Below are 224,915 nucleotides of genomic sequence, written 5' to 3' on the forward strand. Positions count from 1 at the left end.
ACCCATTCATATCTCACCTGCCCCGTCCGACTTAACCCACATTATTATGCCCAGATCTTCCAGCTGAGCTTCGACCACTCTTCACCCATGGAGCGATGATGTCCTCTCAATCATGGTGTTTACCAGAAACTTACTCTGTGGACAAGCAGATGCTCTCATCCCTACCCGCACAACACTGACTGGGCCACTGAGGACGAGCTGTGGTGTGTGATGCATGCTTTCAGTGTGTTTGGAATGGGTAGCTATTTATTAAATGACATTTCACTGAATATATTAGGTGTCGACGGCAACAGGATCTGCACCACGTCAAAGAAACTGTTAAGTGTTTCTTGGCATGATGACCGTAACTCAAGTGTGCCTGTTTTGACAGAAATCAGGCTCCACTGTGAATTATAGCAACCCAAGACGTACAGCTATCACACTGACGTATCCACATTAACGCACAGCAGATCCTTTATGGTGCCCCCATTTTGCAAAACCTGCCGTGAAAAATCTGACCCAATTTCCACATGTGCTTTGGGTCCATCTTAGCACATCAATGCTTCTCTTAAAAACACCAATCACACCCACACTGTCAGATTATTTATGACCTGATAAGGAAAGTAAATTTCACATTTAGCAACTCTTCTGCTGACAAACACTGCACACTTTCACAGAATATGGGAAAAGCAGATGTCTTCGAATAGCCCCTTTCCCTTCGCGTTCTGCTCTCCCTAACAAGCGGCTGACGTTTGTGGCACCCGCTGCAGAGCAGTGATGGATGGAGCGTGAGCAGACTCCTGGCAGGGGGAAACGAGCCAAACAGCAGCGGAGCCCCCCCCACTAAGCAGCGCCGTCTTATACGCATAACCTCCAACCAGCTGGCTGCTGCTGGAGTCATTATAGTCACCTGTTCTACTCCACCCCCCCCCCCCCCCACTCTGAGCGCACCACGGGAGACCGCATCAACCTGACCAGCATCATCCATCCATTGCTGAAACAAAATGGTTGCCAGCGATGTTTCAGAACTCACTTTATTTTATTCTGGAGGAGACTCGACATGCAATGATGCATCTTGACGTACATACATACATACATACATACATGTGGAACTTCTCACACCTTTCCTGTGGGCTGATTTTTTGCGTTATTTCAGTGGAATCCGCCGCCCACAGTGTCAACGCCTCTTTGTTCAGTGTGTACCTGCAAGCAGGCATTACTCCTCCTAATGGAAAGTGTGTGAATTTCAGAAACACAACGGCCGTAAGTCGTTCATTGCAGAGAAGGGAATCTCGGCAGCAGGTTTGATGCAGAGGTGGAAAGTTCATGTTCAGAAAGTACAAATCCAGATTTTTTTCCAACCAACAAGCTGAGTACGCCGTGTCCCTGACTCTCAATACGCAGCTGGTTGGTTGGAACAAAATCTTGGTCTGGATTTGTACTTTTTGGACCTGAACTCTCCACCTATGGTTTGATGTTGGCCATATTTCGGGTAGCGACTCCAACCTAAAAAAGAAAGTTTAAAAAGAAAAAGGAGGGAAAAGCAGTCGGATGGAAAAGCGCTTCGGAATGAAGAGGAGTGGAAAATATGAGGCAGATATGCCGAGAAAGGGAGGACGGCAGCCGAGGATGATGCATTGCAGTGAGGGTACATTTTTTAGGGTCACCTGGGCTGCAGGTCGCACCATCTGTCTACGTCAGAACAAGCACTCAGCTGTCCTGCGGACCCCCAACCATAAATATATCAGTGATCCCTCCCACAAATGTGACTTGCCTGCTTCTCAACTAAACAATAATTAGATTTGATTACATACCAGTTTATCAGAAGAGTCGGATTAATTCATGCAGCTGCTTATATCTCTGGAACTAGAACAGACTGGTCACCCGCTATAATCCGGCTTCACCGCGGCTCACAGATTTCAGGTCTCATCTACCTTTTCGTCCAGCAGTGTGTCCGCCGGGTGAGCTCACAGGACAGGATGGGACAGCTCCTTCCAGTCAGTACTTACACCGCCCAGGTCGCTCACACTCTCTGAAGTATTACTGGCCTCGCGCTGCCTGCCGTTGAAATCACTTCACAGTGTTATACCTGGATGATGTGCACCACTGACTGGAAGATGTGCCTTGAATGTAAAGAATACATAAAGACTGAGGAAGCTGCTCTGCTCTAGTAGGTATAGAGCCATAAATAGCTCCAGAAACAGTATGGTACGCCTGCTTGTCCTTAATGAGCATTAAGTGTGAGTGCTGCCCCAGCATGGTGCTCTATGGACTGAAAGCCTGGCTCTGTTTAGTGTAATTATATTGTTGGGGGGGGGGGGGGGGGGGATTCCTCGAAACAATGGGACACTATCATAAACTGGCTGTCAGGCCTATTAACCAATTAATGGTATAATGTGATAAACATGGAGAGGCCCAGGCTTGGGACTGTAAACGCACCATTTCTGATGAGGGAACAGGATTAGACAGGCTCTGTGCAGCATCCGCAGCAAGAGCCAAAGCACCTGCTTTCCTGGGAGGAAGAGGTACACATGTGACTCCAGAACATTCCAAGACCACGCACCCAATTCAGACTTAAATAAGCTTAAAAAGACAGGACTTACAACATTTTCAATGCTTTGAAGAGCTGATGTAAGAGGGTCGACACAATGGCACCCACAGAAGCCATCTCTGGGTCTCAGTTACGTGTGTAATTAAGAGGAACGAGAGGACGCGTCCCTCTCTGGCAACGCAGTGATATCACTACACCAGTCAGACATTTTTTGGTGTCACATTCCTCCCCCATTGTTTAATAGGGGTGGGGGGCAGGAGTTAGAAAGGCTACCCTCCTTCACTGCGCGCACTGTGGCCTGGCTTGACACCCGATAAGGTTGAAGAGGCTTCGAAGACGTCTACCACTCAAATCGTGCCAAAATCAGGAGCCTGTCACTGCACCGGGCTGATCTTGCTTCCCGTATGGAGGTCTTAACGCTCGCAGCCGTTTAACAGGTAATCACACGCTGGGCTCGCCGCAGCCTCCCTGCCTCAACTGTACACAAAATCGACTGCTCATTAATGAACTCCTTCTAGATGACGCTACAGCCAGGGTGCCCTTTGATTACAAGCAGCGGTCCATATGCACGGGGGGTAGGGGTGACGTTTTTGAACTGTATTGCAGTACTGACAGTTGTGATGAAATTTCACTCCCTGGGGTCGAACGGTCCCATGAAAGACAGGGGCACCTGGATGGGAGAAAGCTCACCATGAACAAAGTTACAATAGAACAGACTTCAGAGATTCGCCCTCTGGGCCGACTTTGTCTCTGTCACGCTGTGGGCGAGGGGCGCAATAGGACACCCAATAGGAGAAGGCACCCAGATACTGTGCCAATCACTTTGGGAGGATTCTAACCCCCCCCCCCCCCCCAAATAAGATAAAGGATTCAGTTCCTAATTTAAAATGGATCTACAAAATATGAAATTATCTAAAAATTATAAATTCTAGATGGGGACACCAGAACTCCTGTTTTACGAGGACTCGCAGTTCCTGTGGGGTATCGTCCCAAAATGTGAGCGCAAACAAATTAAAACGGGTACACACATGTACACACAGGCTGTCAGCTTGTACAAATTAAGTGTTTGGGTGCGCCATGAAAAAGGATTTGTCTAGGACGATGTTTCATGGGTGTATCCAGTGAGACATGAGGAGGAGCTGCAAATAGTCATCATCTAGAGAATTACATTGCTGGAGAGTCTGGGTTGTGTGCATTGTGTTTACCATAAATTATATTCACGGCCGGATGACATAACACAGGATGCTGAGAAGTTCTTTCTCATTTCTAGCGTTGGCGTAAACCGAGCAGGATTGTCCAGGGAGATGTTGTCCTATAACAGTGCAGAGCACAAGAGAGTGCAGAAGCTGGCAGTTAAGGGAGATACTTCTTCATTTGGGTGGGATGCAACGGACCTGGAATCCTCTGTGATTTCAACCACGTGCTCGGATTAGGAATTCCAAAAACCTAACCTCGAGGTCTACGTGAGAAGCTCCTTCTCTGTGCCTCTCTCCGTAGACACACACTTGCCCAGAAGGGACTCAACTATTTTCATCTTTTCTGCCACTGATCATCTATATCAAGCGTAGGCAAATCCTGATCCTGGAGTGCCGGTATCCAAGTTCTCTATCATACCTGATCTCTGATGAACCACACCTGATCTCAGATAGCTGGCAAATCATCAGGCGGGATAGAAAACCTGCACTGCAGGATCAGGGCTGGGTATCCCTGTCCCATATCCTACGCATGTACGGGGTGGAGGGACTTCTACTTATAGAATAAATAATGCAGGCAATCTAGGAGAGTCAGACATTCGGCTCCAGGCCCCAGAAGGCATGGATAAATATAGCAGGAGATGGTGGGAAATTGGAGAAGGTCATCGGGGAGGTGACACTGGGCAGGTGAGCAGATACCTGACCAGTGTTCATTTGTGGTGGTCTGAGTGTACAGCACCCCATATTCTGAGGGGTGGGGTTTACTAAAGCCAGACCACTTCACTCCTGAAGGATCCAAAAATAAAGCAAGGCTGAATATAAAATCTGAAATAGTAGAAGCAGGCAGTAAAGTGTGTCCGACTGCACCGCAAAACACAAATTCAGCATCAAAAACTTGGAAGACAGGAATCAAGAGAATCAACTGAGCTGGTCTTGTACTGGTATGAATGCTTATAACATCAAATAACTGAAATGATCATTAGTAGGGGGACAGAAGATTAAAACCAAATACATAAATAACAAGAAGCCCAAAGATTCCTCTGAAATGGAATTTTACTTATGAGGGAACATGGCAATGATTAGTCACATGACCACTGCCGAAATGCATCATGGGTACTATGGAACACATAGCACTACTGACAAAGGGATAAAAACATTACATGATTTTTGTACATTATGTTATAAAAAAAAAATTGGAATGACCATCTTCTAAATAATTCTTTTAAATGCTTATGTCAACTATAAAGTTGAAACACACTGCAACTATTTACATCAGTAAGGGTGTAAATATATATACAAACTATCTGTACAGAAACCCTTTGTGTTTGTAAACAGTTCACCTGCTCTATAGAGAAACCAGACGGTTACAGAGATCTCCTATGTCTAAGCACAAACTAGGCACATCAGACTTCATCAAATAAATAGACACAGACTATGGCTATTAAAAAAGAGGGCAAGAACACAAGAGAAAAGCTGCTGACAGCAGTTAAGAGCTCAGGACACTATCCAAGCCTCCAGACCCTTATAGCTGAGCCACAGCTGGTTACTCGTTAAATACATTTTAAATACAAAAACTACGGAAAAAGAACATCCTCGCTAGATTTCCTCCGAGGTTATAGAATTAAGGCTACATCATACTTTGGTTCCATAAATATTCTCCCCAGAATACCCCAGGAGCTGCCTTCACTGTATATGCATGTGGGTGTGTGCCCAGCGGCAGCCAATCTGAACCACAGCGGTGAGGAAGCACATCCTTACACACTCAGCAGTTCCAGAAAACCTTCTGCCGGCGATGCACCATCACCAAGGACGCTTCTGACCACGGATCCAGTATCTGGGACTGGTTCAATTTCACCTGGAAAGTTGGCAGCCCTCCCTAAAAGGATGACGGCATCAGTGGTAGAGCTGATTCCTTTGGTTTGGACGGGACGACCTAAGAAGATACAGGTGAGACACGCAGCCGCTCTCACTCAGCAGAGCAGAAGAGCGGGTAGGATCTCCGGAGAGCTTTGGGTCGCTGACGCAAAATCAAGCTGACTCTGCGGTTTATTTCTGTACCGTTACAACAGTGGAAATCATAAGCGTTTCACAAGGTTCACGCTGCAGCAGGGAAAACACGCTGTGCGTTTATTTGCGATTCCATTCTCCCTACCCATCTCCGTCTGCGCATCTAAAGCGCAGAGAAGTGGGACGCGATGCCACCTGGGGCATCGGCCCGCCACGTCACCACACACATCGGCACCGTTCAAACGTGTCATTATTCACTCTGGCACAGCCAGCACTGCAAGAGTTTCCCTCAGTCAGGTACACTGGCACAGAAACCTCCTCTCCTTCTGGGTTTCAGATGGGGATTTATAAAGCAGTTTTATAGTGGTAATACATAATCTCCCTGTCTGGAATCTGAGCAGTGTGTCTGCGGCAGGCCCCCTGCCTCCATGCGACAGCAGCTGAGAGAGTGGGGGGGCCCAAGTTGACCGACAGCAGAAGACCCCAGTGCTACAGCCCTTCGTCTTCATCACCGTCGCACCCATAATCTGAAAGTGGGGAAAAGCAGCATGAATGCCAGTCTGAGGCTCCCTCCAGAGGAGCCGGGATTTTGTTATAATGACTACAGCATGCAGGTGCATCTTTATACAACAAAACTAGCAGACCCACGCTCACAGTCTAAGCCAAATAGCAGGCAGGGAAAAAAAATCAGTGAGAGGTGGAACATTACTACAAACTGACCGTTGCCTCCCATGAGCTGCATGGCGCTGACACAGGGCTCCTCCTCTTCCTCCTCCTCCTCCTCCATCGCCTCTTCATATACCACTGGCCCACTCTCCACCACCACGGGCTGCGAGGTCTCCGCAGTGACCGCCGCTGCACTAGCATTGGCTGCCTGCAGATACACAAAACATCAGTGCTGAGAAGCTACATGAGGTGCAGTGGATGGGGGCTGAGGCGGAGGCCTGGAGAACACCCGAAGACAGAGACCCCGGCCCATCGGATTCTAGTCACAACCCTTGAGACGTTAAGCAACGGCACTACCCACTCAGCGTCCATACTACACTATGACACATAATGGGACATACCGTTTTCCCAGGTTTCACTGACCTGTATTACATCATGTACTTAATTTACACAGAGTGTCTCTCTGGGTCACCTTTGGATCAATACCAAATTAAAAATTATTCTAAAATCATAGAATTTTGCAGCATGATGTGGATAACGCTGATTCAGGTCAGCCTAATGAACTGATTAAAATCCCCAGGAGCAGCATCAGGCCGACTAAATTCAAGCAAAGAAACTGGGACTCAGCCCTACTACTGTGCAGTTTGAAAAAGGAAAAACACGGTGATTTAACTGCAGTTTTTGGCCAACCACTGCCTTCGCTTGAACAGATTCAAAAGCAGAGTTTGTTTTTGTTTTCTTACAAAATCAGGGAAAAAAGCCAGGGAACTGCAAAACAGGCTTTTTTGGTCCCCTCCTTTGCAAGAATAAAGGCAACATTATATAACACTGGCTTGCTGTTCATTCAGCTGCAGTCAGTTGAAAACTCCCCTGCCCTCGGGAGCATCCAGGAGGTTGGTGGGAGGGTTGCATAGCAACAGGCCATTTGACCCTAACACCTCGTGGCAGTGCTTTCTTCCTGGTACATGTGCAGTGACTCCCCACATGGCACAATACAGCTGTCTCCCCACTGCACCCTAAAACACCTACCAAATACAGGAACATCATTCGCTAATTTCCACACTTTTCCTACCTCTGTAAAAGTGCAGCGGTTTCTGGCTCTCTGAAGCATAACCGCGTAGGCGTCCTGCAGACGTGGTATTTGATAGTCCGATGCAGAGACGTGGCCCCACTGAGTGGCCCGCTACACAGGGGGGGGGGGTGCCTGACCTGACTACATGAGACAAGCAGAAACCTGCAGACAGCTTATGAATGGTGGCACAAGAGGGACTTCACCTGCAGCCACCAAGACGGCCTCAACCCTATCTTACTCTCCACAAACCATTTTAATACTTATTCACATCTGACATCTGCACACCAAACCACCTCTGAATATGTTCCCCAACTCACTGGATCAGTTTTTAGGGAGGAGGAATGACAAGGGCTTGGGGCAGGATTTTTATAATTCTACATTACATATACAAAATTGAATTAACATATATTAGCATGTGACCATCTTCCAGAAGCCTTGCAAGATGATGTTTTGTAAACCAAAATCGAAAAGATTCACAGCTTGGCAAAAATAAAATTAAAAAAAAGCTTACAGAAGCCTGATATCGGAAATGTCAGATTTTCAGCTGCAGTCATCAGAAAATGTAAACACGGCGAAAATCATCGGCATTAAATGGTGTGTATGACATGGTGATGTTCAGCACACAGACAAAGAAAATTACAGCAAAAGGAGGACCCGTGATGCGTACGCCACTCATCCATGTGACTCTTTTGTTGCACTCCAACATTGGAAGTGTGACATTTGTTACAGCTGCTGCCTTTCCTGTCCTTTGTTGTACCTCATGAGTGAGGACACACTGTAGAGGGACCATTGTTTTCCGAACCTGTGCAGTAGCGAAAAGGGGAAACTATAGTGCACAGCAGGGGCTGCTTTTGTAGTTCTGTTCTTTCATAGCTGTACATTTAATGCAGCATAAAAACAAAGACTCCACATCCAAAGATGTTATAAATTTATTGGATTAGGCAGGAATGTTGTAGCTGCAGGTAACAGCAGAATTGTTAATAAACATGTGTGGTTTGCATGTACTAAACAACACTGCTCCAAAAGCACTGCCATCAATAGCTGGTAATGGGGGTTGGTCTACAGGTGATACCGCCTCTGAAATAAACAGAATGAAACTGGGGGGGGGGGGATTACTGTGATCACACTACAGGCCGTGATGTCAATCATCCAGCCAAATCCATTACAAAGAAAGTCAGATTGCTGTTAATCATATGTGGTGAAAATTAAAGTGCTGTTTTTGGAAGACGGTAGGGCCTGCAGTCAATACGGGAGGCCCAAAGTAGCTGCTGTGCAAGATGACCTGCTGCCTGCAGGTCCGCGTTTTGTGAGCCGTACTGACGGCGTAACATCAGGACACAAGGCGGGCAGAGGCTCCTGCCAAGCCCCACCTGTCGTCCGTCGATTTGAACGCCACGACTGAGACTGACTAAGCCAGAGACGCTGGCATGGGGAAGGTATGTTTGCACAACCTACTGTACCTAGGGAACTGTGTGGTGAGAGGGGTGTGGAGTATTTGGAATGCGGTACCCATAGCTTGGGCAACATTCAACAAAATGCAATAGCGGTGTGAGAACTGAAAAGATTAGGCTGCGCTTCGGCCAGAAGACGCAGCGGGGCGGCAGGAAGAGCGGCGGTGAGGAGAGCGGAGCTCACCTGGCTGCTGGCAGGCTTCTTACCAACGTGGGCTGAAATCAATGGCCTTAACCTGGAAGAGCAGGAGAGACGGTGATGGAGAAGGACAAAGGCAGCCGGCAGAACCACAGGACGAGTAATTCCTCTTCGCGTTGAGCAACGGAAAAAAATCTCCACTTCCAGCTGTTACATAAAGACTCTCCTTACTGCTCAATGGGTCCATAAACCTATTTCATCCAAGAACGTCAGTTTTGAGACATAAACACTTTAGCGCAAGTCTAGTAAGACCAAATAAGCCTGCTATTAAAAGGCCAAGAGTAAAGAACGAATTAATGTAAAAAAAAAAAATAAATAAAAAATAAAAAATTTAAAAATAAAAAAAAATAAATAAAATAAAAAGATGATGATATGGAAAGTAAGGGGGAAGGGGCTTTAAAAAAGGAAAAAAAACCCATCCATGTCAGAGTCGTCAGAGATAATGAAGAACAAGCGCGGAGGCTGCTCTCCGAAGCTGGAGAGGTGTACTGCGGGTGGTAAATGGGCCAGCTGGACAGCAGACAGGCCAGGACACATGCGGCAGCACAGGCGAAGAGGTGAGGAGGTGCAGAGCATGTGGCCGGCAGGGAGGCGGACGGGTCACTCGCGCACATGCAGAACCATGTGGAGCCTCAGCACCTCCGGTCCCACTGGGCCCTGACCTGACTGACGTGCCCCTTTTCGTCCACACAGCAAAGGCTAACCGATGCGAGTTTCCAGCCAAACAATGCGAAGGGACGATTCTACTACGCAAATGAGATTTATGTTTACAAAGAGGTGGCGGTGAGCGAGGTAGGTGAATGCCCCCACAGGAAAGCACAAAGGAAAGATCTCTAGCAATTTAAATTAGCATCTTTCTCACAGCCTCCCTGAAGACTCACTGTAAGTACCTCACACACCGATAAGGGAAACTGCATCTAATTAATCTTCTCAGGAGGAAGAAAATGTGTTCAGCATTTCAGGCCTCAGCCTTTGTCAGACCCCATTAGAGGAACACCCAATGCCAGCGGTCTGGAATACCCGCACAGGACCATCAGCTGACGTGCTGCCACCATCACGGGACCATAAGATGGGATGCTTATGGGGGGGGTGGGGGCAAATTGGAGCTCTCAGACTGGAGCCGTCTAATTGAATTACACGCCCGGCACCGTACTAATGAGTCTCTCCGAGTCCCGGTGCACATTTCCTGAGTTTGGCTGAAGGTGGTGCACATGTGTCCTGTCATCTCCATCGGTTCGCTAACACGTGGGGGGTGGGGCATAGATTCAACAAAGTCATGAGAACACACCAAGCCTCAGAAACCCAGAACGCAGGGCCCCCGGAAAAAAACAACACACAGTGGCCTCACACACACACACACACACACACACACACACACACATCACTGGCAGGAACCCAGCAACTCCACCTCGACCCATCTCCCGCTAAGACTACAGCCTCCTATTCATCTCTGCCCTGCATCCTGGGACCGACCTCAGCTTGGCAGCACCGAGCCGAATGGATCGATTGTTGGGCCTCCCAGAGCCCAACACTGACACTATTGATTTTTAAACGGCTGTTTTTCCTCCCGCGCAGGACTAGAGGGAAACAGGTCTGGTTATTTACGGGAAAACATGTTTAGTTCTGAAGAACAGTAATAAATAACAGTGAGGGAGGCGGAAGGTCTTTAGTGCCGGCAGCCCCCGCAGCACTGCAGGAAAAGCGGCAGCAGGCTGGGCAGCTTCGCTCTTTCTCCCCCAAGGTCTCGGCCACCTGAGAGCCACACATGCCGTCAGGTAGGCTGGGGCTGTGCTGGGTTTTTGGGGTCTCTGATGGCTGCGCCTGGCCCATCTTCTGGCTACGGAACCTGGGCCACCTCACATAGAGACAGCCTGAGGGATACAAGGCCTCAGTGCTCTCTGTTCTGGGGGCAGGAGGCAGACGACTCACAGATGCCCCTGCTGCCACCCACCTGCCCCACCAAGGCACTGAGTCCGACCATTAATGCTGAAATCATCCGTCACAAAGCATCCGACCTCCCCAAGAGGCTCGACAGCTTAAAGCTGCACAGAGCCGAAGGGGGAGTGACACTTCGCATGCTCAGATATCCCACAGCCTCACTGTCTCAGCCATGGGGACCGTCTCTGAGAGAGGGAACGGCTTCACTCTCTACTGACACGGAGGAAAGATCAAGGCTGAACTCCATATTAACCAAGAGCCAATCAAATCAAAACCCAATGAAAACTACAGCCAATCAAACGAACAAAAACACACACTGTCTACACCCAAGGCCTGTGCTTTATGCATGTGCTCCTAGCATATGACAAGCCCATCACGGGGTACGGCAGCCTGGTTACTGCTGACAGGGTTCACTCACAGCAGGGCAGAGGGCAGAGGGACCACGGGAGCAGCCAGCGCCCCCCCTCAGGTGGTCCACCCTCCAGGGCAGCCAGATGGGGTGACAGCCGCACTAATGAAACGGGCTCATAGCGAGATAAATCTGCAGCTTTCAATCCATCAGTGACCAGATCCTCTGGGTGTCCATGACAGCGTTCTATCTTCCATCAGAATTTCTTAGGGAGGGGGGCAAGTGCATCAACCATGCTGTGGAGGGAATTACTCTTTGGAGAGTCTAGTTCTTAGGCTTAAAAAAAAAAATCATTTTTCAAAAGACGGCATGTCACCACTATCCCGAGGGACAGAAACCAATTCTCTATCTGATGTGTCACTTCAGCGCCTTGCAAATCAGCCTTTTGCCTAATTGCGGATCCATTATTTCTGTAATTACAGTCGTGTCCAATCTTCACCCAAGTTCAGATAACATCAGTCCCTTGAGAAAGGGCCTTCATCGCTGTGGCAACCGGTTGAAAACTAAGCTCAAATACGAGGCAGCAAGCAGAGACAAAAAGATGCATTTTAAAACCAACACACAAATACAAGCTAAAATATAAACCTACAGTGATTCTGCCACACTTTCCTCCCTGCAGGAGACCTATACCTTATTTGTTTACCTGACCATGCATGGAGGGAGATCACCTGCCAAACTGAGCTATTAAGCTCAAATATGCAAGGTCAGCTCAGGTCCAGTGAAAAGGCCCGATTCAGCTGGTATGGATGCACACAGAACAAAGAGGAGGCCATATCCAGGGACATCTGTCATGCTGCCCTCCCCCCATTGGCCTGCTGTGATGCGCTCCTCGCAGCCTAGGGGCAGAGCAGCACATCACTAATCGGGACAGCTGGGGAGCGACTAGCACATTTCAGCGCCGTCGGCCGGCACATCTCTGACGAGCCGGTGAGCGGAGTGCCACTGGGTGCCAGGACAGCACTGCGGCGGGGGGGGGGGGCTGTCGGCACGGCCGTGACCCCCACAATCCCCAGAGATTAAAGCAGCCACACGCCCAGTGATGTTAATGGGATACCCTGCAGCGTGAAAGTGCTGACAAGTGACAGGCCAGGTGTCGAGGACATCGTGGGGCGGCAGGCCAAAGGAACGGTGTCCAGGTGACACCAGGAGGTGGGGTACACACTCTCAAATTACGGAAGGGAAGAAAGCAGGAGGTCTTTTATCAAGAATATCAGCATGGACGAGGCTGCAGTCGCATGTATGCTCAGTGACGCATTAAGCAGTGCATTTACACATCAAATCACATCCTGCTCCACGCAAGCCGGAGCTATCCCCATGTTCTCCCCTCACACACGTAAGCAGATGGACGGACAGACAAAGACAAACATATGGGTCTCCGGGCCTCCCGAGTCACAGCAGACAGCACCACACACTGACATCACGGAGGCCCCTTCTGCAGGCCTTCCGTCGACATCCAATCAGGCGATCTTGGGCGTGGACATCTTCCACAACATATTCCGCCTGCTCTCCCAAAGATACAAATGGGAAAAGCATGAGGCTTCAGCGTCTGCCATTTGAACACCCCAATGAAAAACGATCAAGCTAAGAGGTGTCACAGGGAAGAGCCTCCAGGCTTAGCAGACCCACGTGTTTCTTGTCGAACAATCCGTTAGGGGTAACGCATCTTGTGCAGCACGCAGCTCAGCCATGTTATTAAGAGTGATTCTGTCCTGACACGTGAAAAAAATGACCTACGGCTGTGTGTTTCTTTCTGACCCCAGTCCTCTACAGGGACTGTAGCAGCGAAGCGATGCTACTATTTTTAGATAATATTTTTATTGCCGAAATATTAAAAGTAGTGGCTTTATATGGCCTATTAAAAGATGACCTAAATGCCACATGAAGACTGGGGGGAGTAAAGGATTTAGAGAAGCTGGGGGTCGGTTGGAGCGCCGGAAGGAGGAGCCTTGGCAGTGATCTCTGAGCCTCGAGGATGTTGTGACAGGGCTGGATGCTGCCCGTCAGAAAATCACACCACTATGATCACACCAGGCACATGACTGACGGGGCTGGCTTCTGCTGCTGTCACCCTGCATGGGGGTGGGGGGCAAGAACACCAAGGTGTGATCGAAAAAAAAGCAAGAAGACCTGCCCCACAGTCTCATGCAGCAGGGTAACATGTCAGCAGCATTTTCTTTGCATTTGTAGGACTAATCTAACGATGAATATCATGGAACGTACTATGGGACGGACAAGCGAGTTCATCACTGTGGTAGCAAAGATAATATGGTGCAAATGACCTGTTACTCTCCCCCACACAGAAGCAATCCTCTGGTCACTTTTGAGCTTCGGAATGAAGCTGTTTCTACGCAACAGAGAAATTCAAAACTTGTCACATTTTGCAAGAAAAACCCAGAAAATGCATTACTCCCCCCCACCCCTTCTGCCAAACACTTAGCGCACAGCTGGAAGGTCACAACGCCACAGACAGGTTCCCGTCACTTCTCAGTGTGGCTGCTGGGCCCCGGGGCAAAGGGGTCCCGCAGACGGGAAGGGGCGCGCTCACACACAATCACAGGCGCATGCAAAGGGGGTCGAGCTGACCCCACTGGCACCGGACAAGAGGAACCAGAGCAGAGCAAAGCAACATCAGTCTTTTGGTTTGATGGTAGGTTTTAATCCCTTCATATTCCCTCTGCAGTTACCTGCCTAGACAGGTTACTAATCCTGAGCTAAGCCCGAACTGGAGCAGGCTTTACACATGTGTAAAGGACTGCAGATCAGAGGAGTAAACAGCAAACATGACGGTAACGTGACCTACAGCACAGGCTGCTGCTGAATGATTCTACTCCCGACTAATGAGTAGGCAGGTCCAGTCAGGTGACACAGCCTCATTACCTACATCCAGATCATTTATATACTCCGCCTGGGCTGTTCCATCATTCTGACTGGAAAACTGAGAGCGAGCTCCCAGACTGCCGAAGAGCTGGCAGGACAGAGCCTTTTGTCAATGTATACATGTTTCTCAAGAGCTCTGGAAGACTGGAGAACCAGCTGCCTGAACCGCGATCCATTATTCATTTTCCTAGCAGACATATGATCTAAATCAGCTCTGCTGGATTTTGAAGGAATCAGGTCTCGATCTAGTTTGATAATATTGATAAGATTGATAATAGGGACTTCAATCTGGCAGTCACAAGTTCAGATCACCCCTACTGGTCTTCACTGAAATGACATCCGCTAGTGCCCTAAAGAGTCAAGAGAAGCAAACACTCCCTTTGATGACAAATGCAGCACTGCCCGTGGATGACAGTGGAAGAGGCTGGGGAAAATATTCACGCAAAGGTTCCAATGCAACAACAAAAAAAAAGATCAGAGAATCCAAGGAGAAACACAGATGAACGAAGGGACCAAAGCAGCAAGCGGCCAGTTCCAAAAACTTGGCAGAACTGTAAGGACTGTGAAGCCCCAAGCCAGACACTATAACTTAATGCTCAGCAGGATTTATAAACACACACACCCACGCACACAGAAATAAAAACAAAGCAATATAGTGTCTCTCAAACATGATGGACAATTTCAGAGTTTCATCTACCCTACCTAAATTAATAAGCCCCATAAACACGTAGCACACAGGCAGCCCCTTAAACCGCCAGACTAATTGTCGAGCGAGACAGTCTTAATCCAGTACATCACATTCTGGTTAAAAAGGGGGGAGGGGGGGGGGGTTCTCTGCTCTGGGCCTGCTGTGGCAGCCAGCGTGATGGGTGGGCACTGCGATCAGGTGTGAAACATCAAGCCAGCCCAGGCCGTAAGTGGGGGTGTGAATGGGGCCGCTTAGCATGTCGCTAATGCTGCGTGCTGAGCCAGAGGGTAGCCACGCCCCTCCCGGAGCCATTTAGTCAGCACCGGGGAAAGGCAAAGGGCAGCGTCTATTTCCAGGAGAAACCCAGACACAGCAGCAGGAACAGCAAATCAGCACGCTGGCGCGCACACAGGCTGTGACCTGCCGGCTGTGCTGCATAAAAACTGCTGCGGTCGACCATTCGCTGTTGCAGAAAGGTCCTGAAATACACTGCAGACTAATAGCCTTTTCTTAAAAGTCAGCACAGGGCCCTACAAAAGGATAAATAATATTATTACAAGCTTTATGCAAATTTCTATATGTACACATACATTTTCAGTTGGCAGGGACAGATGAAGGAGATTGGGGGTAGGGGGAAACACTAGAGGGTAATTATGCTGGCTATTTCTGCAAGAGTGCTTTTCCATCTTTGCCCAAGTGTAGGGAACACAGATCCTCTCTGTCTGGCAGCCGGCTGGGCTGTACTGGGGAATGCTGGGAGTGCTGCGGGGCCAGTCCAGGGCTGGGGAGGGGCAAAATCACAATGCTACAGTGTCCCAGGCAGCAGAGTCCCTGCAACGACACACAATAGGCTCACTATGGGTCTTTGTGGCACCCAGACTCCCCCCCCCTGATTGGCCCAGGAAAGCTGCACACCCAGCATGCTCAGATGACACCTTTCATGCAGCACACGGCAGGGCGGGCATCAAGCTGGAATAGCTGCGGATCCAGTGGGCACAGAGCACTGCGAAAGAGCTACCGAAGCTCCACGCTTTGACTGAAGCTGGGAACACGCTATGCAAGCCGCTCCAGCACCCACTGAGGGGAAAAAGCAGGTATGGGACCTCAGGATGTGAAAGATTCAGGAAGCCGTCTGGTAAACATTAATGATTCATTGTGGAAAAATGCATCCCCAAAACTGAAGAAACTCTAACTGCTAAACTGCGACACCTTCCCGTTAAATGCAGGGAGGGAGAGCATGTCGCATCCTCCCCCAGTGGGTCAGAGGCACGTCACGTGCAGCTGGGAAAACGGCAGCCAGAAACCGGGGGGGGGGGGGGGGGGGGGCGGCATCTTCAGCGGGCCAAAGAAATAAACAAACTGCACTCCCCAGGCAGATCTCGGGAGGGCAACACGAGCACCAAACTACTCCTGACCCATTTCAAATGCTCAGCTGTGGGGGGTCTCTTTCTCACTCCCTTTCACCACACCCACATAAGCCCCCCTCCCCCAGGGACACAGTGCTGAACTCAGCTGAGGCCCTGGAAGCAAATACATGCATTTATTGTCTTAAATTTGTTCCACATTGTCACTCCTTTTCCAGCTAAATTTATACTGGATGGTTATTTCTGGGCCCGGCCACGAGAAGGTCGACGCGGATGGTGGGTCTCTCTCCCATAAAAATCACAAGCAGATGTCACAGGCTAGTTCAGGGGCTGGAGCTCTTTAGCGTCGTCTCCCTACTGTGGGCACAGGAGCAGGCCACGGCGTGCCTGCATCAGGCCAATATCATTTCATTTAAAAGAAGATGCAGTGAAATGTATTAAGTATTAAATGTGTTGTGTTAGTACAATGCCATTGCTTGTTGATAAATAGGATGAAGCATTAAGATGAAATTTCATCAGTGGTACAATCTGACACCACCCACCGGTACCTACCTCTTGCCCACGCTGCTGATGGGGTTGCCCAGGCCGAGGGTGGCCACGCTGCGCTTCCTGCGACCGCTGAGCTTGCGGCCGCCGGGGCTGCTTGGGGTCTCCTCGGGCTGCGCGCCAGGGCTGCTGCCCTTCTTGTCGAGGTCGCGCAGCACATCGTAATTGATCTTACTCGAGATCTTCTTCTGCTCCAGCATCTTCTCTATGGCCTCGCCCGCCGTGCTCGCCCGGATTGGCTCCCGCTTTTTCGGCGGCCTCTTGGGCTGCAGGACATTGGGGGGGGGGGGGGGGGGGGGGGGGTCATTGTTGGTGGAGCCATCGTCCATCAGCAGTGAACAAACAAACTACTGTACATAAGAAAATATGCATTAAAAGTGGCCTGGGACCACAGTCAAAGACAATCCAAGAAACAACAATATAAAACAATATCTTTATTGAATTGTTTTTACGAACGGCTGTGAATTGGCGTTTAACTGTTTGCTAACCCTTGTTACCTAATGGGGGAGAGAGATCTGTAATGAGCATAGTAAAATTTCAACGCGAAAAGCATGAGGCTTCAGTGTCTGCTGTCGGAATCTCCACACCTCATTAAATACATGCCGCTCTCCGGTTAATCCGTCGCATTTAAATAAAGGTGCAGCTGTCAGGTTAGCAAAGCAGTGTCAACCCCAGCTGCCAGTGTGACAGGAGCGGGGGACGTGGCCTGGGACGTGCGCGGGGTGGCGGAGAAACGCGCCGCGTGATTAAAGGCACGTGGCCGTCACCTTCTGCTCCTTGTATATGCCCAGCTCCTTCTCCTTTGCGATTCTCTCTTCTTTTTCTGAAATGAAGACAGACATGACTGAAATACAACATGAGCAATTAACAGCAGGAAGTCAGGCCTCCGGAATATCCAGCCCCGAATAATAAGATGTGTCAAGACGAGTATCAATATTCATCTGAACGCCGCACGCTCTGACAGTGGTAGGTCTGTGAATCCTACCTTTCTGCTCCTTCAAATAGTCTGCGTTTTGCTGCATCCACAGCTCAGTCTTGATCTTCACTTCCTTCTCATTTAGAATGTACTACAAAAGCAGAGAGCGATCATTAGTTTATCCAGAAGAGGAGCACGCGAAGCAGGAGCCCCACCAGTGCGGGAGGCGATGGGCATGCAGAGGGAGGGCCTGCTGTCAGGAGCTGGTGCTCAGCCGCTTAAGCACGCGAGAGGTGACCTCCAAGTGCAGGTGATGGAGCCACACGATGCGGCTAAAAGTGCCAGCTCACCCTCTCGATTTCATCGTCGTCAATCCCCTTCAGATCCAGCTCTCCGTTCTCAGAGTTTCCATCTGAAAGAAGCAGCAGCACTTCAGTGAAGGACAGTGACGATGTCTCTCCCGGAGACTCTGTGCCTTCAGGCCTGCCTGGAGATCATCTCAGACGAAACACCCGACAGGTAAATCACCCCAGAGCTCATTTCAATAACAAGTGCAAGCTAATCTCCCCAGGGGACAAAGCCCACACTGCTTTGAGACAGTAAAATGAATATAAAAAAAAGAAATTTGAATTTATCTGTTAATTTATGCAAGGCAACTGCTTAAAATACTGTCTAAGCAGCTTAGCAATGAATAGATGTGTTTTTAGAGATGCTTTTCAATTATGATAATTTAATTGTGATTGCATCTCTCGCCAAGCGCTACCAAAACACGGTGTATGAAGAACACTTAGCGAGGTACGACAATTAGCATATTAATCACATGGGGATGGTGTTTGTATTTATAAAGGAAACCGAGAAATGAGGCCCTTCCGTATGGGGCAAAGATCCTGACCTGACCATAAACGGGGGGATTAAAGCAGGGAGAATCTGGCTAATGAGAAATTACACATTCACACTTTTCCATGGAGGGACTTTGGGTCCCACACAAGTGATGGTACAGATGTTTCCTGATGAGTGTCATAGTCAGGCCTTGGTGAATTTCCTTCCACAAGGACGTCGTCTCCTGCAGGTAAGCTGGGACGTTTATGAACCCAGGCTGTACAAAACTGGCCAACTAACTTTGGGAGGTGCAGCGGACCTGTTGGGACATCTCTCTGCTTTCATACATCGCCTTCTGAGACCTCTCCATATGGTTGGGTTGGGGGTGGGGGGGGGACGCTTTAAAAGCAGTTCAGCAAAAATTGAACACGGGCATCTAAGGCAATTAAGAAGCAGACAGGTGCAAAGCTTCTGAGGGGAAAAAAAAGCAAGCAAGCACCCCCTCCCATTGCCGGGGGGGGCACAGCAGGCTGCATTGAAAAAGTGACTCCGGTCCACTTTTCTGGATGGGGGACCTCAGCAGATGCTCATTACCGGCCTGCTCAAATCAAAGGGGCCCTTCATGCAATCAGCTTCCCGGCGGCATGCGGAAGCTCGCCTGCAAGGCGGTCTTGGGCTCGGAAGCTGGGGAAAGGGGGGGCCGTCCCAAGCATTGCTCGTTGTGGATGGAGCTCTGAGGGGATGTCGGAGAGCCCCCCCCAGGAATCACAAAACGAGGTCACCTTGTTTTCACCACCCCACCCTCCCTAGGCAGGACATAAGAGGTGGGAGTCGGCGCCCTGACAGACGTCAGCCATGACCGCAGCCTGCGAGAACGTGCCCCTGAGCCGAACGTTACATCATGATGCGTCACACGGGCCGAGATGCCGCCACTTACCACCTGACACAGAGGCGAGTCGGTATGTGAGTCATGGGTGCCAAGTTATGGCTGAGCTACTGCGACCCTGAGGAGCCCAGCCTCACTGGATCGGAACTGTGCACATCTGTGTTTAGGGGGCTCGGCTCAGGACTGGCTGACGCTTCTTTAAAATCAATTCACATTACATTTGTATAGGATCCCTCCAAGAGCACTATAACCACAAATAACATGAACTTCAGTGGTGTGCCAAGCAAGAACCAGCCTGGCTTTCATCACAAAAAAAGGGGGGGGGGTGTGCGCACACATGCACACGCGCGCACACACACACACACACACACACACACACACACACACACACACACACACACACACACGCACAGGGCCAAATGAATTCCCAGCAGCTCTGGGCAGGCTCGGCCTTATAATGTTTTGAAGTGCGTGAGCCTTTAAATCTGCATCTCAATGTGTTTACTCTTTGCACACCAACAGCCAGGGAGGGGATGGAGGGGAGGGGGTGAGAAAAATGGGGGGGGTGGCTGGCTCACAGTTACCAGGCCAGTTAAGACTATGGCCAAGAGTCCTTCCATCTCATAAGCAGCTTGTGAGTGTTTATCACTCAAGTCATTAAAAATGACACAACCCCCCTGATTAGCAAAAACACACATATGAAACATAAAGGAGGTCCAGCCCAGGGTCTCGCTCCAGTCAGGGACGTCGGTCCAGCTGTACAGTGCACCAGAACACAGAAGGTCAGTGCCAAGATTAGCGGAAGGAGGAATGTAGCAGGGCTCCTTTGCACACGGCCCGCAGCCTAGAGCAGGTGACTGGCAGACAGGCAGTAGCCGCAGTGCCTGCTTTATGGTCGCCACCCACCGTTATCTGATTTCTGATTGCCTGTAGTTTGATCAAGTTACTGGACTGGAACTGGTACCCCATCACTCCATTTCAGGGCCATTTGCCTGCAGATTAGCTGTCACCCGAGGAACACCACCATCAGCACTGTCCTTACAGACTCAAGCTCAACTCGCTCCCCTCCGCCTATGGGAAGGAACCAAAATTATGGTTCCGCTGCTGTTCCAGTCTTTGACATCTGGGAAAGGGTTTGAGTCCCTTGTCATAATGAGGCCCGATAGGGTTTAGGGGCATGATGGGGGGGTGAGCAGTAACCTCTGAACACCCGAAGTGTCTTTTGAAAGCTGACAAAGTCTTCCCCCTACCCCCTCAAAAGGCTAAGGCAGCAAAACATGCCGCCTTTGAAGCTCAGCAGGGTGGGTGACCCGAGTCGGTCTGATACTAATCTCACCAGCAAGCCAACAATACCGATCCTGCAGACTGTGCAGAACAAACACCAAACATAGACACACACAGACTCACAGACAGACACACAGTGACCTCTCCGTATGCAGGCGGGGTTAAAAAACGTAGCTGACGGCGGAACAGGGAAGAATTGCACCAAGCCCACCCCCCAACACACCAGCCCATTAAAACATGGCCCCCAGCTGCGGGCCGGGTCCCAGCAGTCCGCTCTCCCGCTAAACCAGCTGCTCCTTCCGCCTCCGTTGCCACGAGCGTTGCCATCCAGGGATGGGAGGGGCATCAACTTGCCACACACACACAGAGCAGAAGTACACCACCATGGCCACACACAGCGGCGGCCTCTCTTCACACACTCAGAGTTACCATGTCCCCCACCCCCCAGGGTCTGTGATGGGAGCCCCATGGACACACCCTTTAACCCCCATCGGGAACACAGCCGGAAAGTACTGCACCAACATTGCGCAAGACGGTTAGTGCCTGTGTTTGGCCCAGGTGTGTGTGCGGGGGCCCCTGTGAGTCTGCGGCTAACTGATTACTCACTGTATCAGGTTTAAGGCTGCTCAGTTCCCACAGAGACAATCCCTGTCGCCTGCTGCGAACTCAGGAAGGGGAGTGTGGTGGAGCATTTTGTGAGTCACAGAAAACCTGGAGAAGCCTCCCAGGAGCCTCCAAATGCACTGGGCCGACTCCCACCCACATGTATGAGCCGAGCTTCACACATCACAGCCGCAGCACTAGAAAGCAGGAAGCCGACAAAAGGCGTCGCTAGTCATCACTGACGTTTTATTATGTGCAATGTGCGGATGAGGCTGAGGAGGCGAGTCACGGGGAAGGGTGGCCAAGACACCCCCTAAACAGAGTTGCATGGGGCCAGAAGCAGGGTCTCACCGCTTCCCAGAAGCCAGCTGGGAGGCTTGCGGGACCCAGGCACCATGGCGACATGCTGACAGCTCACGCCAGCCGAGCTTCTCAGCAGAGGCACAGCAGAACCAGCAGCACCACGGGGTAGCCGGCAATAGTGCACAACATGAGCTAACTCTAGGAACATGCCATTGTGTGACTGACCAGCACGGTGACGAGTCTCAGCCCCCCAAACTGATTAACCCTAACAAACAGACATCCCTGGGAGAGTGGCCAGCAGAGACACCAGCGTGCACAGAGAGACACACACATGCTGCTTCTGACGCATGCTCTGGCGAACGTGATAGGAGCCACTGAGGGTGCCACAAAGTGCCCAGTGGTGCCTGGAACACGAAGCAGGGGCTGAGGGCCCAGAGAGCAAGGAAGAGGAGATGCTCTCTCTCTCACATACAAACACAGGCATCCTTTCAGCGGGCAAACTCGCCTTTGACAGGCTCGATTAAAACCTGAAGAGCGGATGGGAAGCTCAGAAGGTCCCCACTGCGCCCCCCAGTGGGACATGAGTCATAGCGGCCAAGTGTGGGCGGCAAGATGCTGGATTTGAGAGCAAAAGGATGCAAGCAGGAAGATCCTAGAGGATTCTGTTGTGTGAACAACGACCCGTCCTGAGGCCTCGTCAGCAGACAGGTCAGGACTGAGAGCCGAGCTGCCTGGGACCTCTCCACTGTGCCTCCGGGCCCCAGCCCCAAACCGAGTCCACGCTCAACTCACATTACTGTTCAAATCAGCCGCTACCCCAACGATCATCTCCACCCTCTGCACGTCCACAATGCTTATTCACAATGTAATCACAATGACAGATCCCCACTGTCAATCCACAGACACACATTCAGAAGCAGAAACACACAAGCACGCACACGTACACACAGTCCATCTGCCAACAACATTCACTGGCTCAGATTCCTGCCGTAGCCATTGTAACAGGGCTGAGGAAGAGCTGCACAGTCACATGAGCACAGGAAGTCTGACCCCCTCCCATGCTGCAGGTGTCATGGCTGAGCTCGAGTCACATAGGTCTGGTCTCACCACCGCGATGCAGAAACCCCAGCGAGGACTTCTGCTCCCGATGCTTTTCTGGACCACATTAAGAAGTGTTCTGGGTTTGTCCCAGTTTCTTTGGCATCTCCCAGGGTTGGGGCTTCAGGACTAACCCACGAGTGATAGGGCCCGGGGGGGGCAGGTATGCCCTTCCCTTGGCTGAGGGCCAGCTGACCTAGAAAGAGCTTCAGACATTGCGGCTGCCCGTTTGTACTGTGTAGCCCACCACCAGTGCCGACAGAGGGTCAGCGTGGGAACCTGCGTTTGGGGTACAGTGCCGCCCCCCCCTCTCCACGCCCCTATCACCACCCCCAGCGGTCTGGCACAGACACCCACTTGTGGGTAGTTGGGTGTGCCGTGCCATCTGTCAGCCCACTCCCAGCTCAGCACTCAAGGCCTGGGCAGCATCTACACCAGGGGGCCGCCCGAGCACCAGCGCAAAGAAAAAAAATGGGCCTGACCTATCAAAACAGCCTTTTAAACACAAGGGTGAGCAGAGCAGTACAGTAAACATCAGCGTAAGTTACCAGAGATACAGAATAAGAGAAAAGCCGGTGATGAAGAGCAGGGTAGGATGTGGGAGCCGCCTGTCTCTTTAAGAGAGCAGACAAAGCCGGCCAATGTGGCCCAGCGCCAGTTGTGATGTCATGGGAGGAGAGCAGATTCCTAATTACATCATCGCAGGGTCACATGGCAGATGACTGCGGCTGCCGTTTGTACCGCGGCAAGTGGGGGGGGGGGGGGGGGGGAGGAGGGTTCGAGCTGCCTCCATCTTATACCCCGCAGGAGTGTGACCCCCGAAGAGGGGTAATAACAGGCGCTTTTAACTGCCCCAGCCCGTGCCTCAGATGGTGTGCGGTGGAGGAGGGGGCAGAGACTGCGCAGCGTGGCGGCCAGCCGGGACGGAAATCGGCTCGGAACGGGCCGTCCGACAGCCGGGGACCGGGGGCCGGCGGCCAGCATCTTAGGTCAGCCGATCACGTGACGTGAGCCGCTATGCCATCGCTCCATGCTGAGAGGGGTTACATCTGCGGCCAGAGCCATTCGGGTGGGGGAGGTGGGCACCAGCCAATCAGAACAAAGCTTAAGATTTCCACACCTGACACTGCAGATGCTGGTTTTCATGCTCTCTCTTTCTGAGATGAGCTCTCAGACATACAGCAAATGCTGGAATTAGCTCACTCCAGGCAAGATTTTCAGTTAAATTTGCCCTTTCCCCTCTCCTGGGTGGAGGTGCAAAGCAAGGCGTTTTTTTTTTTTTTTTGCTTTATTTGGGGCGAATGCTTTTAGCCCTGCCTTCCTGGAGAACTGGCCTAGTAAGCGGTGCGACACAGGAACGTCCTGCAGGGAGGGACCGGTGACCCGGGAGACCTGAGCTGCTGTGGGGTCACATCCTGACCACAACGCAGAGCTTTTACAGAGAAACCTGATCTGAGGTCAGGTGGGGGTTGGGGGTCGCGGTCAGGGCAGGGGGAACAGATTTACCAAGGAGTCTGACACAGGAAGTCCTTCAAAGGGGTCTAGGAGTTCATTATAGCTTGAGCAAAACAAAATCAAATCTCTCTAACAAATGAGGGCCCAGCAGCCATTCAAAAAGGAGACTGAATGCAGATCCACCAGGTAGATCCCTGCAGCACTGAGCATCCTCTGTGCTGGGCTATCCTGGAGTATCTCCCTTTCAGCCTTACATACATTCTGCTTCACTACACTGCACTGTCTCCCCACATCCATAGGAGCCACTCGGAGGTCCCCACCCCCCACAACAGAGAGAAACCCCCAGTGTGGCAATGAGAGAGCGAGCGAAGGCTAATCACAAGGTACGGCTCCCGCCCCCTGAGCCTTGAGGGCTGAACTGGGGCCCCCTCAAACACTGGCAGCAAAAATCCACCACAATTAACCCAGCCGCACAAACCCTGCCCCCCTCCCAACGATGAAAGCAAAGGAAAAACCCAGCATACAGGCACGGGACAACAGACTACTGTGGAACAGGTTGGGGGGGGGGTCACTGTTAGACCATGCATGTTCAAACATATGGATATCAAGGACTGCCATCAAAAACACTAAGAAGGAGGGAGCTTGAAAAGGAGCCAGACAAACCAAATCAGGAGGGACAAAGATTCTGTGTGCATTCAGATCTGATGGGTTAAATACAGGTATGCATCGCTTACCAACCAGCCACCTTAATGACAAAGTTCCCACAGAAATAGCATAGATTGAATTGAACACCATCCCGAACTAGACATAAAACAACTGCACAGAGACCGACTTACGGCACGGCCGACAGTATGCAAACACAATCAGAGCAAGATTCACAAGCCAGTGCTCTTATTTACGTGATATTGAAGTGCAGCATGGACAACAAACACCATCAAACAAGTTCAACAAGTACTCCCAAGAAACAACAGAAAGTAACAGAACTTGAAACAAAATTAAAAGTAATAAAGCACTAAGGAAAATATCTGAATACTACTGGACGTCAGTTAGATTCTCAAGGATCAATGGAGGATTATAAGGATCGCGTGTGAGTGTAATATTATTATTCTATCATTGTGTGCATTTATCATATGTGATTTACTGTTGCTATTGTATCACAATACAAGATTTTTGAGATGTATAGAACTGTGTATGCTGTACATATATAGTCTGTGCCAGTATTATACATATCAATGGTAACAAATGTGGGTTTGCCTGAAGTCCGCCTAGTCAGAACCATATGTAGTCGGTAAACAGCATGTACCTGCATACACGGGCTAGAGCTCAAGGGAAGCCTGCAAGCCAGCTTTTAATACCACATTTCAAGGATCATATTTTATCAGTTCAGAGTGTAACAAATTTAAGAAAACTCAGGAATTTCAGGTTAAACACCCGAATAAATGCCATGCCATCATCAGAACAAGGTGTTAATTCATACATATATACATGCATGAATCAGACGACATCATAGACGAACCAAAGAACAGATTTCAGGCCCGATCCAGAAGGGTGAGCCAAGCAGGACTGCAAGGATGCAGAAACGCCACGTTTAAACCAAAAACAGAGACTGTGGTGATTCCAGGACATCCCCCCCCCCCCCCAGAGAAATGTGGCTCTGTGGGGAAGCCCCCTTCCCAACGACATGCTGTGATAGGGAGGGACCAAGTGAAAAGGGCAACAGCACACTGCAGGCCACGTTAAGCACTGCTCCGATTCGCCGAGCATCAGGGCTCTCAAACGCTCAGGGCCGTATCAGCTGGTACTGAGCCACCCAAGAAGAGAGGCCCTGCTAAGGCGGCACCAAAACACTCACGATTTGGGCATGAAGCCAGCAGTGAGGGGTCAAAGGTCAAAAGGGAGCAGAAAAGAGTGCAGCGGGACGCCCCTAACTCACCCACATCCTTCTCGGTGATGCACTTCTGGATGGACTCTGTGAGACCCAGGCTGGCTGCAGTGGGGAGGGGGCCTAGCAGTGAGGCCAGCGGGGGGTATCTGGGAAGGACCACTTGCTCAGACTCGGCCTCCGACCCCTCCTCTACCCGCGAAGCCTCCCCTGCCCCAGGCATCAGCTCGCTGTAGAAGTCCTCGGTGAGGTGCTGGGCAGCCGCCTCCAGCTCTTCATCTGCGTCGTCCTCGTTGCCAGGCAACCCAGAGGCCACAGACACCGAATCATCGCTGGAGTCTGAGGGAGATGGGAAGGGTGGGGAGTGCCAGGTCAGTGGGGGTCACTGTGGGCGGCAAACACCGTATCCAAACGAGGGGCCATTAATCGACATTAATCGCTGTGCCTGACATTCAGCAAACAGCCCATCTCAACATCATTGCAACTGTGAGTGATTAAGAGCCTCGTTTAAACAGGCCTAAAATGACGCTTTAATTAAGACGGGGCTAATTTTATATATGCACAGATTCCACCTTTGAGGGGAAAAGGTGCTGGCAAAATCTACACAGAAATGCTTAATTAGTCCCGCTTTGTAATTTCATCATTCGAAAACCTGCTGCCTGACCAAACAGCCAAGACAGCTAGTTTCGTACTGGTCGGATAATGGAGTCCCAGCCCTTTGAAGGCCAAGGCATACTGCACACACACACACACACACACACACACACACACACACACACACACACACACACACACACACACACACAACCATACGGCTGTGATGACTGACAGCGAAGCAGCCCTTCAGCATTGGGGAAGGCAGTAGGAACGCATGCACGCGCACGCACACACACACACACACACGCCGCTCGTACCTTCCCTAGCGTACGAGGCGTACGGCCCTTTCAGCTTGGGCCGGCTGCTTTCCAGCTCCAGCTCGATCTCATCTTGGTAGCTGCAGATTTCCCCTGCGGAGATGAAACGCAGACACTGACACTGGCTCTGGGGACACGGGGGCCGTTTGAAGCATCACCTGCCGCTCACAAACACTCATTAATATTCACAGACAGAGTTACCTTGAACTTCATCAATCTTCTTGGCCAGCTCTTGTTCCAGCTTACAAAAAGAAAAAAAGTCATAAAAAAGGTGAGAATGAGAGTGATGCTTTGCTAAAATTAAACACAATACAACCACTGTGTTCAAAGTGAGGTATAGCTAAGCCTACAAGAAGAGATGCAGAGGGAGGCTGAAACTCCCTACATCCAATTATTTACCTGCTGTAGGCGGAGCTTCCGCTGGCCGGCAGTAAACGAAGGTGGGTCACACTCCTGCTCCAAGTCCACCCTCATAAATTCATCGATGGTCAGCTGACTGGTAGGCGTGTCCTCAAACTCTGTCAACCTATCAGAAATTAAACGATAGATTCAGCATGTTTTTAGGTATCACTTTAAAAGCTCCTGAATGGATTATCTTCACCCCATGGTTTTCGGGAGTCAGCCATATACACACATATATATATACGGCTTAGTCAGCGGTACGGTGGCCTTCACAGCTCATAAGCACCAGCCACGTGCTCAGCGGAGACATTATTCTGGCTGTCTGAACACATCATGTTTGGTTACGATCGCATTTCCCTAGACAGGCTCCTCTCCGTGCCAACGGGCAGCAGCTGCAGCAGAAATGGAGAGAGTCCCATGGTGGGGAACACGGCTCTGAGCCTGAAGCAGGCCCAGCCACCGGCAGCACTCGCCTCTTCCTCAGCGTCGCCTCGCACACCTTCACCACTGAGATGACCTCCTTAACGGTACGGCGGAACTCATGCATCCGGGCGGCCACCAGGAGCGCTGTGGGAAACAGGAACCATGTATTACTGCTATGAACGGGGCCTCCCTGGGCAGGGCTGAGGAGGGGAAACAGAGCCACAGTCCCCCACCGGAGATCTCACTCAAAGTGGGAACTTAGCGATCACTTTATAAGCACCAGCTCCTCCGGCAGCTTGGTGCTGTCGCCGTAGATACAGGTACAGACTCTGGCAAAAACCCTCCTCCCTATTACGCAACTATTTACGTCTACTTTATAAAGGCCATGCTTGTCAGTCGTTGCCCGTGACATCAGACAAAGCCCCTCCCAAGCCATTACATAATGAGTAAACCGATGTCACTCTTGCCCCTCCTCCGCAGAGCCCGCTTTCCTCCATGATCACATTATCATCGGCACACAAGTTCATAGACTGAGCTGGAGCATCACTTCTTAAGCCTGGCCTCCCAAGCACAGGTGCTCTGACAGCTCCAGAAAAAAGCGCCCATTTCATATTCAGGGTGGGCGCTAAACTTCCCCTTCCCCACCGTAAGCGGATCCTTTAAATGATTGATGATGGGTGATTAATTATTCAGGTGCTGCAGCAGCGGAGGGGCTGCTTATGAGCGGGGGGGGCGCGGAGAAGCGCCCACATAGCCATGGCGAAGGTCCTGTGGCTGCCCCGTGCCCCAGACCAACACATTTGCAGATGCCTGCCAAGCCTTCCAATTGCCAATGACAGCAGAAGGTCTTTTGGGGGGGAGGGGGTATCTCCGTGGCAACGTACCTGCACCACAAAGCCCTGACGGCCGGCGTCCCGTGTGCATCCAGTCCCGCTTCATCCTCTGCAGCAGTCGCAGCGCCGTCATGGAGACCTCGTGGTTCTTCTCCCCGAACTCCAGCATGTGGGCGAAGCGAGGGATGTACAAACAAGGATCTGGGAGACGGGGTACAGAATACAAAGCTGAAGCGTTTCCCCACACAGCCACCCTGTCTGCCACCCCCACCGGATGACCATCCGCACCAACGGCAAGTGATCTGAGGCAATCCCAGCTTTACGTCATTGGCTGCTTGGCCAACCAGCGACTGATCCTGGGTTTAGCGATAAACACTGACGGACCTTTTCTGGAGCCCCCCGAAATACAAACTCAAGTGGCGCTTGACATTTCCACGCTGAAATATCAGTGTGCTGAAGGCTTTCGTTTGTCAGCAGCCTCCCACGCCACCCTTTTGTGTTGCAGTGTAGAGCCGTGAGCGCATGCTGTAACAAGTTGTGTTTTCAGCAGGTTTGATTCAGGTGCGGACAGCACTGTATGGTGCACCCGTGCTGGCAACAGTCCCTACAGCAGGAGACGTCATCCTGTTTAAACCTGGAGCCACAGCTGCAGTACAGAGACAACAATGAACCCCCTCCCCAAGCTGACAAGGTAGCCTGAACATAAACAAATGTCCCAGTCTTAGCAGAAAACATGTCTCCATAACACACCCCCGCTAACCTGAGACGAATCCATTTTTACATTTTGTGAAGGTACAGATATTACAACTATGTGTATCGCAGGGCATAATAAGTCATGTGACACCAGTTTTCTTTCTTTAAACCTTCATGATGTTGACTGTCATACAACCCTCCTTTGATGAATAGGTGCCACAAAATTTATGGTTTCTTTGCATACAGAAATAAGGGCATGGAATCAACCCCATTATCGAAACTAAACGAATACTTCCTTTCCAATTCCTTTCACATATGGATGTCACATTTTTAAGGTGGAGCTTGTGGGTGGGTGTTTTGTTCTCTTGCATCTCTATTGTTTTTCATAAAATGCATTAGCACGGTCATTTATTTACACTGCTATAAGTGCATGTACAGTACAAAACCATATTTCAGTACAAGGTTAGGTTTCAACATTGTAGGGATCAGATCAGCCCCTAACCCCCGTCCCCCTAAACACATGATACTCCTACAATTTAGGCATGGACAAGTCCCTGCTTTCCATACCCAAATCTACACCCTTGCTTCAATAAATAACCGGTTATGAACTTGTTCTTCAGAAGACGCCTTTTACAGGCACTGGTGAATGCTCAGTGAGTGTGCTGTAAAGGGTGCCCTTTTGCCGCCTTAAGGTTTAATAAAGGTCTTCCTCTCTAATTAAGCGCATACCCAGCACCGGTAATACTTGGGTTTTGGGCCACAGGACTGTGCGCGGATTGAATCGCTCGCGCTTCGCGACGCAGGAGCCCTCTGTTGGAAAGCAGGGAGACCGGTCTGGTAACACGATACCGCACGCCCAACCCCCTCCATCATCCCCATCTCCGGATTTAACATGGCTTCTGGCTCCGATGGGGTTTCCAGAAATCAAACCTGAAGGCATTTTTTAAAGGAGAATCGGACGTCCCTAAATTAAAAAGGTAACCAGTTACGCATTACGCGTTTGAGCTTCAGCCCAGGCAGAAATATGTCACGGAACACGGGACTTGGGAATACGTTTCAGCTGGGAGTCCTTTCTGTATTTTCTTCGTGTATTTAAGTAGCTGTTGAACAGAAGGACTGCACGAGCTAAACCGAAAGAATCATTAACCAACCAGCATCTATCGAAATGCTAATGAAAAGCGAAGGGTAAAATGATGCACTTTCGACTCACAATGTTTACACTCCGGATCTAATTTAAACATCACAGATCGTTTCACAGTTCCAGATTTGAAATATGCTTTTCAAAAAACACTTACAGAATACTAGTCAGGATAGCAAATCCTATCAGACTCCTTTAACTCAAAGTTAAGAACAGCATTAATGTTATTTTCGGAGACCATTTTAACAAACTTTGTAAATTATGTTTTGCATCAAAGCGTTGTATGTTGCCTTGGCACGAAATTAAAAAGGTATCACACTGACGTAGTGCTTTAAAAAATAGAAGGGAAACGTTATTTTGTTATCGATGCCCCAGACGCTTGGTTTTATTAGTAACAGCATAAAAAAAAGAGTGACGTGTAAGATATATGGCGGCTAAACGGCGGATCGCTCGGAGGAGGGGCCTCGGTGTTGCGTCACGACCATGCGGATAAGTGATTCGTCGAGACAGAACGGGGCGTCACGAGGAATATGAACTACAGCCACTAGCGGAGAAGAAAAGCGCCGAGCGCTGGTGTTGTTATTCATATCGTACGTGCACAATAAACATTGAGGAGACCCGCTTGGATCTGTATAGCTTTTGACAAAACATCTGCATCTCGGGCAGGCTGTCCCTCCTCTGGGGAAAAACGGACTAATAAGGGCTACGATTCACATTTCTGATTTTACCGAATCCAAAAAAGGAATATAAAAGGACCACATCAAACAGGATACCATTAGGATAAAAAGATGAGATGAGAAAAAGGAAAAAAAGTATTGAAGTTGGATTAACTCTACCGGACGGATATACTGACGGTGTCTTTTAAGTCCCGGCTGGTAAAGACGATTCTACAGGATTTATTCTATTTATTTCCCTTTACCGTACTTAAATAATTCTAACGGGTTATTTAATCACCGAGTCGCAATAAGTGCTGCGTTCCAGGATTTTATCACCGAACACAGTCCGTATCAGTTTACAGCACGGCCGTCGCTTTGATTGCTCACTTGGTCTGCCGATGCCAGAAGCTCAAGACTGCCTTCATGGCCGGATCATGAAGTGTCTGACTTTTCTCCTTCTACTTCCAGAAACCCTGAAAAAGTCCAAAAAAAGTGGGAAGCACTCGGGTAGGCTCCCAGTATGCTATGAGATCGTGACACTGTCCCTGAAGAAGAAGATGGCTGCAGAGTTGTACCCTGCAAGCACACACACCAGCCTCCCGAATAACGGCACCGCGGTTACTGCCACCGCAAAGAAGAGCGTGGTGCAGGTCACGCAGACCGCGAGTGAGGCCACCACCACCGCTGCCCAGCAAAACATCAACAACAACAACGTCGAGACCTGCAGCTGGCAGTGCTCTCACCCTACGCTGCGGGAGAGGTATCTTTAAACTTCATGTGCCTGTCGTTTATCCCTGTGCAGCTTGTGCCGCGGTAGATATGCATGCAATGCCATTCATGCGATGCGATAATGTTTCCAAGTCTCGGGGCGCCCATTACCGCTAAATTAAGTTAGTGTGAAATACGCCTCTCGTTGCTTTACGGAATACTTAATGACTGCTGATTATTATTATCGTTCCTGTTTTCGTAGGAATGCATTAATGTTTAACAACGAGCTCATGGCAGACGTCCACTTCATCGTTGGTCCTCCGGGCGAGGCGCAGAAAGTCCCCGCACACAAGGTGAGCGCGCGTTTCGCGGCTTGATCGGCCAGTGTTGCGCCGGCGATCCGACCTGAGTTTGCCGCTTTCTCCATCCAGTACGTGCTGGCAGTGGGCAGCTCAGTGTTCTGCGCGATGTTCTATGGAGATCTGGCTGAGGGAGAGTCCGAAATTCACATCCCAGATGTAGAGCCCGCTGCATTTCTAATTCTGTTGAAGTAAGTGCCCTGTCAGCTAATAGGATCAGTCTTAAGTATTTAAGGCTTGCGCCCCATAAATAAGACAGCCAGTATCCCCTATCATTGGGACACTACGCCTGGTCTTCGTTCTGATGCCCTCTTGCTCTCTCAGGTACATGTACAGCGATGAGATCGACCTGGAGGCTGACACTGTGCTGGCCACCCTGTACGCGGCCAAAAAGTACATTGTACCGGCCCTGGCCAAGGCTTGCGTGAACTTCCTGGAGACCAGCCTGGAGGCCAAGAACGCGTGTGTGCTGCTGTCGCAGAGCCGGCTCTTCGAGGAGCCCGAGCTGACGCAGCGCTGCTGGGAGGTGATCGACGCCCAGGCCGAGCTGGCCCTGTGCTCCGAGGGCTTCTGCGAGATCGACCGGCCCACCCTGGAGATCATCCTCACGCGGGAGACCCTCAACACTACGGAGGCCGTGGTCTTCGAGGCCGTTCTGAACTGGGCCGTGGCTGAGTGCAAGCGGCAGGGGCTCCCCCCCACAACACGCAACAAGCGGAACGTCTTGGGCCGGGCACTCTACCTGGTGCGGGTTCCCACCATGACGCTGGAGGAGTTTGCTGATGGCGCAGCTCAGTCGGACATTCTGACACTGGAGGAGACGCATGACATCTTCCTGTGGTACACGGCGGCCAACAAGCCCAAGCTGGACTTTCCTCTGACCCAGCGAAAGGGGCTCTCGCCCCAACGATGTCACCGCTTCCAGTCCTCAGCTTACCGCAGTAACCAGTGGCGTTACAGAGGGCGCTGTGACAGCATCCAGTTCGCCGTGGATAAGCGCATCTTCATAGCGGGGCTGGGCTTGTATGGCTCCAGTGGCGGCAAGGCCGAGTACAGCGTCAAGATCGAACTCAAGCGCCAAGGAGTGACTCTGGCCCAGAACTTGACTAAGTTTGTCTCGGATGGGTCGAGTAACACGTTCCCGGTGTGGTTCGAGCACCCGGTGCAGGTGGAGCAGGATGCCTTCTACACGGTCAGTGCCATCTTGGATGGTAATGAGCTCAGCTACTTTGGGCAGGAGGGCATGACGGAGGTGCAGTGCGGAAAGGTGACCTTCCAGTTCCAGTGCTCTTCAGACAGCACCAATGGCACTGGGGTACAGGGAGGGCAAATCCCCGAGCTGGTGTTCTACGCATGAGTCATGCTCTGTGCTTGCCCTCCATCAGTGAGAAACCGACACAAGCCTTTGCCTTCGGAGTAATGTAGCAGAACACAAACTATGGGACACTGAACGCCTGTTCACTTAGTAACAGACTGGTCCATTTCTAAGATGAAGGAATGCTCTTCAACTATTTATTTAAAAGAGAAGCTGATACTTGATTAATGATTATTGCTGCAGCATGCAGTCCAGTGTATGAAGTTTCATTGCACTTCTAACGGACAGGCCCGAGGTAGTGCACTGTTTTGTACATTAATTAAAAAGGTTATTGTTTACAGCTTAAAGCTGATTGACAAAATGTTCTGTATTAGAGCTCATGAACTCGCAAAACCATAAAAACGGTTGGTGACTATTTCCAAGTGTAGCTTTTTACCCAGCCCCCCCCCTTCCTAATGTACCACAGGGACAAAAAGCTAAATGATGGAGATCTCCACTCTCTTCAATCATGATATTTTGAGGTCAGCTATAATCAAGACCCATAATCACTGTTTTGAGCACTGATAATGGAGAGCCATCTCCAGTAATGAAGGAAGCGCAGACCAATTACAGATTGCTGATTGCCTGGTTGAAGGCAGGGAGGCTCCATTAATTCTTGATCAAAAGAAAACAAAAAAAACAGTGGCCACTGAAAACAGAAAGTCAGGCCCATGTGTTGGCAGAGAGCAAACACCAGCCAACCAATTGAAATCACAATCTCCTGATGACCAGGATCTTCTTAATCATGCATCTGCACATTGTTGAACTGAGCTTTCACTCTGACAAATTCAGCTGCTGTTTGATTTTTGATACACCACAGTAACCTTGGCTACACAGTGCCCCCTGTAAGCACAAGAGGAGTACTACAACTGGACACCTTTCCACAATTCAGTTTGTCATCTGATCATAAATGGTTTGCTTCCTGGCACATTGTGAGGCCACTCGCCACTGGTTGGAATTAAATTGTTGTTATTATTATTATTATTCAAAAGGTAAAACAAACACTGTAGTGTGACTGTACCTATGACACTGTAAAGGGGTGTTAGCTAGGATGATTCCATAGTTGGGGACTTAAAGAAATGAAACGCATTTGGATTTGTCTGGGTTGAGGGCCCAATACGATATGCTTTCATGGGTGCCAAATTTCTAGTGTCACTCCTGGCTCTGTGTGATAAAAAGCAAAGGAGGCAGGGCACAGTACCAATGGCTGGGGCGTTGATGCAGAGCTCTCTGGCCAGGAGGAGGAAGGTCCTTCCCAGGATGTAAACATTGACCTACAGGGAGAGGCAGAGAGGAGGTGGGTCAGCTTATAGCCTACAGATCCTGGTGAAGCAGCACCATGGTGATGAATGAGGCGTCACTGTCGCCACTAATAGGACTGTCTCTGTGTTTTTTATATATATATATATATATATAAAAAGAGAGACTACACAACATGCAAGCAGAAGAGAAAGTGCCTCTCGACTGCATTCCTTCTCTGACCTGAGGTCGTCACATTTAGCCGGGGGTAATGTGGGAGGGGGGGATATACGACGTATATACTAGTGTTACGGAGTACTGCCAGTCTGTCTAGGTAGTTAGGCTCCAGGGATCATGGCACTTTGTGACCCCCAAAACCATGATGCCTCCACCAGGTCACACCACAGTCTGCTGGGGTGGGGCTCCACTTGTGGGGGATGCATGGAATATTTACAGCCACCCACTTCCCCCAGTCATGGATGCCGAAGTGTGTGTGGGGGGGTTCTCCAAGGACAGCTGGGTGAGTAAAAATAAGCAGCACACCAGCTGGATTGCTGTAATGCCCCCACCCAGCTAAATTATTCTGATTAAAGCAGGCAAATGCAGGCCTAATTTTACAGAGGCCTGTGGCCCCATCATGCTTCTAAAAAGGACCTAAATGTATTTTTTTGGCCTTTGCAAGTGGGGGCTCTGAATCCCACAGTGTTAGAGGTGGACAGGAAAGCGAACTTGCTTTTCTCCTCCCTGTCCTGTAGCTGGGGCTACGAGGTGGAAAACCGAAGAGAACCCCCCCAGAGAACAAAGACCCCAGCTAAAAAAAAAAGAATGCACTTTGAAACAAAGCGTCCTCTAAAACTTGACCCTCACTGTAGGGATGGGGAGGGATTAAAATAGATGCACCCACAACGAATAACTATGGGTGAGTTTCTAGAAACTGAAAACACAGAGCTGAATGGTTATGGTAGGACAGTGATGGAGGGGGGAGAGCACTTACTTGGAGGAGGTCACTTAGGTCCAGCAGCATGTCTGTCGGAGTGGTGGCGTTAAGGTAAACCAGACCCTAGGTCTGTCTGGAGGAACTAACCTGTCTAACTGAACCACATAGATTAAAAAGCTGGAGAACTTGGCAAAGCTGGCTGAGGAGCCCAGAGGGTTTGTGGGACTGCTGTGCAGCTGTGGAGGTAACCCCTCCGATTCTGATATTTTATCTTCACAAATGAACTGCACTGTCTCACACCCTGTCAAACATGACAGACAAAGGCATCAGTATTTATCATTTTCTCCTTAAAATCCGTGGTTGCAAATGATTGATCTAAAACGAGCAGTAGTCAGTCTCACTGATCGGCACAATGGGGAACCAACATGAAAACATCTCGGGACGTCAATGCGGTAAATAGCCAATTAATCAGCTGTAGATGCAAAGAAGAAAACCAATTCGGATCCTTTAAGGTACAATAAAACAAGACTGCATGTCAGAGAGCCATTTGAAAATGACCACTACATCTGGGGGGGGGGGGTGTTTCACAAATCAATCGGGGAGCTTTGCCCACCACACACTTTGCACTATGGTCTTTAAAGCGGTGACCCTCTGCCACTGCTGCTCCCACAGCTGTGCAGAAAGCTGGACAAGAAAACCCGCGGAGCTAAAATTATTCCTGCCCCCTCCACCCCCACCCCAAGGGAAGGCAGCCTAGTAAACAGAACTGTGGGAAAGGCCCCCCTCCCTCCTGTGCTTTTCCTGTGTAACCGTATCTGACACGGGGGCTGCATAGAGATAAACCAAACCCAGGAGGAGAAGGAAACAGCAGCACTGTGTGCCCTCAGCAAAATGGGCCAAGCAGTCAGCCAGTCCGACCCCAACATTCTCAGAACTGGCCACGGGCAGCTGGTCCAGCCAAACATGGCTAATTCCAGCTTCTTCACACGCGCTAAGAGCTCCAAGCTCAGGGGCGGCCGATGCTGACATCAGAGGCTCCAAAAAGCTGTCCAGTTATCATGCCGCCTATCGTTTGGCCCAGTGGGCTTGGGCTCGGGTGGAGCTCACAAGCAAGTACCCCCCCCAAGCCTGATAATAGTGCAAGCCTAACCTCTGGGGAAGGGGTCGCGCCCTCACACACTTCCTCTCAGCACCAATACAATTGCCTTTTTCCACATCCTCACACACCCCCCACCCCCACCCCAAACCTAGCCACACAAACACAGTGTTTTATCAGCCGCTGTCCACCGCTGGCATATAAGGAAGAACAGGAGAGTTAAATCTGCACTACAGACAGGAAAGACCATTAGCTTTCTCCTCCCAAAGGACCCAGACCAGCTTCTCGATGCAAGAACCCCAGAGCAAGTCTGTTCAGAGATGGGTAGTTCAGGTCCAGAGAGTCAAAGTTCACACCAAGATTTCCATTCAACCAACCAGTTGAATATTCTGTGACTCTTTATACTCAAATGGTTGGTTCAAAGAAAAACTTAATGTTCACTTCTACTCTCTGGACCTGAACTATCCACCTCTGCATCTGTTATGTCATTTTAACAGTTTTAGTCACAGACACACAGGCATGATAGTCAGAAAAGAGCCATGGATCTGAAGTGTGCATTTCCATTGCTCAGAGAAACAGCACTGAGAACCATGAGATCACGAACAGGCTGTAAACGACAGTGGAAAAAGGCATTCTGTGGAAAAGGCATTCTGTGATGGAAGTAGAACATTCCAAGCGCAAGCAACCCTCCGCTCATGGACAGTTATTCCCAAATGGTTTCACTGAAATAGGTAAAGTGAGGCAACCGGGGCACATGGCAGATAGCAGCTGCTCTGGGGCCACGTGCAGCTTCCATAACCAGGCTTTTTCAGATCAACAAGGCTGTTATTAAAGAGGGAGCAGTCTTGGCACATGCCAGAGCAGGGGGCTCACAGGAAGCACCCAGGATATAATCAAGCTTGCTCAGTCTGTGGGACCCACCCAGCTTAGCACAGCCTGACTCACTCACAACACCATGTGCTACTCCACATGCATCACCAGAGGGTTTGTACACGTTGCTACGGATCAAGGGAAAACCTCAGCCAGCCAAGAATAACTGCCCATGGGAGGGTAGGGGACAAGGATACGAGGTGTGCCCTCCGTCCTGCACACCAGGTAGAGACAAGCAGCCACCACGTGAGCCATCTTGCGACCACGCGTTAAATGCTTGCACACGGCCATCTTGAAGAAGTTGAAGGCCGTGTCTAGGCAGTGCTGGTTCAGCTGGAGCTGGTGGCCGAGGTGGTTGATCTGCCGCTTACCTGGAGAGAGAGACACACGCACGGTTCATGTATCAAAGGTATTTCAAGACCTACGTCTCCAAGGTATCATTGGTGTTCTATCACACACAGTTCAATTATCAAGCACCAGCACATGAAACTAGCAACAACTCAGCTGAGGTTCACATGGTCAAATATGTGTTTTCAATTCACTGATTAATCACCTCGCATTATGTCACATAAATTAAAAGCAAGAGACTGTTGATAACCTTACAAAAATACACCCTTCGTGAGGTCAGCTCTGCCCATCACATGACCTCCAGCACTACAGTAAGCCAGGAAGAGCATCTAGTCAAATAACATTTGGCCTTACAATAACAATACAAGGCTCCAGGCCTCCTGCGACCCTGACGAGGAGAAGCTTCAGAAGAGAATATGGACCAATGGATGGATAGAATAACAATGCATCCCACCTACATCCCAGAGCAGCGCACAGTTTCTGAATAGCAGCCATTGCATTTCCTGCAATCACAGCAGCTCTATTTCTGACAGTCCTTCAGGCAACAGTGAACTTTCTCTGCCCTCACGCTTACTAAGATTGACCTGGAGCTAAAACAAGGCTTGAGATATCCCCGGTTACCAATCCTACCCTCTGCCAAAAGGCTTAATATGCAAAGACAGCAGAGGGCCAAAACCTCATGGTTAAAGTGCCAAAAACCACACACTAATGAAGAGTTATTCCCCTCTCAGGCTTCATCCAGTCTAAGAGAAGCGCTCTGGAACAGGGCTGACTCTGGGGTTGCTAGGAAGCAGCCTCAGCAGTCTCCTGAGGTTACGAGGTACTCGTTTACCCCAGGCTGCGGGCTACCAGCTTGGCACAGGAGAGAAACGACTGAAACTCACGTTCAGAAAGACCTCAATGCAGCCCCAATACAGTAGTCTACACCAGTTACTAGCCTGACAGCAGCTTCACAGATGGTTCTCTCAGAAATAGCCAGCTTTCATTGAGCAACCTCCACAGTTACAGTAATTTTAACCACTCATCTCTTGCAGGAGGGGCTCCATGTTCTGATTACTGGCCCCACCTGATCGTAAGAGTGACTGCCATACCCGTGCCAACTAACCCAGACATGCAAGCAGATCATAAACACCACCCCCTGCCTATCAACCACTCCTATTACATGCAGGTGTCTTAGGCCCCGAGAGGAACACAGCAACAAAAAGTGGACCAGCCAACAAACTTTTAATGGAACATGAAGGACACATTTCATCATTTTCAAAGTCCGTACAGGCATAATAACTGGAAGAGGAGGGACGGTGCAAGCCAGACTCGCATTACTGAAAGTATGAGTCAGCGCACCAACAGACAAGCTGCTCGAGAAAGTCACAGGTGAGGATGGGAGTCATCGGCACAGCAGGCCAAATCCTAAGCAGATGGGAATGGCTGGCTCTCTAGACAAGCCCACTCACGCACTTTGAATGCACAGCAAATAAGGGCAGGATTCAGATCAAAGGGACACAACTGACCAGGCATTAGTCAGCAACAGTTCATAAGCAGGAAATTATGCAGCCACTTTAGGCAGAGGTACTCACCGTTCAGCAGGGTCTGAGCACGGGACTCCTTCCCCAAGGTGGTGTGAAACCCACTTCCCAGAACTGGAGTTTTGCCTGTGCCTAGAAAGCCAACAGCACTGACAGTAAGACAAAGCAAAATATAATGAAAAAAAATCACTTGTCTGAATATGGTACATCTAGACGCTGTTGGAACGACAATGTACGTATTTCCCAGTCAGACAGGCCCCCTACACACTCTCCCCACGTCTCCAAAAAATCTCTATTAAAAGCCCAACTTTATCTGACTGGTCTCAATGTAATCCGGTTCATTAGATCCATCTGTTCCTGTCCTTTAATGTGCCACTACTAAGTGACACCACTTCAGTTTTATTGTGATTTGTCTCAAAATTTGAAGAACTCCAGATCTTCACCCATACAAAAAGCTAAATTTGCTGTTCACACAAGTACAGGTACATTGAAATGTTTCTTTTCGCATATTTCATCTTGCTCTCATAAACAATACAGAACAAAGCATGGGGTCTGAGGGCCTTGTTCAAGGAACCAACAAAGATGTAACTATTCGGGTCGAGACCGGGGCTTGAACCAGCAACCTTCCAACCACAGGCATGGAGGCCTAACTCACTGAGCCACACACCACTGTACTGCCCTAAATGTGTCTGGAATGACTGAAAGATACATTAAATACTTCTTGGGTTTTCATGCTTAACATAAGTATCTATTCCTTGTCAGAAGGCAAAATTAATACCACAGAGTGGTCAAGAATGTCACCCTGAATTTATCGCTCAGGCTCATGCTCCTTTTGTAACTTCAATAACACAGCAATAGCATCCCCTGCTGGACAACAAACAGCACAATCTGCAGAGGAATGTGGAGTTGCCCTGCCCTCTAGTGGCGGTCCCTGCAAGTACCCCTCCAAAACAAAACAGCAGAATGCTTCATAACATTATGTAACAAGGAGAAGCATCTGTTTATAGAACAACTGTGTGATTAAAGCTCAATGGCGGTTTTACCTCTTGTTTAGCAAACAGTCCAACACAGGTACATAGCAGACATGCAGGGTTTGAAAAATAAAATTAAAACACGTCTGGTCAATAGTATTTGAGGTTTCACACCAATATATGCAAAGCCGGGGGGAATGTGCAAAGTGTAAAAATTGAATTAACAGGGCAATAGCACAGCAGTATATAAAATATTGCAATCCACACAACATAACCTGAGATATATCCGAGTTCAAAAGAGGACGAATTGTTGGTGCATGTCTGGCTTGCGCGTCTGTGACCAGGACAGGAAGTCTTTGTGGTGCTTAGAGAGCCATGGTGCCCAGGGTAATGTCGGCATACCACCACAAAGAATGGACCACATTCAACAGGAGTAAATGGGGCCACAAGAGGAGGGTGTCTGAAAGGGATGTCCCAGGAACTAACTTGGATTATACTCAAAAGCATAAAACCACACCTGCCCAACTCACTGCAGAATTAAATGCACTCCTCAATTCTCCTGATCATTGGGAGCTCCACAGGGTCTGCTATAGCCAAACCATTGGTCACTCATGGCAAGGCCAAACATCAGTTTCAATGGTGCCTGCAGCGCAAATCTTGGGCTGTAGACAATGTGAAACAGGTACTGTTCTATGGCAAGTGCACCTTCACTGTCTTTCCCACGTCTGGAAGAGTTATGGTGTGGAGGCTTAACAATCAGACTGTTGAATACCCAGAGCGCAGCATGGAGGTGAATCAGTGATGGTTTGGGCTGCAATATCATTATTGCACTATTTGTTCTGTACAGGCGCATCACTACCAATCAAATCATTCTGGAGGACCATGTTCTGCCAACGATTGAAACACTGCACCCTTAAGGTGGTACCATGTATCAGGATGATAATGTCCCAATACACACAGCAAGACTGGTGAGAGCAGTTTGATAAACATGAAAAAGTGAAGTTGATCTGAATATTACTAAGTCACCTTGGGGTGGTTTGGAGGAGCGAGTTAGGAAATCATGATGATTTTGGTCAATAGTGAGATCACAATTATTTAACAATTACTCAATAAATTTGGAAATACCATGCATTTAGTGATTTTTTTTAACGTGTCTTTTTAACAGTGGATTTCCTTGAACTCAAAATATATTTCAATTAAGAAACAAATATAAATGGACTGGAACAGGGTGCACTGGACTTAAAGCACAGGACAAAGCGTATCATTGTGAAACGAAATGCAGCACAATAATCATTTCATCTCGATTATTTTGTTTTGATAACTACAGGAAGCCAAAATAATAAATGAAATTTCTATTAACTGTCCAGCCCTACTTTCAAACAAATATCAGCATAATCCAGGTCTTCCATCACATAACAATAAAACGTTAACATTACATAGAGGACTCCCAGTCCTACTGAAGCACTTAGTATCTTCACGGCATTCAGAACTCTTCTCTGGTTCTGGGAAAAGGGGAGGCCTCCACCTCCTTTCAGGGATAACTCCCCAAGGACTAAACCTGGACAAACTCTGTATCAGACATGTAAACACCACTGCACAGTTCAACGCAAGTTACTTTGGGAGGCATTTTATATAACGGACAGGGGAAAGGGCAAACGATCAGTTATCCAGTTCCTGCATAAGGTAGCAAGATATCACTGAACACCACCACAGCCTCTATTCTAGCCTTACTCAAGTCAAGATAGCAGGGGAGGTGCATCAATGTGCCCATATCTGCCAGTGCATCGAACAGGGACCACAACGTGGCACCCCTGACAAACATGAATGACATTTCCAGCAAGACCTGCGTAGGGATGCAGAATCACACAGATGCTCAGTGCAGGCCAGCCTGAGAACTTCATGGCATGACAGCTGTAAATGAATGAGGCTACAGAAAAACAGTTCATACAAAATGTGCCTCAGACCCAGGTATGGAGCTGGGAAGGAGCAAAAACATGGACCACCATGAGGGCCCCGAGAAATGGCTTGAGAAACACCATTTTAAATGAAAGCTATGACTCACATATAGTAAAGAGGCCTAGTTACACTCCACTTACCATCTGATGCGACAAATTGTCCTACCGCCGATGAGCCCCCACCACTGTTCTCCACAAAGGTAACCTCGGAAACGATGATGTTGTCCTCCAGGACAGAGCCGCATCCCATGCAGACAGCATTGCCCCGGGCTTGATCAATGTCAATGTCCGTGCACCCGCAGGTCTTACACACGCGAGTGCTCATGGTGAGGTTCGTCTACAGCACTTCAGCACCAAAGAATACTTTGACAGGGGGAGAAATGGGTTTGAAAACAATCAATTTCCAATCACCGAGGAATCCGAACCGGCAAAGCCACAAATCAACACATAGTGAAAAAATAATAATGCTGACTGATAAAGAACATAACATCTAACTCAGCGTTAGAGAAATACAAAGCACACCCAGGCCGGCCAAATGTGAGAGGACCCGGCGGAGACTGAAGTGAACTGACTGCACACATGTAGAACGCGGGCCCGGCAACTTACCGATAAGAACAGAATTCCTGGTCACGTGGTTAATATCAACAGGACCACATATGAAGGAACACGATTGCTACATTATCACATTTCTGTACAGTTAAAAAAAACAATCCAAACGCAGGACATTTACAGAAATGCGCCTCAAACTGAAACAGTTACACCTTAAATGTCTATAATAATCCACCTTGGTAACTGAGCTAAACTTCATAGCTTTGTAATTTCAATATAATCTAAACTGTCGTGGTCATTAAAATTTAACACACTACAAAAATTGCCAGACCCATTATCCCCAGTGATCATCTTTAGTGCACAACACCAACTGAGGCTTTATGGTGGTAGATTTTGACTCGGTTTAAAAACACCGTTACCGTTACGTAGGGTACACAGCCAGGCTATGTTGCCGTTCGTTGTGGTAAGGAAGCTGATAAACCAACGAAGTAATTCGCGAAGAAAATGGGATGAGAAACAAAAACACACCGGTTCGATCCTGTCCAACCTCCCGGCCGCGGGCCGCGAGTCGTTTCCCGCGTGCCGCCGCGTGCCGCTTCGCTTGACTCCCGCAGGAAACTCCCAGGCTCGTGCCGGCCGCCAGACGGCCTCTCCACAGCTTTCACCTTTTCTGCGTGTCTAGAATTACTATCCCTCAAAAACGGGTTATATCTGATTTTAGCTGCACCCCCGATGCCAGGTAATATTCAAATTATCATAATTCTGTAAATAACATATATTTCGACTAATGCTTAGCTTGAACATGTGTCCGATAAAGCATATGCGAATGGTATTTTCCACCTCACACCATTTGGAGGGGGGAATAAAAGGGTTGGTATATAGTAAATTTATACATATACCAATTAAAATAAAATATAGCGAGTAATCTATCTTGAAATATTTAAACATTTAAATAAAATGCATATACTACTTTATAGTCAAAATTATCAACGTGATTCAACTAAATTTTTTGTAACACCCCTCTTTTTAACTTGCCCACGCCTCCATGCTCTCCAGACCGAAGTGCATACGTCATTGGACTGCGCGATTTTATATATTCAATGGAAGTATTTTACGGGCAATGAAATTTACTTGTTACTCAAGGGTCCATCCAGAAAGTCTCTTCCTCAGTCTTGAACCGTCAACTTTGTCTTTAACCACCCGCACTGTCTCCATTTAAATGGAATCGTTAAGACACAACGCTGGCTGGTGGTTACGAAGTTGAATTTAACCTAACTTCTAATTGGGTTGCTTACTTGCTGAGTTTTCATTCGTCCGACAAGGTATTCTTATGCATAAATTTAAATAGATGAAAAGTATTATGTAAAACAGTGGTGTTATGGTCCGCAGTGCCCTGTATATGGAATTTATCATTTGAATAGGCGGCACATAAATAAGCATCAAAGAAAAGCGCAAATAATGGCAAAATTAATAGGTACAAGCAATCGTATTTATTTCAGATGAGTATAACAAAAAGTAACATATGCACGAACATTCGTAAAGTAAATAAATTTACTGTAAGACAGCTGCGGTAATAGTTAAAATATAGTACAACAAAATGCTTGTGGGAAGGGGTGCAATCGCCCCCATGTCAAACTGCTATAGCGCTGAACCAAATTCACACTTCGAACTGCCATTGCCATCCAGCGTCCACGTTTACGAGTTTTACAAAATGCACAGCAAAACTTGGTCAAAGAAGGTGGTGACTTACTCGATTAACTTCGTTTCAAGGTACTAGTGAAATGCACACAAATTCATTTTATTTTCTTTGAAGAATAAGAATATACAGCTGTATTACAAAAAAAAAATATATATCCTAAAATAAAAATAAATCAAGTAGAGCAAAGATATTTACAGCCCTCCATCAAGCACAAGCACACAACAAAACAACTCATCCAGGTCCAAGAAACACCTTTAAACATGCCTTCATAACAGAAATTATGTTTACTATAACACTCTAACACTCGTTCTGTGGACACTTGCAGGACCCCTTTTAGAAGTTTGTAGTGTATTATCAGAAAAAAACATATGTAAGAAACACTGAATAGAAACATGGCTTTTTTTCTAGTCCCAGCAAGATCAGGTAACTGTACAAATTAAGGGTCCCCTGCACTGCTCGCAGTGGCCATGAGCCACAGGGCACGTGCCAAGTAGTGTTCACGCCTCTTTGAACACACGGAGTTGAGCGGTACCAGCTGACTCATGTAGGGTTACAACAACGTGCTTCTTCGGTTTCAAAGTAGTGAAACCTCACCTGCTTATGAAAAAAAAAACACCTTGACCTTGTCTAAGTGGGCAGTAAATTCATCATTCAGTACAGAGAAGTAAGACAGGGGTGCACAAGTGATACAAAAAAAAAAATCATAGTAAATACTTCATCAGTAAAAAGTCTGTAGGCTGCATCTTTCTTGCGTTAAAATAGGAATATTTAACAAAATAGCTTCTCGTACAAAATCCAATACGTGACACTACATTTAAAGCGTTTATTAAATGATATATATATTGCACTAGAGTCAGTGAATGGCGGCGGGTCTGAGGGCACGATCCAGGCCAATGCAGCTGGGAACAGAAAGCAGAGTACACAGAACAAGGCCGTTTTGGAGCGTGCGACGCCTGTGGGTCTCCCACCTCTCCCCCTCTCTCTCTCTGTTGGTCAGCGTTACTGGTCCCGAGACTCGTACAACAGCTTTGCAGCCTGGCAAAAAGGCAAGAGTGCAGAAAGACAGCAGAGGGCTGCTGGTCAGAGCTTCCACACAGCTCCAGTCCTCTTGGGCAATTCAAGGGATTGTTCATCCAAAGCCACTGGCATGTCCTGCAGACCCACACCCTTCTGAACCCGGGATCGAAACCACCTTCCGGTCTCGAATTCAGCTCAAACACCCGAGCCAAGCTCCCGGAACATCAGCAGTCCAGCGTTTCCAGTAGATGGTTATATTTTAGGGGTCAATGAGGTCATTTTGGTGGAGATTAAGTGGCACGGGCAGGGGCGGGGGAGATGAGGAGGTCGGAAAGGCTGCAACATTACCTTGTGCATGGCTGCCAGCCAGGCGGAGGCAGTTCTCTTGTCATCGGTGGCCTCCATACGCAGCTGCTGCAGATCCCGTGAACCTGCAGCTCTGTAGTGCAGAACCATTCCGGTGGCTCTAGAGCTGCAACCTGTACAGGCACATAAACATGGATAAGAGTTAACAGTGGACACAACAGCACAGAAGACAAGCCAGTGGATTTGTAGGCGACAGGGAGAACAACAATCAGAAACAGGCATAATGCAATAGCATGGACAAAAATACAGCCAGGTATGGAAATATGGATTTCAACACTAATTGGGAACAAAATTCATTTTTTTCAGCTTCAATTGTTTTGAGAGACACGTCCATAATTTATTCAGCAGTCACAGGACACTAGCTTCTCAAATGATCAAAATGACACAAGTACACAGCACAGGCACAGGAGCACAGGACACGCACTAGCTAACACCAGACGTCCACAGCAGTATGAAGTGTAACTCATGAAGCTACCACTAGGGGGCAGACATGCAGCACTTTTGAACGAGATCGCCTTTGGCTCCAGTGAGAAACCTTAATGGACTCAATCTTGAATTCATTTAGCCAGACTCTATGGAGCCACTTACTTCCTGCTCAGAGAGACAGGCTGAAAGCAAGATATTCAGAAGCAAATCTTTGGAAAGTGTCCGCTTACATATTTGTGAAAGATGTCCTTGTCAATGACCCAAGCCCCAGACATCCCTCAACACGTACCACCAGTTGGAATGTTAAGCGTAACGTCACAGAGTCCGAAAGAGACGACCTCGTTAAAAGCAGAGGGTGGCACAAACCAACTGAGAAGGGGGGGGGGGGGGCAAATATACAGCAATACCTTCTGATATATATGGGTTCTCCAGGAGACTGGTGTAAGTGTGAATGTCATTCTCTGAGGCCAGAGCACAGCATGGCCAGTCAAGAAGCAGTGAGGGAGAAAAAGGTCACTTGGGGTTACTGAGCACTGCAGAGTTTTCACCCCCAACCAGCACATTTGTTTATTGCGACAGACGTCCCCCTTCCATGGGGTCTGGACACAGTGCTGAGTAGGACAGAGGTTGAAACCATGACACAGTGGGAAGTACAACTGCATATCCGTCAGCAAGTTTTTTTCTGCTGAGGGTGTAACTAAGCAATGGGGAAGAACCTAAATCCCACAAGAAAACTTTAATACAAGTCCCCCCCCCCCCCGCCTCACCTCCAGGCAGGGAGCCCTCCGTCAGCACCTGCATGCTGGAGATCCGGGACAGCTCCACCTCGAAGTGGCTCTCCCCGTCCAGAAAGAGGTACCTGTGCAGACAGAAGGCCGTCAGGCTGTAAATAGGAGCAGATTCCTGTCTCATGCTGATCACAGGACATGCGGGACGACGACCCACTGAACTCTGCCCAGTCTGTAGACCCAGAACACAACACTGCCACTATAACCAACAACAAACTGGTAAGACATTAAACATCTTTAATCATAAACATCCTCTTCAACCCAGAGAACTTTAGACCATATGTGCGCCTGCGTGCGGAGATCTGCATTACCTGTGGTTGTTGGAGAGGCGACACGCCATGGATTCAGACTTCTCAGACGTGCCCAGCGTGACCAGGAATGTTCCACCTGCAGAAAGAACACGCAGCACTCAGGAGCTGAAGAGCAGAGAGGATGGAGCAGGGCCAGGTGCTCCACTTCCATGGTCTTCAGCAAGGACTCCACCCTGCTCCATGCAGCTAAGGGCTGTTTCCCTACAGTAACGTGGCAGGCCTTGTGGGGGTGGGGGCCTATTTATAGTGCCCACTGCAGGTGACTCTCCACCACAGGACAAGGGAGAGGAGGTGAGAGGTTATAAACACTCCTCTTCAGGAAAAAAAAACACACTACTGCTGAATTTAAGACCATGCAGCAAGTAACAAGACAACAACAGTCAAAGGAGAATGAAATGCGTTCAAACCCACAGCCTGATAAAGAGAGAAAACAAGCCCAGGAAAAGCCCACAAAGGCCCCATCCCTCACAAACTAACTCCAGTCAGTCACTTTATCACCCCCCACTGGTTTAAAGCAGGCGGTGACAGACAGCGCATGGTAAGGACCCCACCCCCACCCCAACAGAAGGCTCTGTGGCCTCATTTCCCCCACCAGCACCCGCAGGGCTCACCTCCCATGAGCACTTTCAGCTGCTTGTCGTAGAACTCGGACTCCTTCTGGGAGACCAGGCCACACTCGGCACACTGCCTCACAGGGTCCACGAAGCACATGCGCGGCAGTGCCACCTTCTTGCTGCAGCACTTGTCGCAAAAGCAGCGGCCGCAGCGCCTGCAGTGGTGCTGAGACACGAAAACATTACCAGGCATGGTCCTGTGAAACACTTGTGAATTTCATTAAAAAAAAAATAATAACAACACAACAGATAAGACGATCAAACATATTCACCATGAGTCAGTTACAGGACAGAAAACACAAACCATTATGCTGAAGTCACTGGCAAAGTCTCTGGCCATGTACACAAAATGCAGATGCTTCTCTATATGCACACTGAACCATATTTGTGTTCTTGTGTACCCATTGTGCGTCATCCTCCTTTGCCAAAGACCAGGTCACTGAAATCCCAGGATGTCGTTCCTGTCTGACCTCCTCAGCAATTGAGACAAATCCCATGATTCATCACACCTCAAATTCTTTCTTGGGAGACAAGTTAGCAAAACCGGTCTTACAAAAACCACAAGTACAATCTCCGTGTTCTTGGTACTGAGAAACGCCGGTGTTGAAATCTAGTTTCCAACAAAACAGCAGCACCAAGGAGACAGTGAATGGGAAAGGGTTGGATGGCTGAATCACCAACAGCTGTTGACGGAAACAGTGGGGGTGGAAATGGGGCCTTCGCTCACAGAAAGCCGAGGGAAAACTGTGCAAGGAAATACGTGACAGATGTCTTACCTTTCTGGTGATAAAATCAAACTTTGTGTCACACTGCATGCATCTCGAGCACTGAAAGAGAAAGGAGATATCGACCAATATTACCTCAAGAACCATACTAATGGTGAGAAGGTCAGCTCTCTGAATAAAATTCCCAGAGGAGCACCACAACGCATCACAGCCCCCCACACCCACACCATTACTGCAGAGGATGCACGTGCTTTAAGGAATTCTATTAAGATAAGTTTATTAATCCCATGAAGGAAAGTTTCAGAGTAGTAGTTAAAGACAGGATCACACGACATAAAAGAACAGTATAAAGGGACGTATATAATACATATAAAATTAAGAGACATATTTTTATGAATGAATGAATGCCTTTGTCACTGCAAAAAGTACAAAGAAATTTGAAGATTATCCTTGTTGCAATAAAGAAAAAGAAAAAAACAGGAAAGACACAAAATACAGAGATAAGACAGAGAGCAAAAACAGTATATATATATATACACACACACACACACACACACACAATACTGTGCAAAAGTCTTTAGCTGTTAATGAAAATGATGTTTCATAGATCTTAAAATTGATGGTACATTAAAGTGCGTCTGCTTAGCCGTTTCAAAACCGCTCCTAGAATCACCCCAGTATTTGCAGCAATTGTCCAACACACTTGTGTATTTTTGACTGGACTGCTACCCCACCTTAATGGGCTGATCAAATTCCTCAGTGTGTTATTTGACCAATTATGGGAGTTGGTGGGGAACACATAGAATGGTTGAGGTGGCCCTGGGGCACGAAAATCAGTGTTCATTTAAATGTCCAAGATATCAGTAACTTTTTTTGGAGAACAGAAGAAATTCTGGTTTATTTAATGTTTAGTTGCTGTTAATTAGGATCTAATGTAAAATAGTTTTTTTCTGCTCAAATATACATTTACTACCCAGATAAACAGCCCTTAAGGGTTTTATTTGACTGCCTAAAACCTGGGGTTGTACTACACAGAATAAAAAAGCACACTAACATATCATACAATCGCGAATAGCAGCAGAGCAGCAGCAGGACCAAAACCGGGTCGTCGATCGGTCGCAGGTTATACAAACATGCGGTAAAGTGCTTATTTCCAGACACGGGCAAGGCACCTCCTCCTGGAAGCTGCGCAAAGTTTCTGAAAAGTTGCGACTTTGCAATTAAGACACAAAGAATTAAAGAAAACACAAGAATCATAGGGCCATTCACTTTAGATGTGACATCCTCCGCATGCATCCCAGTGATTATGAAAAATCCTTTGGTGTCTCACGACCCAGCAAAACAACAGGAGTCGGTCATTAGCGCAGAGAAACCCGGCGGATCCCTACGTACGTCAAGTCTTCAATTTTACAAATAGGTACGTGGCACATGTTCATAAAAATAATGTTTTCATGTGCTGAGCAAATAAGTGTTTTCAGAAAGTGTGTGTGGGTGTGTGATCAATTTACGGCGAAAGGATCCGATGCAGACACCGTCCCTCGGCTGTGTAAACATGGTTCATGAGTCAGGAGATGAGACACACAACTTATAAACGAGAAACCACACCGTTCCCTGAGAGGCTAATAAATAAAACACACACTCCGACGGTCAGCCTAGCCTTTCATTTCCGGATGGGAGATACGGCAGATGCTGCGGAGACACCGTGCAGATCCGACGCTTTGTTGAAAAGCTGTTAAAAAAATGGCTCCACTTTTATAGCCTTTAAACGTCAGTGCGATTATGCAATAAGCCCGTAAACAGCCATTTTTACGGACGAGGCGATTAAAGGAACGACGCTTTCGAACAGAAGACTGAAGAAGGTTTTTCAATTACATTGTGAAATTATTATTATGGCCTTAACTATTCGTACGATATTTCATAAGTATGTAGGACTTGTATGATATGTTTCAAGTTAGGACTGCAAGCTAACCCGATTTCAAACTGATATTTTCCAATTTCGTCAAAAAGCAAGCAGAAACGATTATTCGATCAAATAAACACGAACTAAAAGTACAATGTAAAGCGAACACAGCGTTGTGTTTTTGTTCTGTTGAGTAACGTCAGTGTGACAGGCGTATTCATCACAGTTGGTTTCACTTGCATATAAGGCTTAGACTAGCGGGAAAACAAAAATCTTGTTTTCTAACTTAATAAAAGACCCATGATTTGCAAGACAAATTGGCAAAACTCCACACCCTCCAAGTCCCGGATCCGTCAGGAAAATATCTGAGGAATCAGCCTTGTGGACAACTGACAGCAGTCTGCAATGCAACGCCCAGGCGAGCTCCAAGTCCAGGCGGCAAGCCCTCTTTCGCTCACCTCTTTATCCGGCACCCACTGCGGTTCGTCCAGCGAAAAGGGGCTGTTAAATGCTCCGTTCTCGGGTATCATGCGAAGTCCGCTCGGGCTGCGCACCAATTTCTTGCCGTCTGGCACAGAGGACATTTTCCCACCCTCGCCTTCACCCGCACGCGCCCCAACGCTTCTACAAACTGACAGAGCGACCAGCGAATGGGAGGGTCGAGCGCGTCTGTTTACGTCATATGACTGTCCGGTGAAAGGGCCAATTAAAATAATTGTTTGGTGTTTTTGGTCCCGCCCATTGTTACAGAACTCGTGAGCCTGGATCCAGTATATGATGCTTGATTGAATATAAATGAATTGTTAAATACTGCGATTACGCATTTAGCGCAAGAAGGATGTTACTGTTGTTTGTCGGTGGATGACGTTCGTCAGCAGAAATGTGTTTCACTGTAGCAACTGGTAAACTTAAGATATTTGAGGTGTACATCACTCACTCCGCTTTATTACCTGGCGGTATGCGTACCGAAGTGGACTTTCGGTTATGTGACATGCTTATCTCGATAATAGCTACGCATTTAATTTGCTTTGGGTACCTACTTTGGTGTGAGAGGGTTTTCACTGCTTTGAGAGACCTCAAAATATGTAACACATTGGGGATGTTGAACCCTCGTTCTTGTCTGCCAGTCCTCGAAGAATGGATTACACTCAATAACACAGCGCTTTGCTTCCCTCTAAATGAAACGGAATCCACTTCATATCGTTTGCGGAAAGCATACCAGCGCCTTTATTTTTACAAAAGTAGGTCTTGTGCTTATTTTTAGCAGACTGGAACGGTTTCTTGATGAAATGGGCTGATTGGTGTCTAACGAGGACATCTGCCGTTAGAGCGCAGCCTACAGGAGAGACGCTTGTGTAGCCCGAGTTTTCATTCACGCCCCGTGGTTGGTGGTCATGCAGAGAAGGGTCAGTTTAATCGGAGCTTTGGTGCCCTCTGGTGGATCAGGTTTATAACTACATTGGGGTGTTCGCTGAATCAGTGATGTCGGTTTGCAAGTGACAAGTGCGTGCATGACAAATAGAAAGGGAGGTACTTGTGATTTTCATCAGGACAATTTTGGCCTGACATTAAGTAATGATATTTTCAAAAGTGTACAAATACACGATTTCTTTACATAAATAGATTGCAAAAAATTATAAACACAAGTCCGGGTAACGAGGGGATGTCACCAGCGTAGCATACTGCCTGAAGAAAAGTGATCATTGCTCCCCGAGTGTGCTCCTGCCCCTCTACAACATTTTAATAAAACATTTTATAAAAAGCGTACAAAACAGAAATAGAACCAGAGCCGACATGGATGGAGATGGGCAGACGATTGGATTGCGTCAACTTAGTTGTAATGCCATTGCGTGAACCCCGTTGTACAGGGCCAGGCTAAAATGTGCTGAAATCACTATGGATTCTGCAGTTTTAGTCCAGATTTAAGAGTCTAGATTTTCCTATATGAAATTCCCTGCCACCAAAGTCACCAAGGGAAAGGCATAAATAGTCAATACACTCTCAGAAAAAAAGGATAAAAATTTGTACCTTTGCTTGTCACTGGGGCTGTACCCTCAAGGGTCTGTTAGTTGTACCCTTAGTTGTAGGTAATTGTGCCTTTTAAGGTACAGAACTGGACTCTGAGGAACATTTCTGTACCATTGATGGTACATGAAAGCTATTTGTACCTTTGGGATGTTCCTCAAAATCCATTTCTGTACCTTAAAAGGTACAATTACAAGGGTACAGCATCAGTGACACGCAAAGGTACAAATTTTTATCCTTTTCTCTGAGAGTGTAGATGCCGCACCAGTTGTCTGGTGTTCGTGAATAACCCTTTGACTGAAAAACATAGATGAGCATTCATGAATAAAAGATCCCATCAAGCAACAGACACTTCTAAGATGGAGGGAACACATGTATTTTAAACACTTTAAATGGCCAGTAAGACAGAAGTAAATGGAAATGGGACACTTTACCTCTAATACGAACAGTACATAATTCGTACAGTGATTCTTCATATTTGTATCCATACATGGTTTCAGACTGAAAATATTCCACCACCACATGAACCTTAAGAATATAGAATAAAATAATTTAAAATGTCATGATCATAACACAAACTGATCAACAGTCTACAGGCATTTCCCTGTTGCAAGTGATATTTTACATTCAGTTCTTCCACAAACAACAACTTCAAAGCAGGGAAAACAATGCACGTGGTATGTTAATACAAACTAATGTTACTGGCTTATTTTTATGTTACTGGCTTATTTTTTTTTATCAGTACAGTCATTTACAGGTAGTTTGAATACAATGAAGACAATGGATTTCTAAAGTCACACTGTAGCGACTTGGACAGAGTGTCACTGGTAACAAATGTGTATGTGACGTTCTATACGTCCTGTGCAAAGGGGTAAAGCCGAAATGGAGTACATGAAATAGACACGCTAACAGCGCCCGTCTTATTTTCTTCACCCTAACCACCAGCGACATAGAGCAGCACATCCTGCACATTTCCTGTCAGCTTCCTGTTAACGTCAACAGTTTCAGCATAGTTCCAGATTTTGTGAAGGACATCTACAGTTTGACCTGCGATAGACAAGACGTCCCGTCCAGGGTTCGCCCTGCCTCAGACCCTTCTTCCTTTGAGAGGTCCTAGGCTCAACAAAGGATGGGTGGATTTGCAGTTTGATTATTCTCTGCTCCTTGCCAACACTTTTTCAATCAAAAACGGTCGACGTTTTCTTTCCACTTCCTGTTACTTTTCACTCCCGCGTGTCAGGCTGTTTTGGCTCTCTGGGCAGTCTGACAAAGGCTAGCAGGACACTCTGGTCCGCATTCCTAATGAGATGTCTGACTTAATGGTGAATTCATCACTGCCTTTCAGCCAGCTTGCTTTCTTCTACCCCATTAGGAGTACAAGCACTTAAAATCCAGATGCTTCCACCATGTGGAGACAGACCTCTTAGATATTCAGAGCCACCATGCCTTATTCCCACATTCATACATTTTTTTTCCTCCTTGGGGCCAAAAATAGAGAGACCACTAGTTTCTAAGTAAGATGGTGGAATCTGGTAAACAATTTTTAATGCATGAACAAAACCAAACCTCTTCTTTATAAAGTAACATTTGTATTTTAAATGGACTGTAAACATGTACAGTCCATAGGCAGCTTTAACCCTAATGCTTTTCTAGACAAACCAGTAAAATTTATCATTACTAATCAGCAGCTGATATAAAAAAAATCTAAGCTAATATATAAAGGGATTAAGTCCCTTTTTTGAAGAGTGTAACAGGCATAAATTTAATCGTTTTCAGTTAAGTGCACATCAAAGATTTATATAAACTGTAATAAAACCGCTCTTTACTTTTCGTTTGAATCCTGAGAGACAGACAGATCTGCAGTCTGACTTGTCAAAGCTCTTTTATCTACAGCTAAGTATCCATCTTGCAGCGATGCAGTTTTTAAGCCCCTGTGAAAATTTCAAGGCTTTTAAAATCCCAAAAATGCAGCCCCCCCCAGCCCGCCCCATCAGAAATCATAGGTTCTATAACCAAATGTAAACAGACGCCTTTCCAAAAGATCTTGTCAGTACTGAAAACAGCCAGTGAAGTGAGACCTTGGAGTCAGTGATGAGGGCAGCAATATAGCACCCTGTGACCACTCACCCAGGAGATGAAAGGTTACATTTAATAATCAAGATGAATGGTAACAACAGTTTAAACATGATCAATGACAGAAACCCCCTATTTACATGAAAACCCAACCTAAAATTAAAATACCACATCGCCCCCTGGTGATGCTCCTCAGAAGTGCGCCCACTTACAGTCCTACGCACTTCATTGTGAAGGTGGATAATCCTCTGCTCCCATCCAGAAAAACCAGCGACAAGATGGCGGTGAGACTTAAAGTCGGCAGAGATCGAGCGGACAGAGAGCGTATATGTTCAGTCGCAGGAAAACAGGACTGCCTGTGGGGCAGGGACACTGGGAGACCGTGGGCTACCGTCTGCTCAGAAAGGGGGGGGGGGTCTTCCCGACAAGACCGTCAGTGCGCCAGATCCGTGTGGCTGGCACTCAGGTCTCGGTTTTTCCTCAGACGATTATTTCGTTCCTGTGGAGGGAAAGGCAAGTAGTCAGCAAGGGTAACCAGATAACTTACACATGTAAATCACTGTCATTACAAGCGATTTATTAAAGTTACAGCAATGTGTCATTTGATTCTAGAATAGCTGAAATTCCACTGTTACATGAATGAATTCTACTCAGCCAATGATCCACCCTAAGGGGACTGTTACCGCCATCCAGAAATGACAAGGTGACACTAGCCAATTGTGGGCCAGGGTCAAAGTACACTGGTCTTTAAGGAAAAATGCAGCACGAGGGTTGTTTTCATTCAACTGCTACAATAGGCATCGAGTGACGCGGTGAGTTTATGTCCTAATTAGTTATATTATTGGATCATTTTTATTACTGACAAATCATGGCAGAATGTGTTGCTAATTGCAGACACCATTGCATTTTATTGTCTACTGATCTCAGGCGGGAATGTCATTCCGTCACTCCCATCAGCTACAGACACGGCCCCGAAAAGACGAACGTCTGGCTGCTATAGTTTAAGCTCAGTGTCGCCTGTCAGGGAGGTCGTCCAAGATTAAGGGTGAACAGCTTCCATTATGGAGAAGGAAAAAAAATAAAAAATTTCAACTGTCAGTGAGCAGAGCATGATTTGACATTAGCCTGCAGACCATGTCGATGTTACACAGCCGTTGTTAGTACGCAGGCCTCTGGTGTGCATGGAGGACAAGGCATTGCAGCGAGGGTGTTAGTGATGTTACGTCAGCGGATGAGGAGGCCCACCCCAGAACCTAGACTACACCTGACGTTGGATCTAAAGCTAGGGAACCGTGGGTGTTTTCTTCACACATTTCTCTTGTGGACCAGCCCTGGAGAACACTGGGACAATTTCTGCTTATGATTTACACCATCCCACCTTCAGTTAAGAAAGAAATGTCCATAGAATCTCAATTAAATAAATCAAAATGTTACAAGCCTGTATAATCATTCATTCATGCAAATCCAGCTTCCTTTTCCTCAGTTGGGATGGGGGGTGGGTAGGTCATTTTTACTCCTAAGAGAGACCCAATGGCCCTATGATCTCAGACCTAGATACAGTCCCCTCCCTTGTAGATTGTCCCAATGATCTTGAACCTACAGATGGCATCTAAAGGGGGGAGGTGTCAAGCAAGAGGACAGAGAATCACAGGCTCCTTACTTGGATGGTTTCCCCGGCCGCCTGGTCCAGTGCGTTTAGAACACCCAGCGAGCTGGCACGCTTCATGCTGCATCCGGGGGGTTGGGGGGGCGATACATGCAAGGACAAGTCAGTGAGAGAGGGGGGTGGGGCACGCAGTCACTGCGGGGATGCTGCACAGGTGGGCATGCGTGTGCAGGGCAGTTACGATTCACAAAGTTAGTTTGCCAGGACATCCTGTCCTAATAGCAAAGCCCATCGCTCGGCAGCCATTAATTATAGTAACTGTAAGAACTGTAAGTTCTTCTAAAATGAGTCGAGGACCCTGGGGAACTCAGGGGTTAACATTGCAGTGGCACTGACGTCCCAGATTGTATGTACAGTGACACGCCAGTATCCACACTGGTCGACAAGGCCACTGCTACTTACTACACAAAGCCTCTGTGTTAAAATGCAAGAAAAGGTCTTTGGAATAATACGCCCACCCACCACCCCACAACTATCCAGTGTTTGTTTATCCTACTGCAGCCCCTTCCCTCCAGACAGCTGCTCCTGGTACAGCTGGGTCACCTGACCCCCCTCACACACATTATATCAGGCTGAGATGATGGGGATGACAGAGCACTGGTACAGATCAGGTTAGTATACATCACCGTAACAACCTGCGACTGACTTCAGCTATACTGCAAGATGGTCAGTGCTGCCTATTCAGCCAGCAGGGGGGCTCCACTGAGGCATGATGACACAGCACAGGACACATACGACATTGGGGGTGTAGAAGGCATGCAGAAGTGGTCGCATTTATTTAAAAAGTTTATTCACGTTAAATAACAACGCGGCACAGAGATTTCAAAATAAAAGACACCCATGCAGGCCAGATACAGCTCTCGCACACACTCATGCAACAGGAACAAAAAAGGAAACAGGTTCTTAAAATCAAAATGTACAAACCAAAGAAAAAAATGAAATATAAAGTAATATCAAGGCAGAGAAACAAACAAAAACAGGCAGCTGAAATGGAGCCTGTGTGCTGCAGGGCTGCTCAGAGATCAAAGGGGAAACAGCTGTGGGTGGCAGAGCAGAGGGCAAACTGGACCCCAGCCACACATACCCCCAAGGCCCTCACCATCGACCGGGAAATGCCAATGGAAGAGTGAGGACACCAATGACCCAGGCATTGCCATGGGGACCACTGTTGGCAGCCCCAATCAGCAGACAGGCCCACGACTCATAGAGAGATAGAGGCGTTACCCACATCGAAGCACCAAAGCAGAACCTACTTTGAGCTTCCAGCTCTTTCATTAAATTAGGCGTGACTGTGCTGTGGGACTGTTTCTGATCTGATTACAGTACAATTCATAGGCCTAGATCAATGAAGCCAAAAGCAGCTTGATTCAGAGTATTTTGTGCTGTGTTCTATGAGAAAAAACGATTCCAGGGGACTAAGTAGCATGACGATCTATAGCACGCTTTGTAAACAGCCCAGTCCGGCCTCTTAACCAAGAGACTCGTCAAAATGTAAACCTTCACACACATTCGTTCTCCAGAACCATGGATGGGAAAGCAACTTTAAAATTTCATCGGTTAGTGGTTGAGGTCAGTAGGTCAGTCCTCATAGACACAAAATTTGGGGAGGGGAGGCGGGGATTTCATTCAGGGTGACATCATCACAAACCAACCATGGAACTGACAGGCCGTGCTGGCAGACAGTCCAGTGGGCAGCTCAAACATGCTGGCCAATCACAGTAAGACTCAGCGACTGACACCTAGGAACCGACAAGGACCTGAGGCAGCAGGTCATGGAAGCTGTTACTGCTACCAGTAAGGAGGCCGGGGGGGGGCATGATATCATCCAAATGGGCCATTGTTGACATGTGAGGTGAGGGGCGCATTTTGATGATGAGTGCTGAATGACCCTCCCCCCGCACCCCCGAACAACCTGACCTGAGAAAAGTGGCATTTGTTGGCTGTGACGTGAAGCCAGGGCACGCCACGCCCAAGGGGCTCTAGATGCCCAACCTCAGGTGCCCAATTTCTTTTTATTGGCATCCTGGGTTCTGGAGAGAGAGTCACCATCAGAAAGCGATCAAACATTGGGGCGCAGAGCCAGGAATCCGCGGTTTCCGGGAGGCTCCAGAAGGGTGTCAAGCATGGTCTGGAGACTGGGGGGGGGACCTCTGCCTCACCCCCTGTCCCCCAGAGCACTCAGTCCTCACAGCCCAAACCCCACCAGCGTTCATGTATCGAAGTAGCAGCACTAATCCCAGCAGGCGATAGCAGGGGCCCTCTTGACGGAGCTGGTGGAGCAGGCAAGGGGCACGGGCAGGGCAGGATGGCACAGGGTGGGGTGGGGGTATTAGTTACCCAGGGTTCTTGGGCTCGCTGTCCCGCGAACCGCCGCCCTTCAGCTTGCGCACCAGCTTCTCGCTGCTGCGCCGCAGAGAGGCCCGAAGCTTGCTGAAGGAGCCGCTGCGTTTCAGGGAGCCGGAGCCGTCCTGCCGAGAGAGGGGGAGGGGTTATCCTCGCACATGCCCTCCCCCAAACACACACAGACACGCACACATTGCACTTTCAGGCAATCTGCCCGCTACTGGTCTCGTCCAGGAAGGTGGTGCCGCGACTCCTACTGGGCTGTTTGAGAGCATTTATCCGGCCGAGATCGCCCCCCCCCCCCCCACCAAGGAGCTGTCCCCTTCTTCTGCCTGGTTTCCCTTTCATTTATTTCACTGCATTTCACACTTTTCTGACCCCCATACTCTCAGACCTCATTCACTCCATGAAGACACTCACAGCAGTTCAGAAGATGGAATTCACATGTTTTTTAAGTCTGATTGTGACCGATTTTGCAGATCAGTTCCGCACCCCCCCCACCCCCACCAGACCCTGCCAAACTGCAGCGTACTGCAGCAGTAACACCCCAGAGAGAGACATCACCACAGCTTCACAACAACTCTTTACAAGCCACATCATAAATCCCGCCCACAGGGTTAGCCTGGAAGCTCGTCGCTTGGTGGACGATTATGTGGTGAAATCCCAGGACACAAAAGGGCCAAGATGATCTTCTTAACCACATCTGACCCAACTTACCGCCCCATAAGCGCAGTGCTTTTTCGAACTGTGTGACATGGACAGGGGACTTATCACATGCAGCGTTTTCGTTGTCGAGACATTCCGAAAACCCAGATACGCATCCCAGCCCTATCTCCAGCCATCTTCCAAGAAACCGGGCGTGTTCAAAAATGGGAGGAGAGTTCAGCACAGCCTCTCTGATGGACTCTGATGAGTGCAAGTCCCTATTCTGGAGGGTTGTGGCGGAGGAGGAATGCAGGAGGTGGCAAGCACAGAAGCTTATACACGTCACAGGAAAGAAAAGCACACAAAGAGACAACAGGCACGGAGGGGTGAGTAAAGAGTGAGTTTTATTAGAAGTTTATTAGAAGACAAGTACACCAAAAAGCACAACACTGAAGAAATTAGTAGGAGCAGAACAGGAAGGCGGCTTGTCTGGCTTCTCCGAAGGTCAGGAGCAACGATCACGCCCTCAGCCCTCCCGCCACACCACGCCCACGTCTGCGCCGGACTCTGCACTAACGTCTGGGTTTGGTCGACGGTGAAAAGGTAGGGAATCGAATGACTGACAGGAGAGAGCACAATTAGCCAAGGATTGTTTTCTCTGCAAGCTCACGATCATGCCAGGGGAGTCAGGAGAACGTGGGAGCAAGAAGCAGAAGCCGCAGACCACACACCCCCCCAGCCATGACAACAGTACAGGGACGGCCTGGGGCCTCTCCCTGCTCAATGGGGTATCGGGGGGGGGTATCTGAATCACGCTGAACGGAGGGGGCTTGGCGAGATGGCGAGTCCCAATAAGAGGCGATTCAAAGCTGGAGACAGAGAGAGGGCGTCATGAAGATGGAGGGTCGCAGAGCGTCCGTCAGAGAGGACGAGTTAGTCGCGGAAAGAAGCATCTGGACCTAGGCCTGCCAGCCAGACAGGGACAGAGAGAAAGAGAGAGAGAGAGAGAAGGAGAGAGAGAGAGAGAGAGAGAGAGAGAGAGAGAAGGAGATACACACACAAGGAGAAAAGCAAGTCAACCAGCAGGATCACTCGAAAGCACAAACCACCACAAGGGGTACAGACTATTTTTACAATCTGCAAAAGTACGATGGAATGGAGTAGGGGAGGAGCAGAAGGGTAAAATAAGCAGGATCTGCAGCCGACGCGGATGGTGAACGGCCGCTCGGCAGACCTGCTAACCCTGCCCTCGCACTTCCTGTCAGTGCCACGGCGCCGATGGCTCCATGGAGCTGGGAAATGTAGTCTTAGGGTCTGCTCAGAGTCATGCTATCGGCTAAAGGCCCAGCCGAGTTGGGGCCACATGTGCCGCCTCGCTAAACCAGTTTATTTTCTGCCTGTTTGGCATTGTCACACAAGGGGCTCCGGCCCTGACGGTGGCCTAGTGGATTAGGCCTTGTATAAATGGCTGACCCTGCATATGGACCCCAAGCTTCACTCACCTATGTAAGAGTGAAAAGGAGAGAAAGGGGAACATATGGGGGGGAGTAAAGCATTCTAATGTAACCATGTTTCTGCAAAAGGCCAATGAAGCATCATTTCATCAACAAGAGGTCAGCAGTAAACCCAACAGAGTCCAGTAAACCCTTAACATCTCCAGCGTATGTGTGCCACTGACTGGACGGGAAGAGGGAGAGCAAGAGATGAGGAAAAAAAAAACGAAAGGTGACAGAGCAAGCATGCAGGCTTCATCGCATCTCCATCTGAAGGAAAGCTCCAGGCAAGATCTTAATTACTGATGGTTGCTGTGCCATCAGGCCGGCACTACAGCCAAAGCCCAGCTGTCCTGATGGAGAAACAGGCGACACCTGATACACGTCTGCCTTTGACAACGTGCGTCATTAAAAGTCAATAAGTTGGAGCAGCCCGGATGTGGGCTGGGTGGGGCATTGAGGTCTTGGATGGAGCTTTCCTTTGAAGGACACCAAGGCCACTGGGAAAGAGCGCAAGGCAAGCTGGCCGTTCGGAACATGCGCTGAAAAATGCTGCAGAGAGACATCCAACGGCGTACAGTACGCAGCGCCCACGCATGTGACGGTGTGTGGGGTCTCGGGTCAGAGGGCAGAGTCTCCCCTGGGAATTGCTGGATTGGTTGCCTTGCCGCTACAGAGACAGGAAGGTTCTGACGGCCACAGACAGAGAGAAGTTCTTAACGGCTTTGACAAAAGGGACAGACTTAATGAGCAGAAAACTGACTCGGGACAAAGGCTGCGGCAGATGACAGCACTAAAGACCACAGCCGCGCACAACTGAAGGCGCGGGTCTCCAGAAGCTGGAGAGACTGCCCTGAGGAACACCTCATTCAGGAGCTGCCCACAGATCCTCATCAGCAGCTAACAGGGAAACGTGGACTCCGCTTAGCACAGCCATCGGAGGGATTATTTCAGGGCTATGTTAGTGGGCAGCAAGAACACAACAAGCTTTGACCGGGACAGTCAATCAGCATAGAGGCCGCTGAGTACAGACCAGGAACGGCGGATGGTCCACATTTTTGCTCCCTCACAACTCCTGATAAGAAGCAGGGTGGGATCAAAAATGTGGACCGTCTGAGGGTCCACAAGGACCGGGTTGAGAAACACTGCGCTACTGCAGCTCGTGGCTGCATTGCTGTAGCGATTATGCACAAGTCGGCTAGCTAGACGTCAAGCTGAATGTTATATACTTATTCACGTGGGTCGACCACCCCAGTCAGCATCTTAAGAGACCTGATGGTAGTCCAGGTGCTCCATCGACAAGCTGTTACTTCTCAGTAGCCCTTTATTAAAAATTTGCTTCCCACCCACCATCTTCCCTGACAGGAGCCACAGTTAAACACAGATAAATCCTAAATAGCCAGAAGTAACTAAGGAATGACTAAGTGTGGAAAAGGCCTGGGCCTTAATGCTAATCTGCAAACAGCAGGTCCTGGATGACCTCAGGTACCTGCCCTCATCTAACTGGCAGGTGTAAGAGCAAGTCACGCCCTCTTTGCACACACACACACGCCCCTCCACCCAGTGCTGCCTGTGTACTGTACTTACCCCGTTCCATTCCACGCTCATACTCACTTCCTCGCCCCCGTCTGGGCCACTTTCATACTTGACCACATCGGAGTTGAGACTCTCGCGGCTGTGCTGTTTCTCGCGAGCCTCAGGGTCACCCAGGACCTCCGCCACACGCTGCTTGTGTGCCGTGTCCAGGCCCTATGCACACGCATGCACAAACAGATAATCTGTGTTAAAAACAGCAGCTCCACACCAACTCCTACTGTAGTCAAAGGCGAACAGAAACGCAGTTCTCTTAGGGGCCACCAGGTGGCGATTTGACAGTCCATATGTTTCGGATTTTAACCAAACCGGTCTTAATGGTTGCTGCCGTTAAAATTTTCGTTTGCACCAATTTCATCTGAGGTATATTTATATGGTGATGTCACCACAATGGAGTTGGCACCCCATTTGCATCCAATTTGGACCAAAACAGTCTCAATCGTTTGTGCTGTGTAAAATGTTCTGTTACCGAGTTATACTTCTTTACTTATACCATTACATAATCATGTATGCCGTTGCAGGTTTCATGTAAAATGTATTGCCACGCCCCCCTGATTTAGAGGGGCGGGCATGTGCTCAAAGTCTGTGCACATCACTGGTGTGGTAAATGGGTTTTGGGGTGAAAGGAGAAAAATGGTAATTTATAGCGGTACGGAGCATCACAAACAAATATCACCTTCAAACGGAAATTTGATAACGCGACACAAACGATTTAGACCAGCTCGGCTAAAATCTGAAACAAATGGGGGGGGGGGGGGGGGGATTACACGCAGGTCAGTGTCCTGCGTCTAACAGAACGGTAGGCCGAGTTAAATGTGTTTATGCATTTCTTCCTTCTGCCACCTGAGAACTGCATAAACAGTCTGGGATTAGACGCCAGTCCACATCCCAGCATGCTGGTCTATATACATTCAGATGCTTAATAGAAGGTTTTATCAGTAACATCAGACAGGAAACATACAAAGAAACACGTGCTCGATCCTTTAGCCACCCACTGCCCTGGTCTTTAAGATCCGACACCTGACTGCTAATGAACAGAACGTCATTTACCCGGCCCACCCCGCTTCAGACGCGCACGTCGCCCCCCAGAGGCTGGCCGCGAGTACTGCGCGGAAACTCGCCTGCTTTCGCGAGCGCATTGCTGCCTCCTCCAGGGTCTCTGCCGCTTCAAACTTGCCCTGCCGCCTGTAGAGGGCACCCAAGTTCTTCAGCGTGGTCGTCACGGTGGGGCTGGGGGGCGGCGAGGAATAACGGTAAAAGTGAAATTAAAAGTGGGCTGTGCTGGAAGTACCTTAATGTACTTCATGAGAATCATGATGAATTCATTAAGAGTAATTACAGTCATTAAGTGGTTCATGAGCCCCACGAAGTGTAAATACTGCGTCCGGTAGGACGACTCATCACTGAAAAGCCGTGGCACCTTCCCACCCGCCAGGTACTGACCTGTCCACTTTGCAAGCTTTGTACCAGCCTCCATACTCCCCAAAGGGCGACCCGTCTTTCTGCTTTCCCTGGGGGAGGGGGGGGGGGCACATGTCACTCAAAGCAGGACTGTTCATTGTTCCAGCAGTCGGTGATCTGCGCTGGTTTCATGTCGAGCAGAGCGAGCAGACTAAGCCGTCACCAAGAGCTCGTGAGATTTGAATATGGAAAGCAAAAGGTGACAGAAGAGGAAGAGCTGTAAGAGCAACCGCTGAACACCCAACCAGGCTGCATTTCCTCTTAAACAGACCACACACCACGGCCAGTTTTAGTGCTGCGTAAGGGCCTCCAGGGCCCTGGGGATCGGCGGCATTGCAGAGCCCAGTGCTGAGGCAGTGGGTATGGGCACAGGCAATTGCTTTTAACAGGACACTAACGGTGCTTTTCCACTGCCACCAGGAACCGAGCCGTACACTGACCCACACCCATGCTGTCAGTTTCCCCGTATGCAAGCTGTACCAGACCTGTACCCATGCTGACATGGCACTGCTAGTACCGTAACAAAACTGAGCCGGCTGTGTCACCACCATCTGATTGGTCAAAATACACAGGGACAAGAAAGAACCGGTGACCTGCGTCAATATGCATATATTACGTAAAGGGAAAAGGGACTTATTCACTGTATTATTCATTATTAGCAGCATCGCACATTGCGATGTATTTAAGCAATCCTGATAACTCAGAACTTGTGAATTTCCAACCTCCTACATTAAAAAGTACTATAGAAAGGCTGAAGGCTGAGTGGATTCGTCATGCAAATCTTCATGAGATAATGTTAAGGGCGCCATCACTCAATGGCAACATAAGAGTGATTCTCACAGACGTGCTAGCAGAAATCAGCACATAATGAATCACGACGTACACCACGTAAACAGTAAATAAGCGCCTCCTCGGTTTTACGTGGCTCTCCAAACCCGGTGACCTCTACAGAGCCGACCCTTCGGCAGAGGAAAACCGAAGTGAACCAGAACCGTGCCATAACTAGTCTCTCTTCGCAGTACGGCTCAGGTAAAGCTTGGTTCCTGAATACCAATGAAAAAGCCCAATAAGTCAAAATTACCAAAACGGCCATCACTCACCTTGCTCAGCTCCTCTCTTTCCTCTGCATGCATCCAAATCGGTTTGTTCATATCTACATAAATGAGGGAGAGAGCCAGATAAACGATATACCGGGGGGGGGGGGGGGGGGGGCTCACTGACATGGCTGCTTTGCCCACCAAAAGGTCACCATTGTGTCTGAAGCTCGCCGGCTGCTTCAGCTGTGGCAGGCTGACAATCCCTGACCTTTGCTTCACAGAGAGAGGTCAGCCTGCAGAAGCCCAGCGAAGGCAGAAGGAATCACAGCCAGCACCTGGCCGTTTGTCACGCTAATGCTTCGCTAATGTCTGTCCGGATTAGTGGGTAGGGGTTCAGGCACAGCAGCGATAAATCTCCGCAGTAATGAATATGGGACCTCCATAAACACGGCAGTACAACACGGGGCCTGATACGGACGCGGCAGGCCTGTCAACGACTGATAAACGCTTCCTGTCTGAGGCGGGGAGGGGCGCAGAAAATGGAAAGAGATGATGTCACAGGCGCGGGCAGGCACACTCACCGTCCACACAGCCGAATTCTCTCTCGTGGGCTCGCGTGAGGATCTCCTTATACAGCGTCTCAGCCTGCTTGAACTTCCCCTGCTTGAGGTAACAGGATGCCTGGGGGAGGGGGGGGGGGGTAAGGGGAACAGGACTTACCGCATGGACAACTGACCCCACAGATCATGTATCCAAGTCAACAGACAGCAAAGGAAAACAGCATGAGGCTCTCCCAGACCTGACAGCCCAGACTCACGTCATACAAGAGCACCGAGCTCAGTATGGTCCTAGGTCTTCGGGATCGCGGCGGGGAGGTTAACATCGACCCCCACCCACCACTTCAAAATACCCTTGCCTGTGAACCTCTTAAACCCACACCCAAGTGCCTGTATCACAGATCAACATCTCACCAGGTTGTTCTTGGTCTTGGCCACATTGGGGTCGTCGGGTCCCAGTTTGGTCTGGTAGATGACCAGGGCCCGCTGGTAGTAATGCTCCACCTCCTGGTACTTGCCCTGATTCTGGCACAGCAGAGCCAGGTTGTTCAGCTGCTTGGCCACGTCGGGGTGATCCTTACCTAGAACCTGGAGGCAACACACACACAGGCAGTCCTCGTCTTTACCAAGGTGGTCTATGAACGCCTCTGTAGAGGACACAACCAAGACCTAACAGAGCGGAAGAGTACACCTTAGTAGGACCTTTACACTCAACTACCATCCACAGCAGGACTGTTTTCCGTCTGGTGGGGGGTGAAATGATATACTCTGGGGGGGGTGGGGGGGTGAAATGATACACACCCTGAGGCTTAAAGTACTCGTGGTAAACAGTAGGTGTCATGGTGGGGCCTGGGGGAGATTGTTAGGCTGATCATTAGCTTTGGAGCAGAGAACCTGTGCACACTGACAACACCGAGGGGGTGGTGGGAGATTCTCAGGGGGGATATGTTGGGGGAGGGGGTGGCTCACTGGAGACATGCGGCGAACCTTAAAGACGCTGTCCAGCTTCGCCTTGGTAACATTTCAATAGGATACCGGTGCTGATCACTCCCTCTGCCAGCGAGACTGAGACCTACCATAGGCCAACCCCCCCCCCCCCTACACCCCCTCAGCTATGACTGCCATCACTCACGGTGTTATGTCAGCAGGTGGACTGGGAAGCAGGCAGGGAACCATCAAGGCTTTTGATCTCAAACTCAGAACAAGGACATCCAGTGCTGTGACCACAGCCTGACCCACCTGCTCCCGGATTTCCAGGGCCCTCTTGCACAGTGGCTCCGCCTCCTTATACTTGCCCCTCTTCCCATACAGTACAGCCAGGTTATTGAGTGTGGCCGCCACCTGGTGCATGGGAGGGGCATAGACACAGATTAACAAGAGGAGACGGCCAGTCTCTTACCGAAGATCAATCACCAGCTCACATCATTCACTGGAACACGAGACAGAAGACGTGAACATCCAACCAAACAGGAAGTCTTTGGCATGCTAAAATTAATGACAAATCAGCACAAACATAGAACAGGAGACAACGCGGTGGCTGCGATTGCTCTGATTGGACGCACGATCAAGCCCCAGTGTGCCAGTGAAAAGGAGTGCATGAGAGCCTGACCTCTGACCTCACACCATGGGCGAGGGGCTGGAGCAGTGTGGGTGGCTACACTTTCCACAGGCCTGGGGAGGCACATGGAATTCAGACAGGGACACATGCATGCACCATATACCAGTCAAATAATGGTGCTACTATCATTAACCTGACCAATATGCATCACTTGTGTGTCTGTTACTTGGCTTTCCTGAATCAGGATGATGTTCAAACACAAACATAATTCCAGAAAGTTCTGATCAGACATATGACCAGCTGTGGTTTATAAACAGGGTGTAGGCTATTGCCATCTGCACCCCCCCAGACTCCCCAGAGGGAGGCGCCTCTTCCACGCCCACTGATATTAATCACGTGGCTTCTGGGAAGCTGAGGTGACATTCTCCCACCCCCCCCCCCCCGCATCCGGAACATGCCCGGCTGACAGTTTCCGCAGCTGGAATTGCGGCTGATGCGGCAGAGCTGACTCGTGTCGACAAGGTAGCGCTGAGCGGCTTTAAGTGGAACACGCCTCATCAAACACAGGTCACCAGACTGACAAGTTACAATATCCTGGTTCTCATGTCAACGTTTGCTGTGAATAAACAGCATTTCCCCCTCTTAAAGACAGAGACACGCTGCAAAATCTCCCGCCCTCTCATTCTCCTCTGTGCCACCGAAACGCACCGCTGGGTGGTCCCGACCCAGGGTCTTCTCCCGGATCGCCAGTGCGTCGTTCAGCAGGTTTGCGGCCTCCTTGTACTTGTTCTGGTCCCTGTTGGAAAGACGAGGACAGGACCGACGGGGAAGGGGGTGTCATGTTGTGCCAGCAACTGCTGCCATTTCCATGGCGGGAATATATAGATATTAAACCATGAATAATGTAAAAGACATCACAAATAACTATAAAATATTATGAACAGTCACTTAAGATTAACCTTGGATTAAAAAAAAAATAATAATAAAATTAACTAAAATAGCCTCTAGCTCGACTTTACCTAAAACCTAAAAGTATCAGTGACATAGTATCTTCGCCTAAGGGAGCAACAAGAATGGCAATACAACAAAACGTGTTTAACAGACAAAGGAGTTTTGAATGTAGGACATACAGGTGGATCTACGCCTCCAAGGAAAGAGAGGCGAGTCGGCCTGGCGTGTCTTTGTATAAAAGTTGTATAGATGATCTGATCCCAATGGTTTTTAAAACTAGGAAGGAAAAGGTCAGCTGGCTTAAATTCATGGTTCCCATGAGAGCACACACTCTTCCCAGCCCCCAGAAACTATGTGTCTGTGTAAATCCGGGCCAGTTATGTGCTCATCGCAGCCTGGCCGTACCTGTAGACCAGCGCCAGGATGTTGAGCATGGTGGCCACGTCGGGGTGGTCGTGGCCGGAGGTCTTCTCCAGGTCCTCCAGCGCCTGCTTGCACAGGGGCACGGCCACCTCGTAGCGGCCCTGCGAGGCGTACTGGATCACCAGGTTGTGCAGCGTGCGCAGGCGTGCCGGGATCTCATAGCCGCCTTGCTGGGCGGCCGCCACAGCGGCACTGCCCGTGTTGTGCTGCGGCACTGGGGGGGGAGACATGGAGAGGCGAGGCGTGTTACCATACCTACCAGAAACATTGTCAAGTAGATAGAAAATAGGGTGGGGGGGGACTGTGTAATACATCATCTGTAACTGTTAGAAATGCTTTCTGGTGCAGACGGCTGCATGCTGAATGCGAGTAGAGTGTGCAGGCTAAACAGGTTTGACAACCGAAGCAATTACTCCAAAACAGCTGTGGGGGGGGGTTATGCAGGAAGGCCAACCTGTAGAAGCCGGTACCTGAACACATCAGGCAATGAACACCGTGAACATGCCAAGAAGAACAGAACTTACTGCCTGGGCCCTGCTCGTCCTCATCGTTAGGGAAAAGGTCATCCAGGTTCTCCTTGGAGGAGTCAGAATCTTTTTCATCCTGGGAAGGGAGGCAGAGTCAGTTTGGGAGAGTCAGTATAGATCTATGACATGTGTTAAGGGTAAGGAGTCCACTGGTCTTCAGGTTAAGAAGTGTCTTTCCTACGTATTTTTACAAGAAAAATTCCAGACAAGAACAAACATTAAAATTCTGAGGAGGACTCGCTGATGGGGAGAGGGAGAGACTGGGGGTGAGGAAGACTCACCGAGGGGGAGAGGGAGGCGCTGAGGGTGAGGAGGACTCGCCGAGGGGAAGAGGGAGGCGCTGAGGGTGAGGAGGACTCGCCGAGGGGAAGAGGGAGGCGCTGAGGGTGAGGAGGACTCGCCGAGGGGGAGAGGGAGGCGCTGAGGGTGAGGAGGACTCGCCGAGGGGGAGAGGGAGGCGCTGAGGGTGAGGAGGACTCGCCGAGGGGGAGAGGGAGGCGCTGAGGGTGAGGAGGACTCGCCGATGGGGAGAGGGAGAGACTGAGGGTGAGGAGGACTCGCCGAGGGGGAGAGGGAGGCGCTGAGGGTGAGGAGGACTCGCCGAGGGGGAGAGGGAGGCGCTGAGGGTGAGGAGGACTCGCCGAGGGGGAGAGGGAGGCGCTGAGGGTGAGGAGGACTCACCGAGGGGGAGAGGGAGGCGCTGAGGGTGAGGAGGACTCACCGAGGGGGAGAGGGAGGCGCTGAGGGTGAGGAGGACTCACCGAGGGGGAGAGGGAGGCGCTGAGGGTGAGGAGGACTCACCGAGGGGGAGAGGGAGGCGCTGAGGGTGAGGAGAACTTACCGAGGGGGAGAGGGAGGCGCTGAGGGTGAGGAGGACTCACCGAGGGGGAGAGGGAGGCGCTGAGGGTGAGGAGGACTCACCGAGGGGGAGAGGGAGGCGCTGAGGGTGAGGAGGACTCACCGAGGGGGAGAGGGAGGCGCGGAGGGTGAGGAGGACTCACCGAGGGGGAGAGGGAGGCGCTGAGGGTGAGGAGGACTTACCGAGGGGGAGAGGGAGGCGCTGAGGGTGAGGAGGACTCACCGAGGGGGAGAGGGAGGCGCTGAGGGTGAGGAGGACTTACCGAGGGGGAGAGGTCCTCATCATACTTCTTCAGCTGGTTCATGAACTCCAGGTGCTTCTTCTCCTCCTCCAGCTGGGCTACGCTCTGCTCGCTGCGCTGCAGCTTCTGCTGCGTTCCTGCCAGTTCATCACGAAGCCACTGGTTCTCCTGGCACAGGCGCTTCACCTGCGCCCGCAGCTTCTGCTTCTCCGACTCCACTGTGCTAAGGTGGCCCGACAGCGCCATCATCACCTGGGGGGTCAGGGGGCAAGCGACAGAAACAAAGTAGGTGAAGGGTGGGGTATGAGACCACCCAGACCATCAGGTTTCTGAGGTGAACCGTAACTACCAAACTCAGCTCCTATTTAAACCCTCCTCTCTTCCTTAAGGCTATATTCCCCAATCCGGTCCTCGAGAACCCACATTTGGTACATGTTTTTTGCTCCCTCCCAGACAATCCACATTTCTGTTCCCTCTCAGCTCTCCACTGGGAAACTGAGAGGAAGCAAAAATGTGGAATGTCTGTGGTTCCCCGGGAACTGACCTGGGAAACACTGCCTTAAGGTGATCTTGGGCGCCAGATATCATGGCCCCAGGCGCAACCTGACGAACCCCTGCTCATCCCGAAAGTGTTACCCTGGCACTGACCAAGGTGGGGTCTCACCTGTGCCTCACTCAGCCCCAGTTCCAACATCTCCAAGGACTTGCGGATCATCACCGACTTCTCCTCCACCAGACTGCTCTCCTCGTCCTGCTTGAGGCATCGCAGCGTCTGGAGCAGGCCATCCAGGATGGAATGGTGCTCCTGCTTGAGGGCCTCCAGGCCCTGTATCACCTGCTTGGTCCTGGAGATGATCTCGTCCTGGGAGAGCTTCTCGTCCAGATCCTCCTTCACACACACCATCGTTGACATGTTCTCATGCATCCTGGGGGACAGAGGAAAAATACCTACTCAGTCTCCTTTCTCCTAGCGTTAAATTAACACAAGGCACTGAAGCACATCTGCTTGGTAATTTCTCAGCAATTATCTCAGAAGCTTGATCCCGTCGCCAACAGAAATTAAGTTCGCGCCGTCAGTTTTATAACTAATCGCATAAAAGCATATTTTGTACAAAGTGAAACAGACCTTGCTACTGCTTCCACTGCAAAGAAAATCTGTGGTTAAAAAAGGGAACAGAAATTAGATAAGCCTGTCCAGGACCATTTATTCAGCTCGGCGTAAATGAGGTACATTCTGCTGGCAGCACCTGCAAGTTAACAACAGCACCCTATTGTTGGGGTCGGTGAAAGAAACTGAGGAGACAGATCTGAATCATAGCAGAAGCTGTACAGGGTCTCTTTCAAGTCAGGTTCAATGCTGGGGCTTAAGCAGACATCACACCTGCCCCTCGGTCCCTTTTTCTCAATCCCCTTCACATAAAAATCGATCACGAAAGCATCACGATCATCTAAAACTGCACATCCATTGTACAATTCATAGTTTTGCTTAAAGCGTTTAGATCTTGTTCACTAGTCACATATCTTTCTGTATTTTCCACTGTCTTCCTAGATGGCAGCTTATGGCCTGGGGTTAATGCTGCAATCAACAACCTTGTTTGAGGTGCGTTTAGCTCAACATGGGTCGACCTCTTTCCCTAAAACAACACCAATTTGCTTGCAGGAATAAAAGGGTGCTCTGATTTCAAAGGACCCCCTCAAGTTCGTCATGTCGCTCCTTGCAAATTGTTTTCTTCCGGTCTGCATACTTATCAAAATACTGCCACATTTCAGAAGGCATTTTAAGGCCTGAATGCTATAACACTCACCCCCACCAGTGCTATTAAGGCATGTCTATTAAATTAAACCAGGACTGGAGCTTTCCGATAAAGGGTAGCTGTACAGAATGCTTATGGCTGTTACTTAGCAATTTATCACACATGTGAAATCGATAAGTGGTCTGGACCTACCCAGAATCCTCTCTACCACCATCCATCCAAATACAAAAAAGTAGCCTCACCATCTGCAGGCTCATCACTGTTAAGACCTAATGAATGCTTTCCCGAACGAAGCATGTAGCCAAGGGCAACAGGGCCTTGTCCCTTATGTCCCACCATTGGGCAGAGAAATGGGAATCTAATTTTAGGCCATGGGGGCTAAGCTCATTAGAATAGAGGGAAAGGAGCTTTGAGGAAAACTCTCATTCAATGAACAATGAGCTTGGTAGATGATTCTGGCATGACTTCTGCTCACCCATCATCTCAGAGCTTGGTCACTGCGGACGAAATGATTACAAGATCAGTTCCCCTTGCAACATCTTCTGCTACATGTGAAGTGTTGGAACCACTGGGTGTATTCCTTAGGGAGATTTATTCAGCCCTGGGACGACATAGACCCGAGCACGGCACTATGATGGGATAGCCTCTGGCAGAAAAGACACACCTTCGGCATGTGGCAGGAAGGGCGGCACCACAAAAAAAAAAAAAAAAAAAAAGTGAAAGAGAGAGAACATTCTAGTCCGTTTGATATTTACCCCTGTACCCAGGACAGGCTTGTCTTGGCAGATTGCCTCGCTGTTTGAAAGCACCACAGGGCTCGTCTGGGCTTAAAACTTACAGTACAGACAGGTAGAAACAGACACGCTTAAAAGGGATCTGAACAGTCCAGATAAATAAGAACCTGAACCATCCAGTGACTTTCATCTGGTTTAATTTAATGTCTATTACACTTCTTTAGCGGATGCTTTTATCCACAGCGACGTACATTTGAGACAGCAGGGTGAGCGGAACCAGAAGCAACTGGGACCGGCTCAAGAACAGAAACATGAAATTGTTTTGCCGAGCATGAGACACAAAGCGGCGACCTTCTGAGCACAGGCTCAGTGTCCTTACGCACTAATCCACACACCACCTCCAGTGATACACCAACACAATACCTTGTTTCTTTAATGTGCAAACCCCTTACACTCTACAATAACCCTTCCATACTGGAGTAATTTTTAGGAATTGCTGCAAAAATCACACACAATCAAGTCATCGTTAACATTAGGCAGAATGCTAACAATCAGGGTAGCATTTCAAAGCAACGGTCCACTCCTTCAGTCCTTCTCAGGGTTTAAAAGGAAAGCTGTCACCTTCTAATGAATGATGCTTCCACAGGATTACTACACGTTATATCCTTGCCCAGTGGGTTGTTTCTGCACAGGCGAGCTGTAACGAGCTGTTCATCAATGTATTGTTTTTTTATTTTAATGAAATTACCATTATGCTTTCAAAAATGATTTAATACATCATAAATGTTTTCCTTTAATATCACTATGTAACTATGAGAGTAGTTCAAATTATCACAAAACAAAAAGGAGGTTTGCAAGTTGTGCAAAGTTCGACGTACCTGAACAGAAAAAGCACACCCGCTATTCTGGACGATGGACCACCAGAATAGGCAAAAGCAACGTAAGTGTTGTCTGTTCATGATTGTTCAATTATCGTTAGTACGAAGAGCTTTTTAGTATTTCTGTCCTTGTAGCTCCTAAATATGCTCATTATTAAAGCCATAAAGTTGTCTGCCTGCTACCTGAGAATATACATTGAGTATGTGTTTGAGAAAATGTTTAGGCTTAAATCTGGGCTTATTCTGCATGGACTGACGGTGCCGTTGAGTGCGTTTCTGCATGATGGGCTTGTTTAATAAGCAAGAAGCAGCACCACACCACCAACATCTTTAGCTTGTTTATCCACAACATCTTCTGTTTTAGAAGATGTTGTGGCTGATGATCTGTCCCTTACTTGACTTCAGTGCTCATCGCTTCCGTGATTTACAAAAACTGCGGCACGTGGATTTAACAATAAGGACACACCAAATTTATACTGTAGAGATTACTAACTTTTGGGCGTCACAATACGCACCTCATTAATATCTTAGGCAAACTAACCAATTTGCTTATCGAATTGTGGGTGGAAATAATGTCCATATAGTGTTGAAAAGTCAGCGTCCATTATCTAAAGCCCCACGATAACATACAGGATATTGTTGTCAAAATAAAATTAAACGGTCTTGATTTTCCAGAGGAAAAATCAATCATTTAGATTAAATCGACCAAACAGAAAGATAGCTGATAGATTAATCCAAGAAAAATAGTCGTTAGTGGCAGCCCTACTACAGATCATCTTGTCCGTACAGTCGATAAGGTAACAGGCTGGACAACGCTTAGGATGGCTGTTGCCAGGATACAGAGTGACGTAAACATGACATTTGAGCAAGGAATGCTTGAAAAAGAAGGCGTCAGAAGAGAAACGGTAGTTTAAAAACAAAAACATTCCAGATAAATAAGAACAACGACGGCAACCAGCGTAGCAAACACTACATTCATGATGTTCCTTGAGGGAACCAACACCTACGTGTTCCATAGGATTTTCTCAGGTCCAGCTATTCCTGCTTACATGCTCTCAGGACGTGCAGCGGTCGTGAGCTATCGGCCCAGAACTTGCCTCTCTCCTGCTGTGCAAGGTTGCCAAGAGACACCGCGATGCTGACGCACTAGGCAAACCAAGGTTTGTACATCAAGCTCACCTGACGCAATAGTAAAGAATTTTCATTTAATTACAGCCAACTGCCTCATTATGACATCTGCAATGACAGCAGATACATCCAAGAATGCGCTACGGTAAGGTCATGTGACCCACACAGCAACAGCCATCTGACTCCAGCAGCTGCACTGGCAGAGGGGAAAGGGGCAGGTATGACTATGTGGACGGGCAATGGATCCTGAAGAACTGGATGTATGGAAATGAAACCCTCTGTCCACACATATACACGCCCCAATTCTTTGGTCATGTGATCATAAAGCATGTGATAGGACAGGAAAAGCAGGCCTGCCAGTTTACAGACCATCCCACCTTACACAGGCACCGACACACACACACACACACACGTTATCTTACAGTGCGAGACCAGGCAAGCTCAGTCCTGGACAGATAAGCTTTCCAGAATCCTGTATGAATGATTACCGATCTCTTAGAAGGGAAAATGAATCATCTCAAAAGCACCGGAGAAGCCAGTAGGAGCAGCAAACCATGTTCATGCATCCCTTTGAAATGTAAATATGCCATTTTCCAAAGAGCTCCAGGGACCACAACAAAACAGACGTGGGAGTGCGGCGCTTAGGTGAATAGCGGAGATTCCCTACACGTTCTGCTTTGCTAACTGCCCCCCGCTCTGCAAGAAGACATCCTTCAAATGGAGGTGCAGAGAGTGGACAGCACCTTCACAGCAAGGGATGTGATCACAGGTTCGGATGCAAGCACCGAGAAGCTAAACCGAATTAAACATGAGTGCAGTCAGGTAATGTTACAGAGCTTCAGCCCTGCTGCTCTCACACAGCACACTGAATGCACAATGTTCAGCTTAACCTTCAACACCGTACAGTTTTGATATTCTGAATGACGACCCACGCTTCTTCTCTGACAGCCAGAGTGAGTCAGCCAGCAGGATTCCCTCAACCAACCTGGACGATATGGTCCGCTACCAAAACATGAAATCTGAACCCCGATGAGGAGAGGAAGTGTCCCCAGCAAGACAATCACATTTGGAGCTGAAAACATGTGCCATTTCTCCACGTCAGTGGACAGTGAAATAAGGGTGACATACAACTGACCGCTTCTTTCCATCAGTGCTTCTGAAAAGCAGAAGAGAAAGTGCAGGAAAGACAATATACGGGCGGAACAAATATACATTAGCGGCTCATATGTGATACAAGATGCCCAGCAACATCACATTCATGGGGAGGATCCTGGGAAGGGCAACAAGGAGGAGGACCTGGTCTGGTGAGTTTAAAGCCAAGTCGATGGGTGGAGTTTACAGGGTCAGGTATTTACGCATTAGCTAAAGCGATGGGATGGGTACAAGTTCCTATAACAGAGAGAGAAAACAAGGGTGAAGAAAAGAAGAACAGCAGACTGTGAACAAACAGGATGGGTGCAATTCAGCCACCACGCCTCCGAACACGGCAAAAGAGAGCGCACATGTGCGAGAATCCAACTTGGAAGGCTCAGAATGTGCCGTATACAAGCAGCTAACCTAGTTAAGTCCAGGGTGACCTGGAACGCTTTCATCACCACAGTCTCAGCCGAGGGACAAATATGCTGGCTCGATAATAGCTTCCCATCTCCCACATGATACGATTTACACTGGAGGAGTTTAGTGCCGTAATTTATAACCTCGACTCCAGCACGATGTGAGCCACTAAGACAATTCCGCAGATTGACTGTGGTAGCACACCAAAACTGAGATACAGCTCTCGTTCACATTTCCGAGTCTTCTGGGAGAGGCTGTAACCCCCATTGGTATCAGGCCAAGATTCCTCTGTTTAAAAACCACAGGCTTCCCCCTGTTCGCAATGCCGGGAAAGGGACCCCAGTAGGGACCTGAAGGTCAGGTTACAGGGTGCAGACACCCTGTGGCATCAGGCAGATGTGTGCTTAGATATTAAGTGCAAGTGTTCAGATGCTGGGGCTTCTATTGTCCAGCCTACTCATCCAAGGAGACCAGAGGGACTGTAAAGCATCCTGAATCCTGGTCATCCACCCCTCTTTTAGGTGTCAGAGTAGACATGAACACCACACATCCTCGCCTCGGTGGTCCCATGGTTCAGTCACTTAATGACACTTTCATAAAAGTTCCCCAAATCCTCAAACACGAAACACTTGCTCCCCACTGCTGCAAGGTTGCACAGTCCACAGAGACTACTGGCTACAGTCCACCAGCAGAGTCAAGGCAAGCACTCAGACTATTATTTCAGCTGAACATGAAAAGGAGAAACAAAAGCCATGCTAAGGTTCGTTTCTCCTAATTCCACTTCTCTCTTCCTGACTGGGCACACAGGATCAACTAATTACAACTCAGGAACAAGTATCAAGAAAACTGAATACCCCGACCCCATCATCGCAAATCAGTCGGATAAACAGAAATGGCAGTCTTGCTGTATTTGTTGGTACGGGAGAGCGCAGAGATTCAGGAGCGCAGCGGTCTTGGAGAGGACCGCTGAGGCGCAGCTGCGGCTGAACGCGGAGATGGTCCACCTGTCGACGGGGGACACACTGGGCCCTCAGTGCGCTTTGCCACAAGCACGATCCCGGGCCACACAGACCCGCTTTGACCAAACCGCACCGCGATTACGCTCTGAATTTCAATACTCATCGCCAATTCATCTTTTTACGAAGACATAAAAAGAGGGACACGAAAAAAATCGCATGAATCACGCGCGCTGACAAAACACACCTCGTGTGTCCTTGTGGAGGGACAATGAGACAATGAGGCCGTTATAAAAACTAACGAGTGTGCTGTGCAAAAGGATGCCACACGATGACAATCTAGAACAACAGACATCTAATATACCGATATGACGTGTCACATTCCCACGTTAAAACAATCACTTTGCAGTTATCTCGCCCTGTCAGTCGGTGTGTATCCTGGTTACGGTATTTCAAAAAGCAAAGTTTAAGAGCACAGTTATGTCAGCTGAATCGGTGGAGCGGAATGTTTGCAGCTATCGTGGTTAATTATGCGTTAAGGTCTGCAGCACATCGTAATCGTACATTACTTCAGCATGACTGGATTTCATTAATCGTCTGTTGGGCATGTTTAACAGGCTGTCTGTGCAGCCAATTCGAGATCTTAATACTTATTACCTGATAATTACTTTTCGAATGAAAGCTTATTATATAGCAAATTGATGCTTCACCTACTCGTCGGAATACAACTGTGTATTAGTTGCAATAAACAAAGTGTTGGAATTAATAGAAAGTTAGCGATGAAGTCAGCTCGGACAGAGAAGCCGAAGACGGTGGTCGGGGGGGGGGGCTAGTTTGACGGCTTACCGCTCCGCTTAGCATCCAGTCTTCGGGTTACTTATGGGCAGCGATTCACCGGTTTATTCCGGGGGATGGGTGGGTTCGTCGCACACCTCTCAGCCGGCCTTCTTTCTTAAGCTAGAGAGGTGAGCTGCAGGCGGGGTGAGCTGCAGGCAGGGCGAGGCCGCCGGCAGATACAAGCCCCCGGTGTCCGAGCTTCAGTACGGCTTCAGCTCACCTGGTCCCCGCCTGTACAAGCGATTACTTAATAGCGGGGGTCTGGAAAAACGCGTCTGAGCGAACGACACCGCGGGACGGCCTCCGGTGGGCTCAGGGCGGCCGCCGGATCTCACATAGTCGTCGGGCCTCAGAGGGTGGGCAAAGTCGCCAGTCGAGCGTTGTGTTCTTCGGATACTTGAACGGGGTTTCGGTCAGTCAGAGGCGCGTCCCTACCCGACTGACAGAAGCAGCTTCCTGCGCGAAAATGGCGCTGCCTCAAGCCCCAGAATCCCCCTCTTCCTTGATCATGACGTCACCCTACAAGCCTTAAAGCGACAGCTCTCTTAACGTGACATAAACCGCGGTTGGGCGGAGACCGCGGGTAGCGGACGTTGGAAAACATGCCGAGGCTGGAAGTGTTAGGAAATCACGCTTTCTCATGAGATTATTTTTGCCACCCACCGGTCGCAAATATTAGAGCCATTTCTTTTTAGAAATAAACGCATGTGAATACTATTTTCCCCAAAGGCAAATTACATTACACGCAAAAACATTTAATTGTAACAGGTTGAATATTAAAATGTTTTTGTCGTAGGGCATCGATGAAATATTTGAGGGAACCATAACAATATCTATTACCCTAATACATAAAGTGTGAAAGAATAAGTTGCAAGAGGATTAATGAACTATAATGGGTGAGAGTGAAGTCATATTTTGTGATAAACTGCTTGTTTTACGTAATTTCTTTGCTTTTCCTGTTAACACATCGTACCAGGCTGATACACAATTCAATGAGAAATGGTTGCTGTTAAGATTATGCAAGAGACGGTTCCATAATTGCACTCGTCAAGAAAGAGAAATTTCAATGCTTATTTTGTTTGCCATTGAAAAGACATCATTGTAGATGACAAGACAACCAAAGATGGGAGTAACGACCCTCCAAAAAGCACAGTGGGTGGGATTATTATGTACTGTTAATCTGTCTGGTTTAATCCAGTGGAACCCAACCAAGAGCATAGAAGGGTCAAATCAGCAGTGGTTTAGTGCACAGGTTAATCCAATCTTTTGTGAAATTCCATGCGGCACTCCTCCCTTGTTAGTTTCTGAATTAATGCACACGTTTGAACATTCAGTTCAACAAAGATTTTACTAAAGCTTCCTTCATAATTAATAATCACAAGGGCAAATTTCACCAGGACAAAAACCGTATTCTGGAACATTCCAGATCTTCAAAATGCCATGTGAATGCAACCCTTGAGTCTGCAATTATATAATAATCGTTCAACAATGAGAATGCAACAAAAAATATTTGCATGTATGTTTGTTGTGAAGAACCCCCAGACATACTGCGAGGTCCTGAAAGGACAGAAACAGGTCACCAACAAGGACTGTAATGGGCACCCCATCACTAGTTCTGTCATGAGAGTCATGTGACTTCTGGCTGTAGGCAAACACAGAAACAGCCTGCATGTCTCGTCGTATAACAGGCATCAGGTATGTATACTGTACAAACGGCTTTTTATTTAGGAGTCAGGCCCGATGCGCTCCACTCCATCTTCCTGCCATCTTCTTCCAAGCCTTGACCAGAAATACCCTCCCCATGAGGAAAGTGATGGTGAAATTTCGTCTGTACCACTCCCTGCAGGTACAGGAAAGGAGGTACGCAGTCAGCCGATTACAGGTTACAAACCACTCACAGATGTGGGAAGAAAATTATGCATATTCTTTGAAAAGCTTGGCAGCCAAGACAAAGTTCAGAGCAGTGCCCAGACGTTTGCCACTAGTTGGAAGCCAATTCACTGTGGTATCCAGTTACAAACAGGCCGGGCTGCAGCTGAATTACTGAGGATGGAACTGAACTGACGGATGTATGGGATGGGCGCTCTACAGAAATACAATCCTTCTGTTCATTCCAGCTTCTAAGATTTAAACTCCGCTTTTAACCAGTTTTACTTCTTCACTTTTAACTCCCCCCAACTGCCTCCACTTACCTTCTTATTTGCCCAGAGATATTTTGCCTCTTTACCATTATCATGATACAAAAACGTACAAAATATGTAGATTTTTTGGTGTCTACATGTACATTTGCTCTTGAATCCAAACTTACTTGTTGTAGTTGGCGTGCTTCACGCGGTTCTCGTCTAGGAAATGCTTGTAAAACACTGCCATTTCTTCACTGTTCAGCGTCCTCTTCCTGCCTAAGGAAAGCAGATCCCGTGATGTTTAAATAAATGACTGGATTATAATCACGAAAAGGAGACAAAGCTACAAAAAGCAAACCTGTTCGCCTCACCATTCTCATCTCTGGTACCCAAGCCCTTTGCATCCAGACATGACTGGATAAAGTCTTCTTTTTCCTGATCAGAGTAAGCATAGATATTCAGGTACATAAAATGAATGACAATGAACCGAAGCCCAACGCATCAGTAGGCATGAGAACAGTCTGTGTGATTTCTACAGTGCAATGCTGCCCCCCAATGGTTCATAACTGAATAACACAAAACACAGTCTAAAACAAATACCTTTGCTTTATCTAGATTTCCTCCACCTCTCTTAGGCCTTGTCCACAAGCACACAAGTATTTTAAAAATTGTGTTTTTCCTCCTCTGTTATTAAAAAAACCCCTTGCACACAAACACTTTTTAAAAAAATCTCCATCCACAAGAAAACACTAAAACGCACTGTTAAGAACAAACTCGCCTAATGCAAGCAGCAAACGGCGCACACTCTGACGTCAAACAAAGCAGATAACGGTGCACGCTCTGACATTACAAGACAAAAACTCTGTTTTCCCTCTCTACACAAAACAGAGTTTCGGAAAATCTTCACCTTGGATGCAGTTTTGCAAAAGCTCTGTTTTCCGTGACCTAAAACACCATTTGTGTGTGGATGAAAAGCCAAAGCGCATAGAAAAAGCAACGTTTTACAAAAATACCCGCGTACATGTGGACAAGGCCTTAGACTTAGGCAAAATACCGTTTGGTTTCCTGGAAGTACATATGTATCTAATGAAATATATTAACTGCGAAACAGTTCCCTTCTGAAGTATTTGTACTAAATCTTGGATGTTTATCCTCTGAGTGTCTCCACACTGCTCATCGCCCCCATCTGGCCTGCACACTGAAATGGCTCCTGTTAATCTTATATTCTGAACATACCAGTCTGGTACAGTAAACACAAAGTTAAGTTGCTTTACATAGGTGTTTGCATGCTGTAGATTTCAGGAGGTACAGTAGCAGTCTATTCTTTACAGTACACAAATGAAAATAATACTTAAGTCTCTAAGTCTGTAAAACGCATGTCAATTAATGTTTTTAAGCAAATGTAATCACAAACGTTGTGGTTATCGAGACACACACAAACAATGTAATCCAGTTGCTGAAAGCGCGCGACGGCCCCTTTGTTGCTCACCTTGCTGAAGGAGAAGTTCTGGTTAGCCCAGAAGTGATGGTTCCAATCTTCAGTCTCTTGCCTCAGATGTCTCAACCTTCTCTCCAGCGGAGTCTCATTCTCAGAGATGTGGTAAATGATTGGCCGGAGATTTGACAGCCTGTCAGGGGGACCAATCCAGTCATGCATGGATCCAGCTGCCGGAATGAAACTGGATCTCTGAAGACACAGGAATCACAGGCACTCTAAGGACATGAGACCACCTGCACTGCATCCAGGCAGAAAATTATCATGTCTATATATATATATATGATCTATAATCCAACCTGTGCAAGTCAGACAAAACTGAGACCTCTTGAGATATAATACAAGATGTATCATCCTTGTTGCAGTTCCAAGTCCCCGCAACGCCAGTACTACATTTAATATCTATAAATTAAGGGTTACACTGCAAGTCATTAATAAGTGGCCAAATGGTTAACCAAAACTATTAGGGAGCATTCCCAATGGTAGACTACTGCACTATAACTAGACTTCAAATGGCAGGGTTGCCCAATTCCGGTCCTGGAGGCCCAGAATCCGACGCAGTTTGCTGATTTCCCTGTTGAACACACATCTTACTCCGTTAATTACTAGGTTTAGTAGGTGTGTCTGGGCAGTGAAATCTGCAGAACCGCAATTAGGGAACCATGTCAATACGGTCTGACAAAGCTCAGAAGCAGTAAGGTATGTGTAACAGTTGTATTTGTACAGTTTTATTAAACTATTCATAATAGGCACAAGACACGGGCATAGATGAAACCAATTGTGGTCGTTTAAGTTATCTGCACAACAGCTCAACTACAGCCGGTCTTCAGACGAGGTAATGGCACGTTGTGGACGCGAAACATTGACGAAATGTCATACAGCTGTACACAGCATAACTTTTTCAGTATTATTTCCAGATATCTTCACAACTGAGAGAACTGAATTCCGGGCAATTAATTCACACTAAGTTTGTAGGTTTTTGTATGCGATCGTGCGATACAAACCTCGCTTGGTCGATTATTCTGCTCCTGGTTCGCAGGTTGGCTGTCACAGTATCCGCGACTGATTGACACGTTCATTAATGACAGGAGCCACCGACTATGGCCGTTTGACCGCCATAACACAAGCCCTGTCTTTCCCACCATCATCTTGCTTGGGAATGCGTTCAGAATCGCCTCATCTCATCCTACCCTTTAACGCCATGTGATTTTGATCTTCCAACAGAGGTCAGAAACCACTCGCCATGACAGTACCAGCCATCTTCTTCTACGTTGATATTCCTGAGATGTTACTATATAACAGTGAAATGGATACTGCCACCTGCCGTTTCGGCGAAAATGTCAACATTAAGCCATCGGCAACACTAATGAATAAATTAAACGGATAATTCTAACTCTGCATGAGTATTTTTGCGTCAAATACTCAATCAAATTGATAAAATTAAACCCGATATACAATATGTTCAGTTATTTCTTTTCGTGAGTTCCAGTTTCGACCCGATATTCGGACGCAGCAACTTCAGCGGTCAAGCATGACCGTTTCTCGTTTCCACCCAATAAGAGCTTGATTTTCTGGATTGCATCGTCATGGCAGATCTCCCAGTCTGTCCCACAATAGACGCAAGTAAATCCCACCCAGTTACTTGTATTAGCCAGTAGCGTCTGTACCAACAAACATGGAGTTCCCGGGCTGGGCGACCAAAATATATAACGGCGTTGAGCCCATTTGTGTGCACTTCAGTTATGGAGCTTCGGATCATAATATTGTAAGTTAGATACGAAATGTCTCTTTAATACAGATGTACCTATTTGTTTTATTTTTTTGTTCTATTTTTACAGGTAGTATAATGTGGATTAACAATCACAGTGTAACCAAGTCAAAATTAAACACTTTAAAACACCGATATTAGACTCATATTTAAAATAAGTATATGTATACTTTAAGTGTGCCAGTTGAACGGTATCTGGGTTGACAGGACCCTTGACTGAGGTCCTGGTATTTTGCGGCGTCGCTGTCCCGGGTTCTCTGGTCTTATCTTGCTCGTCCAGCCGAACGGTTTCACAGGGAGTCCCACCCTGCTGTTCCTGTTCTCGTCTCATCTACTCTGCTGCTCCAATGGCTGTTCGCTGGTTATGCAGGTAAGATGCTACTTACAAAGTAGCCAAACTGACATGGGAACAACTGAAACGTTTTACTTGATCATCTCTGTTAACCATCCTCTAGACTGTGGGGAGCTACGCCGCTCGCTTGTCTCTTTCAGACGCCTTTCCAGTGGCTAAAAGATGCCCGGAGGTACTTCACAGGCATCTGTGTGACAATGTGTCCGTGCAGTTTGGGAGGGGCGTGTTCCGATAGCGGTGTTAAATTACAGTGCGCGTTTTCACGTCCTACTTCTGCTCGTCGTTTCCTAGAAACTTAAAGCGTCACAGGGCACCTACTCGACCCGACCCTAAGATTTCCGCTGTATACATATTATTAAACCGACAAACAAGATAATCGTGGTTTGTTCTCTCATTAGTTTTTCTTTGTTGAAATTCACCAATTCCCGTTTTACAGCATTATATAAAATGTGTATTACTTAAATATGACGAATCGGAGTGGAATAGTTGTGTCGGGTTGCTTTTGGATGCTGCTTTTCGCGCAGCAGCGTCACTCGGTCGCCCCCTTCCGGCCCGAGCGCGGCGCTACCCCTGACTGCTGGCGCGTGGGAGGGGTGCACAATGCGGAGAGCTTCGGCGCGAGGTGTCTGCCGCGAGCAAGCAGCGAAGGCGATCCCGCGTCCTCGAACGCCTCGACACGCCGATGTCTGTCGCTGATGGAAACTGACATATTGAACCATGTGTGCGAATGTCTTTGGCGTTTTAAAAAGGTGAGACATTCCCTATGCACGAAGGTAGTGATGCATAGCGTTAGTCAGTGGAGCGAGTGAACCTCCTGTCATAGATTAAATATGGTGGCGGTTTCGGCAGCGTCGAGAGGGTTTCCACTGGAATACTGATGCATGTTCATCGCCTTACTTTCATTTGTGTCGTATAACAGAGCGGGGGGTGTAAGTAGTTCAGGTTTGATAAGGATTGCTGTGTGTAGAACAGACTGCGGATGAGATACAAACTTTGTGGTTACCCCACCATATAGAATACGGCATATTACAGGTGCACTAAGGTGGTTATTTTTGTTACTATATTTGTAATCATGCATGCTTTGCATTGTCGTCGGTGTCATAGTGTGTTCGGCCTTGAATGGAAACCGCAGCTTGTCCCAGAAACTAATTATGTCTCTTTTTTTAAATCAAATTATCCTGTCTCGGTGGCACGTATGGACGCTACAATATTATCCATGAGTGGTGTATTCTGAGTCCTCCAGAGATCTTCTGGTATTGCAGCAAGGCCTTCTGCATGCTAGCAGGGTGAGAGAGACACTGACAGAATTAAGAATCAGGGCCTGTATGGCACCGAAAGCCAAAAAACGCTGGAGACCTCTGGTGTGGGCAGCTGCTCTGTGCCTCTGGTGACAGAACACACCCATCCGTCACCAAGCATCCATGTTGCCTTCAGTTTCACCTCCTTTTTGAGATCCATTGTGCACGGAAGCACTGTGTGAGTCACTGCAGTCTCCACCTTAGGAGGTCAGTATTCCAAGATGCAAGAAAATCGCTTTCTACCACTTTTGAGTGTTGATTTTCCGATACACTCAAAGGCAACATTCAGATATCGAGGTACAGAATTTAGGTTTAGTTAACGTCAGCTGGTATGTGCCATTTTTGATATTATAGTCTTTGTGGGGTATTGAGAAAGGAACCTTGTCACGATGTCATTGCAGTTAGAGGGAATATCAAGGTTAAGTGAGCTGAGAACTTCGTCTCAAGCAGTACAATGATTTCACTATTGTTCCAGAAATGTCTGGATGGTGATGCGTTCGTGTTCTCCAAAAGTACATTTTAATAAGGTGCTGTCAGCAGCGAGGCTATGCTGAAGCAGGCTTTTGTGTAACTGGTTATATAAATCCAAACGAGAGGTTTTTTAGCCTGTCTGAGTGCGGGGGGCTCCCCCACCCAGGGATACCTGTCCGCTACACATGATGGGGGCTCTGTGCGGTTGAGCAGGTTACGACACTGGGCCAGGGGACAGAAGGTCATTGGTTCAAATCCCAGAGTCAGCAGAGTGATGTCATCACCGGGCCTTTGATCGAGGCCCTTAATCCCAGTTGCTCCAGGACCCGTCTGACCCCGATTTCAGTTGTACGTCACTTTGGATAAAAGCATTTGCTAAGTAAATGAATTGTAATCGATAGGTGTTGAAGGTCCTTAGCAGGGTTTCTGGAAGTGCTGTTGTGCTCTCTGTCCATTTCACCAGAGCTTACGTCCCCGCCTGTGATTTAGTGAAACCTTGCTAGTTTTTCGATGTGTCAAATCCTTCGTGCCACTGTCGGTCGGAGATACTGCCACTTTAAGGCTAACGGGCAGAGGACGCCAGTGATGACATCACAGACAGAGGACTAAGGACATAGGTATTACATACTGGCGTGCATCTCAGTATGTGCTAGATTTGAGATTATTTTTATGCACTGATTTGTTCATTCAGAGCAGTATTCGTAAGTATTGCTTAGCGTACCCCATTTCCACATCCAAGCCTGATGCTGTAATTACCTTTCAGTCTGGGCTCACTCTAGTCATAATGAATAGAACAGAAATACTCTGGTTTTTTAATATGATGAAACTAATTATTCTGTGGTGGATGTCTTTAGACAGAATGAAGCTCATCAGTGCTTAAAGTCTAACACTGGCTAAATTGAATCATCAGTGCCAGTGACAGACATTTCCTGCAGTAAATAGCATTGCAGTTGCACTGTAACAACCGCAGGTCCACCTGCTGTGCTCGTCGGCGAGGCAGACGGTCACGCTGGGATACGCGTGTCGGGTAATCGCGAACTCCAGGAGCTAAAAGAGCAGCGTCTTCATCCCTTGGCGCTCCCCCCCGAGCTCCAGCGCTGGAGCCAGACAGCTGGTATTTCCCACCTGAAGGTAGCCACAGGTCTGGTAGTTTGCATTGAGCCTGGGTGCTGCTGTTAAACCAGCGTCCATTACAACAGTACCAGGACTGGAGTGGGTGCTGTTATCAGATTTGCGTACATGCCTTTGCCAGCGTGACGAGCTCTATATTTTCAGGATTTCAAAGGTGTATTGTCATATGTACAGTGTCCTGGTACAAAGTACAATGAATTTCTTACTTGAATGCCTTCCTGGAGACTATAACAGGCAACAGTCCACATGTAGTGCAACAATACAATAAACAATCAACGTAGGGTGCAGCATCACGACAACACAAACTGTACAGTGGATACAAACTATGAAACACTAACACACAGGATATCTGAGCTATTAGTGGATCATGGCAATAAGCCAGTAGTAAAGCCAGTACTTAACCCCAAAACCTACCTTTTCACAGCCTGTTTGGGAAGCCTTTTGATGGGGGGAAGAGGATGGACACCAGCAGCCAGCATCCATCCATGGCACGGCTACAGGAGATGCAGGGTGAGTTGGCGATGCTGGGCCCGCAGGTGAGCACCTTCAGCGGGCTGCAGATCGACCGCGAGTACCGGCGCCTGGAGCGCGAGCTGAACCGGCTGCAGGTGGAGGTGGACCAGGTGGAGACGGAGGGCCGCTCGCAGCTGCAGCAGGCGCGCAAAATGGTGGCTCAGGAGGTGGAAAGTCTGCTGCGCCACCTGGAGGAGAACGCCACGCACCCGTCCCGGCTGGCCATCGAGGAGCTGACCTGCGAGGCGCGGCAGCTGGTGGAGGAGGGCGTGGTGGCGCCCCAGCGGGCGGGAGCCAGTGAGATCAGTGACGAGCTGGTGGATGCCCTGCAGGAGCTGGTGCTGCGGCTGACGCAGGTGAAGACGGGCGGCCGCGTGTCACTGCGCAAGGCCCGTTACCGCGCGCTGACGCGGCTCTGCGCCGTGCAGGAAGTAGTGGAGGGACGCACGCGCCAGCTGACCCTGCCACTGTCCGACGATACGCACGCCGCCGTCCAGAGCATTAACCATGCGATGGTGCGGGTGAGCGGGGTCCGCAGCCAACTGGTGGCACTGCTGATGGGTCTCAGCAGCCGGGACAGCTGCACGCAGCTGTCCCGCGTGCTCACCGAGCTGCTGGTGGAGCTGGATGCCCTGGACGTGTCGGGGAATGCCGCCGTGCGCAACTACCGTAAGCAGGTGGTGGAGGAGATCAACGCTCTGCTGAAACACCTGGACCTGGAGGGCGAGGGGGACGACACGCGCAGGTACGAGGCCCCGCCCCCCTCAGCACTGCACCACCAGGACGGCTGATTATACAGCATCGCGCGAAAGGTTTAAAGGAATATTGTCATGTGTACAGTGTTCTGGTATAAAGTACAGTGAAATTCTTACTTGAATGCCTTCTTGCAGACCAACACAGGCAAGGATCAACTTGTAGTGCAACAATGCAACAAACAGTCAAAATATAGTGTGACGTTATGATAAACCGGACAGCAGATACAAAGAAATACACTAACACAGGATATATAAGGTGTTAGTGGATCATGGCAATAAGCCAGCAGTAAAATCTCAAAGATGTTTCATCTGTATATTTGGTGGCCGATGGTGACCCCCCTCCCTTATTAATGATTTATCAGTTATGTGAAAATGCGTATGTGCCATTGCCGGCAGGTACGACCTGGCGCAGAATGACTCCATCCGGGAGATTGAGGCGGTGAGGGGCCGCGTCTCCCAGCTGCAGGAGGGGGTCCTTCAGCAGAACGAGGTCGGGGAGCTGGCCTTCCGGCCCAAGGCTGAGCTGCAAAGCCTGCTGACACACCTCGACCAGGTGGACACCGCCCGCAACCCGTGCATCCGCGAGGCCCGCCGTCGAGCCGTGCTGGAGGTGCAGGCCGTCATCACCTTCCTGGACCTGCGGGAGGCGCTGGCGAGGCGTTGCCATGGCCTCCAGGAGCACCCCTCCCACGGCGCCGTGTGGCAGGTACTGACCAGCCTGTCGGAGCTGCAAGCCCAGGTCCTGGGCTTCGATGGCAAGCGGGCCGATAAGAGTTACATGGTACTGGAGGAGCTGCTGACAAAACAGCTGCTGGCTCTGGACGCCGTGGACCCACAGGGCGACGAGATGACGAAAGTCGCCCGCAAGCAGGCGGTCAAGTTTGCCCAAAACATCCTCAGCTACCTTGACATGAAGACGGACGAGTGGGAATACTGACGTGGGCGAGCCGGCATTGGCACGGACAACGTGGCTGTAAATACGAGCAGCGTCTGTGTGGAGTGTGTGTGAGTTCTGATCCGGAAGCCAGAGCGTGTCGTGGCAATGTGGGCGACTCCTGACTGGTTCCTCGCGGGCCGACACTTTTGTCAGTCAAATTTGGCAGATTAAAAAAAAAAAAACAAAAAAAACAAAAACAAACAGTGTTACATTGCACGCATCACCCACATACACCATTCAGCCACTAGGCGATGAGTGACCCATTAAACCCCAGTGAGCACTCGTTTGCTCACTCGTTTTGCACTCGTGTGCATCTGTGGCATTAAATCCAGCTTCTGCACTGTGCTGTCAGCGAGCCCCCTAATAACCTCTGGACACAGTGCAGAACCAGCTCCTGCTCCCTGTTACACCGCTGTCTGGCTTATCAGAGAAACACAGCATCAGACAGGAGTAGAGTCCCCCCCCCCCCCCCCCCCCACCGACCCACCACCACCACCACCACCACCACAAATGGCTATATTAAGGTTTTTCCTCATTCTTGGCATTTGTGTTTATGAAGTGTGATAGTGTGACAGCGAAGCCCTGGGTCTCATTTGTGAAGTGGCCCTGGCGATCAGCGATGACAGGGTGAGCGAGGCCCCCACGCTGCGGCAGAGCGGGGGGGGCACTTTCATGCACACTTTAAACGCCTGAATCTCTGTGCCTTTCTTCACCTTTATCCTTCCAATCCCCCCCCCATGTTCGCTGAATTTCACCCAGGCTTTATCTGGGTCACAGAGTACCGCCCACGCTTGACGGTACATGACGTGTGTGGGTATGGTCTGCAGCAGGAATGAGCACACCCTACAGGCTGGAATTTGCACTTACAGTTTCAGATCGATTGTAGGCGGGCCCCCGGCAGCCCCTCTCACTCCCCCCCCCCCACTGACCTTTGGGGCCTTTGCTTCCTGGAGTCCAGCAGGTGGCGCTAACAAGGTACACACAAGGGCTTCCCCAAGCGCGGAGGAGACCTGGGATTTTATGTTATTTTAAGATGATAATTGACATTAGATAGTCTCATTCTCCAGCTTATTCGTTTCATTGCGGCTCGTGTGTAGATGGGAGGCACCTCAATCGGCCTGGAAACAAGAAAAGTTAGTGTCCGGTATTGATATGTTATGCACTGTAGGCTAACTGGCCAACCATGATCTTGAATGCAAAAAAAAAAACATGAAAAAAATAAAAAATTCAAGTGCACAACATCACCTCAATCTGTTACCGTCCAACCAGAAGACCCCAGCAACCAAGCACCAGCATGGGACTATATGAAATGCTGCATCCCGCCAGAAAGTGACAGGACGTCCAGGCCAGGCTGGGAAGGCCCACCAAACCTGGAGGGGCTTTACTGTGGTGCCAAGACGCTGCTCCTTCTTTCCCTCCGGACAGGAATGCAGGAGCTCTCAGTGCAGACGACGCCTCTGAGGCACGTCTCTGCCTCGTTCCGTCTCCGTTCACCAAACCATATCACACTATTTCCTTTATTTAGTTTATTTAGTAATAATTGATTTGAAATGCACTTTTAATGAAAGTATTCATGGACTAAATCACTCACTGACAAGGACGACCCCCCCCCCCCACACACACACACACACACACACACACACACAGTCGTTCACGCAAAGGCACTTTCTCGCATTTCCAGAGCACACACTATCTGTCCTGCTGCTACTTGACACAGGAAACATTTCTGTTGCTGTAAATATTCCAGAGCGATGTTATAATTTAATGAGCTGAAGCTGACAAGTGTCGTTTACCAAACTGATTGTGATGATTGGTGAGACTTTTGTGATTGTGAGTCATACAGGAAATAACTGTGCAAATAGCACACTGAGTTTGTTACTGTGCTTTGACAAGAGGCTTGTTTCATGTTTCTTTGTTTTTCCCCTTCAGCCAAATAAACAAACCTGTACCTTCAATTTTTTTGGGTTAGTGTTTTATTTTTTTGGTTACGAACTGTTGAGGACAAAATGAGGTCTGAATATCCATAAATAGACCAACATTTAAATACACCACAAGGGGGCAGTATTCATCCGCAGTGCCACAGATACAGGCACTCTTATTGGAAGTCTGGTCACATGAACATTCAGATGACATTTTTACCACTTCAATGCCTTTGAATATAGAGCCAGGCCAGAGCAGTGGATCACATACCTCCCATTAATCCCTGCACCTGAAATCTGCTGGCAATGCCTGTACGGGCTTCAGGTATCCGATGTCAGCAAGTGAGGCTTCAAAGGGCGTCTATAATAGAAGAATATAATAGACAAAACACCAGATCTGTAATATGCTCCTTCATGTTTTGGCAGCCAACATCAACTGTAACCGCTGACCTGTCAGTAACGTGACTGCTGGGACAACAGACAAACAGACAAATGAACAGTCAAACAAACTTGCTTTATTTGTATAGGTACGTTGGAAAGCTTCTCCGACATCTCGCTTTCCATCGCTTGGGGGGGGGGGGGGGGTCACAGCACAGGGTCAGCCCAGTTGCAGCTGCCCTGGAGCTGGGGGTTAAGAGCCTTGCTCCAGGGCCCATGGACAGGTGACTCAAACCAGTGCTCCTCTGATCACAGGCCTGCAGAGTCACTCAGAAGGATGATGTGCTGCTCTGACTCACACCAGCAATCCCCCCCAATGTTATCTGAACTCTGCACAGCTGTAAAAAGATAAGCCTCCATTAAGAGGTTTATCTCCTCTCCTCACAGACTGCACACTGTAAGACAAGAGGACAGGCCAAGTCTAGCAAGACTGGAGCGTGATTCTGACCTGGTTCTGGTCTGTTCCTGGTGCCCTGGGGGGGTGTTCTAAGCCTGGTTGTCTTAGGGGGGCAGTGGTTTTTCTGCCCCTGACCCACCTCCAGCATAGATTCTGCCCGATGTGGAACATGTGAGCCTTCAACAGCAGGCGGCATGTTTGTCCTCAGCCTGAGCCACCAAGTGCTGTAAAAATCCAGCTTTCACACACCAACCTGAACATCTCTCATTCCTAATGCTGTGTCACTCCCACACACCCCGGCAGAACCCACCAGCGCCCCCTCTGAAACATAATCGCCCATCTGGGGAGGGGAAGCTGGCTCCATTAAGGGCTGTGGATGACCTGAAGTTCATCTCCATGACAACAGAAACTTACACCCCCCACCCTCACTATTCAGAATGCTGAAATATGGCCCCCAGATCAGAGCAACATAAAACCACCGATGAAAGACTGAATGACAATGCGATGCACAGGTACGGGTAGCTCGAATGTACACAAGGACCCTGCTTTTCCGTCTTGGATATAAGCCTCACATTTATATTTTACGCGGATGCAGTGTTGAAAGTTTGCCTATTCCTATTATAGAAAACCTCCAAACTATGACATTTTCTCACTATTCTGCACACTAAGAAACCAAAACACGCCTTTTCCAACAGTTGGTTAGACTATTATAAATGTTCTATTATCTAGGAACGCATAGCACCCATTAAACACCTTACAGCACACTCATTATGCAACAGCTAGAATTGTCACCATGAGTGAAAAGTTTGAACAAATAACCCCTGTTCTTAGTTTCCTGCACTGGCATCCTGTTAAGTTCAGGACTGATTACGAAGTTCTCCTACTTACATATAAGGCACTTGATGGTCAAACTCCTACTTGCCTAACAGGGCTGATCCATGTTTACAAGTGTACCATCGCACACTCAAATCACAGAGACACCATCTCCTTCTCACCCTATAGTCGGGGTAAAACCTTCAGCAACATCATCCCATATTTTGTGGAACAGTCTTCCAGCTCATGTTTAGCCCAATAAACCTCAATCCTTAAATCTTGGCTGTAGGGGTATTACTTTAGTCCTGTTTACTCATCCCTTAAACCATAATACGCTGTAGTTATGGCTGCTGGTACTGTTGAACCTGCCATAAGGCTTTGCTGTTTGTCCATAAATGTGTCCATGCCTGTTCTGACCACCTACAGTATGTCCTTCATTATCCTCACCACGTCTGAATGGTGCCTGGGGTGGGAAATGTCTGAGCTGGAGTGCTAGTCCATTACCCTAGAAGTATGGCCACTGTGGGCGTGGCCACATCAGCTTACACTATTTTGTGTTAAATGATGAAGTGATTTATTGCCACACACTCTTGTTACGTGCCTCAGAATACTATATAAAAACAAATTGAGTTGGATAAAAGCCACCAATGAAGCCACAGGTCGCTTGTCTAATAGTTTAAATGGCTTGGATTGTATTTCAGATTTTTCATCACTGCACCACCAGTTCCCCGTGTTCTGCATTATTAAATAAATTAGCCTCTTACCATGATAGACACACTGATTCATGGTTAAATATGGGACCCCATTATTTAAATTCTTACTGCTTCAGACATTACATATCTCTGCAGCGGCAGAGCTCATTACTAGGCTATTGGATACTGTTGCCTGAGAGATGTTTGCCCTGTGGCACCCACTACATTTTCCCGACTGTGGTCAGCAGGTGGCAGCAGATTCCACATCGAGCATCAAGTACAACAGGCACGTAGCAGAGATGCAGCAGTCAGAATGAGTCACAATGTTCAGCACAGACCTAATTTGGCTTTTTCCAAACAGGGGAGTCTCCTCTCTCTTCAGAAAAAAAAACTTGGAACGGTACACAGCTCCACACACAACAGCGTTAGCCTGTATGTCCTCTCGACAGTTTGCACGCCTCGCTCAAGTGCTCAAACCACAGCTGACAGCGACTCCGTTGTATAATTTAGGCCAGAACTGCCCTCCTTATTTCTGACTCACTTTCCTGTCAGCAGTCATTCCCTACAACTCTTCGTTTTTTCCAGCCAAACACAGATCAGCGTAACAAACAGATGACTCTTCGCAATAAATTTGGACAGAGCTTCGGAAAGCACAGAGATCATGTCTCCAGTGATGCGAGAGGCTCTAAAAGGGCAGCTGAAAAACAGGGGAAGGTCCAGCTTCTCTCCCAGAATGTTCATCTTACTAGGCTGCTGTTTGAGAAGATAATGACCTGAGCCACTGTGGAATGCAGTTATGGGGAGAACCGTTTCCAGCTGGAGGCAGCCCCAGAGCCCCAGCGACATGCTTAAGGCCAGCCTCTCTGAAACGACGCCAAGAGATGCTGTTTGGAGACCCAGCTGTTAAACAGATTTCCCCTCGTGCTGATTTTTTGAGAAATCTAGAGCGACTCACAGAACACTGCAGAAGCTCACATCCACACCTCAGCCACAAGCTTCACACGTCACACTTGGACAAATTGTGAAGGCTGGGCAGCATATCCTGGCTCAAAGGCTGCTTGGCATTGGCCTGTTATCACGATACCGGTAACTGTGTGCTGCTGTGGCAATAATGGACGCCCTTTGCTCTTGGGAGTTTTACTTACACTAAATGCTCTGAGGGCAGAAGGAAATGTGATTGGTTCAGAGAGATAACCAATCAGATTGTAGAGGAGGCGGGTCCAAGCAACTAGAGAAGGCAGGACCAAAATATCTGATTGGTTGGTCTCACCTCCTCTAGTTGCTTGGACCGACTTCCTCTACAATCTGATTGGTTCAGAGAGAGAACCAATCATTTTTCCTTCTGCCCTCAGAACATTTTTATGCAGGTAAAACTCCCATGAGCTTGCCCCTTCCCAGAAAACACTCTACACTACCCTACCCCCTATGACCAGAAGGGTTCAACCAGGTCATCAGTGGTGCAGAACCAGCAAAACTACAATGATTTAGCACCATGGACCCTAGTTCTGACACAGGAGCAGGTAGCTCTACTGGTTCGGAAGTGCTAACAGAAGGAGCTGTGCAAGAAACACAACAGCCAAAAGTCCACTATGGAATCTTGCCAGTAAGAAAGGAGCAAAAGAAAGAAAGTATATGCAAACGTGATGAGAAACTAATCTCGCTGCAAAAGTGTGAATTACAGCTGCAATGAAGGTTCGCCACCAGAGAAGGCACCGCGAGACTAAGGACCACCTCACAATGGCTGCAAAGGGACATCAGACAACAGACAAACGCTGGTTTTGTTAAAGAACAGACCCTCCCTACATCTGGCGGTGGCATGCAAATGACAGAGAGACTAGGAGGGCGGATATGGGTCAGACATGAGGCCAGCGTGATGGTCACATGATCTCCCCCTCCCATCTCGCTCCACACGCAGACAAGAGGCCCTCAGCCCTGCTGGTCAGATGACGGGGAAACGATCAACACTGTAAGCCTCTGTCTGCTTGCGAACACATCAAACAGGAGCTGCTCCCCCATAGTGCCGTTCGACGTCCTTTTCCACCCACTACGCCCGGAAGTACCGCCAAGGTCCACACCAAACTGCCAGAACCCCCTCCGCCCCCAGGCCCCAACTGTGCCTCATCCGCATCCCCACTCCATCCGGCCTGCGGCCGCTCTCTCTCGCTGTCTGCTTGCCAGTTCTCCCCGAGGACGCTGTTATGACGTGCTTACGGGTCGCCGTGCCACTTTTGTTTACTAACAACCGAAAACAAGCGCAGAGGCTGTAAATGGCTCCCAGTTGGTCCTCGCAGCACACTGGAGGCGTAATCGGGCCCCGGCGTCGCCCGCCCCCGTTGTCCGGGAGGGCTGCCCAGAATTGCCGCGGTGGGGAAATTGGCACGACCTCCCCCCGCCCAGCCCCCCCCCGTCCCACAAGATGCAAAGCCACTCCTAACACACACTGTTTACACTCAGCCAGCTGGCCTGGGGAGGCACAGAAAAGCGCCTTTATTCTGTGACCAGCTGTGAGTCCCTGTCCATCTCTATGTAAATGTATCCTTTCCTCTCGCCGCCATCATTCCGTGTCTCACAATAATTCTAAGACACGCAGTGAAGAGCCCTGTCGTTTGACCAGAGGGATGCAGGCGAGCAGCAGGCTATAGACCCACAACTGAAGCGCTTACCTGCCACTAGACCTTCCCTGATAGGTCACCTTTGTGAGTGAGGACACAGCAAAGGCGGAGCTTTCCCGGTTACCTCACGCTGCCACGGGCAAAGTCCAGAGTAATTCTAGAGCTCCTTATCTGGACAAACGTGGCAGACCCGTCTCCGGAACACTGGCACTGCCAGTGCATTGTCCTTCTCTCAGTGCCCTGATGAATGGTTCCTAAAAGCAAACACACTGAGCACGAGGTAGGGGGCGATACGATAAAACTCTCCCCAACGTTCCAGTCAATAAACAACTGGAAGGTGACCTTTCAAATGGTGCCCTGAATCTAGCAGGGTATCCATGCCCGCTTAAATGAACTTTCAGTTTACAGGGTGGTTCAGGAAAGCTCATTAATATTCATGAGAGGTGCTACTGATTGGCCAGTGAATATCTTAGACAGAATGCCTAAGAATCCATGTTAATCGCACATGTCTATTGGAGCATGTTTACCTGCCAATCGGGTAGCTTCTCTCATGAATACTAATGAAGTTTCCCAAACCACCTAAAGTTTCCAGTTTCCTGGAAGACGCTTCCTCTGGCCCAACCCTTCAGCATCATTACCAAGCTGATACCGCATTTACCTCAAACTCAAAGGCAAACCACTTAAGTGTTTAAAAACAAAAACATCGATTCTTATCCATTTCTCAAAACCAGCATAATGTTCTTTGCCAGTATTTAAGGGGCACAAGGGGCTTACATGGGTTTGTCATGTGACGCTGCGTTTTCATTTCCTCATCATTCCCATAATGCAAAGCGTTGAGGCCTCCTGAAAAACTGCTGCAATAGCTATTCCCAAACCCGGATTCGTCATGTGACCTTTCAAGTGCTCATTTGTTTTAAAAGCTCGTATGACTCGTGCACTTACTGATAACAGTAGAACTTTATTGCTTAAGTGTTCGCAGCAGCTCAGTGAGTCCCTGCCCCCACCCCACTCCACCCTCGGTACACAGCCCACGCTCCTCACGACTGACCTCTTACAGAGCATCGTTTGCAGGAGTTTCACGCCTCTCACCAGCCCCAGAACACCAACGTGGGGCAGGGTAGAGCACCACGCGTTCCCAAAACAGTGAGCGGATTCAGGCACGACTTACTTAACCTCATTTAGCTACATGGTTCCAAAGCAACTGAAAAACAACGCGCCACTTTCCCAACTCCAAGCATTTAGCTAACAGCAGGCCTGTCGATGCCCTGAGGCCTGACTACGTGGGTGTGGCCGGCTTCCTGTCTAGGACAGCGGCCGCCTTCAGCTCAAAGACGCCATGAAAGAGCTGCTCTGTTTCTTCAGCACAGCACCTGTAATTCAGACCGAGATGTAAACACATTTAAAGAAAATCAGTACACAAAACAGGACGAACACACACATTTAGCCTTTAGTTAATCGTTTAAGCTTGATTTTGGCTGACGGAAGCTTCTACAACTGCTGACAGACACGTTTAGGCATAGGTAAAGACTTCCCCCTCTGCTTGGGAAAAGCATAGAGACGCATCTGGCGGTGAAACATCCACGGCATTTATTAATAAACGAGGCAGACACCCAGTCATTCCGTCTCCTCTGCCTATTCCGAGCTCCATCTATGGGAAAAAGTCATCACAAAGCTATCAGGAGACCATCTCACTGCATTTACTCAACAAAAATAGACATCGGAGCCCTGCTGGCATAAGCAGCTCTGCATTGTGGGTGGAGAGCCCACCCCCCCCTCCCCTTCACAGCCTTGCATGCATCTCCCCATGAAATAACGCGGGGAAAATACTGAGAATGTACAGTCCCTTTTTCCGCTCGCTGGGGTAAACGGGCAGTTTTACGAGCTCCCAAACTGTGGGCCTCCTTCGTCTTGGTGAGGCAGGAACTCAGGCAGCAGGGAAGCAGGAACAGAAACTTGGATGGACTCTGAGGCAGGCTGAGGGGTGGAAGATTGACCACATGCGCTACATCCGAGCCAGCAGGCCCCAGAAAGGGGGTCCTGAGGGGAGGTTCAGGCTGTGAAAGTTAGCTGGTCCGAGGAAAGACACGGCTTCTGACCGCTTAGGGCCTTTACTATGACCGGATAGATACTGGCAGGAGGGCAGAGTGCACAGATGACAGGATGATGTAACAATGCCTTAGCATTACTGTCAGTGACGCACTTAAAAAAAGCTATTTCAGTTCCCCTGTATTTCCTCAGAATCTCAGTTCACCTCCACCTCTCCAAGGTAATAAAGCAGTAATAAAGCATAGAGAAAAAAAAACAAAACGATCAAATCAGCATACAGAACTCAGTCCTGAAGATGAAAACCAAGATGGCGGAGGGCTTTGACTGGAGCCAATCACATCCATGACCTCCGCTGGGAAGTTGTCAGAAGGGTGGGACTGGAGTGGAGGGTCGCAGATCAGGTCCTGTGTGTGTTTTACAGTCGTTACCGTTTCTGTTCTTCCATGCGCCCAGCTAGAGCGCTGCTTCACACCATTTTAATACCAGGAGGGGGGGGCGACCTACTAACAGTCCACCACTACAGATAACCGCCTTATTTGGAATGGAGCCCCTGGCCGGGAGGGGGACATGGGCAGCAATGAGCCCCCAGGCAATTATCAGCCACCCGTCAGACAGACATCTGAAGCTCCAGACACAATGGATCGAGTTTTTAAGAGGAGATTGAACATACTCCGGACCAGGACTGACACTGTACGGGGCCCCCTGCAGGAGAGGAGGTCTAATCACTAAGCACTAAGGGCCCCTGAAAAGAAGTCAGACAGATGACCCTTCAAATGATGTTTTTTTGAATAACGTGAGCCGGGGAGGGATCCCCAGGACCACTGAAGGTGCCTTGGCCTGCGAAGCCTAAAGGGAAAGTGTTTCGCTTAAGATGGGAAAAACAGACACAGCCATAATATCAGCCCTTTACTTCATTCAGATCCAAAGTTAAAAAAAATATATATACATACAGCAAAAAGATGTTTATGACCTCAAAACAAAAACTACGCAGCTTTAATGCAGCCGATCTTGGATGTCACAATCTGTGACGAGTCCATCTTAAACGACCACTCAACACCGGTGTTCAGCCTGAACACGCCACTGTGTGCAGGGCGGCCTAACAGGCAGACCTCGTTTGCTGGGGATTCCAGGCCACTGAAGAGGAAAGCAACGAGCGGAGCTGTAGCAGAGGCACAGCACATATGTACGCCCGCTTATGATGCTCCATTTCAGTCGGATATATTGGGGCCCAGGCAACAACCAAGGACAATGCCCCCTCCACAGCAATGACCCTCCTACGGCAGACTCTTGGTGGCGAAGGTCAGGTATCCTGTGTGACCAGCCATCTCCCTGGGTGCCACGGCCGTCCTGCAGGTGACCGCTGCGTTGGAGGCAGAGGGTGGAGCCCCCTTGGGGTCCGCCTGGGCGGGGTCGTCGGGCCCCAGGTCGGCCAGCGGCAGGGTGACGCAGCGCACGTCATAGAGGCGCAGCAGCACCTCCAGGGTGCAGATCTCTTGGAAGCCGTGCTCTGCCAACGCCGCGCACGTCCTCTGGACCTGCTCGATGCACGGAGAGAAGGAGCACACGCGGCCCCCTGCAGGCAGAAGACAGAATGTCAGGGTCAGAGGTCAGGGAGTGCAGGGTCTGCAGGACCCCAGCAAGGCCAGGAGAGACCTCATTCACAGGGGCCCCAGGCAGCAAGCATTCCACTGACAAATAAGGGCACTCCAGGGAGGGGAGGCAGGCGGGAGGGGACAGCTGGGGCGCCTGCATAGGATCCATGGGTTTGCGTTTCCCCAACAAATATTGGCCAAGAGCCAAAAATTAAAGGAATTACACAAGTGTGGGGTGGGAGGCTTTTCAGAAGCTATGAGCAGTACGTACACACAGCTGCAGGCTCTCCCTCACACACACACACACACACACACACACACACACACACACACACACACACACACACACACACACACACACACACACACACACTTCCAGCAAGAAGGCTGCTCAGACCCTTCTCTACCTGACCATGATGCACTGAATCGTAACCCCGTGGAGATGAGGATGCTGCCTCTGCTGTACATCCTGTACACTAAACCCGGGTCACCTTGAGACAGAGCGGTCCGTGTGCCATGAGGGGCTGCATGAGGACAGGCTGGCAGGACTCTTCAGTGCGGATATCAGAACTACTCCCCCCCCCCTCTTCCCCGGGGACCCTGCTGCCCTGCCATAGGCAAGGAGGGTCTGACTTTGCCGGCTCCTGCAATCTTGCCCTTTATGGTCATTGATATTCCTATTAAAAAAATCAAAAGCAGTGTGTGTGTGTGTGTGTGAGGGAGAGCCTGCAGCTGACTGATGAAGTGCAGGAACTGAGGGAACCACCACCTTACAAGGGAATGAGACTGAGCTGATGTGCGAGAGGATGCAGACATGAATGCCTGCAAACACCCCCCTTCAGAACACAACGGGCAGAGTAGAGAGAAGCCCCACTGCTTTGGGCATACAGCAGTGCACTCCCCAGCCCCAAACACGCTGCCTCTAAGCCTGAACTGAGGCTCAGCTGAGGCCCATTTTCCTCTGCTTCGCCAGACTTTCCAAAGATTAAAAATAATCTCAGGAGCTTCATCCGCACTGTATCCAGGGCATGACTAATCATCACAACTAACAGAAGACGAACTCCAGTCAGGAGGAAATGAGAATGTATGGTGAGTGAACTGGCAATTATCGCTTCCGCACACCCAGCTGTGTGATCATTGGAAGGGTGGTGAGCTTATTGCAAACAAGGCTGAGACACAGACCCCCCATGTGGCGCCCCCCCAGAACGCTCCATGTTCCAGGCCGTGATGACCTTCCTTACGCCTGACAGGGCTGACATGCCCAGACATGACCGTTAGTTTCAGCGCATTCCTGTTGCCTTGGATACGGCAGCTTCCTCCATAGTTACCGGGGACCCCTGAAATTAACCCTCCTGGTGTCCCTTCCCCCTGCATACATGGCAAGCACTGCATAGCAGCTTTCAGAAGGCAGGGCCATGGACAGCGATATCACTGCCCCCCCCCCCGTCTGTGCACGCTCCTCCACACAGGGGCAGGACTCCTCCCACTCCTCCCTCCTCCCAATCAGGCAGCCACATCCACTGCCACATGACATTCTCACACTGCATGACGAACCTCTCAAGAAACCAGTTTCTCTTCTTACAGGAAATCATAAACTCAGAAAATCAGGGCAGACTCATTCCTACCGTCTTCAGCTAATCTATCTCAGTTCAATAATATAAATAAAAACTACCCTTCTTGCATTCTGCCTTGTTTTACTTTTGCATAGAGATTCCACATCGCAATTTTTCTAGAACAGCCAGATACCAACCTTCAATACAAGACTAACATAACACGCGTGTTAGTAGCTAAGAAACTGGATGGATGGAATAATTCCCCCTTGCTGTAAACACAAAAGATGACAAACCAGTCACGCTGCACTGCTCCCCTCGGTACGTCCTTACCTTGCTTCTTCATTGCGCTTTTGGCATGAGGCACAGCCTCCCAGGGGGAGGGGATGTCCAGGAAGACGGCGTCGGCCACTCCGCTCACCCCGAAGCCATCCTTGCAGACGTCCTGGTTGATCACCGTCACCAGGTGGCCCACCTTGTGCTCACGGAACTCCTCGGCGGCCTTGTCGGCACGCTGCTGGTGGAACTCCACGGTGTATAGGTGTCCCGTGGGAGCGATGCTGCGCACGATGGAGTGGGACAAGGAGCCGCTGCCCGTGCCTACAGCGGGAACAGTCGTTACAGGGATATCCCACAATGCACTGCGCAGCAAAGATCCCGACAGATAAGGCCATCAGGACTGGTAAACGAACTCATCTTTACTCAAGTCGTTATTTACACACCAAGCAGCCACCCATAACGTTTCATGTATTAAATGCATCCAGTACTTCGTCAGATTGCCACAGTTCCCAACTTCAGCTGTCGATCCCTGAGAGGAAGCCACGCGAATCCCAGCAGGAGCCAGTAAGCAGAGCGCCAGACAGCAGCCTTATGGAGCACTTCTGTTCCCAGTATTCCCATCACCCCCCAACCCCTAGGCATCAGCAATGCCCCATTGGATTCCACATGCTCACATATTAGCAGCGAAGAAGCACCAAAACACAGCGTTCACCATGCTAAACTCGACGCAACCAAACCCATCACAGCAGGCCCAACACACCCAGGGCTCTAATCTGCCTCAGTGAGCGCTTTCACACCACAGGAACTTTTTTTTTTTTCCAGGAGCCAGGACCTTTCTCCAGATCCAGGAACTCCGCCTGACTGTAGTCCTACGGAGGCAGTTCCGGAACCATTTATTAGTCCCCGTCTCCAAACTAGGTACTTCTTGTTCGAACACGAACTACCGGGGATGCGCTTACAGCGATACCTTGCTGACTGGTTCACCAGAAGCACTGGAGCCTACTTGGGAAGTTACATGGACGTGCAAGAACGTTAAAATTGAGCAGATGGATTTTTTTTTTTTTTTATCTGAATTACATTTAATGCATCAGTGAAGACCTTCTCGCTTGCATCTTCATATTTCTGAACTGGAAAATTTGATCGCTAACCAATATGCCCATTGTCAAATACCACCAGAGCCGATGGTGAAACGTGCAAGAACTTATTAGTGGAATAACTTTACATTGTTTTTGATGCTGTGGAAAACAAAAGATCGGTCTGCTGGCCAGATTTAATAAGAATCATAAGTAAAATATAAATAACAGGCTGTGTCCCATTTTCAACATGACTGATCGCCCAAATAAATAACTAACAAAATTACTTGTTCATCCGCCACTATTTTGGGGGGGGGGAGGGTGTAGTTTCTTATGAAGTTGTGTGTGAAGAGCTTTTTGCATGTCCCACGTGAATTTGGCATAAGGGTCCCGGTTCCTGATGTGCAGTGTGAAAAGACTCAAGACAGCCCAGGGACTAGGAACCAGGAAACGGGTTCTGGAACTTCGGTGTGAAAGCGCCCATTACGGTTGACCCTAGCAGGGGCATCGTTATTTTCTGGAATGTGGAGAAGCCAACGGCATTCTGAGTAACCCACTGATAAAATATGAAGCCAGCCTGTGTCTCCATACAGGCGCCAACTACGCGCGAGACAGTGCGTCAGGAGACAATGCGCAGCTCGCCCGTGTGGGGAGGGTGGGGGCACATGCAAGAGGCCGCGGGATGGATTACGTCGCTGGGTGCCTTTGTCTTCATGGCAACAATAGGGGCAATGTTTACCCAAAGGAACTTTGCGTTCGCTCAAAAAACTAGGCTGGATTAGTGGAGTCAGGCGGGACATGGCCACCGCTGTCACAGCAGTGCGCAAATGCCCAGAAAACCAGCGGAATAATGACAAAAATACTTAAATGCAACCCTTGAAGGTCTGTTTCTGCAGCTCCTGTAAACACAGGGAAAAAAAGCAGGATAGGAGGGTGGCGACTGAAGAGGCCGAGCGGCACGTAGACGGAGATAAGACTCCCATAGCTGAGACTCTCGGCTCATTATGCGCCCATTTGCCTGTGAGATGCAGTCATTAATTTATCACAATGGCTTGATAATGCCCTGTAGGAACACCAAATGCAGGTTCTGCTTTGCACACAAGCTCTACTCCTACACAGCATGGGGGGGGGTGAAAAGACACATTGACCTCCACACACAACAAAGCGGCGGAGGGTGCTAGATCTCCCCTTCATCCTGCATCAAGCAGATCGGAAAATATGTAAGGAGTCGGGTCGCGAACCTATATCAGCCTGGCTGCAGTATGGGTGTGGCAGGCTTTAGAGGGCTGAGAACACAGCACAACCCTGTAGTTACCCTCTCTCCACCGCACTTTGGAGGCAGTGTCCATCTCCAGCGCTGTCAGTGAGCTGCATCCTAAATTCGGCAGATCACATGACCCACCGTGCCAGGGGTACGAGGGCAAACCCCCGGCCAGAATACTACTAAATGCACATCTTCTGGTTTGCTCAAACAGGAAAGCGGGCCACGTCCTAAACCCACCTGTCCTATAGGAGTTTCAACACATCTACGGAGCTGTGAAATCGCGGTCCACGGGCTTGCGGCAAATCACACCATCTTCATAGCTTGGAGCTTCATCATCACACCCAAAGACAGGTGTGACTGACAGATTTCCACTCACCAGCACAGACATGGTTGTGCACACACATATATTCCCTCATTACATTCCGGGACACTCCATTACTCACAAGCTTCCCAGTGTGGTGTGAGGCTGCCATTTTGCAATCAGGCCGTCGGGGATGTGCGCGACTCAGGCTCGTGCCGTTTCCTAGCAAGGAAGGGCTTCCTCTTAAGCCGAGTAACAGTCTCAGGAGCTGCAATGGACCTGCTGGCAATCCACAAGCCAGTCACCTCATGAGAGCCCTTGCAGTACACAAACACCCACCTTCACACTAAAAACGGCACGGTTGGCTGTAGGGTGCAGTAGAGTGAGACAGGGATTTAAAAGGCGCGCGTACACACACACACACACACACACACACACACACACACACACACACACACACACACACACACACACACACACACACACACACACACACACACACACACACACACACACACACACACACACACACACACACACACACACACACACAGGAATCATGAGGGCGACGATGCACCTCACACAGCACCAAGTAAACAAAAAGGCAGTGCTTCAGGACCCAAAGGGGCCATTTCTGAAATAAGCAACCCGGTTAATAAGAGGCTAACTGCAGTCCACCATAATTCTGGGCAGCTGCTACACTGCAACCCGTGACGTGCATCCCAGATGCCCTTGACGCATTTCCTAGGGCTGCGATCTGTCTGGCCGCCTTTCTACGTTGGACTTCAGTCTACCCTGAATCCATCCGGCTGACTGTCATATTAAAGCTTCTGCCAGGCTGCACTGAGGATGATCTTAACTACTGGAGAAACGCAGCATGCCGTTGTTCTCTTGGAAAGTGACAGAGAGACACAAGGACATATCGCTATGTACAGGATCACAGGATCATTCACACACACACACACACACACACACACACACACACACACACACACACACACACACACACACACACACACACACACACACACACACACACACACACACACACACACACACACACACACACACACACACACACACACACACACACACAGCTCTGAGGGCACAGGAGAGGGCACAGGAGAGGGCACCTGCAGACAATCCTGGCCTCCGCCCAATCATTTGTACAAGGAACACGTTAATGTAGGTCAACAAGTCGTTATCAAGAAGCTTAATCTTAGCGGAGCTCCAGCGCGCAGTCAGCTGACAGGCAGGAGAAAGTAACTGCGACCTTCAGCAAAAGCGAGGTGACCTGTGCTACAAGCCGTCAGGCACAAACAACGGCAACCGGGGATCACCTCAAACAGTGTGCTGACTAAACGTTAATGTAAGAGGGTCACAAACACATGAGTGGGGAATCGAGACGGTGAACAGACCAGCAAACTGCATGGATCTCAAAAAAAATCCTTAGGGAAATTCTTCAGAACAAATTGCATTCTGAAAGCCTTTGCGAGAATTTCTCCAGCTGGCTATTTTTACAAATGGGTCACATATGACACTGAAGGGCACAGCAGACATGGGCCTGTTCTTCATTAGAACTGATCTACATCAGAACACAGCACCGCTTTGAGTGTAAATACACTGTGCAGCCGGAGAGATCGGTACTGCACACCTCGGGGCGCTCACAGCTCACACTGCACACCTCGGGGCGCTCACAGCTCACACTGCACACCTCGGGGCGCTCACAGCTCACACTGAGGCCACACATTGAGGTTTTCATACAGAGTGCTGCTGTGGAAGATCAAGCAATAAGTCAAACTACCAGCCACCAGGGGCAGAATAACTTCTCCCGGGGCCGGAGACTGACATGGGTAGGGGACCCCCCAAAGTGGGCCATTTGAGCTATTTTAAGGCCAAAACAGGAGGGGGAACTGAACTTGGCTTGTGGCCGCGGCCAGCAAATATGCACCAGACTCAAGGTGAAAGTGAGCTCTGGTTATGCCCAGCCTTTGGGTTTCTTGTTTGACTACGCCAATTTCACGCCTTTTACTGCTGCTTTCAATTAGTCTTTTGAGTACAAATAAAAGTGAACATATAAGTGCAAAAGCCGGTGCTTAACGCTCAAGCAAGATTCCAGTGCTGTTCAGCAGTTTTAGAAAGAGATCAGTGCAGAAGCCCCAGCCTGACAAGCAGCACCACCCAGCTCCAAACGCAACGCTCACCTGACTCGCAGACCACAGAGCCCGGCTTCAGCTCCAGCATCATGGTGATCATAGCGATGTCGGTCGCATACAGGATCTGGGTGCGATGCGGCAGGCTGACGGTCCACAACTCTGGGGTGGGATGTAACACGTAGACCCAGCCGCCCTTGCTGCACGTGACCTTTGACCCATAACGCCGGCCAATCAGGTCCACGGAGTGACGAATCGCCCCGTAGCGTGTCTGCGTTTGGGTCCCTGCTTGCACCTTGACTGGAAACATGGACTCGTGGCCCAGGAAGATGATGACCACATCGCCCTCCTGGATGCACTCGGAGTACTCCACAAAACTCATGAGGAACCTGCAGGTGATGGAGCAGCTTCAGAGGGCCAGCAGAGAAGCCACAGAATTCTCTCCCCGCCTCAGTGCACTGCAAGGCAAGATATCAGACATAGAACAGGCAGCTGAGTCAAAGACCTTCGGCAGCTCGAGTCTAAACCAACTGTTTAAAATCCAGAGTAAACGTACTTACTTTAGGTCAAACATCTCTGCAGTGCTGAAACATTTCATTTTTATATGACACGCAAAGCAAAAGTGAGGCCGCATTCCTGAAGAATTAGGACACAGGCTTTGGGCACAGGTTTCATGCGAGAAGCACAACTTGTACAGAAGTGAGCCAATTAATTTATACCAAAATGCATTTTTGTATCTGCCAACTATTGATATCGGCTGATGCAGCAAGAGTCGGCACCTTAAGGCAAGACGGCATAGAGTATGAAAAAACCTTCCAATAAAGAAGACTGCAGTACTGCCCAGTAAATCTGGTCCATTGGTAACGCGAATATTTGATAGCAAAGGAAAATTCAGTGCAGACAGTGCAAAATCAGAACATATTACTTTTAGTTTATCACACGGGAGGAGCTTGGACATTCGGGGGAGGGGGCTCAAATCAAAAGGAGCCAGCTGAGTTCGGGCATCTATCCTGAATGTCTCCTGGACGGCTCCCTGGGGAGGTGTTTCAGGCATGTCCAACCGGGAGGAGACCCTGGAGCAGATCCAGGACACACTGGAGAAATTATATCTCTCAGTTGGCCTGGGAACACCTTGGTATTCCTCTGGTGGAGCTGAAGGAGGTGACTGGTGAGAGGGAGGTCTGGACGTCCCTGCTTAGACTGCTGCCCCCTCAACCTGACCCCAGATAAGCGGTGGATGACGGAATGGAATGAAATATACAAGATGCGTACAATTTTAAAATACAGCACTCAGGGCCTGTTGCTGTATGCCAGAGTTTATATTTTCTTACCAAAAAATAAATACCTTTTAAATTTGAGGAGTGTCCCTTTAAACTTATTTAAGCAGAACCTCCCGAAGAATGAAGACAATGTTAGATGAGGCAAGAAGCATCTCTTGAGCTGAAACCACAAAGGGGCTGTGAAGACCTCACTGTCGTACCTGCAGCAATCGTGCTCGCTCTCAGCTGGCTTGCCTGAACATTACTTCCATGGGGAGTGACTGTTGTCCTCCCCACTAGCCTATATTTGATCTTTGAGACAGGATAGTTATCTTGTGTCAGGCGGAGCTGACCTAAAAGGGGATGTGCCCTCAAAACAGAGGTCAAAACGATCCCACATCTACAGTAACTCTCAGCCAGCATTCCATCCGCATTACCATCCTTTGCCCTGCTCACCTGACTTAGACGCAGAAGCTTGATGCATTAAGTGCCCATTTCCCAGTTGCCATGTATGTCAACCCTCCTAAGAAAAAAGGTTTGGTTTTTTCCCCATATATTTTTTTTCAGAAAGACGCTCAATTTCCTGCCTCTGACAAAGCATTTACCTCCCCAAAAGCATCAGTTATGAAGTGATCCAACGTCTCCGCATCAGCAAATATTTTGCTCTCTGCCTACATTAATGCTGAAACACATCTTAAACAGTCTTAATGTATTCTAATGCAAAAGAAGTACAGACAGTATACAATAATGCTATTGAGATCTGCCTCTGGTCTTCATGCAAATGCATCAACTATCAAGATGAAAAGAAATGTCTGCAAATGGAAGCTCTTCACCTAAGGGCTGGGGAACAGCCTGAAAGCACTAAAACACAAAGGTAGGAAACAACATAAAGCTTTACAAACATCTGAAGGCTTTAAAAGGTATTAGGGAGAGTGAATCATGTATTAGCAATGAGGATAAACCATTCCCACAAAGTTATTCCTGTCCTGGTGACAAATGGCATGTATTTACGCTTATTTTCTAAGTGCGTTGGAGTCACAACGTTGGGCAAATCATTTCCAGACCTCAGCCGCTGCGGTCACCGCAGTCACTGACGAGGATACGGCCGCTTATTTCCCGCACGCTTTGAGCATTTAAACGTACACGTGAAAACATTTTTTCCAGGGGTGGATTGCCACGGACTAGTTTGTTTTGGGGAAAGGGAAGAGCGTACACATGTCAAAGTCGCGAAAATGAATAACCTGGCATGTATAGTGAATCGGTGGCCCCCGATAAAAGTTCACATCTGGAATGGGGAGGTGGCATCTCAGTTTTAATGGGTGATTTTGACTTTCTTTCCTGGCCTAGTTATTCACGGAGTAGTTTACCCCAAAGTCTACAGTTTCTTTATAATTCAGCCATTTATTCCTGACCAGAGAGACACAAATCAAAAACAACAGATGCAAACAAACGTTCGAACCAACAAGAAAGCAAAGCATAATGTATTGGTTAACATTTTGCTAAAAATGAAGATATCCATATCGGTCCGATGCATCAGTCTTGGCCGATATTGCTGGCAGATATTTAAACTTCAGCAATATTAAAAGTTAGCAACAGCAGAGCTAAAGACAACACCACTACGAAACAGAGCCTATGATGGTCAGTTTTATTAAAACATGCAGTTATGGTGTTTTGCCATTCAAAGAAAAAATGTTTCATCATACCTACTGAAATTGAGGCAGTCTTGCCCAAAGAAACACTGAAAAGCCAATTTTATGTTAAAGTGGTGCGATTACTCATGTTAATGATGTAATTTCAATTATGACCAATTAATGCTATAGGTTGAAGGAAAAGCAGCGCGCCCTGCTGGCCAGGAGGACTAGACTTAATGTAATACGTACCCAGGTATATATACCAAGCATCAAACAAATATCAAGGTTTTCATTAGGGTAGTGTCCAGTTTTTGTGATGTGACATATTATCCTAAAGTATTTAAGTACCTAAGAGTACATCAATCAGTCATGGTTGATTGAGATCTGAAAGTGTGAATTGGTAAAGACCGATTTGTAATTAAGGCGAACAAGTATAGGCTGGTAATCAGCTTTAAGATGTCGTGTGCCTTCTAACTGACATTATGCATTGGCGAGAATCCTCTCAGAAAAAAACTGGAGATGTCGTGCTTAAATGCTCAGCATATATTATACGAGTCGTGATAACATTCCCCGTACAATCACTGAACAGAACTAACGGTCACCACTAATTAGAGAGCGCCTTTCCAGAGACAACCACGTGACTTTACTATAGATTTAGCTATGCCTATGATTATATTAAATCATATATGGCCCTTGACATTGGCGTAGTGTCGCGCACATGTCATACAAACTCACACCGGCTGGCCGGATTTCCAATGAGAGGTATTCCGCTTTTAGTTAAAGTTCATAAAGCAACGTGTTCAGCGGAGCTCACCATACATAAACGGAGAGCAAAACGTCCTTAACAAGTTTGTACGTTGTTCTACCAAATCGTGTGTTAAAATTAAGATATAATATAAAATCCTCATTCTGGGGAGATACGAACCTTTACGACGAAATGATAAGCAGTTTAGAAACAAGCGTCCGTCCGAACATGAAGCACAAGCATGCCGGTATTAGGCGCAATTTGATGACGTATTACTTTAGCCTCTTAAAAAGACAGTGCATGTACGGTTAGTACTGCTTTATAACAAATTGCACAGCACAAGTCATAGATCAACTTCCATATAATATGACACACCATGCATGCAATACATATTATATGTAGATGCATATAAACAAAAATGCGCTTAAATACCTAAGATATTCAGCTTAGTAGATAAAATATGGTTATGGTGTAATATTAAAAGAAGTCAATGTGATGTAAATAAAAGAAATATTTGCTTAAAATGAAACGCAGTTGCGTTGTACTTTGTATGTGTACCATTTTGTAACCGTCACACGTCATGTTGTTATTTATTCATTTTACATAAAATTGTATGCTTCAGAAACTCGCTTTCATACGCATTTCTACCGCTGTCACTGGATACGGCTATTAACAGGAAAACGTACAGTTAGATTTGTACCAAAGCTCTTACACCGATGCGTTGACTGTGATGCCTACGGCTCCTCCAATAGAATGAATGGACCGCATATAACAGCCAATCGAAATCGGTCCCCGCTTCTATAAAATATATGGTTCAAAAGCTCTTAATTCTGGACGGAGGAATTAGCGGTGGTGAGCGCGCATCTCGGACGGAGAAAACAGGGATCTTTGTATCTTCTCAGAAGGATAGTCAACAGAAGGTAGGATAGCTCTTGATCCGGTCGGTTTTTAGCGACTTTTTTAAACTACGCCATAAGAAGGAATAAAAATTCCATAGGAATTCCATTAGAAGTTGGGGAATAAAGAATTATTCACAAGAATTACTTCACAGCGTAATTCCTAAATGTGAAGTCAGCCGGTATCCTATCCATCTCAAATGGCCGAAAACAATGAGCTGTAAATGTCACACATGGGTCATTTTGGTTTTCAGTGTTTTTCTTTTGGAAAAGAGATGTAGTAAAATGGCGTTTGAAAAATAATTTGGAATTGTTTAACTAAATGCGACCTTGCACTTCAATCTGCAAGGTCTTTTGACACGTTATCGACTGCTGTGTATAATTTTGCTTGTGGGGCGGATCGCATATTGCTTTTGGGACGAATTGCAGCCGGGTACCGCGTACAGTCGGTATTTCGTACATACGTGTTAAAGATGACGATACATACGAAGCATCTGTCTTCTCTAAAATTATATGCATATATTCTGAGCGTTGACTATACGGGTTAATAATTTATTTACAGTTACATTCTTCTCCGTCAGATTTTCTTACGAAAGCAGAATTATGGACTCAGTACTAATATCCCTTACAGCATCACTATTTACCATAGACTATTTAGATGGAAAAATTCATTCAAATATTTAAATAGATTGTTTCATTTACTCATACGATTTTTTAAATTGTATTTTTGTATTTTATTGTCAAGAGTATTACTAGAAATAAGTGACTCGCATCTTATGGCACAAACATTTTGTGCAAATGTGCCGTATTTGGGGGCGGTAAGGTTCATGTAATTCATGTAAGCGGGACTCGCAATACACCGTGTGCCCTGTCACGTTGGCTTCAGGAAAAAAAAGCAACCATGCCGTTCGGAAACACCCACAACCAGCTGAAGATGAAGTACACCTCGGAGCAGGAGTACCCGGACCTCAGCAAGCATAATAATCACATGGCCAAAATCTTGACCCCCGCGATGTATGAGCGCCTGCGTGACAAGCAAACGCCCAGCGGCTTCACGCTGGATGATATCATCCAAACCGGGGTCGATAACCCAGGTAAACACCCAGGTTGACTTTATCCACCTAGTCGTCTGTTCCGCCTTTCAAATTATTTCACCTTTCGTATCACTGCAGAATGACCTTGACGACGTGTAATTACCTGGTAGTGCAGTGATTACATCTGAAAGGCCTGATGCAGGATAAATAAAAAGATTAAGGCATTAACCTTTAAATCCTACAGAAGACAAGTACAGGTTTAGTACTTAAGTACTTGTTACCATTACTGCCGTTGAGTCAGTCCTTTACTAGAAGTATACGGCCTGTCTGGAATGAACGCCATGCAGCAAGGCTATATTTCAACACTAAACTGAATGCTGTAACGTAATTTACAAGTGGTTTCTTTTGCATGTGACATACTTGAATAGCCTTTTAAGGCATAACAGATGGCTTTTCTCTACCATGTAGAAGTGCTTGTTTGGTAGTGTTATTACTACCCTGAAGCTGTCTGCCAAGAATGATTTTTACTAACCACGTCTACATAATCACATGACCAAGGTCTTATCCCTGGACATGAGTACAAGACTGAGTCTTACGTTATTGGTCATAGACTGTATCATTCAGATGGGGACTGACGATTCTTATGGGCTTTCCGTAGAACCTTCAAATGTGATTGAGCATGTAGCTATAGCGAAAAGGACCCGAGGGCTGCGGAACTGGACTTCGTCCCTTTTACCTCTGAGGTGTGTCCTTATTTCCCACTTCCCTTTAGGCCACCCCTTCATTATGACGGTTGGGTGTGTGGCAGGCGACGAGGAAAGTTATGAAGTATTTAAGGAGCTACTGGACCCCATCATTCAGGACAGACATGGGGGGTACAAGCCTACAGATAAACACAAGACTGACTTGAACCCAGAAAACCTGAAGGTGACCCCCCCCCTTCCTGTTTAGCACATGCACTTGTCCCCTGGCAGCATCTGGTAAACCTGACTGGTTATTGTGTGCAGGGAGGGGACGATCTGGATCCCAACTATGTCCTGAGCTCCCGAGTGCGAACTGGCCGTAGCGTCCGTGGATTCTGTCTGCCCCCCCACTGCAGTCGTGGAGAGAGACGTGCTGTGGAGAAGCTATCTATTGACGGTAGGCAAACCCTTCGTTAAAATTTTCCATTAACACCGTCTATCAGATGGTATAATGTGCAAACACTGCCCTCTGGTGGTTAAAAGTGGAATCGGCCAATAACATGATATTTCGGACAGTGATAAGATGGGTATTTTTCTGTCCCCCCCCCCCCCCCTCCCCAAAGCACTAAGTTCTTTGCAGGGTGACCTGAAAGGAAAATACTTTGCACTGAAGAACATGACTGAGGAAGAGCAGCAGCAGCTAATTGATGACCATTTCCTGTTTGACAAGCCAGTCTCTCCCTTGCTGCTGGCCTCTGGCATGGCCCGGGATTGGCCTGATGCCAGAGGGATTTGGTGAGAACACTGATCTCCAAAGCAATTCACAGCAGAGGCTACTCATTTTCCGACGTGCTTTACAGTGAGTGGGGAAATGCCTCCACATACCAGAAGGCATCAGTATGGGCTTCTTGTTTAGATTAATGAAAGAAGACCTTAGATTAGTAGTATTTTATCCTTTTCATTTCCAGGCACAATGACAAGAAGACCTTCCTGGTCTGGGTGAATGAGGAGGACCACCTGCGGGTGATCTCCATGCAGAAAGGTGGCAATATGAGGGAGGTCTTCAACCGGTTTTGCACTGGCCTCACCAAGGTAACCTGGGTGCACTTGGCTACCGCCCCAAGGCGCAGTCTCCGACTGACAGAACTTTCAAACATGAACCCCATTTCTGCCCCCAGATCGAAGCCTTGTTCAAACAGAAGGGCCATGAATTCATGTGGAATCAACACTTGGGCTACGTCCTGACCTGCCCCTCTAACCTGGGCACTGGCTTGCGTGGGGGTGTTCATGTCAAGCTGCCCAACCTCAGCAAGCACGACAAGTTTGGCGAGATCCTTAAGAGACTACGGCTTCAGAAACGTGGCACAGGTAAAGAGAATTTCCTCTTTGCAGATGGAAGCAAGAAATATTGCCTGATGATGATGGATCAGTGTTTTTATTTTGGAATTCTCACAAGGTGAATCTGGTGGTGTATAAGCAGGGGCTTGGTCAGTAGTCTCATACATAACTGCTCTTCACAGGTGGTGTAGACACGGCAGCTGTGGGTGGAGTTTTTGACATTTCCAATGCTGACCGACTTGGCTTCTCTGAAGTGGAGCTGGTGCAGATGGTAGTCGATGGTGTCAAGCTACTGGTGGAGATGGAGAAGCGGCTAGAGAAGGGCCAGTCAATCAATGACCTCATGCCAGCCCAGAAGTAAACATTGCCTACATAAGTCTCCACCCTAAAGTCCCCTGAAAAACATTAGGAATACACCAACTAAATGTTACTGCTACAATATTAGACTGGTTTATCATGTATGATCATGTATGTAGGTCTGTTCTTTGGAAATGCTCAAATGGCCTACAACCTGAAAATAAATTAATTTGCACTCTGATTCTGGTCTTGAGTAGGATTATATCCACACTATACCTCATTAGTGCTTTTTGTGACCCCAAAACTAAACTGTGTTGTAAGGTAATCTAGTCAGAAGTGAAAGTGACCCAATCCACATGGTAGTGTACAGCATTCTCCCTGCCCTGCTCCTCACACACAGAACTGCAACAGGCTGTCAGGAATCAATGCATTAAAGATCAGGTGTCTGTGAAGCCAAAAATGGTTCTTTCTCCTGGGTCCTCTGTTCATAAAGCCTGTCTGTCTGTTTAAGCAACGGCAAAGTTCCCCTGCATAACAAAGATAAGCCAATTGCCCCTGGTGGGAGGAAAATTCTGATGCATTACACTATAGCATACTTCTCCTTAACATTCATTCTAAAATTAGTGATCCTCAATGGAATTTAGAACTATGTTAGTTTGCTATTCACAGGGATCTTAAGAAAAAAAAATGTTTTCCTTGACCTTTATTCTCCCTTCCAACCCAAAACTACAAATAAAACTTGCACTGAAATTGTGGACTTATAGCAGTTCATATGTATCACTCACATACCTTATTGAAAGATTTCAGCAGGCTTTTTCTCTGCTTTAATGTTCCTACTATTTGTCCAATAAAGGACACAGATATTGGAAATGTCTGATTTTGAAATTTAATTTTGACTGGAAAATGAATGCTGATTTCACTTTGCCTTTTTACCTTTCAATTAGGCTCAAAACACGTAATATCACTGAGGACGGTTATTGCTGCTAGATGAGGACATCTAGAGGCAAATTTATTTATTAATATAAATATTTCTATATCAGCGTTTCTGACAACAGAAATGGAGGAATTCGTACAGACTTTAAAAATAGTAGTATTAAACTTTCTGAGACATTAAATTTGTTATTGAATCTAGAAATGACTGATAAAATACAGACGCTTGCAGACTTTGGGATGTTTTAATGGAGACACTGATGAACCTTACCTGATGACAAGTTACATTAACTCCACAGCTCCTGCCTTATAGCAGGACTTATAAAAGAAAAGTGTAACAATATGCAGCTGTTGCAAAACTAAGTTTCATTATTTACATTCAAAAACAGTGCCGACATTATTTTGAAGAGGAAGGGGTGCACAGAAGGGAGGGATTGATAAAAATCAAAAATAAATAATACCAAAACTAAAAATGGCGTGTTTTATTCAACTTTGTTCCAGGATGGCAAACCACATATTACTCAACCTGTGGGCTGAATACAACTGTGGTTGGCATGTACAGTTATACATGGAGGTCACATGACAAAAGTGGGCAGGAGAGTCTGGACACATCTGTGAGCAAACTTCCTGATGACCGGAAGTCCTCAGCAAACTAAAAAAAAAATATATATCCACAACTACAATTTCCACAATGCATTGCACACTGGAGTCTCCAAGGGAGCCAATCAAAAACAGGTGGCCTGAGATATGGCAGGACCGCGCCCAAGTTTTATAACCAATCTGCCGTGACCAAAACAACCGCTTATACTGAATGCAGGAGAACCACTTTATAAACTTATCAAGAAAATAATAATTTAAAAAATGTGCAATTAAGTTCCCTATATAACCACTCATCTCATACACAGGAGGCCATCCTGCTCACACTATATGGGCCCAATCTACCACCGAGCTGCAAGGGGGCCTCCATGCTGATCCAGGTCCACAAAGGCTGCTACTGACCTCCCCCTATCCCCACTCAACCCCATTAGACAGCTCTCGCTATTCTCTGAGGTGGATTATGGGACTAATTTCTTCTCCTTTTTTTGAGGGGGGGGCATTGGCTATGCTGTAGTGCACTTACTGGCGAATGAGGGTCAAGTCTTCAATGCAACTTCCTGTAATGTCTTCTGCAGCAGTTATACACTTGCCATATCAATAATAATAATTTCAAAGATGCAGGAAATTATTGCCTAAAGCATTATTCTATACATAGTTTTTAATACATAACCGGTGAGTGTTTTGGAGAAAACACATTTCTGAAACTGCTACTTTAAAGAACGTAAGCTTAACGTAATTCGTTTGCGTCTGTGTCTTAACGTTTGTCTTCTTTGTGCATCTTACAGCTTTAACTCATTGGCAATTTTGGAAGCGATGTTCTTGAAAGCAATGGAGGTTCCCGATATCCGCTTGAAGCGCACACCGTTGAGCGAGAGGCGGGGCAGCTTGCACACCTCCATCTCCCATTGGACCAGACCTTCTGGGTGGGCGTGTCCATCACCATGGACACAAAGAAGCAGGAAGCGCTCGCGCTGCTCATAGTCGCAGTTGTTGGCGTCCAGCACCTTGCGGATCTCGCGCATCATGTCGCTGGGCTCCATGGAGCTTGTGGTCTTCATGCTCCAGGTGAAGCGCAGTGAACGAGGCTTGGCATCTTTATTCTCGTCCTTCTGGTCCCCGGAAACATTGCGACTGTCAGGGGTAGGAGAGTGAGTCAGTCGTGATGAACTATGGCTCATCTCCACAAGTTACTTCAGATCACTGATTTTATCCCAGAGGTGAAAGCACAGAGTCATGTCATATTAATTGTTTTCCACACAAAAAAAAATCACAAATGAGACATGCATGAATAATGGCCTGTCTCTCTAAAGGCATCTACAGAAGCACAGGCATGTCCACAATCAAGTCAATGCATAGCATGCATCACGAACGGGCTAACATGCGACGGACACAACATGATGCAGGTGATGCGGAGATCGGCAGAGCCATGGGCCTGTGAGGTGCCGTAACTATTCAGAGATTGACTGCCACAGTGTAGACGGTGCCAGCCAAGAGGTGAGGTAAAGCAACCTAGCTATGACGATAACAGTCTTCAGCTGGGCCACGTTACAGTGCCATGACCACATTTGCTCACATCAAACTCCTGTCGGTGAAACGGTTCACATGAAAACTTAAATCATTCCCAAGACTAGGAAGCCCATCAATCTTACCAGCCTTTCTGATAAAAATTAGCACATTACCTAAACCTCAAGCTATCAACAAGGAAACTGCTCTCAATAACCCTGTCAACCCTTTCAGCCATCTGACCCAGTTATAATCTAATCAATAAGCTTACAATTCCAGGGAGCCATGAAACTCATTATGTAATATAAATGTTGATTTAATGCTTTTTTACCACAAGATGGCACTATTGGTCAGAAAATCTGTCCATCTGCTATTTCCTACATAATATTGCCTCCTAGCAACTTAAGTCGTATAAAGCAAAGATAGGAGGAGTAAAACGGGGGAGAGAAAAAAAATAGCAAACAAGGCAGCTGAGCTGTAAAATTCCGAAAACTCAAAACTGAAAAATAATTCCAAGCAGCATTATATACTAAATAAAGTAATTCAGATGAGACTACACTGTCCACAGAAGCAGCTGAGGGTGCAGGGACAGGAGGGACCCTGGTTGCTGGACTTGGCACAAGAGAGGAAAAAAGCAGCAAACGGTGCTGGGGGGTGAAGGCGGCAGATGATAAGTGATGAAGAGACACCCAGGCCAGCTGACGCCTTCTCACCTTGAGCCCTCAAATCTCCCGTTTCTTTCAAACTCTGTGGGGGGTCTTTTTTTTAAACACACAGTCAGAAGAAGAGTGGGATACAGAGGAGGAAAAAAAAATGAGAGGAAGAGGAAGACGTTCATTTAAAGTGAAGGCAAAGGGAAAAAACAGCCCATTTGTAAATTAACAGCCATCAGTGAGGTGATACAACAGGAAGAAGAAGAGACGTAGAACGCCGGACAGCAGAGGAAACAAAACCACTCGGTCGTTTACTTCCCTCTAGCCCAGGCCTGTCCCCATGGGCTCTGACAAACTGAGTCACCCAGGCTGCTCCTCGGGAACAGATGTGAAGTGTACCAACAAAATCAGTGCTCTGAATTCTGCCAGTACAATGAGACAGTGGCTCAGGCCTTCTGGCCTCAGCACATCCTGTTCAGAAGAGCAGAACCCAAACAGCAGCCCCAGCCAATACCGCAGATTCCCTCAGGTCTTACTTCTTGGACTGGCCAGCGCAGAAGTGTGTGAGTGGACAGTGCCAGAGACACGCACTGGGCCAGGACTGAATGCCATTTGTCCCCTTCTCTTTTGCTCTCAGTTTCTCTCTCTCTCTCTCTCTCTCTCTCACACACACACACACACACACACACACACACACACACACAAAAGCAGCAGGAGAAATGTATATGGTCACATGTTCACAGTAAACAAAAAAAAAAAAAAATCTGGTGTATATATATATATTTATTTATATATATAATCAGACTATCTGGTAGTGATGTGATACACCGAGAGGAAAAACACCGGGGAACTTAATCTGGGACCAGTGATGTATTCTGTGTGATTGAGAAGCTGGCAATACTTTTGATATGAGCACATGAACAGAAGGAAGTCTCATAGACTATGACTAGAAGGTTCTTTCAGGCAGAAAATCCCAAACGTCCTGTTTATTCTGCAGGAAGGCCTTTAAGGATGAAGCAGAAAGGTGGCCCCTGAAGCTGAGAAATAGCACCCTCTCCTGTTCTGCATGCAGCTTTCATCCTGAACTTGAGGCCACACTAGCAGGAAGTGAAGCCCAGCCAGAGCGGTGGAACTGGCACCGGCAGACATCCAGGTTTACCAGGCAGATTTCTGTTTTCTTTCCCTTATAGGGTTTCTTGGAGAGAGTTTCAATAAACTGGGACTGTTGCAGCGGGACGCCAAAGAGGTCTAATCCGCTTCGGTCCGTCTGTGGGGCAATTCTTTGAAAAGGACCCTAGACACAGGGCAGGATTAGTGAGCCCTGTACAGATGCTGCTGTTATGGGAAGGGGATTAAGGTAACCCCTTAATCCACACTGGCGATTCCTACTATTAATTTCCCACCTGAATATGATAGTAAGATCATATTTGGAGGGGGGAAAAGAATCTACTGACAAAAAATTAAAAAAATTCCACAGCCACAACATCAATAGCAACAACATTCAGAGTAGTGAACATTTCTCAACACAAGACAGAATCACAGGAAAACAAAAGCCAAGTAAGCGGGAAGGTTGTGGGTTGTGGACTTACTACTGGTCCTTGCCATGGAGGCAGGGGGGGCTGGCAGGCCCTGATTTGTTGGTAGTCTGCTGTGTGGGGGGGTCATTAGTGACCCTGGGGAGAGGAAGAGCCGAGAGTTAAACTGTACACATGGAGGGTATAGGGAAGTGGTGGAGTATAACTACAGCACACTGGGCAAGGGAAAGGGGGGTCCCTTTGGAGCAAAGATTAGCATTTTGAAAGGACCTCCTTATGAGACTGGAGTCAGGAGGATCTGGGATTACTGACCAACCTCTGAACCTCTCCTCGTTTCCCCAGACACTTTACCCACAGCAGAGAGGGAGGGGGGAGAGAAAAAAAAGAAACACAGAGGGATGATGTGGGTGACACTGACATGGAAACCAAACAAAACGACAGCCTGAAACAGACGAGAGGGCAGGGAGCAAGACTGAAACCTGCGCGGTATAGAGCCGTGGCTATTTTTCTGACAGCCTCACGGTTGCACTGAGACAACTGAGAGATTGCCTGCAGTCTGTGTTCTTCATTCTTTTAAACTATTAAACAAGTTGAAGGTCACCGTCAGTTTTTCCAAACACTCATTAGGAAACTGCGCCAAAGACCATGCCTGTGTAACATCAACACCTGTAGCATAAAATCACACCTGGTCAGGTGGTCAAACACATGTATCAAAAACACAGCATCAAACCGGATAGAATCATCTTGTAAAAACAACCACTGCTGAAGCAGACCCAAGTCTACTATGCCAGACCCTTTTATCTGCAAGCTATAATGTGCCTTGAAATGACACTCTGTCCTCAGCATTCGAGTCAACGGGGCCAACCCAGCCTGCACTACATGAATGCCCTGCTAGCCATCAGCCCCAAAAGGGGCAATTTTCCTGCTTCTGACGGAACTCAACCACCACCATTTCCAGTCCATCACACAATCATGAGATTAAAACTTTTTAAAACAAGTCGTTATTCTACTTTCTTTGCGTAGAACGTTTACCAACTTACCTGGCAACAAAAAGCACATGTCAGAAACAGTTTGTGTGAGAGGTAAATCAAGAGGTAAGTACTTGTGCAGAAACCACACCCTCATAGACAGGCATGCACATGTGATTAGCAAAGTCTAGATGTTGATTTGTTCTTCCTGAACGAAAGGAAGAAAAAAAAAAATTCACAGACATGCTCAATCACACTCCACTCCAGTGTGAGGCTGGATGTCACCAAGAGGTCACAGCAACCAAAGTAGTGGTCAGTTACAAGCAGCAGATTCAGCTCTTAGTCCACAGCGGTTAACACACAAAAACTGAGGTGTTTTCTTTGTCAAGGTTAAAAAAAAAAAAAAAAAAAGATTAAGTTTCAGGTTAATCATGTAAGAAAGCCAACTGAGAGTCCTACCTTTTGGTAAACCTGAATGACATGTTTCTATAAAACAAACAAAAATAGAGGCAGTAAACATTATGAAAGTACTATAGAACTATAGATGACCAGGATGCCGATAAGGTGAACGAGTTGACCAGAGCAGGATCACACTGATCGCAGTGAGGAAGCCAACGAAGACTGGAGTCTTAATTCCATCCTATTCCGAATTAGAATGCACTCCTCCTGAGAAGGTCTGCACATGCGCTTCTCAGGTTTTGGGGATTAAACTGACCATGGTTCCCTATGCCCCACAGAGGCTGGTCTCTAGCATGGTGAAGGCACTCTGTGGAGTGTTAGTTCCGAAAAGGTCAAATCTGTGGTCGTAAAATGAGCAAAGCGCTAATGCCTGAATGCAGCCTTTGCCGTCATTCTACATCTGCTCCAGCCTCACCCAAGGAAACACCAAGTGAAACATCAGGGAAACGTCTGAAGACCCAGATGAACAAATCTGTACATGTAAAGAATGCGATACTGCTGAAGTGTGAAGAGAGAAATGGTAACGGGAAGAACTTCACATGGTTGACTAGGGGGTAAGACAGTCAATACTTTGATAGTCAAATTAAGGTATACATTTAACTGGAAAATTAAACAAAAAGACTCTCTGCCGTATAAATAATCTTCCAGGAGTAGCTGGCGTAACAATGACTATAACCCCCTTCCAAAGGCACAGAGACTCAAGAAATGCAGGGGTTTGAATGTAACCAAATCAGCACCACTAGAGGGAGTGAGAGTTCAAGGGCTACAGTGGAGAGAAGCCTGCCTGCCTACCTGCGTGTGAGCTTGGAGGTGAGCTTTGTGAAGAGGTTGGAGGAGCCGCGGCTGCGTGACTGAGAGAGCGGCGTTGCGTCGTGGGAGAGGGTGGGTGAGGCTGGCGGTCCGTTGTAGGTGGCGGTGCGACGTTCCCGCAGCTGGCCACCATGGAAGGTGCTACGGCTGGCTGTGCCGCGTGGGAAGCGCAGTCGGTCTGGAGGTGTGGCACCTGTGACACTGTGGGTGGAGGCTACTGGGTTCCGCTGGCCGGCCGGCACGGCTGAGCTTGGGTGGGGATAAGGCAGACATAGCAAACTCATTATATACAGAAGCAAGGCTGCCCTCTAATGCCATCAGGTCACACTGCTGTCAGCTCTACAGACCATCCGTAAAAAATGGGTTTAGGACTTTCTTGCAGGGAATGCAGAAATCCAAAGGACAGGGTTCTGGTCCTGGACAGCATGCACAAACCTTCCTCCCTCCCTCTTAATATTCAAATTCAACAGACCCAGATTCCAAGCTTGCAAGAACTGCCCCAATTTCCATGTTTAGTTTCTCTGACCAATGCACCCTTCATTCAGAGATGCGTTTAGATGTCGCACAGACAACACACACTTCTTTTTCAACACACAGCTTCTCGAATCTGATACCACATACATGCACCCACATTTACAGATCTGTTAGAAGGGATATCCGCACACATATTTACATATTGTGAAACAATCATACAGCTGTACAGGTAACGGATCTCAAGTAAGTTTTCTTTTCCTTAAATAAACGACTGTAGTGGGGCAATTTGTGGAGCTCAGTGGGTTAAGTCTCTATGCCGGTGACCAGAAGGCTCCGGGTTTGAGCCCTAGCCTCAGCACGTCTGCGGGTCCTTGAGCAAGGCCCTTAACCCCCAGCTCACTGGGTGCTGCTATGGGCAGCTGCCCTTCACAGCCAGCTTACTCTCACCTACAGAGAGCAAGTTGGGGGAGGTGTAAAGAGAACTTCCTCACGGAGATCAATGAAGTACCACAATTATCACTATCATCATATATTAGATACTTGGAGCAGACAGATCCCACAAAGCCACCAAGATGACCGATAGGTGGAGCCGAGGGGGCTTGGCTAGGCTGTGATTGGCTGGGTAATGCTGAATCAGGAGGTCAAAGGTGACTTATAAGCAATGGCACAAAGGTTAGAAATCAACGCCACAGGGGTCAGTATGGTTAGGCGCACTGGCAGGAACGTCGATGCTAACAGGGGTGTGCCAGGGTTAGCGGGAGGTGCCGCGGCGCCTTACGTGGCCCCGACGACATCGGCTCGGCTGGGGCGGCCCGTGGCCGACAGGGAAGAGGCCTTCTGGTGCCGCAGCCGCACGGAGGCCGGGGATGCAGCAGAGGCAGGCATGTATGCATGCGCATAAGAGCTAGAAGCACAGGGGGGCATTTTACACAGGCTGCGAAATGAAGGCAGGACCCCCAAAGCAAAAGCAGGTAAATAAGGTCAATAGATCAACATGACACTATGGCGATAAAAACTGACCAAAGAGCAGAAATGTGCGATGAAAAGTGTAAATGTTCAAAGGACCGTTCGAATTCCTTTTCTTCTGGCCGTTTGAATGACCGAGACAAGCAAATATCAGAATGAGACAAGTGTCACTGTCACACCTCTGTCCCAGCTGCCCTACCCTCGCCAGCCATTACTGCCCTCGGCAGTCTATAGTGTCACTGGGTTCTATCTAGTGCAGGAGGTCACAGAAACGGTATTAAACTAGGAGACTCTTCAGGACTTCACAGTTAAAGGCAGATACGAGCTAGAAACATGTTCGCCAGGACACAATAGCAGCAGTGCGAATATAACAGATTAAGACAGCTGAGGGTCCCAGTACAGCTGAGGGTCCCAGTACAGCTGAGGGTCGGGAACCGAAGGGCCCTGCTGGGCGAGAGCGGGACTTTACCTATTCTCCTTCCCATTCTGGACGACAGAGAGGCGGTCCGTGGGGGTCCTCTCACTGCAGACGTAGGTGTTTCTCCTGGTCATCCCTCCAGACACTGAATTACTCTGTGGGTGGGAGTTGGAAGGCCAGGTTAAAGAACACTAGGTCAAACTAAGACAACAACTAAAGACAAACCAAACCAAAGACCTAATTTTCCTGGAAGAAGAAATACGTGACAGACCGAAGCTGCAGAAAACAGGGAAAATTTAACCGCAATATTTAGTTCTAATATGTGACCTCAGGATTGTGACAGCTCTGTCAAAGTGCAGGGCCAGCAGCACGAGGTCATGGACAGACTCTCACTTACATTTGGGGTGGTGGACCCCTTCTTGCGGTCCGGAATGTCAGCCTTGTTGGGATTACTGGCATTGCCCAGCATGGGGCTGGGGGGAGCGACGGCTCGGACCCCAGCTGTGCTGGACTTGCGCTGCTGCGCCCCGCCCTCCTCTTTGAGGTCACCGTCAGCTGCACTGGTCTGGCTCCTCTTGGGGTAGCCTGCCGACGAGGGAATGGTCGGGCCGGCTGGGGGGTACGACAAGCAGGGTGAGGGAGGGGAGGAGACAGCTGGTGTGACAGTCAGAGCTTCACATTGATCAGCGCCGCTTCAACTGAACCATGCTAAGTAACAGTGCAATGCCAAGGCTGGAACGAGAGAAACAGCCGCCCTCACCCTGGTCGCTGTAACGCCTCTGCTTCTGACTGGTGGAGACGCCCCGTGGTGCTTTGTGGTGGGAGGGAGACTGGCCATTGTTGAGCTCACTATTAGGTCTGGTCTTGGGGAGTGACAGGTTGCTGCTGGAGCTGGAATCGCTGGCCTCCAGCTGATGGGACACACAGACGGACACCAGTGAGTGTCTTCTTTTCATGTCAAAATTACAGTCCAGCACGGTGCATGAGTAAGTGACACTGTCGGGGCCATTTGAACTGGGTGAGATGTAAGAGAGTGGGGACACCACCCCATAAATCAGAGCTCCTTCAGGCCTTCACCTCAGATGACTTTCTGCCCAGCAACAGGTAGGTGGCGGTGATCTCGTCATACTTCATGCGTGCCAGGGACTCCTGGATCTCCTCTCGGGAGTAGCCCATCCCCACAATTATGTCTGCAGAATAACACAAAAACACAACACACAAAAAGGTGAGTCAGACAGTTACTCCATGTTTCCTCTGGGCCTCGAATCTACAAAACCCCCAAGCCGGCAGCTCTGGCACTTCAGCACCTCAGTCCAGGTTAATTATCCTCGCAACAGTCATATTGACAGATGGGGGGGGTGTGTCCTCAAGCAGCCGAGACACAGGAATCCGGTTTCATACCAAAATGGCCCCGAGGCTTCCAGGCCACTGGATACCGAACCCCTGATGCCTGGGGCTGGGAGGGGGGGTGCCAACATCTAAGCTCCCATCCATATCGCCTCCATTGCCTCCATCCCCCTCACACTCTGTGACAATTTACTATTCAAACGACATTTTTAATAATTCAGTTTAAAACTCTCTGAAGATCCGGTTTGCCTAGTGGGGCACCTTGCAGAGGGAGAATTTATTTTAACGGCAACACACACACACAATTCTGTACATCTGTACCTATCCTCTTTTGGTCAGAAATGTCCAGTTCTGGCTCCACGAAGGGCTTGAGTTCATCTTCCTCGCAGCCTGCATTGATCCAGCGGTCCTTCATGATTTGCTAAAGAGCACAGAATGCACAGGCTTCAATCAATGGTTTTGACTAATCAAAACAGATTATCGTCAGGGCTTGGGGTCGAAAATAGCTGTTGTAAGGATCCTGCTTGCAGTCACTGTTAGCTTGTGAGGTTATTTCATACAAGAGCTGGAGCTGAATTATTCACACACACCAAGTGTGCAGGATGCAGGTTTCCCATCAGACAGGTTCTGCAGTCTGCTCACCTCAAGTGTGCCCCGCTTGGCTGGGTTCAACACCAGGAAACGTTTCAGCAGGTTCTCACAGTCGGTAGACATGTAGAAAGGGATCCTATACTTTCCCCTCAGCACACGTTCACGCAGCTCCTGCAGGGGGCAGTCAAGAGCTGAGCAACACGGCATTGGGTTACACGACAATGACCTTCCCACAAAACATGGAGCTGGACTCGTCTCATTCCAGTTATTAGAGCTGATCTTTAAGAATAAAACTAAGACCTGCAAGGTCTGTCCCCTAAGGATGAAGGTCACATTTGATTTTGCATGATTTTGGAAGCAACTGATTGCATAATTAAGCCATTTGCACTCATGCATCCATTGTGAAGTGGAAGTAATCACTTTGAATAATGGTTTAATAAAAAAAAAAAGAAAGAAACCTCACCCCAAAGAGGTGGGGAGACGCAGATATCAGTTACTGATGGCAGTTCTGCTTACAGGCTTGCCATCAGTCACTGACACAGTCACCTACATCCAGACACATTCCAGAACATTCCTTTTAAACTTCCTGTTTTTATAGCTGTTTCCATTTATCCTTTCATTGTCCCAAGGCCACACAGAAGCCTAGAAGAGACTGAGGATGGGGCCGCGCTGAGGTGCCAACCTTCAGGTTCTGCCCGTCGAAGGGCAGCGAGCCGCTGACCAGCGTGTAGAGGATGACCCCCAGGCTCCAGACGTCCACCTCAGGACCATCGTACTTCTTGCCCTGAAAAAGCTCGGGGGCAGCATAGGGTGGACTGCCGCAGAATGTGTCCAGCTTGTTGCCCAAAGTGAACTCATTACTGAAACCAAAATCAGCAATCTTGATGTTCATGTCGGCATCCAAGAGCAAGTTCTCCGCCTTTTGGGTGAAGTAAAAAAATAAAATAAAGTTAGCTCATGTACATTAGATAAATACATTTAAACTGCTCACACCAGGCACCACAACCAGTCACGACAGAATCAGTCTGTGCTTATCCTTCTCCTTCTACAGAGAAGACAGGTTTGTTGTGTACTGCCATCAAGCCTCATAATTAACAGCACTGTATTATTGGACCATGGGAAATAAAGTAGTGGGGGGGGGGCAGAAATCCAAACATAAGTCGTACATGAGACTAAAAATAAGACCTGGTACATAAAGCTCTTCTCTGAAAACTCCCTCTGTGGATTATGAGTGGTCCAGATATCTCTCCTTTCATCTCTGTAGGGGTAAATTATTCATAACACTGAAGTGCAAAGAGAGCCTCGGAGCGAAGGTACTATGCGCATGAAGCACAGTAATTTACAGCAGTAAGGTGAATAACCACGTAAAATGGGGAGGCAAGAATCAGTCCAGGGGCGCCTATTCCAGATCTCCACAGGTAGCTATTTGAAATGACCAGGACCAGTGTTGGTAATATTTTACAGGACGTAGGTCTTTGTGTGAACATTACCAGGTCCAACTAGATTAAAAACTTACCTTTAGATCTCGGTGGACTATATGCTTCTGATGGCAGTACTGCACAGCAGACACAATCTACAAGACAGACAGGATCTAGGTCAGGTCAGAAACGTGGGACTTTCAAGACTCACAAAGGGGTGGAATCACTACCTGAATACAAGTAGAGAAAACCTCATCTGCCTCGCCCTCACTGTTCAGTTAATCCTTAATTTCACTTCTACAGCAGCGAAATTTAGCATTATGGGAAAGAACAGCAAGCAGGCTCAGTTCAGGGAATTACATCTCATTTCCAAGTATCGGTTTTCCCTGAACCCACTAATGAGATCTCATCAAAGGAACTGCAGATTCAACACAAGCTCCCAAAAAGCAAGATGCCCTGTGTGAAGGCGCATGAGGTGATTGGCCTTAGACAATGGCTCACGACAGATTTTTCCCAAGAAATCGACCAGGCCTGACTTTGTCAGGCAGTGGCATATCAGGCTAGCTAAGCGACACCCGCTGAACTCAGCCTTGTTGGAGTCAAATAAGGCACATGTAAGATTAACTTTGTACTGAATTAGATGATGCTCCGATGCTAAAGCCCGTTATCTTGTATTAAACGACTCGGGTAAGGCTGGATCAAGGGTCTCACTTCAAAACCAGAACCACGCAACTTTCTAAAAGCACAGCAGAGCCCCACACAGATTGCTTTTGATCTTTTTATAGATTACATTTCAGCCAGACTGCACAGGGCTTGAAGAGGTGACCTCTGGGGGCTGACTGGCTTCACATTCTTTTTACCCAAGTCCGACCTTTTATCTACATGCTGCCACCATCACCTCTGTTTCACCTGCATTTCACCTCAGGCTGCCCGTGGCTATTTTCCATTAACCCGGAAAATCCACACCCCTGGCGAAAGCGGCTTGTCAATCATAGGTATCGAAGTGGTGTGACCAGCTACAGGGAGGTCACATCACCAGCTTCCTATGTCAGCCCATGCGGGTATCACCCCGAACACATCTGTACAGGCAGGCAGTGGGGGCATGCCCAGCCACACCCCTCCCTCCAACCCATGGCAGTGTTCAGGGCTCAGCCCAATGTCTGTTCAGACATGAAGTTCCTTTAACTTTGCCCAAACATGATGCAGGGAAAAGAAAAAAAAAAAAGCCTTAATCGAGAACATTCAGCAAAGCAGTGGGTGAGGTTTTCTTGCAGCATGTAGATGGAAGGTTAAGGCAAAGGGCCAATGAAAGACCAGATCACACCACTATGTGCATTTTCATTCGTAAATATGCTGGATGACTGACTCTCAGGTAGGGAGCCAACTGCCAGTCAGCATAATGAGCAACATGCAAGATAAGTGCAGCTCTCCACATCTGGCCACCTCATACATTATTGGATGTTTGCCTCACATGTATGAGTGTATATTTGTACACCTGCCCTTCCCCACCCCATGTGTGCGTGTGTCATGATGCAATATTTATTTAAGGACATGCACAAGCACACACAGATCCACCAAGTGAGACACACAAATCTGTGCTACCATCTTTGTGGGGACTTCCTCAGCTGATATCTGCAATGCTACCTCCTGATTACAAATAACTCAAACAGATGAGAAAGTGCCACATTGTCTTTTTTTATGAACATCCTCAAAGCGTCTTTAAGAAGTTAATAACTGAGGGAACACGCTCTCAAAATCTCTGACTACAAAGACAGCACCCCCCCCCACCCCACCCCACCCCTGACAGATACAGGTCTGTCTTGGCGGGTTCCTCTGACAATGTCGTGCGGCATGCTGGTTGTCCCGGAGAGTGCAGGGTATTGACAGGACACTGACATATGGCTGGGTGCGAGCACTGCGGTACCTGTCTAAATTTAGCTCTGGCCTCTTTTTCCTTCATCCTTCCATGCGCTACGAGGTAGTCGAAGACCTCGCCTGCAAAAGGAACACAAAAACAACAACTGGAAAAAAAAGGAGTAACAGCCAACAAGATATGAATCAAAATCGCACGCAGACACACAGGCATCAGGGAAAAGCAACACAACTCTGATAACTGGAGTTTCTGTCCCAAATAACAACTGCCATTTTACTCTTCATGTGGGGTGTCAAAATGATTGCAAGACTGGTCAGCAAAAGAGGACCATGTGCACTTGCATTAAACTGATCCTCTCATCCAGTAGACCCTGACTGACGGTTGTCACTGCACTGCACAGTTTATAAGTCCCTATGGTTTCAACCCGCCCCCCAACCACCACGCCATGGTAGGGCTCCCAGTTAGGTTTTACTGCCATTACAGGTACGAATCACATGATTAACAGGACATGACTATATGCCATCATAATACGTTGCTCACATATCGATCAAAGGAAAAGCAGAAACAAGTAATGGCGCAAAACCTTCAGATTTTTCTAGGCGGAAGCAGTGCCAATCAAACCATCAGTGGCTTGCAAGGGCATGAACTTCAGAGAGGTGCCGACTTAGCTAAGCAATTTCACTTGTGCGCTCCGTTAGAGACAAAGTGAACCCGACTGGGATCTTAGTGCTCCTAAAAGTACTCTTGCCTTCTTTAGAGCACACAGAACAGCTATGCGATGTGGGGGAAGGGGAAAGGTGTCAAGGACACTATTAGGTTAGTATAGTTACCCCTCTCCCCACCAAAAAATAACAAGAGAAGTTAACAGGACCAAATAAAAACACGTTATGAGCAATATAAATAAATTAATATATTAAGTTTGATACCCAAGTTCATTAATTTATTCATACGGTCCCTCCTCTTTGGTTGCGGGAAACATGTTTTACATTTCTTTATTATAAAATAGTATTTATTATGTTATTTACTGGGTTATTATACCGCATTAAACAATTTTTATTTCATTACTTCATTCTAGGGCTGCAAAATATCACATCACGATTATACAGTTCACGCACAATTATAAAAAGGGCTTTAGATGAGTCTAAAACATTTGTTCAGACGTTTCAGTATGGATTATCCATGTCTACAATTTGATAAGCAGATTAGTAGAACGCCTAAAATATTAACGAGGGCCATATTGTGACACCCAAAAGTTAGTAATCTGTATTAATATGACATCCTTATGTTTAATAAACATGTCGGACTTTAAAACTGCAAAAGGTGCCATCGCACCACCAAAGTCTTCTTACCTCATTTATCCACAATATCTCCATTTTCATTGTTAATCAACTAATAATAAAATCAATTTATTTTCACACAAACGCTAACGATAAGCAGTAACCAAGTCAAAATTATATTTGCATCATTTATATCACATTAACACATTCACTGAATTTATACAGATTAATAAATTTTGGGTGTCACATTATGCCTCATTAATATTTTAGGCATACTTCCAAATTGTGGCCTTAAATATTTGTATAGTACCAAAAAGCCAACGTCTGGACAAATGTTTATGCTTAACATATAAAGCCCTGGTGATTATCGCACATGTGCAATATAATCGCAATTATATCGTGATGTGATATCGTGCAACCTACTCCCATCTTTTGTGCATTAACTGCAGCCTTGGCGGTACGAGGGCGCAGGAAGTGTTGCTGGTGAAGCTCGGCTAAGGAACCACATAACCAAAGCACACATCAACAGATCTCCTCATAATTCCTTAACACCCGAGCTGATGTGGAAAACAGAACCTGGATGAGGTAGAGAAAGACAATGGAAACCCCACGTAACTTCAAGGCAAGAACCCACAATAGTATGAGGCCATGACCAATTCCCACCCTGTTCGATTCGGCTTACTCACCTCCACTAGCATACTCCATAACCAGGTATAGCGTCTTCTCCGTCTCGATGACCTCAAACAGTTTAACTGAGGAAGAACATGAGGAAAGAATGTGTTGAGTGACATAACTGTGTCATTCAAATTATTTTTCATTTTGCAATCCCATCAACCCTTAAAACACATACATACATGCTGTCCTGGTAGCATATACAGGAAATGGAAATGAAGATGAAAGTAAAGCATGAAGCCATAGGTACATTTGGGAAGACATCAGTGAAGTGTGGCATGTCTGTGTTTGGGTTATTTTTAAGAACATAGACGAGACCTTTCAGAGGCTTTTCACTAAGATGACAGGCAGTCTGCAAAACACTCTGACACACAAAGCAGGTGACAGTCACTCTCCAAATGGGAGCAACAGACACTCAAACTGCTCACATGGGTAATAAGGAACCAGATAGAAATTGCACAAATGGAACAGTATGAGGTTCAGTTGTTGGTCTCTGGGGAGAAGGTCTCTGGTTAAGACAGCTTTTAACAAAACAAGTTTTGATGCTGTTCATTTACCTTTAATTGTGTACTGAGACCCAATGAGAGACAGCTCTTGACTCTTGAGAAGCAAGGGGGAAAAAAAAGACCTAGACTTCCCATCCAGGATCTAGTTCCTGTTCCCTAACCCAGGGACCCCAGATCCTCTCCCAAACTTCAGCATCTTCACAGGCTGGTTCTCCAGGACAGTGTTTCCCAGTCCAACCGGTGAGGACCAGCAGACAGTTCAAGTTTTTGCTCCCTACTGGGAAGCAAAAATGCGAACTGTCTGTGGGTCCCCAAGGATCAGGTTGGGAAACACTGTTATAGAAGATTCATCCACAGGCCAGCTGTGCTTAATATAGTCAGAATCTCCAATGTCAGGCCACATAATAAATTGTATAATGATACATTTTATTTCTGTAAATCTGTCACAGTTAAATGTCATTTCAACATGGTATCCTTGTGTTTGGATGCAGGCAAGGCTTCAATTATACATATAACTAGTCATATAGCTACAAAACATGGGAACACTCGGTGACACACACCAGTTTTTATACTTCCAAAATTGTGAAGTGGTAAGTTCTATGCTTAGACCCAAGAAAGAGCAGAATGGGAAAAGCCACCCACCTATATTCGGATGATTTAGAATCTTCATAATTCTTACTTCCCTGAAGAGCTGGGGAGGAAAAAAAAGCACTTTCATACCATCAAGTGAAAAAAGAACAAATCATATGTAAACAGTCCAACCTGTGAGGACCAGCAGACAGTTAAAGTTTTTGCTCCCTACCGGCACCCATTAATGTCGTCAGTATCCCTAAACAACCTTCTTCAGCATCAAGTCTGCTTAACACATGCCTCGGTCCAAAGCACCAGAGCAGCATACAGTTTCACATTCTTAGACAGAGAAAGGTCAGAGTGCACAGCAGACTTCCGTCTCAACAAACACACCCCGTGAATTACCTGCACCAACTCTCATCTTTCCCCAATACCATGATCAAATGACACACGACACGACAGTGGAAAACATCTCTGACCCTTATGTACAGCACAACATGTCCAATAACAGTCTAAGTGATACAAAGCCTCCAATGATCCTCACCAGCAACTTAACACTATACATACAAGCACAGGTAGGTGCTGGTGACAGGCCCTGCAGAATACAATGATCACAACTGTAGAGGGCCCACAAGTTTATTCCTATAATCAGCGGTTTACATAACTGCTAGGCAAGTAGACATGCGCAGCATAAAGCGATATGCGCAGCATAAAGCGATATGCGCAGCATAAAGCGATATGCGCAGCATAAAGCGATATGCGCAGCATAAAGCGATATGCACAGCAATTTCTTGTCATAACAGTGCGAATGTCTACTTATTTGATATGAATTTCTGCTGCTCTAACAAGAAATAACTTCATAGATGGTGAATGTGTTTTTACGTACCAGTTATATCAGTCTCTGCCCATAAAGACCATAAAACAGTCAATATATGCAGACTGTGCCATATGTACCGATACTTAGCCCCTGACCACTTTAAGTTGCCTATAACATGGTCCTAAACAAAGGTCATGTGACCTGGACTGGAAAAACACATGGCTGAGTTCGGCTCTAGAGAAGAGATCTCGTAACCTGAATACCGGCAGCACACTAACTGTGGGTCAGCAGAGTCATCTTTCATAGCACTGCTGAAGTGACGTCAATCAAATCAGACAGCAGCCTTTCAGATGGGCTTGACCAACAGCAGTTCAGGCTTACATCGCCCTTATGTCTGAAACTCTGTCAGCAGTTTCCAAAGCACATTAGCAAGAGCACTGAACTCCCATCACAGTTTTATGCTATTCACTAATGCTTCTGAGCAATCAATAGATGGAAAGGAAATTTTAAAAGTACCAATTTGTTCACATCTTCTGGCATTACTGGACCACACTTGGCTTTATGAGATAGCAAAGGCCTCAAACAGCAGTAAGACAGCCAACATTTCAACAAAGAGTTGAGGGTAGATACTTCCTCTATAGACGTATCAAATGATCCATGAGTATGGCTCAAATTTAGACAGCCATCGGGCAGTCTTGTTATTGCCTCACTATTACGTCATTTGAAGGAAATCAATGGTCATTCAGACATGATTTAATATGTGGGTTAATGTTCTAAGAGCCTAACATAACATGGGTTCTTATTTTCAGGATCGGGTGTGGGGGTTCAGGTTGGAACCTGTTCCTGTGAAGTTCTTCATTCACTAGGAGACAAAAACACACCAAATGGGCACCTCCTGCAGTTTACTTTATCAATTCTGAAACCTAAGTGATCTTTATTATCGATGTCCTCTTACCCACCCATCCAAAAAAAAGAAGATCGCTGGGGAGATCGCTGTACGTTGTAACGATGGTTAGTTTTCGTATTTTCTCTAGAAATTTGGATATTGTATCGAAGTTTACGCTGTAAGGGTGTACGCTGTAAACAATGGCTGCTATTGGAATAATACATAGGCTAAAAACGGGAATTAGAAACCTGTACATTGAAAAGGTGAAAACGTTGTATCCGGGGTATGTAGTGACGAGGTTCGACTGTATTTATATAACTTCTACAGGTATTGTAAAGATGTGCTTATTTTATATATAAATGAATTCACTAGGATTGAAAAAGAGTTAAAGCCTACAATCAAGAGAAATAAAAAATGATAATCTCCTTAAGGCTGGAGTGTACAATTTTCGTTACTGAGGGGGGCCACGCACAAAGGCGTGTACCACTTCAAAATTGAAAGGCGGTGGATTGTCAGTTCAGCAGCCAAACAACTCGATTGTTGATTGGCCAGCAAAAAGTCAAAAAGGTGATCAGACCAAAGATTGTACAAACACCTTTTCTACACTCTCTCACCAGAGCGAAAACAAATACAGCTTGCGGTTTGCTGAAGAAATCTGGAAATACTGGTATTTATATGATTCCCAACTACAGGATTATAAAGACTCCCAGATGGCTTTCAACTAAAATAAAATATGTTTGTAGCTACATCGTTATATGTCTACATATGTCCATGTGCTACAGGACTACCCTAGGCCTGGTGTCAAAGTACAAGGTTGCCTGGCTCTTTGGTGCAAGAACTATGAACATTCAGGATCGCGAAAAGTCAAGCAGTACAACACACATACTGTCGTGCAGCTGTTTCCACAGTAAGCAAAAATCAGACCTTAGGATAAAAATTAAATACAGATGCTCCTTGCTTTACGATGGTTCGACTATACAATGGTGCAATAGTGATGCACAATCAGTAGTCAAACTTCACAGTATAGATATGCACTACTTTTTACTGATGCGAATCTACTAAATGCCCATATCTGTCATATCATACCCATATTTATATTCAGCTTACGATATTTTCAACATACGATTACATCGGAACATAGCCCCACTGAAATGGAGGAGCATCTGAATTCACCCAATTTACAATGTATTACAGTCCTAACTAAAATAAATTCAGTTTAACTTTAATGGAGTGAACAGAAGTTAAAGTCCAGTATGCAGCTATTTAACTAAATTAATTGCATCAATTAATAGCCCAGTCCACAGAAAAGCAATTAACAGCTGAGCTATAAAAAACAATTCAGTTCAAACAGTGTACTGTCAAGACTAAGACTGACATCAATGGACAAATTTGGCTACTTCTCACCCAGTTGAGGATGGGATACAACTCCAGGAACTTCTTTTCTGTCTAAATCTATGCCAGCATACAAAACCAACACCTTATCATGCAGGACAGGTTGTGCCCCAGCAGGGTCTGACAGATGCTAAAATACCTTACTCACACCCAAGACTGAAGACAAAGTGACTGCTTCCAGTGAATCTGAACAGAAGTTCAGCAAGAATCAATCAAGAGGGTGCACTCTTCAGGAACGACACAGCAGGTGCAAACATACCCCTAGCTGTGGTAGCTACCACCAGAGAAACACTTATAATGATGCAGAAGACTCCCAAACTACGTACATATTCTAATGTGGCCAGGTTACGCTTAGATTCAACCAGACAGAAGTGAAAGCAGGAGCCAGCTCTACATTCAGACTCTGACAAGATGGAACTGGTGTGTGCTTGGGAGTGTTTGCACCCCAGTGTTTTTCTCCTTCCTCAAAAGGCACCCATTGTGAACCAAACCCTACCATGCCCTACCATTCAGCAGCATGGCAGTCTCCCGTACAGGAGCTGTCGTTGACATATTAGGTTTCCGTACATGAGCGGACACACCGGTCTATTTATACTACCAAAAGGGAAAAAACAGATTAGATATATCAACTCAACCTAAAAAACAACCAACCTAACACCCCCAGCAAAGTCTTAAATGCTTGATTCTAAATTTGTTTAGAACAACGGAAGCTGCAGCATACAGCAATGAGTAGCAGCAGTAACAGACATCGGCAGACATGCCCAGTCCCAACCTCTGGCAGCCAAAAGCTAGAAATCTCAGGCTATTAAAACTGAAACAGGAAGTGGCCTCCAGATAGACAAACAGCATCCCTTACTAAACATACAGTAAACAGACACCCGATGCCGGAACTGCAGGTGTCTTGGCTGGCTGCAAACAAGCTATGGCTATCTGGCTCGGTGTGCTACTAGTGAAAGTGCCTGCATGCTGGCAATACCAAAGAGAGAAAGCCTCAAGAGAGACAGGCTGCACCAGGCAATCATTGATGAGGACATTCATGATGCACCCACTACACGCACCTCAGTAATACGTTGCCGCATTACCACCCACATGCAGTTTGCCTTCGGCAGAAAGCGGCGTGCTAACAAAGCACCAGCACTTCCTGGGAAGCACAGTGTGTTCCGACACGGGGCACTTCCACGTCATCCCAAATTTCACACTGCTGCTACAGGAACGGGAATGCACAGGGTCAGAACAGCCCCAATCCTTTGCTTTGTCCTCCTGCATGCATGCAGATGGGGCAAAGGTAGCTTGGCATGTTCAGGTTGCATTGGAGCAGACGATACACCTGGCACACTTCACTGAATGCTGTTCCCACATCCAGACAGGCCAGGCAGGGAGTGCTCCTACTGTCTGGGAAAACAGGATGCTCTTAACTGTAATAAGTATAGAAGTAGGAACATCAGGACATTCCAGTGCGGGGTACGGGGGGGATTAATATAAAGGTTTGCCGAGCTGTTTACACTCCCTTTGATATTATACACAAAAACACCCCCCTTCCCCCCCACAAAAAAAGAAAAAAAAGTTACACCCCAGGCACCATTTCAAAACACAGGAAACCAAAGCAAGGTGGTGGAGGGTGCAGAAGGGCACATATTCTCCTGCTCTTGAGAAAAAGATACATCATCATCGCTAGTAACAGACTGTAACTATGGGATGAGCTGAGACAGCCTCATGTTCAATCAGCTTTTCAAAGTACTAATGTAAATATGATGGGTGTCTAATCAACTGATTCATGCATGTACTAAATGGCCTCAGCTTCCTGAAGCACAGCAAGGCACCGGCAAAAACACACAGACACATGGAGTTTCCCAGAAACATACATTGACGCCTTATTTATGCATTCCAATACCCTAACCTGTTTTTTCCACATCAACATTTTTCTGTTTTCCCCCTCAAATAAAAACTACAGTGTAGGATAAGTGGCTGGAAAATGGACTGATAGAAAAAAATACTGAAAGGCTTTATTACAGACAGAAAATACATATATACATACACCAACAGACACCTAATTTTCATTTCAGTGGTCAATCTCCTATAGTTATTGTCTTCCAGCACTTCCTGTTGTCAAACTTCCTAAGGAAAACAATGGAAATTTAATACCTTGACATATGGCTTCTCTGTTCAACAGCCCATGTACTATCACAATTTGATCCCTTCGTGAAACATTTCATGGCTTGACATTTTCACAGTATGGGGAATTGGGCTCTTCTTTCAAAGGTATAAGACATTTCTGTCGTATGTGTAAAAAAAAATAAATAAAAATATATATACACATATTTTAATGATACACATTAAACAAAAATAGACTGCTTATCTATTATACTACTATATATTAGTAGCAAATTAAAGTTAAACATATTCCCTAAATCAGCACATATATACACACACACACACACACACACACACACACACACACACACGTATACATATTATATTATATCACACACACACACACACACACACCTGCAACCAAAAAGCTGTAATGTTCCTAATAGAGTGGATGCTCTGTCCTGAAATTGTACACCTGAACTTTTCAAATGCAGTATACATTTAATAAAATGTTGGATAAATGGACGAAATTTATTGGTAATTTCATGTTCGGCAAAGTTACCGATTAACAACTATCATTTTTTTTCTTATTAAAACTAATCAACTCAGGAGAAAATAAAAAGCACAAACGTTGTCAGGGTTGCCAAATCTAACACGTCTGCCGTGACTATTTACAAGGTACTAAAGTTGTTACATACATGTAAATGCATGTGCATGTGTGTGCGAACTTGTCTCGAACTGAAACTCTCATTCCAGCTAGCTGACCAAAGTTGGCAATCCTGCATGTCTGAAATGAACTGTAAAATGCAGTTTTTCGCTGAATCAGCTTATTCCCTTTGCACTGTTACTCGGACAATTCTAAATTAAATGAAAAAACATTACATATGTCACTATTTATAGCTTTTCAAAATAAGATTTTTTTGTATTTTCTTGTAATTTACATAAAAGGACAGGACATACCACTCCTCCCAAAACTTGGATAAAAGTAATATCACTGTCCAAAAAGTGAAAAATACCGTGATGATTATTGTAGGTCATATTGTTAGACAATAAACAAAACCACTTCACAAGCAGTACATTCAGTGCCAGTCAACCCATCAAGTGGATTAGGGTGCACAGACTTAGAAAGGAAATTTCACTGTCTCTGACAGGGGGTACTAGCAGTGAAACGTATGTAGGGCACCAGATTGGCTTTGACCAGTACTGAGTGCATTTATCAGGGCAGGAAATCCAACATCTTCCACTAAACAGTTGACAACTCTGTAGCTGTCACTCCATAAAAGGAATAACATTAGGGTAATAGTGCCAATCCAGGTAGTCTCTGCTTTTGTCAGTCCAATTATCCTTAATCTCAGAAGTAACAAACAGGCTCACTAAACAGGTGTCAAGACATGCAAGACAAGTCTGCACATAAACACAGCCTTCAAGGTCACATTCACGCCTAACTTTTGGAAAGACCAGTATTGTTCATCTCATAATAGGCACATTGTAATCACTGCAGTCATGAAATAAAGCAATCTGGCCCCAGTGAGCATGGCAAAGTGATTATCCACATTTCATTCTTCATACAATATATTGTTCCAACTTAAATCATACTTTGAAAAATGCATTTTCAACAGAAACATCAAAAGTGCACCATTTATTCTTACACTGTGGTGCATGGAATATTTCAGTGATACACAAAATAAAAAGTGATTCCGTCCTCATTGGTCTCCCCCCGTATTTCCACTAAATGGAAGCAGGCCTGTATTTTAATCCGTGTGTACCGGGTATCCTTATGTGATGGTAATTACCTGACCTATTAAATATCACCCACATTTTCTAGGATAAAACATATGACTTTAACCATAGTTTGAAGAAAAGGGATAAGTTCCTGGTGCATCTTTGGCCACTGGCACAGACATCCTGACCTGCTGGTCCACACAAAGGGGGCAGGCCATTGGGGCAGCGTGTGGCTCAGTGGGTTAAGCCTGTGCTCCTGTAATCACAAGGTCACTGGTCAAACCCAGCCTCCGCACATCTACAGGTCCTTGAGCAAGACCCTTAACCCCCCAGCTCCCTGGGCACCCTGACAGGTGGCTGCCCTTCGTGGACAGCTTATTCTACAAAGAGCAAGATGAGGGAGGCGTAAAGACAATTTCTCCACGGGAATCAATGAAGTATTGATTATTATTTTCGCATAGCCTCATGGATTTCCCCCAATCAAAGCGCTCAACAAACTTTGGCCTCAGGCATCCTGCATATGCAATTTTGCTAAGGTACAGCTTTGGCTTCAGGGGCCTTGCCATGAAGTACCAACTTCAGCACTGCATCTTCCCAGCAGGATGAGAAAAATGTACTTGGTGACTCCCACTCAGCTGAAGTGACTTACAGGCTGTGAGAAGAGACAGCTGTTCCCAAACCTGGATCTTGCTACCCTAGTTGCCTTGCTAGCCCAGTCCTGAGCTTGTGGCACACCCTCAGGTGCGTGCACCTGTGACCCAGTTTCCCCCAAACAGAGCAAGAAGTAACCTCTAAGGAACAGCATGGTGCAGCACTGGGGCAAGAAGTAGGGTGTCAGTAGGGTGTCAGGGTGTTTGACCTCGCAGGAGCGACTGCAGCCCTGCAATGTCAGGGCTGCAGAAAAACGAATAAAAATAAAAAGTTAAGCCAAAAATTCAACCAGCTGCATTGAAGGAGAAAAGGAAGAGAAAAAAGATTTTACCAGAATCCACATAAGCTGCAAATGGCTCAGTGCAGAGGTGCCCTCTTTTAGTCTTATGCAAGAAAAATAATGGACATTTTTTCTGCTTATCACACAAGTCCAAAAAAAAAAAAAGTACAAAGCAGGGCAGTACATCACCCAAACTACCTGGCTCAAGTTCAGGTAGGGACTCTCAATTAAAGCCTACAGTTGGGACCTAATCTATACAAATAGGTAAAATTTTCCCTTAAACAGAATATATCAGCTAAGAATGGAGCTGCTCATGCCAGGCAGACTAGTGAGTCACAGAGGGTGGGAAAGGGTGCCACTATAAACGCATGTCAAGGAGAGAGCAAAGGAGCAGGAAGCAGACAGAGCTAAGAGAGACAGAGACCACCCCTTGGTCTAGGTCATCAGAGGATGAGGATAATAGAACATGCGGGAGAGAACACTACCTGCACTACACACACCAAAAACATCACACAGAGGGCCCCATTACAAGCTGGGGAAAGGGCTGTGAAATAAACAACAACAGATTAATTCCTGCCTCTGCAATCTGTCAGACCTTTGTTCCCAACATGCACCTAATGAGTTTCTGACCCGCAAACAATGCTGCTGAATCATCGGTTTTCTGAGAAAGAGCACATGCAGTTGTGAACATATAGCATAGTACTTCTGACGCAAAGACAGGAAGTGAGGAAACGGTAAAACACTGGGAGGATGAAAAGTGGTGGGAGTGATGGGGCAAGCTTTAAAAAAAAAAAAAAAAAAACACACACACATATGCTGCGTCACGGATTCCCCTGCAAAACAAAACCTTATTCTTGCAATAACAGGAAAAGGACCATTACAAAAATATCAAAGTCCGCAGACGAGCAAGTTCAGTCATCACAGAGGGAACCTCACACTTGAGCTCTCCTTTTCTCATAGCAGTCTTCATTAAGCAAAAGGAGAGGGTGAAGAAAAATTATGTTATTTGCCAGAAATAGACCAAAGAGACCATGAATTAACAGATAAATGTTCCACCCTTTGATGTCTGGAAGATGGAATTTAAGAGCTGAGCCCCAGCTTGCCACTCAGGCCGACACAATGGGGCAGGAGGGCTGGTAACTTCTCAGAGAGGCTTATCAGCAGCAGAGGGTGGCAGCTCCAGAACAGCAGTCCCAGATTGGGGGAGGGGGTGGACGAGCCATAAATAAACCATAAACTAGTGGGAAACCACAAGATGCAGTGGTACAGGGACCATCAAATCAAACCCAAAAATGGGACATATTTGGCACTCTCTCACTGCAAATAAATTCTATCATTATCAACACCAAAAACAAGAGAGAAAAAACACAGCAACAAATGTCACTAAGAGTGTTGAAGAAAAGAGAGACTGCAGCCAATCCCACGCCCAACTATAGAAATAAACCAGTAACAAACATGCCAGAGTGAGGCAACACATACACCTGTTCACCCACCTCATGCACAATGAAACGAGCAGGGTCATTAACATTCGTTTGTGTGTATGGGCTGACACCAGATGCCTGTCTAACACATCTCCCTGGGGTGTCAGTCACATTCTGAAGGGACCACATATTCTGCTTACCCCTTTTCTTAACTGCTCTCATTACCAGCTAGTCATCAGTCCTCTGCAAACCTGCAGGTTATTGGCTAAAAACCCAGGAACAGCCTTAGGCCCAAATGAAACCATACCACCAGACAACACACTTTCACTCACAGGCAGCTGTGTTTCATCAAGTACCATCAGAAGGGGAAAAAAACTTTGCAAAGTAGGTGTCAATAGAAAGCTTAAATCACATTAATTTTAAGTCTTATATTTAAATCTGAAAAATTCAAATAATCTAGTGGCAAAGTTGGTCTGAAGAAAGCCTGCTCCATGAGGAGAGTTTTACAACCCTATCTTAATGTGAAGAGGTTAACTTGCTACACAGAACAGAGCTCCTTAATCATCAAATCATAGGAGTTCCACAGGAGTGAGATCAATTACCACAAGTTTGTGTCTAGTAAAGACATTTCTTCACCTTTTAACTGAGATAATCATACGACTCAGCAGCCAACAGTGTGCATGACATTAATGGAAGAGCAGGCCCTAAAATCCCAACTGTCAAAATAAAAGTACAAGAATCCCACTTCTGCATTACTGCAATGTCATTTACCCAAAGGGTACTCATCCACTCAGCAGTAAAGGGTCAATGCTTCAGACACAGAGCAATACATATAGGTGTCTTATTATGTTAAACCTTATTATGCTAGCCATGTGGAATAGACAAGCCAACAATCAGTATAAATTGCTTTTCAAAAGTATCTGAAATACAATTAGAGCTTTTTTTCCAGTTAAACATGATTACTAGATTATTTTAAAAATCAGTTAAAAAAAGGAAGACAGCATATAGCAGATTAGGTGCCAAATACATTATAAAAGCCTCAGTTATGTGGAAGCATTTCACATTAAAAGTGCATGAAAAGGCAATCTGCCGGTATTGTAAAACAGAACTTAAATTTCACAACAGTATAACTGCAGCGCAAATATATCTTAAAAGAAGACATTCAGGTTTGACAGACTCACCCAATAATACCTGGTTAGTCATATGTGTCATTTAGCCCCTCGGAGTAGCCAGGCCTGTTTTTGTCATTGCTTTTGACTTAAATTATTTTGCTTAATTTACTTTTGACGATTCCCATAAGTCAAAATCGCTGCTAAATGAAAGTCAACCCTGCCGCTTAGTTGTATAATTCTAATTTAATGTGGGCAGTACTGTAATTTGAAAAGCAATTTAAATAGCTGAATTGTATTTTGAAAGAGTCAATAAAATTCAGTAATCAGCAACCATATATTTGTCATAAATACACAAATGTCAATTCGATGGTAATCTGCCTGAGAAAAAAGAAAAATTGGTTATAATTATCATCCGCTTATAATTATCAACCAGACAGACATGATCACTATGAAACAGTTTCCACTGTAATTTATTTTGTTTGCCTGAAATGCAAACTATTTTCTACTTTTTTTTTTAGGGAATTTGCTTTTTACATAAAAACAAAAATTCCATGGAGAAATTAAAAAAGTTTATTTCAAGCGACCAGTGCTTTGATTTCAGTTGATTGAAATTTTCAATAAATAACCAGAAATGGTTCATCTGTGTGTGTCTCCAATTATACAGTTTTTCATTAGGAAAAAATATCCCAGCTTTAATAGTTAAGCATATTTACAGTACAATCCTTGTCAGTGAAATAGGACAGCAAAAAAACAAACAATCTTTCATTAATTGCAATCGAGGTAAAATGTTCAATTAATCGTGATATTGATTGGAGGTCATATCGCCCAGCCCTACTTTGAACTGCTTTAACATATACTACATAATGATAAAATTGAATCATCATTAAAATTGAAAAGCTTGCCAAGTTTTATTTTCTACGACTGAGTAAGAATGTTTTAGCGCAACTTATTCATGGTCTCAATGCAGCTGACTCTCACGGTCCATGTGATGTAACCAATGCATGTGCATGAAATGCGATGTCGATATTAACATAGCATAAGGGTGGTACAGTGGAGCAGGGGCTAGCACTGTTTCTGCATGCCACTGCTTTGTGTGTATGGAGTTTGCATGCCCACGCTGTGTGTGAGTGGCTTTTCAGTGGATCCTCTGGTTTCCTTCCACCGTTTAAAAACATGCTACTTAAGTGAACTGGAGTGCCTAAATTCACTCTATGTGTGACTGAGTGTATACCCTGCAATGGTTGGTTAGTTCCTACCTCACACCAATTGCATTTTATATGTTAATGATTACTTGATTATTGATATAATCAGTAGTGACAGCCAGTTATTACATAATCAACTTAATACATTAAGAATGATAACATTACTTTATTGGCAGTTATTACATTATTGGCTGCTAGAGACGTATAAGTGAGGCAAATAGCACATTATAAACATAGTTGCTGTCAAGGAGTCAACTTGGCATAAGTACAACTAACTGGAGCTTCCAATGAATGCCCATTTACAAGTACACTGCTTAACAATATTATTATAATGACAGAACAAACTGGCAAGTACCTTTCACATGATGCCAGCATATTGAGAGGCTGTAACATTACAACAAAAACAGACCGACGTGAAACACAGGAATTTCAGAATGCACGACATTTCAGCACTGTCTCTATATCCCGCTTTGTCAATTATTCATCTTAGTGGATCTCACCTTAGTGACTAGATTGTGAAAACTTAATGGATTTTTTCTAACCAGTTACCTAACATGGTTCTTAAAAAAAAAACACCTCTACATACTATTGCACTGTTACAAATATTGGATTAATATCACGTGGTAAACGGTTTATAGACAGGGCAGCTACATTGTCAAATAAATGTTCAGTATTTTACATACGTTAATTAAGTTTATAATAATGCAAGAACAACTGTGCCATACAGGGAACGTTGCAGGTTAAGTGGTTAAATGGCTAATTAATATTACTACATACCTTCTAATTTGGTTGGTTTACAAACAAACAAAAAAAAAATGATCTCTATCTCAGATCATGCTTCAAACCAAAATGATTGTGATATGACATTTTGGCCATATCACCCATCCCAAATGCTCAGATAGTCAAATGGACAGTCAAAACAAAGACTGCTACAACTTCACAAATTGTATTTTGGACTAACAGTCTGATAATTGCTAATTTTCCAGTAAATTCCCTGACCCAGTTTGAAATACTCAGGTGTAATTGTACGATGCCAGTGGTCTGCATTTATAGGATTAGGGCAAATATATAGCCTTTCTACTGCACAACGAAACAGGCAAAGTGCTTTGGAAACAGGATTTAAAAATGGGAAGTAGTGACTCGCTAAATTGCTACTGCATTAACGGCCCAGAAATGGAACACAAACTGATTAATCATGTAACTGCTACCCATCAACTGTAATATCCAAGCACGAAAATCTCCGAGGCACATGATTTCAGCACGTTCAAAAGCTACCATTAGGTGATGCAGGGAAAGAAGCACCAATGCAACTTAAGCAGCTGCATCCTAAATTTCAGCCCACTGGTTATGTCATTCATGCTACCAAGAGCCCTCTCTTTGAACCATGAGGGAGGAAGAAAACAAATCACCCCCATATATACCAACAACCTGCCAGTCGGTTGTCAATAACACTACACAGAATGAAGATGCAGAGACTGACCAGCAGCCTGTGACTGGCTCCTTATCACACCCGAAGGCTTCTGCGTTCCACACTGTAGGACCAGTGACACCACATACCAAAACCACATTTCCATCTAACCCAACTGAGATCACTCCCCTATCCCAACTCAAACCCACATGGTTACATAAGCCTCTCATTCTTATTTCCACGCTCCAGATATAATTAGCAACAGTTGAAATCCAACTCTGCAGAGGACTCCTAGCTTAGGATCTACCCTTCCCATAATGCTCTGCAGCCTGTGGAGTATAGTTGCTGAAAATACAAACACAAAAGAAACTGTACACAGCGGCACTCATTAGCATCAATCAGTGAGACGTCATTCACACAGAGCAAAAGCAAAGGTCTGATCATGCATAGAAGCTGCTTAAATTACAAAAGCAGTACCACATAATGCAATTTATGAAACTGGACAAACACTTACTTTCAAACCCAAAGAGAAGCAAGCACTCCTACTGAGAAGCAACATGCTTTTGTGCATGAAAAATAGTTATGCAAGTCAAGCTTCAGCCGTTGCCAATACATAAAGTAAGCGATAAACCTACTGAATACAAAAACAGACATTTGCACATTCTCTGTTGATTTGTCAATGAATTTGAGAATTGGATCAGTACTCAAAATCATACTGGCTGCTGATACGAATTAGTACATAATGACCCCAAGACTTGGGTCAAAATTCAGATACAGAAACAGATGGGTAAAAGGACAAAGCCAGCTCTGGAAAAAGTGAGTGGGGAAAGGTGAACTTAAAAGAGGTTTGATAATTTAGTCCCTGTGTTCTTGCTCAAAGTGAATACACCAAACAGTCTACTGCAGCAGACCAAAAAGCATACAAATCAGAACTACAAATCAGAAAACAAGCTGTAAATAGCCCCAGCACAATGGTCAACCATTTGCAACCACTGCTTCTCTCTACACATTTCTCACAGTTTCCCCACTGACAAACAATCATCAGGCCCTGTACACAAACAGAAAGGAGGAGGAGTTTACCTTCTGGAGACTAGTAGGGTTTAGCTGAGTCTTATCAATGATTTTTATTGCAACCTAGATGAAGACAAAAGCATTTTAGAATACAGAAGCCTTCGTACACTTCACTTACATTTGTAAGATAACAGGAATCACATTCTTGAGTCTCCTTCATCCTTACATACTATACATACATACACAACTATGGAAAATCAAATTCTGTGATAATGAGACCCATCTTCACAAACACATGTTTCTATGCCTATGCTCTTTGACAGATTTCTAGATGGCTAAACAGTGTAGATGTAAATTATTATATAGATAAACAAAACACCTAATATTATTATAAAAGAAACTCCGGTTTCCCCCCACAGTCCAAAAACATGCTGAAGCTAATTGGACTTGCTAAATTGCCCCTAGGTGTGCATGTGTGAGTGAATGGTGAGTGAGTGTGCCCTGCGATGGGCTGGCCCCCCATCCTGGGTTGTTCCCTGCCTCGTGCCCATTGCTTCCGGGATAGGCTCCGGACCCCCCGCGACCCAGTAGGATAAGCGGTTTGTAAAATGGACGGATGGATGGATGAAACTTGGGTGAAATTACAACAGCATTCATCAGGCAGTTTGCCTGAGAGTTTGGCAACTGGACACCCAAGCTTTCGCCAGCGTCTCACCTCACGGCCTGTGAGGATGTGGCGTGCCAGCTTGACCTTTGCAAAGTTGCCCTTGCCAATGGTCTTCAGCAGCCGGTAGTTGCCAATGTGCGGCTGTTCATCCGTACAGGAGGCAACAGAGTTCCGGCAGCGAGCCCCGGAGCGTCCAGGTCGAGTAGTAATCTCCGTCCGCCCATCACTGTGCGAGGTGTGCTGTCAGGGATGTATGTCGCAAGTTATAAACAATACATTTCACCTTAAAGTAAAGAACAGTCCAAAGTGCTGCAGGGAGCATAAACAGCAGTATATGGGAGCAGCATGTGGTTCAGCGAGCTCAGCCACTGAGCCTGTGATTGAAAAGTCACTGGTTCAAGCACAGCCTTGGCAGAACAGTCAGGTCTGTGGGCCCTTGAGCAAGGCCCTTAACCCCCAGCTATATGGGCTCTGCTAAACGGTAAATGAAGCACACTCAGACTCTCATGAGCAATGCCTCCACGACTAACAGGACTATACTAAACATGCTATAATGAATAACAGAAGTATAAGTGTACATGCACCTCTCGGTTATTAGAGTAGTAATACTACAGGAGAACTGCAGAACACTGAGCAGTGTCACTTCCACAGCTCCAGCCTTTTAACATGAGCAACTTTTCGCAGTAAGCATGTCTGTACAACGAGAAAGGCGGCTTCAGATCAATTATCACCCAGGCCAGCAAAACAGGAATTTTCCAATAAATAATGATTACATGTGTTAAGATCCCTTTATGAGAGCATATAAGCACTGAAAGAGTGTAAGAAACAAAACTAATTTCGCTGTTGAAGTATGCGACAGAACAAAACCACAGACAATCTTCAGATCTACCCTTCAGACCTGATCACTCCAAAAAACATCACGTACCCAAAAAAGTGACAAAAATGATAAAATAGAAAAAATCTTACACAATGCATGAACTCGGAGCTTTAATCCCTGCCGGTCACAATCCCGCAGAGTTAACTGGGTATTCCAAAATAGTACAGTTCCTCGCTCCAGCACTACTTACTATTATTCAAGTCCTGAGAGAGACAAATCCCGCATGGCCCAACTGGGTTATAAATTGAATACCTATTACAGCCGCTTCCACTCACAACGGCGGTCGAGCGGGCGTTAGTTTCGGGAATGTGAACGGAACCGAACCGAACCGGCCTGTCGCCTCCGTCATGGTCGCACGTTGGCCTGCTCGCGCCGCCTCGACCTCAGGTAAGCGCACGCGCCCGGCACTCGCCACCAGCAGGCGCGCGGAAAGCTTCCCGATAAGCGGACGTAGCCCGCAGCCCGGCGCATTTAGCGGTCATCACACCAGTGAACCCACCCAAGAGTCGAGCGGAAATGTTAAGTTTGCTGCATTTCCGTGCCTGTCTAGTGAACGAACGGTTTCCCGAGGCAAAAATAACGGTTTCAACATAAACGTAGTTTGGCGCTCTTGTTGAAACCTGTGCAACACAACGGCGGCCAGAATTCTTGTGCATGCACTAAGCGGGCGTCATCAACTGCTTTAAAACCGCTGCCATCTAGATCAACCGCAGTATTTAGGGTCGCGCATCAGACCAATCTGTGTATTCACATTATATACTACATCGGATCGTCAAATCATGAACGTTTGAAATCTAAGTCTACGTTTAAACATGTTGCATTTGCAGGCGAATACGTGCAGTTTGTTAGCTTGACTGTCAAATGATCAGATTCTGGGATGGAAACGCACACAAAGGAGAGACATTAGGGCGATTCATTCACTGCATTGGTGCAAAATGGGGAAAGCTGTCCAGTCGAAGCAGGCAGCAGGGGGATAATCACTGGTCATCTAGTGCCCGGTCGTCTTGGAGAATGTGTCAGCTTTTAAAACCCTATCCAGGTGATGAAGTTTAAGCAACATATGCGCTATGCGTCACACTAACATAACCATAGCATAAGCAAAAACAATACGGTAATCCGGCTCAACACAGGGGTTAACTGTTGTCATAAAAGCAGCGTAAAAGGAAAAAACCAATTTGGCAAATGGGTTAATAGCGTTTTTGTGTTGAATATGTGACATGAACCGACGGCGAATGACCCACCCTTTGGTAAAGAGAACTGTGTCATTTAGAAATGATCAAATACTTACATTTTCGGTGTCTCGCTCATTGACCGTAGGCAGTGGCGTTCTTGTGGACATTGTTTTCATCAATGTATAGTTTCCAGGGGCTCTTCTGTTTATCTACTGGTTTCACTGCACCTTAGAGAAGTAAAATGCAGATACTCATCTGCTTGCTTCTGAAGACCATGGACTTGCAGAAGAAATCCAGCGGCAGCCCAATGGAAACTTGGAAAAATAAACTTGTGTATGAGGATATCCCGAGTACACTAATTATGTAGCGATCGGAGTAGTATGCACAGCATTATTCCATAAACACCTGTGAAAAAAAAACAAGTGTCTATTTCTCCCCCCCAAAAAATTAACCGCATAAAAGAAAAACGTGTTTTCTCCGTGCAGAGTTAGCTGACCAAACGCAGACCATAGTCCGAGCTCAATTCAATATCATTATTCTCCCGGTCCTTTGCAGTTAGAAGTAAACTGAACATTCAAACACTAAATAGGCCCTCTACACCGCATTCAGACAAGGAAAAGGGGAAGGGGATCGCGTAAAACCGGTCTTGGGTTTCCCTGCCAGCTTGCCGCCGAATCACGCCAGTTAAAAGTCCAGTTAGTACTTGGATTCCGATGCCCAATGCCCTAGTTTTCAAAAGTAAAAATTGTCTAAAAAAGACGCTGACGATCCGATTCCTCCCATCTCCTAAGTAAGGGTTGCCTGATAACTAGATCCAAGATGGCTGCCCAGTGACTGAAGAGTACCAAGCCAAGCCCTGCACGACTAGAGGAAGTGAGGAAAGAGGCGTCCTATGGAGCTCATTGGCGCCGCTGCCAGAGAAGCGCTTTTTGTTGTTGCTAGGGTGATTACTAGTGGGGGGGGGGGTACCTGTCCAAGATATCAGTACAGGTCACGCTTAATTGAAACGTTTTAGGAAGTCTGCACTATTTTTTTTCTTTCTAACCGTCTGTAATTAGAATGTCATCTGAGAACACTCCCCTTTTCGCGTCATGTGGTTTTATACAGTTTTCATTTTATGATGTTTACTATCTGCATAGATACCATAATTCACATAGGTAATAAAAGCTATACATTTTCTTACCTGAACAACATAGCCCTGTGCATAGATTTGGGGCTATATCAGTCAGGGAGAATAAAATTTGGGTTGGGGCAAAGGATGCCGGTTCACACTTGTGTGGGCAAATCTGGGGACTTGTCGCCAGTAAATATAGCAGATTTCAGCTGTGGGTCTTACAGAATACCTGCTTTACATCATACATTATATAAGGGGCTGTGTCAGAACCAGCTGCAGCATGTAACCGTGACGTAATCTGGGTGTGGAAATGATTCTTGTCTGGGTGACTGTTCATAGGCCTCCATAGGGGGTTGTAGACCTCCCAAACCACCCCTGAGAAGTTTTCACAATAATCTGTGGCTGATTTTACTTCTATTTGTTGCACCAATAAATGGTTTGTTACAGGGACCAATAAGATTGCTCTCTATTCCTGACCTCTGGGGCCTTTTCTGAACACAGAAATAGTGGGGACCTTGGGAGGCTCTGTGAGATCCTACATTGATCTCACTCAGCCCAGCGTTTCAGAAACATTCAGTTGTTTAATGGCCATAGGTGTCTAAATTTAAGTGATCACAAAAAAACTGCACAACTGGACACACAGAAAATGCTTCTGTTTCCAGGTAAAACAGTGATTTAATTTCGACAATGCTACCTCCCCCAAACCCCACTTGCCCTATGTCCGTCCTTATCTTAGTCAGAGTGAGGCAGGATGGGGATAGACAAGTTAGGTCAGCCTCTTTTCCCTTATCCTATCATTCCATACAAAGCTGTTTTATGTGCCCCCCACATAAAGGAGCCCCCACACAGCTAGGGAGCAGCAATCCTGTTTCCCAAGACCAGTCGACTATGGGTGGATGTGGACAAGGATGACTCCCTTCCACTGGATGACGAGTAGCATAATATCAGTGACATTTTAAAAAATATGTGATTGGTTTTTGTTGCAATGTTGTTGCAACACACACATAAACTGGACTGTTTTCCTTCGTGGGGGTGGATGTGATTGGTCGAATTTATTTAGCATATGTGCTTGTGTCATGTAATTTTTCCTGTCTAGCTTCTCTCTGTCTTGCACACTCTTCTTTCATATCTTCTATTCGTCTTTCAAATCTGAGAAACTTCAGTAACTGTACTCTGCACATACTTCAGCATTCAAACTATGGTGCATATAATTCTCCCAAAATGTGAAAATGATTAAATGTGGTAAAACACAGATGACCAAAAGGTGGCTTCCATCCAGGTTGCAAAACATAAGCAATGAGGCAAAATATAAAAGTCAAACTTTCTTTTCAATGAAGTTATGACAAGAGCAGAGGTGATGGGAAAACAGGTTTGATTATCATAAAATCACCGTCACACGTCATCGCAAGGTTACATTTTCCCCTTTGTCACTCAGCGACACAATTTTAGAACCCTTCAAGGCTGAAAAGACCAAGAGACACATCAGCCAAGTTGCATTCGAATTGCTAAGGAGGTTCTCGGCAAAACCCAAAGCTTAGAGACAAACCGTCATGCCGATGTGAAGTGAACAGGGTCACCTCAGCTGTTCATCTGCTTTCTCATGGTGTCTTTGTGTTTCTTTGTGTGTTACGGGCGGGGGGGGGGCTGCAGCTTCCCACACACCACACTTCCTGTGTGACTGAGGCCTCCTTCAAAAGATTCTATTCACACGGACAAGAGGGCAAGCAGAAACCAACCAACAAACCACAGAGGAAGCCTCACAAATGAATCACCTCTTGAGATCTTTTCCACTTAAAACAAATAACTTGAGTGACATACCCCCCCCCCCCCCGCCCAGGCACGGGATGGCATTTTCACTATAAAATACCAGGGTGCCTTACAGTGACCCCACTTCACTGGCACAAATGCAGCTTTGCGTATGGCCTTTACCAAACACAGGCATGGAAGCTTATCCGATACTCGGGAAAACAGAAAGCAGTTTGAACCATTTGACCTTTACTCACAAATTATCCCTGATGTAGCCAGGGAGATAGTAAGATAGATGTCGTTCTCAATGTTGGCTTGATTATGAGATTATAAACTTGGAAATATAGTTTTCCAAGCACACGAATACAAAATTGAAATATTGTGCGTCAAATTCCTGTTTTCCCCTTTAAAAAAAAGTCGCCTTTAAGTTTAAAATGAAGTCAACCGCGCCATCTAGTGGCAATACATGACAAGGACATTTTTCTGACTACTTTTTCCCTCACTTTTTTGAGTTTTTAGAATAGATGTAATTTTTCAGTCAATATAAACACTGTGCTAAAGATATCAGGATGTTATCTAGCAATGTCTTGCTTTCAGACCCAAATCATGACCCATTTTAATTCTTGATTTATCAATACCGCCCCCCCCCCCAAATCGACATACCTACAAACATGCGGATGGCGTTCGGCTCAGGTTAGCTGGTTGCGTCCAAGTCCAGAACTTCTCCATAAGCACCATCCTTAATTCCAATTACCTCAGGAATAACTACTCTGGGGAAAAAACCATTTAAGTAAACAATCTAATTGGAACTGGCTGCGGTACGATTCTGACCATTACCCCATAAAAGGTCACATGACTGTTTGTCAGTGGGAGTTTCCCATGCACATCTCCAAAAAACAAAGCAAAATGTCATTATCACTTGGGTGACTAAAGCCACAGTCCCAATTTCATGTCTTGAACTGCTACAATTGTTGAAGAACCATTTACCAATGATCACCAACTCCATCCAACTAACCTACCCATCATGAACCATGTCAATGAAGTCACATAACAGTATTTAAGCACTCATACTGAAATACTTCAAAAGATGTCTAACAAGCGACATTCAATCATACTCAAGATGGAACAAACAGGTAGGGTGAGGTGGACAATCATCACATTCCCAAATTTCCATCTCCGTAATAAAATTCTGTTCAAGACGCAGCCCTGCAATTCATGAATACCTACTCTGAACCTCCTTGCACTACACACTGCAGACTCTGCGCACTGTCACATGACAAACATGAGTTATGTGGAATTCCACTCTATGCACAAGCACAACTTGCAGCTTTTGAGTGCAGACTCTCTCTGCCCCTGCCCCAGGACTCCCAGTCAATCAGGAACACCGAATGCCTAGTACAGGTGCGCTGTGAGCTGAGGGGATGCAAAAACATGTACGGTCCAGGGTTGGGAAACACCGATTCACAGGGTTCAAAACCAGAAATCAGCCAACTGCTCAATTACAAGGAACAATACCCCACCTTCTCTCAGGACAGGTGCCAACACAGAGGTAACACCCACCACCACAAAAAGAAAACTTCAGACTGGTGTAAATTGATTTAATTGGATTACATGAGAATAACAGCAAAAGGTTAATAAACATTAATGACCCATAAACCAATCATATGACTAAGACTGTAAATCCTCCGAAGACTGGAATATAAGAAGTTAAGTCATGATGCAGTCAGCAAAGCACTAATATGCCCCCCCAGTGCACTTTAGTGGGCTGAACTAGGTATAACAGGCGGGAGGGGGAACCGAAAGAAGAGCACAAAATGGCAGCTCTCAAATGGCATCAATATCAATGTCATCTTCTTCCTTGTCAGGTTTCTCCGATTTCACAGTTTCCACTTTCAGTTCCCGGGCAGAGGAGGAGTACACAACCTGCAGGGGAGGAGGCGCAGGACATGCGTCAGGTTATGTTGCAGCACATAATGCAGGCCAAAGCGGAAGCTGCAGCACACCAGGCATCAAGGTCTGAAGGCTGACCCATACCTCCACATTCTCATCATCTTCACCCTCCTCTTCCTCACTGCCCTCACTCTCCTCCTCAGCCTCTTTCAGCCACTTGACGAAGGGAGCTGCCTTGGCGTGAATTTCTTTGGCGAGCTCCTTGGAAACATACTTCTTTGACACCTGGGACGAGGAAGTCTTGTCAAAGATGTGAACTGGGAATCCCCCATAAAAACAAAACACTTAATGAACTACCAGCAGGGTCAAACCATGACCACACATTCGAGAAGATCCAAGGCTGCAGTTCTGTGAATGCCTAAACCACAGCATACCACCCCCCACCGGAAAACGAAAAATCGCCAGACAAGCCAGTAGGTATATTGTGCATTGCAGCCACCTTCTCAGCCCAGGCCAGAATGACATCCTCCTCCAGAAGATCGGCGTCGTACAAGTCCTTCAGCACAATGGCCACACGGGGCAGCAGCTGGGCCTGATGCAGCTTCACCAGGCACTCGAAGCCACCCAGGAGGTACTTCTGGGCTTTCTTGTTGTTGTGACAAAACTGTCCACAAGGGGTCAGGCAAGGATTAAAGGATTGCAAACAAGACATGCAAACACAGCTTTCTCCCTCTGTCGTAGGGCTATTCAAATCACGGTCAAAGGCCAAACACTAGTGATTTCCGAGCTTTCTTTTACCTGCGAGTCAGGTGTGAAGGCTTTGGCCGATTGGAATCAGCACTTAAACTACCGGGAAGAACTAAAAGCAAGGCCTAGATTTCCGGGCCAGATTTAAAGAGCCCTGATCTACTCACCCTCTCTTGGTAAATTGTTTAAGGTAGCATATAATAGTGAGCTACTTTATACAGGGTGAAAACACACACACACACACACACACACACACACACACCATGGTCCTAGTTCTCTAACTATGGATGCATTATAGATACTATGAAGCCCACTGTGTAAATTCCCCCAGCATAAACCACACTCCTCGCTTCAACCCTGCCATTCCTGGAGCAAACAGGTGAAAAGTCAGGAGTAGGCCACTCACACGCAGGAAATGGCGCTTGTACTTCTTTATCTGGTCACGAATGTTCTCATCAAACAGCAGCTCGCTCAGGATCAGAGGACCCATGGCCTTCACGTCCAGGCGCTCTGCCTCCGCTAGGATCTCCTTATCAGCCGAATCGATGGCACCATCCTCCTTCTTTTGCTGTTAAAGGGCAGCAATGTTTAAGAAAAGAAGCACACACACAAGAACCCAACCGCCCGAGACCATATGGCGAAAACGGACACCAAAGCTCGGCTCGCAGGAATGAGGCCCACCTTGACAAAGCTGTAGAACAGGTTGACCCTTTCCTCCAGGGTCTTCTCCAGGTCCTCAGTGAGAGTCAGGTTCTTGGCATGATTGCTGATCTCTTCCATCCTCCTCCTTTGTGCCTCTTCGGTAGTTTCTTCTGCCCAGTCTTCATCCTCATCATCTCGGTCCTTCAAACCATGGCCCCGCCCAGGAATTGGGTTTAGGATAGCTCACTGACAAGCATCTGACTGCCCCCTGCTCACAGCAGACACACACACTCACCACTGCCTCAGGGGCATCAATGTCGCCGTGATCCGCGGTGTCTCCAGAGGCAGAGCCGTTCTCTTTGTCTTTCTTGCGGTTCTTTTTTTCCTTCTCCTTTTTAACGGATCCGTTATCATTCTCTGCAGTTTAAAAAAGGCGATCAGAGTCAAAAAATACAGACACCCGATGCTAGTAAAAGTGATCCGAGTGGGCACAAGGATAAGGAACCGTAGTAACATTAAAGTCTTGTCAAAATGCAGTTGCAGGAAATGCAATGCAGCAAAACGCATCAACAATGACCACTTCGATAGGTGCAAGATGTGTGTGACTCAAAAGCAAACACAAACCAGGCAACATAAGGAGTCCCCTCCCCTCCCCCCCAAGGCCAGCAGCCAGACAGTGCTCTCGCTGCGACAAGGCACCTGGCTCACCTGGTGGGTTTTTCAGGATGAACGTGCACAGCTTGTGTCGTGTGTCGAGCATGCCTCGGTACCCGCAGGCCTTACAGGAGTTACCGATGGTCTGTTTCTTGGGATTGACATGCTGAGGGGGAAGGGAGGAAAAAATGAGTCAGACCACAGGCAGCCGAATGTCTCCTGGTGAAAAGGGGGGTGTGAGGAAGGAAAGAAACTCAGCAGCCAATCAAGAAAGAGAGAAGGTAGCTGTTAAAGCTGTAACCTGTGGCCAGATCAGAAGTCACTGAGACCAAGTCAAACAGACCACAAGTCCAACACAACTACAATAAATAGCTGGAAGCCATGGATGGCAGAACTAGAGAAGGCAATGAGTTCCAAAAGAGGTCAGTAGGGGCCTGAATCAGGGCTTAAAAAAAAAAAGCATGATTTTCAGACCTCAGCTTCAAAACAGAAGCATGTAGGAGCTTAGGGCCGTCACATAGGGATTAACTGCCTGATCACACACCACCCACATCATAAATGCCACTCCCCATCCGCACAAAACAGCTGGTTTTCACTCGTTTTTTGGAGTCTAACAGACATGTAGAAGATCACGACTATAAATATGTAACCCCAGCCCTACAGTGCGTAGCAAAATAGGTCAGTGTGGACCCCCTTTGGAAAGCACGCTTTCGTAATAATTAGCACTGGGGCCTTCAGTGGAGGCTGAGCCCAGGACCAACAGTACAATACAGGCAGACAATTTTAGGCAATTATCTACCAGAAAATGGTCAGCTTGTAATAAACACACACAGCACAATCCCTGACAACCTATCACAATGTAACAGCACCCCTAGAAAATTTGAATGCCAAAACCCATAATTAAAAAAAGAAATACTTCCATGATAGCCGTTAAATAGCCCCGTCACTCAACGAATCCCACTGGCATGTGGCGGCAGAATTTGGCACCGGTAAATGGATCAGAGCCTTAGTGCCCACAGGTCACATGTCCCACCACCCACCAACCCTCCCCTCATAGGCCAGCATCTCTTCACAATGCTTCCCTTGGATGAATAACCATGCATAGAACCCAGAGTCCAGGGACAAGCTATTTACCAGGTCAGTTTCAGGATTATCACACTCAGGGCACAGCACAAACTTTCTGATGAATCCATCCAGCATGTCTTGCAGCTTGTTCGCCTCGTGAGACCCATTGACAATGTAGCGGTCATTCTTAGCATCGAACTGAGTCTGGGCGCCCAGCTCACAGCCAAAATACTTGGTGGGATCTAGAAGAAATGATGCAGAGATAGGAGTGAGGAAGCTGCAATATCCATACGATGAGGCCACGTGGGAAATGCATACTCACACGTCGGAGGCCTATTCAATGCCTTCGCAACATCAACCATGTTGACTATTACCGTCTTGATTCCATTTCCTTTGCCTTCCACCTGTCAAGAGAGAATAGAAAGGGGGCTCGTGAGGGAAGTCGTCCGAAGGGGATTCGGTTTTCAGAAACTGAATACTTCCAAGAGCACACCAGACCCACGGGGGGGGGGGGGGGGGGGGGTCTGCCTGTGCTTGACTAGCCATCAACAAATTTTTTACCTTCAGTGTCTGAGAGAAGCTCTTTCTAAGCTCTAAAGTAGGACAGACACTCAAGAGCCTCGTATTCCCAGAGATTCACATGAAGCGGAAATCATTAAAAATAACAGCCTTTAAATAGAAAGCCACCCCACTTCCCAGTCCAATGACCCCCTTTATTGAAAGACCTGTAAGATACCCAAAGCGGGTCACATTCACTGCCTGTAGCAACCAGCATCAACCACATTAATGAATAAAATGGCTTCTCTTGCATACGAACCTTTGCAATCAGACGGGGCATCTTGTAGCGATAGAACTGGTCTGACACATTGCGGTTGACGTTGACGGACATTTTGGCTCTGTGTCAACTTTATCAGTGGAATAAAAAGATCTTTGAGGGCAATTTTTTGGTATCTTCTGTCTGGAGAAGAGTGGATGACATAAACGACTGTAAGCGTACTCGGCCTCTGACATGAAAAAGATTTTGCCCCCGAGGCTGCAATTCCCTTGCTTGCAGGTTACGTGTCCCCCACACAGGTTCCAACGGCTGCGCAACAGCTCTGAAACAGAGGAGAAAGAGAGACAGACTGAGTGCTATCTTTCCTGGCAAAATTGCGATTAAGCCTGGTGCATTCAAACCAGACACCGCCCCGTAATTTTAGCTGCGCAACATGTGGTTATTTAGGACTAGGAAATGCTGCACAGACACGGATAATTCGTTTTAATAACAGCAACAGGAAGCAGCACCGGACGGGAGCCCTGTACCATCCACATAAGCTCTGCTGCAGCAAGGACTTTATTTCAACACAGTATTAGCTGATGACTTGATAACAGCACGCATAGACATCCGCATATCGCGCAATAAAGTCAAACAGTACGACGATGAAAGATTCAAGGTCAGGGGTAGGTATGTGACGTGCAACTCTAAGCAAACGGGGTCAGGCGCGCGAGACAACAGCGACAAACACACGCGCACGGCCGTCCGTAGCATTAAATAACGGCGTGTCACACAGAGAGGAACGCGCGAGTGCGCGCTCACGCCGCAGGCCCTCGCGGCGCAGTGGCGCAGACTGCGTCACCGCTCGGCAAGGGGAGCAGTACGCGCGAGGAGCGGCGCCATCTTGCTCCACGCATTCCGCACGGACCAAACGATCGGCGAATCGGCCGCCGTGAGCGTACTCACCGTGTTCGTAAAATAAAGACATAAACACACCGCTGGTCGCCCTGAGCCGCAGTGAAGTGTGTGTGCGTGTGTGTGTGTGTTCCGAAGGCTGTCGCAGGTCGCACCCGAGTCGCACAACAGCGCAGACTGCGTTCCCTTAATAGCGTAGAATCGTATCTTCACGTTGAGGAGTAATTAAAAACCCTTTTTGGGACAAAATACGAGACGCCCTCAGAGTCGGGGTATCTGAAATGAGTACAACACAAAAAGAAACAGACATGGAGGTTAGTTGGCATTTGAATACGAATGTACCATAAGATGGTATACGCTAGCTTATTCACTACGGAAACACGTAATTACGTGTGGTACAAAAACTTAAATTATACATCTACTTCTCAGAACGATAAATTATTCATCTCCCTTATCTATGTAACCTTAACAAAATATATTTACCCACGAACTGGCCAGGCACTTACCTCTAGAACGTTCTCGCGCAGTACAAACCGAGAATGAGCCCCCTAATCACTAACGTGACTGTCAATCTTTGTTCGGTTTCCCACAGGCCCCACCTCCAAGCCGTAAGCCATTGGACGGATTGGTATTTTCCTATGACGAAACTCGAAGGCATTCGCTAGTTCTCATGCTAATAAAAACGCCAAGGTACAACGGGAGTAGATTAACATAGTGTCGCGATAGGAGGTTACTATCAGGGAAAGGCAGCTAGTGATATCGCTGGAAGACATTAAGTGTTATGACTCATGCTCTTTCATTTCCCTCAAAGTTTATGTTTCGCCGTTAAATTCATAACGTGCCTTGTGTTTTACTAATCTTAAACTGCACTTTTAATACAGTCATATTTCATGACATGTCGGTTGTTGAAGCGTGAACGCAATATCGGTTTGTAAACAGTTATTCTGCCAACTGTGTGAAAATGTGTCCCTATAAAATACATATGTGCCCAGAAACTATCCTTGGAAAGTCAGTTATCTTGTGCAGTGCTATTTTTCCTGATAAGGATTGGGTAAAGGTAAAGTAACGTTCTGGAAAAAATACAAAAATGCTATGTGGTATGACAAATGGAAAATGAGGAAGTTGTGATGCAGTTTTCTCCAAGGGCTTGTTTGTAGTAGACTAATTTTATGCATTTGTGAGATACACAAAAAACACACAAATTCCATACAAATTCCATAATCATTATCCGATAGAGGATCACAAGGATCCTAGAGCCATTTGAAGGGAAAAAGAGGACATGAGAAATGCTTTTGGAATGCAGGAAGAAACCGTGCAGATCATGCATTTAGTGCAAAAAAGCTGGGGGTGGAATTCAAGCCTACAGCCCTGAGAGGCTACAGCATCAACTACAATTACAGCTAACTGAGCATGCCAGTAAGGAATGCGAGTTTGCGTTTTCAGAATTTGATAACAAATACTTGCAATACGAATTACTTGTAGTTTAAATAAAGCACCCTAATTATATAGCAGCGACACACGGTCATCAAAAGAAATGTGTCCATGCAAAGTGAAGTCCCACTGTCAGACCAGGAGGGGATGTGATGAAGGGATCTGTGGGCTCTTACTGGAGATCACATGGCAAAAGAGGCTCTGGATTCCAGCTGGAGGGGAGGCAGTGAGTCACTGGTACACAAACAATGAAGCCCAAATCAACGGCCGTCTAACACAACGACTCCCCTTATCCATTTAGTATACTTTAAGCAGGACTAATTACAAGGAAAGTGATGGGTAATTAGAGGGGCAATTACTACTGTGGTGCTTCTTTGATCCCACAATATTTAATTTTGCAGATGCCTTTATTGAAACAAACAGCTTGTGGGAGTTTTACTTGCACAAAAATGTTCTGAGGGCATAGGTAGTGATTTGGGTTCATTTATTTAAATATTTATTTGAATTTATTAGTGTAGTGCATGCTATTGTTCAAGCACTCAACATTGGTACAGGTGTGGGTAAGCCACACTTCCGATATGTGATTAGATAGATAGATAGATAGATAGATAGATAGATAGATAGATAGATAGATAGATAGATAGATAGATAGATAGATAGATTAGATAGATAGATAGATAGATAGATAGATAGATAGATAGATAGTTGCATGTACACATACATACATACACACACATACGTACACACATACATACATACATATACATACATACATACATATACATATATACACACACATATACATACATTCATGCAGTGAGGGAAATAAGTATTTGACCCCTTGCTGAATTCTTAAGTTGACCAATTAATAAAGAACTGAGAAGTCTAATTTCACTGGTATGTTTATTTAACAGCAAAAAATAGATTATTAACAAAACAAGCAAGTAAAAATCATTATGTAACAGTTGCAAACCAATTTGTCATTTATCTAGGGAAATAAGTATTTGATCCCTTAGAACACATACTTTAGTACTTGGTGGAATAACCATTGTTTGCAAGCACAGCTGTCTGACGTTTCTTGTAGTTGGTCACCAGATCATCAGGAATCTTCATCCACTCCTCTTTGCAGACCTCCTTCAAATTTCTAAGGTTTTTATGCTGTCACTTGGATAGATGAAGCTTGAATTCCCTCCATAGATTTTCTATGGGATTAAAGTCCAGAGACTGGCTATGGCCCCCATGACCATAATGTGCTTCTTCTAGAATCACTTCTTTGCTGCCTTATCCGTATGCCTTGGGTGGTTGTCTTACTGGAAGACCCACCCACTGAAGGGGTGGCTGAAGGGAGGAGGTTCTCATCCAAGATTTTACAGTACATGGCCCCGTCCATCTTTCCTTCGATGAGGTGCAGCCGTCCTATACCTTTGGCAGAAAAACACCCCCAAAGCATAATGCTTCCCCCTCCGTGTTTGACAGTAGGCATGGTGTTCCTAGTCAGCATTCTTTTTCCTCCAAACACAGCGAGTAGAGTTGATGCCAAACAGCTCAAGTTTGGTCTCATCTGACCACATAACATTCTTTCAAGCATCATTGGAATTACTCAGGTGTTCACTGGCATACTTTAGACGGGCCTGAACATGGGCCCTCTTGAGCAGGAGTACTTTGCGAGCACTGCAGGATTTCAAACCGTAATGGCAGGATGTCTTACCGATGGTTTTCTTGGTGACTGTGGTCCCTGCTGCTTTGGGATCATTAACGAGCTCCTCCCATGTATATCTGAGGTTAGCCCTCACCATTCTTAAGATCAGTGATGCTGCATGAGATAAAATCTTCCTTGGAGCCCCAGACCGAGGGAGATTGACAGTTATTTTGTCTTTCTTCCATTTGCGACTAATTCCACCAACAGTTGTCACTTCCTCACCAGGTTGTTTGCTGATGGTAATGCAGCCAATTCCACCTTTGTGAAGGTCAACGATCTTTTCTCCGATGTCCTTAGACGTCTCTTTGGTATTTCCCAGAGTGATAAGGTTGAAGACGTAGACAGATTAGTGACTCAAGAATACTATTTAACAAATTAGTGCCATTAAATGACAATCATGGCTTGGTATCTGTTAATACTTCATTAAGTACTACTTGTGTTGTGTTAGTGCACATGTACTTGACCTAATTTCTTGCTGGCTTGTAGGGGATCAAATACTTATTTCCCTATATAAATGACAAATTGGTTTGTGACTGTTACATAATGATGTTTTTTGCTTGTTTTGTTAATAATCTATCTTTTCCTGTTGAAATAAACACACCAGTGGAATTACAGACTTCTCATGTCTTTATTAATGGGTCGACCTAAAAATTTAGCAAGAGGTCAAATACGTATTTCCCTCACTGTACATACATACATACACACATATACATACATACATACATACATGCATGCATACTTTAATAATCCCCATGGAAATGATTTTGAATAAATTACCTTTGGTGGGATTCCCCAGTTATGGTGGAGTCTCAGATATCACTTTCCTACTTTCTATTCTTAGTGGGAAAGTCCCTAATGGTGGTGATAAAATGAATGTTCACTCACAGCAGGTCAGTCATTCAGAGGCTTTGGAAAGATCAAGTAAGTACTTTGAAATGCTCTGTGTTCTGGGCTAACCACTGCATGCTTTCTCCAGTGTCCTGGCTGCTTGCATCGCTTGGGGAATTGAGTCCATTTGCTATGACTGTATTGATTTTAGTTGCCCCATAAACAGTGGACCGATTGAACAGGGTGTTTTTTAGCATTAAAGTATGTTATTGCCTACATGACTGATTAATTGAGGCCAGAAGTTATGCTTATTTATGATCAGTCTCAGTGCTTGATGGTTTGATCAAACCTTTCTGATTAATATCCTAACTTAGCAATCCCAGTTTAATTGGCTTTCAACAACTCAGATGGAAACAAAGCTCAGTTTGCCGAAGCTGATCATGAAGAGGGGAGAGCGACATGGGAAAAAGAGCAAGCCTCAGAGAAAAGAGGACAGGCAACCTTTGTTGGAGGCTAATGTTACAGATGGTGAGTGACGCTTCTGTTGGCTAGAAAATGACTCAGTCCTTGAAGAAGTGTGCCCATGACAACAATTCTTAGTTTCTGTATCAAATAGGAAATCCATGAGCTGAAAATATGAAACTTTAAAGGTGTAGAAACACATTGTTTTTGAACATTGTAAATGATTTTGCGTTCACGTAATTCAGTAATAATCTTCGGCATTTTGCTCGTGCTGATCCGAGATAGGATTAAACTTCTTTTACATTCAGCTAGCAGGTAATGAAAACAAGTTGAGCTTAATGGTGGGAGATTTATGAAAAAGAGTTACATGACGCACGATCTGGATCTGTCCCTTAACAGAAGGGACAAGGATTCCGGGAACTTTCGGAATTAGGACACAATTCTGCCCACTTATTCCCGTATTTAACTCTTACAACTGATGTGCCAATCATGACTACAGGGGACATCTGGGTGGAACTGGGACAGAAGCTGGCCCAGGATGTGCTCAGCAGTGTGACACTGCAGGGAAACCCCAGCATTCCAGAGAGCCGGCCCGCCAAGGATTTGACAGCGGTGGTGAAGCAAGTGGTAATGGACAGTCTATCGCAGCGGGGGGTCGATTTTGGTCACATGCAGAGTAAAGTCTGCTTGGAAAAACATCTGAGGATGGTTCTGGGTGGGGTGCTTGGTGAGCTTCAGCGGCAGAACCCAGGTCCTGGAGTGGCCTGCGTTCAGGATGCAGTGGTGGACGCCCTTCATTGCTACGTGTTTGTACAGCTGAATCACACCTTGCAGTGTGAGTCTGCACAGGAACCTCTACTGCTGATCCAGAACGTAGCCAAGGTGTACCTAAGGTAAGGGGGATCTGCGTGTCACGGGACTGAAGTTTTTAAACGTCACAACATCACAGCTACTGCCTTATTAATAATTGCAAAGCACATATTTGTCCTTAGCATTATTTACTTGCCTTTTTTAGAGAGATGTAGTCCAGCCTGCTTATTTTCCTTGCTACCAGGAGCCATAAAAAAGTACAGACATCTGAAAAAGTTTGATTAAGTATAGTATGATAGTGATTATAGCAGTAATAATTGAGAGTCTGGACAGGCTGGAAGTCAGACACTAATCAGCCTTTTGGGTGCAGTGTTTTGCACCATTGATTAAAAGATAATATGTAGAGATACTTTGCAGTCTATATGGAGTATTTGCATACAATGCCAATGAAGTTTTCCTTATATGGAATCCACATTGGAAGATTTGCATCATTTTCCATTTTCTGCATGTTTCCTAATGAATTAAGAAATATATGGTTCCTTTGTCAACCCTGTGGTCTAATTCAAGCTTGTTGCCTTTGATTCTTCTTACAAATTGTCAACAATATTTAGCCTGTGTTTGCTATTAAAAGAATATATGCTTTCTGGTGTGTTCAGTTTATAGGATTTTATGGGCCTCTTGGCCAACTTCTGAAATACCCCCATAATTTGTGGTTCTGCAGTGATGCATCGATGGGGTATCTTAATACGGCAAATCAGACCTCCAAAGCAGTTGACCCGGTGGTTGTCGCAGACTGGCTGCAGAGTGCACAAATGAAATACTTGGAATCTGCCACGGTAACCTACCGTCAGTGATGTCACTTTCTGTTTACGCATAACGCATCTATTGGCTAGCTGCAGCATTCCTGTGTGATATTTTTGACATGACATCTACCCAGAAGTAGTTCTGCTACTCTATACGCAAGCAAAGCACTAATGTAAATTTCCTTAGTAATATATCCCAACCAATATTAATAGTAATTAATTGCCTTTGGCTTACTCACTGGGGGGTCTTTACGTGGCAGAAATGTAAAGCGCATTGAGACAATGTAATGTTGTGATAATGCGCTACATAAATAAAATTGCATTGCATTGCATAATATCTGAAGAGGTTTCGGACTTAGTAAGACAGTGACCTGAGTGAACAGGCTATTCTGCAATCACCCCTAGAAGGACATTCCTGAGCTCCTGGCGAGGATTCTTCGGTATGAAGAGGAGTGGCGGTGCTCCAGTGATCTGAGGACCGAGGAAGATTTTATCTGGCTGCAGTTGGATGTTGAGCAGGTACTGTACTCCGACAGCTGAAGAAAAGCTTTGTTCTGCTGCGTCGGCAAATTGTATGTCCCCTTCATGTCCAGATTCTGGTTCAGCTCCTTGTAGGTCGTATCCAGCAGGCAGAGAAGGTGAGCCAGTGCTTAATGGAAAGGGTTCAAGAGATTTGCTATCATGAGCTGTTGCACTTCATAAGGAGGTGAGTATAGCTGATGTTATATATATTTCTTTAAACCATAAAGTTTCTTCCTGCATGCAACCATTTGTTTCAGTGATGGCAACTGCATATGATGACACTGCAGTGATGTGATGTCGGGTTTTTTTGGTTACAGTACAGTAGAGATTGACATTCTATCAGGGTGTTCCCCAGTCTTACGTTATAGGCTGGCTGCAATAGGCTCACCATACTGGATAAGTGATTGGAAGGTGGATGAAGTCACATGATAGTTCAAATATCATCATAACTTGGATGTGTCTGAATCCCCTTGTAGATATGTGAAAAGCGAAACAGGACATCTAAAACAAGAACAAAAACCAGACGAATCCAGTCGCAGACACCAGTTCCGGACATTCAATACCTGCATGACTTTCAAGTGAGGCTCTTGGAAAGATGGAAAATCTTGCATGCGTATTATGAATAAGCCCGACAGTTCTAACATTAACTTCCTGTTTTAGGAAGTTAGTACAAACAATGGCAAGGGGAAGAGCCGACTCTCTTGTCCAGGCCATCACACTCTTGGAAAACATGCAGACGATGGCCCTGGAGCTGCTCCTGGAGAAACCCCTGCACTTAACACGGGTCTGGCTGCTTTTCTGGATGCCCCCACGGACATAGGACAAGTGTAACCATTGTTTTGGCCAGGATGGGGAATGTAAATTTGTAACATGGGGTTTGAAAGAGCGAATAGGTACAGAAGTAGAAAGAGGTTTAACAAGCCATGGGGAGACAAAGAATGGCCCATAAGGGCTGCCACCCTGGATAGTGGTGTATGGATGTGTTTCTTGGGGGGGCAAAAGAAAAATGCAAGCTCCTGATTGGTAGTAATGCATTAAATGCAGTTCTTGTCGCCTGATATCTCCCTGGTCCAGGGTGTCCACACGCCCCCCGTCTAACATCAAAGCATCGGTAGGCTTGTATTTTTTTACTGTGCTTATGGACCATGTCTGTTATTCTTAACGTGTCCTTTCAGACCTCCTTCAAGATGTATTTCAAAGGGCGAGATATTAGCATGGAGGAAGTGATGTGGCAGGTTGGGCCACACTTTGAAAGCCTTCCGTTAAAGGGGAAGGAGGCACACAAGGTAAGAGACGCAGGGTAGAACAAGAAACCCAGTGGACGTGTAGTGTCCCCTTCGTGACTGTTTGTCATCAGCTGGGTACTTTACAGAAATCGATGCTGGAATGTCCCTTTGAGGTTGGCTGCACCCAATGGCATCACATCTCACGTTTCCTCTTGCTACAGGAACTTGTAGATGTCGCCCACTTTCGCATCTCTTCCCTGTACTTTGATTGCCTGTTGCTTAGCAACCGCAAGGCCCTGGAAAGACAGTGGGATGATATCGGGGCGAGAGTGAGAGCAGATGCAATATGTTTGAGCAGCACTTTCTCACAGCTCTCAAAGATAACTCAGCAGGGCAGCAAACAGTGTGACGGACACAACGTGGACCAGGTGAGGAAATTTCAAATATCTTTAACTCCCCTGCCACCTCCGTGACCTCTTCAGGTGTTCTAATTCATGGGGTATGTCTAGCAGAACCCAGAGGAACCCAGTGTGACCCAGAGGAACCAGATGCTGTTGAAGGTGGCTGATGTCCTGCAGCTGACTGATGTGGAAGCCTTGAAAGTAACAGGCCATGAGAAGCTGAATGAATTGAGGTGCGTGTGGGGAAGTCTGGATGCATGCTGCTCTTCCCTGCCTTTTATTGTAGTGAGTCTTTCTTTTCCATGTGCTTCTGACCTGCAGTTAGTCTGTACCAACATGTCTATATTCGCCTGCATTACAGTCCGAAGCAGCTGCGTGCCCTGTTGCACTGGAAAGGAGGGCTGTCAAAGCAGCAGGTAAAACAGGTGATGAAGACCAGCGGAGATGAACACCACGCCCATGGCTCGTCAGAATCCAAGGATCGATCTAGGTTCATCTGCTGCTGTTGAGATAGTTGTCTGTGTCCATCTTCTGTCATCTTAAAGGCAACAAATGAAGGAAAACACCCCGTGAAAAAAGAGAACCGCTCTCAGCAAGAAGTGTTGGTCAAGAGGCTAAATGTTTTGTCATCAACTGTGTATTTGCCCAACAGGAATGTATTGTGGGAGCAAAAAATGCCAAGCATTTTTAATGTAAATATTATTGTAAGAAGACTTCGGATTGGTTCGTTTTGATAGAGAGGATGAAACTAGGCACAGGGTTGCTGTTGATACACACATTCATCAATTTAAGACTACATACATTTTTGTGTTTGCATACATCAGGTCCAAATATAACAATATTTCCTTGACGTAGTGATGGGCGATATGACGATTTTTTTTATTGGAAGTGGTTACAGTCGTATCCATGGTTTCAAAGGTATCGCAAGAATCGCAGGATAGCATATTTACGTTAACTTCTGTTTAGCAGACGTTTAAGTCTGGGCATATGCAGGAAAAACCATGAAATTGCATAAGTTCTGCTTTAAATAATGGCATAAAAATATATGACAACAAATGTTACAGACAAACTATATTTATGACTGTAAAAGGATTATCAATGCGTTAACTGATGCCGCGAAAAACTGTAAGTTATTTCACTATATGCAGTGCGGTCTTTGTCCACCAGGGGGAAATAAAGGACAGAAAGCTGTGGGAAAACGGTTTTGGGTTGGCAGTCAGTTCTGTAGGTATTGTACTGGTCATAATTGTGTAAGTTGATTTCTTTGTTACTGAGTATAATTTGCTTTGATAGCCTGGAGAATATAAGCTTTGTCTGTTGTGCACCGAAAAACTTGTGTGCTTTTCAAATTTCATTTATGTGTACATCCATCCAGATGCTTAGATGTTCCCTGCTTTGCACCTATAGCTTCCAGGATGGGCTCCATTGGACTAGTGGATATGGGAAATGAATGAATATTTCTACATTGTAACAATTAAAAATATATTATTTCCATAAGAAACAAAAATCTACTTCCCTTAATTGCTGAACTACCGCTTCCTTGTGTGAAATCCTGGACTGGAGAGGAATCCTCAGTTAAATTCCTTCCTGTGATTGAAAAGGCTGAATCAGATGTTCTTCCCAAGGGACTTATAGGAGCAAAAGCTGCAGGTAATAATTGTTTAGTTTGACACTTTTACTGGCAGTAAGTTGTGTTTTTCTTGGACAACAGCCTTTTTACTCTGTATGCCAGGAAGCTGTTGTGATATTACTGTTCCAGTATCAATTATTTATATTATTTTAACTCAACGGTAAATTAAACAGGAAATCCCGTAAACTCTTGCTTATCTTAGTACTGATATGGGTTGCCAGGGATTTCCACATACAGACATAATGTCTGAACCTCTCACCATGGTGCCTTCTAGTCTTTGAGAATTTGAGGTATAGGTCTCTGGCATTGTGAGTCTCTAGTATTTTAAAATGAGTTAATTTCAGCTGGGACAGTGGCCTCCTGTCTGGCTCCACAATGCTAAAGCTTTGGCCTGTAGGCTGTTTCAGGCACAGCTGGTAGGTTTCAGTGACATCTGCTCTCACAGTTTTTCTCGTTGCTTTTACGACAAACCCAGTTTTGCTTGAAGAAGACACATCTTAGGCCTCTCCAGGTCCTCCGGTTTGTTATAGAATAATCTGTCATGTCACCTGGGTTTATAATCTTTGGCTGCCCACCCCCACTTTGCCCTGGCATGAAGGTCTGCTGCCAGGTTGGCTCTCGGGTACATAAATCTTCCTGAGCAGATGCACGCAGACAGATCAAGGATCAAGTATTTAATAGCAAAAATTCATTCTGTTGTCCTGAGAGTGCAATCAAACCCCGATCCAGTAAATATATGTATGAGTGGGTAAAAGCTGTATTTAGCTTAGGTAGGGGGTGGGTGACTTGGTCAGTCTTGGAATAAAAATCGGGGACTGGGATTGGGGATGAGTGGGTACGGTAAACCAGGGCCATCACTTGACTCACACACACACACACACACACATACAAAGCACAGAGATGTTCACAAAGGATGTGTCACTGTGCCATTACGTTACGTTGTGTAAACAGGCGTCGCATGGCCTGAAACCAAAGGGGTACCAAGTCTTTCAAGCACTGCTGTCCTGATATTGACACAGTTTTTCAGCACTTCGTAGAGAGCAAGAAGAAAAGGGAAAAGCAGCATCACAAATACACCTTTTTATTGAAGTATTCCAATACAAACATTCAGTTAAAAAAGCGAAAAAAAGACTAAAGCTTAAAATACTACACAAAAGAAACAAAAAAAATTCTGAAGACACAGAATTCTTTGACATAGCATGGGATGTTTGTTTAGCACTGTTGAGTAATATGTCAAGTTTATGGAAAACAGAAACTCTTATAACACCCTGTGTTTACATTACACGTTCCCTAGTGATGATGACAATACATCAAGAACTGAAAAAGCTTGGCTTTTTACATTTATATACTGTTACACTTCGTTCCACAAAAAGCTATGAAATGTGTAACAATGAATCACAGATCCAACTTTCAATACAGCAATGAGACACTTTACGTTACACGCTGATCACCAGACAAGTAAAATATCTGGAGGTTAAATCAAGGCCAAGCGTTGCCACTTTACCACCATGGAGAAGAAAGGCTGGCAATTTTCACTGCGTGTGACACACAGCTTCGTTTGCTTCACACTCTGCTTGATCTTGGAGATGTCTTCACTGGAGAGGTTGTGTTTAAGGTTCAGCAGGGCTCCAATGTGGCGCGAACTGTGAGGGAGGTGGGGTTGATTAGTGAGAGGACATGTTTTGTGTAAGTACATCATTGGTAGATATGAGTAAATGTGATGTGGTGGTAATGGCCACGGTAGTTCTATGAGCACCCTAAAGGTGGCGCTGTGTCAGTTTATTTTTTTTTTTAATGGGAACTAAAGACATGTGGCTAGTTCAGAGGTGGAAAGTCTGGGTCCAGGAAGTACAAATTCAGACCAAGATTTTGTTCCAAGCAACCAGTTAAGTACTATGTCACGGACTCTTTATACTCAAGTTGGTTGGAACAATGTCTTGGTCTGGATTTGTACTTTCCAGACCTGAAATTTCCACCTCTGGGTTAGTTAGTCATTCTGTGAGCCTGGATTAGTATGCTGCTTCCAGAACTGGTGGATTTTTCATAGTCCTGTAGCACAGCAACTCCTCTTCTTGGATAGTTATAGCGTCATACTTGTGATGGGTTTAGCTGATCTTGGTGCTATGTTGCAGTGGGGGTGGGGGGGGGGGGGGTTTAGTCTCACCTGAGGTCAGGGTAGTCCCGGGCTAAGACGGCCACCTCCAGCTGGATGAAAGGCAGGTCCTGTGTTCGAAGCACGTCTGCAATTTTCGGAAGGAGGTTTTGCAGCCAGTCCTCCCTTGAGCCCTGCGTTTAAACACGAGGGATTATAAATTCGTCCACGAAAGTTCCGTCCAGGTGAAGTAAAAACTCTATTTAATGAAATTAAAAGTTCCTCCCCATCACATGCATGTTACTCACTGCCATAGCCCCCATGAGAGACGTAAGCGTGACACGGTCTTACCGCCTCAGTGAACAGCTCCGCCAGCCTGCTGCTGTCTGCGCACACCAAGGCCGCCGCCGACTCCTGCTGGACCCTGTCTGATAGCTTCACCTTCTTCTTGAACAACCTCCTGACGTACTCTACCAGCACCTGTCTGTGCATATGGCCAAACAGCACCTGTACACATGCAGAAACCCATATAAAATAAGTCACATTACAGAAGGACTACAGATGTAAGTGTTACAACTTACAGAAGTAGTTTAATTAAATTTAATAAGAAAAAGCCCTGTACGGATTGGAGCCCTTGTGCTGTTATGCTTTGCAGCTATTTGTAAGAGCTGGTGATTGTTACAAATATCCCAGATCCGTCCCATCTGCAGAATAATGCACACTGCTGTACCTCGTAGCATTCCATACGCAGGTTCTTCTTTAAGTTTTTAATTTGCTTCTCAATCTCATCCAGCACTTCTATGTATTTCCCAGAAAACCAGTCTTCAGTCCCCAGTTTGCTGTACTTCGGCTGAGGAGAGTGAAAAGAGAAATGATTGCCTCGGCCTAAATGTGAACTTCGATCACGCATCGCAGAAGCGGAACTGACATTTACAAACTTTAAATTAGTCATGGCTCCGAGTTTCTAAACTAAGTGCACCATACTTATTAAGTGTCCGGTAAAGGAATTAATACGTTAGCACGTTTGCTAGGTATTTTGGTGGTAAATTGCCCAGCTAATAAGCATTAAAGTAATGGTACCTTGAGAGCTTTGTGTGCGATGCTGGTGAGGTATGTGCTGCTTGCGTCGATTAACTCTGCCACTACGGACAGGGAGCTGTCCTTCACGGCCGTCGTGAAAAGGTTGCCGTTGTTCTCGATGTACTGCCTGTGGAAAGACAGACACCAGAGGGGCTCAAAATTATGGCTACATTGTGAAAAACAAACTTTGACATGCAGCCTTTTACACTCCAGTATTCAACATAAACATTCAGGTTATCTATTTAAAAAGTTTCAGAAGTGGTCAGATTTCCTGTTTTTCTCTGAGGTATTTGTACAGCGACCATGAACTTACTTGAATTCGATCAGACTGGCTAAGTGTGCCTTCACTTTAGGTGCAGCCTGTCCCTGTTTCTCTCTTAACATTTCTTGCAGAAACCTCTTGTAGCTGAAAGTAAGAGGGGAATCATAAGGCTTCCATCCCTGTCGTGGATGTAGAACGAAGCTGAGAGCTTCTCTCTCTGAAACACATGATAAATCTGACGTTGTACCTGGTCAGAAAGGGCCTCAGCTGAGCCGCGATCTTCTTCACTTTGTCTGGGTCTTCCAGTATAATTGTTGCATCCTTCACTGCTGAGTCAAAAAGCTGCCATGGTAGGAGAAGACTGTCAGTATGTTAAGGCACTGAGCTGAATGGGAATTCAAACCAGGCTGTAATGTCTGGAACTGCATCAGTCTTATCTACATACCGCCGGAATGAGGTCACTGCAATCTAAGAGCTTTGATACCTGTAAGTAATCGATGGCCATGTCTGTGGAGTAGTAGCCGTCGATTTTATTGGGGGGGTTTGTCATCTCTTTCTCAAGGACATTATGGCCCCAGGACTGCATCGTACTCTGAAACAAACCACACCACAATGACCCCGGTGGTCTTGCCAAAGCCGCACTTGATAAAGATCATAATTATGAATAACAGAAGCAGTACTGCTATAAGCAAAAGAGTATCATTGAAGACAGATGGATGGATAAAATGCATTCTGAGGCAGTGACCATATACCCTAATTAGGGAATGTGTTAAAGACGCATGTGCTTAACAGACCCAGGATTCACTACCTCTTTGTTTGTGAGATACAGGTCTTTCAGGGGGTTGATCATCTCTTCAGGCAGCAGAGGTCCAAGTGCTTCAGTGTTAATGTCCAACTCCAGCTCGTTGTGTTTCAGTACATCCCTGAAATAAAAGAGCAAAATTATAACATGCCTGAAAATGGCAATTCAGCATATGCTTAGTTTAGTTCATGCGACAGCAATCGTGTGTTTACTGGAAATGTACATGGCAGTTAGCATCAATATGCATCACCAGAAAGGCTCCCAAGCAGATTAAGCCCTTGGAAACAGGTTGTCATACAGGAGGGTATTCCTTACGGAGAACCAGGAAATAGACAGAAAAGTTCCAATAAAGTGTACAATCCACTTACCTAGGATAATAATCATTCACCCAGTTCAGGAGATAAACTGAGTCGTCTGTATCCAGCCCGAACTCTGCGATGGATTTTAGTTGTTTTGCGAATGCGTCATGGTACAGCTTGGCATACAGGTTGCATATGTCGAATTCCTCTGGGTAGCAGAGCTTCACTTTCTGCACGACCTGGAGGAGATCGTCCTTCAGGCGTTTGCCCTTCCTGCAGATTTCCTTTTTCAGGGACGAGGAGAGGTTTTCAGCACCGCTCACATCCTCGGCGTCTTCCAGTCGCGTCGTCACCAGCTGCTGGAGCAGGCTGTCGTGCGTGGTCCTGCACCCCCGCGGTCTCCAGACTGGAATGTCCCCTTCCTCAGACAGCCCTGCATCCTTCCATTTCCTGTCCTGTTCCTCCTCCAGCTGGATGGCTTTCGCTGCCTCCTTCAGAATCTCTGTTGGCCCTGTGCTTGGCTCGAAAGTTGCCCTGATCGCCAGCCATATTTGGTTGAGGAGCGTATTATAATCGCTCTCCAGGTTGTTCCTGTCTTTTTGCGTGGAGTTTGCACCCTGTGCAAACAGACTGTTTTCTTGGATAATCAGCGTTTGGGCGGCTTTGGAGAAATGCTTCTGATTCAGACACTCCTGGAAATTCAAGACCTCTATGGGGAGAAACACATTACAAAGCTTTAGTTATTAATTGTCAATACACAAATTCAGGTTATAGCAGTTAGTTGGATAAGACCAACAAAAGCATGTAATCAACGGCTCCTTAAATTAATTTATTCAATAAACAGATAATGAACATCTTTGGGTACACGGTGGGGTACCTAGTTCTTCCAGTGTGATAGAAGGATCGGAGATGACTGGAGGTTTCGAAGATGTAGCAGACCTTCTGTGCTTTTTTAAGAAACGAGGCATCCAATTTATTCTAAATGTCCCACGAGTTTTCACTGGTGTATTAGGGTGAGATCCGGTTGTAATAGTCATATTGTCTGAAGAAATAAATGCTGGAGTCAGTCGACGAAACGACAGCTTGCTTGCCGAGACATCGCAGTGCAAACTACCACGACGTACTTACATTTATAATAAAAAGGCACGCTCGCTTTACGTTTTAAAACATCTGCCGATGTCAAAAATTCAAAACTGCACTAATAACTAAAAGGCTTAACATGACACACGCCCAGATATTAACATTTGACTCTGCCACTATGTAATAAAAAAAAATGTAATAAACGATAAGGATTAAAACGATTGTTTAAAATGAAGTTCTTGGAACAATACAGTAAACTGAATCACAGTCACAATACACAACCCGTCACGAAAATGATCAATATAACTTACCGAAAGCTAAATAGCACCCTGTGATATTGCAGTTACAGTAGGAAGAGCTTGTGTTATAGCTGATTCCGCTGGAATCTGCGTTTAAATAGGCGACTGGATGGAGATGATATCGTAGGGAGGTGTGGAGATGTGGAAACTGGGGAATTTTTCCTGGCTGTGACGCGTTTCTGATTCTTCCTGCTTCCTTACCCGACCGGAATTGTTTCATTTTTCACGATTAACGTCTATCTATCTATCTATCTATCTATCTATCTATCTATCTATCTATCTATCTATCTATCTATCTATCTATCTATCTATCTATCTATCTATCTATCTATCTATCTATCTATCTATCTATCTATCTATCTATCTATCTATCTATCTATCTATCTATCTAATCACTTTACTGTTAATATTTAAAAAGCTGGAAAGGAACTCCGGATTAATTGAATACGTATACAATAATATATTATTGGCCGGTTTTGCGTTTACAGTTATTTAAAGCTATATTTTTAAATGCTTTAAACTAATGACGCCAGAATTAGATCATACTGTTAATGTTAAAATGTTATGGAGTTTCCACAGTAGACGCAGCAACTGACAAAATATGCGAAGTACTGTATTTTAAAGTATATCGAATGATCTTTTCTCTGCTCTAGGGAAAAAACAGTTTTAGTCAATAGTCAAAAATCCATGTAGCCCTATTTATCCTCTATCTGTCTTTGTGTGAGAGCCTGAACTGCATCCCATTGCATGGTGTACACACACACACACACACACACACACACACACACACACACACACACACACACACACACACACAGAGAGAGAGAGAGAGAGAGAGAGAGAGAGAGAGAAAGAGACCTGTATTCATGTCTTTTGTTTCTATGGGGAAAATCGGAAAAACCCTAATCCCATCAATGACAACCTTAACCCCAATCCAGTCCTAACCTTAACCGTAAGTAACTAAACAATTTTTAGTTTGTTGATTGCAGTCACAGACTTTTATAAAATTGAATTTCCCTTTGTGTGGACCGAAAAAATGGTTCCCATAATGTCAAAGTAACAGGTTTATATCACATTCTGGGGACATTTAGTCTCCACAATGTAATGTTGATCTGACCCCCCCCCCCCCACGTACACACAATAGCCAATTTGGAGATGCCAGTTTACCTAATCCTAACTGTATCTCTTTGGACTGCAGCAGGAAGTGGAAGCACTCAGAGGAAACGTAAGCATGGAGAGAATCAATCAATCATTCAATCGATCATTCAATCAATCAATCAATCAATCACTCAATCAATCACTCAATCAATCAATCAATCAAACCAACAAGTAAAAAAGGCAAATAAATAAATCTCAGCCACACGAACCAGGGGTCTGTATCACTTGTTTAGCCGGATATCCTGTCAAATGTAGGTAGTCTGGACTACATGTAACTGAATGAAGATAAAGTCCATTTAAACTGGGGTACCTTAAATCTAACAAGTTATCTGGCTCAAGAGATTATATTCAACCCCGCAACCCTGAACGCCTGTTTACGACAATTCCCTAACCCTAACCCTAACCGAATAAAGTTACACAGCATTCCATTAAAAAGCTTATATTTGAATATGCCCGACTTTCTCAGTTGTATTTCAGCAGTTCTTTCATTCAGTTCTTCTGACCACTTAACCCTCGGCAGGGTGACAGGGTTCTGTCATTAAATGAAATATAAGATTATCTTATATATCCTACATGAATACTGTGTGGTTACCTTCTGTGAAAACAGAATGTTGTACATGGTTGCATTTTCATAATATCCAGAACTGGAAGTCAGGTGAAAATATTGATTTAATGCCCTTTGGTATTCAGCCAATTTAGAACCACCGGAATCATGTATTTTGTCATTTATAAGAGCTTTTCCGTTTCCCATTTTGATGAAGAACTTCCACTTTCATTACATTTCAATAATAGCCTTCCAGGGTTTGAGATTCTACCAGAAAGCTGAGTGATGTGAGAACACTGTCACAACGCACAATCACCAATTAAACATTTGACTTCTATATCCAAAATTAGCACCTTTGGTACCATAGACTCATCCAGTTATTGGTATGTCACTCCTACACCAATGTATCTGTCATGAAAACTTAGACCTACCGTGACCCCTCCTCTGCTTGGAGAACAGACGAAAACATTTAAAGAACCTCATGACTGACCGACAGACAGTGAACTGAGAGCGGACCTGAAAAGCACCAGTATATGTAGCCAATGGTTTCCATTTCAGTCTGGTCATGTGACCATTTAGGGGCCTGCTAGCTTCCCCAAAGGAGAGTGTGCTTCCCTGCTACAGGGATCTTTTATACCCTGTTGTGTAATATATATGAACTGCTGTCCTCTGCGTTGTCCCATTGATACATTTTGGACTCCACTGCGTTGTGGTCACACAGAATGAAAGTTTCCTCCCTGTTGATCTCTCAGAGTAGTACGAGTACAGTGAAGCAGTTATTATGAACCGCATTCAAATGTTATCGTTTTCTTCGCAAACATCTGATCGTTTCTGGATTGCAGATGTCAACAGTGTGTTTAGGGCAAAATGCGTTTGTTTAAGAAGGACAGGGACCGGGCCAGCAGTAGCGGCTGCAGACACTTTCTCTTTGAGATGATAACAAAAGGATTTGATGGATCTTTTTCAAGCTTTGCAGACACATTATATTGATTTCTCTGCTTGTGCAGTTAACAAATGACAATAGAAATGGAAATAGAAAATAGAATAGAAAAAAACTAATTTAAGAAAGACAGGTAACTCCACATAAAGGGTATAGAGTGGAGAGAGCAGTAGTTACCATGTACAAAGTGACACAATACAAAAAGTAAAATAATTAAATATAAATTATAAATATGCTGTCTTTATTGTGGTACTGGGTGTGTATAAAGTACCTGCATGTATACAGAGATGATGAGGTAGTGTGTGGGGAAAAAAGCATAAAAATAATAAAAAATATGAATAGTGTTAGGGGGCGGCATGGTGGTGCAGTGGTTAGCACTGTTGCCTCACACCTCTGGGATCAGGGTTCGAATCTCCGCCTGGGTCACGTGTGTGTAGAGTTTGCATGTTCTCCCCATGTCGTCGTGGGGTTTCCTCCGGGTACTCCGGTTTCCCCCCACAGTCTAAAAACATGCTGAGTCTAATTGGACTTGCTAAATTGCCCGTAGGAATGCATGTGAGAGTGAATGGTGTGTGAGTGTGCCCTGCGATGGGCTGGCCCCCCATCCTGGGTTGTTCCCAGCCTCGTGCCCATTGCTTCCGGGATTGGCTCCGGACCTCCCGCAACCCAGTAGGATAAGCGGTTTGGAAAATGGATGGATGAATAGTGTTAGGAATGTATGTGAGGACCCTCCTGGGCAAAAGCAATGGGCCAGAAGCCCAAAATTGCAAAATATTAAACTTTTAATCGTCTTAATAGCAAATCGTTAGTCAGATAGTTAGCAATAAGTAAAAAAGGGTCCCAAGGTCGGTACCATCATTTGCTCGTCACTGCAGTGAACTGTTGGGGGGGGGGGGGGGGAGCAAAACGTAAGGAAATTCACTTGCATAGTCTTTTTGTACGCAAAGATAAATTCATGACAGTATTTAACTGTTAAATGTTTAAATATATCTTCTGGCTATATGCTGTTGAGAATATTAAATGCATAATATTTTGTTGATTTTGGGTTTGGCCTCTTTTAATAAATTTTTTTTTTGTACAGAATTGCAGACTCTCAGAAACTTAATGCTCTTCACTCCTACTTCATCACCATGACTGCGGAAGAGGACGTGATCGTTCTCCTTTGTTCTTCTGAATTCCGCTGTGATTTCCTTTGTTTTGCTGGTGCTTAGAAGGAGGTTGTTATCACTGTACTAATCAGCTGAGTGAGACACCTCTGTCCTGCAGGCTGCCTCATCATCTAAGATTAATCCAGCTACCACTGTGTCATCAGCAAATTTCTCAGTAATATTTGACGGGTGCATGTCAGTGCGGTCATGGCTGAGAAAAGTGTACAGTACTGACTTCTTTTGTTCAGGAATAGAATGATTGAGCTATGCATTCCAATCCAAGACACCCTGTAATCTATCGTTGAGAAAATTCAACACCCAGGATCAGAGAAAAGTGTCCAGAAAAGTTGTTCTGTTTGTTAATCAGTTTGAGAGATATGACTTGGGCTTAAATTCGACTTGAATTGGACTCTAACTCAGAGACTTCAGATTAGACTCAGACTCGCATCATGTGACTGGTGAGCTTCATCTTTGATGAAATCCATTAAATACGAAACTGAAATCTGCAAATAACATCCTCAAGTACGTAGTTGGTTGTTCCAAGTGGGGTAAAGCTGTATGAAGTGTAATTGAGACAGAACCATTTGTGGGTCGGTTTGCTCAGAAGCTGAACTTGTGTTTGGTCAGATCTGAGGGGATTGCTGAGTCTGATGTGTGAGAGCACCAGCCTCTCGAACCACTTTATGATGTTGGAGCGACTGGGTGCCAGTGATTCAGGCACTAATTACCTAAAATGTCCTTAGTTATGCACAATCTTTTAAAATATATAGAGTTTATTGTTAAAAACCTGTTCTTAAGAAACAAAGAAAATAGGTGGGGCCGTATCGTTGTTGGGTGTTCTAGGGAACTAAGAGGCGAAAGGCTGGATAGGCACGGTACATGCTCGGAAACTCCAGGCCACACCAGAACCACTTCTTAGGCACCGGGATAACGCTGGAGGGTTTCAGGCATGTCAGAGAAGCTGCTCCTCGTAGTGAGAGGTTAAATATGTTGGTGAGGGCGCCTGGAGCCTGAGGAGCACATGTCTTCAATGTCTGTCTGGGCGTTTCATCTGTGCCAGCAGCTTTGCTGACATCAGCTAAATGAGAGGTGGATCTCACCCAAGGGAGTTGGACTGCGGATAAGGGTATGAATCATTAGGGCCCTGCCTCAGAAATCTTTTGGCATAAATAAATAACAAACATGGTAAGTTTTGCTTATCTGTCTGTTGTTGTGATGGACCGACTGTTGTGGATGTCATGTAAAGACGCTGTGTAAGTGTTTGGGTTCATGGATGACCGTTCGTAACTCTCGTCTATTATTTTTAGCCGCATTGCATCATGGCTGCTATCCTGCGTGAGAACTTCTTCTGTCTGTTTTGGTTCTGCTATGAGGACTCAGAGTTACTTTCCCAGCTTACCACCACTGTCCCTGCCAACAGCAGTCCCCTAAAAATCCCCGAGACCAACCTACAGCAGGCCACAGAGGTTGAGCAACCATATACTCTATTCTCTAATTTTTCAGCTTCAAAAGGGCTCCTCGCACATTACAGAATTTTGTAGGGTGCAAAGCTTATTGCTGGTGACTTCTACGCAAACAAGGAAACAATTCACACTTGAATTTTGTCGAGGGGAATTTTGCCGTTGTAATTGATTAATCAGTTATAGGGATTCACATCCGTACTGTATAATAATTTAACTACCTCAAAAAACCAACTGGCATCCCCTGAGTACAAAGAATAAATCCTTCACAGTGTTCTGAAATAATCCTTATCCTTACGATTATGTTTCGGCTTCAGCTGTGCCAATAAGAGCACAGAGGAAACTGGATTGTTTAATGCATACAATATATGGGACTGAACAGTTGGTGAGTCGTTGAAGAGCTATAGTCTGTGCTGGCTTGCCCTGTGGGTGTGGAATATAATAGATTATCAAACAGTCTCCATGGAAGGACATCACAGACAACATGTGGAATATCTGAGCATTTGAGCTCTTATAGTCTAGTACTGTGTAATGGAGCAATGATCTTACCTCTGAGATGTGTTGAAAAATGGGTTGGGCAGTTTTTGTCACAAAGGAAACGGGAAATAAAGAGAAAATTAATCAAGCTGGACAGATGTTTTGACTAAATATAACCCACAAGTTTCCCCAAAATTTGGAGTGAGATTCCATTAGGGGCAAAACGTGTGTCCCATGGTCAATACGAGAGTCTTCAGAGCTCAATATGCTGCATTCATCCGATCATGCTCCACCACTCCCATCTTGCCTTCACTCCATCTGTGTGCGTATCCATGTTATAACATGCTCGCAAATGATATCCTATTCGTGAATGAATCGTTGTTTTGAACCGGTTCTTTTCAGTCAATCGGTCAAACTGGTTTTCAAATCTAAAAGAACTGGTTAGTAAGTGCCGATCCCAATAGCCTTTGTGAACGGCGTTTGTTGTATTCTGAGTGTTGTGGCTTTGGTGTTGGTTTTTATCCTTTAAAGCATTTTAGACTGTATGTTTCCACATTTCTTAAGGTACTCAAGTTTTTATCAGGCTTTGGACTGTTCATTTACATTTAAAACGCTAAAGCCTGCTTATATGATTGTGTTTCATTTTAATTAGGCCTTAGGCAATCAATACATAGTATACATAGACTTCACAGCATGGGAGGACAAGGCGAATGAAGCATATGGTTCTTATGAAGCTATAAAGGCATTTTTTTACATTTAAGGCCAATTCCATTTCCGTTCTGGGTGTGTGGAGTTTGCCTGTTCATCCGATGTTGCACAGCTTTCCTCTAGGGCATGCAATTAAGCTAACCGGCACCATGATACTGTACATGTGTAAGTCCTGCAATGTACTATTGTACCCTTGCTGTACCCTTGTGCTCTATGCAGCCTGGGATAGCCCCCCCCCCCTGCACACACCCCCTACCTTGACCAGGATAAAAGCAATGGAAAGATGGATGGATTAGCTTTAAGGCTCGAGATTAGCTTTGAACCCTTCAGAGAAATGAAAGGACAGAAATGAACAGCAAAGATCTGTTTTGAAGAATTGATATAGGCTGGAGAAATGTGAGAGCTTGAGTAGGGATTTCCAGATGTTACCAAAAATCAAACAGTGTGGTGAGTATCGTCAGAGGTCCATGGCTTACAGCAGAATCTGGGATCTTACAAAAATTGCTTCCTAGTTGTAGGTGATAGTGGTGACTAGGGCTGTCAATCGAGAAACTAATCACAGTTCATTGTCCATTGTTGTGACAGTACATTTCTTCAAATAATCAGGTTTCCTGTTAAATATTAAAATCTGAACGAGAAGAATAATATTACCAAAGAGAAAACAATTAAGCTAATACTAATTTTTGGAATCAAACAGAAACTATGAAACATTTGTGGTTTTTTTTATTGTTGGAGAATGTGGAGAATCTCTCCAAATCTCTATTTTTCATGTGGTGGCTTATATGATGATCACAAACATATATTGTTTTGTGTGTAAAATTATTACAGAGGGAAACTACATCATCTATTTTAAGACTAAAGCAACTGAAAATCATGCCAAATGATGACAATTGTACAAAACCATTTCCATGCATGTACAAAAACTTATCCATGTTATAACATGCTCGCGAATGATATCCTATTCGTGAATGAATCGTTCTTTTGAACCGGTTCTTTTCAGTCAATCGGTCAAACTGGTTAAAGCAACTGAAAATCATGCCAAATGATGACAATTGTACAAAACCATTTCCATGCATGTACAAAAACTTCTGGAAATCTGTGAAGCGATGAGAAATTATGTTCTGCTGTGCAAACGTGACATTGTGGGGATTACACTTGTTGTTTCGCAAATATTGCCACTTGAGAAATGCTCCAAAGCAATCTAGAAAAAAACAGAATATAAGGGAACTATGCAATACATTGAAACTGAAAGTATGAATCACAAGCAAAGTAAATAAGAGCAGCTACTGTCATATATTTCACTTTCACCATTTTTCTTGTCATAGCCTTCCTCTTGCCTAGAAAAGCTAGATTTTATTGTTTTATTAATGTTTTTTTTGTCTTGAAGGATATATCACATGTTCACATCTCCGCTTCAAGAGGTTGCAAAGTAATCATCTCCAGATATTAGTTCAAATAAACTTTGACTAACTATGCAAACACAAAGTCAGCAAAAACCATGAGATGCTTTCACACTGATCCCATTTCACACATAAACAGGATGGGACACAGATAACTGAATTTGTTTATCATCAAACGGAAAACAGCTGCTTAACTCTACAGAGACATGATTGGAGGTCATGATAGTAAAATTCTAACGACACTTCAGATAAATGACATGTTGATGGCATCATACAATAAGTCAGCACATAAGGCAAGTTATTTAATGGTCATATCTGTAAAAAAGAAATATAGCACAATACAGTGTTAGTGCCCAGAAAGGCAGCAGACGCAATGCATTTTCTTGACGGGGATTTCGCTGAAGAATTTGTGATTCGGGCTCTCAGCGTGTACTGGATTCTGATGCAGATTATCCAGTTGGTTCAGGACGGCCCATTTCTGTACGCAGTTAAGTTTGCCACTGAAGTCCAACACAGCTCTGAGATGTTTCCTACTGCAAGCCAAAGAGAAGGTTTTTGTCCGTGAGAAGAACTTGCCTGGATGCATCAGTCCAGCCTTTTACATATAGCTGTGGATTAAGATTTCGACAACCTGTATTTTTAATTCTATCAAAGGTATCCAATTACTGACCACACATTTTTTTTCCTGTAACCGTTATGTGATCAAATCGCTCCACACTGGTTTGGTTATGAGTAGTGCAAATTGTTATTAAGATAAATGCCTGAAATGCTACTAGGAAGCAGGGCTATTGAATAATATCTGTATGATTATTAAGCATTGGGATAACAGGATAAAAAAATTAATACTGTGCAATAAAGGTATCTAACAAAAATAGAGTGGCTATAACCTGAGTTCAGTTTTTTTGTGTCCTCAACAGCTCTGTTTCCCCTAATTAAAGATCCCACCCAGTACAATATCATCAGAATCTGTCTGCATGGGAGAGTGTTTCCTATGTGTCCTGATTCTGGTGAACTCTGGTATCAAAGGCCTAATGCAGGGGTGTCAAACTCCAGTCCTAGAGCCCAGAGCCTGTGTAGCTTAGTTCTTTAGTTGTTCCATCACAAATGATTCAGCTCAACAGCTGTGTGGTAATTAGCACAAGGAGGTGCAAGGAGTTCAATCAGGTGTGTTAAATGAGGGAAAACCAAAAAATGTGCAGGGCTCCTCCTTCCCCCCCAGGACTGGTGATTGACACCCCTGGTTTACGGAATGAGTCCGTGTTGTAAGAATAATTAAAGCATTTAGGGGAAATTCTGGTGTGCTTCTTTGGCGAAGCTAATGCAGCAAGAGGCTGTGAGATGGCAAAGATCAAAGCTCTGTTGAGAGAAGTGCAACTGCGGAAGAAAATGGTTTTGCAATCGCAAGTTCAACACCCGAAAGAAACAATGGGGTAACTATTGCCCTTTAAAGACTTTCGCTTCCTAAAAACGCTCATTATGTGGCTTTTCCTATCATTTTCTTTTTTTATTTCTCAGTGTCTTAATATCTTTGATGTGCATGTTCAACTTTCCTTAAAATCACGCCCGACAAACTTTCATATGACTACAGTATGTCCAAGGCCTCTGTGGTTTCTGACTGCATTGCTGGTATGTTAAAGAAGACAAACTTAGGGATGTTTTATGTACCCAACCAATGTCACCCAACGTTTTCTGTTAAGTTAGGGTGTTGGTGAGGTGAGGGAGATTCCAAACCTGATGTCTGGATAATCCGTCACCAATGACTGTAAGATAATCTTAATATCCTTAGGTTTCTTCTTTTCAATAATATCAGCAAGGTGTTCTCCAGCTGGGTACACCCAGGTCATGCTGGATGACTGCGAAGGAGATAAAAATAAGCTGTCAGACATACAAGTGTCCCAGATAGATTATTTCATGTAGAGCTGTGCAGGGGATTGTATGGGAGCTGATGATGAGCACTAACCATCTTCTCAAAGTCTTCATGAAGCTCTCGCCATTGCCTTCTGAGTGTAGACACTATTGCCTCATGGTCCCTCCGTCCGCAGGACCAGCGGTTTGACATCATTTGAGTGATGTACTGCTTTGCCATGTAATAATGCATCTCGTCCACAAATTTCTGCCATACAAGTGCGATTAATATCATTAAAACTGTTTTGCAATTCAGTTTATGTTGTTATTTACATGACGGAAACCCTGTCTGCTGTTTCCATGCCCATCTCACCTGCTTATACGGAGGTCTCATATACTCGCACAGCGCCGAGAGCTTCTCTATTATATTCACAATCTTCTGAAAGGGTTCATCATTGACCCACCTTCCCCTCATCAAGTTCTTGAAGCTCGGCTTCACAGAAAGTAGAAAAGTTCAGATTTTAAATTAGAAAAATGGACAAAATGTAACACCCGCCAACAGCCTTTACATCCTGAGTGTGTCTGAGCCACCTGAACGAAGGCATTTGTCAAGAGCTGATCCTCCTGTGTGCCACACCCCCTCATTTACCTCGTGTGAATTCCCGAGTGTTCTCAGCTGTCCTGCGTTTCCATCCCTTAGTTTTGTGTCTTTAGTCTGCGTTCGAGTATGTTTCCTCAGTCCTGTCATTGAAGTGTTCCACCATGTCGTTCTGCACCGCAATTAAAACCCCTTGTTTCGGATCTCCGTGTGCCTGACCCCGCTTCCCGCTCGCTCGCCCCGCACACATTTATATTTTTTAAATATAAGCATTTCATTCGCTAGTGCTGTAGGCCCCAAATAGAAGTTTTTCATTCGCACGTGGAGCTGGAAGCCCCAGGTGGAAGCGTTTCATTCGCTAGTGGAACTAAAGGCCTTGTGTCATTATCCAATCCTCCTATCCCCTCACCTCTGTCTTTTCCTTGAACTTCTCCATCAGAGTCTGACCTAGCTTGTTGATTTCAGCATTCATCTTTTGTACCACCTTCTCCACCTGCTCTGCACTCAAAGCTCTGTATGTCTCCAGGTACTCCCTGATAGGAGCAGACGTTTAGGGACTGTTGGAAAAGCTTCTATCTTTCCTCTATGGTGAATAGGGATACTTTACAAATAGGTATCATAAAACCATTACCGAAGTACTACGCCCTTAGAGAAAGTGAATACATAACTGAGAATATACTTCAGGTAAACACATGGAATGCACGTTTTAAATTACGCATTTTAAAAACATTTAAAATACCATTATTATGACTTGCACCTACTGTACAGAGATGAAACTGTTGATGTAAGCGATCTGATACTCTGCACTCAAGGATCTGTCGGTGGCCCATTGCTCTAAGTCATTCCCAAATCTGCACCTCAGACAATGAACAAACAAAAAACACAAAATAATGTTACAGCAGACATCACCGGGCTATTCCTGAATTGCCTAAACAGATTACCTTTCCAATCTACAATCTACACAAAATATACCTATAACTAGGAAGCAGTTTTTGTAAGAATGAATTGTGAAAATGCACCCCCTTTGCTTCTCCTTTGAAAGAGCAGAATTGTTATTTTCTTTCATTCTCTCTTAAAAGGACAAAGCAGGTGGAACTGAAAGGTCAACGTGTATTTTAATAATCTCTGCATATTTTATGCCTGCTTTAATTTCTGTACCGTTCGGCAAAGGACTCTAGCTCATCCAAGAAGACACACAGAAGTTTTCTCTCCAGGTTTGCATTCATTTCTCGGATTCTGGTCATGTATTCATTTAAGGCCTAAAAAATAACAAAGAAAAGGTTGATCGCTGATATAAAGTGTCCTTTACTTAGTTTATTAATATAAGCTGCTAGCTAAGGTGTTTAGTAAGAGCCAAATAACACTGATCCACTATTAGCAGTTATGTAGAGTACCTGACAGATATCGTGGTGCATTTCAGAGTGATACCAATGCAGGATTTCAGGCTCTTTCTCTTCAACATTGTTTTTTTGCTCGTTGATTATTTCTCTAAAGATGTTCATAAATACTTCCTAAAAATACAACAAACAACGTGATTTTTTTCGATTACTAAGAATGCTTTGCACATGGCTATTCCGATTAGCCAGTAGGAATTCTTACCTTTAGCTGCTGCCAGTATTTCTCTTTGATCTGGTTCAGAAAGTCATCCTCCAGGGGAAGGACCATAATGTCATCACACATATCTGGCTGGAGAGTGGGGCTTCCCATCAATTCCTCGCTGTCGGACCAATGCAACTTGATCAGCACAATTCAAATACTTCAAATCACAGAATGATAATCAAGTCATATGAGCTAAGTGAACTGTCAGATTTTGCAGTTGCAGATTTTGATCCAGATTCCAGTTATTGCATTATTCCAGCTACATTACAAGCTGCATAATATGGACCTAATACTACCATTAACGTTATTTTTACTAAATTTTCTTCTCTACATAATAGCAATTTACCTTTTGTAATCGTTCAGAATCCACTTCAGCAGAACATAGGAATCTTTGGTTTCTAGCTCCTTCTGGTGGATTTCCTTGAGGTGTTGGGCAATGGCCTGATGGTAGCTGTCCACGTAGGTGTTAAAGACATCGAAGCTGGGAGGGTAGCACTTCTTCAGGTTGTTCTTCACGTTCTCCAAGTCCTCCACAACAGCCTTGCCTAGCTGGCCAAGGTGAACAGCCAGCCATGCCCTGTTCTGCTCCTTGGTGTCCAGGGCCACACTCTTGATCTTAGCCTTAACCCCATCCCTCACTGCCTCCTTCCAGGAGTCTCTCCAGCTCCACTCCCCACTGCCTGGGTCCTTCTCCCTCTTCTCCTCCTCCTGGATGATCTGAGCCACTTTACTCAGCAGCTCTGTGTCACAGGGCTGCTCATTGTTTGAGTCTCGGACAACGCCCATCATCTTGTCTCGGAGGGCTCTATAGAGAAGATTAAGGTCCTTCTCCTTGTTTTTAAAGTGTATGGATGGTGTTTTGGAGCCATTTTCCTCTAGTTCTTTCTTGAGCTCCTGCCGTTCAAAGATAAAGCTCCGGTATGCTTTTTCAAATCTCTTGCTCTGGATGAGATCATGCATCTCCATAGCTACAACCATTAGTACAAACAAAGTGAAATGCCACTACCCTTCTTCATAACATGCTGTATCAGCACATTTAATACAGGATGCTTGCTGTAATCATTCTATGACACAAATTGATAATGGTATCATTAGTCGACTAATGATGGGGCAGGGAAACCAATTACATAACTGCAAGCAAAAATGAAAAACGTGTGATAATCCATCCATCCATCCATTTTCCAAACCGCTTATCCTATTGGGTCGCGGGGGGTCCGGAGCCTATCCCGGAATCAATGGGCACGAGGCAGGGAACAACCCAGGATGGGGGGCCAGCCCATCGCAGGGCACACTCACACACCATTCACTCACACATGCACACCTATGGGCAATTCAGCAACTCCAATTAGCCTCAGCATGTTTTTGGACTGTGGGGGGAAACCGGAGTACCCGGAGGAAACCCCACGACGACACGGGGAGAACATGCAAACTCCGCACACATGTGACCCAGGCGGAGACTCGAACCCGGGTCCCAGAGGTGTGAGGCGACAGTGCTAACCACTGCACCACCATGCCGCCACGTGTGATAATATATTAAATAAATAACCTTACCCGAAAGCGATGATGAAGACTCTTCTGGGCATGTGCTACCCTCATCACTTCGTGGTAGGAGGGGCTCATTTTCTCTATTATCATTGTTGTGAACTTTCTGAAATTTCGTCAGGTCAATATTGCTGGGATCTCCCTTTGTGTCCCCCGCTATATCAACGACAAATCAAAACTTGACATCTTCAGCTGAAACCTCTTAAGAATACTCAACATTAGTGTCTGGTGCTTCTTTTGTACTTACTCCTAAATAAGTGAGCTCTTTGTATAAAAGGATATTACATTTTTTAAATATGACAGTTGCCTTGGCATTTATAGGGCTGCAAATAATAATGAATCAATAATTTATAACATATCCATGGAGACAAATTTACGAAATAAGATTTCAGACACGGCCTCAAATAATAATTGACAAAACTAACAAAAAGGAATGTGAAATAATTACCAGTCCAGAGGATCAACATACAGTAACATACCATTTGAAGATGAATTTCCCATCAGGCAATGTGGCTTTTTAAAGTGTTTACTTTTAACGTCAGGCTACCAGTTTCAACCTGAAGAAGAAACAAATAATACTGTGGGGAGAAACTCTTATGGCAGGCATGGCGAAGGAGAGACTATCCACGTAGCAACTCCAATATACCAGGATTTTATTACATGAAACACAAAGGGAGAAGTAGAAAACAAGGGGACTGCGAGGGGTCGAAGTTAAAGTAAGGCAGGGAACAACACCAGGAACAACAACATCAATGGAAGGGAGGAATACAGGAAGCTACAATAACTAACACAGGGTAATTGTAACTAAGTAACACACAGCAACACAAAGAAACAGTCATAATGACCCACTGAGGAAAAGAACAAAAATAGGCACTTAAATACACAACTAACAAGACACTACACAGGACAGGTAATAACCATAACCAATCAAACCATCACTAAGGATTCAGGGCAACAAGGAACAGGTGGGGGAAATTACAACTAACATGCACTAAAAACTAGGAGATCTTAGGAGACTGAGGGCTACCTAACCCAGGAGAGACTAGGAACACAGCAGAACATAACTAAGGCAGGTAAGGGTAGACCATAAACAGGGACACAAAGCACAGACGTAGATTAACAATACCAGACCCTAGGGATAACATAAAACCAATATATTAAATAAAAGGTGACGGGAGGGATGTCTGCCTCAGAGAAGCTGAGAAGCACGCTCAGCCCATTGAGCCACAGTAGGGCAACACCCAATGGGATGGGCAGGGGGATCTGCTGGCCAAATGGGGAAAAGGCACATGGGACAGGGCCAGACAGGTACTATTTCTGACAGGAAAACAGAGTACCCGGAGAAAACCCCACGACAACAACAGACAGACTCCAAACACAGAGCCAGGGCTGAGATTAAAATCTGGGTCCCAGAGGTATGAGACAACACTGTTAACCACAGCACCATCACACCACCCACGTTTTGTTTAACTGTCAAAATACAACATGGTGCACAAGACAGGAGTATAAACCGCTTCAGGTTGTGTGTGAGCAATTGTGAATAACTGCTAAGAGAGAAGGCTGCGCGAACCAGGGACTGATGGGACAGGCAGACTAAGATAACAGCAAAGCTTAGATCGCTGAAGGTAAAACCAGTGGCCAGTGTGGTTACCAGGCGTAATCTGAGCTCCTCCTGAGGCATAGAGGAGCCATGCCAAAGCGAGTATCTGCAACTGGCAAATGTGCACCAAAATGATAACAGACCCTGAAAGTCATGTGTCCTGAATTTGAAGCAAGTGTTCCCTGGCATATTAATCTCCAGAAGCACTGGGGTGCTATATGTATAAGGATTTTATTCACATCAGTCTGATTGGGGCTTTTCTCAAAGAGAATTTCCTCAAAGTCACTATCTTAAAAATGCCGACTAGGTGTGACTCCTGGAATTTGTGTATTGGCATCCCATGCAGGGTGTCCTTTTGTCTTGTGCTTCCTGGCAAAGGGCTCTAAACTCACCACAACCTTGTACTGGAAAAGCAATTATGTGAGATGGATGGATGGATGGATGGAACAATTACATATGGGCCTAAAATGTTTGTACAGGGGGCGTGGATGCTGTGGGGTGAGGTGAAGTCAGGGATATACTCATTCACCTCACCTCTGCTATACCCAGTCATCACGCTGCATTTTCTCACACGCAAATGACTCACATGCAGGTCTATGACCCAGGGCTGTGCATGTTTTCTCGCATGTGTCCTTGTGCGCTTCAGCTCAGACACCCGACGTTTCTAACCTGCTCCCGCTTTTGTCAAACCATCTCCACTCCCGTCTTGGAGTCCATATTCCTTCCCGAGTCAATGCCATTAAATCCTCAGCGGGGTTTATTCCTAACCACTTGTATTTGCTGCTTCGCTCTTCTGAACTTATATTGATTAGTCGATACTTACATCTACTACTGAAGCTTAGTTTCCGATAGAGAAGACAGGTATTAAACACATAACAAAAGTAGACTCACCAAGCCTTTCACTATGAGGATGGATGCTTCTTTACGTGCCTGCAGGGGTTCTGTTTCCTCAGAGTATCATACTGATTGTTACCCTCAGGTTCTTCAGCTCAGTAAACCACAAGTGCAGTATCTCATACAGCCGACATCCGGTTGCATTCTAGGTGTGCCTCTACATGACTTTAGCATAACAAGGACATGACAGCCTGCATGGTTGAGGCTGCAGCTCCATGAATGGGCTTGTTATTGCACACCGAGGCGTGGATGTGTCAAAAAAATCATGTAAAGAAGTCTAGGTGGCGCGAGTGGTGTGTGTTCTTGAGTATTTTTGCTTCTTTTTTTTTCAAAAATGGTGAAGGAGGCTGACCTTTATGGTCTTCAGGCCTGGGCATCTGCTCAGTCCTGGTATAATTTCTTACTAGCACTAGATCAAACCCAGAGGTCCAGAAACCCAGAGGTTCAGGTCCAGAAAGTAAAAATCCACATCAAGATTTTATTTCAACCAACCAGTTGGGTATGAAGAATCACAGTCACAGGGTACTCAACTGGTTCTAAAAAAGAAACTGGAGCCACGTCATCTCATCTCTCTATGTACCTGTACAGTATATAGCAGAGACGACAATAAAGTTTACTTTGACTTTGACTATAGTTTCCGAGAAAGGAGAAACTGCCAGGAACCTGAAAGTGAAATATTGCACGCCAGACCTGGCATAGTTTGGCACCATGATTTTCGATCTGCTCGTAAAATTTTGTCTCTATGCATTGTGTTGTCATTGAATTGTTTGCAAAAAAGAAACAAAAAGAAAAAGCAAGCACACATTCAACGAACAATATGTGAACAAAGGACAAATGCCACCACCCAAAGTCACGCAAAGCATTCCAGCACAGTAGAGACTGTACTTTAATGTAAAATTATGAAGTAGGGCTTCCACTGAATGGCAGCCTACACTGATACGCTGGCATTTGCCTGCATGAGAATCATATCATGGCGAATGATTACATTTTCATGGAATGTGTCTGCAGCAGTGAAACCTTTGCGGAAATCGGAAATCTTTTTTTTTTTTTTTTTTTATCTAATTTGTTTAAAACCACGACCTCCTGCCAGCGGAAGCCAGAGGTGTAAGTCACTGATTCCGCCACACGGCTTTCAGAGAAAAACATGCAAAAAAAGAGAATCTCTTACAAGCGTAGTCACACAGCTTCCACACATTTTTCAAATCAAATTCAGAATGGAATAACAGATAACCAAAATGTAACGACTGAGAGCATGGTTTAATATATCAGAGTCTGGTGACTATATTCATATTCTTCTTCAATAAAATGAATAATTTAACATTTTTTTATATAATGTTAAGCTACAGGTCACAAGGCAGATGGAGAAAAAAAGAAACTGGCCTGTAGTTTCTGTTACTCAGATACAGCAAACAAACAATTCAGCTACAGTGAACTAAAATTCACAGGGCAGTTGGGCTCCTTTGACAGAGCACTGTATGAAGCTTATATGGCTATATATTAAAAAATCACAGTATAATATGATTATTGTGATATTTGAGTTCGTCTGTGCCCTGGCGTTTGTGGCTAACGCTCAGGCAGGGATGAGGACTTGCAGAGCAGCGCCAAACTGTCCCTGCAGCCTACAGGTATGTTGCCACCTGTATGGATGTCGCTGAAAAGTGCCTGGTCCTTGAAGCCCCCATCTCCCATGGTCTTCTTCAGCTCCACCAGCTTCCGAAGGATGAGCTTCCGCTCCCGGCCCCGTGTCACACCTCGGAAGTACAGCACGGCCGAGAGGTGCTGCTGACTGGGAGACAGGACAGAGACTCCATGAGAGGCAAGGCAAAGTGAAACTACAAATAAACCAGGGGCCATCTGGCACTTTTCACAGACGACTTGGAAAGGGCATTGGAGATATCGGTACTTCCCTCCCCCTGCCACCCCCCCCCCCCCCCCCCCGACACTTCAGCCTATTTCCATTTCTTTTCCGTAATGGAAAATACTGTGCTTTCTTTCAGAACCAACACAAAATTCCTAACCCGCAAGTTATGTCAGTTACCACAACCTCATACAAATAATGTTCTTTCGGCCACAATAAAAAAAATCCCTAGAAGTTGAACACGAAAAAGTCTGAGTGGGGTAGCGTGTAACTCCCTGCTTTTGATTCCAGACATGGATTGTTTGGGTCAGGATTGCATCAGCCCAAACAATTTTACAACAACCGGCTTCAGACACAGTTTCAACTCCGCCTGCAAGGTTTCTTAATACATTCCTTAAGTAATAAGCTAAAAAAACCCAAACAGTGTCAGAAAACTCCCCCAAGAAAATTCTTTCTTGTCCTTTCAAGCAGTGTTTACTGGAGGATTACTTTTTTCGTCTTTGACCGAGAAGCAAAAAATGACCTGTTGCAATAAGGTCTACAGGACCTCTGTAAGGCTTAGGGCAGAGCCAACTCCCAGTGGGCTGCCGGGAAGAAAATTAATTGCCACTGACGGGGAAATTCCAGCTGCAAGATTCACTAAATGTGGGGAAGTACAGGAGGAAAACTAGGAGGCTGATTGGAAGGGCATCTTTAGACCCCCCCCCCCCCCCCCCCCCCAACTTTCTCAGCATGTGTTTTTAATTAACAGTGCCTCTGAGTCAGTTGACACTGGCCCAGAAGACAATTAGATTTCTCTGGACACCTCCATGGTATGAAAGGTGGTCTTTACAGGTCCGTCTTGATCACTGCCTTTGGGGGGAGTCTCACTTTCACAGATGCCAAGCTTACACCCAGGGACTGGCGAGGGGGATTCCATTTCATGCGACTACGACAGCTGTGCCGCCCACCAAAGCACTTTTATCATGCTGATACTCTATCCTGCTGGGAGCGACTGTAAACATGTCTAATATGACCAGTATCAGCAGCAATTGTTTACCGAAGCTTGTCACACAGGGCTTGAGGTATGGTGAGCAGGAAGGAATGAGAATTGGGGGCTTTAATTGCTATTTTTAATTGTTTTCGAAGAAACGGAAGAGAGTCGAGGAAGAGCTAGGCCTGGAACTCAAGAGCTTGTTAGTGACTTATAAAGAAAGGGGTGTCCTCATCTAAGGTCATGGCAACCTCACCTCCAAACAGCTTCAGAATGCGGTAATGAGATGGCTGGCCGGTGCAGACAGTACCTTATATCAGGGTAGTCCCTGACCAGAGGTTCAAGGCTGTTTTTGATGTTTTTTTTATTGCTCTGTCCAATTATGTCGCTCAGGTGCTTCCCAACGGGGTACAGCCAAACCGCGGTGGATCCCTGCAGGCCGGAAAAGTGACAGTCTTTCAGAACAATAGAACAGTCTTTTCAGAACACTAGGTAGTTTTCAAAGAAGTAGTGGAATACAAACAAAACAGTGTATTTAGAGTTCCATGTGCCATTTTGTTGAGAGGGTTGAATATTTTCAGCTGTTCTACGGCCTTACTTCACTCAATTCATTTGCGTGATTGTCACTCAAACTGCAAACGTCAACATGTGTTGGGAGATATCGCTATATATGGTCCTATTCTTGTTGTTAGACTTTTGACAGACATTTTGGGGCATAATACATCCATCCATCCAGCAATTAAGTATTTGTTATAATAAACAAAACTGAATTCAGCGTGTTGATTTGCTGAGCCAGGCCCACCGTGTCTTCAAAGATCTTCTGCAGGTTGCCCCACTCCAGGCTCATCTTTTCAGCTGCTCTCTCGTGCTTCCTGTTCTTGCACGAGTAGTTGTTCTTCATCAACTGGGAGATGTACTCTCTCACCACGTGGTAGTGCACCTTGGCCACAAACGTCTGCCACAAAAAGCGTCATGTTACAGTGGGCACCCATCAAGAGCCAGCTCTTGATAAAATGAAACTGAAGACATCCATCTAAAAATGTCTTTAATTATGTTAAATCTTTGTCATATGGAAATAAGGGGAAATTTACCAACAGAAATTGCAGAGTTTTGTCCTCACAAAACTCCTTTGTGTCACTTTCACTTGGCTCTCAGAGGTTTAGCTAATTAGGGTCATTCTCCAGCTAGACCTAAACAGAAGCCATTTGCTGTTACAGGGAAATTTCTGTCTCCCCTCTGGTTAGCCTTGGTCTGGACCCCATCCCCATCCGGCTTGTCATGTTTACTCCATCTGGGTGCTCTTCCTGCCTGATTTTTGTTTCCTTCTATCCAGTAGCCACCCCCTAGTCTGGCACGGCTCCTGGCTCGACTCAGCCAGCTTCATGTCTTGCTCGCTCTCCGTCTGGCTCACGGCTCATGTTCAGGGTGTGCCGCAGAGTCGATTTATCCAGCCGCAGCCGGACCAAGGTCAGGCTTTATGGCCTTTCCCCTCCAGATGCTTCCAGCCAGCGGTTGGGCATCCGCTTCCTATATGTTCGGATGTATGAAGCCGGTTAAATTCTACTAAGTTCTCTTAGCTGAAAATAAGGGCATGTTCGGTGATCTCTCTGAAAGCGGCGTGGCTTCCTCAAAGAAGCCTTATCACCTCAAATGCTATTTTGTTCATTTTCTACATTGTTTTCTTTAAGGAACTGTTAATGATGCCTCCTTGAAGTTTGATACCACCACTCCAATTTAAAGAAACTGCTGCACTGAAAATGAAAGCCCGGTCCCTCCCACTGGCGGCTCTTTCCATTTAGTCAAGGCTGTTTACAGCTTGGACTCATCTGGTGTTTGCTAGTGTTTCAGCATCGTGAAAAGGCCAGGAGTTCATTACGTTTATAGTAAACTGGAATAGAATTAATATGGCTCACTCTGTAGTGGGAATCATGAAATACACTCTTTATGGTAACACTTTACTTTAAGCAGCCATCATAATGCATTATAAATACTTTCATGATGCATTATAATGCATTCATAAAGCATTATAAACATGGCTATAAGTACTTATAAAAAGGCACAACACATTATAGCCATGCTTATTTTATTATGCATTATGAATGCTATATGAAGCTCTCTGATTATCCATCCATCCATCCATTTTCCAAAGCACTTATCCTTCTGGGTCGAGGTGGGGTCCGGAGCCTATCCCGGAAGCAATGGGCATGAGGCAGGGAACAACCCTGGATGGGGGGCCAACCCATCACAGGGCAGCTCTCTGATTATACAAGAAAATAAAATGGTCAGATGGCTGAGCAGAGAGAAGATCACCCTAACAACTTTGTGCCCATGATTATGAAACAGATGGGCGTCTTGCATAGTGCTGGGGACCTCCCCGTGACTTCTGTTTAGTGTTGCACACTTCCTGTTATCCCTGTTTGATCTCACAATCTCACTACTGCCTAACAAAATGAGCCCTGGCAGTTTTCAATTTCCTTTTAATAACAGGAAAATAAATGTCAGGTCACTGACTTGTGCCCGTTTTGCCATGTGCACCAGTTTGCTTTGCTCAAGGAAAACAACTGATTCAAAAATTACATTTGAATATCTTGCAAGTTGCTGCAATCCTGGAGTTACTGTACTCTTGTGTACTGTGGTGTTGAGCTAAGCGGTACTTCCCTAAATTACAACTATACAAAGCAGAGGTGTTGGTTCATGAAATTTGAAATGAGTCAATTTCATCATCGTGGAAGTCTTGAGGAACCAGAAAGGGCTCAATTCTGTCAACATACAGGCCGTGTGATTATCCCAGTCAAGATGTTACCAACAAACCCTAACCCTCCATTCTCATGCATATCGGGCCAAGTTTTGAGAGAGGGCTTGACTTGCGGCAGTGTCCATTCTTTTTAAGTTTTATGCAGTGAGTTTACAAGAATAAAAGAATAATAATTTATTGCAATGGGGGCATCCTATGACAGTACCATGCCTGAATTCACTAATCTCCTCAGAACAACCCATTCTTTTATAAATGATTGTAAACCTGACCTGGTCTGCACTGTGTGTAAGTCCATCTGTACTTGCTGCTGTATGCAGAAGAAATTCCCCCTGGGGTCAATAAAGTTTATCTCAATCTAAAATTACATTCACAGAGGTCTGTCTTCCTGTGAATGAGCAAGTATGTAAGATGCTTCATTAGACAGTCAATGGCCCTTTGGCACATTCCTTGAACACACCTTTACGTAGGGTGGTTTCATTCTCCAGCAGTGCTTGGAAATCTCCTGAACTCTGCCCAGGATCTTCTGGAAGTCGGCGTCCGTGGAGAGCCACTTCCTGGTCATCATCCTCCTAAAGTACGGCTGTCGGCGGATGCATATGTATTAGCAGAACAATGGGAAAGGCCAAAGGACCTACTGCTGATTTCCGCTCATCCTGTGTAGGTTCGGTATGGAGTCTCAAAACCCACAAACAATAGTGCCACGATATCCGGTAATAATCAGCCTTACAGAAAAAGAGCATCTTCACACACCAGCTTGCCCATGTGCTAAAATATCTCAGCTGGAAAGAAAACCAACATCATAGCATGATACCAGCCGCACAGCCAAGGACACACATGCAACAAACGCTCATTCCCAAGGAGGTCTTAATTAAGTGCCAGTAACTGAAACAACGTCTCACCTCTAAGTCAGTCTTGAACTGGTCCATCAGCATCTGACCCAGACTTTGGACCACAGTCTCAATCTTCTTCTCCAGATTGGTCACCTGATTTGGGCTAATCTTTTTGCTCTCCTCTATGTGTCCCCTGGAGCAGGGCAAACGGATGAAAAAATGAAGCAAGCGAATAGTGTCTTTCTGTTCCATGATATGTTAAGTACCTGACATACCGTGCTCACAGAAAGACTTGAGATGCTTGCTTAATCCTGCAAAAATATGGCAAATTTATTGCTTTCATAACTAAAGTCCATTGACCAGCAATGTTTAACATATCTGCACATATCTTACGCACAGACATTTTCTTTTTAAGTTTCATAATTTTTTTGATTGACTAATTCAGCTCCGTTCTCGTCATTTTGTAAGTAAATGCAATTGTAGTCATTGGCTCCCAAACTGATACTAAACACAAATGTTTGGTGTTTTATGTTACTGCAAAGGTGTTATTAATTAAAAAGCACCCGACGATGCTTGTCAATAAACTTTTCAACTCAGAACAGCCGTTTTAGAACTACAGTTTGGGTTTGAATGTATTACTACTTGAAATAAATGTTTTATTTATAACTACTGGTTGTTTGTAATGTGATATACAGTAGCAGTCAAAGGCTTGGAGATGCCAAGCTGCCTATGAAGTAGACAGCGTCACATCACAAAACCTGGCCACCGAGGATGGTTTTGGAAGACTTTGATCAGAGAGTGGAGGAAAAGTAGCCAATGAGAGCTCAGCATATATGTGGGACCTCCTTCAGGACAGCAGGAAAAGCATCCCAGGAGGCCACCTCATGAAACTGGCGTAGAGGAGAAATTAGGATTAGCCAGTCCTTGGAGGAATTGGGGTTAAGGGTCTTGCTCAAGGGTCCAGTGGTGGGATCACTTTGCCAAAAATGGGATTTGAACCAGCAACCTTTGACTCCCAACTCACAGACAAATGATTGTTTTTAAATACTTCTTTGCTCAGTGCATAATTCCATATTTGTTATTTTATCATTTTTATATCTTTATACATATTCTGAAATGTAGAGAACAAAATAACCTTTCTATAGGTATATGTGTCTAAACCTTTGCCTGGTACTGTATACATTATGTAAACAGATGAATAAAGTAATGATTTTTGTTATAAAACCAATACATTTGCATTCTTTTTTTTTACAGAATTAAGCAAGACTATCTGTGATCACTTTACATAAGTTACTTTTGTCGTTAGAGCTTTGACAGATATTTTGGGGCAATTTATTTCTATGAAAATAAAATTACATTTATTTATGAATGCGAAACAAATATGGACAAACAGACAAAAAAGTGAAGTCGCCTAATAGTGTCTTTATATTCCATGATGCATTACGGACCCAAACATCCTTGTGCTCGTTACTGCAAACAAACACATCTCATCCCATCCTCAGTGAAATTAAACACTGGCTTCTGCTTGGCTGTCCGCCCAAGTGAAATGGCATGTTTTGTGGTTTCCTTACCCGCTGGTTGAAGTTCAAGAAGAATTAGCAAATTTCAAGAATTAGCCAAAGATCAAGACTAAACCACATCAGCTTATAGTGAAAATAAATGCAGACGCTCATACATTATACTGCCTGACCATTAAACACTCTTCCTTCCAGTTAGATACTTATCCAGTAGGGGAAACACGTGGGATGTTTTAAAGAATTCCAGGCTGTGTGGGAATCACTGTGACCACCCTGGACGACTGAGTGTGTGGGTGTATAGCTGTGACCTTCTAACCAGGACAGAGAGGAGCAGGAGATCTGCAATGCTGCTGATTTTCTGCAGCATATTCATAGGAATCTATCTTTCAGCAATGTCTGTATCTCCTAATCGCCTCGGGACGTACTTTAGGACAGTGAAACTGTTGATGTAGGCGACCTGATACTGAGCCCCAAGAGAAGACGCCATATTGGCTTTGCTCCACTCACTGAACCGGGTTTCAAACCTGTAGGAAAGAAGAAGACAGGAAAACACAGGAGACAGATTTCTCATGATCTCACTTAACAAACTGTAAAACTAATACAAATATGTATTATTTCATCATATGATGGACCTTAACACAAAGCATGATATATCTCTGACACGTATAACATTCCATGTCAAGGATCAGTATAATCTGATTTGTATTTTTAGCCATGGTATGCATTTCAAGTGTTCGGCATTGTCCCACAACACACTCTTTTTTTCTAACTGGGTTCCTGACCTCAAGAGCAAACTCTGGCTGTTTCATAACAAAAAGTGCCAGCAGACGTTCCATGCAATATACGCATAATCTGGATACGCATAATCTGAAGGTGTGCAGTTTAGCCGAACGGGTTACTGTCAATCACGCTACCGTGAGTATGGGCATATGTGCGGAACTGGGCAGTATTTTTGATAAATATATTTCAAATGCATATTTAAAATGCAAATTTGGTATTCTGTAATAACTATTTGATCTGCTATAAACATGTGAAGTGTATTTGTTTCGGTGCCACTTTATAATGACTACCCTTAAAAAAGCGTTTATGAATGATTTATAATCAGGTTACTAATTAGGTTGTAACATTTTGTGAATCATTAATAGACAATTATAAACAAGCTATAATACAGTTTTCTTTTCATTAATGACTTACTACCATTCATAAGTGGCAAAGGGAGCCTTATTGCAAAGAGGTGACATTTGTTTCTGCTGAATATAGCAAAAACCATAACCTCTACATATGTTTGTTAGTTATTAATAGGATAAATTCCCTTTTACCATTTTGATGTGCCCATAGTGATGGATTACAAATTTTTATCATTATTTTACCAAAGAAAATCTGTCTGATCCTTCGGTTTGTCTTCATATTACGTTTTTCTACTATTTTTTTGATACATTACGTTGGTTGCTGTATTATGTCATTTATTTCAATACACTTACAATTAGACGATTTCTATCAAAATCATTTTTTATGTATCTATGGGTGTGTGCATTATACCGAACTAGGACAATGGATTCATGGATGTGCCGTTACCATTCAGGAAAATGCATTAGTTCCTCCATACAGACATGTGCTACTTTCTCTTGCAGGTGTATGTCAAAATCTCTGGAACATGTAATGTATCCCATGACGACCTTGGAGACAACACCAAAAACAAGTATTAAATCACATTTTGCAGGTTGGGAATAATGGAATTGTCTTTGTCTCCCTCTAGTGGTAAAACAAAGAAAATAATATAAAAAATGTTACACTCAAACCGGGATATACTATAGTACACATACCGATCAGCCATAACAATAAAATTACCTGCCTAATATTATGTAGATCCCCCTTATGCCCCCAAAACAGCTCTGATCTGACGAGACATGGACTCTACAGAACCTCTCAAGATGTCTTACGGTATCTGGGACCAAGATGGTAGCAGCAGATCCTTGAAGTACTGTTAGTTAGAAGGCGGGACCTTCATAGATCAGACTTATTTGTATAGCATACTCAACAGATGGTCATTTAGATGAACACCTTGGGAATCTTGAGGCCAAGGCAACACCTTGAACTCTTTTTCATGTCCTTCAAACCATCCATTTTCTACAACCGTTTATCCTATTCAGGGTCGCGGGGGGTCTGGAGCTCTGAGGCTACGGGCACAAGGCAGGGAATAACCCGGGATGGGGTGCCAATCCATCGCAGGGCACACTCACCAGTCATGCACACCTACGGGCAATTTGGTGCTGTCTCTTCAACAGGTAAACAACACACATGCATCTGGCACATGACTCATTGGACATGATAGAACACATGACTCATCGGACCAGGCTACCTTCTTTCATTCCAGTTCTGATGCTCACATGCCAATTGAAGGCACTTTGGATGGTGGGCAGGGGTCAGCAGGGGCACTCTGACCGGTCTGCGGCTACGCGGCTCCATACCCAGCAAACTGAGATGCATTGAGTGTTCTGACAACCTTCTATCATAGCCAGCATAAATTTTTTTCAGCAATTTGTGCTACAGTAGCTCTCCTATGGGATTGGACTGGACCGGCTATTTTACGCATCCCACACACATCGTGACCCCATCCCTGTTCACTGGTTGGCCTTTCTTGGACCACTTTCGATAAGTTCTAACCATTGCATACCCCACAAGACCTGCCGTTTTGGAGATGATCCAGTCGCCCAGCCATCACAATCTGGCCCTTGTCAAAGTCACTCGCATCCTTACACTTGCCCATTTTTCCTGCTTCCAACATAATTAATATATATTGGCAGCCTTGACAGTCGCCATTGTAATAAAATAATCAATGTTAATCACGTCACCTGTCAGTTGTCTCAATGTTATGGCTGATCGGGGTATATATCACTTTCAAATATTCATATGCTTCCTATAATATCCATATAAAGGATTAAATAATGAAACTGCAATACCGTCCAGATATCTATGTGAATTTCGGAATGATACAATCCGTCTTCTATGTCAGGTTCCTTCTTCTCAGTCCAACATTCCTCTTGAAGCTTTATTATGTTTTCCAGATTTATTTTCAAATTACCCTGAAAAGTGAGAATTTCGGTAACTGCAGGGTATCTAAACAGAGGAAACAGGGCTAATTCCAGTAAACACCTTGCTGGTCCCTGGACAGCCAGAAACATAAAAAGGAATAATTTCCCGTGATTCACTTGCCAACTAAATTATGCAACGGTCACCCTCAAGCCTCTAAACACTTTAATCAGCTTTGCCTGTTTTGCATGCCCCCAACACTTTTGTGCAAATACTTGATAGAACTGCAGACACCTAAATCCCAGGTGTTTAACCAGATTGAAAAGAGGCTTGTGGAGTAGTTCAGTAGGGAATCAGACAGTGTTATGTAATGGAAACTGGCTGCGTAAAATGTGATCTTTTGAATAGAAATCGCATCATCTCTAGCTGGCATATTCGGTTGCGGAGATCTTCACCTTTATCTGATCACAGTATGTTTCCTTGATCTGATGCAGAAAACTGTCCTCAAGGGGGAGGGTCAGGTCATCTTTCCTCATGTCTGGTTGGAGGGTTGGGCTGCCCATCATATTCTCGCTGTGTCATTGGTTTAGGCAATATTAGCAGTAAAGGTAGCAAGTCAGACGAAATAAAAACATGCTCTCCAATTACTACAACGCAGGCATCCTGTTCTCCAGTCATGTGATAACCCAGAAAGTCTTCTTACCAAGAGCAGGTGAGCAGTTTATTTTCTACAACATTCTTGGGAAGGCAGCGTCTCAAACAACGCGAGCAATTTCCAAATTTACCAGCACGTTGATTAGATCACTGTTTCTCAAACTGGTCCGTAGGGACCAGTCCATGTTCTTGTTCCCTCCCAGCTCCCCGAGGACCAGTTTGATAAACAATGGACTGGATTGTACAGATTTACTCAAAAAAATAGTTTAATAATACACCACAATCAAAACTTCATTGCCCTTCCCATCCAAGGGGATCAAAACACCAAAAGTCCGTTTCACATTTCCATTAAATAACCAGCAGTAACTGTCCCAGCTCATAACTATACTGGCATCAGAACAGGGAAACCAGTTCTTCTGTCAAATTCCATAGCTGCAAAGATCTCTTCTTAATCTATTTTTACACTATGCACCTTTGCACTGTGGCCCCCTGGCTTAAGTCTCTTCTGTACATATAGTATCTAATTGTTTGATTTTTGTAATTACGTTTTTGCTGTCCTGTTTAACTACACAGATAGAAAAACAGAGTCAAATTCCTTGTATGTGTAAACATACTTGGCCAATAAGGCTGATTCTGATTCTCTGTAACATGCATGCTACATAATTCCTATCAAAATGACAGTCAGACCCAAGTATCTGAATGTGTAATATATGATTTGAAAAAATAAAATGTATTATTTATGGAACTCCACACTGCTACGTAACTTCCTAAGATAGACAGCCCTACAGGAAACTCACCTTTTGTAATCGTTCAGAATCCACTTCAGCAGAACATAGGAATCTTTGGTTTCTAGCTCCTTCTGGTGGATTTCCTTGAGGTGTTGGGCAATGGCCTGATGGTAGCTGTCCACGTAGGTGTTAAAGACATCGAAGCTGGGAGGGTAGCACTTCTTCAGGTTGTTCTTCACGTCCTCCAAGTCCTCCACCACAGCCTTGCCTAGCTGGCCAAGGTGAACAGCCAGCCATGACCTGTTCTGCTCCTTGGTGTCTAGGGCCACACTCTTGATCTTAGCCTTAACCCCATCCCTCACTGCCTCCTTCCAGGAGTCCCTCCAGCTCCACTCCCCACTGCCCGGGTCCTTCTCCCTCTTCTCCTCCTCCTGGATTATCTGAGCCACTTTAACCAACAGGTCTGTGTCACAGGGCTGCTCATTGTTTGAGTTTCGGACGACGTTCATCATCTTGTCTCGGAGGGCTCTATAGAGAAGATTAAGGTCCTTCTCCTTCATGGCCATCTCCTTGGGGAGGTCCTCTGTGCTATTCTCCTGCAGTTCCCTCTTAAGCTCCTGCCGCATGGAGAGCAGATTCACATGGGCCTCCTCGAGGTGTTTCTTCTCAATCTCACAGTTGATCTGCATAACTGAAACATGAACAAAATATGCAGCTCCTCATATGACTGTGCATACTAATGTATTAATAGCCAGTCCTCTGTCATGGTCTTCCAATCCTATTGCACTGACTGTGAAACATGACCTTGGAGACACCAGCACTCACTGATCATTTTTTTTGCTACACCCAGCTTAGGAGTGAGAACCACTCTAACAGTAAATGAGTTACACGCTCAGAGAAGCCTTTCTGCACACCACTATTGTACTGAGCTGTTATTGTTGCACTTCAATGTGACTTTGGCCACAGAAATGCCATGGACTGGATGTTTTGTGTAGTGCGCCATTCTCTTTAAACTCTAAATACTCTTACGTGTGAAAATCCCAGGATGGTGGATGTTTCAGTGATGCTGGGACCACCACAAGGCTCACCAACAACCACGCCATGTTGAAAATCAAATGGATCACACACCTTAGCTGTTCTAATACTTAGTCGATCAAGTGAACGTCTTGACTCTGTCTGTGGGCTGTATATAGTGCAGCCGTACGATTCGAGCAGGCTGTTTGCAACAACAAATACTTACACCTAAACTAGCCACTTAATGTATCTCTGTTTGAAATGATTAAACACTTATAAACCAGACAAGGCGAATCAGAAAGTGTGGCCAGAGGTGGCTTTGGCTTCCCTTAGTAAATACGCGCCCACCCCAGGTGCTGCTCCTCACCAAAAAATGAAAACAAAACATGAAGCAATTAGTTCTGTAAACCAGAGCTGCCCAAATGCTGATCAGTCGACTGTGGCATGTCTCCAAGTCCATCGGGAGATGATTAACGGATGATGCTCAATTTCGTCACTAGTGGTCTTCTGGTCGATCACGAGGGGGTCACCAGGAAGCCCACTCCCCCACCCTGGTTGGCCACACGTGGTGTGCTTTGTTCACCCCCAAAAATATACCTGATCCCTGATGACCACTGAAAACAGATTAATTTTGATGAATTAAAAAAACAACCAATTTGGTTCTCTTTCTCTAGCAGAGAAACCGGACTGGTGGAAAAACTGACAGAGACCAGACAGGTGCAAAATTCTGACAGAAACCAGACGGATGCAAAAACTGACAGAAACCAGACAGGTGCAAAATTCTGACAGAAACCAGACAGGTGCAAAATTCTGACAGAAACCAGACTGATGCAAAAACTGACAGAAACCAGACTGGTGGGAAAACTGACAGAAACCAGACTGATGCGAAAACTGACAGAAACCAGACTGGCGCGAGTTCAAATCCTGCCGCTGTTATACAAGCACTGGCAAGATGGTCAGTGCGTAAATAGGCGAAGTGGATGTCCTACCAATGCCAAAACTGATCACTTATGAATAAATAACAAATAAACATGGCAAATAGAAGTTCTGTGGCAGGTTAGGTACGGTGCCCACCTGACAGAGGTGTGTCTGGGATCTCCAGAGGTGGGTATTCTTCAAATAAGGTCAGCAGCTTGGAATGTTCATCCTGTAAGTTTCTCTTCACCCGTAAGAATTCTGTGGGGTCTTTTTGTAGAAAAAAAACTTATTTTAATTCTACTCATCCATCCATCCATCCATCCATTTTTTGTGACCACTTGTCCTATTCAGGGTTGCAAGGGGTCCAGAGTCTATCCTGGAAGCTACGGACGCAAGGCAGGGAACATCCAAAGACGGGACGCCAATCCATTGCAGCCTAATTTCAGTTATATTATATAATCATGTGAAGACATGCTCTCTCAGTAAAAAACTACAGGAATACTACAGGAAGGACAGAAACATGCCCCTTTTCTCTGTACTGACCTGTAACAGCACTAATCAGAGATTACAATCCCAGCAGAATCTGGCAGCAAGACAAATTTTTCACTGAGCTATACGGGCCCTGCGGGCTTTATGAAACCTTACCAGAAAGCGTCCTGGAAAGACCTTTTCTTCTGTCCTTGGTTGCAGAATCACTGGTATTTAGACCTGGCAGAGAAAACAGAGCAACCTTCCGCATGACAGCAGAACCTCTCATGAACCGAGGTAATGTGCCCATAATGTGCTCACTGAACCAACAGGTGTGTCCAGTGCTTCAGCATTACACATACCTTTGGCTAAGAGAAGAGAGCAACACAGACTGGGATGTTCCCAAGAAAAAATACTGGAATGTTAAGGTAGATTAGGTAGTTCAAAGTAGCGGACAACTGTTTTTCATTAAGTAAACACCTTGCTGGTGGCAAAATAGTTGTGATTGTGCTAATGTGCAGTTTTTTTTTTACATAAACTGGGCTGAAATACACAAAATGCATTCTGTACATTACAGTGCTGCAAAATATGGAAATCCACAAAAAAAGCAGTCAGTGTACACTGAAGAATCTTCAGTTCACGCTGTTTATGACGTCGTGGCATGTAGCGACTAGCCACTGTGACCTTGAGAAAGCTGTTTGACTGGTCTGCGGTCAGATTAATTACATTTCACAGGTAGCCTGTTTGTGAGACTTACCTGGTGATTCAAGGTCTCCCTTTTCATCCATCTCTCCTCCGAAGAATTTACCCTGCTTTATTCGCAGGGATTTTGTCTGCTTTCCTATCTTCCTGAAGGATGAAAACATATTATTCCTCTTGAGTGACTTCACCTGGCCTTTACACTGGGCACTGCTACTGGACGCTTGGTCATTCGTATCCACATGAGGAGAGTCAGCAGCCTGACTTGGAGAATCGGTAGTTGGGGTCAGAGTTTCGGGGACGTTTTCAGTCTTCTCTTCCTTTGCTTCCACTTCAGTGTGGTGATTCTTGCCTGATTTGCCCTGGCTAAGGCTCCCCCTCTCCTCACCGAGGGACATATCTATTTCAGGTTTCTCCGTCCTCACCTGGTCATTGCACCGTGGGTCGCTGCCATCTGATTTTCTGTTCTCATCTGACGCAAGAATACTTGCAGCTGTACTTGAAGAATCAAGCTTAAGAGTTTGGGTCTCAATAGAAATTTCACCCTTTCGCCCATCTTCTGTTTCTGACAAGGAAGCCAACTTTCTTTCTTTCTTTTTCTTAAAGGAAGAGAATGACCCAAACCTCTTCTTGCTCTTCACCGGGCTTTTGTGCTGTGTGTTGTCCTTTTCTACTGTCTCCTGCCTCTCTTCCATCTCCTGAATGTTACCTTGCCCTTGGTCAGCCACTTCAACCACACCTGTCATCCTGTTTGCCTGTCGGTAGCAGAAAAAAATACTTAAACGACACTCCTGCCAAGGGATCAGTCTCGAGGGTCTGGCTCCTCAGGAGTCTATTAGCAAAAACCACATTGGACTATTATTTACAGAAAACATAGGACAGGAAACTGTCGGGAGGAGCATAGCATTAAGAGTATAAGTCTGGCATGTCCCCCCTGACCTTCTCAAAGGAAAAACACTGCAAGCAAAAAAAGGGAGCAAGATTAGTTTATTCTAATAAGACAAAGTCACGTTGACTTCATGGGTTCTCATTGACTTCTCATGGCTCTCAAGTTTCATCAATAGTGTAGAGTTAGATAATATCTGTTAGGAGCAGAGCGGGTGTTTCACGTCAATGCCTGAGATTTGAGATCCCTGCTTGCTGCATTCGGATCTTTCTCTTCCACTTCCACCTTGTGTTCTGCTCCAGTGGCAGGATGTTCAGTTCAGTTCACAGAACCGATTCTATCAAACTGTTTTTCTATTTCAAAGAGTCGGTAGAGGGCAGTACATGCTGCAGCACTTTGTTCAAGTACTTTTAATCAAACTGTGTTTACTGAAATCTTATTTTTATGAAAACATCTGTCATGTCTGAGTCTTGTGACTGTATATCGATCCCCTCAGGTCTAATCAATATGAAAAACAATCATGTAAGCAGGCTTTGGTGTTTTAAATATAAACAAAGTCAGTGTCCAAAGCCTGATAAAAATTGAGTACCCTGCCTTAAGAAATGTGCAAACATATTGCCTAAAATGCTTTAATAAATAAAAACCAACACCAATGTTTCCCCGGGTACTGGGCCCTGGGGGGCAGAATAATGTATCACATTATAAGAACATAAGACATTTACAAACGAGAACATTTACTAACTTTTTAATTGTTTTACATTTCCTTGCGTTTCCAATAAACCACCTAAGATTGGTAAAAGAGAACTATACAAAGATGTGGATCTCCAATTGATATATCCTACTTTTGGCAGAAATGATTCCGTACCAAAAAGTTCCCTAAGTTCGTTTTCTATAGTGACAGACTGACAGTTAAAGGTGGCTTTCTATCCCCGCGCCCAAAAGATTAAATTGAAAAAGGAAGAAAGAAACGGACAATCCAGACAACTAATGGGGTCACACATGGAGCCCACAGTGGACTCTCAGGCATGCAGGGATAAAAAGGTTATCGGTTGATAAGCCACTGTAAAATTACAGTTGGGCATTACATTTTCGTAATTTAATTCTTAGCACTCTGCATTTCAATCGAATTGTGTTTGCCTGGTATCTCCTATTACAATCACAGTGTATTATCAGGAAAACTGTACTGTGCCATATACCGGCTATAATTTCCCTAATTCGGTATGAATTTTTCATTTACCACCGTACCGCAGCAGAGCTTAAATAACAGCTTCAATAGGCGGCAATTCATAGAATATTGTTTGCTGCTAAAAGCGCAATGGATGGCTGCGCGGAGTGTATTCAGAGAGGATCTCTTTTAATTGTGCCTACCCTTCTTACTAACAGTTATAACTTTATAGCAGTACAATTCTCCATATATAGCTGTTCAGAATTATAGTATTTATACCCCCCGCTTCAGTCTTTGCTTGAAAATTTAGATTACAGTCAATCCTGCTACAACCCGTGATTTCACACCGCCAATCTGTTCTAACGGGACTGATCAGTTAGTACTCAAGTCCAATAAAACGCGAAATGGTATTTGTATTTGCAAAGAAAAGCACTACATTAACTACAACGTTATAAGGTCTTAGCAAGAAACACTATTTGCGAGGTTTGTCAGGAACGTATTAGTGCCGTTGTAGCAGGACTGTACGTGTAAGATAATTACTGTAAGTCCCAAATATCATTTTATCACGGTAATACTTATTAAGATCAGGCAAGTTAAGCAAACATGTTGTTGATACTAAATATATGGCAATAATAAATAAAACATGACTCTATGGAGCAAAATATATGCATAATTATCAATACATCATATCTCTGTGGAGCTAAAAATACCGTTATAATCAATAATACATGTCATTATCTAGCTAAACATACATTATTAATCTAATAAAACATCAGCGAAACAATTCTTGGCTATTGAGCTGAATTTACATTAATAATGTAATAAAAACATGTGAGGTATACTATCAAGCTAAATGTAAATGGCTTTTTATAATAATTAATAAAACACATCTTTTAAAAACATTGGTAGACGTTTATTGATGTAAAAGCTTGCTGCAAGGGTGAAGTTGAAAAAACCACAGTGATACCGTAAAACCGCGAGAATCTTAGAAAAATATCATGATAGAAATTTTTGGTCATACTGTACATCCCCGCACTGCAGAAAAAGAGAATTTAACGAGTAGTTTCGATACAATTGGTCAGATTATTGGTATTATTAGGTTGCATCTACTGCGTGTATGTTGTGTTTAAAGTTATATGATGCTTGACTGGGTGAGTTGCTTGCGTCTGTGTGGTCAAGTAATTATCACATTGTGGGGAACAAATACCCCTGGATAGTAGTAAATTTAAATCTAAATATAATAGCTTCCATTATTAAGTGTAAAACGTTTGTACTTATATTTTTTGAACAACATTCTGAGTTCAAATATAAGATTAAAGAAAAAGACAGCTGTTATTACATATGAATAAACTCTCACTTTTTTCTGATATTTTTAATATGTGGAAAGTAATTTCCCCTATGATACTGACTAAAGGGAAGACTCTGAATTTTTATTTTGCACTTTTTTGTATTGATAATATTGTTTTTTTCTGTTAAGGAACTACTTGATATGAACTAAAATGATGCATGAAGAAGAACTGAAGTGGAAGTTGGCGCGAGGACAGGTTTCCCCCATGGTGTGGCGGGCACGTGATGTCACCATCAAGGCTGACTGGCTGCAATGTCAACAGAAGGCTTTGGGCATGTTTAAGTCTCTCTTCATAATCTCTTTTATTTTCGCTTGAAAAATGTAACCTTACTGAAGGTGAGGTTATGTTTCCCATTTTTCTCCAGAATTTCGTCGGCAGTATGTGCAGGGGATATAAAAAATGTACACACCCCTGTTAAATTGCCAGATTTCTGAGATGTAAAAAATGAGACCATGATAAATAATTTCAAATGTTTCCTACCTATAACCTATAACCTGTACAATTCAATTAAAAAGCAAGCAAATCTGTTAGGAGGGGGGGAGGGGAAGTACAATAACCTGGTAGCATAAGTGTGCACACCCTTCAACTAAAACTTCGTTGAAGTAACTTTTGATTTAATTTCAGCATTCAGTCTTTTTAGATACACACCTGCCATCAATTACAGTGACTCTGATTAACTCCAAACAAAGTTCGGCTGTCCGAGTAGGATTTTCCTGACATTTACTCAGTTGCATCTTACAGCAAAAGCCATGGTTCACAGACAGCTTACAAAACATCAAAGGGATCTCATTGTTGAAAGGTATCAGTCAGGAGACGGGTACAAATAAATTCCATGGCATTCGATACATCATGGAATGCAGTGAAGGCAGTCATCAAGAAGTGGAGGAAATATGGGACAACAGTGACGTTACCAGGAACTAGATATCCCTCCAAAATTGATGAAAGGCTAAACAAACTGGTCAGGGAGGCTGCCAAGAGCCCTACAGCATCGCTGTAGGCTACTGTTTTTACATCACAAAAACAAGGCAGTTTAATTTGGGTGTGAACACTTTTTACATCCACTATAGTACAATATAAATCTATTGTTTCATAATCAGAAAAATTTACGAATGTTGTAGGACGTGTACAATTTTAATGATTTATATAAATCCGAAAACATCACATGTAGAAAGTAGCCAGAATGGTGTTTTACCAGTCTAAGATGTTTTTAGAAGTGCCATGTGTCACATACACGCTGGCATAGAGCGGGGAAGCGGGCACAGGAGTCGGGGCAGTCGGGGTTTATTCGGAATAGACACGCTCAGGAACACGGAACGACGTCAATGACCGGACTGGGGAAACATTCACAGACACACACTTAATTAACACAACTAGAAACAGCTGACAACAGCAGGATTCCACATGAGGTAAATGAGGGGGCATGGTACACAAGAGGATCGGAACAGTCAGGGCATGACACCATTAAAATTGTAAACACTGAAGTTTGTGTTTCCAGTCATCGTGGGCAGAGACAGCCTGCATAAGAACTACTTATAATCCACGAAGATGTCTGGTCAACTTCACTTTGTGTTTCTTTCATGTTATCCTTGCATCTTTAAAAATTTACATTGTCAGAAGTTTCTCACCACAAGAGGAGGAAGGGTCTACGCTGCTTGGTATGTGCCGGTTAATACGTAGCACAGCTGCAGAACTGAACTTTGGTCGGCTGTATATCTGCCCTCCACATAGAAACATGATAAGCCCAGCTCAGCCAATCTAGGTTGCACAAAGCCATCTGTGACGGACACATACTCTTTGTAGATTCAAGCCACCAGATACTGATCCCTGTTGCATATCCCTTTAACTTCGCAGTGGCAGGACACAATCTGCTGCGATTTGCTCGTTATGTACTGATGTGATGCATAAACTTGTTGGACAGGAACTAACAGTTTTTTGTTTTTTATACAGTGCTTCTTTTTTTTTAGTATGAGCTTGAAAACCTGGGGACTTTTGCTGTCATTCTCTTGGGGGAGGGTAGTTTTGTTTTCATTTGGTGCTCAGTTGCATTTTGTTTTCAGCTGTGTCGTTTACTATACAACAGGATACCGGGTGATCTGCACTTGTTGATTGACAGAATAGCATAATTCACATCGTGATCCGAGACAATGTTTCGACCATCTCTGAAATTAGTCAATCGGATTCTTAATTCACTAATTCATATAGGCATTCTTCCACTCAGCTTTCACAGATGGTGCTTTTCCACTGCCATACAGGAATCAACCCGTACCTGAGCCGTGCCCTGGGTATAGCAGGGTTCCAGTTCGCTCCGGTTTTCCAATGCAGAAGGGTCGGTGCAGTGAAAGCGTTGCCAAGTTTGGAGAGGAACAGTAACGTAAAACCAAAGAGATGCTTATTTACTGTTCAAATGGTGTCTATTACGAATCCATTCCATTCAACTGTTCAATAGTACAATGTTTTTGAGAATGTATTGCGATGTGCGATACTACTAATAATGAATAATATATAGAATATGCTAGCGATGCACCGATCAACCAGCCTGAATCGGCTGATTTTCAGGATGCTAGGCCCAGACCGGAGACCAGCCAGTTAGTGTCATGTATTTCCAATACCGGAACAGTCCAACTTACGCATGCACCACACATCTTACGCACAATGGCACAGACCTCACAGCCGCCTGCACACTCCCAGCTACTTACTAACATGCTGTCAGCATGAAAGTTCTCCACTGTGAGTAAAGACAACACAAAGCTTGCAATTTGTAATACAGTGGAAACCACTTATTGATTTTAGGCTGAACTTCATCTAGCTGACTAGCGATGTAAGACTCGTACGTGCATGACATGCAATATTAGTATTAATAATATTACCCTGCGGAGTAAAGTACACTTCGGTTTTATTTGGAGGTTTGTAACCGGTTTTTATTTTCTTATTTTAAGACAAATAAAAAAGAGAAAAAATGTTATGTTATCTGGTGAATTTAAACATACTGGTAAATGATATAAGTCACTGACATTTATTATTTAATGCTTTTGCACCTGCTCTTGGTTGGTAAAGTAAAAGACGTCAGATAAAGTTGAGCATAAGGCAACTGATTTTCAGTTAATTGTTATTTGTATGTCTTTCCAGTCACATTATTTTGAGACTTGTTTAAGTGCAGTTTTTAATTTAGCGCAGTTTGGGGGAAATTGTAAAGTTTTACAATTTCTTTTATCATAAAAAAGTTGCATTGAAGAAAATATGATTTTTGTTTGCATGTGCTGTAAATTACAGTTCTTAGAAAGATAATAGGAATCAGCAAAAATGGGGATCGGCAGGTCACACTTATATAAAAACTGGAAATCGGAATCGGCCAAGAAAATCGTAATCAGTGCATCTCTAGAATACACGCCTTGTCCTTCAGGTAATCCATGCGGCAAACACTGGTTTCTCCATGCATTTCCATGAGTTAGATAATGGTGACCCAACCACCTCTGTTTAGTCACGAAGGTCATGTCTGTACACTTACTGCTCGCTCACTCACATATACTTTGCAATGGAAAAGCGCCACCCCATAGTACGGTTCGGGTACGGCTCGGTTCTTCGTGGAAATTAATATCCCCTATACAATTTTACTTTGCTTAAGACTAAGAAATTGAACGCTCACATTACAGTAACATACATATTTTTTAAATGTTAGCTTACATGCAACAAAATCTGAACAGATTTCATTGGAACACGATGCAATGAGTGAAATTTGTAAATATTTTCAACCTAAACAACGCCGTAATTCATGTTCAGACGGTACAGAAGTTGTTTTCGAACTATGGTACACTTACAACAACCCAGGTGGTTTGCGAGAAGACAGTCAAAATATGCTACTGCTGTTATATTTTGTTCACCCCTGTGGTACTTCGCTACTTCGGTCTGATCTAAAGTGGTACTTGGTGCGAAAACATTTTCATTCTTCACATTGACGTATTTGAAAACTATTTTAAAATGTTGTACAAACAAGGCATACCTATAATTTTGCGTGATTTTATTTAAAAATACGTATAAAAATGACATTAATTAGCTTGAAGCTCACCTGGATAGCTGCTCTTCGGTTCCTCACTTAACAACAAATGCTTTTTCCCGTAAAGGCTGCTTTCACTTTCATCTTCATTCAGGTGTGAATATTATTTGTTCAGACTTGTTTTATGCAGGTGATTTCCAGTCAGCAAGCAAAAAGAAATGTCCTCTGAAGAAAATAAAGACAAAACAAACATAAACCGGAATTCGTTGCGCACAGTTATTCCAGGTTTTGGCACATGGTCTCACTGTTAGGTGAAATCACCTTGGAACAACATTTTTGCAGGATGCTGGTTAATGTTTTACCGATGTGCTTGTGTAAAAGCAATGCTTGTATAATGAGCTATACTATAGTAACTATTAACACGTTATATTCTTACAAAATATGCATCAATTTAGCAGATGTTGCACAATTAATCCATACCATTTCTGTACCATACAGAAATACAGAATCGCATTTTTACGATAAACAGTTGCAGTGTGTAAAATGGCCAGTAATGCCTCACGAACACAAATTGATTTTTAAATGTGAGAATGTATTTTGTTGTCTTTATAAAAGCTGACCACTAGATGGCAACCAATTCAAAGAGTAAGAGACCTGTTCTGGCATTACAATGATATACTGAACCTGGGAGAATCTGATAACAGCACACAGGGCATGCAAGGTTGGTTTTTTAAAGTGTACTGTCTATTCAGTGAACTAACTAAGCCCTCATTTTGTCAGAAAATAACCTGGAACTGTGGATTAGGTTATCAGGCAGAGAGAAAATCATAAAACATCAAAACTTTTGTGACTGAGGAACAAGTGGAACGCAGAATCTATACAGATAATCTCTCGCAGCACCCTAGTCACCAGACTCTTCATCCTGAAAAAAGTTGTCCAATCACAAATTATGTTAATTCTAATTAAGCTGTTTTAATTAATCAAATAAAAGCTGTCATTGCCAGTTCGGTAAGGACTTGGTGTCTGTGACGGATTTGTGAAGCGTTTACAGTAGGAATGCCTGCCTGCTGCACCATAAATGTATGTTCTGAATTGTTTGTGTGGGCGGGTCTGCACACACATGCAGTATCACTTTCTGAGACCTGCGTACGCAGGGATCCCCATAATGTAGATGAAACCTGACAGGACGGTGTGCCACAAGGTGGATCTCTGCATTTCTGCCTGTTAGTGACCTCCAAGTCTGAGGACACAAGTCCGCCCCCTGTCTATTCCTGTGTGACTGCCTGACAGAGTTTCAGGGTTGGAGAACCACCAAGATCAAAGACTGGAGTGATAAATCATGGCATCTGTGGTGGTCTGTGTGCAGTGCACTGTGCAGTAAAGGGGTCGCCACGCCCCTGGAGGCGGACGTCTTATTGTGTCCACTCTTTTTGGCTTGTAACTGATTGACAGCTTGTCCCCTTTATTGTAATCAGGTCAAAATATGCAGGGGGAGAATTGTGAGGGATGGAATGAGCAGACAAGGGTGGTCTTCAAGTTCAGCAGGCCAGTGATGAGGTTGAACGATGAGTTCACAGAGGGTGCAGCCCCCACCCCCACAGCTCACAGGATTAACTTTATTTCTGTGGTAATCAAAGGGATCTCTGCGTTTGTCCAATTTATATGTCATGCCAACTTTGTCTTTGTAGGGTGTTGCTCTCCCTATAAGCTGGTTGCCAGGCGAAGCCATTATGTTGTCAGTAGTGACCATTGCAGTCACTCATCTTCTTCCCGTTTTCTTACAGTTGACTGGATCAGCTTCTTCAGGCTACGTCAGCTAATCTATTGACTTGCTGCATTGAATAGCATCCATGTTTTCGTGATTTAAGGGGTAGTGGTAATGGAATTATATTCCCGAATTAGGATCATTGTGCTTGTGCACAGAATTGAAATATGATTGCCATGTGTAAAATTGTATGCAGTGTATTGTTGTAGTTAAGGTGCTAGTTTAAGTTCTTGGGTTTTTTTGTGTTTTTTTTTGTTTTTTGTTTTAGTGTTGTAGTAATCTTGTCAGAACCCAGAGATCTTGTTGAGATCTGTGCCAGTGCTGCTGATTGCAACTATGGAGCAGATTCTCCAAGTCCAACCACTGGCATGGAGTTGGATGTGTTTCTGAGCCCTGGGGGGGGCAGGTTTGAGAAGAGTTAGTTAATGTGAGCTTCAATGTGTGGTGCAGTGTTGAGGGTGCGAGTTTAGGTTGTTAGGAGGGGCTGATGAGGCAAGAGGGCCTGATGAGGCAAGACACTCCAAGGCAGGAACAGCCGACCCAGAGAAGCTCTGAATGCCAGTAACCGCCACTCTCCGTCTCGCCAAAATAAACACTCTCAGGATAAGGCTTCAGTTGCAATAAGAAGAAAATAAAAGAAAAACATTCTGAGCACTTTCCTCCTGTTGAGCAGATGCAAAACACCACGAGGAAGGTCCCGCATGCATCCTGAGTGGCTCATGCATATGCAAAGACTCGCTGTTCGCTCTGAAAATAATACCTACTAACTGCAAGAATTCCTCAATGGGTGACACCAACAAGGCAAATCAAGATGGAATATGTAAATATTCCGATATAGGGGCCAACGGCCAACGGGGGCCCGACACAGAAGAGGACAGAAGTGTGGCAGGCTTGTCCCTTAGGTTGCTTCCACTTAGAATGTCCAGACTTTATACATATGATCCGTCACTGAACCCATCACCAGAGAAAGACCAAATAAATACGCATAAAAATAAACCAGTAGATATGCGTCCTGATTTACCAGAGATTATGAAAATTCATGTACAGTTTCATTATATGGATAATATACTGTATAAGGTTTATAAATATTGCCTGTCGAGTGCTTTTTCCTTTTTAATTTTTTTTTTTTCAGCGTCTGTTAAGCCAGGAGTGGGGTATTTTTGTAGTGCAAGTATTTTTCCTGCTAATCTTACCTTTTGCTGGGATATGTTTTGACACATTCCCACATCACGACTATGGGTTATACATACATGGAAATCTATTAACATTGTGTCTTCCCTGGTAAGGGAGGGTTTAGTTGGCTGGAGTCTTGTGTTGTGTATTCACTTGAACCTTGTTATACACACGTAGAAAGCCAGTTGGACGACGTGAATGGTGTAATGTTTGTCCGATCACTGCTGTTGAACATGTGAGTTGTGAGCAAAACAGGTCATATCAGAAGGCAAGTCCTGCCATTAAGACAGTGGACATGGGCACCCATTTGTTGCGTTGGAGACATCTAAATACCAAAAAACAGCTGAGCCATTGACACGTGCTTCACAGAGCGTGACATTACCCATACACCCATTACAGCTTTGGCTCTGTTTGCGGCCAAGGTAGTGCGAGCCAGCAAAAGTGCACCCTCCCGGATCTCTTGACATTTCACCAGATGCGCATCCTGTCAAGCGGGATGTTTTTATGACTGGATGCGGGTATGCTCTTTGGGAGAGGGTGTAGCTGCTGCTTCTAAAAAAGGGCTGGGTAGGACGTAATTTTGGAATTCATCCATCAGTTAGTTTCTTCTTTCTTGTTGAGAGTCCCCTGCCTGTGGGACCTGTGTAAGGCTCGGGGAAGGTCTGGTAAGATCTTATGCAGTCTCAAATGTTTCTCATAGGAACACATGTAGTGCTCTGTAACTTAACACAGTTGACTACAATGACTGGCACTTCTGTGCTAAAAGTGATCTTTACAGACATTCATTAGGTTTTAGCTTGTGATACTGAGCTGGGCTAGACTGAAAGGTTTGGTTCGCACCATGAATAGGTAATCAATGTCAAATATTCTGTGGGTGAAATCTTTAATAGGATCACTGGACTTCAGAGGAACATCATCATTCCTGTGGGAGGGGGAAGGTTGGGGTGTCTTATTCCTGCCTCTTACAAAAGGGCCAAATCATCAATGAAAACCCATTAGAACACATTGTACAGAAGTTCCCTTTTCTCATCTACTTCCTTATTGATGCCACTCGACCACAGGACCAGATACATCACAAGAAAGGTGTGATATCACCTCTGTAGAAGACGTACGCTTCGTGTCCCCCCTTTCTTTGGAGGTGTTGAGGTTCCTCCCAAATCTTAGATGTCAGGTCTAGACTTGTGCCATGATGTAGTGCCTGTAGGAGCTACTGTGGACCTGGCTTAGGCATCTAAATATAGTGCCTGATTAGAATGCATGAATTTTAATCTCCTTCTAATGAAACCTCTCCAGCGTATTGCTGTCTTGCACACTCTTTAACCCATCTCTGCCTTTTTCTTTCTTTCTTTCTTTCTTTCTTTCTTTCTCACATACCTGCAAATTGAAAATTACCGTAGTATCTCATCTAGATGTTGTTGAGATTAATTCACTTTTGCTGCAGAACAGGTTTTGATATATAATTTTTCTATGGTCTGAAATTAAACAGATACCGGTACTTTTAGTGAAACAGTGTTTTCCAGATTTGAGATTCACAAATCATAACAGAAACTCACGAAATTACATGGATGTACTATAAATAAAGAAGAACACACTAAATAGGGTTATAAAAAAGCAAATTTGAAGTGCATTGTCTGTTCTACTTAGAAAAATAACATACACAAATAGGGCCTGCAGTGACATACGGTTTGTTGTTGTCAAAATAAAATAAAACTTAAATTAAATGGTCAAGTTGATTTTCTGGTGGAAAATTAATCGTTTACATTAATCGATGGGGGCGGCATGGTGGTGCAGTGGTTAGCACTCTCCGCCTGGGTTACATGTGTGCGGAGTTTGCATGTTCTCCCCATGTCATCGTGGGGTTTCCACCACGTACTCCGGTTTCCCCCCACAGTCCCAAAAAAAACATGCTGAGGCTAATTGAAGTTGCTAAATTGCCTGTAGGAGTGCATGTGTGAGTGAATGGTGTGTGAGTGTGCCCTGCGATGGGCTGGCCCCCCATCCTGGGTTGTTCCCTGCCTCGTGCCCATTGCTTCCGGGATAGGCTCCTGACCCCCCGCGACCCAGTAGGATAAACAGTTTGGAAAATGGATGGATGGATGGACATTAATCGACCAATCAGTAAAATGGTCGATAGGTTAATCAGTAGAAAATAGTCGTTAGTGGCAGCCCTCACACAGAAAAACTCTAGGTCCTAAAATTTTTGTGTGTTATAAGACAATTTTTCCATTTCCAATAGACCACTAACAAATGTTTTATGTTATGTATAGACGACTGTGATTATGGACTCCAAGTTTTCCTTGGTCTTTCTAGGTTTCGTTTGCTGTATAGGTTTCGTTTGCTGTATAGGTTTCGTTTGCTGTATAGATCTCCCACACCATTTATACCTGTCTGACTGTCTGTCTGTAGCTGTCTGTCTATTTATCAGGGCTGCAATATGTGAAATTGCAATATGTGAAATTTACATAATTAACATTGCGATATTACAACAAAAAGGAGATTAAATTACCCAAAATATACTATAGGCAGATAGACCTTATTATTATCTGTTATTATCTGCCAATAATATGTGTCAAACCTGATGCAGATATAATCCAGCATATACCCATAATTCGTAATATCGTGTTCTGCCCAAGGTGTACACTGTTTCTTAGCCTGAAGCTCCTCAGATCGCATGGATTTTGTGGTGGCATAATTTGTTGGATATGCCCGTTATTTACGGTTTTTACAAGAGTATAATATGGAAGTTTCTCCATTGCTGCCCAAATCTATGCTTAAAAAACACACGTGCCCCATGGATCAGCCGTACAAAGTATTCCTGCCTTATAGTGGCGTTTGCTGTCACCTTGCTAGTGGCAGATTCCCTCCTCCCCAGGAACTCTAGTTAACGACAAATAAAGTATGCACATTCACCTGCGATGGAACATAAAGTTTTACAGTTCTATTTTCCGAGGCCACATTTCTCTCCAGAACTTACATTCATTGGGTTGTGCATGACCACCTTAGTATTCTTTTCCCAGGCTGTCAGCATATAGTGAAGCATGTTTTTGGGTGGCTCCTGCTCAAAGGTTCTGCTGAGTTGCTATTTTGGACTGATCCTCACCAGAACGCTAGCGGCACAGTGTCAGAACCTGCGTGTACGGCAGATGGTTTGGCTTTAACAATCCTCTGGTTTCACTATCTGCAGCGAGACAATTGAGGGCTCTCAGTAACCCGGCACCAGTCCTTCTGTGCATTTCAGGCGTATTCAAATGAGTCTGATTTGCATGCAGAGAGGCCTGTGCGCTGTGCCCAGTGTAAAACTGGCCCCCACCTCAGCAGGCCCAGTGACTGCACTACAGAGACAACTGTGGGAATTGAGGAAAGGAGTCCATCCACAGTCCTGAGCTTCCTGTTCTTACTGTAGAAGGCTATGGGAGTGGAGGGGCTCCTTATATCAACTAGCCTGACCCCCCACCAACCACAGTCAAGCTGCACCTCTCAGGACAGGAACAGTTGATTTTACTGGCTATTCAAAAGCACAGTTATGTCCAGAACTGGACGAAATCAGATCTGCATTCTCTCATAATCTTCTCCGCATAGGTTTGTTCTTGAAGATATTATGAGTCAGAAAAGATAATTACATGTGTTCCATGTGTGTGTTTGTAACGCTCTGTGTGCAGCAGTGCTTTCTTCTTGTCAGTTTGCAATTTGTAGTCTGACTAAGCACTGTATGCTTACTCTTGATTTGTTTGCAAACTGTTGAGTGGAGAAGCCTTATTGATTTATGCAAGTTGCGAATATGCCTAGATGGATGCTTTCAGCTGCTGACTGCAGGTCTAGGTTAGGTCTCAGTCTCCTGGTTGTGCCTGAGTTAGAATGGCTGTTTCATAGAGCTCATTTATTTGAGAGCTAAAGGCCCAAAATGTGCACATTGGACTGTCTTTCAGCTCTGTTGTGATTTGGGAGAATTTCCCTTGTAGTTCTGTCAGTTATGAAGCCCTCTGTGACCAGTTTTTTCGCCATTTTCTCCACGTAGCCTCTCTTCACTGTCAGGACACGCTGGGGTGGAGGCTGCTCAGTGGGAGAGATCAGAGTACTTTGTGGTATGCGTAAGACCTCCCAAAGGCTGTTGAGACTGGCCTTGGATTATCAGATGCAGCCAACATCCCGAGGGCATCCATGACTGAGAGAACAATGAGCTTTCATTTCTTAATCCTCATAGACAGGTCTGGCAAAAATAGACCATAATATCAATTTGGTGCTGTGGAAACACCATTGAGTGAGTACAGTAATAACAATATAAATGGATTCACAAAAGCAAAACAGCAAGAGTTGCACAAACTATTAGCCTGCTGTCAGTTGAACTGCGTTTTGGATGTACTTCACTGTGCTGAACATCGAAACCCGCATGTTATTTAATAATTGTGCATGATATAGGAAGCTAGATATGTAATAAATAAGGAATGAATTAGCGGTGATTTGAGGCAGATGTAGGTTGATCAGATGCTGGATGTCTGCTCTGAGTTCATATGCAGGTGCCGATTTATGGCAGTGTGAGGATTTCATCAGTTGAAATAAGCCAATGTTGACCTAAAGAGGCAAATTAAAACGTACAGCATTTACAATTTCACTTTCTTTTAACAGGAGGGAGGGATTTGTACTGGAGATTATCAACACTTTGCAACCAGTCTAGGTTCTGAGATCAAAGTTTTGAGACATGAATGCTGTAGTACCTATTTATAATCTCCGAAATGACACAAATTGAACACAAATGTTGAAATGTGCCCATGAGATTGTTGGTGTGAAATAAACATTTTTTTTTCCTGATAAAAGTTACTCGCAGTTTTCTCCAGGCATGTTCCTGTACTGCAAACGGATCAAAGGTGGGAGAGACATGAGATTCCCTTGCTTGGCCACATGAATATTTAAGCTCACTCCCCCATTCATCACAGACAGCCATGTTTCAGAGCTCCGGAGTGCTGGCTTTGTGTGCTGACACAGTTATTTTGGATGCAAAGGCTGCATATCAATCGTGGGTTGCCATAGAAGCGCTTCCTTTGCTTTTGAGTTGACAGGCACTTGAAAGTCGTCGTGTTCCATTGCGCCTTCCTCACCATCACCCAAAAGCTGCTGGAGGATGTTAGAGAGAACTGTCATGGGGTTGTCATGGGCTCTGGGGTCTTAAAATAATAACCCCCCCCCCTCGCATTACCTTCATCACTGCAGCCCAATATATTTGATGATGGTACATTTCAGAAGCCCATGCTGTTCCTGTGCTGCCCCCACACCTCTGTCGAGATTGTTCCCCACACAAATAGCAGTTGACATGAGTGCAGGCGGTAAGCGTCTCGAAGTAAAATGACCTCGGCCAGATTTGGCCACCTGTCTGGCGACAGACATGTGACATTTTTCTCCTTTGGATCAAGGTGACCTGCTATTCCACATCTACAGACACAGTTTTTTCTCCAGTAGTGAATTTCACAACCTCTTGGTGATGTGACTGACATCGCTGACATTTCTTTGGGTACACAGGCGCACAGGCTGGAGGTCCAGGAAACCTGCGTCCTGCCCAGTGGGAATCAGCTTTTTTTTCCAGGTCTTTTTCACCACTGTGTGTTGGACACTATCAAGATTTCTCCCCGGCTCCAGGCATTGTTCAGTGTTTTAGCTGCCATAGTATACTGGATGGCCTGAAGGGTAAATGGGACTCTGGATAAAGCTGCATTAGCCACTATGGGCAGGTGGACAGTGGCAGGATTGTGGTGGGACACCATGTCTCCTGGTCTCTGTTCCAGCTCACCGAAGAACAGAGAGGCAGGGGGAGGGGAATCTGATGTGGGCTGGGTTAGCTGGGGAGGTGCACACACAGTTGGGTAGAGCAGAGTGTGTTTCTTTACTTGCTGTTATAATGATACATCAGTGGTCACCAACCCTGCTCCTGGAGACATACCTCCCTACAGAGCTTAGGTGCAGCCTTAACTTAACACACCTGATACAGAGAGAAGATTCAGGCCCTTCATAGCATCTCAGGATTAGAGCCAACTTAGCTTCAACATAGCTGGCTCCAATACTTATCTGTATCAGGCGTGTTAAATTAGGGCTGTGCGTAAATTCTCCAGGTAGAACCTTCAGAAGTATGAGTTTGGTGACCACTGCTTTACACCACGGGGAAATTCTACTTTCATCTACCCCATCTTGCTGTCCATGAGGCACACAGAGAGATATGTGGGTGAGAGCAAGCTTGCTGTCCATGGAGCTGGGGGTTAAGGGCCTTGCAGAAGGGACCGCAAATATGTGACAATTCTGCCAAAGCTGGGGCTTGAGACAGCAACCTCCCCATCAGAGGCACAGAGGTTCAACCTGCTGAGCCACACGGCCCCTGTTGGGAAGATGGACGAGCAGGTGTGTGAAATGAGAGTAATAGAGTACAATGTATATGTGTTTATATGCATCCTAGGATAAATATGTCTCTATTGTGAATATGTAGTGTCATGTGGGTGTTTTGTTTGCCATGGATTTGTTTGGCTTTCTTGCTTTGCATGTTTTGTGGTGTAGAGTTCTCTTTTGGGTTTAATTGTATTGTGGATTGTCGGAGATTTCTTTTACTGGTGGCCACATAACTGGTTAAATGTGATGGACTTTTCTAGAGACCAATCAGAGGGGTGGAGGGTGACTGGCTCCTCCTTGCCTGTCCCCGATAAATATGGAAGAAGACGACCAATAACCAACGTATTTGTCAGCTGGAGGCAGAGGTGTAGGAGGGGCATGGATACCTTGGCAGATTCGTAGGGGCCAGCACTTGACAAGGTTTCTTGAATACTTAAATATATATGCAAAATTGGATGTAGGGGGGGCCTGAATTTATAGGTACACTCCTAGCTAGAGGCCATGGAGCCGGATGGAGTGGGACCTTGGATTATGGTGGTGACCTTGGAAGGTACTACCTGCCAGAGTTTGGCACATGAGGGTTGTTTCCCTCCTTATTGAGGCTTGCTGTTTCACGCACTGGGCACCAGGTGGGGCTTGTAACCGGACAGACAGTAAACTTCCGCCGGGTTCACTGTAGTCAGCTATGCGGCTCCTATCGATACCGAGTGTCATGTAGCTTCATGGGCCTTTGTATGACCAAACTGGAGTGTGTGTGTGTGTGTGTGTGTAGGATTGCTTGGATGGGCTAATTTTTTACTTGATCTATCCCAAGTTTCCCTTCTGAAGCAGGTTTTCTTGTACCAGTTCGGGGGGGGGGGGGGGGGGGGGGGGTCAAGGTCCACGGTGCCGTCTGATTTTCATTGAAGTGGCAGGTGAGACCACAGCATGGAGCAGGGAGTTACAGATGCACCTCGAGAGTCACCAGCCCAAACCACCCGCTTTTGATGGTTAGTAGCTAAAGCACAAACTGCTGCAGCGTCAAGGAATGGTGAGGAGCAGGGAGACTTGGCGAAGAGTGAGGAGAAGTAGTAGGACTCTGAGAATAGTGAAAGTGATGGGGGGAGCTGGGTACGTCCAGAAGCAGTGGAATGGAGCCACAGGAAGTGCCAGAGAAAGAAACCCGCGTGAGAAAATCTGAAAGACCTGGGGCCCCGGACTAGGCACAAGATAAAGAAACTCTCTCCCGTAAACCAAGTCGCTCAGTGTTGCTGTCACCATGATTGAGCACCAATGATGTTCTTCCCGGACCACGCTGGACTGAAAGAAAATAATTGTTTGTTTCACTAATTGGGGAACTGGTTCCACTTTTGTAAAAGCCATTTCCCTTTGTCATGTAATTCATTATCTGCACATTCCCAAGCCAGTGAGTTAGCATGCCTGTCCATGCTGCGCTAATCTGTGATCTGTCAATCCAGTGCTGGTTTCATTAAGGCCCTTCTGCACGCTCACATGTACCCATCATGGTCACTAGCTACCAGGTGCTGTGTGCAGCAGCTGTGAGATACAGAAGCTTGGTGGGGGGGGGGGGGGTCTTGAGCAGATAGCTCCCACTTTAAGTCAACACCTGGAATGGACTGTGGTTCTGAATACCAAAGCGTTATTGGCCAGAATGTACCATGTGACTGATTCAACACTAGTCAGTTTGCATAGGGACATCTGAGAAGAATGCATGGTGACCAGCCTAGGAGCAACACATAGGTTCCGACCAATCTCCACTATTAAGGTGATGCCATTGGTCAAATCGTATGACCTTTGATTGGGGGACAATTGAGAAGCTCCACCCATTGCGGGAGCCCGCAATCATTGGGGGTGAGGCTGTTGATTACACAGGTTCTGAAATGCAGTGAACGTGTCGGCTGCAGTGGTGTTTGGAGGTGGGGAGACTGGCAGGGGGCGGGCGTTTTGAGGCAGGGAGCTCTGATGCCTTTCAAGGGCCCTGTTTGAAGCCAGCAGGAGAAAGAGATAAAAGCATTTATATGAAACGGGCAGCTGAAAAATACCACGCCTAATAAGCCATACCTTAATGGTTTCTATCAAAAGGCACTTTAACATCAACAGATTCATAAGTGCCTGTCTGATGTCGGGTTTCTTTGTGCTGGAAAATGGAAACAAGAAAAAGCAAGATAACAAATACACAAAAAGTTCAAATGTGGCTTTGCAGAATGCAGAAGTAATGACAGCAAACGTGACGTTGATGATGATATCGATAACAATCGCGAAACAGAACTGTAATCACAAATAGGTCAAGTGTTCCATGTATCGAAATGGGGACTTATGTGTGATGCCTTTTCAACAGGCGATTACCATGGCGACACAGCAGTAGGATGACGTCAAAAGATTAAAGCATTAAAGGAGGTTCTTGAGTGAAGAGAAAAGAGAGTGCATTGGAGAGTTCACGCTTTCGACATGAAAGGGCAATCGCTGCTTAAATGAGGGCCTCATCTTCTCTGGCTTCTGCATAAGCTGACAGTCTATGTGTAATGGAAGAAGAAAGGTGCTGTTTTCATGCCAGGTTTTGTTGCTCGCCAGAGTATGTTAATCACACAGTGGAGGTGGACACTTTGCAGATTTTAGTGAGTCCACCATATTGTGGTATCTCATGCAGGGAATCTGGTTAAGCACAAAAAAACCACTGAAACAATGTATGGTCTCCCAATACTTCTACTTACCTTTGAATGTTCTGCTCTTTTTAATGGTTGTCCCCATGGCTTCTTTCTTTCTTGTCAGATGGGCTTGTGTTCCAGAGCTGGTATTTCACAAGGCTAAACCTTCAGATCATTCAGGGGTGTTGACATTTGTGACAAACAGGAAGTGCTAGTCTCCACATCAATTTTCGATCTCTCTTGAGGAAGGGGCTCACTTTGGATGTCACCGGCCCTGCCTCGACTTCATTCCCAACACAGGAGTCTGCCAGGAGGATGCTACGACCTTTGAGTCCCTATGGGCCCTGAATCATTTATGCCCCCCTGCTCATCAGGGAGCCTCTGTTGTTTGTGTGGCTTTTATCTACTGTAGATCAGCAGCAGGATGTGATCAGCTGGCATTTGTTGTTGCCCCACATCTCTGGGGTCATCCTTCCTGTATTTCTGTCCTAAGAAAAGGCCATCCTATCAATGATTTTTTTCACCTTGCCTTTTCGGTGAA

The 224,915-nt window shown here is 45.8% G+C and overlaps 14 protein-coding genes across 40 annotated transcripts; 4 read left to right on the forward strand and 10 right to left on the reverse strand.

The window, feature by feature from the left end:
- Positions 1-4,758: 4,758 nt before the first annotated feature.
- Positions 4,759-44,518, reverse strand: LOC125707880 (transcription factor IIIB 90 kDa subunit-like). 3 transcript variants are annotated; one of them, XM_048975281.1, is made up of 20 exons: positions 44,286-44,518; positions 43,683-43,841; positions 42,747-42,968; positions 39,731-39,811; positions 38,006-38,179; positions 35,900-35,931; positions 34,868-34,940; positions 28,810-28,959; positions 27,976-28,069; positions 27,500-27,626; positions 27,302-27,341; positions 27,101-27,193; positions 26,238-26,525; positions 18,207-18,268; positions 17,926-18,007; positions 17,708-17,763; positions 16,947-17,206; positions 9,104-9,155; positions 6,451-6,604; positions 4,759-6,257 (listed from the first exon to the last, which is right to left on the reverse strand). In XM_048975281.1, exons 3-20 carry the CDS (start codon positions 42,928-42,930, stop codon positions 6,220-6,222), a joined length of 2,040 nt encoding a protein of 679 aa, XP_048831238.1. In that variant the 5' UTR covers positions 42,931-42,968; positions 43,683-43,841; positions 44,286-44,518; the 3' UTR covers positions 4,759-6,219. The 3 variants fall into 3 exon arrangements, with proteins under 3 accessions (XP_048831238.1, XP_048831239.1, XP_048831237.1); XM_048975282.1 differs by lacking the exon at positions 43,683-43,841; XM_048975280.1 differs by lacking the exon at positions 44,286-44,518 and having other exon boundaries at positions 43,683-44,233.
- Positions 30,172-34,044, forward strand: LOC125707883 (BTB/POZ domain-containing protein 6-B). 3 transcript variants are annotated; one of them, XM_048975289.1, is made up of 5 exons: positions 30,172-30,428; positions 31,714-32,005; positions 32,216-32,306; positions 32,385-32,503; positions 32,637-34,044. In XM_048975289.1, exons 2-5 carry the CDS (start codon positions 31,803-31,805, stop codon positions 33,667-33,669), a joined length of 1,446 nt encoding a protein of 481 aa, XP_048831246.1. In that variant the 5' UTR covers positions 30,172-30,428; positions 31,714-31,802; the 3' UTR covers positions 33,670-34,044. The 3 variants fall into 3 exon arrangements, with proteins under 3 accessions (XP_048831246.1, XP_048831244.1, XP_048831245.1); XM_048975288.1 differs by lacking the exon at positions 30,172-30,428 and adding an exon at positions 30,494-31,464; XM_048975287.1 differs by lacking the exon at positions 30,172-30,428 and having other exon boundaries at positions 30,493-32,005.
- A 103-nt stretch (positions 44,519-44,621) lies between the features above and the next one.
- zfyve21 (zinc finger, FYVE domain containing 21) lies at positions 44,622-51,646 on the reverse strand. 2 transcript variants are annotated; one of them, XM_048975294.1, is made up of 8 exons: positions 51,459-51,646; positions 49,152-49,202; positions 48,373-48,541; positions 47,762-47,837; positions 47,430-47,521; positions 47,070-47,123; positions 46,219-46,349; positions 44,622-45,888 (listed from the first exon to the last, which is right to left on the reverse strand). In XM_048975294.1, exons 1-8 carry the CDS (start codon positions 51,582-51,584, stop codon positions 45,853-45,855), a joined length of 735 nt encoding a protein of 244 aa, XP_048831251.1. In that variant the 5' UTR covers positions 51,585-51,646; the 3' UTR covers positions 44,622-45,852. The 2 variants fall into 2 exon arrangements, with proteins under 2 accessions (XP_048831251.1, XP_048831252.1); XM_048975295.1 differs by lacking the exon at positions 47,070-47,123 and having other exon boundaries at positions 51,459-51,645.
- A 1,731-nt stretch (positions 51,647-53,377) lies between these two features.
- Positions 53,378-78,807, reverse strand: klc1a (kinesin light chain 1a). 4 transcript variants are annotated; one of them, XM_048975283.1, is made up of 16 exons: positions 78,303-78,807; positions 71,117-71,378; positions 70,474-70,704; positions 69,350-69,428; positions 68,808-69,039; positions 68,160-68,247; positions 67,133-67,234; positions 66,308-66,481; positions 65,918-66,017; positions 65,400-65,452; positions 64,282-64,349; positions 63,960-64,068; positions 62,833-62,994; positions 59,102-59,232; positions 56,759-56,825; positions 53,378-55,597 (listed from the first exon to the last, which is right to left on the reverse strand). In XM_048975283.1, the coding sequence occupies exons 2-16, from the start codon at positions 71,375-71,377 to the stop codon at positions 55,532-55,534; spliced, it is 1,923 nt and encodes a 640-aa protein (XP_048831240.1). In that variant the 5' UTR covers position 71,378; positions 78,303-78,807; the 3' UTR covers positions 53,378-55,531. The 4 variants fall into 4 exon arrangements, with proteins under 4 accessions (XP_048831240.1, XP_048831241.1, XP_048831243.1 ...); XM_048975284.1 differs by lacking the exon at positions 56,759-56,825 and having other exon boundaries at positions 78,303-78,805; XM_048975286.1 differs by lacking the exons at positions 53,378-55,597; positions 56,759-56,825; positions 59,102-59,232 and adding an exon at positions 60,140-60,717 and having other exon boundaries at positions 62,860-62,994; positions 78,303-78,804.
- An 815-nt stretch (positions 78,808-79,622) lies between these two features.
- On the reverse strand, positions 79,623-83,242 carry LOC125707887 (cytochrome c oxidase assembly factor 8). Its single transcript, XM_048975296.1, has 5 exons — positions 82,916-83,242; positions 81,906-82,103; positions 80,788-80,851; positions 80,602-80,692; positions 79,623-80,133 (listed from the first exon to the last, which is right to left on the reverse strand). Exons 1-5 carry the CDS (start codon positions 83,057-83,059, stop codon positions 80,025-80,027), a joined length of 606 nt encoding a protein of 201 aa, XP_048831253.1. The 5' UTR covers positions 83,060-83,242; the 3' UTR covers positions 79,623-80,024.
- Positions 83,243-83,507: 265 nt separating this feature from the next.
- On the forward strand, positions 83,508-89,604 carry bag5 (BCL2 associated athanogene 5). Of its 3 annotated transcripts, XM_048975292.1 has the most exons (4): positions 83,614-83,676; positions 83,887-84,049; positions 87,356-88,189; positions 88,596-89,604. In XM_048975292.1, exons 2-4 carry the CDS (start codon positions 84,027-84,029, stop codon positions 89,134-89,136), a joined length of 1,398 nt encoding a protein of 465 aa, XP_048831249.1. In that variant the 5' UTR covers positions 83,614-83,676; positions 83,887-84,026; the 3' UTR covers positions 89,137-89,604. The 3 variants fall into 3 exon arrangements, with proteins under 3 accessions (XP_048831248.1, XP_048831249.1, XP_048831247.1); XM_048975291.1 differs by having other exon boundaries at positions 83,508-84,049; XM_048975290.1 differs by lacking the exons at positions 83,614-83,676; positions 83,887-84,049 and adding an exon at positions 84,125-84,780.
- A 9,342-nt stretch (positions 89,605-98,946) lies between these two features.
- On the reverse strand, positions 98,947-110,192 carry trmt61a (tRNA methyltransferase 61A). Of its 5 annotated transcripts, XM_048973923.1 has the most exons (5): positions 110,081-110,137; positions 109,228-109,262; positions 106,317-106,723; positions 101,529-101,795; positions 98,947-99,626 (listed from the first exon to the last, which is right to left on the reverse strand). In XM_048973923.1, the coding sequence occupies exons 3-5, from the start codon at positions 106,645-106,647 to the stop codon at positions 99,328-99,330; spliced, it is 897 nt and encodes a 298-aa protein (XP_048829880.1). In that variant the 5' UTR covers positions 106,648-106,723; positions 109,228-109,262; positions 110,081-110,137; the 3' UTR covers positions 98,947-99,327. The 5 variants fall into 5 exon arrangements, with proteins under 5 accessions (XP_048829880.1, XP_048829879.1, XP_048829881.1 ...); XM_048973922.1 differs by lacking the exon at positions 109,228-109,262 and having other exon boundaries at positions 110,081-110,192; XM_048973924.1 differs by lacking the exon at positions 109,228-109,262 and having other exon boundaries at positions 106,317-106,654; positions 110,081-110,177.
- Positions 110,193-110,681: 489 nt separating this feature from the next.
- Positions 110,682-114,389, forward strand: ckba (creatine kinase, brain a). Its single transcript, XM_048973920.1, has 8 exons — positions 110,682-110,820; positions 111,683-111,890; positions 112,603-112,757; positions 112,838-112,970; positions 113,137-113,308; positions 113,482-113,605; positions 113,692-113,881; positions 114,034-114,389. The coding sequence occupies exons 1-8, from the start codon at positions 110,710-110,712 to the stop codon at positions 114,210-114,212; spliced, it is 1,272 nt and encodes a 423-aa protein (XP_048829877.1). The 5' UTR covers positions 110,682-110,709; the 3' UTR covers positions 114,213-114,389.
- A 915-nt stretch (positions 114,390-115,304) lies between these two features.
- Positions 115,305-149,311, reverse strand: mark3a (MAP/microtubule affinity-regulating kinase 3a). Of its 8 annotated transcripts, none has more exons than XM_048973912.1 (18): positions 148,541-149,311; positions 146,424-146,615; positions 145,778-145,831; positions 131,788-131,836; positions 130,654-130,719; positions 128,742-128,812; positions 126,916-126,972; positions 126,082-126,318; positions 125,451-125,570; positions 125,130-125,229; positions 124,539-124,651; positions 124,222-124,372; positions 123,859-124,073; positions 123,513-123,616; positions 121,586-121,852; positions 120,794-120,820; positions 119,421-119,504; positions 115,305-116,806 (listed from the first exon to the last, which is right to left on the reverse strand). In XM_048973912.1, exons 1-18 carry the CDS (start codon positions 148,598-148,600, stop codon positions 116,455-116,457), a joined length of 2,319 nt encoding a protein of 772 aa, XP_048829869.1. In that variant the 5' UTR covers positions 148,601-149,311; the 3' UTR covers positions 115,305-116,454. The 8 variants fall into 8 exon arrangements, with proteins under 8 accessions (XP_048829869.1, XP_048829871.1, XP_048829872.1 ...); XM_048973914.1 differs by lacking the exon at positions 148,541-149,311 and adding an exon at positions 147,342-147,937; XM_048973918.1 differs by lacking the exon at positions 115,305-116,806 and adding an exon at positions 117,921-117,936.
- Positions 149,312-152,868: 3,557 nt separating this feature from the next.
- On the reverse strand, positions 152,869-158,603 carry LOC125707518 (eukaryotic translation initiation factor 5-like). 2 transcript variants are annotated; one of them, XM_048974746.1, is made up of 12 exons: positions 158,458-158,603; positions 158,107-158,227; positions 157,100-157,379; positions 156,605-156,686; positions 156,352-156,524; positions 155,272-155,383; positions 154,859-154,980; positions 154,603-154,764; positions 154,328-154,489; positions 153,674-153,838; positions 153,319-153,459; positions 152,869-153,207 (listed from the first exon to the last, which is right to left on the reverse strand). In XM_048974746.1, exons 3-12 carry the CDS (start codon positions 157,169-157,171, stop codon positions 153,109-153,111), a joined length of 1,290 nt encoding a protein of 429 aa, XP_048830703.1. In that variant the 5' UTR covers positions 157,172-157,379; positions 158,107-158,227; positions 158,458-158,603; the 3' UTR covers positions 152,869-153,108. The 2 variants fall into 2 exon arrangements, with proteins under 2 accessions (XP_048830703.1, XP_048830702.1); XM_048974745.1 differs by having other exon boundaries at positions 158,003-158,227.
- A 3,341-nt stretch (positions 158,604-161,944) lies between these two features.
- On the forward strand, positions 161,945-167,334 carry si:dkey-196h17.9 (uncharacterized). 3 transcript variants are annotated; one of them, XM_048975574.1, is made up of 12 exons: positions 161,945-162,002; positions 162,317-162,437; positions 162,871-163,264; positions 163,903-164,017; positions 164,390-164,503; positions 164,590-164,690; positions 164,983-165,084; positions 165,167-165,290; positions 165,682-165,792; positions 165,954-166,160; positions 166,242-166,366; positions 166,495-167,334. In XM_048975574.1, the coding sequence occupies exons 1-12, from the start codon at positions 161,955-161,957 to the stop codon at positions 166,640-166,642; spliced, it is 1,710 nt and encodes a 569-aa protein (XP_048831531.1). In that variant the 5' UTR covers positions 161,945-161,954; the 3' UTR covers positions 166,643-167,334. The 3 variants fall into 3 exon arrangements, with proteins under 3 accessions (XP_048831531.1, XP_048831532.1, XP_048831533.1); XM_048975575.1 differs by having other exon boundaries at positions 166,245-166,366; XM_048975576.1 differs by having other exon boundaries at positions 161,956-162,002; positions 162,284-162,437.
- Positions 167,335-168,828: 1,494 nt separating this feature from the next.
- Positions 168,829-175,898, reverse strand: LOC125707871 (tumor necrosis factor alpha-induced protein 2-like). Of its 2 annotated transcripts, none has more exons than XM_048975253.1 (12): positions 175,811-175,898; positions 173,176-173,340; positions 172,368-173,007; positions 172,006-172,120; positions 171,682-171,789; positions 171,445-171,539; positions 171,249-171,341; positions 170,936-171,062; positions 170,586-170,705; positions 170,207-170,362; positions 169,928-170,049; positions 168,829-169,406 (listed from the first exon to the last, which is right to left on the reverse strand). In XM_048975253.1, exons 1-12 carry the CDS (start codon positions 175,860-175,862, stop codon positions 169,238-169,240), a joined length of 1,962 nt encoding a protein of 653 aa, XP_048831210.1. In that variant the 5' UTR covers positions 175,863-175,898; the 3' UTR covers positions 168,829-169,237. The 2 variants fall into 2 exon arrangements, with proteins under 2 accessions (XP_048831210.1, XP_048831209.1); XM_048975252.1 differs by lacking the exon at positions 175,811-175,898 and adding an exon at positions 173,690-173,978.
- A 4,920-nt stretch (positions 175,899-180,818) lies between these two features.
- LOC125707411 (exocyst complex component 3-like protein 4) lies at positions 180,819-190,676 on the reverse strand. 2 transcript variants are annotated; one of them, XM_048974533.1, is made up of 13 exons: positions 189,588-190,676; positions 187,576-187,653; positions 187,106-187,252; positions 185,901-186,522; positions 185,555-185,672; positions 185,350-185,466; positions 185,114-185,214; positions 184,717-184,806; positions 184,365-184,488; positions 183,731-183,850; positions 183,473-183,625; positions 183,244-183,365; positions 180,819-182,045 (listed from the first exon to the last, which is right to left on the reverse strand). In XM_048974533.1, exons 2-13 carry the CDS (start codon positions 187,595-187,597, stop codon positions 181,859-181,861), a joined length of 1,923 nt encoding a protein of 640 aa, XP_048830490.1. In that variant the 5' UTR covers positions 187,598-187,653; positions 189,588-190,676; the 3' UTR covers positions 180,819-181,858. The 2 variants fall into 2 exon arrangements, with proteins under 2 accessions (XP_048830490.1, XP_048830491.1); XM_048974534.1 differs by having other exon boundaries at positions 185,901-186,448; positions 187,106-190,676.
- A 152-nt stretch (positions 190,677-190,828) lies between these two features.
- Positions 190,829-212,724, reverse strand: LOC125707410 (exocyst complex component 3-like protein 4). Its single transcript, XM_048974532.1, has 14 exons — positions 212,498-212,724; positions 205,093-205,789; positions 204,513-204,575; positions 204,024-204,134; positions 202,005-202,626; positions 201,009-201,126; positions 200,484-200,606; positions 199,099-199,199; positions 197,949-198,047; positions 196,076-196,199; positions 195,634-195,756; positions 193,224-193,376; positions 192,732-192,853; positions 190,829-191,376 (listed from the first exon to the last, which is right to left on the reverse strand). Exons 2-14 carry the CDS (start codon positions 205,778-205,780, stop codon positions 191,154-191,156), a joined length of 2,670 nt encoding a protein of 889 aa, XP_048830489.1. The 5' UTR covers positions 205,781-205,789; positions 212,498-212,724; the 3' UTR covers positions 190,829-191,153.
- Between the last annotated feature and the right edge of the window lie 12,191 nt (positions 212,725-224,915).

This window comes from Brienomyrus brachyistius, chromosome 14 (assembly GCF_023856365.1).
Source record: "Brienomyrus brachyistius isolate T26 chromosome 14, BBRACH_0.4, whole genome shotgun sequence".
In the NCBI taxonomy this organism is placed as follows: Eukaryota; Metazoa; Chordata; class Actinopteri; order Osteoglossiformes; family Mormyridae; genus Brienomyrus; species Brienomyrus brachyistius.

Coding starts and splice junctions, on each gene's coding strand:
- LOC125707887 (XM_048975296.1), bottom strand. CDS start 83,059: ATGATGGTGGGAAAGACAGGGCTTGTGTTATGGCGGTCAAACGGCCAT. Junction 82,104..82,915: donor AGAATAATCGACCAAGCGAG/GTTTGTATCGCA, acceptor CTGTGTCTTCAG/AGATCCAGTTTCATTCCGGC. Junction 80,693..80,787: donor GGGTACCAGAGATGAGAATG/GTGAGGCGAACA, acceptor TGCTTTCCTTAG/GCAGGAAGAGGACGCTGAAC.
- LOC125707518 (XM_048974746.1), bottom strand. CDS start 157,171: ATGTCCGTCAACGTCAACCGCAATGTGTCAGACCAGTTCTATCGCTAC. Junction 156,525..156,604: donor ATTGAATAGGCCTCCGACGT/GTGAGTATGCAT, acceptor CATTTCTTCTAG/ATCCCACCAAGTATTTTGGC. Junction 154,765..154,858: donor TTGATGCCCCTGAGGCAGTG/GTGAGTGTGTGT, acceptor CATGGTTTGAAG/GACCGAGATGATGAGGATGA.
- LOC125707871 (XM_048975252.1), bottom strand. CDS start 173,897: ATGAAACAATTCCGGTCGGGTAAGGAAGCAGGAAGAATCAGAAACGCG. Junction 171,342..171,444: donor CTGAGGCCCTTTCTGACCAG/GTACAACGTCAG, acceptor TCTTACTTTCAG/CTACAAGAGGTTTCTGCAAG. Junction 170,706..170,935: donor TCGCACACAAAGCTCTCAAG/GTACCATTACTT, acceptor CACTCTCCTCAG/CCGAAGTACAGCAAACTGGG.
- ckba (XM_048973920.1), top strand. CDS start 110,710: ATGGTTCAAAAGCTCTTAATTCTGGACGGAGGAATTAGCGGTGGTGAG. Junction 111,891..112,602: donor AACCGGGGTCGATAACCCAG/GTAAACACCCAG, acceptor ACTTCCCTTTAG/GCCACCCCTTCATTATGACG. Junction 113,882..114,033: donor GCTTCAGAAACGTGGCACAG/GTAAAGAGAATT, acceptor TGCTCTTCACAG/GTGGTGTAGACACGGCAGCT.
- LOC125707411 (XM_048974533.1), bottom strand. CDS start 187,597: ATGGGAAATTCATCTTCAAATG. Junction 186,523..187,105: donor GTCTTCATCATCGCTTTCGG/GTAAGGTTATTT, acceptor TAATGGTTGTAG/CTATGGAGATGCATGATCTC. Junction 185,467..185,554: donor AATACTGGCAGCAGCTAAAG/GTAAGAATTCCT, acceptor TTGTATTTTTAG/GAAGTATTTATGAACATCTT.
- klc1a (XM_048975283.1), bottom strand. CDS start 71,377: ATGCATGAGAACATGTCAACGATGGTGTGTGTGAAGGAGGATCTGGAC. Junction 62,995..63,959: donor CAATGCGCTCGCGAAAGCAG/GCGAGTTTCCGC, acceptor GCGTGTGCATAG/GGCCTGGACACGGCACACAA. Junction 55,598..56,758: donor CGGCCGGGGAAACCATCCAA/GTAAGGAGCCTG, acceptor TTCCCTCCACAG/GAACGAAATAATCGTCTGAG.
- mark3a (XM_048973912.1), bottom strand. CDS start 148,600: ATGAAAACAATGTCCACAAGAACGCCACTGCCTACGGTCAATGAGCGA. Junction 146,616..148,540: donor ATGAGCGAGACACCGAAAAT/GTAAGTATTTGA, acceptor CATCCCTGACAG/CACACCTCGCACAGTGATGG. Junction 124,074..124,221: donor GAGGCGTTACAGCGACCAGG/GTGAGGGCGGCT, acceptor CGTACCCCCCAG/CCGGCCCGACCATTCCCTCG.
- LOC125707883 (XM_048975287.1), top strand. CDS start 31,644: ATGCCAGAAGCTCAAGACTGCCTTCATGGCCGGATCATGAAGTGTCTG. Junction 32,006..32,215: donor CACCCTACGCTGCGGGAGAG/GTATCTTTAAAC, acceptor CTGTTTTCGTAG/GAATGCATTAATGTTTAACA. Junction 32,504..32,636: donor GCATTTCTAATTCTGTTGAA/GTAAGTGCCCTG, acceptor TTGCTCTCTCAG/GTACATGTACAGCGATGAGA.
- LOC125707410 (XM_048974532.1), bottom strand. CDS start 205,780: ATGACAGGTGTGGTTGAAGTGGCTGACCAAGGGCAAGGTAACATTCAG. Junction 204,576..205,092: donor GGGAGACCTTGAATCACCAG/GTAAGTCTCACA, acceptor TTTCTCTGCCAG/GTCTAAATACCAGTGATTCT. Junction 201,127..202,004: donor ATTCTGAACGATTACAAAAG/GTGAGTTTCCTG, acceptor CCAATGACACAG/CGAGAATATGATGGGCAGCC.
- LOC125707880 (XM_048975282.1), bottom strand. CDS start 42,930: ATGAGCACTCGCGTGTGTAAGACCTGCGGGTGCACGGACATTGACATT. Junction 17,764..17,925: donor CTATTTGAAGGAGCAGAAAG/GTAGGATTCACA, acceptor TCTTCATTTCAG/AAAAAGAAGAGAGAATCGCA. Junction 6,258..6,450: donor GCAGCTCATGGGAGGCAACG/GTCAGTTTGTAG, acceptor CCCCACTTTCAG/ATTATGGGTGCGACGGTGAT.
- bag5 (XM_048975290.1), top strand. CDS start 84,749: ATGTGTGCGAATGTCTTTGGCGTTTTAAAAAG. Junction 84,781..87,355: donor GTCTTTGGCGTTTTAAAAAG/GTGAGACATTCC, acceptor ACCTTTTCACAG/CCTGTTTGGGAAGCCTTTTG. Junction 88,190..88,595: donor GAGGGGGACGACACGCGCAG/GTACGAGGCCCC, acceptor CATTGCCGGCAG/GTACGACCTGGCGCAGAATG.
- si:dkey-196h17.9 (XM_048975574.1), top strand. CDS start 161,955: ATGTTCACTCACAGCAGGTCAGTCATTCAGAGGCTTTGGAAAGATCAA. Junction 163,265..163,902: donor GTAGCCAAGGTGTACCTAAG/GTAAGGGGGATC, acceptor GTGGTTCTGCAG/TGATGCATCGATGGGGTATC. Junction 166,367..166,494: donor GAGAAGCTGAATGAATTGAG/GTGCGTGTGGGG, acceptor CCTGCATTACAG/TCCGAAGCAGCTGCGTGCCC.
- zfyve21 (XM_048975294.1), bottom strand. CDS start 51,584: ATGTCCTCTGTGCCAGACGGCAAGAAATTGGTGCGCAGCCCGAGCGGA. Junction 47,838..48,372: donor GCTGAAAGTGCTCATGGGAG/GTGAGCCCTGCG, acceptor TTCTTTCTGCAG/GTGGAACATTCCTGGTCACG. Junction 47,522..47,761: donor CGCCTCTCCAACAACCACAG/GTAATGCAGATC, acceptor CTGTCTGCACAG/GTACCTCTTTCTGGACGGGG.
- trmt61a (XM_048973922.1), bottom strand. CDS start 106,647: ATGAGTTTTGTGGAGTACTCCGAGTGCATCCAGGAGGGCGATGTGGTC. Junction 101,796..106,316: donor CTCTGTGGTCTGCGAGTCAG/GTGAGCGTTGCG, acceptor TTCCCGCTGTAG/GCACGGGCAGCGGCTCCTTG. Junction 99,627..101,528: donor AAGCGCAATGAAGAAGCAAG/GTAAGGACGTAC, acceptor TTCTGCCTGCAG/GGGGCCGCGTGTGCTCCTTC.